Below are 225,900 nucleotides of genomic sequence, written 5' to 3'. Positions count from 1 at the left end.
TTTGAACCTGCTGGAGGGATAAGTAGACCTGCAAAAAAAATCAACGGAAACAGTAATGGATCCGCTTACACATGTGTGATGAGTCCGATGAGGTTTCCAGCTTCAGTGGGCAAATTCTGGTTCCCGCAGCAGGCTTTCTGGAGATCAGATCAACAGCACGACGTGTTGCAAACTTTGTGGTCAAACAGGCTTTCAAGTGGAGGTTGCACCCCTGGAAGATAGAATGAGGATTTTTTTTTTCTCCCCAAGATGGAGTTTCACTCTGTCACCCAGGCTGCAGTGCAGTGGCACGATCTCTGCTCGCTTCAACCTCCGCCTCTCAGGTTCAAGCAATTCTCGTGCTTCAGCCTCCCAAGTAGCTGGGACTACAGGCGCGTGCCACCACACCTGGCTAATTTTCGTATTTTTAGTAGAGATGGGGTTTCACCATGTTGGCCAGGCTGGTGTCGAACTACTGACCTCAAATGATCTGCCTGCCTCGGCCTCCCAAAATGCTGAGATTACAGGTGTGAGTCACCACATCAGTTCCTCAAAATGTGTTTTTTAAAATTATTAATTATTATTATTTTGTGGCCGGGTGCGCTGGCTCACGCCTGTAATCCCAGCACTTTGGGAGGCCGAGGCGGGCGGATCACGAGGTCAGGAGATCGAGACCACCCTGGCTAACACGGTGAAACTCGGTCTCTATTAAAAATACAAAAAAAAATTAGCCAGGCGTGGTGGCGGGCGCCTGTAGTCCCAGCTACTAGGGACGCTGAGGCAGGAGAATGGCGTGAACCCGGGAGGCGGAGCTTGCAGTGAGCCGAGATCGCGCCACGGCACTCCAGCCTGGGCGACAGAGCAAGACTCAGTCTCAAAAAAAAAAAAAAAAAAAAAAAAAAATATTATTATTTTGTAAAGACAAGGGTTTCACTCTGTTGCCCAGGCTGGAGTGCAGTGGCGCGATCTCAGCTCAATTCAACTTCCACCTCCCAGGTTCTCGTGCTTCAGCCTCCTGAGTAGCTGGGACTACAGGCACATGCCACCACACCCGGCTAATTTTTGTATTTTTAGTAGAGACCAGGTTTCACTATGTTGGCCAGGCTGGTCTCAAACTCCGGACCTCAAGTGATACGCCCGCCTTGGCCTCCCAAAGTGCTGATGTCATAGGCATGAGCCACTGCACCTGCCATTTTGTTGTTGTTGTTGTTGTTTTGTTTTTTTGTTTTTTTTTAGAGTTAGGGCCTTGCTCTGTCACCAAGGCTGGAAGGCAAAGTCTCCATCATAGCTCACTGCAGCCTCCAACTCCTGGGCTCCAACAACCCTCTCACCTCAGCCTCCCAAAGTGTTAGGATTACAGGCATGAGCCATTGCGCCTGCCCAACTCTTTTTAACTCTTTGATTTTGAGATCATTTTAGACTTACAGAATAATTGCAAAAAATGGTGGCATTCCCATACATTCTTTCCCAGCTCCCCCTGACATTAACATCCTACATAACCACAGTACAATGACCCAAACTAGAAAACGAACATTGGGCCAGGTGGCTCATGCTTATAATCCCAGCACTTTGGGAGGCCGAGGTGGGAGGATCTCTTGAACCCAGGAGTTCAAGACCAGCCTGGGCAGCATACCAAGAATGTTGTTTCTTTAAAAAAAAAAAAGCCGGGCACGGTAGTTCATGCCTGTAATCCCAGCACTTTGGAAGGCCAAGGCTGGTAGATCACCTGAGGTCAGGACTTCGTGACCAGCCTGGTCAACGTGGTGAAACCCCCGTCTCTACTGAAAATACAAAAATTAGCCAAGCGTGGTAGCGTGTGCCTGTAATCCCAGCTACTTGGGAGACTGAGGCAGGAGAATCGCTTGAACCTGGGAGACGGAGGTTGCAGTGAGCCGAGATCACGTCACTGCACTCCAGCCTAGGCAACAGAGCAAGACTACCTGGGTTTAATGGCATGCACCTGTAGTCCTAATTACTTGGGAAGCTGAGGCAGGAGGATCACTTGAGCCCAGGAGTTTGAGGCTGCAGTGAGCCATGATCACACCACTGCACTCCAGCCTGGACCACAGAGTGAGACTCCAACTCTAAAAATAAAAAAATCAAAATGGGTAAAGGATCCGAATACATCTTGCTCCAAAGAAGATGTACAAACGATCAATAACACATGAAAAGATGCTCAACAACATGAGTCATTAGGGAAATGCAAATCAAAACCACAAAGAGATACCACTTCACACCCACTAGGATGCCTAAAACTTTTTAAAAGACAGTAGAAGTGTTCACAAGGATGTAGAGAAATTTAAACTTTCATATATTGCTGATGGGAATGTAAAATGGGGCAGCTGCTTCTGAAAAGTTTGGCAGTTCTTCAAAATATGTTCTGTTTTGTTTTTTAAGACGGAGTCTCACTCTGTCGCCCAGGCTGGTGTCCAGTGGCGCGATCTTGGCTCACCGCAAACTCTGCCTCCCAGGTTCAAGTGATTCTCCTGTCTCAGCCTCCCAAGTAGTTGGGATCACATGTGTGCGCCACCCACATGTATTTTTGTATTTTTAGTAGAGATGGGGTTTCGCCATGTTGGCCAGGCTGGTCTTGAACTCCTGACCTCAAGTGATCCACCTGCCTTGGCCTCCCAAAGTGCTGGGATTACAGGTGTGAGCCACCGCACCAGTTCCTCAAAGTATGTTTTTTTACCTTTTTTTCTTTAGAGACAGGGGTCTCACTATGTTGCTCCGGCTGGTTGTAAATTCCTAGACTCAAGCAATCCTCCCGCCTCACCCTTCCCACAGGGCTGGGATTACAGGCATGAGTCACCATGCCCGGCCCCAAAATGTTAAACACAGAATTACCATATGACCCAGAAGTTTTACTCCTAACTATGTACCCAAGATAAATTAAAGCATTTCCACAGAAAATCGTATACACACAAGATCATAGCAGCATTATTTGTAATAGCCAAAAAGTGGAAATAAGACAAATGTCCAATCAACAGACAAATGGATAAACCAAATGTGGTCTATCCATATAATGGAACATTATTTGGCCATAAAAAGGAATGAAACGGCCAGGCGTGGTGGCTCACGCCTGTAATCCCAGCACTTTGGGAGGCTGAGGTGGGCAAATCACTTGAGGTCAGGAGTTCGAGACCAGCCTGGCCAACATGGTGAAACCCTGTCTCTACTAAAAGTACAAAACAATTAGCCGGGTGTGGTGGCGTGGGTCTGTAATCCCAGCTGTTCAGGTTGCTGAGGTAGGAGAATCGCTTGAACCCGGGAGGCAGAGGTGACAGGGAGCTGAGATCACACCACTGCACTCCAGCCTGGGCAACAGAGAAAGACTCCATCTCAAAAAAAAAAAAAAAAAAAAATAGAATGGGCCGGGCACGGTGGCTCATGCCTGTAATCCCAGCACTTTGGGAGGCCGAGACGGGCAGATCACAAGGTCAGAAGATCGAGACCATCCTGGTCAACATAATGAAAACTCGTCTCTACTAAAATACAAAAAATTAGCCAGGCGTGGTGGTGCAAGCCTGTAGTCCCAGCTGCTCGGGAGACTGAAGCAGTGGAATCACTCGAACCCAGAAGGCAGAGGTTGCAGTGAGCCGAGATGGTGCCATTGCACTCCAGCCTGGTGACAAAGCAAGATTCTGTCCCCCTCCCCCCAAAAAATAGAATGAAACACTGATACTTGCTACAACATGGATATACCTCCAAAGCATCCTGTTAAGTGAAAGCAGGGAGACACAGTCACGTACTGTATGATTGCACTTATGTGAAATATCCACAAAGATGAATCCATGGACAACAGGCAGATTGCTGATTGCCGGAGGCCAAGGGCTAAGGGAAAAATGGGGAGGAACTGCGTAATGACTACGGGGTGATGGAAATGTTTTGGAATTCACCTGACCAAGAAACAGTTAAAAAAAAAAAAAAGGAAGGAAATGGTAGAGGTAGTAGCTGTATGACATTGTAAATGTACTAGGGCCTCTATGCAATGATTAAGTTAACGTTATGTGCACTTTACCTCACTAAGATACTTTTTGAAAAAGAAGCCGGGTGCGGTGGCTCATGCCTGTAATCCCAGCGCTTTGGGAGGCCCAGGTGGGCGGATCACGAGGTCAAGAGATCAAGACTATCCTGGCCAACATGGTGAAACCCTATCTCTACTAAAAGTACAAAAACTAGCTGGGCGTGGTGGCAGGCGCCTGTAGTCCCAGCTACTAGGGAGGCTGAGGCAGGAGAATCGCTTGAACCCGGGAGGCCGAGGTTGCAGTAAGCCGAGATCGCACCACTGCACTCCACCCTGGTGACAGAATGAGACTCTGTCTCAAAAAAAAAAAAAAAAGAAAGAAAAAGAAAGCTATCCTTGTCTACTAACAAGGAAACTTAAAAAAAGAAGAAAAGGCTGGACACGGTGGCTCATGCCTGTAATGCCAGCACTTTGAGAGGCTGAGGCGGGAGGATTGCTTGAACCCAGCAGTTCAAGACCAGTCTGGGCAACACAGTGAGAGCTCATCTTTACAAAATATTAAAAATTAGCCAAATCAGGCGCCACGGCTCAAGCCTATAATCCCAGCACTTTGGGAGGGCAAGGCAGGCGGATCACTTGAGCTTAGGGGTTTGAGACCAGCCTGGGCAACATGGTGAAACCTCGTCTCTATATAAAAATATTTTTAAAAATTAGCAGGGCATGGAGGCAGGTGCCTGTAATCCCAGGTACTTGGGAGGCTGAGGCACGACAGTCACTTGAACCCAGGAGGCAGAGGTTGCAGTGAGCTGAGATCACACCACTGCACTCAAGCCTGGGTGACACAGCAAGACTCCATCTCAAAAAAAAAAATGAGCCAGGTGTGGTGGCATATGCTTGTATGCCCAGCTACTTTGGAGGCTGAGATGGGAGGATCACCTGAGTGTGGGAGATTGAGGCTGCAGTGAGCCGTGATCATACAACTGCACTCCAGCCTGGGCAACAGAGTGAGACCTTGTCTAAAAGAAAGAGAGAAGGAAAGGAGAGAAAGAAGAGAGAAAGAGAGAAAAGGAAAATGAGGGAGGGAGGAAAGGAAGGACAGAGGGAGGGAGAGAGGGATGGAAGGAGGAAAGGAAAATCTAGCCGGGTATGGTGGCACACATCTGTAATCCCAGCACTTTGGGAGGCCAAAATGAGAGGATAGCTTGAGCCCAGGAGTTAAAGGCTACAGTGAGCCACGATTTCATCACTGCACTCCAGCATGGGCAACAGAGCGAGACCCTGTCTCAAAAAAAAAAAAAAAAAAAAAAAAAAAAAAAAAGCTTACATTATGATAGTTGCCATGGTTTCACATGTGTACCAGTTTGAAAAATTATTATTTGTTAATAATAACACTAAAGGCCGGGCTCAGTGGCTCACGCCTGTAATCCCAGCATTTTGGGAGGCCAAGGTGGGCAGATCACCTGGGGTCAGGAGTTTGAGACCAGCCTGGCCAACATGGTGAAACCCTGTCTCTACTAAAAACACAAAAATTAGCTAGGTGTGGAGGCAGGCACCTGTAATCCCAGCTACTCGGGGGCTGAGGCAGGAGAATTGCTTGAACCTGGGAGGTGGAGGTTGCAGTGAGCTGAGATCATGCCATTGCACTCCAGCCTGGGGGATAAGAGCAAGACTTTGTCTCAAAAAAATAAAAAAATAAAAATAACAATAACACCAAAGTGTATTAGGAATACAGTTTGGAATAGTGATAAATGAATGTTTTTAATGGTTCAAATAATTTCAGGGGAAAAACTCAATCAGTGCAATTTATCATGTTAACAGAATGAAGTAGGAAAAACCTACCAAGAACTGTTTGAGCAACTGGACTAGACTGCAGGCTGTGGGCAGGGGGTGAATGAATCTGTTTGATGTCACTTGATTTAAAAGTTGTACGGGGGCCGGGAGCAGCTCATGCCTGTAATCCCAGCATTTTGGGAGGCTGAGGCCAGGGGTTTGAGACCACCCTGGCCAACATGGCAAAACCCCGTCTCTACTAAAAATACAAAAAAAAATTAGCTGGGCATGGTGGTGGGTACCTGTAATCCCACCTACTCAGGAGGCTGAGGCACGAGAATCACTTGAACCCGGGGGGCGGAGGTTGCATTGAGCCGAGGTCTCGCCACTGCACTCCAGCCTGGGTGACAGAGTGAGGCTCTGTCTCAAAAAAAAAAAAAATAGTGAAACTGTTTTAAAAAAAACAATAATCGGGCCAGGCGTGGTGGCTCACGCCTGTAATCCCAACACTTTGGGAGGCCGAGGCGGGCGGATCACGAGGTCAGGAGATCGAGACCATCCTGGCTAACACGGTGAAACCCCGTCTCTACTAAAAATACAAAAAAATTAGCCAGGCGTCGTGGCGGGCGCCTGTAGTCCCAGCTACTCAGGAGGCTGAGGCAGGAGAATGGCGTGAACCCGGCGGGTGGAGCTTGCAGTGAGCCGAGATCGCGCCACTGCACTCCAACCTGGGCAACAGAGCGAGACTCTGTCTCAAAAAAAAAAAAAAAAAAAGTCGGGGATTGAATGTGGATCTAGGGGACAGGCAACAGCTGGCTGGGTCTGTGGTTCAGGAAGATCAGCCTGGATTGGGGCTCCGATCTGTTCCTGTTTTCTCACCAGCAGTTCCACTGTGCTGTAAGGCGTTAGTAAAGGGATGAGTGAAGGTTGGAGAGTGCTCTCATCTGCTATTACCCCTCGCCTTCACCATGATTCTGACATCTGAGGCTGAAGAAAATGACAAGACTGTCCAGGCGGGGAGGCTTATGTCTGTAAACCCAACACTTTGGGAGGCCGAGGCAGGCGGATCACTTGAGGTCAGGAGTTCGAGACCAGCCTGGCCAACATGGCGAAACCCTGTCTCTACTAATAATACAAAAATTATCTGGGGGTGGTGGTGCGCATCTATAGTCCCAGCTACTCTGGAGGCTGAGGCAGAAGAATTACTTGAACTTGGGAGGTAAGTTTGCAGTGAGCTGAGTTCTTACCACTGCACTCCAGCCTGGGCGACCAAGTGAAACTGTCTCTGCAAAAAAAAAAAAAAAAGAAAGAAAGAAAAAGAAAATGACAAGACGGTCCAGACCCTGCTTGAGGTTCCACAGTGAAAAATATCCAGATAAAGCACCCACTTATGAAATATTCTCCCAGGGGTGGGTGCAGTGGCTCATGCCTGTAATCTCAGTGCTTTGAGAGGACAAGGTGGGAGGATCACTTGAGTCCAGGAGTTTGAGACCAGCCTGTGCAACATGGTGAGACCCCATCTCTACAAAAAATAAAACAATTAGCTGGGATTGGTGGTGTGCACTTGTAGTCCCTGCTACTAGAGAGGCTGAGGCAGGAGGATCACTTGAGCCCAGGAATTGGAGGCTGCAGTGAGTTATGATCGTGTCACTGCACTCCAGCCTTGGTGACAGAACAAGACCTTTTTTTGAAAAAGAAAATATTCTTCCAGGAAAACCTAGAAGACATGACATCTCAGACATTTGAAAATTGTGGCCGGGCGCAGTGGCTCACACTTGCAATCCCAGCACTTTGGGAAGCTGAGATGGGAGGATCACTTGAGCACAGGAGTTATAGACTAGCCTGGGCAACATAGCAAGATCCCATCTCTATAAACAAATGTGTTTTTTTGTTTGTTTGTTTGTTTTTTAATTAGCCAGGCATGGTGGCACATGCCTATAGTCCCAGCTACTCTGGAAGCTGAGGTTGGAGGATCGCTTGAGCCCAGGAATTGGAGGCTGCAGTGAGCTATGATCGTGCCACCTCACTGCAGCCTGGGCAACAGAGTGAAGCCCTGTCTCTAAATAAAAACATTAAAAATAAAAGAATCTAGAACGTAAACCACACGGGGAGCTTACATATTCCAAATGCCTAGACTTGTGCCTGGAATCATGCTCAACAAATATTTGTTGAATAAATAACACACAAAGAAAATAAAAAGTCTTGGCCGGGCGCGGTGGTTCACGCCTGGAATCCCAGCACTTTGGGAGGCCGAGGCGGGTGGATCATGAGGTCAGGAGATCGAGACCATCCTGGCCAACATGGTGAAACCCCGTCTCTACTAAAAAATACAAAAAATTAGCCAGGCGTGGTGGCACGCGCCTGTAGTCCCAGCTACTCAGGAGGCTGAGGCAGGAGAATGGTGTGAACCCAGGAGGCAGAGCTTGCAGTGAGCCAAGATCGCACCACTGCACTCCAGCCTGGGCGACAGAGTGAGACTCCATCTCAAAAAAAGAAAAGAAAAGAAAAGAAAAAGTCTAACATAGGTCTAATCATGTGGCAAAGAAAATAGAATTGAAGAAAAGCATTATTTAAAGAGGAAACAGCTGAGAAACTTCCAGAATTGATGAAAGATGTGAATGCAAAGTACAAAGAAATCCAGGCCAGGCGCAGTGGCTCACGCCTGTAATCCCAGCACTTTGGGAGGCCAAGGCAGGCAGATCACTTGAGCTCAGGAGTTCAAGACCAGCCTGGCCAACATGGTGAAAACCTGTCTCTACTAAAAATACAAAAATTAGCCGGACTTGGTGGTGGGAACCTGTAATCTCAGCAACTCAGGAGGCTGAGGCAGAAGAATCTCTTGAACCGAGGAGGCAGAGGTTGTAGTGAGCTGAGATTGCGCCATTGCACTCCAGCCTGGGTGACAAAGTGAGACTCCATCTCAAAAAAAAAAGAACTCCAAACTTTATAAATAAAAAGAAATCCAGGAGGCCGGGTACAGTGGCTCATGCCTGTAATCCCAGCACTTTGGGAGACCAAGGCAGGCAGATCACCTGAGCTCCAGAGTTCGAGACCAGCCTGGCCAACATGGTGAAACCCCGTCTCTACTAAAAATACAAAAATTAGCTGATGTGGTGGTGCCACCTGTAATCCCATCTACTTGGGAGGCTGAAGCAGGAGAATCGCTTGAACCCGGGAGGTGGAGGTTGCAGTGAGCCGAGACTGCGCCATTGCACTCCAGCCTGGGTGACAGAGAGAGACTCCATCTCAAAAAGAAATAAATAAAAATAAAAGGAAATACACATCTACACACATTATATGAAATATAATTGGCAGAATGCCAAGCAGGATTCACAAGGCATAATCTTAACAGCAACTTTATTTTTCTCTCCCAATTTGTCCTTAAACCTCTCCAAGTAGGGGTTGACCTGCCCGTTACTGAAGAAAAACTTGGACAGGCCCTTCCACTTCATCATGCTCTCAAAAAGTGGGTGAGGCTGGATGCGGTGGCTCATGCCTATAATCCCAGCACTTTGGGAGGCAGAGGTGGAAGGATCGCTTGATCGCTTGAGGTCAGGAGTTCAAGACCAGCCTGGGCAGCGTAGCCAGACCCCAAAACCTAAAAAAAAAAAAAAGCTGGGCATGGTGCTACATGCCTGTGGTCCCAGCTACTAGGGAGGCTGAGGCAGGAGGATCACTTGAGCCCAGGAGTTCAAGGCTGCAGTGAGTTATAACCATGCCGTTGCACTCCAGCCTGGGCAACAGAGCAAGACCCTCTTTCCAAAAAAAAAAAAAGAATCACAAACGTAGCCTCAATTCAGGACCTAAAATCTTAGGCACCCATCCACTGCCAGAGAGGGATAACAAGCTCTCCAAGGAGTCTTCTTACAGCCCACCCCACCTACGAGGCTTCAGCTGGGGGATGGCAACCCCACCCTTGCCTGGAAGGTGGGATTCACCACCCAGCTCTGTCCAAGCCTGTAGTTCTCAACCGGGGATACTTGCCCGCTAGGGGACATTTGGCAATGTCTAGAGACGTTATCGGTGGTCACAACGGGGACATGCTACCGGTGTGTAGGGAACAGAGGACAGGGATGCTGCTAAATACCCTACGATGCATAGGACAGAGCCCCAGAACAAAGAATTATCCCACCTAGAACCTCAGTAGTGTGAGGTTAAGACAGTGCTCTAAAGCAATTCTCCTCGCTCATTTTTTCTCATCACCAACAGCTGGGGCCTCCTTTTATAAATTCTGATGTAGGTGAATTGCCTAGTACTGCCTTATAACTCACAGGACTGTAGATTTGTGATCAAGAGGCAGCATCAGCCAGGTGTGGTGGCTCACACCTGTAATCCCAGCACTTTGGAAGGCCGAGGTGAGAGGATTGCTTGAGGGCAGGAGTTTGATACAATCCTGGACAACATAGTGAGATTCCCATCTCTACCAAAAATATATATATATATATTTATATATTTTTAAATATTTATATATATATATATTTTAATATTTTATATTTTTTATATATTTTAAATATTATATATATATATTTTGTTGCCCAGGCTGCAGTGCAGTGGTGCGTTCTTGGCTCACTGTAACCTCTGCCTCCCGGGTTCAAGCGATTCTCCTGCCCCAGCCTCCTGAGTAGCTAGGATTACAGGTGCCCACCACCACACCCAACTAATTTTTTTGTATTTTTAGTGGGGGGGGGTTCATCATGTTGGCCAGGCTGGTCTCGAACTCCTGACCTCAGGTGATCCACCTGCCTCTGCCTCCCAAAGTGCAAGGATTACAGGCTTGAGCCACCGTGCCCGGCATATATGTATGTGTGTGTGTGTATATATATATATATATATATATATTTTTTTTTTTTTTTTTTTTTTTTAATTGGCCAAGCACAGTGGCACACTCTGTAGTCCCAGCTATTCAGGAGGCTGAGGCAGAAGGATTGCTTGAGCCTGGGAGGTCGAGGCTGCAGTGAGCTATGATTGTGCCACTGCACTCCAGCCTGGGCAACAGAGCAAGACCCTGTCTCCAAAAAAAAAAAAAAAAAAAAAGCAGCACCTTGCAGCAGCTGAGACCCAAGTTCCAACTCTGACTTGGGCAGTAACCAGCTTGTGGCCCTGGGCAAAGCCCTTCCCTCCCCAGCTTCAGTTTTCTCATCTATAAAGTGGGAGCATAAGCCCCAGGCATGGGGGTCACAGCTGAAAATCTTGGGAATCATGGTTTGGGTAGGGGTTGGGGGGACATCCTTCTTTGGGTCACTCCTAGGATGTGGCCCTGGGTCCAGCTTTGGGAAGATTAAATAAAGCTTGGAGCATCAGTGTTTTGGGGGTGAGGATTGAACCAGTATGGTCTGAAGCAGGGGGCGGGGTGTCCTCATGACGCTTCCGCCCCAAGGTTCACAGCACTGGCCTTTGGAAGGCATCTCCATGGCATGGGGTTATGGTGACAACCAGTGCTGCAACCCTCCCCCTCCAATGCTGTGTCTGTCTCATGTTGAAGGAAGCTCAGAAACGGGGACTTCTAGGCCAGGTGCGGTGGCTCACGACTGTAATCCCAGCACTTTGGGAGGCCGAGGCGGGCAGATCACCTGAGGTCAGGAATTTGAGACCAGCCTGGCCAACGTGGTGAAACCCCGTCTCTACTAAACATACAAAAATTATCCAGGCACAGTGGCTCACGCCTGTAATCCCAGCACTTTGGGAGGCCAAGGCAGGCAGATTATTTGAGGTCAGGAGTTCTAGACCAGACTGGCTAACAGGGTGAAAACCCATCTCTACTAAAAATACAAAAATTAGCCGGGTGTGGCGGCAGGTGCCTGTAATCCCAGCTACTCAGGAGGCTGAGGCAGGAGAACTGCTTGGGCCCAGGAGGCGGAGGTTGCAGTGAGCCCCGCTGCACTCCAGCCTGGGTGACAGAGCAAGACCCTGTCTCAAAAAAATAAACTGGGACTTCTCTTGCCCCACTTCTTCTCTTTGCTCTGCCTGTGGGGGAGACATTGATCAAACCCTCCAGGTCCGATGGGGAAACATTTGCCTTCTCCTTTTGTGGGGTCCTGGGGTGAAGAACAGGAGGGGAGGCTGGAGGGTGGGTGACACCACGCACACCTGGGCGGCAAGAGACCCACCAGCCAAGTCTTGCCTGTGATGCCTCCCACTCACCACCAGGTGTCACCCTCGGCCCTCTCACCGCGGCTTGTCCATTCCACCCTCTGGTCTAGGCTGGGCTTTAGGGCTGCAGGGCTGGAGACACAGGCCAGCTTTGCACGTGGGAGCAACAACGGGGACCCAGGTTTCCCGGCTCCTGGTCTCAGAGCTCCCTGTCCCTGTTGCCTCTCAGACTTGGTTCAGGCCTCTCTGTAAGTATTCGTGTGTGTCCACACTTCCATCCCCGGAGAGAGGCCGGCCAGGGCGTGGACATTCATTCCCTCTCTGGGACCGCGCCGGGCCAGGACTGTCCTGGCCTCCCTCCTCCCGCATAACGCTGCCTCCCCTCCCCGCAGGCTGGGCTCCCTCCACAGAGCTGACCCTGGCCTGCCTTCTCGGTCCTCAACCCTCCCATCATGTCCCCCTTGCCAGCCTCAGCTGGGCACTCACCCTGGTCCGGCTCCCACTCCCCAAGAGAGGCTGGGAAGTGTTTTGAGACTGAAGTTGGGGTCCAGTGTAAATTCAGAAGGAACATGGTATAGGACGAATAACCAGGATGCTTATTTCTAGAAGCTTCTCTGGAACCTTGGGTAAGGCTTTGGGCCCTTTCTCTGGAGCTACCAGCAGAGGGAAGGACTTGCTGCCTCCAGCGTGGCTCCAGCGTGGCTCCAGCCCCATCTAGACCCCCTCCCAGCCGCCCTCTCCCGCTGCCACAGGTTCCAGCTGGCCCCACGCACAGCTGTGCCTCGGTTTCCCAGCAGCCCCAAGCCTGGAGTTCACCAGGAGCACCTTCACAGCCCTGCACTGGGTCCGCAGCCTGGGGTCCATCATATTCATCAAACTCTGGGTCCTGTCCCCCACCCCCAGCTCAGGCCTCAGATCCTGCCTCCAACCCCACACCCCTAGGTCTTTCCAAGTGACCCACACACATGCATGCACACACAAACACACAGATACATACACAGAGACACACATACACGTACACATCATATATATACACCTCCACTCAGAGACACATATACACATGCACACACGTACACACATATACACGTACACACGTACACACATGCATATACATACACTACATACACAAACACATACATACACAAACACTACAGACACATGTACACAGACACAAATACATACACATACACACAAACACATACACATAGAAATATACACACAAACACTACAGATACATGTACACAGACACACACAAATACGTACACATACACACAAAGTCATACACATACACAAACACATAGACACATACACATAGACACATACACAAACACTACAGACACATGTACACATGCACAAATACACATACACACAGACACACACAGACACACGTACATGTACACATATACACATGTACACAGGTACACACATACGAACATAAAAACACGTTACACACAAAGATAGACATATACTCACATACACAAACATACACATATATGCACACAATATACACACACATACTTATATACATACAGATACACACATGCATACACACATACACACATATACATGCATATACATCCACACTTGTGCACACATACACACATGCACACACACACTTTTTCTTCACAGCCTGCAGAGACGTGCCCATCGGGGACTTGGTTCACACCTCTCTCCCTAGAGGGGCGTGCACTGTGTGCACGGCAACATATCTCTAACCTCTTTTTTTAATTTGACAAAAATTGTATCTATTTATGGTGTGCAATATGATGTTTTGAAATATGTATAAAGTGTGGACCAGCTACACCAAGCTAATTAGCATATACATTACCTCATTTGTCTTTTTGTGGGGAGTGTGCTGAGAACGCTTAAAATCCACTCTCTTGGTACTTTGCAAGTTTAGAACACATTGTTATCAAGGATAGCCACCATGTTGTACTTGGATCTCTTGAACTTATTCCTCCTAACTGAAATTTTTGTGTGTTTTTTTCCTTGTGTGTGTGTGACAGAGTCTCACTCTGTTGCCCAGGCTGGAGTGCAGTGGTGCAATCAGCTCACTGCAGCCTTCATCTCTGGGCTCAAGCCATCCTCCTGCCTCAGCCTTCTAAGTAGCTGGGACTACAGGTGTGCACCACCATGCCCAGCTAATTGTTTGTATTTTTAGAGAGACGGGGTTTTGCTGTGTTGCCCAGGCTGGTCTCGAACTCTTGGGCTCAAACGATTGGCCTGTCTCAGCCTCCTAGATTGCTGGGATTACAGGCATGAGCCACCACTGCCACCCCCATATCTCTGACTCTTAGCCCAGGGCGTGGCACACAGTAGGTGCCCATGAGTGGCTGTCAGATGGGTTGATCAATTCCACCACTGCACAAACTTCCATCTTCAATCTTGCGCTCCTCCTTAACTGCTCTCCCAGAGCTCCAGACACTGCCAGGTTGCCCCCCGCATCCTGACAAACTGTCCTCTTTCTGTACCCTTTCCAAGTCACCTAATTGTCCTCATTTTTGGTTTTTTTTTGTAATTTGGGTTTATTTGACCATCTTGATCCGAAATGTTCAAGCTTTTGGCTATTGTTTTCTTCATTTATTTATTTAATATTTTTTAGTAACTCTATTAATTAATTGATTTCCTTCCTTCCTTCCTTCCTTCCCTCCCTCCCTCCTTCCCTCCCTCCCTCCTTCTCTTCTTCCTTCCTTCCTCCCTTCCTCCCTGCCTCCTTCCTTTCTGCCCACCCGCTCTTTCTTTCTCTCTTTCATTTTTCTTTCTTTCTTTCTTTCTTTCCTTCCTTCCTTCTTTCTCTTTTTCTTTCTTTCTCTTTCTCTTTCTTTCTTCTTTCTCTCGCTCTCTTTCTTTCTTTCTCTTTCCTCCCTTCCTTTGTCTCTTTTTTTTTTCTTTCTTTTTCCTTCTTTATTTTGAAGTGGAGTCCTGCTCTGTCACCCAGGCTGGAGTGCAGTGGCGCGATCTCTGTTCACTGCAACCTCTGCTTCCCGGGTTCAAGCGATTCTCCTGCCTCAGCCTCCCAAGTAGCTGGGATTACAGGCATGCGCCACCATGCCCAGCTAATTTTGTATTTTTAGTAGAGACAGGGTTTCACCATGTTGGTTAGGCTGGTCTCAACTCCTGACCTCAGGTGATCCACCCAGAATTGTTTTCTTTAAAACAACTTTTCTGTACTGGACATGGTAGCTCACACCTGTAATCCCAGCACTTTGGGAGGTCGAGGCGGGAGGATTGCTTGAGCTCAGGAGTTCGAGACCAGCCTGGGCAACATGGTGAAACCCCAGGCCTGGTGGCACATGTCTGTAATCCCAGCTACTGGGGAGGCTGACGTGGGAGGATCACCTGAGTCCAGGAGGCCGAGGCTGCAGTGAGCCATGATCATGCCACTGCACTCCAGCCTGGATGACAGAGCGTGACCCAGTCTCACATAAATAAATAATAAATAAATAAATAAAACAGTTTTTCTTTCTTTCTTTCTTTTTCTTTCTTTTGTTCTTTCTTTCTTTCCTTCTTTTTTTTTTCAGTCCTCTTTACTTGAAAGTTTATCTCTTGTTCAGAAAATAAATATGGGCCAGGTGTGGTGGCTCATGCCTGTAATCCTAGCACTCTGGGAGGCTGAAGCAGGCGACTCACTTGAGCCCAGGAGTTGATCAGTCTGGGCAATATAGTGAGACACTGTATCTTTTTGGTTTTTTTTTTTGGACGGAGTCTTGCTCTGTCGCCAGGCTGGAGTGCAGCGGCGCGACCTCAGCCCTCGGCTCACTGCAACCTCTGCCTCCTGGGTTCAAGTGATTCTCCTGCCTCAGCCTCCTGAGTAGCTGGGACTACAGGTGCGCGCCACCACACCCAGCTAATTTTTTTTTTTTTTTTTTTAGTAGAGACGGGGTTTCACCATGTTGGCCAAGATGGTCTCAATCTCTTGACCTCGTGATCCGCCTGTCTCGGCCTCCCAAAGTGCTGGGATTACAGGCATGAGGCATCATGCCCTGCCTGACCCCTGGTATCTTCTTAAAGAAAAAAGAAGAAAAGAAAAGATATTCTTTCTCCCTAATGCCGGTTCTTCATCTGCGGTCCCCTTCTCTGCACCATCTCTCCGTCTCCTGGGTGGTCATCTCCATCTTCTCAGACTTACATCTTTAATGTTTGTGTTTTTAATCTTTTAATCCCAGACCTGAGGCATTGATCATCTATCTTCTTAAATCACATTTATTTTGTCACTTTATCATTATTTTAAACCTCTTAACTTTTATCTCTTGTGGAGACCAACTTCATAGCTTTTCATTTTAATTTTGTATTTGCTGATTTTAACTTTGTAATACACATTAGCCCTCTCGTTTATAAAGTGTTCATCTTATTGGTGCTAGACTTTTAATTTATTTCATCTTAACTATTTTTCATGATTAAAAATAAAACTCTTGATTTTAAATCTTTGCTGGCTTTTTTTTTTTTGAGACAGTCTCACTCCATCACCCATGCTGGAGTGCAGTGGAGTGATCTTGGCTCACTGCAACCTCTGCCTCCTGGGTTCAAGCAGTTCTCCTGCCTCAGCCTCCCACGTGGCTGAGAATACAGGCACGCACCACCACGCCCAGCTGATTTTTGTATCGTTAGTAGAGGTGGGGTTTCACCATGTTAGCCAGGCTGGGCTCCAACTCCTGACCTCAAGTGATCCGCCCTCCTCGGCCGTCCAAAGTGCTGGGATTACAGCCGTGAGCCACCGTGCCTGGCCTGGCTCTTTCATTTTCTGAGCCTGAAAGTCCTTATTTTTCTCAGTGATTACTTTTTAACCTTCCAGGCATTCATTCAATCCTCACAAAACTCTATGTGGCCAGCCCTGTTTGTTGTGTTGTTGTTGTTGTTATTTTTTTAGAGACAGGTTCTCACTCTGTCGCCAGGCTTGACTGCCATGGTGTAATCATCACTCTGCAGCCTCGACCTCCCGGGCTTAAGCGATCCTCCTGCCTCAGCCTCTTGAGTAGCTGGGACTACAAGCACGCACCACCACGCACAGCTAATTTTTAAATTTTTTGGCCAGGTGCAGTGGCTCATGCCTGTAATTCCAGTGCTTTGGGAGGCTGAGGTGGGAGGATCGTTTGAGCCCAGGAGTTCAAAGCCAGCCTGGGAGACATAGCAAGACCGTGGTCTCTATGAAAAAAAAAAAATTATATGTATAATTTTTTATTCTGCACTCCAGCTCTGTTGCCAGGCTGGAGTGCAGTGGTGCAATCTTGGCTCACTGCGACCTCCGACTCCCAGGTTCAAGCGATTCTTCTGCCTCAGCCCCCCAAGTAGCTGGGACTACAGGTGCACGCCACCATGCCCAGCTAATTTTTACATTTTTAGTAGAGACAGGGTTTCACCATGTTGGCTAGGACGGTCTTGATCTCTTGACCTCGTGATCCACCCACCTCGGCCTCCCAAAGTGCTGGCATTACAGATGTGAGCCACAGCGCCCGGCCTTATAATTTTTTAACTTCCTGTAGAGATGGGGTCTTGTTCTGTTGTCCAGGCTGGTCTCAAATGCCTGGCCCCAAGCAATCTTCCCACCTCAGCCTCCCGAGTAGCTGGGATTAGAGGCATGAGCCACTGCACCTGGCTAAGGGAGGGCTTTGGAGAAGAAAGGGCAGAGGTAAAGGGAGAGAAGGACTGGGCAGTGTGTTGAGTGGCTCAGAGCAGCCACTCGTCTCCCTCTTCAAGGAGAAGTGTGACATTCCGTGGCAAACTGTGACAAATCCACCTCTCCAAAACCCCATTCAAGTTTGCTGTTCTCAGAGAAATAGGAAATTCTGCCATCTTGGTTTGGATTTCCCAAAAGCAGAGCCAGAGAATTTGGGTGCCATGGTTTGGGAGGTGATCCCAGGACACCTGTGAGGAGTGGGACAGGGAAGAAGCCACTAAAGGGGGCATTTATGACCAAGCACAGTGGCTCACACCTGTAATCCCTGCACTTTGGGAGGCTGAGGCGGAAGAATCGCTTGAGCTCAGGAGTTCAAGACCAGCCTGGGCAACACAGTGAGAACCCATCTCTATTAAAAATTTTTAAAATTACCTGGGTGTGGTGGCTCACACCTGTGGTCCCAGCCACTCAGGAGGCTGAGACAGGAGGATCGCCTGGTCCCAGCCACTCAGGAGGCTGAGACAGGAGGATCGCCTGGTCCCAGCCACTCAGGAGGCTGAGACAGGAGGATCGCCTGAGCCTGGGAGGTTGAGGCTACAGTGAGCTGTGATCACGCCACTGCACTCCAGCCTGGGTGGCAGAGTGAGACCCTGTCTCAAAAAATAGTAATAGTAATAAATAAAATCTAAAAAATAAAAATAAAGGCTGGGCATAGTGGCTCATGCCTATAATCCCAGTACATTGGGAGGCCAAGGTGGGCAGATCGTCTGAGGTCAGGAATTTGAGACCAGCCTGGCCAACATGGTGAAACCCCATCTCTACTAAAAATACAAAAATAGCTGGGCCTAATGGTGCATGCCTGTAATCCCAGCTACTTGGGAGGCTGAGGCAGGAGAATCGCTTGAACCCAGGAGGCAGAGGCTGCTGTGAGCCGAGATCGTGCCAAGCCTGGGCGACAGAGCAAGACTCCATCTCAAAACTAATAATAATAATAATAATAATAATAATAATAATAATAATAAATAAAAATAAAGAGTGCGTTTATGGGCCGGGCATGGTGGCTTGTGCCTGTAATCCCAGCACTTTGGGAGGCCGAGGCAGTTGGATCACCTGAGGTCAGGAGTTTGAGACCAGCCTGGCCAACATGGTGAAATCCCATCTCTACTGAAAATACAAAAATTAGCTGGGTGTGGTGGTGGGTGCCTGTAATCCTAGCTACTCAGGAGGCCGAGGCGGGAGAATTACTTGAATCAGGGAGACGGAGGTTGCAGTGAGCCTGGACTGTGCCACTGCACTCCAGCCTGGCCGACAGAGTGAGACTCTGTCTCAAAAAAAACAAAAACAAACAAACAATCATAAAGAGTGCGTTTATGAGCAGGTGAACTTTGGGGGCAGCTGGGGATGGGTCTTTCTGGGAATCCTCCATGAGGCTGGGGACAGGATGTCTCAGGCTCGTAGCTGGGATGTGTTTGGTTGCCAACTCCACCCCTCAGTGGTTGAGGTTCCCCCGGCATTCAGCCAGACTCCCTCCGAGAGAACAGATCTGTTTCCTCTGTGCCCAGGGTCTGCCACTGTGCCCTGCCCGAAGCAGGTGCTCTATGTGATGCTAGCGGAGACGTGGACCTCAGAAGCAAAGTGACTTCAGATCTCCAAGTGCCTTATGGAGCACCAACAGTCACTTTAGCCTCACACAGGGAACTCCCGGGGAAGGAGCTGTGGGTCACATAGGGAAGACAACACAGTCCCTGCCCTCTGGGAGTGCCCAGCCCTGCTGAGGAAAGGTGACCTGTGTCAGCGCCCACTGGCCAGGCACCATGCCTGTGTCCTGCACACGTGGAGTTATTAAGGTCCTCCTATAACCTGTAATCTCAGCACTTTGGGAGGCTGAGATGGGAGGATTGCTTGAGTTCAGAAGTTTGACACCAGCCTGGGCAACATAGCAAGACCCTGTATCTAAAAAATAATAATAATAATAATTTTTTTAAAGAGGAAATGCAGGTATTCAGGGACTGCCAGTCCTCTTTGCCCAGGTCTGTGCCAGGCCACATATGGGACTAGGAAGCACAGGGGCTGAGAAAGAAAGGGACTTGGCTGGGTGCAATGGCTTAAACCTGTCATCCCAGCATTTTGGGAGGCCAAGGTGAGAGGATCACTTGAGGCCCGGAGTTTGAGACCAGCCTGGGCAACATAGTGAGACCTGTATCTACAAAAAATAAAAAATTAGGCGTGCATGGTGGTGTCCACCACTAGTCCCAGCTACTTGGGAGGCCGAGGTGGGAGGATCACTTGAGCCTAGGAGGTCAAGGCTGCAGTGAGCTGAGATTGCACCACTGCACTACAGACTGGGTGACAGAGCAAAACTTTGTCAAGAAAAAGAGAGAGAGAGAAGAACAAAAGAGGGAGGGAGGGAAAGAGGGAAGGAGGGAGGGAGGGAAGGAAGGAAGGAAGGAAGTCAGTCCATCCTAACTCTTTTTTGTTTTTTTTCTTGAAACGGAGTCTCACTTTGTCGCCCAGGCTGGAGTGCAGTGGCTCGATCTCAGCTCACTGCAACCTCCACCTCTCAAGTTCAAGCAATTCTTGTGCCTCAGCCTCCCGAGTAGCTGAGATTACAGGCATGCATCACCATGCCCAGCTGATTTTTTTTGTAGAGATGGGGTTTCACCATGTTGGCCAGGCTGGTCGCGAACTCCTGACCTCAAGCGATCTACCCGCCTCGGCCTCCCAAAGTGCTGGGATTACAGGAGTGAGCTGCCATCCCCGGCAACTTCTTTTTTTTTTTTTAATTGAGATGGGGGTCTCGCTATGTTGCCCAGGCTGGTCTGGAACTCCTGGGCTCAAGCAATCCTCCCATCTTGGCTTCCCAAAGTGCTGGGATTACAGGCGTGAGCCACTGCTCCCAGTCTCCATCCCAACTCTTGATGAAGCCACGGTCCAGGGAGGGAGGTGGGAGCTTCCTCGGAGAAGGGAACCACCTGAGAGGCTCAGGTCATGTGGTCAATGGAGACAGGAAGGGAGGAAGTAGCTCAGAGAAGCAAGAAATCTAGGAAGACTTCCTGGAGGAGGCAGGTTGAGGCTGAGATCTGGAGAAGAGAATGGAAATGTTTCCTGGTAGCCCCAGCCCTCAGGGACCATGGCCCTGGCTTGCCCCACTTTTCCTCTTCTTGTACTCCCGTGAGGCTCTTCTCTCCCCAAATACTCCAGGAGGTCGTAAAGCCTACATGATCCTGCTGTGTGAGATACAGGGACCAGGTCTAATTCCAGCACTGAAGCCCTGAATGGCCTTAGGCAAATGTCTCCCCTTCTCTGAGTCTCTGTGTCCTCATCTGTTAAGTGTACTCATCATGCACTTTACCCTTACACATTTGTTGTGAGGCTAAGGAGATCATGTGTGGTTTCTGAACCACAGGTGAGCAAAGCATGGTATAGTGATCACACCACCCAGCCCCCTTAATTCACTGATGGGGAAACGGAGGCCCAGAGAGGCAAAGGTCACCGGGACAGCTACATAATTTTTCTTTTCTTTTTTTTTTTTTTTGAGATAGTGTCTCACTCTGTTGCCCTGGCTAGAGTACAGTGGCGCGATCTCGGCTCACTGCAACCTCCGCCTCCCAGGTTAAAGCGATTCTCCTGCCTCAGCCTCCTGAGTAGCTGGAACTACAGGCACGCGCCACTACGCCTGGCTAATTTTTTTTGTATTTATAGTAGAGATGAGGTTTCACCATATTGGCCAGGCTGGTCTCGAACTCCTGACCTCGTGATCCGCCCACCTCAGCCTCCCAAAGTGCTGGGATTACAGGCATGAGCCACCGCACCTGGATTTACATCATCTTTCAAGCCCTGGCTCAAAGGCACTTTCTGGTGCCTCCAGGCCAAGCTGGTTGCTTCTGGCTTTGCTGTTTTTTTTTTTTTTTTCTTTTTTAGACAGAGTCTTGCTCTTTTGCCCAGGCGGGAGTGCAGTGGTGAGATCTCAGCTCACTGCAACCTCCACCTCCCGGGTTCAATCCATTCTCCTGGGCTCAGTCAGGCTCCACAAGCTGTGCCTGCGACTGAGCCTTCGGAACAAAGGGAGTGTGCCCGTCTCCTGAGAAGCTGGGTCCCTCCCAGGGTTGGTGGGGTGGGGGGGGGGTCCCAACCTGGGGAGGTGGGGGTTGCTGTCTTCTCTGGCACCTCAGAAATGTTAATTGAGGGAAATTATGCAAAGGAGCCCAGATTGGAAATGCTCATTTGGACCTCAACAAGGTGACTACATTAAAAATAGCAAGAGGGGCTGGGCACTATGGCTCACGCCTGTAATCCCAGCACTTTGGGAGACCGAGGTGGGTGGATCGCTTAGAACCCAGGAGTTTGAGACCAGCCTGGGCAACAGGGTAAAACCCTGTCCCTCCTAAAAATTAGCTGGGCATGGTGGTGCCTGCCTGTAATCCCAGCTATTCAGGAGGCTACTCAGGAGGCTGAGGCAGGAGAATCACTTGAACCCGGGAGGCAAAGGTTGCGGTGAGCTGAGATTGTGCCACTGCACTCCAGCCTGGGCAACAGAGCGAGACTCTGTCTCAAAAAAAAAAAAAAATGTCTAGAGGAAAGAGTTAAGTTTGGGATTGAAGAGAGGATGCCAGGCCCTTTGTCCTATGAGGTCCAGGCTTCTGGGCCCCTGAAAGGTCATCAGGCCTTGGAGCCTGAGCATGTGAGCATGGACCCTGGCTCTAACAGCCTGTGACCCCCACTGCACTCCTGCCTGCTCTAGTTCCTGCAATACAGCCCTTTCACACTCTGGACACCCAAGCAACAAATCTAACAATCAGATTGGTAGCTGACACCTGTAATCCCAGCACTTTGGGAGGATCGCTTGAGCCCAGGAATTCAAGACCAGCCTGGGCAACAGAGACCCCCTGCCTCTACAAAATAAAATACAACAATTAGCCGGGTGTGGTAGTAAGTACGTGTATTCTCAGCTACTCGGGAGTCTGAGGCCAGAGGATCACTTGAGCCTAGGAGGTGGAGGCTTCAATGAGCTGAGATCACACCACTGCATCCAGCCCGGGTAACAGAGTAAGGCCCTGTCTCATATAACAATATTAAAAAAAATTTTTTAATCAGATATGACCATGTCAATCCTCTGTATATAACCTGCTAAGGCTCCCCATTGCCCTGTGGATAAAGCCAGGCCTCTTAGTCCTGCACTCAAGGCCTGTCCTGCTGGGTCTCTTAGTCTCATCTCCTACCATATCTCACTGCTACCAGGAGCTCCATCTGCTAGCACCTCCCTTCCGATCCCCCAGCCTCACCCTGACTCTGAGCCTTAGCACAGGCCATTCCTGCCACCTGGAACAGCAGCTCCTCTTTGTCACCAGAACGGCTACATCATCTTTCAAGCCCCGGCTCAAAGGCACTTTCTGGTGCCTCCAGGCCAAGCTGGTTGCTTCTGGCTTTGCTTTTTTTTTTTTTTGCTGTTGTTTTTGAGATGGAGTCTCACTCTGTCACCCAGTCTGGAGTGCAGTGGTGCAATCTCGGCTCACTGCAACCTCCACCTCCTGGGTTCAAGCGATTCTCCTGCCTCAGCCTCCCACATAGCTGGGATTACAGGTATGCGCCACCACACCTGGCTAATTTTTATGTATGTATATATGTATGTATGTATGTATGTATGTATTTATTTATTTATTTATTTTTTGAGACAGAGTCTCACTCTGTCACCCAGGCTAGAGTGCAGTGGCGCTATCTCGGCTCACTGCAACTTCTGCCTCCTGGGTTCAAGTGACTTTCCTGCCTCAGCCTCCCGAGTAGCTGGGATCACAGGCATGCACCACCATGCCCAGCTAATTATTTTTTATTTATTTTACATATATATATATACACATACATATATATATATATTTTGTATTTTTAGTAGAGACAGGCTTTCACCATGTTGGCCAAGCTGGTGTCGAACACCCGACCTCAAGTGATTCACCCACCTCAGCCTCCCAAAATGTGGGGATTACAGACGTGAGCCACTGCACCTGGCCTGGGTTTGCTGTTTCTCCAGCACCTTCCAGAGGCTTCTCCTGTAGCACGTGCTCTTGGGATTGAGGTGTCTGTGGGTTTGGATGTCTTAGACTACGTGTTCCCTGAGGTCAGAAGCTGTGTCCAGGACATCACCTGGACCTAGCCCAGCTGAGAACCAGCTCCTCCATCCTGCCCAATGTCTGGGGCATCTGATGGCAAATGACCCCAGGGCTGCCTCCCCGTGCCCTGCCCTGCACCTTCCCTTCAGAGACAGCTGAACCAGGCCCTGGTGACTTGCCCCCCCGCCCCCCGCCTACACCTCATCCTGTCCTCAAGGGCGCTTGGGGGACAGGAGGGACGTGTGGAGGGAGGCTGGTTATTAATTAAAAACCAAGTCATGCACAGATCCTGCTTCATTCCAATAAAAACCATCAAGGGTATTAATTACCAGATCTGGCGATAGACGCGGGTTAGGTTTACTCAGGTCCGGTAAGGATGCTAGCGGCCAGAATATCAATGAACACCCGGGCTCCTCGGCTTGGGGCCCTGGGCTGAGCACGGGCTGGGCAGGTGCGGGGCACCTTGGGGAGGACGAATCATGATGAAAATAACATCGACGCCACTAAATCCTTCTCAACCAGCACTTCCTGAGTTCCAAGCAGGGGGCCACATACCATGGCTACATGCCTGATGTCATCTCACTCCCGAAAGCCTTGTGAAATGGATTCTATTTTTATCCCCATTTTGCAGCTAAGGGCATTAGGGTACAGAGAGGTTTTGTGATTTGATGGGGTCACACAGCTGGCAAGGGGCAGTGCTGGGATACCAGCCTGGGCTCTTTTTATTTTTGTTATATTTATTTATTTATTTTTTAGGACAGGATCTTGCTCTGTCACCCAGGCTGGAGTGCAGTGGCACAATCACAGCTCACTGCAGCCTCGAACTCCTGGGCTCAAGCGATTTTTCTGCCTCCACCTCCCGAGTAGCTGGGACTACAAGGACATGCCATCACGCCCAGCTAATTTTTTTTTTTTTTGAGATGGAGTTTCACTCTTGTTGCCCAGGCTGGAGTGCACTGGTACGATCTTGGCTCACTGCAACCTCCACCTCCTGGGTTCAAGTGATTCTCCTGCCTCAGCCTTCCGAGTAGGTGGGATTACAGGCACCCACCACCGTGCCCTGCTAATTTTTTGTATTTTTAGTGGAGACAGGGTGCCGCCATATTGAGCAGGCTGGTCTCGAACTCCTGACCTCAGGTGATCTGCCCACCTCAGCCTCCCAAATTGCTGGGATTATAGGCATGAGCCACTGTATCCAGCCATGCCCTGCTAATTTCTTAGTAGAGATGGGGTCTCGCTATGTGGTGCAGGGTGGTCTCAAACTCCTGGACTCAAGCAGTCCTCCCGCTTCAGCCTCCCAAAATTCTGGGATTACAGGTGTGAGCCACCATGACTGGCAGCCTGTGCTCTCAAAGTCCCAGAGGAGCTGGGCTGCATCATCAAAGCAACCCTTCCTTGGACAAATGGGGAAACCGAGGCAGGAGAGAGCATCGCTTGCAAAATCACACCCCACATTGGAGGAATGTCGACCATGTCCCCTGAGGCCCAGTGTAGGACTCTCCTCCCACCAGACTAAGTGTGTATGTGTGGGGGTGGGGATCCTTGCCAGAAAGAGAGGGGTGGGGCCGGGCGTGATGGCTCACGCCTGAAATCCCAGCACTTTGGGAAGCCGAGGCGGGTGAATCACCTGAGGTCAGGAGTTTGAGACCAGCCTGGCTGATGTGGTAAAACCTCATCTCTACTAAAAATACAAAAAAAAAAAAAAAAAAAAAAAAATTAGCCAGGCGTAGTGGTGGGCGCTTGTAATCCCAGCTACTCGGGAGGCTGAGGCAGGAGAATCGCGTGGACCCGGGAGGAGGAGGTTGCAGTGAGCCGAGATCGCGCCACTGCGCTCCAGCCTGGGTGACAGACTGAGACTCTGTCTCAAAAAAAAGAAAGAAAGAAAGAAAGAAAATAGAAAGGGAGAGAGTGTAGGGGTCCCAGATAGGCCAGGGCCAGGGTCAAGGCCTTGATTTGGGGGTCAAGGCCACCTGCCACTTCCTGCCTCCCTCCTCACCTGCCTCCCTCCTCCCTTCATCCATCCATCCACTCTAAACCCTCAGCAGCCCAGCACTCCTCTGTGTCAACCCTGGAAGGCGGTCTCAGCCCGGCACAAGTCCCCAGCGGCATTAAAATAGGCCTGACCTAAATACAAGCACAATGCCAGCGCTGAAAACACGGCTGTGTCAGCGGAAACTCCAGCTGGGTAGGAAAAAAAAATACACTTTGGGATTCATGCCATCCCCCCACCCCAGAAAGGGGGCCGGGCTGCCCCAGGGCCAGAGCCAGTGCCACCTACAGGACCCTGAGCACCAATAGTTCCCTAAACGTCCCCACGTGTGGCAAAGTGGCAGACAAGAGAGGACTCTGCTTCTGTGGCCTGACAGACGGCAAGCTCACAAGGGGGTCAGGCAGCCCTCAGCAACCACTGCTGTCACTCTGGGGAAACTGAGGCTCTGAGAGGGGAGGTGGCCACCCAAGGTGGCACAGCTTATAAGTAGCGGGAGTAGGGCAGCTGCTTGATTTCCAGGCAGGAAGAGGAGAGGGACGGCAAACAGGTTCCTAATGCAGAAGCTTGGGCTTGTGACTCAAAACAGGTATTAGGTAAACATGTTCTATCAAGAGGCCATTCATGCCTGTAATCCCAGCACCTCGGGAGGCCAAGGTGGGGGATCACTTGAGGTCAGGAGTTCAAAACCAGCCTGGCCAACATGACGAAACCCCTTCTCTACTAAAAATACAAAAATTAGCCAGGGGTGGTGGTGCGCGCCTATAATCCCAGCTACTTGGGAGCCTGAGGCACGAGAATTGCTTGAATCCAGGAGGTGGAGGTTGCAGTAAGCTGAGATCGTGCCCCTGCACTACAGGGTGAGACTCTGTTTCAGAAAAACAAACCGAGAAAAAAAAGAGGCCATTGACAGCCTTGAAGACCTTACTTTTAATTTTTGTTTATTTATTTATTATTATTATTATTGAGATACGGTCTTGCTCTGTCACCTAGGCTGGAGGGCAGTGGCGTGATCATGGCTCACTGCAGACTTGAACTCCTGGGCTCAAGTGATCCTCGAATCTCAGCCTCCTGAGCAGCTGGTTCTACAGGCACATGCCACCACACCCAGCTAATTTTTTGTGTATTTTGTAGAGACGGGGTCTCTCTATGGTGCCAAGGCTGGTCTCAAACTCCTGGCCTAAAGCGACCCTCCCACCTCAGCCTCTCAAAGTGCTGGGATTACAGGCATGAGCCACCGTGATTGGCCAGAAGGCCCTAACTTTCTATTCAAACCAGAATTTGGCCGGGCGCAGTGTCTCATGCCTGTAGTCCAAGCACTTTGGGAGGCTGAGGCAGATGGATCACCTGAGGTCAGGAGTTCGAGACCAACCTGGCCACCATGGTGAAACCCCGTCTCTACTAAACCTTCCAAAAATTAGTCACGCGTGGTGGCGCACACCTGTAATCCCAGCTACTCCGGAGGCTGAGGCACGAAAATTGCTTGAACCTGGGAGGCAGAGGTTACAGTGAGCCGAGAGTACACCACTGCACTCCAGCCTGGGTGACAAAGTGAGACTCCATCTCTAAAAAAAATAAAAATAAAACCGGGCAGGGCATGGTGGCTCACGCCTGTAATCCCAGCCCTTTGGGAGGCTGAGGCAGGTGGATCACCTGAGGTCAGGAGTTCAAGACGAGACTGGCCAACACGGTGAAACCCCGTCTCTACTAAAAATACAAAAATTAGCTGGGCATGGTGGCACACGCCTGTAGTCCCAGCTACTCAGGAGGCTGAGGCAGAAGAATCGCTTGAACCCTGGAGGCGGAGGGAGGCTGGGCGACAGAGCCAGACTCTGTCTCAAAAAAAAAAAAAGAAAAAAGAAAGAAATACATTATTTGCACACGAGGCACAATATGAATTGTGCAGATTCGGCGATTCTGCTCACAAGTAAAATGTTCTTATAGCTACACTTAAAGCCGGCATTGAATGATATAAAGATAAATGGTAAAGAATGAAATGGTAAAAGACTAATCATTTAGCATTTTAATGTTTCTGTACTAAGAACGACATTAAACAGCAAATAAAAAATTTTTTCAAAATCATGATGTCAAGAGAGAGTCAGCCGAAGGATGAAAGGAAAAAATTGTGTATTTTAGTACATTCGAGGACACATTTTTCCTGCTTTTTGAACAATGTGCCTCACACTTTCCTCTTGCAATGATGTAGCCAGCCCTGGCCCTGGATCTGCACCATTCAGGGTAGAAAAAGAGAAGCATGTCTTCAGTGGTTTTCTTTTTCTTCTTTTTGTTTTTGTTTTTGTTTTGTTTTGTTTTGTTTTTTGAGACAGACTCTTGCTCTGTCACCCAGGCTGGAGTGCAATGGCGCGATCTCGGCTCACTGCAACCTCTGCCTCCTGGATTCAAGCAATTCTCCTGCCTCTGCCTCCTGAGTAGCTGGGATTACAGGGCACCTGCCACCACGCCTGGCTAATTTTTGTATTTTTAGTAGAGACGGGGTTTCGCCATGTTGGCCAGGCTGGTCTCAAACTCCTCTCCTCAAGTGATCCACACGCCTCGACCTCTGCCTCGACCTCCCAACGTGCTGGGACGATAGGCATGAGCCACCACGCCCGGCCGGGTGGTTTTCTTTTTCTTCTTTATTCAGTTATTGGCAAACTAGAATAAGGAGGGGCCTCCTGCCCCCAGACCCACCCTGTCCTGGGGCTCATAGTAAAGAGGTGGCACATTTTCTGCTACTTTTCAGGCAGGCTGGGATCCCGGGCACCAGGGAGCCCAGATGTGTGAGCGGCAGAGCTGAGGTTGGCTGAGGAGGAAGGGCTCTGTCCTGTTTACAGAGGAATCTCGTTCTCCTGGCCTTGTGGATGGCCCACCTGATGCTCCCTAAATAGCACAACCATCCCCATCCTGAGTATAGGAAACGAAGGTTGGAGGACCAGGTGCGGGGCTCACGCCTGTAATCCCAGCACTTTGGGAGGCCATTGCGAGAAGATCGCTTGAGCCCAGAATTTCGAGACCAGCCTGGGCAACCTAGTGACTCTCCATCTCTACAAAAAATAAATAAATAAAATTGGCTGGGCACATGCTTGTAGTCCCAGCCACTCAGGAGGCTGAGGTGGGAGGATCATTTGAGCCTAAGAGGTGGAGGCTACAGTGAGCTATGATCAAGCCACTTTACTCCAGCCTGGGTAACAGAGTAAGACCCTAACTCTAAATAAACAAATGAATAAAGAAACTGAGGTTTGGGCAGAGAAGGTGATAGGCAGAAAATCCCGTGACTGCATCATATATGCAGATGTACACAGGGCAGGTGGGGTCCACAGAAATGGGGCACACACAGGGGTGACTCCATCTAACCCAGCACCTTTCCCAGTGGTGGCCCAGTTAGGGAGCCCAGCCGGGTAACACCAAGCATGTGAGGGCCAGGGCAGCTGGGAACCTGAGCCTGTAGAACCCTGGGGCTTCCAAGAGGCCAGCCCAGGAAGGTGAGAGGGGCTGGTAAGTATTCCCAGGGGTTGAGCCTAATTTTTTGTTGTTGTTTTTGTTTTGAGACAGAGTCTCACTCTTGTCACCCAGGTGGGAGTGCTGTGACTCAATCTCGGCTCACCGCAATCTCCGCCTCCCTAGTTCAAGCGAATCTCCTGCCTCAGCCTCCCAAGTAGCTGGAATTATAAGTGCCCACGACCACGCCCAGCTAATTTTTGGATTTTTAGTAGAGATGGGGTTTCACCATGTTGCCCAGGCTGGTCTCGAACTCCTGACCTCAAGTGATCCCCCTGCCTCGGCCTCCCAAAGTGCTAGGATTACAGGTGTAAGCCACTGTGCGTGGCCTAATTTTTAATTTTTAAATAGAGACGGCGAGAACACCGACTCTTACTAAGGTATTCCAGGGAGGAAGCTGAGCCAGCCGGCAGTGGAGATAGCTCCTGGGCAGCAACCTCTCTCCAGGCCTTCTGGGTTGTTTCTCCTGAGTAGACAGCAGGAGCTGAGAGTCAGAGCCCCGCCCTGGTGTCCCTCCTGAGCCCCCAGCCCCTTTGCCTGCCTCTCACAGCTCCTGCCTTCAGCCACCTGCTCCAGCAAAACCCTGGCAGCCTTAGACTCTGGGTCAGGCCATATGCTGGGTGCAGGGACTCAGAGAGCCCTCAGACAGGGCCCCTGCTGGAGAACCTCATGGTCCAATGGGAAGGCAGATGGTTTCAAAGCACTGTGGGCTTGGGAGCCCCAGGCAGGCACCTGACCAGCCTGAGATCAGGGGCTCCTTCCTGGAGGCAGTGACCTGGGAGCTGAGCCCACAGAGGCGAACAGAGTATTGCCAGGCAGACAAGAAGGCAGGGAGGACACCTACCCAGGTGGCCACTGTCTAAGACCCTCAGGGTTCTCTGAGTGCTGGCTGGTGCTGACATGTGTATCTGCCCAACAGCATCTCCAGGACCGGCCCCCAGTTACTTGTGGAAGATCATGCCTCCCTAATGCTCTGAGTTCAGGCTGTTTGTGCCGCTGTGACAAAATACCTGAGTCTGGGCACAGTGGCTCACACCTGTAATCTCAGCACTTTGGGAGGCCAAGATGGCGGATCCCTTGGACCCGGGAGTTTGAGACCAGCCTGGGCAACATGGCGAAACCCGTCTCCACCAAAATACAAAAATTAGCCCGGCATGGTGGTGCATGCCTGTAGTCCCAGCTACTCGGGAGGCTGAGGTGGGAGGATCCCTTGAACCCGGGAGTGGGAGGTTGCAGTGAGCTGAGATCATGCCACTGCACTCCAGCCTGGGTGACAGAGTGAGACACCCATCTCAAAAAAAAAATTATGTTAAAAAAAAATGAAAATAAAAACACAAAATAAAAAATATTTTAAAAGACAAAATACCTGAAACTGGGGAATTTATAAAGAACAGAAAGTTATTTTCTCATGGTTCTAGAGGCTGGGAAGTCCAAGATCAAGGAGCCAGCAGGTTCGCTGCCTGGGGAGGGCCCTAGTCTCTGCATCCAAGATAGCACCTTTGGGCTGCATCCTGCGTGGGGGATGAACTCTGCTCACACATGGCCGAAGGTGGAAACGCAAAGGGGCCTAAGCTAGTTCCCTCCAGCCCTTTTATAAGGCACTAATCTGTAGGCTCATGCTCTCATGACCTAATTGCTTCCCAAAAAGACCCCACCTCTCAATACTACCACCACAATGAGTAAGTCTCAACATGAATTTTGGAAGAGACATCATCATTGAAATCATAGCATTCTGCTCCTGGGCCCCCAAAACTCATGTCCTTTTCACATTCACATATGGCGTACATTCATTCCAGCTGCGCACAATGGCTCACACCTGTAATCCCAGCACTTTGGGAGGCCAAAGTGGGAGGATCACCTAAGCCCAGGAAGTTGAGGCTGCAGTGAGCCACGATAGCGCCACTGCACTTTAACCTGGGCAACAGAGTAAGACCCTGTCTCAAAACAAAACAAAACAAAACAAACAAACAAACATACTACTCATTTTATCCCAGTAGCCCTGAAAAGTCTTAACTGATTCTAGCATCAACTTTAAAGTCCAAGTCCAAAGTCTCATCTAAATATTATCTACCTCAGATATGGGTAAGACGCTAGGATGTGTTTCATCCTGAGGCAAATTGTTCTGCTAAGTCTATGAAATCAAACAAGTAAAGTGCTTCCAAAAGACAACAGTGGGCCAGGTATAGGACAGATGTTTCCATTTCAAAAGGGGGAAGTAGGAAAGAAGGAAAGGATTGAAAAAAAATATATAGAACAAGGAAAGAAACCCAACAGGACAAACAACATTAAATTTTCCTGCTCTGTCACCTAGGCTGGATTGCAGTGGTGCTATCATAGTTCACTGCAGCCTCAGCCTCCTGGGCTTAAGTAATCTTCCAGCCTCGAGTGGCTGAGACCACAAGAACATGTCACCATGCCCAACTAAATTTTTTTTTTTTTTTTGGTAGAGATGAGGTCACACCACGTTGCCCAAGCTGGTCTCGCAATCTTGGGCTCAAGCAATCCTCCCAGCTCAGCCTCCAGAGCAGCTGGCACTATAGGCATGTGCCATCACACCTGGATAATTTTCTTTTTTTTTTTTAAGACAGAATCTCACTCTGTCACCTAGGCTGGAGTGCAGTGGTGCAATCTCGGCTCACTGCAACCTCCGCCTCCCAGGCTGAAGCAATTCTTGTGCCTCAGCCTCCTGAGTAGCTGGGATTACAGGCATGAGCCACCACATCCTGCTAATTTTTGTATTTTTAGTGGAGATAGAGGTTTGCCATGTTGCCCAGGCTGGTCTCAAACTCCTGGGCTCAAGTGATCCACCCGCCTTGGCCTCCCAAAGTGCTGGGATTACAGGTGTGAGCCACCATGTTTGGCCTCATACTAATCTTCTTATTACCCTCTCTCTCTCTCTCTCTCTCTTTTTTTTTTTTGTCATCCAGGCTGCAGTGCAGTGGCACGATCTCGACTCTCTGCAACTTCCACCTCCTGGGTTCAAGCCATTCTCCTGCCTCGGCCACCTGAGTAGCTGGGATTACAGGCACGCACCATCACATCTGGCTAATTTTTCTATTTTTGGTAGAGACGGGGTTTCACCATGTTGGTCAGGCTGGTCTCAAACTCCTGACCTTGTGATCCACCCGCCTCAGCCTCCCAAAGTGCTGGGATTACAGGCATGAGCCACTGGGTATTTTGTCTTAAACACGCTTTTACAACCTGGCCAGTCTGAGAATTTTTCAAATCTTTATTCTGCCTCCCTTTTTATTATAAATTCTGTCTTTAGTTAATCCCTCTCTTCTTGCATTTTACTACCAGCAGTTAAGAGCAACCATGTAGTACCCTGAATACTTTGCTTGGAGATTTCTTCCAACAAATATATTAGTTCATCACTCTTAAATTCTACTTTCCACAAAGTACTAGGACATGGACAAAATTCAGCCAAGTTCTTTGCCATTTTGTAACAAGGATGACCTTTTCTCTGGTTTCCAATAAAATATTTCTCATTTCTGTTTAAGACCTCATCAGAATTGCCTTTACCATCCACATTTTTACCACCGTTCTGATTATGACCACATAAGTAATATCTAAGAACATTAAGGCTGTCCCTGCAGCTTTCCTTTTCTTCTGAGCCTTCACCAGAATAGCCCTTTACAGACAAGCCTCTACCTATTAGCCAGTTTCAGAGCTGCTTTCACATTTTTAGTTGTTGGTTATACAAACACCCCACTCCTGGTACCAATTCCTGTCTCACTCTGTTTGTGCTGCTATAATAAAATACCTGAGACTGGATAATCTATATAAATAATAGAAATTTATTTCTGATAGTCTGCAAGCTAGGAATGCAAAGATTAAGGCACCAGCAGGTTTAGTGTCTGGGGAGGGCCCCAGTCTTTCCTTCTAAGATGGTGCCTTGAACACCATGTCCTCACATGGCAGAAGAGCTGGATGGGCAATAAAGGGCCTATGCTAGTTCTTTCCAGCCCCTTTGTAAGGCACTAATTCATTCACAAGGGTAGAGCCCTCATGAGTTCACAAGGGTAAAGCTCTCAATCACTTACCCCAAAAGGCCCCACCTCCCAATACCACTACAATGGAGATGTTCAAGATGAATTCTGGAGGGGATACCATCATTCGAATCATAGCAAGGCCATAGATAGGCCCACACAACACCCCTCATTTAATCATTAAAAATCTATTGAACTTGGCCGGGTGTGGTGGTTCACGCTTGTAATCCTACCATTTTGGGAGGCCGAGGCAGGTGGATTCCTTGAGGTTAGGAGTTTGAGACCAGCCTGGCCAACATGGCGAAACTCCGTTTCTACTAAAAATACAAAAATTAGCCAGGCGTGGTGGTGCACACCTGTAATCCCAGCTACTCAGGAGGCTGAGGCAGGAGAATCACGTGAACCCAGGAGGCAGAGGTTGCAGTGAGCCGAGATCATGCCACTGCACTCCACCCTGGGCAACAGAGCAAAGCTGTCTCAAAATCTATTGAAAAATCTATTGAGCTTCTTCAGGCAGTGTTTTAGATGTGGGACATAGATCAGAGAACAAGACAGACCAGAGCTCTGCCCTCATGGGGGCACCCAGCTGGAAGGGTATGAGAAGTTGGAGAGAGATAATTTCAGCCATCAGAGGTGACAGGAATCCCCAGGTCCCACAGGGCTTCAGATGGAGAAGACCTAGACAGACTGTTTCTCAGAGCTGAATGTTGCTTTCAGGGAGCTTGAGCAGGAGACCCAGAGGTCCAAAAGAATTCTGGAGCACTTCTAAGGAGGTCCCAGCAGTCAGGGGACTGGAGATCCAGGGCAAGCTTCTGAACAAATTAGAAAGTGGCCCTGCTTGCCTGGGCCTAGTGGCTCACGCCTATAATCCCAGAACTTTGGAAGGCTATGGCGGGCAGATCACGAGGTCAGGAGTTCAAGACCATCCTAGCCAACATGGTGAAACCAGTTTTTACTAAAAATTCCAAAAAATTAGCTGGTGCAGTGGCACGCACCTGTAGCCCCAGCTACTCGGGAGGCTGAGGCAGGAGAATTGCTTGAACCTGCAAGGTGGAGATTGCAGTGAGCCAAGATTGTGCCATTGCAATTCAGCCTGGTGAAGGAGCGAGACCCTGTCTGGAAAGAAAGAGAGAAAGAGAGAAAAGAAAGGGAGAAAGGAAGAGAGAAAGAGAGAAAGAGAGAAAGGAAGAAAGGAAGAAAGGAAGGAAGGAAGGAAGGAAGAGAGAGAGAGAAAGAAAGAAAGAGAAAGAAAGAAAGAAAGAAAGAAAAAAAAAAAAAAAGACAAGAGGCCCTGCTCTAGGCAGATACCGTAGTGGGGTGCCAAGCCTGATGAGCTGACCAGTGGGGGCAGGTCCGCTCCACTGAGACTTGGTGAGCTGAGTGTATCTGCACTCGAGCTTCCAGTTTGACCCTGGAGCACAGTCTGCCTAACCCCTAAGCACTGGCTCAGCAGGTCCCCAGGCTGAGGTCTAGACATCTGCTATGTCTGTCCTCTCAGGTTCCTGGAATGCTTTCCCCCTGGGCCACTTAAGATACAGGGGTCTGGGGCCGGGGCCAGGTCGTGCTCCTGACCTCAGGTAATCTGCCCCCTTGGCCTCCCAAAGTGCTGGGATTACAGGCATGAGCCACCGTGTCCGGCCTAAATTAACTCTTTCATCTTTGATGCGCCCTCTGGTCCCATGACTGCCTGGGCATTCCCAAGGTCCCTCCCCCAAAAGTTTCCTTTTTCCTTTTCTCAGGACTCCCCTTCTACACTCTAGTTATGTCACTGCAGAGGCCTTCTCTGTCACATGTGCCTCTCAAGGGGCTGGTGGGGAGGGGCAGGCAGCTCAGGGACAGGGGGGCTGTGGGGACAACTTCCAGATCATGGAGACGGAGCACTGTGCCTCTTTAAAAAGGCATGGTGGCTTATGCCCGCAATCCCAGCATTTTGGGAGGCCAAGGCAGGAGGATTGCTTGAGGCCAGGAGTTCAAGACCAGCCTGGGCAACATGGTAAGACTCCATCTCTGCAAAAAATACAAAAAGCTGGTCATGGAGGTGTGCATATGGGCCCAACTGCTCAGGAGATTGGGGTGGGAGGATGGCTTAAGCCTGAGAGGTTGAGGCTGCAGTGAGCTGTGATCGCGCCACTACACTCCACTAGGTACCCAAATTGAGATCCTGTCTCAAAAAAATTTATTTTTTGGATTGGAAGCAGTGGCTCATGCCTGTAATCTCAACACTTCGGGAGGCTAAGACAAGAGGATCACCTGAGGCCAGGACTTCAAGACCAGCCTGGGCAACATAGCCAGACCCTATCCCTAAAAAAATTTTAAAATTAGCCAGGCGTGGGGACGCATGCCTGTAGTACCAGCTACTCAGGAGGCTGAGGCGGGAAGATCACTCGAGCCCAGGAGTTTGAGGCTGCAGTGAGCCATGATTTCACCACTGCATTTCAGCTGGAGTGAGAGAGTGAGATTCTGTCTCTAAAAACCATTTTAAGCCACAAAAGCAGCAGTTAAGTGTCTGTCCACCCCTGCGAGGAGCTGAGGTGTTCCCTGTAGTCCTGACCAGCTTCCTAGTTCCTGGAGGATCCCCAGGTGGGGCTAAGTCCCCAGGGCCAGGGTCACCTGGGAGGGTAGGAGGTAGGCTGTCCCTGGGCTGGGGGCCTCGGCCGAGGGATCAGAAACAGGTCGTCTGCGAGCTTTCCCAGGGCTCTGAGAAGTCACGGCCCCACCGCCGCCATGTGAGCCTGCATTCTCTGCTCATTTATTTATTTTCAGAGCAGGAAAGTGGATTTGAAACGCTCCTTCTGAATGTTTACCCCTGGGGGAATGTCGGGTTTATGAATAATGCAGCACGTCAGGGACTGGGGGCCCCGTCGGGCTCCATCCTGTCCCAGGAAGGCTATGAAGTTGCCACAGACAGGCCCTGGACAGATTCCTGCTTCCCCACCATTTGCTGCTCTGTGAGTCTCAGCGAGTCTCTCTAAGACTCCGTGTCCCCAGCTATAAAACAGGGGCGTAGCCGGGTGCGGTGGCTCACGCCTGTAATCCCAGCACTTTGGGAGGCCGAGGCGGGTGGATCATTTGAGGTCAGGAGTTGGAGACCAGCCTGGCCAATATGGTGAAACCCTGTCTCTACTAAAAATACAAAAATTAGCTGGGCGTGATGGTACATGCCTGTAGTCCCAGCTACTCTGAAGGCTGAGGCAGGAGAATCGCATGAACCCAGGAGGCAAAGGTTGCAGAGAGCCAAGATCACGCCATTGCACTCCAGCATGGGTGACAGAGTGAGACTCTGTCTCAAAAAACAAAACAAAACAAGAGTGTCTGGCTAAGCACGGTTGGCTCATGCCTGTAATCCCAGGACTTTGGGAGGCCAAGGAGGGAGGATCACTTGAGTCTAGGAGGTCAAGACCAGCCTGGGTTGGCCGGGCACTGTGGCTCACGCCTATAATCCCAGCACTCTGGGAGGCCAAGGCAGGAGGATTGCTTGAGGCCAGGAGGTCAAGACCAGCTTGGGCAACATAGCGAGACCCCATCACTACAAAAAATACAAAAATTAGCTGGGCGTGATGGCATGCATGTGGTCTCAGCTGGTCAGGGGACTGGGGTGGGACGATGGCTTTAGCCTAGAAGGTTGAGGCTGCTGTGAGCTGTGATTGTGAGGATTGCTTGAGCCCAAGAGTTTGATACCAGCCCGGGCAATAAAGCAAGACTTCATCTCTGAAAAAAAAAATTCTTTTTTAAATTACTTTATTTTATTTTATTTTATTTTTTGAGATAGTCTCACGCTGTCGCCAGGCTGGTGTGCAGTGGCGCTATCTGGGCTCACTGCAATCTCCACTTCCCGGGTTAAAGTGATTCTCCTGCCTCAGCTTCCCCAGTAGCTGGGACTAGAGGCATGTGCCACCGTGCCTGGCTAATTTTTGTATTTTTTTTTTTTTTTTTAGACAGAGTCTCACTCTGTCATCCAGGCTGGAGTGCAGTAGTGCGATCTGGGCTCACTGCAAGCTCCGCCTCCCGGGTTCTTGCCATTCTCCTGCCTCAGCCTCCCGAGTAGCTGGGACTACAGGCGCCCGCCACCACGCCCGGCTAATTTTTGTATTTTTAGTAGAGACGGGGTTTCACTGTGTTAGTCAGGATGGTCTCGATCTCCTGACCTTGTGATCTGCCTGCCTCGGCCTCCCAAAGTGTGGGATTACAGGTGTGAGCCATTGTGCCTGTCCTAATTTTTGTATTTTTAGTAGAGACCGGGGTTCACCATGTTAGCCAGGCTGGTCTTGAACTCCTGATCTCAGGTGATCTGCCTGCGTCAGGCTCCCAAAGTGCTGGGATTACAGGCATGAGCCACTGCGCCCAGAGGAACAAAAAAGAAAGAAAAAAAGAATCCTTTGGAGCAGGGTGGAGAGTCAGGCTGGGAGCAGCGGAGGAGCCACAGGGCTACAGGACCCCAGGCACACGGCACTCCTGTCTCCACCCCCTCCTCCAAGCTCTGAGAGGCAGTGACCTCACGCTACTTCCTATCACAATATTTACCAACAGCGCTGCAATTGAGCCAGGCAGCTTGGCAATTATAATCATGTTATCATTATTGCTGATAATTCTGATCATAAGCATAAATTATAAACAGGATCAAGGCGCAGCGGGTAGGAGCAGGCGGCGGGGACACCTCTGGGAGGGTGTGGGAGTGAGACTGCCCTCCCTTCCCACTCAGCCCCTCCCGGCCCCTCCTGCTTCTGGCCAAGTATTCCCTCCTGAGGTCCAGCCCAGGGATACTGACCATGACTCCAGGTGGGCCTTTTCCTGCCAGGGTCCCGGGGCTGTCCTGACCACCTCTCACGGAGCCCCGCTATGCCTCACACAAACTATTAAGGTGCAATTATTGCGGAGACGGTCGTTCCAAATTGATCTTTCAGTTACTCCACAGCTGCAACCATGGAGACGGCCCCAGCTCAATTACATGCCTCTCTCTGTTCTTTAAAGATTGCAGCGGAGGAGAATAGGAGAAGAATGAGGCAGTGGTACCGGGCGCAGGGACGCTGAGAGGCAGAGGCGACGGAGCCAGAGACGCGGGATGGGGACAGATAGAAAGCAGGGAATATGGAGACCCCCAGAGATAGAGAGACAGAGACGGCGGAACTAACCGAAATGGAGAGAGAAGCTCAGAGATACCCCAGGAGAGACACAGACCAGAGACAGAGAGAGACAACAGATCTGAGGTAGCTGGGAGAGATATAGGCTCAGAGATGGAGGTCGGGGAATGACAGAGAGCTGATGTAGACAGACAGACAAAGGCAGAGAGATTGGAAGCAAGAGGGCTGGACAGGAAGGATCAGAGGCCAAGGCAGAAACAAGGGCCTAGAAACAGAACCCCCTCTATGTCCCCTACATCTTTTTAAATTTCTTTTCTTTGGAGACAAGGTCCGGATTTATCGTCCAGGCTGGAGTGCCATGTTGTGATCTTAGCTCACTGCAGCCTCCACCTCCCGGGCTCAAGCCATCCTCCCTCAGCCCCTCAAGTAGCTGAGATTACAGGTACATACCACCATGCCCAGCTAATTCTTGTATTTTTAGTAGAGATGGGGTTTCACCATGTTGCCCAGGCTGGTCTCAAACTCCTGGGCTCAAGCGATCCTCCTGCCTCGGCCTCCCAAAGTGCTGGGATTGGAGGCGTGAGCCACTGTACCCGGCCACCCTGCTACATCTTACATCATGAGAGGACTACATAAAAGACAGCAACAAGCAGGTGGAGAGAAACAGAGAAAAACAGACCAACGAGTCACCCGACAGCAGACTGATGAAGACTGTTTTCACTCATTCATTCATGCATTTGTTCATGTAGCAAACGTTTGCAGAGTTTACCGTAGTTGGTGCTGGGCACAGCAGACACCAAGGTGCTCACAGACTCCTCAAATCTGCCCCCACATGGAGCTTAGAGTTTAACAGGTGAGTCAGACAGGGATCAAATAGGCACTCAAGCAACATAAAATTTTCACTGGGGTTGGGCGCGGTGGCTCACACCTGTAATCCCAGCACTTTGGGAGGCCAAGGCAGGAGGATCGCTTGAGGCCAGGAGTTTGAGACCAGCCTGTGCAACAGGGTGAAGCCCCATCTTTACAAAAAATAAAATAATTAGCTGGACGTGGTGGTGTGTACTTGTAGTCCCAGCTATTAGAGAGGCTGAGGCAGTAGGATCGCTTGACCCCAGGAGGTCAAGGCTGCAGTGAGCCATGATCGTGCCACTGCATTCTGGCCTGAGCAATAGAGGAGCTAAGGCTTGGTGGAGCGGCCTGGGGAGGCGGTCAGGAAAGCCAAGGAGGACCTGGGTAGAGGCAGAGTGAACGCAAAAACATCGTGCAAAGGCCACTCTCATTCACTAATGGAAAGCAAAGGTTTGGATCCAAAGTTCTGGGATCACAGGCATAAGCCACCATGCCTGGCCCTTGGAAATAAATGTCCTAGAAGGCCGGGCACAGTGGCTCACATCTGTAATCTCAGCACTTTGCGAGACTGAGGCAGGAGGATCACTTGAAGTCAGAAGTTTGAGACCAGCCTGGCCAACATGGTGAAACCCTGTCTCTACTAAAAATACAAAAATTAGCCGGGCATGGTGGCAGGCACTCATAATCCCAGCTACTCTGGAGGCTGAGGCAGGAGAATCGCTTGAACCAGGGAGGCACAGGTTGCAGCGAGCTGAGATCGTGCCACCGCCCTCCAGCCTGGGCGACAAGAGTGAAACCCTGTCTCAAAAAAAAAAAAGAAATATTCTAGCATGTGCTGAAACTCTTGGCCCAGTGGGTCTCTGATGTGGAGGGGAGGGCAGCATATTGAGTTGGTTCACTATTCCCGTAGGGCTGGAGGGACGTGGCCTCAGCATCCCCCACTCCCTCCCCAAGCTGAATAGGGTGCCCTCTCTGGCCCCCATACCCAGAACCCCTTCATCACTGCACGCAGCCCACCTGCTGACCCAGAGCTCCCAGGGGGCAGGGACTGGGTCTACGTGATGCCCAGCACAGAGAGGGTGCTTTGGTGGAATCATATCTCAGGGCCAGCGTGGCCCAGCCCGATGCCAGTCCTGGCTGCTGGTCTGGGCCTGGGCAGCCGGTGACAGAGGAGCTGGTGCTGGAAGCTTGATGGCTCAGGGGACGTGGCCCCAGTAGACATGACTGTGGGCTGGTGCTCCACAAATGTCAGCGTTTAAATGGCCCTCCAAGAACATGAAGGTCCATGTACCCCAAACTTTAATGTGCATTGGAAAAATCTGGGGACTGTGTTTTGTTTTATTTTATTTATTATTTTATTGAGATAAGGTTTTGCTTTGTTGCTTAGGCTGGAGTGCAGTGGTAGCACACTGCAGCCTGGAACCTCTGGGCTCAAGCAATCCTCCCACCTCAGCCTCCCAAGTGGCTGGGACTACAGGTATGTGTCACCATGACCAGCTAATTTTTTCCTTTTTAAATATTTTGGGGCTGGGCATGGTGGCTCACACCTGTAATCCCAGCAGGAGGATCACTTGAGGTCAGGAGTTTGAGACCAGCCTGGCCAACATGGCGAAACCCCATCTCTGCTAAAAATACAAAAATTAACCAGGCGTGGTGGTGTATGCCTGTAGTCCCAGCTACTTGGGAGGCTGAAGCAGGAGAATCGCATGAACCTGGGAGGTGGAGGTTGCAGTGAGAGCCGAGATCGCACCACAACACTCCAGCTTGGGTGACAGAGCAAAACTCTGTCTCGCGATCTGCCAGCCTCGGGCTCCCAAAGTGCTGGGATTACAGGCATGAGCCACGACGCCCGGCCTCATGTAAAGTTTTTAGCAGCAATAAATTAGAGTCAGCATTCAATAATTGTCAGTTGCTACTTTAGCATTTTCTTGTCTTTTGTTGTCTTTTCTTTTCTTTTTGAGATAGGGTCTTACTCTGTTGCCCAGAGTGGAGTGCAGTGGTGTGATCACAGCTCACTGCAGCCTCAAATCCTGGGCTCAAGCAATCCTCCTGCCTCAGCCTCTCGAGTAGCTGGGACTGCAGGCGTACGCCACTATGCCTAGTGAATTTATTTATTTATTTATTTATTTTTTAGAGATGGGGGTCTCACTATGTTGCCCAGGTTGGTCATGAATTCCTGGCTTCAAGTGATCCTCTCACCTTGGCCTCCCAAAGTGCTGAGCTTACAGGCATGAGCCATCACTCCCAGACTCAAGTCTTATTTTTAAAGAATAAATAGCGGCTGGGCGCGGTGGCTCACGCTTGTAATCCCAGCACTTTGGGAGGCCAAGGCGGGTGGATCACGAGGTCAGGAGATCAAGACCACGGTGAAACCCCGCCTCTACTAAAAATACAAAAAATTAGCCGGGCGTGATGGTGGGTGCTTGTAGTCCCAGCTACTCGGAGAGGCTGAGGCAGGAGAATGGCGTGAACCTGGGAGGCGGAGCTTGCAGTGAGCCGAGATCGCGCCACTGTACTCCAGCCTGGGTGACAGAGCGAGACTCCATCTCAAAAAAAAAAAAAAAAAAGAATAAATAGAAATATATCAGATAAACTTGTCATCCTGAAAAGACAGGGAAAACCAGGCAGACAGGAAAAAGGAATGGCAGGTGTCTGGCCAGGAGTCTTCAGGGCCACATGCTGCCTCCACACACTCCTGGGCTGCTGTGGGTTTGGCCTGCTTTTGCGGTCCTGCAGTTTGCTCCCCTTGGGGGCACTGGATTCACCATCCTCACCTTTGGTCCTTTGTGGTCACATCTGGGGCAGCAAAACCCAGGTTCCCTCTGAAGTTGCCCCCAGGTCCAGAGAACGGTTACCTTGTTGGAGATGACGGGGCAGTCCATCTACCTGCTCCCAGGTCCCCTTGGCATGTTTCCTTCAAGGAACCAAGAGAGAGGAGGGGAGAAGTGGTCCAGGATTGGGGGAAATAAAGTGACACTTACAGTAGGTCAGAGACCCAGCCTGAGCCCGAATGCCAGGGGAGCTGAAGGCTAGGTTCATATGGGCATTGCTTCCTGGTGGCCAGTTCTGCACTGGGCCAGGAGGAAGAGGCCAGCTCGTGCTTTAGGAGTTCCTTAGTGGATAGACAGGATGCCCAGGTACACACTCACTTCTGCAAATCACCTGCATCCTGCATTCCCATCTGTGAAATAGGATAGTCCCGTCCACCAGCCAGAGGGTCCTCAGTAAAGTTCAGTGGACAAGAGTGTGGATGGCAAAAGCTTTACCAGGCCTCAGTTCCTGTGACTGCGAGACAGCAGAGAGGAAGGCGTGAGAGGGGCCTCAGTTTCCATATCTGCCTAGTAGGGGGAACCTGGCCAGGGCCCACAGGAGAAGAGCTGGGGCCTGTGAGGGGCAGAGGTGATTGGAGTCTGGCGATGTGGGGTTCTTTGCGGTCAGGGGGCTTGACAAAAGGAAAAACTTCTATGAATGGGGACAAGCCACTGGCAAGAATTTCTCTTTTTTTTTTTTTTTTTTTTTTTTTGAGACAGTCTTGCTTTGTCACCCAGGCTGGAGCACAGTAGTGCAATCACAGCTCACTGTCACTGCAGCCTTGACTTCCCCAAGCTCAAGCCATCCTGTCACTTCAGCCTCCTAAATAGCTGAGACTACAGGCACGCACTACAACACCTGGCTAATTTCAAAATTTTTTGTAGAGATGAGGACTCGCTATGTTGTCCAGGCTGATGTTAAGTGATTCTTCTGCCTTGGGCTCATAAAGTTTTGGGATTACAGGTGAGAGCCAGTCCAAAACCACCTTAACCTTACCATTCCTTTCCTCTCTTTCTTTCCTTCTTTTCTGTCTCCCCTCCCTCCCTTCCTCCCTCCCTCTCTCCCTCCCTTCCTTCCTTCCTTCATTTCTGTTTTTGACAAGTTCTCACTATGTTGCCTAGGCTGTTTTCAAACTCCTGTGCTCAAATGATGCTCCTGTCTCGGCCTCGTACAGTGCTGGGATTGCAGGTATGAGCCACCGCGTCTGGCTAGACTCTCACCTCTCTTCTCTTCCCTTCTCATCTCTTCTCTTCTCTTTTCTCTTCTTGTCTCTTCACTTCTTTCCCTTCCCTCCCCTCCCCTTCCCTACCCTCTTCTTTCTTTCTTTCTTTCCTTCCTTCCTCCTCTCTCTTTCTTTCTTTCCTTCCTTCCTTTCTTCCTTCCTTCCTTTTTTCCTTCCTTCCTTCCTCCTCTCTCTCTCTTTCTTTCTTCTTTCCTTCCTTCCTTCTTTCTTTTTCTCTCTCTCCTTCCTTCCTTCCTCCCTCCTTCCCTCCCTCCTTCCCTCCCTCCTTCCCTTCCTCTCTTTTTCTTTCTCCCTCCCTTTCTCTCTCTCTCTCTCTCTCTCAGAGACAGAGTGTCACTATGTTGCCTAGGCTGGTCTCAAACTCCTGGGCTCAAGCGATCCTCCCGCCTCAGCCTCCTAAGGTGCTTAAGCCACTGTGCCCGGCAGTGTTTGCTACAGTGGTTTACAGTAACAGAACATTTTTCCACTAAACTCCTCTCTCAATGAAGGAAGCTGTTGTTGTCCTTCTCAGGAGAAGGAACTGAACTCGACAACAATGTGAATGATCTTGACCTTGTCCTTAGGAAGAGCAATTCAAGCTAAAACTCTGAATTGGATTTAGTTACTAGATGAAACCAACCAATAAAACAATCAAGAACTATCCTTGATCACTTACTATGCACCAGACACCACACAAGACATTTTTCCTCCATTGTGTGTCATTTGACCCTCACAGCGATCTTACGAAGCCAGTTCTATCTTTGCTGCATTTTACAGTGGAGGAAGCTGAAGCCCAGAGAGGCTGGTTGACTTGGCCTAGGATGCACGGCACATGTGGAGCCAGATGTCATTCCCAGATGTGGCCGAGCAGGGGCTGGATGTGCCAGTGTTGTACCACACTGCCCCCTGCTCTCTGCCTGGGTGAGGCTGGGGTCATGTTGGCTGTTTGGCTCTCAGGGAGCAGAGAGGTCTCCCAGAGGCTGCAGGGAGCACGCCCCTTGAATCACCCCTGTTCCAGATTCTACCTGCAGAGGGCAGTATTGAGCATACACTGATGCTTCCCTACCAAGCCTCAGTTCCTCCAAGCCCTGGGGTGTAGGACCTGGGGTCAGGGAAACATTTGGCCTTCAAACTAACTGGGCCCACGGAGGGCGTGCCCTAGCCCTGACACCTCACGGGCCGGTGCAGACATCATGGGAGTACCACGAGTCAGTGTGCAGCAGCTCTATCCTTTCGCCCAGACCCAGCAGCTCCACTCATAGGGCCGCATGTTTTTGTTTTTTGTTTTTTGTTTTTTTTGGCAGGGTGGGGAGACAGAGTCTCGCTCTGTCACCCAGACTGGAGTGCAGTGGCACAATCATAGCTCATTGAAGCCTCCAACTCCTGGGCTCGAGCAATCCTCCTGCCTCAGCCTCCTAAGTAGCTGGGACTACAGGTGCACACCACCACGCCCAGCTAATTTTTTTGTATTTTTAGTAGAGACGGGATTTCGCTGTTGGCCAGGCTGGTCTCGAACTCCTGACCTCAGGTGATCCACCCACCTCGGCCTCCCAAAGTGCTGGGATTACAGGCATGAGCCACCGCACCCGGCCAGGGCTGCATGTCTTTAAGTACGTGACTTTACCCCCACTGTAACATGCGGCCAATAGTACCCACCTGGCAGACAGCGCAAGGCTCAGAGAACTTAAATGCAACCAACCCAACACCTAGGAGATGCTTGACAAGCAGGGGCCAATCACCAGTGTTATCTACCATGGGGGCCACACCGTGGTCCAATGAGAAGCTGCAGGGGGAGGGAAGTGGAGACTCACAGAGGAAAACTGACTTGCTCAAGGTCATGCAGGTGATTAGACAAAGAGGCAGGGGCCAGGTGCAGTGGCTCACACCTGTAATCCCAGCACTTTGGGAGGCCAAGGCGGGTGGATCACGAGGTGAGGAGTTTGAGCCCAGCCTGGCCAACATGGTGAAACCCTGTCTATACTAAAGATTAAAAAAAAAATTAGCCCAGCGTGGTGGCGCGCGCCTGTGATCCCAGCTACTCGGCAGGCTGAGGCAGGAGAATCGCTTGAAACTGGGAGGTGGAGGTTGCAGTGAGCCGAGATCATGCCATTGCACTCCATCTTGGGTGACAGGGAGAGGCTCCGTCTCAAAAAAAAAAAAAAGAAAAGAAAAAGAGAGGCAGGGTGGGAGAGGACCTGCGTCTCAGGGGGCCACACAGGAGGGTGCCTTGAGATGTCCCAGGCCTCCTTACCACAGGAGGGTGGCATGGGATGGAGGGAGCATTCGTGACTTCATTCCCAACCCTGACACTGCCCAACAACATCCTCTGTGGGCATGAGGGCCTCTCTGCGCCCTGTCTTGTGCTGGGCACTGCAGATGTGGCCTGCCTGGGAGGAGCTCTCAGTCTGATGGGCTTGTGGGTTTCCTATAGGAGACCTGGTCAGCCAAAGTTAACCCTCACCAAGTTCCTGGTGTGTGTCCAGGAGAGATCCCAGTATAATTGTCTGACGGGTGTTCTTGCCGCTGCACAGGAAGAATTCACTGAGACCATGGTATTGCAGCAGAGAAATACTTTTATGTTTCTTAATTTTTAAAATTTTTTAGACAGTCTTACTCTGTCTCCCAGGCTGGAGTGCAGTGGTGTGATCTTGGCTCACTGCAACCTCCGTCTCCCAGGTTCAAGCGATTCTTATGCCTCAGCCCCCTAAGTAGCTGAGATCACAGGTGCCTGCCACCACGCCCAGCTAATTTTTGTGTTTTTAGTAGAGACGGGGTTTTACCATGTTGGCCGGGCTGATCTTGAATGCCTGACCTCAGGTGATCCACCTGCCTTGGCCTCCCAAACTGTTGGGATTACAGGCGTGAGCCACTGTGCCTGGCCTAATTTTTGAAACAGAGTCTCACTCTGTCACCCAGGCTGGAGTGCAGTGGCTCAATCTTGGCTCACTGCAACCTCCACCTCCTGGGTTCCAGTAATTCTCATGCGTCAGCCTTCTGAGTAGCTGGGATTAAAGGCATGCACCACCACACCCGGCTAATTTTTGTATTTTTAGTGACCGGGTTTCACTGTGTTGGCCATGCTGGTCTTGAACTCTTGACCTCAAGCAATCCGCCCAACTTGGCCTCCCAAAGTGCTGGGATTACAGGCATGAGCCACTGAGCCCAGCCAAAAGCGTCTTATTAATGCAGAGCTAGCCAAGCAGTAGGACTGGAGTTATTACTCAAATAAATCTCCCCAAGAACTCAGAGGCTAGGGTTTTTATGGATAATTTGGTGGGCAAGGGCCCAGGGAATGGGTACTGCTGATTGGTTGGGGATGAAATCACAGGGGTGTGGCAAACGGTCCTTATGCACTGAGTCGGTCTCTGAGTGGGGACCACAGGACGGGCTGAGTCATGAGTCACACAGGTCCAGGTGAGTCAGTCGGTTGCCAGAATGCGAAAGTCTGAAAAACATCTCCAAAGACCAATCTCAGTTTCCACAATAGAGATGCTATCTATAGGAGGAAGTGGGGAACTCACAAATCTTGTGATCTCTGGCCATATGACTCCTGAGCAGTCAGATTATAAAAACGATGCGTAGGTTTTAGCAGCGTCCAGGCCCCTCCCATAATCCTAATCTCACGGCCTTTCGTTAGTTTTACAAAGGTGGTTTTGGTCTCTTGTATAAAAAGCAGGTTAGGTTTAAAGAGTAACTATTATCATCCTTGTTTCAAAGTTGAACTATAAACTAAATTCCTCCTCCGGTTAGCTTGGCCTATTATGCCGCGGAATGAGTGAGGACAGCCAGCGCGTGAGGCTGGAAGCAAGATGGAGTCAGCCACGCTAAACTTCTCTCACTGTCATAATCTTTGCAAAGGCAGTTTGACCAGGAGGCTGTGGGGAGACCTTGTGGGTTTTGCCAGGACCTGGGAGATTCTCGATCTATGTTTGGCTGTCCTTCTAAGCCAGAAGCTCCCTGGGATTGGGGCCTGCCTGGGGTGAGTCCCTCCCTCCCTGCCATGCCCAGTCTAGCCAAGGCCTAGTTCAGGGCTCAGGGCACCACGTGGGGGAAGGACTGTGTTCCTTGTGCTGAATTAGGATTTATGGCTTTGGGGCCGGATGGGAGGCGTGCGCACTGATTCAGTAAGAGCGCTGCTGTGGTGTGTGTGTGGTTGGTGGGAGCGGGGCGGGCGGGGGGCGGGGGGACTGGTTGGGGGGACAGGGGTAAAAGCCTATCAGAGGGAGGTCCCAGCAGACAAGATGGGACCAAGAGTCCAGTTGGCTCTGCGGCGACTTTCGGCATGTCACTGCCTTCCTGCACATCTCAGGGGTGGGAGGGGGACAAAGGCTGTAAGAGGTACCTGGCCCAAGCCTTAGGACTAGAACCCGGGCCAGGCGGGAGTGACCAGCCGCGACACTCAGGGCCTCCGCGCGTTCCAGCTGGGTGACCTTGACCCTCCAACTTCAGCCCCCTGCGCCCGGCTGCTCTCCCAGTGGTGCGGGGGGGCGGTGGGGGTAGACGGGGGCGCGCCCAGGCTTTTCTAATCCGGCGCTGGTCGGGGGGAACCGAGGGCGCCACCGCCCCTCCCCGCAGGTCCGGGGCCGAGGGGTGCAGCGCGCTCTCCCCACCGCGGTGCCCAGGTCTCCGGGACGCAGGGGCGCTGGGTAGCAAGCGGGGGGGCGCAGGGGCGCGGGGCGCGGGGCGGGCTAATCCCGTATGTAAATGGCAGCCAATGGAGGGTGGTGTTGCGCGGGGCTGGGATTAGGGCCGGGGCGAATGGCTGGCAATCTTACTGGGATTACAGAACAAAGAGCCTCCCCGCGCTCCCGCTCTCCGCTCCGCTCCCCGCGCCGCCCCGCCCTCCGCCGCAGCCCGCGCCGGGGGTGGGGGCCGCCGAGCGCCAGCCCCCCGGCCGGCCGATCCCCCCCCGCGCCCCCTCCCCGCGCCTCCCTCCCCGCCCTCGCCGCGCCGCCGTCCTCGCCTCCCTCTGCCTCTCCTTCCCCCATTCTCCCGGATTAATTAAGGAGGCAGCGGCAGGAGGCTGAGTCCTGGCCGCGGGCCGGGGCCGGGGCGCCGCTGGCAGGAGCGCTTGGGGATCCTCCAAGGTAGGAGAAACTTTTGCGGGGGGCGGGCACCGAGGCCCTTCTCCCCTTCTCCCCCACCCCCGCCCCCGATCCCCTCCGCCTCCTACGGGGGGGGGGGGTCCCCGCCCCTCCCCCTCTCAAGGTGTTACAGGAGCTGGGGCCGGCTTTTGGGTGCCCGGGGAGGCACGTGACTGGGATTATAATTCGGGCCCGGGGGAGAGGAGGGACGGCCGCCCCCCACCTGCCCGGGAGGGGCTGGGAGCTGGGAGCTGTCACCCCCTCCCTCCTTGCCACCGGCTCTTCTGGAGGTGGGGGGCGTCCCGGGCCGGCGCCCGCAGGCTGCTGCAGTTGGCGAATGAGGTCAGTCGCGCTGCCCGCGGTGGCGGGCGCCGGGGTGGGAGCAGAGGGGGCTGGGAAGGCCGCGGTCCCCGCCTTTCCCCCCTCCACCTTCTCCCGGTCTGGGCCAGCCCTGGGCCCGCGCCCCCAACTCCCAGGCGGAGTCCAGTCCAGCCAGGATTGCCCCAGCAGGGTGGTTCCTGTTGTGGACGCCCCCCCGCCCCGGGGAGGGGGCTGGCCTGTGTGGTGGTGGCCGCTGAATCCCGGGTGGAGGGGACTCAGAAGGTGGCAGTGGGGGGAGCACAAAGGGTTCAGGGGAGTAAGTTGGGGGTACTCGGTCTGTGGGTGGTCTCTGAGTTCCTGCAGATGGGTGGAGAAGACAGAGGAGGGGCCACAGGGTGCTGAACACCCACCCGCCCCATCCTAAGTACCCTGGGCATGATGGGCTTGACACCTCTCCTGGGTTCCGCACCCCTGGCCAGCAGCCAGGGAGTGAGACCCTGCCCCGCCTGGCGTGGGCCCAGGGAAGGGGGCCGCCGTGCCGCTGAGAGAGAGTTCCACCCTCTTGGCAGTGCTGGAGGGGGCTGGAGCTCTGCGGTGGGAGTCTCCTGTGTCCCCATCCCAGCCGAAGCAAGAGTGCTGGGACATAGGGGTCTCGCTGCAGGGCCCATGGGGGAGCACTGGCTCTTGGATGGAGAATGTGCCAAGGGGTACCCCGGGATGGCCCTGGGCCTGGCGGGTGGGAGTGGAGGGCAGGCCCCCACAGTTTTTGGAGGAGTGGGCATTTGCAGGGGCTTCTCTTAGAAGAGGAGAGGGGTGTCTAGAAGCCACCCTGGCGCGCCGCTGCCATGGTCGGCCTCTGTGTGTCTGGCTGCTCCGTGGCCAGGACTGTTGACTCCTTGGCACTGGCCCGGGGCCTCGGGGCTTGGAAGGTGCCCCAAGCAGCTCATTTATTTCAGCAGTGTCATTCCAGAGGGGAAGGGCACCAGCATCGATTATTTATTCTAAGCAGGAGGAGGTGGCTGGAGGCTGGTGGCTGCTGGCAGGGAGGGGCTAGGTATAAGGTAGGTAGGTGGCCGTCATGAACCACCCTATTTGGGGCCCAGGAGGGTGTGAGATAGACTCTGACCTCTTCTGAGCAGGCACCTGCAGACCAAGGGACAGGCTTGGCCCCAAGGTGACAGGGTATCGGAACCCCCATCCTGCCTCTGGGGTGTGGGAGGCTCAAGTCCACACCTCATTCTTCCACAGCCTGTTCTGAGGGTGACCTAGAAATTGGCAGTTCTAACTCAGAGGGTCCCACAGGACCCCACAGAGGAAACTAGGAAGGAAGGGTTGAAACTCTGCAGCCACTCAGAGCCTGCACTCTTCAAATGTTTGAGAATTTAGGGCCGATGGTTGTAAAACTGGGTCTTGAAGACAGCTTTGTAGGGGGCATGCTAAACCTACTTAAAAGGACTGTTCTCTCGATGCTGGGAGAAGGGTCATTTATTTGCAATATGCTAATCACAAATAATTTTTATCTGTTCGTTGAAGGCAGCCTCCCGGGAGCCCGGCTAGCCTTTTGATGATGTGGTAGTCATCAGCACTTGGTGTTTGGCAATAGTCTGAGTGGCAGCTGTAATCTAGGGTCTTAGAGGTAGCTGTTTCTGCAGCCTGCTTGACTCCAGAGGCCAGGCCATCCACGGTTTGGTGACAGCTTGGTTGTTGGACCTGGGGTCTTGTGGATGGTGGGTGATGGCTTGGGACATTCACGTCCTAACCATGGCCTTGGAACCACAGACTGCAGCTCCCAGATGATTCTCATTCGGGGTCCAGTCTCTGACCACTCACTGCTTCCTCAGCCCACTCATAAATCCTGTAGTCTGGCCGGGCGCAGTGGCTCACGCCTGTAATCCCAGCACTTTGGGAGGCCGAGGTGGGTGGATCACGAGGTCAGGAGTTCGAGACCAGCCTGGCCAACATGGTGAAACCCCATCTCTACTAAAAATACAAAAAATTAGCCGGGCGTGGTGGCAGGCATCTGTAATCCCAGCTGCTTGGGAGGCTGAGGCAGGAGAATCGCTTGAATCCGGGAGGCGTAGGTTGCAGTGAGCCAAGACTGCACCACTGTACTCCAGCCTGGGCAACAGAGCAAGACTCCGTCTAAAAAAAAAAAAAAAAAGAAAGAAAGAAAAAATCCTGTAGTCTTGCTGTTTTCCTGAATGGCCTGGCTTCCTCCCACCCCTGGCCTCTGCACACACACTGTTCCTCTTCTCTCGAAGGTTCTTCTTGCCTTTCCCCTGAGGAGGCTGGGGAGCTTCCTTTATTGGCCCTGCCTGGCTAGGGTAGGGGGTCAGGATTATAGAATTTGCCTCTTTTCCTCTCCTCCTTCAGGACTTGGCTTGGCTGTGGTATCTTTGGGCTGAAGACTTCCTCGTCCTCAGGGCTGGCCATGGTACCACCTTTGTATCCCCATGATGTCCTCTTTTTTTTCTTTTTTTTTTTTTGAGACAGAGTCTTGCTCTGTGCCCAGGCTGGGGTGCAGTAGTGTGATCACAGCTCACTGCAGCCTCGAACTCCTGGACTCAAGCCACCCTCCCACCCCAGTCTCCTAAGTAGCTGGGACCACAGACAGGGGCCACCACACCTGGCTAATTTTTTATTGTTTATAGAGATGGGGTCTTGCTATGTTGCCCAGGCTGGTTTCGAACTCCTGGGTGTGAGAAGTCCTCCCACCTTGGCCTCTCAAAGTGCTGGGATGACAGGAGTGAACCACCGCGCCTAGCCAACATCCTTTCCTTCCTTTGTCCCAACATTGGTCTTACTCAGATGTTTACATCTCTCTCCCCAATTGCACTAGGGACAGGTAGGGATGGAGGCTTTCTCCTCAAATACTTGTTAAATGGCTACATGTTTGAATGAATGAATGAATGAATGAAATCCTGCTCTTGAGCGTTAACCTAAATGGCTAAGCAGACTCTCTCCTATTTTTCTTGAATGCTCATCTCTGGGGCAAGTTCCTCACCCTGGTAGGAGTCCCAGGGTCTCTCCGTGAATTTCCTGGGGCCCCCTCTCTCCCCAGGACCCCAGCCTGTGTCTTCTCCCAACCTTAACCCTGGGGGCTTTGCTCCCCAATGTCATCCTCTCTGTATCTCTCAGTTCTCTGACTCTCGCCGTTTGTAAGTATCTCTGTCTCAGATGCCTGGCAGTCAGGGTCACAGCCAGGTTCTTTGGGACAAGCCAGGGGTGTATGCCCAGCTCCATGGGGCCTGCAGAGGCTTCAGGGGACACCCATGGAACAAGACCTGCAGGGCCAATTTGTAAACAGAGGAGCAGAGCAGGACCCAGGGCTTGGAATCCATGCTGAGTTACTTTTTTTTTTTTTGAGAGGGAGTCTCACTCTGTCGCCCAGGCTGGCATGCAGTGGCGCCATCTCAGCTCACTGCAACCTCTGCCTCCCGGGTTCAAGCGATTCTCCTGCCTCAAGTAGCTGGATTACAGGCATGCTCTACCACGCCCGGCTAATTTTTGTGTTTTTAGTAGAGATGGGGTTTCATCATGTTGGCCAGGCTGATCTCGAACTCCTGACCTCAAGTGATCTGCCCACCTCTGCCTCCCAAAGTGCTGGGATTGCAGGCATGAGCCACCGCGCCCGGTCCTGAGTTCAGTTTTGATTGGGGGGCTTCTGGGATAATATGGGGCTGCTAGGACAGGGACCCTTAGTGTGACTGGAAGGCAATTTCCTGAAGGAATTCATAGCAGAGGTAGAGTGGTGGGAAGGATGGTTTCTGGGGGAGGAGGGGATGCGTGAACCTGGCCAGAAGACAGTGTGTTGTGACAGGTGATTGCTGGTGAGGGGGTAACAGTCTCCAAGATGTAGATGTTGGGGGCTCCAGATATGGCAGGAGGGGCCTGGCCTCTTGGAATCCCCTCAGCCCCGTCTCATAGAAACATGTGCTTTCTACCCAGGCTCCATACTCCGGAAGGGAGGCAGGACCCTGTCACTTTCTTGGCCTACTTTGCAAGTTCTCAGCCAGGTATCTCCAGGTGTGGCAGAGGGGCTTTGGCCTGTAGGGGGTGTGGTGATGTGGGTTTTGGAGGCAGAAAGCTTTTCAGGAAAGCCCCCTGGTCCATCACCCCCCCCCCCTTTTTTTTTTTTTTGAGATGGAGTCTTGCTCTGTTGCCCACACTGGAGTTCAATGACACGATCCCGGCTCACTGCAACTTCCACCTCCTGGGTTCAAGTGATTCTCGTGCCTCAGCCTCCCGAGTAGCTGGGATTACAGATGTGCACCACCACACCCAGCTAATTTTTGTATTTTTAGTAGAGACGGGGTTTCACCATGTTCGCCAGGCTGGTCTTGAACCCCTGACCTCAAGTGATTGGCCCTCCTTGGCCTCCCAAAGTGCTGGGATTACAGGCGGGAGCCCCCAGTCCCGGCCTCATCATCACTTCTTCACCCACCCTATTTTGGTAGCTCTCTCTCCACTCGTCCTGCGGAACTGATCCATTCTCGGTCCCATTCCCTTCTCTCTGGGCCAATCTGCACCTAGGTTTGTGCCTTCATGAGTATGGAGGGCCGTGCAGAAAGGGGCCAGGTCTGTAGGAACCTGGGTTCCTGCCCTGGAAATTTGCCCATTTAAGATAAGTTAGGGCCAGGTGCGGTGGCTCATGAGGTGCGGTGGCTCATGCTTGTAATCCCTAGCACTTTGGGAGACGGAGGCGGGCGGATCACCTGAGGTCAGGAGTTTGACTAGCCTGGCCAACACGCTGAAACCCCATCTCTACTAAAAATACAAAAATTAGCCAGGCGTAGTGGCGGGCGCCTGTAATCCCAACTGCTCGGAAGGCTGAGGCAAGAGAATTGCTTGAACCTAAGAGGTGAAGGTTGCCGTGAGCTGAGATTGTACCATTGCACTCCAGCCTGGGCAACAAGAGTGAAACTCCGTCTTAAAAAAAAAAAAAAAAAAAAAAGATAAGCTAGGTGTCCTGAATAAGATAGGTGAAATGGGTGAGGATGTACTTTATCTTACACGGTCTTAGGGAGTGTCTCAGGCGGTGAACAGAATTCTCTCGCCCCTGAGCTGGGGCCTGGCTGACCCAGAGCTATTTGTGTGCCCACCTGTTGCCCTCCTTCAGGACCACCTGCTTCGGGTTGCCAGATTTAGCAAATAAAAATAAGGATGCCCAGCTAAAATTGGATTTCAGACAAGCAAGGACTAATGCAATATTTGGGATGAACTTCTAGCTAAAAGTTACCTGTTGTTGATCTGTAGTTCAGACTGAACTGGGGGTCTTGCATTTTATCTGCCAACCCTATAACTGCTGCCTCTGGGGCGGTGAGATGGATGGGGTTTGGGTGAGAGGTGTGCGTGGCTGACCCTGGAGTTGGGATCAGGGCTCAGTGGAGGCCCCGGGGATGATCTGGAGCGAGTTTGAATCGAGTGGAGCTGATTCACTGAATCATGGCCTTTTTTTTTTTTTTTTTTTTTTTAATTTGTATTGAAATGAGGTCTCACTCCGTCACCCAGGCTGGAGTGCAGTGGCGCAATCTCGGCTCACTGCAGCTTCTCCCTCCCCGGCTCAAGTGATCCTTCTGGCTCAGTCTCCCAAGTCGGTGGGACCACAGGCACACACCACCATGCCTGGCTAATTTTTTGTATTTTTGGTGGAGATGGGGTTTCGCCATGTTGCCCAGTGCCTGAGTTCAAGTGATCCCAAAGTGCTGGAATTACAGAAGTGAGCCACTGTACCTGGCCAGCAGGGTCCTTTTTCATTTTTATTTTATTCTATTTTTTGAGACAGTGTCTCACTCTGTTTCCAAGGCTGGAGTGCAGTGGCGTGATCCTACCTCACTGCAACCTCCAACTCCTGGGCTCAATGTGATCCTCCCACCTCAGCCTCTGCACTTAGCTCATAAAAAAAAAAATTTTTTTTTTTTTTTAGAGGTGGGGTCTTGCTATGTTGCCCAGGCGGGTCTCAAGCTCCTGGCCTCAAGTGATCCTCCCATCTCAGCTTCCCAAAGTGCTGGGATTACAGGCAGTATCCTTCTAATGTCCTTGGTCAGGCTTCCTCCAGCCTGTGGCTCGAGGGTCTAGATCTCCTACTGGCCTGGGTGGCACGGAGGGTGTAGTCTAGGTGTCCTGAGGGGTGCCCAGGGATCCCCAGTTTGGGAAGTCCTCGTCTTCAGTGATTTCTGGCCAACGTGGTCCATACAGTATATTTAGAGATGCTGGGAGGAGGGGGTGGGAAATTGCTGGAAACACCCTATTGTACACCAAGTAAGGTTTTCATGTAGGATTGGCAAGGCCTGAGCGCTGGAAAAGTGTCTGCAATGCCTACCTTTCAAGGCTGGGAGACCCCCCCCGCGGGGGTGGTTATGGACTTGAGGGGCTGACCCCACAGCACGGAGGCTGCTAGGAATTCCTGCACCTTTGCATGCTGCCGCCTGAGGCAGATTCCCAGCACCTGTGCTGCAGCCTCTGGAGTGGGGCGAATTGTGGGGGAAGTAGGGGGCTGTGGTCATGGGGTCCACGTCCGCCTTCCACCCACCTGGGCAGTTTGCTTGGATGTAAAAGGGAGATGGCTCTCCCCAACCTGCCTGGGTCCCAGGGTGGTGCTGTAGTCCAGGGGACTCAGTGTGGCCCCGTGGGGACACCACAGAGTGGGTGTGTGGGACCCCCGGGGGCAGGTCTGTGGTGGAGACAGGGTGGAAGGGGAGGTCCTGGTTTGAGGGCTTGCGGTCCTGGGCGCCTGAGGATGCAGAAGAGGCTGTGTGGTTGGGGAGGGCGGGTGAGTCGGGGGCAGCTTGGCCCTTTCCCCTTCTGTTCCCCGTGGCAGAGGGGAGACCCTCCAGGTTGCTTGTGTCTTAGATGGTTGGCCGAGGATAGGCCTCTTTGCTGGCTGGGGTCTAGCAGGGTCTCAGGGTGCATTTTCTGGCTACCGGCAGAACCACCATCAAAGCAAGTCCGTATCTTTTCATCCATCCGTCTGTTGTTGCACCAGCCAGTGAGAACCTTGCAGGGGCGTCAGGCCTGAGGGAGTCTCATTAGGTCCTGGTCCCCAGCCCCCGGCTGGCACATGAAGGGCCCACTTTATATTTTATTTTATTTATTTATTTAAGATGGAATCTCACTCTGTCACCCAGGCTGGAGTGCAATGGCACGATCTTGGCTCGTTGCAACCTCTGCCTCCCAGGTTCAAGCAATTCTCTTGCCTCAGCTTCCTGAGTAGCGGGATTATGGGTGCATGCCACCTCGCCCAGCTAATTTTTGTATTTTTAGTAGAGATGGGGTTTTGCCATCTTAGCCAGGCTGGTTTCGAACTCCTGATCTCAAGTGTTCCGTCCACCTTGACCTCCCAGAGTGCTGGGATTACAGGTGTGAGCCACCATGTCCGGCCCTGCTTTATATTTTATTATAAATATCGTTGAGGAGTGAAGGCTATGCTATACCAGGAACTTGCCTGGCTCACACCCTCATGTCGTCCAACCCCCATCAAGACATAGAACAGCGCTTTGGGAGGTTGAGGCGGGAGGATGGCTTGAGGCCAGGAGTTTGAGACTAGCCTAGACAACATAGTGAAACCCTCATCTCTACAAGAAGTACAAAAATTAGCCAGGCGAGGTGGCTCATGCCTGTAGCCCCAGCTACTCAGGAGGCTGAGGCAGGAGGATCGCTTGAGGCCAAGAGTTTGAGACCAGCCTGGGCAACATAGCAAGACCCCATCTCTTAAAAAAAAATTAGCCAGGTGTGGTGATGTGTGCCTGTAGTCCCAGCTACTTGGCAGGCTAAAGCAGGAGGATTGCTTGACTCCAAGAGTTAGAACAATCCTGTAACCCCTAAAAGTTTTTGAAGCCCATTTGTTCATCCTTGTCCTTGTCCTGACCCCAGCAACCACTGATCTGTCTTCTGTATGTGGTTTTCCGTTTGTACAATGTCACATAAATGGAATCCTACGGTCCACAGCCTCTGAATCTGGCTTCACACAGCATAATGCATTTATGCGCATTGCTGGGTACACGGGTAGCTGGTCCCTTCTGGTCCCTGAGTAGTGTTCCATGGTGTGGATATGCCACATACCTCTAGCCACTCTCCTCTCTAGGGAAATCTAGCAAACCGGCTTGGCTGGCCCTGCATCAGCTCGGGACCCCCCAGAAGAAGGTGGTTCCTCTTTCTCATTTTCACAAAGGCACCATCTGGCTGGCAGGGGGCCTGTAGCCTGCACCCCATCACTACCCCCCGCAACATCGAGAGCTGACCCCAAGCCGGGGGAGCCGCTCATCTCCGCCCTCAGAGCTGGAATTTCATCTTCTGTTTCTGGTGACTCATACCGTGAGCCCCGCGATGAAATTACACCTGCCTGCCGCTGCCCTCGGGGCCTCTGGCCCCATGCGATCCTCCCGTCGCCATCCAGGTGGGCTCTGGAGTAATTGAGGCTATGGGGCCAGGACAGCTGGAGGTTGACGGTGGTGCCAGGGAGGGGAGCTGTCTGTGCCCTGGGGTGTCTTGCCCATCATCTTATGTATCCCCACCCTCTGGGAGTCTGGGGGTTCCTGGTGGTGCGTCTCTGGTCTTCACTCCTGCAGCTGTTTTGCTTGGGGTAGAAGTTCCATGTTTGCCTGAAATAAGAGCAGGACTTCTGAGGGTAGGGAAGGAAGGTGGTGAAGCCGCTGTTGCAGGCAGGAGCATGAGTTAGGATCAAATGGAAGAGGGATGGCCGAGTCGTGTCACATCTCTGGGCTTTGGTTTGTTCATCTGTTCTTATTATTATTTTGAGACAGGGTCTCGTTCTGTCACCCAGGCTGGAGTGCAGTGGTACAATCATAGCTTGCTGCAGTCTCGAACTCCTAGGCTCAAGTGATTCTCCCACTTCAGCCTCCTAAGTAGCTGGGCTTGCAGGCATGTGCCACTACACCTAGCTAATTTTTTTGTTTTGTAGAGATGGGGGTCTCGCCACGTCGCCCAGGCTGGTCTCGAACTCCTGTGTTCAAGTGATCCCCCAACCTCAGCTTCCCAAGTGCTGGGATTAGAGGGGTGAGCCACTGCGCCTGGCCTGTTCATCTTTAAATGGGAGAACAGAATACTAGGTTTGCAGGGCTGTGAGACTCAGCTGAGGGTAATGTGAGCGTGTAGATTACCACAGAGCCCTGGAGGGCCCCAGGGGCCACCAAGGAGCGGGAGGTGGGGACATGTGAGGCTCAAGCCTCCTGTGCCCCTTTGGGCCAGAGTAGGACCACTTTTTTTTTTTTTTTTTTTGAGACAGAGTCTCACTCTGTCGCCCAGGCTGGAGTGCAGTGGCGTGATCTCGGCTCACTGCAACCTCCGCCTCCCAGGTTAAGGTGATTCTCTTGCCTCAGCTTCTCGAGTAGCTGAGATCACAGGTGCATGCCACCACACCTGACTAATTTTTGTATTTTTAGTAGAGGTGGAGTTTTACCATGTTGTCCAGGCTGGTTTCGAACTCCTGACCTCAAATGATCCACCCATCTTGGCCTCCCAGAGTGCTGGAATTACAGGTGTGAGCCACCACGCCCTGCCCTAGGACCACTTTTACCAGAGTTACCTGTTAGAGCTCTAAATACAGTTCTGCTTGCTAAATGTTTGGAACCCACTGCTGCCTGAGGTCAGTCCTGTGTGAACAGTGGCCGTTCTGATGAACGTTTGTGTGGCCAGCGCCTAGATTATGGTGGTTCATGGACTCCAGCCTGTCACTTGCCTGAAGCTGAGCCTCAGTTTGACCCTCTAGAAAATGGAACCCCAGCAAGTACCTCCACAGAGTTGCCAGGTGGGCATGAATGAAGCAGGGGACCCCAGCAAGAGTTTGTCAGTTTCCCATTGGCAAATCCATGAGTTTCCCAGGGCTCTCAGCTTCCTGAGGAGACAGAGCTTCCTGGGTGATCACATGTCTTGCGTGGGTGTCTTGAGAGATTTGGGGGGTTTTTACTTTGTTGTTTTTGTTGTTGTTATTTGTTTGTTTTTGAGACAGAGTCTCCCTCTGTCACCCAAGCTGGAGTGCAGTGGTGTGGTCACGGCTCATTGCAGCCCCCCTCCTCCTGGGTTCAGGCAGTTCTCCCACCTCAGCCTCCCGAATAGCTGAGATTACAGGCACCTGCCGCCACGCCCGGCTAATTTTTGTGTTTTTAGTAGAGACAGGGTTTGGCCATGTTGGCCAGGCTGGTCTCGAACCCCTGACCTCGAGTGATCCACCTGCCTCAGCCTCCCAAAGTGCTGGGATTACAGATGTGAGCACGAGCCACCGCGCCCAGCTGGTTTTTACTTTGTTATTTAATTTGTTATTTGTGAAATCGTTGTGGCCCCTCTCTAATGAAGGTTGCCCCAAGCACCTTTCCCCCGTACCCCACCCTTGCCTCCCACCCCTACCGGGTTCCCCAAAGTCCTCAAAGGCTGGACCCTGGGGCCAGCACTCGGTGGGTAGCCTGGAAAGAGGTTAGCCCCTGTGCAGGAAGGAAGGCCCTTGGGTGCTCCTGGGTGGCTCTCTGCAACAGACAAGACCCACCGCCCACCCACCTGGCTCCAGGGTGGTCCTGGCAGCTCCAAGGGGTCTTGTGACTCTCTCAGTCTGATGTCTCTCTCATGTTTATCTGGGAGCTGGTTTTTCAGGCATGGCTGCTTCTTGCAGCGAGGCCAGGTGGAGAGAGGCAGGGCTTTGGGGAAGGAGGTGGTTACCCCTGCTCCCAATACACACCCTGGATCCCAGCTGTGGGTGCAGCCCTCTGGGCAGGTGGGCAAACCACATCCTCCCTCTTTGATCCTGGTCCACCCCACCACCTGCCCCGGGCCACCAGCTCCCTGAGATATTATCTTCTCAGCATATCCAAAGGAGAGATGCTCTTGGTGGCCCTGGGTCAGAGGCCGGGGCTGCCTCACTTCACAGCAGGGTGCAGTGGAACCATCAGGGTCTTTGAAGCCAGACACACCTAGGTTCAAATCCCAGCCTGACTGTTGAGCTGCTGTGTGACCACAGGCAAGTGACTGTACCTCTCTGAGCCTCATCTGAACAAACAAGGATAGTTTTCTTATATAGTATTGCCAGGTTCTTGAAAAAATCAGCATATTCAGTTGCGGGGAGCTAGCTGCCATCTCAGTGAAGAATACTTTTTCAGCTTGTCACGTGATGACCCCAGAAGCTGGCCGTGTGGGAGCCCCACTCCCCCAGACAGTGAACCTTGGACCCCATCATTCCAAGATCTGTTCTTATCTTCTGCCTGTCTGGGACACACCCCCTCTGTCCCTGGGGTGTGGGGTGTGGAGTGTGGCATGCCTCAATTTATTTATTTTTTTTGAAACAGAGTCTTACTCTGTTGCCCAGGCTGGAGTGCAGTGGCAGGATCTCGGCTCACCGCAACCTCCACCTCCTGGGTTCAAGTGAGTCTCCTGCCTCAGCCTCCCGAATAGCTGGGATCACAGGCGCCCGCCACCATGCCTGGCTAATTTTTTGTATTTTTAGTAGAGACAGGGTTTCACCATGTTGCCCAGGCTGGTCTTGAACTCCTGGCCTCAAGTGATCCACCCGCCTTGGCCTCCCAATGTGTTGGGATTATAGGCGTGAGCCACCACGCCAGGCCAGCATGCCTCGGTTTCTGCTTCTGCAAACTGGGAAAACCTCAAAGGTAGAACTGGTTGGTCCCCTTGGCTTGCCGACCCCTTAGCCCCTCAAGGTCACAGTCAGCCATCCCACTTGTCAGAGGCCAGGCCCTGTTCTGGGACGGGGGATACCTGTGGCTGCTTAGGGGACGGGAGACAATGCCACTCCCAGGTGTGTTTGATGGCAGCCTGCAGAAGTGGCTTTCTGCACGGCCCTGGAGGATGGGGATTTGGACAGAAGTGTAGGGCCAGGGACAGGACATGACGGTGGGGCTGCTGCATTGGCTCCAGGTGAAGATCTGTATCTGATGGCCTCACTCCCAGGCAGCTCAGGGGTTCCCGTGGCTCCTGGAAAAGCTGCAGACTAGGCATGACCAGGCCCTGCCTGTGTCTCTCTGTGCCAGCCACGATGAGCTTCATCGTTTCTAAAACGTACTGTGCTCCGTCTCGCTTCCTGGAACGCTGCTGCCTCTCCCCTAAAGCATGCGTAATGCTCCCTGGCTGTGTCCCTGCGCTGATTTCTCGTTGCAGGTCTCAGCTGGGATGTCACTTCTCTCTGCAAAGCTTCCCTGACCTCATCTCCCTCTCCAGGTCACGTTAGGTGCCTCTTGTCCGTGTCTCCAGCCACAGCCCGCATCACAAACAAGATTCTAATTGCCTTTGTGCTTGTCTATCACCTTCACAGACAGAGTGTGACTTCCAGTGGGTCATGGCCCCATCATCATGTTGTCCTCCTCATCCCTGCCCTTCTTAGCACCCTGCCTGGTGCGGAGTGGGCATCCTGTGCAACCTTGTCAAGTGAATTAGAAGCAAGCTCGGGGTAGGGGCCCATGAAGGGTGGGGGCCTCTTCCACCCTTTTTCTTTTTTTTGGAGACAGGGTCTCGCTCCATTGCCCAGGCTGGAGTGCAGTGGCGCGATCTCGGCTCGCTGCAACCTCCGCCTCCTGGGTTAAAGCAATTCTGCCTTAGCCTCCCCAGTAGCTCGGACTACGTGCACCTGCCAACACACCCGGCTAGTTTTTGTATTTTTAGTAGAGATGGGGTTTCATCATGTTGGCCAGGCTGGTCTCCAACTCCTGACCTCAAGTGATCCACCCGTCTCAGCCTCCCAAAGTGCTGGGATTACAGGCATGAGCCCCCGTGCCCGGCCCCCCTCCATCCTTCAATCCCAGCTCTCATTGGCGCTCCTCTACCCACCCCAGGAGCTGCTTCTGCCGGCCTGGCTGTGGTGTTCAGAGGCATCTGGAGGGCAGTGGCGATGGCAGTGGGGGCAGCTCGTCTCTCTCAGCCGGGTACAGCCCAATTTGGGGCGTTTCCCTCCAGGAAAGGCAGCTGATGTGTGCAGACAGCACAAGTGTGGAGTGCCAGAACAGTTAATCCTCTGGGTTATTTATTTATTTATTTATTTTGTTTTGTTGTTGAGACGGAGTCTTGCTCTGTCGCCCAGGCTGGAGTGCAGTGGCATGATCTTGGCTCACTGCAACCTCCGCCTCCCAGGTTCAAGCGATTTGCCTGCCTCAGCTTCCCGAGTAGCTGGGATTACAGGCATGCACTACCACACCTAGCTAATTTTTGTATTTTATTTTGTATTTAATTTTTAATTTTTATTTTTTGAGTCAGAGTCTCGCTCTGTCGCCCAGTCTGGAGTGCAGTGGTTTGATCTCGGCTCACTGCAACCTCTGACTCCTAGTTTCAAGTGATTCTCCTGCCTCAGTCTCCTGAGTAGCTGGGATTACAGGTGCCCGCCACCGCTCCTGGCTAATTTTTGTATTTTTAGTAGAGACGGGGTTTCACCATGTTGGACCAGACTGGTCTTGAACTCCTGGCCTCAGATGATCCGCCTCTGGGCTATTTAGACACACATGCTTGTGTGCATGCATGGGTGTGTATATGCACATGTATGTGACATTCCTGAGGCCACCGGCAGTGACGAGGCCTGATTACTTGACGTTCTGCTGAATCTTGACTGCCAGCCTGGAGCTTTACTCCCCAGTGTACACAGCTCCCCGAGTCCTGGTTAGTGGCAAAGAGGGGACCGTCCCCTGTCATTTAGGGCTGCATTTGGCTACAGGTAATAAAACACCCAACTGTAAATATAGCAAATATCTAAATATTAAGCCGGGTCAGGTGCAGCAGCTCAGGCATGTAATTTTAGCACTTCGGAAGGCCGAGATGGGCAGATTGCTTGAGCTTAGGAGTTTGAGACCGGCCTGGGCAACATAGTGAGACCCTGTCTCTACAAAACATAACAATAAAAAAATAAAAAAAAGAAACAACCCAGCCAGGCCGCAGTGGCTCATGCCTGTAATCCCAGCACTTTGGGAGGCCGAGACACGTGGATCACTAGGTCAGGAGTTCAAGACCAGCCTGGCCAACACGGTGAAACCCCATCTCTACTAAAAATACAAAAAATTAGCCGGGCGTGGTGGCGCGTGCCTGTAATCCCAGCTACTTGGGAGGCTGAGGCAGGAGAATCACTTGAACCTGGGAGGCGGAGGTTGCAATGAGCCGAGACAGTGCTACTGCACTCTAGCCTGGCGACAGAGCAGCGAGACTCCGTCCCCCCACCAAAAAAAGCTATATATATACATATATATATATATGTCCTGGCATACTTTAGATATTAAACCTGACAGTTAAACAAAAAGTAGTTTATTTATTCCTCATAAGAAAATATGGAAGGGCCAGGCGCGGTGGCTCACGCCTGTAATCCCAGCACTTTGGGAGGCCGAGGCAGGCAGATCACGAGGTCAGGAGATCTAGACCATCCTGGCTAACACGGTGAAACCCCGTCTCTACTAAAAATACAAAAAAATTAGCCGGGCGTGATGGCGGGTGCCTGTGGTCCCAGTTACTTGGGAGGCTGAGGCAGGAGAATGGCGTGAACCCGGGAGGTGGAGCTTGCAGTGAGCCGAGATCGCGCCACTGCACTCTAGCCTGGGCGACAGAGCGAGACTCCGTCTCAAAAAAAGAAAAAGAAAATATGGAAGGTATTTGGATGATGGGATGGGTACCTATGAGTAGGTATTTGGAGGCTGGGATGGGTACCTGTTAGTAGGTATTTGGAGGCTGGGGTAGGAGCGTGGGGATGCTTTTTGGGGTTCAGTGATGTCTCCAGGGACTTGATTCTGTTCTTCTCTACCACGTTGGATTTTTTTTGTAAGTTTATTTTAAAACTATTCCTTTAAAGTGTATAATTCAGTGTTTTTTTTAAAATATATTCACAGAGTTGTGCAGTATTCATCACTGTCTAATTTCAGAGCGTTTTTATCATCCTAAGAATCTCCCCCCATTAAGCAGTCAGCCCTCATTCCCTCCTCCCCCATCCCCTGGCAACCACTAATTTACTTTCCATCTCTGTAGATTTGCCTATTCTGGGCGTTTCTTGTAGATGGAATCATGTAATATGTGGTCTTTTGAATCTGGCCTTTTCTCAGTGAGTATAATGTGTTCAAGGTTCATCCACGTTGTAGTGTGAGTCAATGTGCCTTTCTTTTTATGGCCAAATAATATCCCATTTAATGGATATATCATACTTATCTGTTCATCAGTTATGGACATTTAGGGTGTTTCTACTTTTTTTTTTTTTTTTTTTTTGAGACAGGGTCTTTCTCTGTCACCCAGGCTGGAGTGCTTTGGTGGGATCATGGCTCACTGCAGCCTCAAACTCCTGGGTTCAAGGGATCCTCCTGCTTCAGCCTTCCAAGTAGCTGGGACTGCAGGCACCAAGTCACCACACCTGACTAATTTTTAAATATTTTTTTGTTAGAGACAGGGCATATGTATTAGCAAGGCCCTGTCTCTACCAAAAAAATATAAAAATTATCGTATTCTTTATTATGATGTCATTATACCATAAAATTCACCATTTTATTTATTTAGTGTTTTTAGAGACAGGGTCTTGCTCTGTTGGCCAGGCTGGAGTGCAGTGCTGCAGTCGTGGCTCACTGCAACCTCGATTTCCCAGGCTCCAGCTATTCTCCTGCCTCAGCCTCCCAAGTAGCTGGGACTACAGGTGTGTGCCACCATGCCTGGCTAATTTTTGTATCTCTTGTAGCTGTGTTGCCCAGGCTGGTCTTGAACTCCTGGACTCAAGCAATCTACCCAACTCAGCCTCTCAAAGTGCTGAGATATATAAGCATAAGCCACCACACACGGCCAAATTCACCATTTTATAATACGCTATGCAATATTTTTAGTATCTTCATGAAGTTGTGTGACCATTGCCACCATCTAATTCCGATCATTTTCATCACTCTGAAAAGAAGCCTGTTACCTCATTGGCAGTCTCTCCATTCCCCAGCACCCCCCACTCCAGCCCCTGGTAATTGCTAATGGTTGTCTTTCTGGGTTTTTGACAGCTTCTTTATAACATTAAGCCTTCACCTACCATATGACTAGGTATTTACCCATGTGAAATGAAAGCTCAAATTCACATAAAAACCTAAAGAGGAATATGTATAGTGGCTTTATTCATAATTGCCCCAAACTGGAAACAGTTCAGATGTCCAACTGCCCAGTGAATAAACAAACTGGAACATCCATACTGTGGAATATTAGTCGGCAGTGAAAAAGGATGAATGATGGATACCACACCACCATGGGGACACCTCACAAGCATTGTGCTAAGGGAGGGAAGCAGACTGGAAAGGCTGCTTCCAACCTGGTTCTGTTCATATGTGGGTTTTTTGTTTTTTTTTTTTTGAGACGGAGCCTTGCTCTGTTGCCCAGGCTGGAGTGCAATGGCGCGATCTTGGCTCACCACAACCTCCGCCTCCCGGGTTCAAGCAATTCTCCTGCTTCAGCCTCCCAAGTAGCTGGGACAACAGGTGTGCCACCACACCTGGTTAATTTTTTTTTTGTATTTTTAGTAGAGATGGGATTTTGCCACGCTGGCCAGGCTGGTCTTGAACTCCTGACCTCAGGTGATCCACCTGCCTCAGCCTCCCAAAGTGCTGGGATTACAGGCGTGGGCCACCGTGCCCGGCCTCTGGTTCTAGTCATATGATGTTCTGGAAAATGCAGGATTAGGGACAGGGTTTGCCTGGGAGTGGGAGAGTTTTTGGGGAGATGGAACTGAAATGCGTTTTGATTATGGTGGCAGTCACCTGACTGTGTGCATTTGTGAAAACTCATAGAAATATGGCCAGAGGTGGTGGCTCATGCCTGTAATCCCAGCACTTTGGAAGACTGAGGCAGAAGGATTGCTTGAGGTCAGGAATCTGAGACCAGCTTAGACAGCAAAAAAAAAAAAATTAGCCGAGTGTGGTAGCACACAGCTGTAGTTCCAGCTACTCGGGAGGCTGAGCTGGGAGAATTGCTTGAGGCTGGGAGTTCAAGCCTGCGGTGAGCTATAATTGTGCCACTGCACTCTAGCCTGGGTGACAGAGTGAGACCCCATCTCTACAAAAATATTTAAAAATTAGCCAGGCACCGTGGCTTGCACTTGTATTCCCAGCTACTCAGGAGGCTGAGGTGTGAGGGTGGTTTGAGCCCAGAAGTTTGAGACCAAACTATGTTGCCTGGATAACATAGCAAGACCCCTGTCTCTTATCTTTTTGAAATATTAAAAAAAAAAAAAAAAAAAAGGCCGGGTGCGGTGGCTGACGTCTGTAATCCCAACACTTTGGGAGGCCAAGGCGGGCAGATCATGAGGTCAGGAGATTGAGACCATCCTGGACAATGTGGTGAAACCCCGTCTCTACTAAATTTACAAAAATTAGCCAGGCATGGTGGTGGGTGCCTGTAATCCCAGCTGCTCAGGAGGCTGAGGCAGGAGAATTGCTTGAACCTGGGAGGTGGAGTCTGCAGTGAGCCGAGATCGCGCCACTGCACTCCAGCCGGGGCGATAGAGTGAGACTGTCTCAACAACAAACAAACAAAACAGAAAACTCATAGAACTGTATGTCAGAAAGAATGAATTTGTTGCATGTATATTACACTCCAGGTAAAAAGGGGCCTGGACTGGAACTGGCCTTTCCAGAGTAACTCCATTTGGAGTTCACCATCTCATTTGTTCTAGTTGGTGCCACCATCCCTTCTACCGATAGTGAGTTTTGGTCTGTCAAGTTGGCCAACCTGACTTGTGCATAGGGCTGGGGCCAGATGCTGCAGTGGGGCCCCCCTCTTTCCCCTTCCTTGGGCATCCTAACCCCTCTTGGGGTTTCCCAAGCCTCTTGGATGGAGGGAGCCATAGAATGTCAGAACTGGGCCGGGCGCGTTGGCTCACGCCTGTATCCCAGCACTTTGGGAGGCCGAGGCAGGCGGATCATGAGGTCAGGAGATCGAGACCATCCTGGCTAACACGGTGAAACCCCATCTCTACTAAAAATACAAAAAATTAGCTGGGCGTGGTGCCAGGCGCCTGTAGTCCCAGCTACTCGGGACTATGAGGCAGGAGAATGGCGTGAACCCGGGAGGCGGGGCTTGCAGTGAGCAGAGATCGCGCCACTGCACTCCAGCCTGGGCGACAGAGTGAGACTCCGTCTCAAAAAAAAAAAAAAAAAGAATGTTAGAACTGGAGGGAACCTCAGAATATACTGGCCTCTTCTCTTTTTCAGATGGGGAAACTGAGGCCCAGGGCTGGGAAGACACTTGACTAAGGTTCTAGAGTTTTGAGGATCAAGATCTAAAACCACATCTGGCCAGGCGCAGTGGCTCATGCCTGTAATCCGAGCACTTTGGGAGGCTGAGGCAGGAGGATACTTGAGGTCAGGAGTTCGAGAGCAGCCTGGGCAACGTGGTAAAACCCCATCTCTATTAAAAATACAAAAAAAAATTTAGCCAGGCATGGCGGGGGGTGCCTGTAATCCCAGCTACTTGTGCGGCTGAGACATGAGAACTGCTTGAACCTGGGAGGCGGAGATTGCAGTGAGCCGAGATTGTACCACTGCCCTCCAGCCTGGGCAACAAGCGTGAAACTCCGTCTCCAAATAAATAAATAATCAATCAATCAATCAATCAATCCACATCCATGAGTCTTGGTCTGGGCCTCCTTGCCCTCCTGCAGATGCCTCTGGAGCCTCCCTCGTCTCCTGCTCCTGGTTCGGGAGGCTGGAGAGGCCCAAGCTGGCCCCACAGCTGGTGGGAGGCTTTGCTGCAGCATACCCTGGACAGGGCAGAGGTGGGTAGGGAAGGGAGAGTGGTCAGAGCATCTGCAACACCGCAGTGGAGGAGAGGAGAGAGTGCGGTGAAGGCTGGCAAGTGGTTGATGATGGGGAGCTCTGAGAATGGTTGATGGCCCCCCAGGGACAGACAGGAGAACAGAGCACTGGTTTCTGCTCTTTGGAGCTCCTGACATCACCTGGAGTAACCCCCAAGCCTCACGATGTGTTCAGGTAGATCCCAGCAAATGCAGAATTGGGGTCAGCCTGGTTGGGACGACAACCAGAAGAGCTTCCTAAGGGAAGGACCCCAGGAGAACCTGGTGGGAGCAGGGGAGAGATCTTGGCCGGTGTCCCTTCCCAAGGGAGGAACCCAGTCTCAGGGACGTAGTCCCGCCCCCTGGTTTATTCTGGTATTGCTGTGTCCACCAGTCTGGGGCTGCCAAGAGCTCTGGAAACTTCTGTGATGATGGGCATGGAGGTTGCATGGTGGCAGCTCAGGGCCTTTTTTTTTTTTTTTTGAGACAGGGTCTTCCTCTGTCACCCAAGCTGGAGTACAGTGGAACAGTTATAGCTTACTGCAGCCTCAAACTCCTGGCTTCAAGTAATCCTCTCACTTTGGCCTCCCAAAATGTTGGGATTACAGGCGTGAGCCACTGCGCACAGCTTTGGGGATTCTTATTGGCTGTGAACCCCGTGATTCATTGCTCCCGTTTTCTTGGTTTAGTGCCCACTCCTGCAGTTGAGGGGAGGCAGACTGAACCTCCTGGAGTCTGGGGTCTGGATGGTGAGCCTGCCCTCTTCCAGGAACCGTCCATAACCCACCCACCATCCTGGACAGCCCGCGACCTTGGTAGCACAGGACACTTGCCCACTGCCCTATTTTTGGCTCAGAAAATGTTATCTTCAGCTGGGCGCAGTGGCTCACGCCTGTAATCCCAGCACTTTGGGAGGCCGAGCCAGGTGGATCACCTGAGGTCAGGAGTTCAAGACCAGCCTGACCAACTTGATGAAACCCCGTCTCTACTAAAAATACAAAAATTAAGGCCGGGCGCAGTGGCTCACGCCTGTAATCCTAGCACTTTGGGAGGCCGAGCCGGGGGGATCACCTGAGGTCCGGAGTTCGAGACCAAGCTGGCCAACATGGCGAAACCCCGTCTCTACTAAAAATACAAAAAAAAAAAAAAAAAAAGAAAAGAAAAATTAGCTGGGCATGCTGGTGGGCGCCTGTAATCCTAGCTACTTGGGAGGCTGAGGCAGGAGAATTGCTTGAACCCGGGAGGTGAATTCAACCAGTGAGCCGAGGTCATGCCACTGCATTCCAGCCTGGGCAATGAAGTGAGACTCTGTCTCAAAAGAAAACGATATTTTCATACCTATGGGGTCCCCTCTGGTTTTCAGAACTCACAATGCCTGCAGGAAGCCCACCTCAGGTCTCACCGTAGCCCCCCTGGTGAGGAAACCCCTCTGCCTCTAGCAAGGCAGGCAGAAAAGATGTGTTTAGAATAAATAATGAGCCGGTGGGAGAGCCACTCCGCCATGGTGCAAATATTTGTGTGTGAATCACTGATCTGGACAGTGGGACTGGATTGTGGGATTGACAGTGAGCCATGCCTGGGGGTGCTGTGCAGGGGACGTTGTAGGGGCTCAGGGCCATGTTTACTCCAGATCCCAGCAGACTTCACTTTGAAGCTGGCCCCTGACTCTCTGTGCTGTGTGACCTTGGGCGAGTTGCTCAGCCTTTCTGAGCCTCTACGTCCTCATCCGTAAAATGGGGAGAGTACTGTTGTGTTTGTAGGGTTGCTGAGGGGGGTTGCGAGGTGCCCATCAGCAGCACAGCTCCTGCCGCTGATGGCTGCAAGGCAACTGTGGTTTCTCGGAAATGTCATCCCAGGCCCAGCTAGCCCTGAGGCCCAGGTGGGGTTTTGAGGGAAAGGGATCTGGCCGGAAGCAGTGGCTCGGGCCTGTAATCCCAGCACTTTGGGAGGTTGAGGCAGGAATACTGCTTGAGTCCAGGGGTTTGAGACCAGCCTGGGCAACATCGCAAGACTCCATCTCTACAAAAAAATAAAATAAAATAAAATAAGCCAGGTATGGTGGTGTGTGCCTGTAGTCCCAGATACTCAGGAAGGATTTGGGAAGATCACTTGAGGCTAAGAGTTTGAGACCAGCCAGGGCAACATAGCAAGACTCCATCTCTACAAAAAATAAAATAAGTAGCTGGACATGATGGCACACACCTTTAGTCCCAGCTACTTGGGAGTCTGAGGCAGGAGGATCACTTGAACCCAGGAGTTGGAGGCTGCAGTGAGCTATGATCACGCCATTGCGATCATAGGCTGGGTGACAGAGCAAGAGACCCTGTCTCTTAAAAAAAGAAAGAAAGAAAAGAAAAATGATACTCAACCCTTGTCCATTGGGCCTGACTCTCACCTCCCACCTCTACTTTGTGAGGACGGGACAGGGTGTTATTATGTCTTCATTGGAGGGTACTGGGGCCCAGAGAGGGGAAGGAAGTTCTCCAGCATCACACAGCCACTCGAGGCTGAGCCTCCACTAGACCGAGACCTCCTGGGGCCTGGCCCCAGGTGCGTTCCTGAGACTACAGGGTTTTGTTGAGGGGCTGCCCTGCCATCTGTTGCTGTACCCTAGGGAGGGGAGGGTGTGGCCCGGGCTGGACTCCTCCAAGTTGCTCTGTCCCTGGGTTTTGGAAGGGGAGGGGCCGCTTCATGAAATTGCACCACCTGGCCAGATGCTTGGGCAAGCCCAGGTTGGATGAAGGTGGCCAGGCTTTTCTGACAGGTGAGGGCAGAGGTGGAAGTAATGCAGGTGTTCGGAGAAAGGGCCGGATGTGTGTGCATGTGCGCACCCAGCTACAAAACAAGGGGTGCCATTCCTCAGGGACCAGGCCGTTAACGTGAGCCACCCGTCTGATGCGTAGTCACCTGCTGGGGTGACGGGGGACTTCCTGGACTGTGCGGCCCGATCCTGCCTGTCTGGTGACATTCCTGATCTGGAGTACACATTGGTCCTGCAGTGGGTGCTTTGGTGTTTGTGGAATGAATGAATGGGCTGGCGGCGCCCACTGATGAGCATCTGCCGAGATGTCTGCGTGCGTGGAGGTGGCAGGTGTGGTCCAGATACCCGATAACAGATAGACACCTGTACAAAATAGCCTCTTCTCCAATGCCTGGTGGTGGTGAGGGATGGGGGCGTGGCTATGTTGCAGTTGGACGGTGTGGACACTTACAAGTCAACTAATCCCGATGCTCTGGACTCCTGTCTGTAAAATGGGATGGCGTAGGTGTGGGCTGGTGGTGCCTGGTGGGTCCCGCCCAAGCCCCAGAGAAGGGGCTGATGGCAGCTAGTTGTTATTTTTATTACTAAATCATGGCCCGGCCCAGCCTGGCCTGGCAAGCCCAAGTTCCTGGTGGATGTCTGCCTCTTCCACGCCCGCTTGGAAGCCTTCTGAACCTCCCTTTTTTTTTTTTTGAGACGGAGTCTCACTCTGTCGCCCATGCTGGAGTGCAGTGGTGCGGTCTTGGCTCACTGCAACCTCTGCCTCCCGGGTTCAAGCGATTCTCCTGCCTCAGCCTCCTGAGTAGCTGGGATTACAGGTGCATGCCACCAGGCTCGGCTAATTTTTGTATTTTTAGTAGAAACGGGGTTTCACTGTGTTGGCCGGGCTGATCTCAAACTCCTGACCTTAAGTGATGTGCCTGCCTCTGAGCCTCCCAGATTTCATCGGTTCCCCACCGTACTCTCCTGCTTCCAGCCTTTGCCCAAGCTGACCCTGGCCCCAGTCTTCCCCACTGAACAGCCACCCAGCCTTTGGGGCCAGTGCTCCTGGGCTGATGCCAGCCATGCATCCTGGATGTGCCCACGCCTGGTCACTCCCCACATGAGGAGCTGATGATCTTTGGTCACCGTTTATAAACTTCAGCTTCTCTTTCCTCACTCAGGAGCTCCGGGGCAAGGAGTGGGCCTGATTCACCCCCATTCAGGGTCTGGGTCCTAACAGGTGTGGTGAAAATGAGCACTTAGTCAGCGTCCCACAGCATCTAAAAGACGGGAACAAGGGCTGGGGATGTGGGTAGGCCCAAGACTGGAAATAGGGAAGCCTCTGGAATGGGGACTAGAAGATGAAAGGGCTCTGGAAGATGTGGCATCCAAGTGTTTAAAGCAAGAACGGGGCTGGGCGTGGTGGATCGCGCCTGTAATCCCAGCACTTTGGGGGGCTGAGGAGGGAGGATCACTTGAGGCCAGGAGTTTGAGACCAGCTTGGCCAACATGGTGAAACCCCATCTCTATTAAAAATACAAAAATTAGCCAGGCATGCCGGTGCGCACCTGTAATCCCAGCTACTCAAGAGGCTGAGGCAGGAGAATCACTTGAACCTGAGAGACAGAGGTTGCAGTGAGCTAAGATTGCGCCACTGCACTCCAGCCTGGGCGACAGAGTTTTGTTTTTTTTGTCTCCAAAAAAAAAAAAAAAAAAAAAGAGGCACGGGGAGGGCCAGAGGGCATTTGGGGTGGGACGGGGCGGGGCAGGGCTGGGTGACTGGAATGGGGTGACTATAATGAATGCTTTGGAGTAGGTCAGGGCAGGTGGGGAGGCCAGATGCCAGGGGAGGGAGGGGACATGGTGATCCTTCCATCTGGGGCTAAGGATGGCAAGGTCCTTGGACAACTTCTAGCCCAGGTTCTCCATTGACAGATGGAGAAACTGAGGCCCAGGGAGGGGCAGTGCCAGTGCTGAGGTTTTACATAGCAGGTGGGCTGTTCCCCAGCCCACTGCAGGGCATAGCCTGCCCTGGGACACCTGTCCTCGCCCCTGTTGGCTCAGTGGTTGCAGGGGCATGGGTGGGTAGAGGTCGGGGAGTGAGCTGGCCCAGGCGGGCAGGGCTGGGGGCCCCATGAGCCAGTGCCCCAGGATTAGATCACCCACGAGTAATGGGCTTTTTTCCGTCCAGCATTTTCCCGACAAGAAAAGGCCTGATGTTCCTCATCCATGTGGTTCTGAGAAGGCATGTTTATGTCTGGCAAGCGAAGGGTTCTTGGGAGACAGGATCCCAGGGCCCCCCCTGCGCTGCCTGGCCCCAGGGGTTGGCACCGCCCCGGAGCTGGTCTCCTCCCACCGTCTCCTGACACCCAGCCCCCACAGATGCCTGCCTGAGCACAAATAAATACTTCTGCACCATGCACATGAGCTCAGATAAGCGGCCGGGGCTCAGCCAGAACTGGGGGCACCAAATGCCTGGATTCCCTGACCCCTAGCTGGATGCCAAGCCTGCATTTCCCACCAGCACTCCCCAACCGTCCCCATGCGTGGAGGGACAGAGATATACTGTGAGCAACACGGGACCTGATGTCAGGGGTGGACAGCGGCTTGGCGGGTGATGTCAGCGTGAGCAATCATCCCCGTCATCACTGCTGTTAAGTGAGCGGGCACTTGGTGTCCCCAGGCCCAGTGCCAGGCCCTGTTCACGCATTCTCACGTGGGGCTCTCACAGAGCTGACAGCAGTAGAATTACCATCACTCTTTTGCTCAGTGGGGCCAGGAGAGTTTGAGCATTGTGTGTGTGTGTGCGTTTAGAGACAGAGTCTTGCTCTGTCACCCAGGCTGGAGTGCAGTGGTGCGATCATAGCTCACTGTGGCCTAGAACTCTTGGGCTCAAGCGATCCTCCCACCTCATCCTCCTGAGTAGCTGGGATTACAGGCACATGCCACCACACCCAGCTAATTTTTATGTTTTTAGTAGAGATGGGGTTTCGCCATGTTGGCCAGGCTGGTCTCAAACTCCTGGGCTCAAGTGATCCACCCACCTCAGCCTCCCAAAGTGCTGGGATTATAGGCATGAGCCACCAGCCCCACCTTTTTCTTTGAGATAGGGTCTTGCTGTATTGTCCAGGCTGGAGTGCGGTAGTATGATCATGGCTCATTGCAACCTCTGCCTCCTGGGCCCAAACAACCCTCCCACCCCAGCCTCTGGAGTAGCTGGGACTACAGGCACATGCTACCACACTAGGCTAATTAAAAAAAAAAAAAAATTGTAGAGATGGGGTCTCACTATGTTGCCCAGGCTGGTCTCAAACTCCTGGGATCAGAAACCTGGTGGTCATTCCAGGTGCCTCCCTTGGGACCCCCCTTTGCCGGCTCCTGGTCCCAAAGCTCTGCCCTGTCCTCCATCCCCTGCTGCTGTCTGCTTCATGCCTGGGCTCTGGCCTGGGCTGTCGCAGAGACTTGGCAACTCCTGGCTCCCCGGCTCCGAGCATGACCCGTCAGTTCCTCCGCCGTATCTTCCTGGGATCCCCCACACTGCCCGCATCTCACCCCTGCCCCACACCCTGCAGCGAGGCTGACCTTCCGAGGTCCTTGGCCTCACCCCAGTGGCCACGCTGGTCTCTGCCCACCACTTCCTGCCCTGCCCTGCACACTCCAGCCATGCAGAGCTGGATTCGTTCCCCACCCACCCATCCACCCACTCCCACAGCCTCTGGCCCCGCTCAGGACCGACCAGGACACGTGGGCGGCCCAGGCTGGCGGTTGGGTTTCCTGGGCAGCCAGTAATTTGGCACTCCTTCAAACAGGTCTTTATTTATTCAGCATTTATTTCTAGGGGAGGTGGGTGCTGTGGCGGGGCAGGGAAGGCGCCTCCCTTGTAGAAGAGCAGGGCCTGGGCACAGTGCCCGTCTCCCCTTCTCACCTGCAAACGCAACTCCCCTGGGAGGTTCCCGGCAGCTCAGGTGTCACCTCCTCCAGGAAGCCCCACCCTGACTGCCTCACCCGCCGTCCTGGGCTTCTTCCATGCCACTTATTTTTATCTTTCACTGAAGCATAATTTACTTCCAGTAAAGTACATGAGTACATGAATCTTTTTTTTTTTTTTTTTTGGAGACAGAGTCCTGCTCTGTCATCCAGGCTGGAGTGGCGTGATCTTGGCTCACTGCAACGTCCCCATCCTGGGTTCAAACAATTCTCCTGTCTCAGCCTCCTGAGTGGCTTATAGGCGCGTGCCACCACACCCGGCTAATTTTTGTATTTTTAGTAGAGACGGGGTTTTGCCATGTTGGCCAGGCTGGTCTCAAACTCCTGACCTCAAGTGATCTGCCTGCCTCGGCCTCCCAAAGTGCTGGGATTACAGTCGTGAGCCATCGCGCCCGGCCCAAGTACATAAATCTTAAGCATCCCGCGTGATGAATTTTCCCCCCACTTGTATACTCATGTAACCATCACTCAGCTCAAATCCTTGCACTGTGTTTTAATCTTTTTTTTTTTTCCCCAGTAGTCTATTTTTTTGGTCATTTTCCCTGCCAGCCTGGGAATCCTTCAAGGGCAGGAGCACCTGCTGTTGGGCCCTGTGCGGTGTGGGACACAGTGTGAGAGAGTATTAGTGCTTGTGAGCCGGTGGCTGTGTCCCCACCCGTGTGATTGTCCCCACGTGTGTGTGTGACGGAGGCTGTGGCCGTGGGAACATGTGGATCTGTGAGCCTGGCCAGGGGCCCCAGTGCAGGGGTAGGCGCCCCCCTCCTCCACTGGAAGAGAGCCTTGTCCGATCCCCCAGCCAAGGGCCTTTGCAGGGAGCCGTGGCCCTGCTGGAGAGTCCCTGCTGGCTGACAGCTCGGAGATTAGTCTCCAAGGCCACGACGCCAGTTGCCATAGGCACGCAGGCCCGCGTCAGGACTGCGATTTCTCATCCTGGTCACGCAGGCAGGCGGCCGCCCCTGCCCGCCTGCCAGGAACCAGGCCCAGGCTTTAAATAACAAGGGTGGAAACCTGAACCGCGGAGCTGTCTGCCCGGCGGATCCTGGCCTCCCCTCCTGGTAGAGCAGGCATGGGGCGGCCTGGACCCCGCATACTGCCAGCGGCGGGGGAGTCCCTCCATGCCCGCCCCGGGGGACAGGAGAGAAATGGAGAAACCTGAGTTTGGGGGCTCTCTTTGAGTGCTCCTAGTACCTGATGCACAGCCCGAGCTGAGAGGAGACAGCACATTTTCCTAAATCCCGTCCTCCACGTGGAGGAAGGACGCCCTACCTTCCAGAAGCCTAGATGAAGGGCAGATGGGGCTTCACATGGCTGGGCCTCAGATCGGCTTCCCCCAGCCCCTCCAGGGAAGAGGCAGGCAGTTCCCTCACTTCCCCTTGGAAGGCAGCATGAATCCCTGTACTTCCTGGACTGCCCCTTTGCCTGGGCCTGGGGCCGACTTTCCTGTCCTGGGGTGGAGCAGTTGTGTTGGATGGTTGGTTTTGCTTTTTGTTTTGCTTTATTTTTTATCTAAAAGGAAAATTTTTTTAGAAATGAGGTCTTGCTCTATCGCCCAGGCTGGAGTGCAGTGGCGCAATCCCAGCTCGCTGCATTCTTGAACTCCTGGGCTCAAGCCATCCTCCCACCTCAGCCTTCGGAGTAGCTGTGACTACAGGCGCGTGCCACCACACCCGGCTCATATTTTAAATTTTTTGGTAGAGATGGGGTCTTGCGATGTTGCCCAGGCTGGTCTCAAACTCTTGGCCTCAGGCAATCCTCCTGCTTCTCTGGCTCCCAGAGTGTTGGGATTACAGGAGTGAGCCACCACACCCAGCCTGGTTTTGTTTTTAAAGGATGAGGTTTCTGTTGTTTCTTTCCAAATTGTAAAAGCAATACTTACCTTAGGTGACTTAGAAAATACAGAAAAGTGGAGGGAAGCAAAGTCAGGCGTGGATCCCACCCTGAGATACACGGTCTGGAGTTTGCATCCCGGGCTGCACTGTGTATGCCCGAGGTCATCCTGTCCAGTGTTGGAATTAGCCTCTGCTGGGCATCGGGTTGCCTGCACCTTCTCCTTGTTTATATGTGGGTGTGTGTATCCGTGGATGTACCAAGTGAAAGCTTTGGGGAAACATCTTTGCATGTAAATCTTTGCATTTGGGATAATTAACTCAGGATTAATTTATAGAATTATAAGTCCTGGAGCGAAGGGTGGGAACAGAGTTAAAATTGAACTTCCTGAAACACGTCACAGCGTCACCAAATCGCTTCGCTGGGAGGACTGTGTGCACCCAGGGTCCTTCTGTGGGGTGGGCCGGGATTTAGTGTAAAACTCATGGCTGCTGGGCTGCTGGACTGGGAAGAGCTTGACCACAGGTGTGGGGTCTTGTCTCCAGTGACATTCCCGGCTGGCTCTTGCAGCCCCTGCCCTGGTGACAGGATGGGGTGAGGGGCCCGGAGGAGGCTGGAGGTGGAGCCCTGCCTCTAGGCGGAACTGTACCATCTGTACTTGCAGGGCAGGATTAAAAAGGGACAGTTTTGCTGTTTTTTTGTTTTTTTTTTTTAATGTCATCTGACTGGGTGTCCCAATACCTGATGTCTTCTAAAACTTTTTTTTTTTTTTTTTTTTTTGAGACGAGTCTCCTTCTGTATCCCAGGCTGGAGTGCAGTGATGCAATCTCGGCTCACTGCAGCCTCAACCTCCTGGGATCAAGCGATCCTCCTGCCTTAGCCTCCCAAGTAGCTGGGACGACAGGGATGTGCCACCACACATGGCTAAATTTTAAATTTGTTGTAGAGTCAGGGTCTCTCTGTGCTGCCCAGGCTGGTCTCAAACTTCTGGGCTCAAGTGGTCCTCCTGCCTCAGCCTCCCAAAGTGCTGGGATTACGGGTGTGAGCCACTGTTTCTGAGCTTATGCACGCTTTTCATTGAGAACAAAGTTATTTGTTGTAAGGGAACACCTTGATAACTGTTCATACACTAAACTACCCAGGTAACCAGCACCCAGATCAAGAAACAGCATTGACAAGCCCCTCTCACCCCCTTCCAGTTACTACCGCTCTCCCTGACCCACCACGATAACCGCCGTTCCATCTCCTGGCTTCAGAATTTGGCCTCCTTTTGAACCTTACATAAATGGAATTCTACCGTGTGACCTCAGATTCTTTCATCATCCTTGCGAGATTCCGCCGTGGTGTTGCGTGTCTTTGTGGTTTGCTCGTACGTCTGATGCCTTTTCCAATAGACGGGGCACCTGGGAGGAGTCAGTGGATAGACGGAGCACCCAGGAGGAGTCAGTGGAAACACATGTGCCGCGGAAACAGATCATGTCTTGCGCTGAAATTCGGATACCTCTGAATTACTGCCCATCGTCAAAGAAATAAAGTTTATTTCCCTAAAGGATGTTTTGTGGTGAATGGGAAAGAGTTTGCAGTCAACTTAGCTGTTAAGCCCACAGGAGAGCTTGTTGTATTACGTTGTGAGCCTGGGTTGGGTGTGCAGAGATCTGGGGTTCAGTCTGACCCCTCTGGGCCTTGGTTTCCCTAGAGGGATATGCAGGTGGTTAGATGAGGGGCCCATCTAGCTCAGTGCTGTGACGCTAAGCATATACTTCGCAGTGCTAACAGGTTGTTTTCCAAAGTGTTTGAAGTTTGCTCTTAAGATCTTATTTAGGCCGGTCACAGTGGTTCATTCCTGTAATCCCAGTACTTTGGGAGACTGAGGCAGGATTGCTTGAGCCCAAGAATTTGAGCCCAGCCTGGGCAACATAGCAGGGCCCCATCTCTACAAAAAAAATTTTTTTTTTAATTAGCTGGGCATGGTGGCATGTGTCTGCAGTCCCAGCTACTTGCGAGGCTGAGGGAAAGGATCGCTTGAGCCCAGGAATTTGAGGCTGCAATGAGCTATGATTGCACCACTGCACTCCAGGCTGGGTGGCAGAGCAAGACTGTCTCTACAAAAATATTTTAAAAACCAGGCGTGGCAGCACGCACCTGTAGCCCCAGCTACTTGGGAGGCTGAGGCAGGCGAATGGCTGGAGTCCAGGAATTTGAGGCTGCAGTGAGCCGTGGTCACGCCACTGCATTCCAGCCTGGGTGACAGAGCGAGACTCCATCTTTACAAAACATTTTTTAAAAAATTAGCAGGGAGCTACTCGGGAGGCTGAGGCCGGCAGATGGCTTGAGTCCAGGAATTTGAGGGTGCAGTGAGCCATAATCACGCCATTGCATTCCAGCCTAGGTGGCAGAGCAAGACTGTGTCTCTTTAAAAAAAAAAAAAAATTTATTTACCAACTTGGCTCATTTCTAAGTGGAGCAAAAATGCACTGTCTCACTTCTGCTCTGCCTGAATTACCCCCAGGCCAGATTTCTTGGTGGAAGGAAGGAGCCGTGTAGATAGAGCCAGAGTCTCCCAGGTGCAAAGACCCTCTGAGAGGCCTTGATAAGTGGGCAGCTTCCACTGAGCAGCCCCCAGGGATGGAGACTCAGTGCCCACACAGCAGCTTGTTCTTCCATTCTGGGACAGTTCTTCCCATTAGGAATGTTCCCTTGTGTTGGCTGAAAGCCTGTGTCCCTAAATTCTCTGTCAGCGTCATGGCAGTGAACCTGGACTTGGGTCTTCAGGAACCAAAGCCGTGGAGTCAAGAATTTGGAGAGATGGTATATGCATCACCGGGCCTAACATGATGGTCTTTTTTTTATTTTTAAATTGAGACAGGGTCTCACTCTGTCACCCAGGCTGGAGTGCAGTAGTGTGACCTCAGCTCACTGCAACCTCCACCTCCCAGGCTCAAGTGATCCTCCTGCCTCAGCCTCCCAAAGTACTGAGATTACAAGCGTGAGCCACCACACCCGGCCATCCTTCTTTTTTTTTTTTTTTTTTGAGATGGAGTCTCACTCTTTCACCCACCCAGGCTGGAGTGAAGTGGTGCGATCTTGGCTCGCTGCAACCTCTGCCCCCCGGGTTCAAGCGATTCTCCTGCCTCAGTCTCCCGAGTAGCTGTGATTACAGGCACCTGCCACCACACCTGGCTAATTTTTGTATTTTTAGTAGAGACGAGATTTCACCATGTTGGCCAGGCTGGTCTCAAACTCCTGACCTCAGGTGATCCACCCACCTCAGACTCCCAAATGTTAGGATTACAGTCATGAGCCACCGCGCCCAGCCTGTCTTTCCTTTTTAAGGCTCAGTAATATTCCATTGTATGGATAGACTGAGTTTTTTTATCCATTCATCATCGGACGCTGGGACGGTTTCTGCCTTTTGGCTATTGTGAATGCTGATCCTATGGACATGGCTGTACAGATGTGTCTTTGAGACTATTACTGTTTTATTTTAACAACCTTGTGTAATGAGGGATCTCAAATCTGGAGTGGATCTGAGAAATCGCCTCTTTCAACCCCTTATCCAATGCTTGAGTCCATCCTTCCAGAATCCCACTGAGACTTCTTCTGGCCTCAGATGCGTGGGTGGGAGGCATGCCACCTCCCGACACCTCTGACCAAGGGCCCGGAGCTGGGTGGCTTAGGGTGCAGGAAAGAGGCTTGTGAGTGGGATCATGCCAGAGGGATGTGCATCAAGACATCCTCTAGCTACAGATGCCCCAGAGGAGGCAGCAGTGGGGCTGCTGCAGGAGAAACCTGGAATGGATGTTTGGACACACTTTCCTCAATGGCCAGGATTGATGGACAGTGGAATTCATCAGAGGAGTCTTGGAGACTGAGGCCTTTAAAAATAGATGCAGCTGGCGGGGCACGGTGGCTCACGCCTGTAATCCCAGGACTTCGGGAGGCCGAGGCAGGCGGATCATGAGGTCAGGAGATCAAGACCATCCTGGCTAACACGGTGAAACCTTGTCTCTACTAAAAATACAAAAAATTAGCCGGGCGTGGTGGCGGACGCCTGTAGTCCCAGCTACTCGGGAAGCTGAGGCAGGAGAATGGCGTGAACCTGGGAGGCGGAGCTTGCAGTGAGCCGAGATAGTGCCACTGCAGTCCAGCCTGGGCGAAAGAGTGAGACTCCATCTCAAAAAAAAAAAAAAAAATAGATGCAGCTGGGAGCAGTGGCTCACACCTATAATCCCGACACTTTGAGAGGCCAAGGCGGGTGGATCACTTGAGGGCAGGAGTTTGAGACCAGCCTGGGCAACATAGCAAGACTCCGTCTCTACTAAAAATTTTTTTAAAAATTAGCCGGGTGTGGTGGTGCACTCATGTAGTCCCAGCTACTTGTGAGCCTGAGGCAGGAGAATTGCTTGAGTCCAGGAAAGTGGGGCTACGGTGAGCTATGATCGCGCCTGTGCACTCCAGCCCGGGTGAGACCCTGTCTTAAAAAGAAAAAAAAAAAAAGAAAGAAAAGAAAATGCATCCCATGGAATCTGTTTCTTTCTTTTTTTGAGATGGAGTCTTGCCCTGTCACCCAGGCTGGAGTGCAGTGGCATGATCTTGGCTCATTGCAACCTCCGCCTCCCAGGTTCAAGCAGTGCTCCTGCCTCAGCCTCCTGAGTAGCTGGGATTATAGGTGCCCAACACCACACCCAGCTAATTTTTGTATTTTTAGTAGAGATGTGGTTTCACCATGTTGGCCAGGCTGGTCTCAAACTCCTGACCTCAAGTGATCCGCCCGCATCGCTGTGGAGTCTGTTTCTGTTAGGAATGTGTTTGTTGCAAGCAACCTGAGAAACAGAGGCTTAGGAGAGAGGGGTGTCTCGTGTAACAGGAGGCATGGGTGGGTGGTCCAGCCACAGGCAGCTGCTCAGGCACATCAGAGGGGCCTGCGCCGTCTCTCTCTCTCTCCTCTGGCCGAGGGCTTTGGTCATTCTGGCCTAAAGCGGATGTCAGCCACCAGGCAGGGCATAGGGAGTAAGGGATTGAGCCCCTCATTGCCTGCTTCCAGGGAAACTCTGCTCTTTTGTTTGGGAATGCCTCACTGGTTAGACTGTGTCTTGTGGTCATCTCTGGCTGCAAGAGTATAGGAACAGGAGGATTTTGTGTTGTGGCCCCTACAGAAGAGGAAAGCAAGGGAGAAGTTGGTTATATGGGGATTGAGGTACCAGCCACACAGCATCTGTCCGCCTCACAATCCCAGCACGTTCAGCTGGGCATGGTGGCTTATGCCTATAGTCCCAGCTACTCAGGAAGCTAAGGCAGGAGGTTTGCTTGAGCCTAGGAGTTCAGGACCAGCCTGAGCAACATAGCAAGACCACGTCTCTACAAAAAAAATGAAAAAAATTAGCCAAGCGTGGTTGTGTGCACCTGTAGTCCCAGCTACTCAGGAGACTGAGGGTGGTGTGGGGAAGATCCCTTGAGCCCAGGAGTTCGAAACCAGCCTGGACAACATAGCAAGACCCTGTCTCTAAAAACAAAGAAATGAGACGCGTTAGACAAAAGTTATCAAAAGTTGGACTCAGTGATGTAGATGAGAGAATTAAAAGATAACTTTTCCTTTCTTTTTTTCTTTTGAGATGGAGTCTCTGTCACCCAGGAGGGAGTGCAGTGGCGCGATCTTGGCTCACTGCAACCTCCACCTCCCAGGTTCACGTGATTCTCCCTGCCTCAGCCTCCCGAGTAGCTAGAATTACAGGCACCCAACACCATGCAGGGCTAATTTTTATATTTTAGTAGAGATGAGGTTTCGCCATGTTGGCCAGGCTGGTCTTGAACTTCAGACCTCAGGTTATCGACCGCCTCAGCCTCCCAAAGTGCTGGGATTACAGGCGTGAGCCACTGCACCTGGCCAAGATAACTTTTCTCTTTGTCTCTATTCCCTTTCTGAATGTGAAGGCTTTCCAGTTCTACTTGATATTGTAAGAAATACTAAGTCACCCAAAGTTTAACACCTGTTTTTTGCAGTCTCCTATCAAAGAACTAACCAGACCCGACTCTGCTTAGCTTCTGAGATCAGATGAGATCAGGTTCTTTCAGGGTGGTGGGGCCGTAGACTGTTTTTGCAATCTCTAGGAAATTTTTTTTAAAGCCAGAGAAAGATAAATTATCCACATTACTTAAACAATTTTTAAAAATATACAAGAAAGCCTAGCTTATTTAAAGCCCAAAACACTGTAATTCCATTGGTAACAAAGATGTTAAACATTTAAAATGTGATTAAATCTAAAATTGGTGACTTCTGAATAAACTGTAGTTTTGAATTTGATACAGCAGATCTGTGGCAATGTTGAACAAAACAACTTATACATAATGCATTTTTATATTTTAAACTAACAAAGATGCTTCAGAAATATAGAGGACATTTTTAAAAGAATTACTTATATTTTAATCTTTTCAAATTTTCCATTTTGTTTCCATCACTTCCATTTTTTTCAGAATATTGTGCCTCCTCAAACATCACGGTAAAAGGGTGGCGGGACTAGAGATGGAGCCCTCAGCATAAAAAATAAAGTTAGCTGGGTGCAGTGGCTCACACTCATAATCTAGCACTTTGGGAGCCCAAGGTGAGAAGATCGCTTGAGGCCAGGAGTTCAAGATCAGCCTGGGCAACACGGTGAGACCCTATCTCTAAAAACTAAAAATAAACACTTAGCTGGGTGTGGCAACGCACGCGCTGGTCCCAGCTACTCAGGAGGCTGAGGCGGGAGGATCGCTTGATCCCAGGAGTTGGAGGCTGCAGTGAGCTATGATCACACCCACTTCACTCCAGCCTAGAGACAGAGCGAGACCCTGTCTCAAAATAAAGAATTGTAGCACACTCAGAATCTTAGAATCTTGCTCTGGGTATCAAAATCGGATGTAGGCTCTTCAGCTGCAGTTGGAAAGGAATTGTAAAATAGACCTGGAGTCAAAAACAAATGGGTGACTTTACAACTGGTAAAGACTGACTTAAGCAGGATGCTTTTAGCTGCAAATGAAAGAAACCTCTGACTGGGCACGGTGGCCCACGCCTGTAATCCCATCACTTTGGGAGGCCAAGGCAGGAGGATTGCTTGAGACCAGGAGTTCAGAACCAGCCTGGGCAACATAGTGAGACCCTGTCTCTAACAAGATTTTTTAAGTGAGCCAGGTGTGGTGGCAGGTGCCCGTAGTCCCGGCTACTTGGGAGGCTGAGGCTGGAGGATTGCTTGAGTCTAGGAGAGATCAAGATCGAGGCTGCAGTTAGCTATGATTGCATCACTGCACTCCAGCCTGGGTGACAGAAAAAAAAAAGAGAGAGAGAGAGAGAAAAGAAACTGTAGTCCTGGGGGGAAAAAAAGGAAAGAAGAAAAGAAACCTCTACTAAGAGTGCCTTAAGAAATACGGACTTTCGCCTGGGCGCGGTGACTCATTCCTGTAATCCCAGCACTTTGGGAGGCCGAGGTGGCAGATCACCTGAGGTCAGGAGTTCAAGACCAGCCTGGCCAACATAACAAAACCCCGTCTCTACTAAAAATACAAAAATTAGCCAGGTGTGCTGTTGGGTTCCTGTAATCCCAGCTACTCAGGAGGCTGAGGCAGGAGAATCATTTGAACCCAGGAGGCAGAGGTTGCAGTGAGCCAAGATCGTGCCACTGCACTCCAGCCTGGGCAACAGAGCAAGACTCTGTCCACCCCCCCAAAAAAAAAATGGACTTTTACTGTCTCACCCAAAGCTTAGAGATGGCAGATCTGGGGTCATACAGGACCAAGTTCTTCCACGAGTTCACCCTGCCATCCTCAGATACGCTCACCTCCCGGGCTGATTCTTTTCATGTCTCTAGTTGGCTGTCATGGTCGGGGTGTCACATGCAGAAGGAGGACATCCCTGGTTTCAGTCCCTTTTTTTTTTTGAGACGGAGTCTCGCTCTGTCGCCCAGGCTGGAGTACAATGGTGTGATCTCGGCTCACTGCAACCTCCGCCTCCCGGGTTCAAGCGATTCTCCTGCCTCAGCCTCCCAAGTAGCTGGGATTACAGGCGTGTACCACCACACCTGGCTAATTTTTGTATTTTTAGTAGAGACAGGGTTTTGCCATGTTGGCTAGGTTGGTCTCAAACTCCTGACCTCAGGTGATCTGCCCACCTTGGCCTCCCAAACTGCTGGGATTACAGGTGTGAGCCACCGCTCCTGGCCTGGTTTCAGTTCCTTTCTAAGGGCAAGGACAGCTCTCCTAGAAGTCCCTCATGTCTCAGTGGCCAGAATTGGGTTCCGGCCTCTCCTTATACCTGTTCCAGCTAGGGGAAAAGGAGTGCCTTGCTCTGAGCCTTGGAGAATCGTCAGATTTTCTCCAGGGACTGGGAGGGCCCAGCTGCCCCGAGCACTGGTTGTTGGGACAACCCAGCAAAGATTGTCCCATCTTTAGATACCAGGACACAATGGGGGGATTCTGTTAGCAGGGAGTGGGGCAGAGGACTTGGAGGACAGCTTTTGGGGTCAGATCCAGGACTGGAACTCAGATTTTTTTTTTTTTTTTGGCAGGGTCTAGCTCTGTCCCCTAAGTTGGACTGCAGTGCTGCAGTCATAGCTCATTGCAGCCTTGACCTCCCAGGCTCAAGCTATCCTCCTGCCTCAGCATCCCGAGTAGCTGGGACAACAGGCACGCACCACCACACCTGGCTAACTTTTTTGTTTTTTTGTAGAGATGGGGTCTCACTGTGTTGCCCAGGCTGATCTTGAACTCCTGGGCTTGATCCTCCTGCCTTAGCCTCCCAAAGCACTGGGATTACAGGCATGAGCCACTGCGCCCAGTGAGACCCCAGGTGTCTTAACCATGACCCCAGACTGCCTTCTACTGCACTGCGGCTGGGTGTAAGACCCCCTCCCGCTGCCCAGCCCAGAGCCTGGCCTGAGCAGATACGAATGGAAGGCCAGGGCTGTGACTGGCAATGTTCTTCCCAGCTACAGTGACAGTGTTGGGGGGGGAGGGTAGGAATCCAGGACCCCCAGGCCACTCTACCCCCACTGTGGAGCCTCTGGGACTAGAGAGGGAGTATTCAGTGGGAGGCTGAGGCTGCTGGGGAGAAAGGATACCCCCCCGCCTTCCAGAAGGGGAGAAATTTCTTTTTTGTTTGTTCTCTCAAGCTTCTTTTTCAAGAAACAAGCATATGGCAGCGGATGGTGCGGGGGCCGTGTTTGGGTGGGGTGTGTGCTTGCCTTTGCCTTTTACGTGGTTGGGTGTATTTTTTTTTTCTCCATCAGCTCCAACGCCCCAGCTGGTCCATAGGGCAGTGAGACTTGAATCACAGAGACGCTTCCCTGGTGTCCAGAAAAATCCGGCTCTTTCTAGTGGCGCTTCCAACGGGGAAGAGATTGGAGAGCTCTCCAGCAAACCCAGGCCTGAGCTTTGCAGAGGTCTGAGCTGAGGACTGAGCGTCCAAGGCGCTGAGGATGTGGACTGTCTTTGTGAGGTGGGGTACAGCCAGTGAAGGAGCCGGTGTTAATTTCCTGAAGCTGCTGTAACACCGGCCACAGACTTGGTGCCTTAAAACAACAGAAATTTCAGGCCGGGCGCGGTGGCTCATGCCTGTAATCCCAGCACTTTGGAAGGCTAAGGTGGGCAGATCATGAGGTCAGGAGTTCAAGACCATTCTGGCCAACATGGTGAAACCCCATCTCTACTAAAAATACAAAAATTAGATGGGCGTGGTGGCGGGCACCTGTAATCCCAGCTACTCAGGAGGCTGAGGCATGAGAATCGCCTGAACCCTGGAGGCGGAGGTTGCAGTGAGCTGAGATCCCACCACTGCACTCCAGCCTGGGTGACGGAGTGAGGGAGAAAAAAAAAAAATTTTTTTTTTTTTTTTTTTTTTTTACTTTAAGGTTCTTGGGTACAAGTGCAGGTTTGTGACATAGGTAAACTTGTGTCATGGGGGTTTGTTGTACAGATTCTTTTTTCCCCCAGGTATTAAGCCCAGTACCCAATAGTTATTTCTTGTGATATTCTCTCTCCTCCCACCCTCTACCTTCTGAAAGGCCCCAGTGTGTGTTGCCCCGCTCTCTGTGTCCATGTGTTCTCATTGTTCAGCTCCCACTTATAAGTGAGAACATGCAGTATTTGGTTTTCTGTTCTTGTGTTAGTTTGCTAAGGATAATGGCCTCCAGCTCCATCCATGTCCCTGCAAAGAACATGATCTCGTTCTTTTTTGTGGCTGCATAGTATTCCGTGGTGTATATGTACCACATTTTCTTTATCCAGTCTATCATTGATGGGCATTTAGGTTGATTCCATGTTTTTGCTGTTGTGAATAGTGCTGCAGTAAACATACATGTGCCTGTGTCTTTATTATAGAATGATTTCTATTCCTTTGGTATATACCCAGTAAGGGATTGCCGGGTCCAATGGTATTTCTGTCTTTAGGTTTTTGAGGAATCACCACACTGTCTTCCACAATGGCTGAACTAATTTACAACAGTGTATAAGTGTTCCTTTTTCTCCACAACCTCACCAGCATCTGTTATTTTTTTGTTTTGTTTGTTTTTGTTTTTGTTTGGAGACGGAGTCTTACTCTGTCGTCCAGGCTGGAATGCAGTGGTGCAATCTCAGCTCACTGCAACCTCTACTTCCTGGGTTCAAGCACTTCTCCTGCCTCAGCCTCCCGAGTAGCTGGGATTACAGGCATGCACCACCATGCCTGGCTAATTTTTTTTTTTTTTTTTTTTTTTTGAGACAGAGTCTCACTCTGTCGCCTAGGCTGGAGTGCAGTGGCGCGATCTCGGCTCACTGCAAGCTCTACCTCCCGGGTTCACGCCATTCTTCTGCTTCAGCCTCCCGAGTAGCTGGGACTACAGGTACCTGCCATCACGCCTGGCTAATTTTTTGTATTTTTAGTAGAGACTGAGTTTCACCATGTTAGCCAGGATGGTCTTGATCTCCTGACCTCGTGATCCGCCCGCCTTGGCCTCCCAAAGTGCTGGGATTACAGGCATGAGCCACCACGCCTGGCCCAGCATCTGTCATTTTTTGACTTTAATAATAGCCATTCTGACTGGTGTGAGATGTTATCTCATTGTGGTTGTGATTTGCATTTCACTCATGATCAGTGATGTTGAGTCTTTTTTCATAAGATTGTTGGCTGCATGTACATCTTTTGAAAAGTGTCTGTTCATGTCCTTTGCCCATGTTTTTATGAGAACAAGAGAAATTTCTATTCTCACAGTTCTGGAGGCCAAAGGTCCAAAGTCATTACCATTGGGCCAAAATCAAGGTGCCGACAGTGCCATGCTCCCTCCAGAGGCTCTTGGGGGGAATCTGTTCCTGGCCTCTTCTAGCTCCTGGGGGCTGCCAGCACTCCTGGGCTTGTGGCCGCATCACTCCAGTCTTCAAGGCCAGAATCTTCCAATCTCTCTCTACTTCATCTTCACTTGGAATTCTCTTTTATATGGATGTCCAGTCTTCCTCTACCCTATTTTTAAAAAATTTTTGTAGAGCTGGGGTCTTGCTGTGTCGCCCAGGCTAGTCTCAAACTCTTAGCCTCAAGTGATCTTCCTGACTTGAAGTGATCCTCCTGCCTTGGCCTCCCAAAGCACTGGGATTACAGGAATGAGCCACTGTGCCTGGCATGACCTCTTCTTTTTTTTTTTTTGAGATAGGGGTCTCACTCTCTTGCTCAGGCTGGAGGGCAGTGACATGATCCCAGCTCACAGCATCCTTGACCTCCTGGGCTCAGGTGATCCTCCCATCTCAGCCTCCCGAGTAACTGGGACTACAGGCATGCTCCACCACACCCAGCTAATTTTTTTTTTATTTTTTGTAGAGATGGGTTCTCACTATGTTTCCCAGGCTGGTCTCAAACTCCTGGGCTCAAGCAATCCTCCCACCTCGGCCTCTCAAAGTGCTGGGCTTACAGGTATGAGGCACTGCACCCGGCCATGACCTCTTCTTATAAGGATGCATGTGATGGCATTTAGAGCCTACCCGGCTAAGCCAGAATAATCCCCTACCTCAAGATCCTTAATCACATCTGCAAAGTGATTTTGCCATATAAGGTAACACAGGCTCCGGGGATTAGGACGTGGCTGTCTTTTGGGGGTCATTTTTTTGAGCCTATCTCGGGTCTCTAAGGGCAAACTCCAGCAGCCATTCTAGTAGGCAGTTTCTCCTGTGATAGATGCCGGCCAGGTAAAGGAGACAAGTGGAAGATCCCAGCTGACCCACCTTGGCTCTGTCCCCTCTGAGGGGACCTTATTCTCATTTATGTGGACTCCCTAAGCCATATATCTAGGCTGGAGTGCAGTGGTGTGATCTTGGCTCACTGCAGCCTTGACCTCCTGGGCTCAGGGGATCCTCCCATCTCAGCCTCCCGAGCAGCTGGGACTACAGGCATGCGCCACCACACCCAGCTGATTTTTTTAATTTTTCGTTGAGATGGGGTCTTGCCATATTACCCAGGCTGGTCTCGAACTCCTGAGCTCAAGCCGTGTCCACTCTCCCAAACAGCTGCCCCCCCGCTTGGGGGGTACAGCAGCGTCAGCCTGGTGTGCCCTCAGGGTGCATCCGTTATTTATCTTGGACTGCATAAACCAATAGCCCAACATCAGTAGTGTCAAACAATAGTCATTTCTTCTTTTACTCTTGACAGTGTGAGAGTTGTCTGAGCTCAGCCAGATGGGTCTTACTCAATCTCTCCTACAATTGCCGTCAAAAGGTTGCCGGCAGGAGTTGGAGGCTGCAGTGAGCTAGGATCGCACCACGGCACTCCAGCCTGGGCAACAGAGCGAGATCCCGTCTCTAAATAAAAAGTTAGCAGGGCTTGAGGTCATTTTGAAGATGTTTCACTCGCTGGCCCGGGGCCTGAGCCGAGGAACAGCCGGGGCCCCTTGGGCTTCTCTGATGCCCCTTGGCCCCTCCAGCACGGTGGCCTCAGGATAGCCGGGCTTCCCACGTGTCGGCTCAGAGTCCAGGGGCAAGGGTCTGAGAGTGAGTGAGCGGCTGGGGGAAGTCTAGCGCCTTTGGGGACCTGGCTGCAGAGGTCACGTGTTGGCGCTGCCCACACATTCTGTTGGTTCAAAGTGGGTCCTTATTCAAATCACGTTCAAGAGGAGAGAATTAGATGACACCACTTGTTGGGAGAAGTATTAAGAACTTATTTATTTATTTTTTTCACTTTGAGGGGCCGAGGTGGGAAGATCCTTTGAGCCCAGGAGTTCGAGACCAGCCTGGGCAATATAGGGAAACTCCCATTTCTATTTAAAAAAAAAAAACAAAAACAAACTTACTTATTTATTTTTTAGAGACAGGGTCGGTCTGTCCCTCAGGCTGGAGCGCAGTGGTGTGATCACAGCTCACTGTAGCCTCCACTTCCTGGGCTCAAGTGGTCCTCTTGCCTCAGCCTCCCCAGTAGCTTGGACTACAGATATGCACTACCATGCCTAGGTAATTTTAAAAATTTTTTGTAGAGATGGGGGTCTCACTGTGTTACCCAGTCTGGTCTTGAACTCCTGGCCTCAAGCAGTCCTTCTGCCTCAGCCTCTCAAAGTGCTGGATTACAGGCATGAGCCACCACATCTGGCCAAAGAATGTATTGCAGGAGGATGGACCAGAGAAGAGGGCCCTGGGGCCCCAGAATGGGGGTGTATCTGCCAGCTGGATTCCAGAGGTCTGAGTACCCAGGTGTCTGGGGTGGGAGAGTGGGTGCAGGCTCCAGGTGGGCGAGTCCCCTTTGGGAAGGGTGGGACAGGGCCCTCCAGAGCCCAGGCCCAGGCTCTCGGCTGAGGCTAGGACAGTCTCAGAGCATTTCCCGCTGGACAGCCCCAGAATCTGACTGCAGTCTGTGCCAAGAGCACTTTGGCGTTCTGCTCCACTGCCTGCCAGCCCCACCACGGACGCCGCACCCCATCGGGCTCACTCGTGCCTTAGTGCCTTTGCCCGAGCTGTCCCCTCTGTCTGGGCTGCCCCATCCCTCGCCACTCACCTTCTTCATGTCTCGTGATTCTTCCAAACCTGCATCAACGGCCCTTCTCTTCGGAGGCTTTTCCAGGACTTGTTATGTGTAGCAGGCCTGGGCACACAAGGATGAAAGCAATCAGCCCTGTTCTCCAGGAGCCGGTGCATGGGGACTCTGACGCCTCCACATCCTGGAGGAGGAGGGAAGGAGGGGCTGAGGGAGCCCATCCGAGGGGCACAACGGGACGAGCCCACAACAGCTAAGAGGGAGGCAGCAGCGGGGAAGGGCATTAAAAAGAGCACAGCAGGTGCAAAGGCCTGAGCGAGAGTGCAAGGCCCACCCGGGGGCCTGCAGGCTGGTGTGTGGGGCTCTGGAGGGAAGACGGGTTCAGCTCGCTCTGTGGTGTGACTCCTGATGGGACAGTGAGCCTTTCGAGGGTGAGGTCATGCCCTGCGCATCTCTGTGTCCCAGCACGACTGCAGCTGGGGCCAGCCACCTTCTCTGTGAAGGTTTTCACTGCATTCAGACTGTGCTGGGACTGGCCCCAGGAGGACTTGGACTAGTGTGTGTGTGTGAGTGTGCATATGTGCACACGTGTGTGCATATGTGTGTATGCATGTGAGTGCATGTGTGCATATGTGTGTGAGTGCATGTGTGTGAGTGCATTGTGTGCACAAGTATGTGTGCATATGTGTGTATGCATGTGAGTGGCTATGCGTGCGTATGTGTGTGTGGGTGTCTGCATATGTGTGTATGCATGTGAGTGGGTATGCGTGTGTGTACGTGGGTGTGCATGTGGGTATGCATGTATGTGCGTGCGTGTGTGTGGGTGTGCGTGTGTGTATGTGCATGTATGTGGGTATGTGCGTGTGCATATATGTGGGTGGGTGTGCCTGTGGGTGTCAATGTGTGTGCATATGTGTGTATGCATTTGAGTGTGGGTGTGCGTGTGTGTTCATGTGGGTGTGCGTGTGGGTGTGCATGTATGTGGGGGTGTGTGCGTGTGGGGGTGTGTGCACATGTGGGTGTGTGGGTGTGTGTGCACGTGTGGGTGTGCATGCATGTGTGTGCGTGCGTGTGGATGTGCATGTATGTGTGCTTGTGGGTGTGCGTGTGAGTGTGCATGCATGTGTGTGCGTGCGTGTGGATGTGCATGTATGTGTGCTTGTGGGTGTGCGTGTGAGTGTGCATGCATGTGTGTGTTGAGTTGCTAGTGCTCACACTTACCTCTGGGGCAGAGATGTGCTTGTTAGGTGCCCCCTCCCTCTCTCCACTCTATTCCAGCAAAGGTCACTGAGTGTCCTCTCTAGTCGACAGTGGACAATGAGAACAACCAAACACTTCCTCTCTTCCCCCCTCCCCCCATTTTGAAACATTATATTAAGGCCGGGCATGGTGGCTTATGCCTATAATCCCAGCACGTTGGGAGGCTGAGGTGGGAGGATTGTTTGAGGCCAGGCGTTCAAGGCCAGCCTGGGCAACATAGCAAGACCCCATCTCTACAAAAAAATTTAAAATTAGCCAGCCATGGCGGTGCACACCTGTAGTCCCAGCTGTGTGGAAGGCTGAGGTGGGAAGATGGCTTGAACCCAGGAATTTGAGGCTGCAGTGAGCTATGATCACACCACTGCAATCCAGCCTGGGCAACAGAGTGAGACCCTTTCTAAATAAAATAAAATATAAAAACAGAACTACTATACAATTCAACAGTTCCACCTCTGGGTATATACCCCAAATCATTGAAAACAGGTTTGCCAAGTGATTTGCATACTCATGTTAATAGCAGCATTATTTGCAAGAGCGGAAACGTGGAGTGCAGTTGCACAGTCACAGCTCACTGCAGCCCCGACCTCCGCAGGCTCAAGCCATCCTCCCGCCTCAGCTTCCCAAGTAGCTGGGACTACAGGTGTGCACCACCACACCCAGCTAATTTTTGTATTTTCTGTAGAGATGGGATCTTGCCAGGCTGGTCTCAACAAACTCCTGAGCTCAAGCAATCCTCCTGCCTCAGCCTCCCAAAGTGCTGGGATTACGGGCCTGAGCCACTCGACCTGGCTGCTAGTCCTATTTTTAATTTTTTGAGGAACCGCCATGCTGTTTTCCACAGTGCCTGTACCATTTTGCATCCCTACCAGCAGCGCACAGGGTTCCAATTTCCCCACGTTCTCACCAGCTCTTGTTTTTTTCCTGTGTGTGGTTTTGTTTATTTTGTTTGTTTGTTTTTTTGTTTTTGTTTTAGACAGAGTTTCACTCTTGTTGCCCAGCCTGGAGTGCAATGGCATGATCTTAGCTCACTGCATCCTCTGCCTCCTGGGTTCAAGCAATTCTCCTGCCTCAGCCTCCCAAGTAGCTGGGATTACAGGCATGTGCCACCGTGCCCGGCTAATTTTTGTAATTTTAGTAGAGGCGGGGTTTCACCATGTTGGTCAGGCTGGTCTCGAACTCCTGACCTTAGATGATCCACCTGCCTTGGCCTCCCAAAGTGCTGGGATTACAGGCGTGAGCCACCGCGCCCCGCCTTCTTGTGTTTTTTATAGTAGGTATCCTGGTGGGTGTGAGGTGGAGTTTAGATTTGCATTTTGCTAATCTTTAGTGATGTTGGACATCTTTTCATCTGTTTTCTGGCCATTTGTATATCTTCTTAGGGGAAAGGTCTACTCAAGTCATTTGCCTATTTTTTAATTGGATTATTATTATTAATGGAGACGATGTCTCGCTCTGTTGCCCAGGCTGGTCTCGAGCTCCTGGCCTCAAGTGATCCTCTCACCTTGGCCTCCCAAAGTGCTGGGATTACAGGCGTGAACCACTGCGCCCAGTCTTAGCTGTTGAGTTTTAGGAGGTGTCTGCGTATGCCGGATATTAATCCCTTACCGATATACTATTTACAAATATTTTCGCCCATTCTGTGGTTTGCCTTTTTATTCCGTTGATTCTGTCCAAAAGATTCTCTATGATTCTCTTTACTCATAGAGCAAAGGTTGTATATCTCTAAGCCAAGCTTCTTCCCTTTGCTTCTGTCCGTGGATACAACGGTATATTATCCTTCCTCTCCTGTACCCAGAGAACTCCTATTCACTCTTCAAAACCCACCTCAACAGTCATCAACTCAGGGAAGCCTTGTTTGTCAGGCCCCTCCTCCCCCAAAACTAAGTAAATAAAACGTTTAAATAAAACATAGGTAACCCCTTTCCCCAGTGTCAAGCTCTGTGCCTGGGCGAGCTTCTCTGCTTGTCCTTCTTTCATGGTACTGTAATTCCTTTTTTTTTTTTTAAATAAGATGGAATCTCACTCTTTCACCCAGGCTGGAGTGCAGTGGCAAGATCTCAGCTCATTGCAACCTCCAGCTCCCAGGTTCTAGCAATTCTCCTGCCTCAGCCTCCCTAGTAGCTGGGACTAGAGGCGTGTACCACCACCCCCAGCTAATTTTTTGTATTTTTAGTAGAGATGGGGTTTCACCATGTTGGCCAGGCTGGTCTCAAACTCCTGACCTCAAGTGATCCTCCCACCTCTGCCTCCCAAAGTGCTGGGATTACAGGCATGAGCCATCGCACCCAGCCTGGTCCTGTAATTCTCTCTGGACACACTGGCCCTGTGAGCTGGAGGAGGGCAGGCGGAGCCTGGCACAGAGCAGCCTCTTGGTAGGTGTTGAGTGAATGAGTGGGGGTGGTGAGGGGAAGCCAGGGAAGGCACCCAGGCTGTGTTCCTCCCACCCCCAGCCTTGCCACGACCTCCCAGGCCTCCAGCTCCTGCTGAGCTCTTGCAGGGTGGCCCCTCCCCACTTACAGCTGACTGCCTTGGACTAGGTCCCAGCCGATGGCCCGGCGGAGGTGTCCTCACTGTTCTTACCCAGTATGACCTAGGCGGGAGCCAATAAGCAGAGAATGAGTATCGCCCTGAGGGTTCAAAAGTGTGCAAGGAAGGAAGGGAGGAAGGTAAGGAAGGAAGGAAGGAAGGAAGAAGAGAAGGGGTGGGGAGGGAGAGAGAGAAGGAAGGAAGGAAAGAAAGAAGGAAGGGAGCAATGAATGAATGCACACATCAAGGAATGAATGAATGCATATACACAAAGGAATGAATGCAAACACCAAGGAATGAATGAATGAGTGCATACACTAAGGAATAAATGAATGAATGCACACAAAGGAATTAATGAATGTACACAAAGGAATGCATGCACACACCAAGGAATGAATGAATGCACACACCAAGAAATGAATGAATGAATGCATGCACACAAAGGAATTAATGCACACACCAAGGGATGAATGAATGCATACACCAAGGAATGAATGAGAGTGTTCACACCAAGGAATGAGTGAATGAATGAATGCACACAAAAGAATGAATGAATGTACACACCAAGGAATTAGTGAATGAGTGAATGCACACAAAGGAATGAATGAGTGAATCTACACACCAAGGAATTAGTGAATGAATGCACACACAAAGGAATGAGTGAATGAATACACACAAAGGAATGAATATACACACCAAGGAATTAGTGAATGAATGCACACACAGAGGAATGAGTGAATGAATGAACGTGCCACTTGTGGAGAGTGAAAAAAGCCTGAGAGACCCCCAGCTGAGGGAGCCCCCAGGTGTGCCCCTGCTGTTGAGAGGCCTGGACACGCTGGTGCATGGGGGAAGGGCTTGGGCTTGGGCTGAACTGGCTCACAGGCGACCCATCAAGTGTCACAAATGACCTTGAGCAGCACGCTTCCCCTCCCAAGCCTTAGCCTCCCCAGATGTAACATGGATTAGAAGAACCACCTCATGGTGCTTTTCTGAAAATTTGGTAGGCCTAACGTGGTGGCTCACACCTGTAACCCCAGCATTTTGGGAGGCCAAGGTGGGTGGATCGCTTGGGCTCAGGAGTTTGAGACCAGCCTGGGAAACATAGTGAGACCCTATCTGTTTTGTTAAAAAAGAAAAAGAAAATTCGGTGGGGTGATGGGTGTGCCGGTTGGAGAGCTGTGACGTTTGTTTTTTGGTTCAACCCCAAGCCAGTGCAGACAAGTGACCCTCCCCAGCCAGCGGGCCAGGCCTCTCAGTGTCACCCTGGCTGAGGTTGTTCGTGTGTGTGTGTGTGTGTCCCTTTCTTTACTGTCCTCATTCTTTGCATCATGTGTGTGGTCTTTTCTGTCTCATACACACACACCCATCGCATTTGCATGCTCTGACACACAGACACACATTGATGCTTCCTTTTTAAAATTTTTTATTTTTGGAGGCAGGGTCTTGCTCTGTCGCCCAGGCTGGAGTGCAATGGCATGATCACAGTTCTCTGTAGCCTCGAACTCCTGGGCTCAAGTGATCCTCCTGCCTCAGCCTCCTGAGTAGCTGGGACCACAGGTGTGGACAACCGCACCTGGCTAATTTTTTTTATTTTTGTAGAAGTGGGGTCTTGCTATGTTGCCCAGGCTGGTACACTCCTGCTTCTTTATGTATGTATGTATTTAGTCTCTTTTTAGAAAATTATTTCGTTGAATCGTCCTTTAAGCACTGACTTTTCTGAAGCTCTGGGGACACTTGGGGAGAAGAGGAGGGGAGGGTTCTAGATGCCCTGTAGGGCGACATTGGCCCTGGGTGCAGGACAAGCCCAGGCAGGAAAAACGAACCCTGCTGAGGGGTCTCCTCTTTGCCTCTTCCCTGGGTCCCAGCTGGGTGGTCTCCCCTGTTCACTGCCGGGCAGGGTTGGGCAGTGCAGAGCCAAGCCCCTGCTGTGTCATCATTCCAGGGGGGAAGGGGCTTGAAGGCTGCGTCGTGGGGTGATGGGAACCCGGATTTAGTTGGTATGACCTGAGCTCAGGTTTCGGCTTTGCCACATCCTTGTGGTGGGGTCTTCGGGTGGGAATTCCTCCTCCGTAAAATGAGAGCTTGTGAGAATTAAACTGGTCCCAGCATTTAGGAAACAGCCCTGTGACTCCTTCCGTCTGTTCCCTCCAGAGGGGGCGGTCCTTGAGCTCTACTGAGCCCATGCCAGCGAGAGTCATGGCCGAGCCCCTGGGCCAGATGCCAAGTTCCATGCCACCTTGGCACTTACTTTTTTGGCTCTGGGCCTCTTTGGCTGTCCCCTCTGTGAAGGGCATCTAAGGTGGTGGGTGGGGGAGGGGAGTTTGTTTGTTTGTTTGTTTGTTTTGGTTTTTTCTTCTTTTGAAAAGGAATCTCACTCTGTCACCCATGCTGGAGTGCAGTGGCGTGATCTCTGCTCACAGCAACCTCCACCTCCTGGGTTCAAGCAATTCTCCTGTCTCCGCCACCTGAGTAGCTGGGACTACAGGCACCTACCACAGTGCCTGGCTAATTTTTAAATTTTTAGTAGAGGTGGGGTTTCACCATATTAGCCAAGCTGGTCTTGAACTCTTGACCTCAAGTGATCCACCCACCTCAGCCTCCCAAAATGCTGGGATTACAGGTGTGAGCTACCACGCCTGGCCTTTGTTGTTGTTTTGAGACAGGGTCTTGCTCTGTCTCCCAGGCTGCAGTACAGTGGCACAATCATAGCTCACTGCAGCCTCAAACTCCTGGCTCAAGTAATCCTCCCGTCTCAGCCTCCCGAGTAGCTGGCGCCACAGGCATACACCCGGCTAATTTCTGTATTTTTTGTAGAGACAGGATTTTGCCATGTTTCCCAGGCTGGTCTCGAACTTCTGGCCTCAAGCCATCCTCCCCTCTTGGCCTCCCAGAGTGCTGGAATTATAGGCGTGAGCCACCATGCTCGGCCAGGAAGGGAGTTTATTTAAATGGGCCGAGCCAGGAGCTTTGTCTTAGCCTTGTTCTTTTGTCTACATGCCCTTTTCCCACCTCCCACTAGGTTGCACTTCACTGGGGTAAATCGGTCAGAACCAGCCAGTGGGAACAACTTGTAACACCTATTTCCAGACGTCCAGGCTTTGGGCTGCAGAATAGGCTCGCGCCTGTTAGCTCACTCTCTGCTAGCCTCCTAACTGGCCCTGAGCGCCGGGTGCAGGGTGTTTGGGATTGGAAATCACAGCTGGGTTTCTGTTAGTTCACTGTCACCCTGGCCCCAGAGCTAGCTAGAAAGTGGGCTCTCTGGGCCAGACTCCCATGGGAGTCCCCCAGCCTGGAGGCAGCCCTGCCTTGAGTCAGGGCAGCACTGATTCAGACGTGGCCACAAGCGCTTGGCTAATTTTTGGCTCAGGGTCCGGGCAGGCCTCCAGCTCTCGGCGGCCGGCAAATCTGCTGCTGTCTGGGCAAGGAGTCCCTGGCAAGACACAGGGCAGGCGGCAGGCAGGCAGGGAAGCTGAGCTTCTTGGAGTCTGGAATAGGGAACATCCCTGGAGATGACCCATGCCCTGCACCTGGCTGGGTATAAGAGTCCCCTGTGAACTTAAAAATACAGTGTCCAGGGCCAGGCGCGGTGGCTGACGCCTGTAATCCCAGCACTCTGGGAGGCCGAGGCGGGTGGATCACCTGAGGTCAGGCGTTCGAGATCAGCCTGACCAACATGGTGAAACCCTGTCTCTACTAATAATACAAAAATTAGCCGGGTGTGGTGGTGCACGCCTGTAATCCCAGCTACTTGGGAGGCTGAGTCAGGAGAATCGCTTGAACCTGGGAGGTGGAGGTTGCAATGAACTAAGATCATGCCACTACACTCTGGTCTGGGCAATAGAGCGAGACTCCATCTCAAAAAAAAAAAAAAAAAAATACAGTGTCCAGGGCCCCGCTGCCCAGGGAGCAGTCACCTCTGATGAGGTGGGACCCAGAAGCCTGGGCACTGAACAGCAGGTGTTGGCAGCAGCTGAGCTACCAGCCGTCCTTGCTTCACAGGTGGGTGGAGCAAAATCAGGAGCTGGGTGATGGGACAGATGTGACAGCAGCTCTTCCACAATTCTCGGACTGTAACCTGGGATCTTCTCAGCGGACTTCCCTCCACCCATCCCAGCCCTGCGTTTTGGGGATTTCCAGTCTCTCACATTATTATTATTACTTTAATAATTTCAACTTTTAGGCCGGGCTGTAATACCAGCACTTTGGGAGGCCGAGGTGGGTGGATCACTTGAGGTCAGGAGTTCGAGACCAGCCTGGCCAACATGAGGAAACCCCGTCTCTACTAAAAATACAAACATTAGCCGAGCGTGGTGGTGGGCGCCTGTAATCCCAGCTACTCAGGAGGCTGAGGCAGGAGAATCGCTTGGACATGGGAGGCAGAGGCCGCAGTGAGCCGAGATCACACCACGGTACTCCAATCTGGGTGACAGTGAGACTCTGTCTCAAAAATAAGAATAATTTTAACTTTTATTTTAGATTCTGGGGGTACATGTGCAGGTTTGTTACAAAGGTATATTGTATGATGCTGAGATTTGGGATACAAATGATCTCGTCACCCGGGTAGTGAGCATAGCACTCAATAAGTAGTTTTTCAGCCCCTCGTTTTCCCCTCTCTCCCTGCTTTTGGAGGCCTCAGCGTCTGTCATTCGCATCTTTATGTCCATGAGTACCCAACGTTTAGCTCCCCTTATAAGTGAGAACATTCAATATTTGGTTTTCTGTTTCTATGTTAATTTGCATAGGATAATGATGTCCAGCTATTTCCATGTTGCCGCAAAGGACATGATTTTGTTCTTTTTTATGGCTGCATAATATTCCATGGTGTGCATGTACCACATTTTCTTTATCCATTCTACCGCTGATGGACACCTGGGTTGATTCCATGTCTTTGCTATTGTGAATACTGCTGCAGTGAACAGATGCGTCTCTCACCTTATTAAGGGAAGTTGACTTTTTGAACCCAAAGGATGGACATTTGGGACATTTCTCTTCCTTGCGAGTGTCTGCGTTTTGGGCTGCTGAGAGAGGCGTCTGGGCTCCTGTTCCCATTGCTCCCTGCGTTGCAGTGTGACCAACCATCCTAGGTGGCCTGGGACTGAGGGGTTTCCCAGGAGATGGAACTTTCTGTGCTAAACCCAGGAATGTCGAGTTGGGCCCAGTTGGCTGTGTGTCAGCTCTGCGTGTGAGCAGCTGGTCTGTTCCCTGCATCCCTGTGAATGTGAGAAGCGTGGTCTTCCTACCGCATGGTGACAGCAAGGACACCAGCAAGGTTGGAGACAGACAGCCTTCTTCCCCGCTGTGCACTGGCTGAGGCCTGGGGCAAGTGCTTTTCTTGTCTCTGAAATAGAGTGATGCTGGAGGAAGGACAGTAGCTCATGTGGGCCAATGCTGCCATCAGAATTTTTCCTTTTTTTTTTTTTTTAAATGGAGTGTTGCTCTGTTGCCCAGGCTGGAATGCAGTGGCACCATCTCAGCTCACTGCAACCTCTGCCTCCTGGGTTCCAGCGATTCTCCTGCCTCAGACTCCCGAGTAGCTGGGATTACAGGTGCCCGCCACCACGCCAGGCTAATTTTTGTATTTTTAGTAGAGACGGGGTTTCACCATGTTGTCCAGGCCAGTCTCAAACTCCTGACCTCGAGTGATCTGCCTGCTTCACCCTCTCAAAGCACTGAGATTACAGACGTGAGCCACTGCGCCCAGCCCTGCTATCAGAATTTTTATTTTTTATTTAAAAGACAGGGTCTTGCTGTGTCAGCCAGGCTGGAGTGCAGTGTTGCCATCATAGCTCACTACAGCCTCGAGCTCCTTGTCTCAAGCAGTCCTCCCGCCTCCGCCTCCCAAAGTGCCGGGACTATAAGCGTGAACCACCGCACCCGGCCTCTGCCTTCATTTTCTGTTTAGAACCATTCCCACTTTACAAATGAAAAATCTCGGGGTTTCAGGACTCACCTGAGGTGGTCCTAGCAGACGTGGGCCTGGGTCTCATCTTCCCCCGCTTCCCCCACTGCATTCTTGCTCCAGGCACGTGGAACCTGCCTCTCCCTCCATCTGAGGCCCTTTGCAGGGAGTGGCTGTCTCTCTTCGTGCTCCCCAAGTGCGCCCATCTGGGCTGTGGCTCAGGACAGAGGGTCCTACAAGCCCGGATGACTTAGACAAGGAGCTGGGGATGGCCTACAGCCCAGCCCCCTTTCCCTGTCTCTGTCTGTCCCTCCTGGAGTCCCTGGTTCCTTCCTAAATGGATTAGAGCCTTTACCGGAAGGAGCCGGCCGCTGTCTGGGGCAGCTGGGGTCCAGGGCTAGATGGCTGTCTGGTGCCTCCTGCTTTGCCCTGATTCGATTTGGGCCTCAGCAGCTGGGAGGCTGGCAGACCTAAGGCCTTTCTGGGAATGGTTCAAGGGACGGGCTGGCAGGGGGTGGCTGGGGGGAGGGGGACACCTTCCAGCCCCCAGGCAGGCAGACCTCTCAGCTGGATCTTTTATAAAGTCCGGTCACATGCAAGACCCTCCAGTGGGCTTCCTGCCACGGAACATCCCCAGCCGTGGCCACTGGCCACCTCGTGGTTCATCAGCGGGTGTCATCCATGACCTGTGTCCCATCCATGGCCTGTCACCCCCTCCGCATCCCTTAATACAGCAGATTTCAAACTTCTATAAAATTGCAACCCAGAAGAAGAAATGTCTTTTATAAACATTTAGCAGCAAACTCAACATACATTTTGGCCAAACGCCCGCCGGCCAGTTGTTTAAATCAATATTTATCCACAGCCAAAAAGCAGAGGAGAGCCAGAACTGAGGCCAGAGCCGAGCTCTGATGCGTCTCTCGTTCCTTGGGACGTTTCTGTCCCTGAGGTTGGACACCTCTGGCCTTGTGAAGTATGATGCACTCTCACATCTCCTGTTCTGTGTCATTGGCCAGTGATCGTATATCATGACCTGCTGGAAGGCCTGTCTGTGGCTGGGACCACACGCCTTGGGCCTCATGCACACTGGGCACTGATCGGGGTACTGGGGTGCAACAGTGGCAGGCAGACCTGGTTTCTGCCCTCAAAGAGCTTACAGTCGGCAGGGGCCCCCGTGGCGGCAGAAGACACCCCAAGCCTGGTGCCCTTTGTGGCGCCAGCCCCCCAGTCCTCCTGCCTGGGCCTTCCCTACCCCATTGGGTGCAGAAACTCCTTGTCTGCAGGTAGGAGACAGAGGGCAGGTTTTCAGGCTCCCTTGGGACCTGCAGCCCTGCTCTCTGCCGTCAACACCCAGCAGGGGCCACACAGAGAGCACTGGGACTGAGCCCAGAGAGGGGAACCAAGAGGCCCCTGCCTCTGGTCTCTGCCTTCTCTTCTTGGATTGGTGCAGGGACAGCTGTCTTGAGGGCAGGCCCTGGCACTGGGGCAGCCTGTGGGTGCCCCCTGGGTCGAGAAGGAGAGGGGCAGGATAGAACCAGGAGCTGAGGGAGGCTGATCTTTGTATCTCATGGGTGCCCAGCTGGGCACTGTCATACCCAGGAAGCCTGTGCCATGCCATGGGGACCCACAATTGGGGGCCCTGGACTTGAGGGGGAGGATGTAGCTCTGTCCCCCAGGAACCCCATTGCAACAGGACATAGTCCTGCCCTGGGGAGCCCCCGACCTGAGACAAAGCAGCCTCGGCCCTGCTGTATCTTTCTATAACCCCGATGCCAAGTCTTCTGGCTAGGAGGGAAACAGGCTGGAAGGCCTCGGCGGGGGTGGCATTGGCCTCGGGAGCACGTGGCTTGATGCAGAAATGTGACGGCAGAGCTCAGAGGCATGTGGAAGGGAGGGGAGGACATCACCGGCTCCTGACCCAGCTGGGCTTCAGGTTGGGGGTACAGGAGGTGGGCAAGCAGGTTGGACAATTAAAAGCTTCGATGAGGCTGGGTGAGGTGGCTCATGCCTGTACTTCCAACACTTTGGGAGGCTGAGGTGGGCAGATCACCTGAGGCCAGGAGTTCAAGACCAGCCTGGCCAACATGGTGAAACCCCATCTCTACTAAAAATACAAAAATAACCCAGATGTGTGGTGGCACCTGTAATCCCAGCTACCAGGGAGGCTGAGGCAGGAGAATCACTCAAACCCAGGAAGGGGAGGTTACAGTGAGCCAAGATTGTGCCATTGCACTCCAGCCTGGGCAACAGAGCGAGACTCTGTCTCGAAATAAATTTAAAATTAAAAAAAGCTTCAAGGACAACCAGCAGATGACGGCAGGCCCAGGAAGGGTGCTTGAGGCAGGGGGAACTGAACCCACACAGACTAGGGAAGCATGAACATCAGTACATCTGGGAGTGGCACAGCTTAGAGGGCCTGGAGCATGGAGTGTGAGGGGGAACTGGAGTGAAGGACAGAAGACCAGGTAACTAGAATACCAGGCTGAGGAGCTGAGAGCTAATGTGGGCAGTAGGGAGCTATGGAGGGTGTGTGAGCGAGGGAGGGCTGTTGCCAGAACGGCACACGTTGGGAGAGGTGGCATTTGGGGCCTGCCCAACAGACTGGTCCTGGTGCTGGGCTCAGCTTGGGTGTGCAGACTTAGGAGGGTGTGCCACAGGGTGTGAATTATCCTGCCACCTGTGCCCAGGCCTGTCCAGGCTCTAATCCCATCACACATAAAGCCCTTGGGCCCAGGGAAGGTCGGCCCTGGATACAGAGGTGGCCCTGGGAGTCCAGGGGTCAGGTGGATTGGGGTGGGTGGCCACCACATTAGCCAAGCCCCCTGCCTTGTTCCCACCACCACTGCCTCCTCCCTCCCCACAGGCGACCATGGCCTTGCTGGGCAAGCGCTGTGACGTCCCCACCAACGGCTGCGGACCCGACCGCTGGAACTCCGCCTTCACCCGCAAAGACGAGATCATCACCAGCCTCGTGTCTGCCTTAGACTCCATGGTGAGTGTCCCCACCCGCCCAGGAGGAGGGGACAGGGTGAGCGTCCCCACCTGCCTTGTAGCTCAAGTCCTACCTCAGCCACTCGAAGGAGCTTTCACTGACCTGAGCCTCAGTTTATCTGACTGCAGCTAGGGCCACGATGCCTGCGTCAAGGGTGTGAGACTTCCATGAGATCCAGTACATAAAAATCTAGCCCTTGGGCCGGGCGCAGTGGCTCACGCCTGTAATCCTAGCACTTTGGGAGGCTGAGGTGGGCGGATCACGAGGTCAGTGGTTCCAGACCAGCCTGGTCAACATGGTGAAACCCCATCTCTACTAAAGATACAAAAAATTAGCTGGACGTGGTGGCATGCGCCTGTAATCCCAGCTACTTGGGAGGCTGAGGCAGGAGAATTGCTTGAACCTGGGAGGTGGAGGTTGCAGTGAGCCGAGGTCGTGCCATTGCATTCCAGCCTGGGTGACAGGGTAAGACTCTGTCTAAAAAAAAAAAAAAAAAAATCTAGCCCTGGAATAAACACTGGCTCCCGGCCCTCGTCCCCTTGTCCCTTCACCCCTCTTGCCATTCCCACTTTGTCCCTGGGATGAACCACGTGCCTATCTCCTAGCAGGTGACCTGGGGGATAAGGTGTGAGGAGCCATTCACTAGAAAGATGTAATCCCCAACGTTAAAGCAAGAGCTCTAACTGCATCTCGGGCGGGAAGAGAGAAACCAGGCTTTGTATAATACGTCACTCCCCTGGCGCTATTGCCTACATACCTAGACCTATAGCAATTTATCCCAAATGAGGACATCATAATACCATTTTCCTCTAGCCTTTTCCTGGGGGGAGGTTCTGTGATGGAAGTGTTAAAAAAAAAATCTGGCCCAGCACGGTGGCTCACGCCTGTAATCCCAGCACTTTTAGGGGCCGAGGCGGGTGGGTAACTTGGGGTCAGGAGTTTGAGACCAGCCTGGCCAACATGGCAAAATCCCATCTCTACTAAAAATACAAAAATTAGCCGGGCGTGGTGGCACATGCCTGTAATCCCAGCTACTCGGGAGGCTGAGGCAGGAGAATCACTTGAACCCTGGAAGTGGAGTTTGCAGTGAGCAGAGGTAGCACCACTGCACTCCCACCTGGGCAACAGAGGGGGACTCCGTCTCAAAAAATAAAAAATAAAAATAAAAAAATTAGACTGGCATGGTGGCACATTCCTGTAATCGTGCCTACTCAGGAGGGTGAGGCAGGAGAATTGCTTGAACCTGGGAAGCAGAGGTTGCAGCGAGCTGAGATCGCGCCACTGCACTCCAGCCTGGGCAACAGAGCGAGACTCTCTCAATTAAAAAAATTTTTTTAATAAAAATAAAATTAAAAATCTGTCTAACATCAGTTAGCTGCTGTGCCCCTGCATTTTAGGATGATGAAGCACAGAGAGAGTAGTACCTTGCCTGAAGTCACACAGCATGACCAGTTTTTTGTTTGTTTTTTTGAGACAGAGTTTTGCTCTGTCGCCAGGCTGGAGTGCAGTGGCATGATCTTGACTCATTGCAACCTCCGCCTCCCAGGTTCGAGCAATTCTCCTGCCTGGGCCTCCCCAGTAGCGGGGACTACAGGCCCCCACCACCACACGTGGCCATATAATTTTTGTACTTTTAGTAGAGACTGGGTTTCACCATGTTGGCCAGGATGGTCACGATCTCTTGACCTCATATTCCACCCACCTCAGCCTCTCAAAGTGCTGGGATTACAGGCGTGAGCCACTGCGCCTGGCCCAGCAAGACCAGTTTTTAAAGTGAACTTCTGGGTACAAAGTCTCCCCGAAAAATAAAGGACCTCCTTCAAGCTGTTCCTGCTGTAGGTGGCTCAAGGTTTGCTTAAGTGGTGTTTGGGGCAGCGGTGGGAGACACCCCTGGAAAAGGAGCTGGGTGCCACACTCTCCATGACGACCCCTCCCCTATGCAGAGTGACCTTCATGAGGAGGGTCCCCAGGAGCTCAGCCCTGTGTCCCGAAGCACTGTGAGCTTGGCAGTGATGGAGGTGTGGCTGATGTGGGCAGTGATGGGCAATGCCATGGCCACTAGCGACATGTGGCTATTTGCAATTTTTTTTTTTTTTTTTGGAGACAGGGTTTTGCTTTGTCGCCCAGGCTGGAGTGCCATGGTGCGATCTTGGCTCACTGCAACCTCTGCCTCCTGGGCTCAAGTGATTCTCCTGCCTCAGCCTCCCGAGTAGGTGGGATTACAGGCGTGTGCCACCACGCCTGGCTAATTTTTTTTGTATTTTTAGTAGAGACAGGGTTTCACCATGTTGGCCAGGCTGGTCTCAAACTCCTGACCTCAGGTGATCCACTTGCCTCAGCCTCCCAAAGTGCTGGGATTACAGGTGTGAGCCACCGCGCCTGATTCATTTAAATTTGAATTGGTTAAAACGAAATAAACAACTCAGTTGTTGAGTTGCACCAGCCTCATTTTACGTGCTCAGTAGTCAGAAGTGGCTGGTGTCTACGGATTGGACAGTGCAGAGGTACAATGTTTTCATTGTCATAGAAAGTTACACTGGGTTGGCCAGGCGCAATGGCTCACGCATATAATCCCAGCACCCTGAGAGGCTGAGTGGGGCAGATCACTTGAGGCCAGGAGTTTGAGACCAGCCTGGCCAACATGGTAAAACTCCATCTCTACTGAAAATACAAAAATTAGCCAGGCATGGTGATGCACACCTGTGGTCTTAGCTATTCGGGAGGCCGAGGCAGGAGAATCGCCTGAGCCTGGGAGGCGGAGGTTACAGTGAGCCGAGGTCGTGCCACTGCACTCCAGCCTAGGTGACAGAGCAAGACTTTGTCTCAAAAAAAAAAAGTTCTACTAGGTAGCAGTGGTCTAGTGAGTGTTTCAGAGCCTCCTTGGAGGAGCACATGACCCTATAGTTATCCTAGCAGTGTGAACAAGACAGGCTCCCCCGTCCCTGGCCCTTTTAAGGGTTTCTTAAGGGACCCTCATGGGTGACAATGACATTTGCTTAGCAGTGACCTAAGTCCAGCCTCCTCCAAATGCGAGGGTCTTTTGGTGGCCTGTAGGGAGGGTGGGCTGAAGGGATGTGCCTTCGTCACCCGCCCCCAATCTCAGATCCTCTTCCCCACCCGCTCTGGGTGCCTTTAGGTGGGTGAGTTTTCTGCCATGGTCTCGGCGTCTTCAGCTGAACGGTGACTGTGGGATGAAGCAGCTCTTTCAGCTGTGATGGATGAGAAACAGCTGGATTTATTTGTTTTATTTTTTGTTAATAGTCTACAGTGTTCCTGCGCAGAAAGGGAACAGCAAGCTTTTGTTTTCATGTTAGAAGAAAATGAATGCCCTGTGTTTTAATTTTCCAGTAGGGACCCTGGAGGACAGGCCTCCTGGCCCCACGCCGCCCGCACCTTCCTAACCAGAGCGACTCCAGGCTGGGGCTGGCACAATAGGCAAGATTATGGCCCAGAGAGGTTACCTGTCCCAGGCCACACAGCACAGAACTGCAATTGGAAGCCAGACTTTATAGCTGCCAGCACTACCTGACTCAGATGAAAACTAGCATTTATTAGGCACAACTGCAGGCCACAGGCTTCACAGTCAGGGTTTTCCTGGTGGGATAGGTCAGAGACCTGCGATGCTGGTGGTCTTGGTTGCAGGGACACCCCCTACATTAAGGCCTCTGGGCTATGGGGCTGCAGACCTCGACTCTGGGGCCATGAGGATAGCCAGCTGCCTGTATACCCATATAGGGTGTCCCAGTTTAGAGATCTTTTTCCTCCAACCATTGACTCCCATACCCAAGCCCAGCAACACTGTGGAACTGGGCTGCTTGTCCCCAATTCTACAGACGTGGAAAACTGGCCACGCAGAGTGGCTCACGCCTGTAATCCCGGCACTTTGGGAGGCTGAGACGGGCGGATCACCTGAGGTCAGGAGTTTGAGACCAGCCTGGCCAACATGGTGAAACCCCATCTCTACTTATAATACAAAAAGCAAGGCGTGGTGGCGGGCGCCTGTAGTCCCAGCTACCCAGGAGGCTGAGACAGGAGAATCACTTGAACCTGGGAGGCAGAGGTTACAGTGAACCAAGATTGTGCCACTGCACTCCAGCCTGGGCGACAGAGTGAGACTGTGTCTCAAAAAACAAAACAAAACAGATGTGGAAACTGGAGCCCAGAGGAGGGACGTGACTTGCTCAAGTCCCACAGCAGAAGCGGCCGAGGTGGGATTGCAGCCCCAGTCTGTCCAATCCCCGCCTCTCCTGCAGTTCTTCCCACCTCCTCCTCATCCAGGACTTGAGAGGGGCCAAGAAAACCCAGCACGGCATTGTCCCTGGGGCTGGGTCTAAGGTGGGCTTACCCCAAGGAGGAGGACCTTGGAGGGAGGAGCAGAGGACACTTGTCCTCCTCCAGCCCCCCATTGCCAATCCCTGCAGGGCCATTCATTCAGTCCCACTACAGAATCTGAGACCAAGAACAGCAGAGGGGCCGTCTGTCCCTGGAGCTGCTGCTGGGGTCTCAGGCAGCTGGGAGCTCACATCCCACCCCCGAAGTGGGTACTAGAGGTGTTCGGAGTGTGGGGAGCCCTTCCGCTCACACATCCTGCCCTTCCCACAGTGCTCAGCACTGTCCAAACTGAACGCCGAGGTGGCCTGTGTCGCCGTGCACGATGAGAGCGCCTTTGTGGTAGGCACGGAGAAGGGGAGAATGTTCCTGAATGCCCGGAAGGAGCTACAGTCAGACTTCCTCAGGTTCTGCCGTGAGTATCCCAGGGCTCCGGAGGGCCGGGCCCGCCATTTCCGGAGGGCAGGCGCTCCAGCCCATCTCTGGGTCCCCAACCCTGTCTAGCCAGGGTGGTGGTGTGTGGGGGGTGAACCTAACAAGCTAGGTTGTCTGAGATTCCCGATGTGGTGTTATTGAGGCAGCCACGGTTTTTGTTGGAATCATTCAGCAGCCCCTGAGTTGATGGAGACTGGCTGGGTGAACCCCAGGGTAGGCCAGAGCCAGCCGCTTCCATCTGCCTTTTCCAGATGGGGACACCAAGGCCAAGGTTGTTGCTCAGTTCTTCCCCTTAACTACGTATTTCTGAACACAAGGACCAAATGCACTTATTCCAACACAATTTTTTTTTTTTTTTTTTTTTAATGAGACAGAGTCTCGCCCTGTCATCCAGACTGGAGTGTAGTGGCACAATTTTGGCTCACTGCAACCTCCGCCTCCCAGGTTCAAGTGATTCTGCCTCAGCTTCCCGAGTAGCTGGGATTACGGGCACCCACCACCACGCCCGACTAATTTTGTATTTTTAGTAGAGATGGGGTTTCACCATGTTGGCCAGGCTGGTCTCGAACTCCTGACCTCAGGTGACCTGCCCACCTCAGCCTCCCAAAGTGCTGGGATTACAGATGTGAGCCGCCATGCCTGGCCATGTTCCAATAAGATTTATTGAATGCCTGCTGTGCATAGCATCTTTTCTGATGCTAACTCACCTACCCTGACATCAACCTGAGGGGGCAGGCACTGTCATGGCTATAGTCGCGATTAACATCTTAGGCCAGGTGCGGTGGCCCATGTCTGCAGTCCTAGCACTTCGGAAGGCTGAAATGGGAGGATCACTTGAGCTTAGGAGTTGGAGACCAGGCTGGGCAACATAGCAAGGCCCCTGTCTCTACAAAAAATTTAAAAATTAACCAGGCTTGATGGTGCACACCTGTAGTCCCAGCTGCTCGAGAGGCTGAGGTAGGAGGATCACTTGAGCCTGGGAGTTCAAGGCTGCAGTGAGCTACGATGGCACCACTGCACTCCAGCCTGGGTGACAGTGAGTCCCCATCTCAAAAGAACCGTGGTATAGCATGAGGTTAAAAGAACGGGCCGCCTGGGTCCACAACTGCTGTGCCTCAACCCGCTCATCTGTGAAAGGGGAGAACGGGTGGGTCTGAGGGTTAAACAAATTTGTACCTTGCAAGCACTTAGGGCAGTGTCTGGCACTTGGTTCACACTCAATAGACACCAGCTGTTGTTACTATTATTAGTATTCACATCACACCCCTAAGATCAGCTGTTTCAGGGAAGGGCATCCCCCAGCGCTGGGCCTAGCATTATTGGGGTGCAGCCGTATCCCCAGCCAGCCCCCCACCCCACTCAGCCCTCAGAGCCTAGACCTTCTCCAGGGCCAGGATGGGGGACTGGGCCGGGTAGAGTGGACAGCAGCAGGTCGTGTGGCACCCCAGCCGCCCAGAGCCTGAGGCGGTGCACCTGCCTTCTAGAGCCACTCAGAGCTGCTATTTATAGCACCAGGAACTCGGCTGGTTTATTTCAAGCTCCGCAGATCCCAGAGGAGAACAGGCTCCAAGCTGGGAGGGGGCCGCAGGCCCCTCCTCTCATCTCCTTTCCAATGCAGCTTCTAGAACATTCCCCAAGGATCCACCAACACTCTCCAGTCCCCACCCTGGCCCAGCCTGGCATGAACCTGCTGTTTGCAACCCACGGCCTCCTTGGAGCAGGGGTTGGGGGGTGCCTGTTTTCTCTCCCTCCGGCAGAGCAGAAAACAGGGGCATAGATTGGTCGAGAGAGTGTTCGTGTCAGAGCACAGAAAGGCATGGATGGGGCCAGGCACGGTAGCTCACACCTGTAATTCCAGCACTTTCGGGGGCCAAGGCGGGTGGATCACCTGAGGTCAGGAGTTAGAGACCAGCCTGGCCAACATGGGGAGACCCCATCTCTACTAAAAATACAAAAATTAGCTGGGCATGGTGGCAGGCGCTTATAATCCCAGCTACTCGGGAGGCTGAGGCAGGAGAATCACTTGAACCCTGGAGGTGGAGGTTATAGTGAGCCGAGATTATGCCACTATACTCCAGCCTGGGCAACAGAGCAAGACTCTGTCTCAAAAAAAAAAAAAAAAAAAATACACAGATGGAACATTCATCGAACCTCAGTTCTGAGCTGGAATAGCTGGCCTCCCGTGAACACTCACAGACTGAGGCTCAGAGAGAGAAGGGACTTACCCAAGGTCACACAGCAAATTAGAGGTGACCAGAGACGAGGCCCAGCCCTGGGCCAGGCACTGGGAACTCTGAGATGACCAGCCCTGGCCCTCAGTGGGGTGGTTGGGATAGGGCTTGGTCACTCATTAATTCTTCATTCATTCATTCACTTGTGTATCACATTGTATGCCAGTCTCCGCGGCTCAGCACAAGGCAGAGACATCCCAGCTCGAAGGCCGGGTAGTGAGACGCGTGCTCTGTGTCCCACAGGAGGGCCCCCGTGGAAGGATCCAGAGGCAGAGCACCCCAAGAAGGTGCAGCGGGGCGAGGGCGGAGGCCGTAGCCTCCCTCGGTCCTCCCTGGAACATGGCTCAGATGTGTACCTTCTGCGGAAGATGGTAGAGGAGGTGTTTGATGTTCTTTATAGTAAGATCCTTCCTCATTCCATTTGGGGGCCCCAGGGAGGGTGGGAGCCTGGGTCCCCACCCAGCAGAGGGGGCCCCCTCCTGTCCCACTACGGGCCCTGGGCAAAGCCGGACCCCAAGGCATGGGGGTACTGGCTACCCCAGCCCTTCCTCATCTCTGCATTCCCAGACACAGATGTTCTGCTCCAGCTGTTTTCCAAACCTCCGCCCCTCCTGTCCCTGCCCAAACCTCCGCCCCTCCTGTCCCTGCCCAAACCTCCACCCCTCCTGTCCCTGCCCAAACCTCCACCCCTCCTGTCCCTGCCTGGCTCAAGTCACTGCCACCTCTTGCCTAGAAATAGCCCCGGGCTTGCCACGGTCTCCCTGCTTCCAGACCAGCTCCCTACACCTGCCCTGCAACCAAGGGCATCTTCTCAAAGCACAAGTCTGACCATGAATGAAGCTCTTCTCTCCACAGCCTTCGGGGGCTCCCCATCTCCCTGAGCATGGCACAGGGGCCCACACACCCATCCTCATCCCCTCCATACCTTCTTCTACCACTAGGTGACAGGGCCCTACTGACCTCCCTACGGAACCACTTCCTGTTCTCCAGCACTCGCTGGTGCATTTCACATGCCCTGGCCTTTGCGCTGTTGGATCTTTTGAGATTGCCTTTCCCCTCCTCTGTCTGGCGGACACCTGCGTGGCACTGAGGCTCTGCTCCTGGAAGCCCCCTCACAGTGGGTTTAGGCCCCTCTCTTGGCACCCATAGTGCCCTGTCCCCTCACCAGCCCAGGAGCTCTCCAGGGTCAGGGGCTGTATCTGCCCTTTCTAGCTGTCTCCAGCCTACAGTTCAGAGCCCAGCAACAGCAGGTGCTCGGAGAATGTTTGTTGAATGACTAAGTGAAGGCTGATTGCTCAGCCATGTCTTTCCTGCAGGGAGAGGAGACTTGGCCTCCCTGGGAATCGTCAGGTTGCAGAGGGCCTCAGGGCCCCAGTGGTGGTCTTCACACACCCTGGGAAACACTGGGCAGGTCCCTTTGGTGCTCAGGGTCCCACCTCATTCATTTCTGATTTGGTGATTTGGCTTTATCCCTTCTCCTACTGTAGCCTTTGGTTTTATGGAGCAAAGGTCTGCAAGGGAACTTCGGCTGTTCTTATGTCAGAAGGAGGGGTACCCAGAGGCCCTGGGTGGTCACACTGGCCACCCTGGGATGGGGGACTTGCCATGCATGGTTGGCTGTGCCCCTGTTGACACTCTTGCCAGCTGCAGGGCCCATGCACAGAGCCCCCCACGCCCCTGCCCGCCTTGCCCTGGCCCCCCTTGTCCACTTTGGGCAGAATTCAAGGAGGCTATGAAAGGATGGACCTCTTTCCGGCTCAGGGTGGGGGCTGTAGCGTGGAGGTGACAACAGATATCCCAGTGCCCAGTCCTCAGTCCCCAGCCTGCCTCCCTTCCTCTGTGCCCCCGAGCCCCCATCTTTGTTCCTGCGTCTTCTCAGTCTGTCTCTTCCTCCTCTCTCCTGTCTTTTTCTGTTGTTGTTGTTGTTGTTTTGAGATGAAGTTTCGCTCTGTTGCCCGGGCTGGAGTGCAATGGCGCGATCTCGGCTCAGTACAACCTCCGCCTCCTGGGTTCAAGCAATTCTCCTGCCTCAGCCTCCTGAGTAGCTGGGATTGCAGGCACGTGCCACCACACCTGGCTAATTTTTATATTTTTAGTAGAGACGGGGTTTCACCATGTTGGCCAGGCTGGTCTCAAACTCCTGACCTCAAGTGATCCACCCGCCTTGGCCTCCCAAAGTGCTGGGATCACAGGCGTAAGCCACCACACCCAGCCTCTCCCGTCTTTTTCTCAATCCCCTATTTTTGCTCCCTCTCCACTTCCTCTTCTTCTTGCTTTCTCTCCCCACTCTCGGTGTCTCTCCCTTCCTCCCTACACCATTTTTTTTTTTTTTTTTTTTTGAGATGGATTCTCGTTCTGTCACCCAGGCTGGAGTGCAGCGGCTCACTGCAACCCACCTCCTGGGTTCAAGCGATTCTCCTGCCTCAGCCTCCCAAGTAGCTGGGATTACAGGCATATGCACCACCACACCCGGCTAATTTTTGTATTTTTAATAGAGATGGGGTTTCATCATGTTGGCCAGGCTGGTCTCGAACTCCTGGCCTCAAGTGATCCTCCCGCCTCAGCCTCCCAAAATGCTGGGATGACAAGCGTTGAGCCACTATGCCCAGCCCTTACAGCTTTTTCCTTGCAGCCTGGCTCATGCAAGTCCCCACTTCTCTGTCTCTTCTCCCTCTTTTCTCCCACCGGATTGTCTGCCTCTGCTCTGTCCTTTGGGCCCTTGTAGTCCCCGGTTTCCCCTCCAGCCAGGTGCCCAGAGTGGAGAGGGGCTTGGCCGGGGAGGGCAGCAGGGAACCTGCTTGGTGGGGGAGCCCCAGCCCCCCAGATGCAGACAATGGGGCCTTGTCCACAGCACCCACCCCCAGCCTGCAGGCGGTTATTCTGCACAAAGTCTGCAGTTAGGAGGGGTCCATGGGAACCCCGCACCAAGGGGAGCCATTCAACACCGCCCCCACTCTGGGGCACAGCAGCCCCGGCCCCAGCCTAGCTGCCCTCTCATACCAGGCCCCTCTCCTGGACTCTCACCTACAGGCGAGGCCCTGGGAAGGGCCAGTGTGGTGCCACTGCCCTACGAGAGGCTGCTCAGGGAGCCAGGGCTGCTGGCCGTGCAGGGGCTGCCCGAGGGCCTGGCCTTCCGAAGGCCGGCCGAGTACGACCCCAAGGCCCTCATGGCCATCCTGGAACACAGCCACCGCATCCGCTTCAAGCTCAAGAGGTGAGTGAGGCAGCCGGCCCGGGGCTGGGCCAGGGCCGGGGGCTGGAGGCCACTTAGCCGGAGGGGAAGGGACTTGAGATGCCCGTGGGGGACCCTGGTGGTGAAAGCTCCCAGTCTGATGGTGGAGGTGAAGTGAAAGCGAAGGTGAAGTGAACAGGATCTGAGCCAGGTCATTAAGCCTTGAAGTCTTCCCAGGGAAGTTGCATTGCAGAGAGACTTGAAGAGACATGACTTGGGACAAAATAGCACCAAAGTGGTCGGGTACAGTAGCTCATGCCTGTAATCTCAGCACTCTGGGAGGCTGAGGTGGGAGGATCACTTGAGGCCAGGAGTTCGAGACCAGCCTGGGCAACATACCAAGACACTGTCTCTGCCAAAAAATAAAAATAAAAAAAATTACCCAGGTGTGGTGGTGCACACCTGTCATCTCAGCTGTTCAGGAGGCTGAGGCAGGAGGCTTGCTTGAGCCCAGGAGTTTGAGGATGCAGTGAGCTGTGATTGCATCACTGCACTCCAGCATGGGCGACAGAGCAAGACCCTGTCTCTTAAAAAAAAAAAAAAAAAATGGGGCATTTTAGGTGTCAGAAATGGGAGAACCATGTCCTGTGCTTGCTCAGGTTGTAAATCTGGGGTTAATAAGGGACCCAGGGGTGATTAGGTTGTTGAGGCTGGTCTGAGGCAGTAGCAGTTGTCAGGAGAGCCAAGAAGGCAGCCTGAGGGCTTAAGGTTGAACCCATCTCTGCTAAGTGCCCCAGACAATGCAAAGGCAGGAAGGGGAAGGGTGCAGCGGGAGACAGGAGGCAATCAACTGCACCTGGCAGGATCTGATCAGTGGATTAGAGCAGAGGGGCAGGGCCCAGGTCCTCCAGTGGCCTAGCTCTGTGACCCTGGGCACACCATTCCCACCTCTGAGCCTGCATCCCCACTTGTGAAGTGGAAGAGCAGCTCCTGTTCTGCCCTCCTCATGGGGCTGTTATGTTCTGCAGAGGGCAGGGATGTGGGGTTGCGGGGAAAGAGCTGCAACGTGTGAAACAGATGTACAAAGCTGTCCGTGTGTCCTCTCCTTTACTCAGGCCACTTGAGGATGGCGGGCGGGACTCGAAGGCCCTGGTGGAGCTGAATGGTGTCTCCCTGATACCCAAGGGGTCACGGGACTGTGGCCTGCATGGCCAGGCCCCCAAGGTGCCACCCCAGGACCTGCCCCCCACCGCCACCTCCTCCTCCATGGCCAGCTTCCTGTACAGCACGGCGCTCCCGAACCACACCATCCGAGAGCTCAAGCAGGAAGCACCTTCCTGCCCCCTTGCCCCCAGCGACCTGGGCCTGAGCCGGCCCATGCCAGAGCCCAAGGCCACCGGTGCCCAAGACTTCTCCGACTGTTGTGGTAACATTGCTGCTGGGATCTCTAAGTCTAGGGGGTGGGACAGAGGTCACTCATGCAGGGGACATCCTCCCAGGGCAGGTCAGGATGCCTGGGCCCTCTTAGGTTGGAAGGAGCCGTGTCTGGGCATGGGGGTGGGACTGGACAGATGGTGTCCTGGCTGAGACCCCCTTGGACCTTGGGTCTCTGCTCAGCCATCTGTGAATGAAGTCCTTGGCCTTGGACTAAGAGGACGCCTGCGAGGACTCCCTGGCTCCCAGCTACTCGGGAGGCTGAGGCAGGAGGATCGCCTGAGCCCAGGAGTTTGAGGCTGCATTGAACTATGATTGCACACCTCTGCACTCCAGCCTGGGTGACAGCACAGCCCTGTCTCAAAAAAAAAAAAAAAGCACCAGCGATATTTCAGGTGTCAAAAGTGGGAGATCCACATCACGTGCTATAAAGGAAGTAAAGGAAGTAAGCATACTAGTCATCCCCATGCATTCCGTGAGGACCCGCTCCAATTGAATGAGCACCCACTGTATACCCAGCCTGATTAAGGGCACTGGGGGAAGAAGGTCCTGGAAGTAGGTCCTGGGGTGGACAGGACGAAAGGAACAGCTGCAGGTGAGGAGCACCTGGATTCATATCCTGGCTCCTCTACTTAGTGGCTATGCATCCTGGGGCAAATCTCTACTCTCTGAGCCTCAGTTTCTTCCTCTATAAAATGGGGATACTAGCGGTACCTGCTTCCCAGAAGTGTTATCATGATTAGATGACAGATCGGTGGCAGTAGCTTCTCCTGAGAGAGGGTTAGAAATGCATATTCTCAGGCCCCACTGCAGTCTTGCTGAATCTGAAGCTTTGGGGATGGGACCCAGTAGTCTTTTTGGATAACCCTGCCAAGTGGTTCCAATGTGCTCAAGTTTGAGAGTTGCTGTATTAAAGCATTGGGTCTGGCCAGGCGTACCTGTAATTCCAGCTTTTTGGGAGGCTGAGGTAGAAGGATTGCTTGAGCCCAGGAGTTCGAGACCAGCCTGGGTAACATAGCAAGATCCTATCTCTACCAAAAAAAAAGCATTTGGGTCTAATGCTTGGCCTGTAGTAGGTGCTTGTAAGTTATATATACTATTATTATTATTATTATTATTATTATTATTATTATTATAAGGGGGGAAAAAAGCCCAAATATGTGGGCTGACCAGGGCTTCGAGCTTATACACGTAAAACAAGTGTTCTTACCTGGAAAAGGTGACCTCCGACATCCCTTTCTTGTTAACCTGGCTTTTGGCTAGCAGATTCTGGTGCAGAATGTCTTAAGCCTCTGGTCAGGGGCCTTGCATTGAGTTTGTGATCACAGGAATCAGTTATTGGATGTCCCTGGCAAATGAGGCTGTTACCCCAGAGCCAGGGCCTGTGCACTGGGGCCAGATCTGGGGAACCCTCTTGGGTCCCACCTGGAACCTGCTTCCTTCTCTCCCTTGTCCAGGACAGAAGCCCACCGGGCCTGGTGGGCCTCTCATCCAGAACGTCCATGCCTCCAAGCGCATTCTCTTCTCCATCGTCCATGACAAGTCAGGTAGGACAGCACCCACGCAGTACCCCGGTCTGAGTGGGAATCTGAGGTTGGAGGTGGTGCCCATTGAAATGGAAGTGTGTCTCCTGGGTCTTTGTGAGAGAAAGGAGGAACAGCTCTGCTCAAGGGGCTGCAAGTAAACTGGTGTTTAATAATAGTTACTTATTGCTGTGTGATGAACTACCCCAGACTAGGCATGGTGGCTCATGCCTGTAATCCCAGCACTTTGGGAGGCCAAGGCAGGAGGGTTGCTTGAGGCCAGGAGTTTGAGACCAGCCTGGGCAACATAGCGAAATGCTGTCTCTACAAAAAAATAAGAAAAATTAGCTGAATGTGGTGGTGCCTACCCGTAGTCCCAGCTACTTGGGAGGCTGTGGCAGGAGGATCACTTGAGCCCAGGAGTTGGAGGCTGCAGTGAGCTATGATCGCACCATTGCACTCCAGCCTGGGCAACAGTTAGACCCTATCTCTAAAAAAAGTTATAACAAAAAATAAAATAAATAACCCCAAAATGGAGCTTAAAACAAGTGTTTATTACCTCATAGTTTCTGGGGGTTGGGAATTCGGAACTGGCTGAGCTGGGCAGTGCTGGGTCAGGGTCTCTTATGAGGATGCAGTCAAAATGTCAGCTGGGGCTGCTGTCATCCAAGAGCTCAACTGGGGCGGGAGGAGACGCTTCTGAGCCCATTCACATGGCTGTTAGTAGGAGGCCTCAGTTCCCCACCGTGTGGGCCAGCCTTGACAGGGCTGCTTGAGCATCCTCACAACATGGCCGCTGGTTTCCTTCGGATTCTTGATCCAAAAGAGAGGAACGAGGAAGCCACATGGCTTTTATGACCCATCCTCAGAAATTGCTGTCACTTCTGCCATATTCTGTCTGTTAGAAGCCAGAAACATGATCCAGCCTACCCTCTGTGGGAGAGGAATTAAACTCCTAAACTCTACCTTTTAAAGGAAGTGATATATTAAAAAAAAAAAAGGAACAGATTTTTAAAGTATCACACAGAAGGCCTGAGTGTAGGAAAGTTTGGGATTCAGTTATACCAAGAAGGAATGCAGTAGGACTTGCCAGCAGTTTTGCTTTGAGGCCTCAGCCTCACCTCCAGGAAGAGGTTCTATAAGAAAACCCAGTCCTAGGCCAGGTGTGGTGACTCACACCTGTAATCCCAGTGCTTTGGGAGGCTAAGGTGGGAGAATGGCTTGAGGCCAGAAGTTCTAGACCAGCCTGGGCAACTTAGTGAGACCCCATCTCTACAAAATTTTAAGGAAGAAAGAAAACCCAGTCCCCTGGGATCAGAATGGAGGATGCTTCCCCCGCCCCCCCCAACAACCCAACCTGCCACTGCCCCAAACAAGGTCCAGCCCTGGCAGGGAGGGGACATGAATGTCCAGATGGAACAGCATCATGACAGGCCCATGGGCCAGGGGCACAAGCTGGGATAGAATCTCACTGGGTTATCGCAAGCAAGATACTCAGCTTCTTTGAGCCTCAGTTTTCCTATCTGCAAAATGGGAATAATATCTCTGTTTAAAACTTGTCATAAGGAATTAAATAGGATATTATTATATATATAAGGTACTTAGCACAGATAAGCACTTAACAAATTAAAGTTCTTACTTTTACTGATTATAAATGAACCAACGATCACTTGTTATTATTTAATCAAGACAGAGGTTTTGAGAGAGAGACCAGCAGAGCTGAGAGTTTGGGGGAAGCCAACAAGGCCAGTACTGAGTGAGACCTCAGATGTAGGAGGTACAAGGGTTAGATTCTGAAGATCAAGACTCAGCCCAGCTAGACATGGTGGTGGGCACCTGTAGTCGCAGCCACTCAGGAGGCTGAAGTGGGAGGATCGTTTGAGTCCAAGAGTTGGAGGCTGGTGTGAGCTATGATCACACCACTGCACTCCAGCCTGGGCAACAGAGTGAGACCCTGTCTGTAAAAAAGAAAAAAAGAAAAAACACAGCCAGGAGTGTTGGCTCACACCTGTCATCCCAGCTGCTTGGGAGGCCGAGGCAGAGGGATCACGTGAGCCCAGGAGTTCAAGGCTACAGTGAGCTATGATTGCGCCACTGCAGTCCAGCCTGGGCAACAGAGTGAGACCCTGTCTCTATTTTTTTTTTTTTAATTTAAATTAAAAAATAAAATACTCGACCTCAGGCTGGACTTGGTGGCTCACACCTGTAATCCCAGCACTTTGGGAGGCCAAGGCGGGTGGATCACCTGAGGTCAGGAGTTCGACACCAGCCTGGCCAACATGGTGAAACCCCATCTCTACTAAAAATACAAAAATTAGCCAGGTGTGGTGGCAGGTGCCCTGTAATCCCAGCTACTTGGGAGGCTGAGGCAGGAGAATCGCTTGAACCCGGGAGGCAGAGGTTGCAGTGAGCTGAGACCACGCCACTGCACTCCAGCCTGGGTGACAGAGTGAGTCACCATCTAAAGAAAAAAAAAACATAAGACTCGACCTCTTTTTCTGCTGAAGGGACTGCTCTTCCAGCCTCCTGTATGTCTGGGGCAGGATGGGCTCGGGATGGACAGGCTGAGCCTGTTCTGACACCACACCCATGGGAGAGGCCAGAGACAAATGTTAGGGCAGGAACGGGCAGACGGGGGACCATCAGAGCACCCTGAATTCGTGTATGGTCTGAGGTGGGAGAGGGTGGAAGAACTGGGGGCTGGGGCCGGCCTCAGGGGCTCTGGGGGTGAAAGCCCGGTGGTCATGGCCGGTGGAGGGCGTGTGACCGTCCTGTGGGGCCCTGCTCACTTGTGCCTCCTGTGTTTTGATAGAGAAGTGGGACGCCTTCATAAAGGAAACCGAGGACATCAACACGCTCCGGGAGTGTGTGCAGATCCTGTTTAACAGCAGATATGGTGAGTGGGCGGCGCGGCCCGCCGTGTGGCCCCAGCAGCCGTGTTGAGCATCTCATTACGTGGCAATCACTCGTGTTCCCCAACACGGCAGCGGGAGCCATATGCTGGCTCCCGCGCGCCGGCACCGCTAATGTCATCCGTCGCAGGCTCCTCCTGTCTGGGTAGGGGGTGGTTGTGTCAATATTTCCCTTCCAGATTCTTCAGGGGGCGGAACTGATGGCAAAGCCCCAGACCTGGGCTCAGTGGTGGGGAGCGGGGCAGGTTGGGGGCAGAGATTACCCATCTGGGGGACGGGCACGGTGGCTCATGCCTGTCATCCCAGCACTTTGGGAGGCCATGGTGAGAGGATCACCTGAGGCTGGGAGTTCAAGACCAGCCTGACCAACATATTGAGACCTCCCGTCTCTACAAAAACAAATTTTTAAACTAGGCTGGGCGCAGTGGCTCATGCCTGTAATCCCAGCACTTTGGGAGGCAGAGGCAGGCGGATCACCTGAGGTCAGGAGTTCAAGGCCAGCCTGGCCAACATGCCGGAACCCTGTCTGTACTAAAAATACAAAAATTAACTGGGTGTGGTAATACACACCTGTAATCCCAGTTACTCGGATCCTGAGGCAGAGAATCACTGGAACCTGGGAGGCGCAGGTTGCAGTGAGTCGAGATTGTGGCACTGCACTTCAGCCTGCTGACAGAGTGAGACTCTGTCTCAAAAAATATAAATAAATACAAATTAAAAATTAAAAAATTAACCACACACCTGTGGTCTTAGCTACTTGCAGGCTGAGGTGGGAGGATTGCTTGAGTCCAGAAGGTTGAGGCTACCGTGAGCTATGATTGTACCCCCCCACTCCAGCCTGGGCGACAGAACGAGACCCTATCTCTACAAAAAAACAAACAAAACAGATTGCCCATCAGGGGAACTATCCATAAGGCCCAGAAAAATCTCTGTTGGCCTCATGTGCAAGTCCCCCACAGTAACACACCATTTCCTGCCTCCCAGCCTTTACCTGTGCTGTGCCCTCTGCCTGGCACAGTCTTTTCACATTTTAGGGACAAATTCCTAATTGTTCTTTGAGACTCGTCTTGGGAGTCACCTCCTCCAGGAAGCCTTTGGGTCCCCAGCCTGGTCCAGGTAGGCCTGGGTACCCTGATGATTTCCTCTCTGTGACACATTGGGAACTTGATGCCCCCTGCCTGCCGCTGTCTCCCTGAGGGCCAGGACTGCACCCAACCCCTCTCTTTGTCCCTAGCACCCAGGACAGAGTCAGGCTCATAACAAATGTCAGCCCACTGCACTCTGGAAAGAAAACACAAGTGGTAGGCGCTGTGGCTCATGCCTGTCATCCCAGCACTTTGGAAGGCCGAGGCGGGTGAATCACTTGAGCTCAGGAGTTCGAGACCAGCCTGGCCAACATGGTGAAACCCCGTCTCTACAAAAATGCAAAAATTAACTGGGTGTGGCATGGTGGCATGCACCTGTAATCTTAGCTACTTTGGGAGGCTGAGGCAGGAGAATCACTTGAACCCGGGAGGCAGAGGTTGCAGTGAGCTGAGATCACGCCACCGCACTCCAGCCTGGGTGACAGAGTGAGACCTTCTCTCAAAAAAAAAAAAAAAAAAAAAAAAAATCATTAAGAAAAGAAAAAGAAGGGAAGATAATTCCAAGGAAGAAACAGTCTCAGTAGGCTGGGAAGTCAGGGGTGGCTTCGTGGACGAGGTGTCTTGTGACCACGTCTGGGGAAGCCTCTGCGTGTGGGCTGGACCTTCCACATTGACATGGGGCTGAGCAAGACTCTGGAGGCCTTAGTGAGGAGCCTGGGATAGCCGGCTGCCTTTGATGTGGCTACCCTGGCCCAGCCACGCCTCTCACTCCTCAGAGCTGCAAAGGGCTGTCTGCACCTGCCCCTGAGTCTCTCCCCGCCCCAGGCAGGTGTGAGCCAGGCGGAGGTTGGGGGAGGGGAACCAGGGAGGAGCCGGCTCTGCCTGCCTTGGGAGGGTTCTGCCCAGGCCAGTGTTCTGACCTGTCCCACGCTCTGGACTTTTCAAAATGCCAAGCCTTTCCCAAATGTCAGTTCCTGAGTCACATCCAAAGAGTGTTGGGTGTGGAGTGGTCAAGACCTTGTTCCCCATAAAGCCAGAGCTGCCTCTGGGGAGCTTCATGGGGGAGAAGGCAGCTGCCCAGGAGTACTGGGGACCCGCCTGATGGTGGCATCGGGGTTTGGCAGCCCAAGGCATCCCACAGATTGTGGGTGAGCAACCCCTGCTCCCAGCTCTACCAGCCACCAAATCTGGGTGAATTGGGCCAGTGACGGTGTGGGTGGTGCAGAGGAGGAAGAAACAGAAAAATTAGAATTGGGGGAAACATTAGGCTTCAGGAAGTCTTGAGGACATGTCCTCTGGGAAGATGCTGGGACCAGGTGAGGGGCCGAGGAGGGTGCATGGTGGCACTGCATGAAGGCAGCCCCTTCCCAAGGGGCAATAGCAGGGTTAGGGGGTTGGCCCTCTGTCCACTGAATCTCCCCACTGCTGAAAAGACAGGCCCCAATAAACTAGATGAACCGGACGGAGATGAATTCACAGGCACTCAAAGGACCAATCGCTCAAGGGCTGGGGCTGGGGGTGGCTGCTGATGTGGGAGGTTGGGGGGTTGTGGGGAGAGATGCTTTGCCAGCTGTTGAGATTTCGAAGATTTCATCTGACAATGAGCTAAGTGTGACATCTCAGTGGGATCTGGATGCCAAAGCCACCAACGCAGACCTGGGCCACTGCGTCAACAGGAAAACAGTGTCAGAGGCACCCAAGGGAGGGCCCAAGCGGGGCTAGAGGGAGGTCCAGCTCTGGGCTGGCACTTACAGGAACACAGACAAAGCATGGTGTGGCCAGAGAAGCGGGGCTAGGACGGGGAGGGGCCTGAGGAACAGCCAGGAGATATGGGAGCCTGGAGGGAGGACAGTGTGTCGAGGCCCCGTCCATGGTCATACGGGGAGGCAAGAGTGAAGTGGATACTCAGGTCAGGGGAAGGGTGACCCGTGAAAGTACTTGCTTAAGGCCAGGAGCGGTGGCTCATGCCTGTAATCTCAGCACTTTGGGAGGCTGAGGCAGGAGGATCACTTGAGCTCAGGAGTTCAAGATCAGTCTGGGCGACATAGCAAGACCCCATCTCTTCAAAAAATAAAAAAATAAATAGCTGGGCATGGTAACACATGCCTGTAGTCCTAGCTACTCAAAAGGCTGAGGTAGAAGGATGACTTTAGCCAGAAGTTGAGGCTGCAGTGAGCAATGATTATGCCACTGCACTTCAGCCTGGGCTGTTAGCAAGACCCTGTCTCTAAAAAAGAAAGAAAGAAAGTACCAGCTTGTATTAGGAACATAGTAGGTGCTTAAAAAGTATTTGGTGTGGGGCCGGGCACTGTGGTTCACGCCTTTAATCCAAGCACTTTGGGAGGCCAAGGCAGGTGGATCACATGAGGTCAGGAGTTTGAAACCAGCCTGGCCAACACGGTGAAACACTTACTCTACTAAAAATACAAAAATTAGCCGGGCATGGTGGCACACACCTGTAATCCCAGCTACTCGGGAGGCTGAGGCAGGAGAATTGCTCGAACCCAGTCAGGGAGTTTGCAGTGAGCCAAGATTGTGCCACTGCACTCCAGCCTGGGCAACAGAGCAAGACTGTCAGGGAAAAAAAAAAAAAGTATTTGATGAATGAATGAATGAAAACGTGTAGCTAGAGTGGAAGTGAATGACTGAAATGGCACAAGTCTGGGAAAACAGAGCAAGTAGCCTGGGCATCAGCCTGGGTTCTGTCTTCTTGGCTGTTGGCAGAGCCGTCAGCTTCTGGGGTGTGTCTTGTTTATGGCGCTGCTGAATGAAGGGCGTGCCGAGCTCCTCCCTGGAAGAAGGCACACACCTGTGCTCACCTGTGCAACTACTTGCCTGCCAGGAGCCAACCTCAAGCTTGGGCACTTCCTGTAGCCATTTGTATATTCACTATGCAGAAAGCACTTAGTGTGTGCCCAGCCCCATTGAGGTTGCAGTGGCAAGGCAGAACACAAAACCCCTACTCTTTTTCAGACAGTCTCGCTCTGTCACGCAGACTAGAGTGTAGTGGTGCAATCACAGCTCACTGCATCTTCGAACTCCTGGACTCAAGCCTCAGCCTGCCAAGTAGCTGGGAATACAGGCCCACTCCCGGCTAATTTTTTGTATTTTTATAGAGATGGCTTCTTACTGTTGCCCAGGCTGGTCTTGAACTCCTGGGCTCAAGCATTTCCCAACCACTGTAGCCTCCCAAAGTGCTGGGATGACAGGCATGAGCCACTGCACCTGGCCAAAACCCCTGTTCTTATGCAGCTTCATTTCTAGACAGTGAGCACACGTAGAGATGACTGTGGATGTAGTGTCAGATGATGACCAGTGGATGACAGACACAGCAGGGGAGGGAATGAGGGATGGAGGAGGCTGTGTTAGGCTGCCAAGGTGCTATTTGAGCAAACACCTGAAAGGAGGGAGGGAGGGAGGAAGGAAGGAAGGAAGAGAGGGAGGGAGGGAGGGAGAGAGGGAGGGAGGGAAGGAAGGAAAGATGGGTGGATGGATGGATGGATGGATGGATGGATGGATAGACGAATAAAAGGATGGATGGATGGATGGATGGATGGATGGATGGATGGATGGGCAGATGGATGGACAGCCGGGTGGGTGGGTGGGTGGGTGGATGGATGGATGGATGGATGGATGGATGGATGAAAGGATGGATGGATGAATGGGCAGATGGATGGATGGATGGATGGATGGATGGATGGATGGATGGATGGATGGACAACCGGGTGGGTGGATGGATGGATGGGTGGATGAATGAAAGGATGAATGGATGAATGGGCAGATGGATGGATGGATGGATGGATGGATGGATGGATAGACGGACCGATGGATGGATGTTTATGGATTTCTGGGAGAAAGGGATCTGAGCAGACAGAAGAGCAGGTACAAAGGCGTTGAACTGAGTGTATGCTCCTGGCCGGTAGGGGAAGCACCAAGGGGGCGGCAGGGGTAGGGGGAGCACACAGAGGCATGAAGGGGGCAGATGAGGTCAGAGGTGATGAAGTCACATAGGTAGGACTTTGGCTGTCACCAAATGAGATAGGAGCCACTGGACATTTTTATTTTTATTTTTTGAGACAGGGTCTCACTCTGTTGCCCAGGCTGGAGTGCAGTGACATGATCTTGGCTCACTGCAGCTTCGAACTCCTAGGCTTAAGTGATTCTCCCGCCCCAGCCTCCCGAGTAGCTGGGACTACAGACATGCACCACCACACCTAGCTTTTTTATATTTTACTTTCTGCAGAGATGGGGTCTTGCTGTGTTGTCCAGGCTGGTCTTGAACTCCTGAGCTCAAGCCATTTGCCCACCTCAGCCTCCCGGAGTGCTGGAATTACAGGCATGGGGCACCGCACCCAGCCCAGCCAATTTCCTAATAGAAAAGTGACATGATTTTGACATTTCTGCAGGATCCCTCTGGCCGCTACATGGCCAGAGTGGAGTGGGGACAGTGGGAGGTGATGGTGACCACAGTCCCCAGGTCCTGTGCATCCAGCAGCCTGTCTCACACTCAGTCTTGCCATTTGGTTGTCTTTCCAGCGGAAGCCCTGGGCCTGGACCACATGGTCCCTGTGCCCTACCGGAAGATTGCCTGTGACCCGGAGGCTGTGGAGATCGTGGGCATCCCGGACAAGATCCCCTTCAAGCGCCCCTGCACTTACGGAGTCCCCAAGCTGAAGCGGATCCTGGAGGAACGCCATAGCATCCACTTCATCATTAAGAGGTGCGGGTGGGGCTGGGCGCGGTGGCTCATGCCTGTAATCCCAGCACTTTGGGAGGCCAAGGCAGGCGGATCGCTTGAGACCAGGAGTTCGAGACCAGCCTGGTCAACATGGCAAAACCCCGTCTCTATTAACAATACAAAAATTAGCCAGCTGTGGTGGTGGGCGCCTGTAATCCCAGCTACTTGGGATGCTGAGGCAGGAGAATCTGTTGAACCCAGGAGGCAGAGGTTGCAATGAGCCAAGATCATGCCACTGCACTCCAGCCTGGGTGACAAAGTGAGACTCTGTCTCAAAAAAAAGAGGTGCGGGTGGGCATAGGGGTCTGGTCTTCCACTCTGGGCTTGGCTTGGGCTCTGGGTTTTGGGGCATGTGGGCTAAGCAGGGGCCTGGGGAGGCAATGATGGGGCAAGGGCAGAATGAATGGGTTCTCTAACTTAACACAGAGAATCAGACGGGTCTGGGAGAGAATTCTGTTATAGCTCCTTGCGTAGCTGTGTGGCCTATTCCTTCTGGGCCTTTTGAGGATTGAATGGAAAATGCAGGCACGGTGTCTGGCCTAATCAGGCACTTTGTAATTTTTTTTTTTTTTTTTTTTTTTTTTGAGTAGAGATAGGATCTTGCTATATTGCCAAGGCCTGCATAGCCTGAGTGTCAGAGCAAGGCCCTGTTTCTTAAAAAAAAAAAGGGGGGGGGGAAGGGACAATGATGGCCCCCCAACCCAAATTTTCCTAACATAAAATGAAACAGTGGATGAAACACACCTGACATGTAGCAGATGTTTAATAAGCATGAGGTGTTTTTTCATTGACCTTATTTCCCTTGTGAATTAAAATATCATTAAGTGCATCAGTGCACTTGAAGACATCTCCGACCTGGGCGTCCTTGGGCAAGTTACTTAACTACTCTGTGCCTCATTTACATAAACCAGGCCTGATACCAGCCCAGGCAACATGGCGAGACCCCATCTCTGCAAAATATTTAAAAAGTTAGCTAGGCATGGTGGCAGGTGCCTGTAGTCCCAGCTGCTTGGAGGCTGAGATGGGAGGATCACTTGACCACAGGAGTTTGAGGCTGCAGTGAGCTATGATCGTGCCACTGCACTCCAGCCTGGGTGACAGAGTGACACCCCATCTCAAAAAATAAAAAATAGGCCAGGCATGGTGGCCTGGATTACGCCTGTAATCCCAGCACTTTGGGAGGCCGGGATGAGTGGATCACCTGAGGTCAGGAGTTCGAGACCAGCCCGGCCAACATGGTGAAACTCCGTCTCTACTAAAAATACAAAAATTAGCCAGGTGTGGTGGCACGTGCCTGTAGTCCCAGCTACTTGGGAGGCTAAGGCATGAGAATGGCTTGAACTCAGGCAGCAGAGATTGCAATGAGTCAAGATGGCACAACTGCACTCCAGCCTGGGTGACAGCAAGAATCCATCTCTAAATAAATAAATTAAACATAGAAAAACCAGGCCTGATAATTGTCCATACCTCATAGTGTTGATCGGAGACTAAATGACCAGATGTGGATGAAATGCTTAGAACAGTGGCTACAGCTACAGACCCTCCAAGTACATTTTTTTCTATTACACACCCCAGCCTCATCATTTAACCGTCTGAGATCATCCTGGCAAAAGTGAGTCAGGAGAGAAGAGGCCTTAAAAAGGAGCCAGGGGCTGGGCACGGTGGCTCACGGCCTGTAATCCCAGCACTTTAGGAGGCCAAGGTGGGCGGATCACTTGAGCCTAGGAGTTCAAAACCAGCCTGGCCAACATAGCAAGACCCCATCTCCAAAAAAAAAAAAAGTGGGGGGAGCCAGGAGGTAGAGTCTCTGCCCAGGCCCAGGTATCTGCAAGGTATATACCGTCTGGGAGTCAGAAGTGCTTTCTACAAGGCCTGAGGGTCTTGTTATGGGTGGTACAGCTCTCTGCCCCCCACCTCCGCCCCAACCCCAACTCATGCCAAGTTCTGGCCTCCTACTTCTCATGTCTGTATTCCTACTGGGATACAATAGAATCCCCTAGGGCTGTGGGTTCACACCTCAGGGGTAGATATATTGGTTCTAGCTAAGCCAGAACTTAGGAGGAGAAAGTATCTGGAGAAGATTCTAGAACTCAGAACTGTGCTTAGAGGCTGGCCAGCGACCCCTTGGTCAGTGCCTATCATGTGGGCCTTCCAGTCCGGGCAGCCCGTGAGGGCATCTGACCGCTCCCTGACATCTGCCTCCACCCCCAATGCCCCCCCAGGGAATGGTGTAAGTCCCTGATGCTGTCTCGAACCCACCTCTCCCCGACCCTGTTCTCCCTGATAAATAAAACTGTAAATAATAAAACTGCAGGCTGGGCACGGTGGCTTACACTTGTAATCCTAGCACTCGGAAAGGCTGAGACAGGAGGATCGCTTGAGGCCAGGAGTTTGAGACCAACCTGGGCAATAAAGTGAGACCCTATCTCTACAAAAAGTAAAATAAACAGCCAGGCCTGATGGTATGCATCTGTAGTCCTAGCTACTGAGGAGGCTGACGGAGGAGGATCACTTGAGCCCAGGAGTTGGAGGCTGCAGTGAACTATGATCACGCCACTGCACTCCAGCCTGGGTGACAGAGCCAGACCCTATCTCTAAAAACAATAATAAAATGACAACTGATGCTGGCTGTGTCTCCATCACTGGGTGGGGCTGAGGAAGCAGGCCTCAGAAAGGAAGCCAGTTTTCCCCCAAAATTATTCCCTGAGGCTGCCTCTGGGCCTGTGGATCCAGATGTGTGGAGGCCTTCAGGAGTGGCAGGGGAGTGGGGCCTCCAACGTGAAAACAGAAGTCACCGTCAGCCTTGCACCCCTGGCTCTGCCTCCCAGGACTGATGTTTTTGCCTCTGTTTTAATTTCCTGCTTGGTCCTCGCTTGGACATTGTCAGGTATGCAGGCTGGGACATCCCTTTTTTCCTCCTACATTCCCCTAGAGCCCAAGGCTCTGTCCTTGGTCCAGCCACTCCATGGCAGGGAAGCTGTACCTCCATAATCAGCTGCCTGAGAGCCCCTGACCCACCACCAGGCACCACCCTGGTGGGGCTGAGGTTAGAAGGGAAAGAATGCCAGAACGCCAGTCCTGGAGGCAAGAGGGCGTGTGAGCCCAGCCCCACCCTCTCAGACTTTCGGACCTTTATTTCATCCTTGTTTTCCTGGCTAGAGGTTCCGTGCATCTTTTTTTTTTTTTTTTTTTTGAGATGGAGTCTCACTCTATCACCCAGGCTGGAGTGCAGTGGTGCCATGTTAGCTCACTGAAACCTCTGCCTCTCAGGTTCAAATGATTCTCCTGCCTCAGCCTCCCAAGTAGCTGGGATTACAGGCATGCACCACCACACCTGGCTAGTTTTTGTATTTTTAGTAGAGACAGGGTTTCACCATGTTGGCCAGGCTGGTCTCGAACTCCTGACCTCAGGTGATCTACCCGCCTGGGCCTCCCAAAGCGCTGGGATTATAGGCATGAGCTGCCATGCCCGGCTGGTTCCATGCATCTTACCTGGATGACTTGGGTCCCTAAATGGGCCCTTGGGCGCCCAGCCTCCTCCCCTCCAATACATTATCTGATAATCTAACCTTGTCATGACCACTGGGGCACCTGTTGCCCACAGGGTAGAGGCCAGGTGCCTGAGGACAGCACTGAAGGCCATGCACCTCCACCTCCAGCCTCCAGTCTCCTCACCTAGCTCACTGCTCTCTCCCCTGCAAAGTCTCTCCTGCTCCCCTCCCTAAGGGAAGGGCTGGCCGCTCACTGCTTGGGCCCCCTTGATTTGTTTTTTTTGTTTTTTTGATTTTTTTTTTTTTTTTTTGAGACGGAGTCTTGCTATTGCCCAGGCTGGAGTGCAGTGACACGATCTCGGCTCACTGCAGGCTCCGCCCCCTGGGGTCCATGCCATTCTCCTGCCTCAGCCTCCCGAGTAGCTGGGACTACAGGCGCCTGCCACCTCGCCAGGCTAATTTTTTGTATTTTTAGTAGAGACGGGGTTTCACTGTGTTAGCCAGGATGGTCTCGATCTTCTGACCTCGTGATCCACCCGCCTCGGCCTCCCAAAGTGCTGGGATTACAGGCGTGAGCCACCGTGCCTAGCCGGCCCCCTTGATTTCTAAGACACCTGTGAAGGGTCCCACGAGGCCAGGCGCAGTGGCTCATTTCTGTAATCCCAGCGCTCTGGGAGGCTGAGGCAGGAGGATCACTTGAGGTCAGGAGTTCAACCTGGACAACATAGTGAGACCCCGTCTCTACAAAAAAATTTAAAACTTAGCTGGCACTGGTGGCTCATGCCTATAGTCCCAGCTACTTGGGAGGTTGAGGTAGGAGGATTGCTTGAACCCAGGAGTTCTAGTCTGCAGTGAGCTATGATTGCACCACTGCACTCCAGCCTGGGTGATAGAGCAAGACCCCAACTCAAAAAAAAAAGGGGGCCCATGGTTCACCTTGTGTTGCCGCGATTGGTTGGCAGCTCTGCTCTGTGCCGTCCTGTGCCTGTCACTGAGTAAGACACAGGAGAAGTTGGGCAAAAGCCCTCAGGATAAACGAACAAGTCATTCAGAGTAGGTGCTGGTGGGAAACGGGCTTGAGTCACTCACCTGGGGGCCAGAAGAGGCCCCCAGGGAGTTGTGAGCAGATTAGACCCTCCAAGACCGCCCCAGGGGTTGTCCCATGCTTTCCGTAGCTGTGCAAAAATGGTTTGGGATAGGCTGGGTGCCGTGGGTCATGCCTGTAATCCCAGCACTTTGGGAGGCTGAGGCAGGTGGATCACCTGAGGTCAGGAGTTCGAGACCAGCCTGGCCAACATGGTAAAACCCCATCTCTACTAAAAATACAAAAATTAGCGAGGTGTGGTTGCACACGCCTGTAATCCCAGCTACTCAGGAGGCTGAGGGAGGAGAATCCCTTGAACCCGGGAGGTGGAGGTTTGTGGGGAGCCCAGCAGGAAATTAGAACAGAGGCAAAAACACCAGTGATGGGAGGCAGAGCTGGGGAAGCGAGGCTGACGATGACTTCTGTTTTCACTCTGAGAGACCCCACTCCCCTGCTGAGATCACGCCACTGCACTCCAGCCTGGGCGACAGAGCAAGACTCCATCTCAAAGAAAAATTAATTAATTAATTTGATTAAAGTACAACAATTAGCAGGGCATGGTGGTGCACGTCTGTAGTCCCAGCTACTCAGGAGGCTGAGGCAGGAGAATCGCTTGAACCCTGGAGGCGGAGGTTGCCGTGAGCCATGATCGCACCACTGCACTCCAGCCTGGGTGACAAAGTGAGACTCTGTCTCCAAAAATAAAAATAAAAATAAAAATAAATGGTTTGGGATGTTCTGAGGTTCCAGACATGCCCTCTCCTGCCTGCCTGTCTGCTGGGTGCCCAGGCCTGTAGCTGTGCATGTGTCACTCAATGACCATCACCAAAGGGAACTGGAGGCATCTCCCTCAGCCCCGGGAGAGTCCTCCAGCCTGCACCGTTCTCATGCCTGTCTCTCTTCTCTCCCCAGGATGTTTGATGAGCGAATTTTCACAGGTATGTGGGGACCATCTAGTCCATTCTGAAGTTTCCAGATTGGTTCCCCAACAGAACCCGAGCTGCCACCGCCCTGGACTTGGTCCTCCTGAGCACCTCCCCTCAGGCAGGGAGGGAGGCTGAGCTGTGGCTTCTGTGTCCTGGGACAGAAATGGGTCCCAGGCTCCTAGGTGCTGACAGACTGTCAGGACAACCCCTCCCAGCTTCAAATGCCCTGGACAGAGAGTACTAAAGCTGGACGCTAACATGTGCCAGGTTGGTGAACCTGAACCTGTGCCAGGCTCTCTTTGAAGCTGCCAGCATATTTTATTTTAATCTGATTCCAACAGTCCTATCAAGGTGGCCCCACTCCTGTTCTCACGTGCAGACAGAGGAACGGAAGCCCAGCTGGTGAGCACGTGTCCCTGCTGTATGCCCAGCAGTGTGACTCCAGAGCCCACGCAGTGGCCCGTGGGCCAGCACACCTGTCCCGGGAGGAAGATGCGGGCTCTTCCCGGGGCAGCAAAAGCATCACGGTTCTTGGGGTGATCCTGGCACCCCAGTTCCGGTCCCGCCTCCCACCAGCTCTGTGACTTTGGGCAAGGTCTTGTGGGCTTCAGTTTCCACATGTGTGAGATGAAGATGATAAGGGCGCCTTCCTCTGGGCTCCTGGCACAATGAAATGAGAGCCTGGTCCCGTGATGCAGCTGTGGGGAAGCCCCGGCCCTTTTCTGAGGGCTCAGCCCCCATAGTGTTGGAGGGCAGGAGAACCATCTCTGGTTGCTGCCTCCCATTCCTCCTGCCCCTTGCTCTCCCAAATCTCTGGCCACCTCTGGCACTAGGGCTGCCGTTCCTCCTTCTGGCGGCAGAATCTCTCCCCAGGACCCGTTCCTGGCTGTTGGCTGGACGTGGCGCCCACAAGGACGGGTAGAGGCCAGGCCCTATCCCCGGGATTCCCCCAGCTTCACACAGAGACCTTTGCCCAGGGGCCCTGCAGCAAGAGGAGGCCAGAGGGCCTTCACCCTGACCCCCTGACTCTCCCCACAGGGAACAAGTTTACCAAAGACACCACGAAGCTGGAGCCAGCCAGCCCGCCAGAGGACACCTCTGCAGAGGTCTCTAGGGCCACCGTCCTTGACCTTGCTGGGAATGCTCGGTGAGGCCCCATCCCCGGCCCTGGAGGCCCACGGCCAGCCCTGCTCTGGGCTGAGGCAGTGTTACCTTCAAGGGGGGACCCAGGGCAGCTCCCACCACACCACCACCCCTCGAAGGCGCAAAGGGAGGGCAAGGGAAAACTCCACCTACCTCCACCTACCTCCCTCTGCCTAGAGAACTCTCACCTAGAGAGCTTTCCCACCCCCAACATCTGGCCAGATGTCACCTCTCTCAGAAGCCTCTAAATGCCCACACTAGGCCAGGTGCGGTGGCTCACACCTGTAATCCCAGCACTTTGGGAGGCCGAGGTGGGTGGATCTCTTGAGGTCAGGAGTTTGAGACCAGCCTGGGCAACATGGTGAAACCCCATCTCTACTAAAAACACAAAATTAGCTGGCTGTGGTGGTGCGCACCTGTAATCCCAGCTACTCGGGAGGCTGAGGCAAGAGAATGGCTTGAACCTGGGAGGGAGAGGTTGCAGTGAGCTGAGATTGCACTACTGTACTCCAGTCTGGGTGACAGAGCGAGACTCTATCTCAAAATAAATACATGCCCACGCCAGGCTGGACTTGGTGGCTCACTCCTGTAATCCCAGCACTTTGGGAGGCTGAGGTGGGTGGGTGGATCTCTTGATCCCAGGAGTTTGAGACCAGCCTGGGCAACACAGTGAGAGCCTTGTCTCTACAAAAAATAAAAAGTTAGCTGGGCATGGTGGCTGGTACCTGTGGTCCCAGCTACTTGGGAGGCTGAGGTGGGAGGATTGCTTGAGCCTGGGAGGTCAAGGCTGCAGTGAATTATGATCGCACCACTGCACTCCAGCCTGGGCAACAGAGTAAAGACCTTGTTTCAAAAATACAAATATGCAGCTGGGCGTGATGGCTCATGCTTGTAATCCCAGCACTTTGGGAGGCTGAGCCAGGCAGATCACCTGAGGTCAGGAGTTCGAAACCAGCCTGGCCAACAGGGCAAAACCCCGCCTCTACTAAAAATACAAAAAAAATTAGCCGGGCATGGTGGCACATGCCTGTAGTCCCAGCCACTCGGGAGGTTGAGGCAGGAGAATCGCTTGAACCCTGGAAGCAGAGGTTGCAGTGAGCCGAGATTGTGCCACTGCACTCCAGCCTGGGCAACAGAAAAAGACTCCGTCTCAAAAAAAAAAAAAAAAAAACATGGATGCATGTATACATACACATACACACCTACATGGATACATATATACCAACACCGGGTCTGATGCCTGTCCTGAGTGCCCACCAGACCCTGCCCCCAGCACTCAGCTTGGCTACCATCCACCAACACCCCCCAAGCACATTCTGACCTCTTAGGGGCAGGGGTGGGCCATTTATCCCAGAATCCCCACATCATATCAGGCCTCTCCCTGCAGTTCCCTGGGAGGGAGGGAATTAACCAAATCATCTGTCCCAGGGTCCCTGCCACCTTCATTCCCCAGCCCCCTCCCCAGATTCTTAACCCTTTCCAGGCCCTGCAGGTCTCAGTCCCCCACAAGCAGTGATCAAACCCCCAGTGTGCCAAGCCCAGGAGCCCCAGAGCTCCCAGATGGTGAGAAGGGGGATCCCCAGATGGTTCACCCAGGAGAGTGAGCAGGTGCCTGGCTCGGCCACCCCTGGAGATTGTGGTCCCTGGAGACAGGGCACGGGGAATCTCTCTCCCTGGTGGAGGTGGGGAGCGCCATCCTGGAGGGCCAGGGGGTGATGGGGGCAGGGATGCCTTCTGCAGTGGCGATCGTGGTGGGCCCCGACCGCCTGGAGGGGCAAGGATGGGGCAGGGTGGCCCTGGACTTGGCTGACAGGTGTCATTTCCTGCTTCCCTTCACAGGTCAGACAAGGGCAGCATGTCTGAAGACTGCGGGCCAGGTGAGAAGGAACAGGGCCCGCTGTGTGTGTGGTGGGCTGGGAGGGCAACCACCAGCCCTACCCAGCAGCCTTGGGGAGGAGCTCAACTCAGCCCATGAGCCTGGAGTGCTAACGAGCCTCCTCCGCCCACCTGTCTCCCCTAGGCCTTGCAGCGCCGAGGTGCAAGGCATGCTGGGAGCTTACTGGGGTCGGGGACATGGAGAGCTGGGTGCTGGCATCACCACTGCCTCCTGTCGATGCCCAGACCCAGGCTCCAGGTTCTTGGACCAGCAGCCTCCCCTCTGGGGGGCCTCAGTCACCGGGTCTGTAAATTGGAGCCCCTAAGCCTGGCCTGAGGGCTCCCCTGACCTCCAGTTCCAGTTTGGGCAGGAGCCAGGGGACTGACATGACTTGTCCTAGGTAGGGCCTCAATAACAAGTTACAGACACCAAAATGTACTGGAAAGACTCACTCTGCCCAGTCAGGCTCGTGCCAGACTTGACTGGATCTTTCCATTCCTCCTTGCAGGAACCTCCGGGGAGCTGGGCGGGCTGAGGCCGATCAAAATTGAGCCAGAGGATCTGGACATCATTCAGGTCACCATCCCAGGTAAGGGACAGGCATCTGACCACCCCTTGCAGAAATCAGGGCCGTACCGTTAGCCTCCCGAGGGTCTGCCTGGTGAAGAAGAGGCCTCCAGGCCACTGTTTCTCTCCGTGGATTCTGAGAAACATCAGGGTATTGTGAATGCTTTTTCTGGCCACATCTGCCCCCTGCGTTGCGAATCAGTGTTCTCAGCTCTGACCTTCCAGAAGGTCCCCTCAGAACTTCACCTCCCTGGCTTGGCTTCCCTGGGATTTGTGAGGCTGGAGAGAAGAAAAAGGCATGGGCGTGAGAGGCTCTGAGTTGGACCCTTCCCCCTGCCAAGCTTCATTTTCCACATCTTCAGAGGAGAGGGTAGATTTGGGCGCTGGAGCCTCAGTACGGTGTGACTGTTAGAAGCCAAGAGGGTGCTGGTTGCAGTGGCTCATGCTTGTAATCCTGGCATTTTGGGTGGCTGACACAGGAGGATGGCTTGAGGCCAGGAGTTCAAGACCAGCCTGAGCAGCATGGCAACACCCACATCTCTACGAAAAATACAAAACATTAGCCAGATGTGGTGGTGTGTGCCTGTCGGTGTAGCTTCTCAGGAGGCTGAGGCAGGAGGATCACTTGAGCCCAAGAGTTGGAGATTGCAGTGAGCAGTGATCCCACCACTGCACTCCAGCCTGGGCAACAGAGCGATACCGTATCTCAAAAAAAAGAAATGGCCAGGCACGGTGGCTTACGCCTATAATCCCAGCACTTTGGGAGGCCAAGGCGGGCACATCACCTGAGGTCAGGAGTTAGAGACCAGCCTGGCCAACATGGTGAAACCCCATCTCTACTAAAAATACAAAAATAAGCCAGGCGTGGTGGCTCACGCCTGTAGTCCCAGCTACTCGGGAGGCTGAGGCAGGAGGATCGCTTGAACCTGGGAGGCGGACGTTACAGTGAGCCAAGATGGCACCACTGCACTCCAGCCTGGATGACAGAGTGAGACTCCATCTCAAACAAAAAAAAGAGAGAGAGAAAGAAAAGGACCCTTGTCTGTGGCTGGACTGGAGACTGGGCTGGGTGGTCCCTGAGGGACTGTGAGAGGAGTATGGCAGGCAGAAGACACCCGTGTCATTTGGCGTTTTGTCTTCAGACCCCTCGCCAACCTCTGAGGAAATGACAGACTCGATGCCTGGGCACCTGCCATCAGAGGATTCTGGTTATGGAATGGAGATGCTGACAGGTAAGAAATGGACCTGGGCTGGTGGTGCTTGGGACTTAGCTCTCCAGGGAGCAAAGGGAAGGGGGTGGGCCAGCAGTCCCCAGGCTTTTCTTGGTGTTGACCGCCTCTAGTAGAGGAAAACCAGTATATGCCTGACCCTAATCCAAGCCTGGGTTCCTTTTGGAAACCTCAAGTAGGCTCTATTTATTTATTAATTTATTTAGAGATGGAGTTTCACTCTCGTTGCCCAGGCTGGAGTGCAGTGGCACGATCTTGGCTCACCGCAACCTCTGCCTCCCGGGTTCAAGTGATTCTCCTGCCTCAGCCTCCTGAGTAGCTGGCATTACAGGCACCCGCTACCACGCCTGGCTGATTTTGTATTTTTTAGTAGAGGCAGGCTTTTGCCGTGTTGGTCAGGCTGGTCTTGAACTCCTGACCTCAGGTGATCCACCTGCCTCGGCCTCCCAAAGTGCTGGGATTACAGGCGTGAGCCACCGTGCCCGGGCATAGGCTCCATTTATAACAAGGCCCAGCGTCCTTCCCAGGAGCCACCTGTTGGGATTAATTTGTCCGTTTATCCAACAACTATTTATTGAGCATCTGTTGTGTACCACGTCCTGTGTAAGGGGCTGGAGACAAAGGAGTGAACCAAGCTGAAGTCCCCACCTCCTGGGGTGCACATCCTCCTGTGAAGAGATAGATGGATAGTAAGCAAATAAGTAAAATAGGCAGGGTAAGGTGGCTCGTGCCTGTAATCCCAGCACTTTGGGAAGCCAAGGCGAGGGGATTACTTGAGGCCGGGAGTTCAAGATCAGCCTGGGCAACATAGAGAGACCCATCTCTTAAATTTTTTGAGATGGAGCCTCACTCTGTCACCCAGACTGGAGTGCAGTGGCGTGATCTCAGCTCACTGCAACCTCCACCTCCCGGCTTCAAGCAGTTCTCCCGAGTAGCTGGGATTACAGGTGCCCGCCACCACGCCTGGCTAATTTTTTTGTATTTTTAGTACAGACGGGGTTTCACCATGATGGTCAGGCAGGTCTCGAACTCCTGACCTCAAATGATCCTCCTGCCTCGGCCTCCCAAAGTGCTGGGATTACAGGCGTGAGCCACCACGCCTTGCCTCAACAAATATTTATTGAGCACCTGCTGTGTACTAGGTCCTGCATAAGGGGCTGGGGAAAAAGCAGTGGACCAAACAGGTGTCCCCACCTGCTGGGGTACACATCCTCTTGCGGAGAGATAAACAGTAAGCAAATAAGTAAAATAGGCAGGGTGAGGTGGCTCATGCCTGTAATTCCAGCACTTTGGGAGGCCAAGGCAAGGGGACTGCTTGAGGCCAGGAGTTCGAGACCAGCCTGGGCAACATAGCAAGACTCCATCTTTACAAGATTTTTTTTTTAATTGACTGACACAGTGTCTCACACCTATAATCTCAACACTTTGGGAGGCCAAGGCAGGAGGATTGCCTCAGCCCAGGAGCTTGAGACCAGCCTGGGCAACATGGTGAAACCCTATCTCTACAAAAAATACAAAAATTAGTTGGGCCTGGTGGTGCGTGCCTGTAGTCCCAGCTACTTGGGAGGCTGAGGTGGGAGGACTGATTGAGCCCAGGAGGTTGAGGCTGTGGTGAGCCGTGATGGTGCCACTAAGACCCTATCTTAAAATAAATAAATAGGTCAGGTGCATTGGCTCACAACTGTAATTCACCATTTTGGGAGGCTGAGGCGGGCAGATCACTTGAGGTCAGGAGTTCAAAACCAGCCTGGCCAGCATGATGAAACCCCTTCTCTACTAAAAATACAAAAATTATCTGGGCATGGTGGTGCATGCCTGTAGTCCCAGCTACTCAGGAGGCTAAAGCAGGAGAATCACTTGAACCCAGAAGGCAGAGGTTTCAGTGAGCCAAGATTTTGCCATTGCACTCCAGCCTGGATGACAGAGCGAAACTCTGCCTCAAAATAACTAAATAGATAGATAGATAGATAGATAGATAGATAGATAGATAGAAATTAGACAGGCACGGTAGGACCTATGTGTAGTCCCATCTACTCAGGAGGCTGAGGCAGGAGGATCCATTGAGCCCAGGAGTTGGAGCCTGCAGTGGGCTATGATGGTGCCACTGCACTCCAGTCTGGGTGCCACAGCAAGACACCATCTCAAAAAAAAACAAAAATAGGCCAGGCATGAAGACTGCGTAATCCCAGCACTTTGGGAGGCCAAGGCAGGCAGATCACCTGAGGCCAGGAGTTCAAGATCAGCCTGGCCAACCTAGTGAAACCCCATCTCTACTAAAAAGACCAAAAAAAAATTAGCTGGGCATGGTGGCAGGCACCTGCAGTCCCAGCTACTTGGGACACTGAGGCAGGAAAACCTCTTGAACCTTGGGAGGTGGAGTTTGCAGCTGAGATCACGCCACTGCTCTCCAGCCTGGGCAACAGAGTGAAATTCTATCTCAAAAACAAACAAACAAACAAAAATAGGCAACAAGACAGGATGCTTAGGATGTAACACTAAGCAAAAGAGGAAAAATTGATTGTGCTTTGCTTACAACTGTGTTGCAAATGTAATCACAGGGGAAAAACAAGGGTAGAGCAAAACAGTAGCAGTGTTAGGCAAAATGATTCACGTTTTTTATTTTCTGAATCAGTTATGATGCACTTCTAATACTTTGGTAATGAAGAAAAAAATATGATTTGTCCAGCACAAACTGGCCATGACCAGACTTGACAGCAACCTGTGGTGTAGCTATCCAGAGAGTTTGGTTGACGCCAAGCTCAGGCTGAGATGACAGCATGGCGTGGCGGCTAAGGAATTGGCACGGTGCCCAGCTGGGTTTGCAGTGGCCTTAGAAAACACCATAGAAGCCTCCATGCAGCACTCACAGCCAGAGGCTGGGTGGCACTACAGGGGCTGGGGGCCTTGAATGAGCACAGCATCATTGCTGTTTGTTTCACAGAGCAGAACATAGGCTCAGCAAGGCTCATCCACCTCCCCAAGGTCACACAGCCTTGGGCTGGAAAACATGTTTCTCATGCAGGGCTCCTTCCCAGGCACCCCAGTCAAACCTGATGAATTAAGAAAATTCTGGCTGGGCGTGGTGGCTCACGCTTATAATCCCAGCACTTTGGGAGGCCAAGGCAGGTGGATCACCTGAAATCAGGAGTTCGAGACAAGCCTGGCCAACATGGCGAAACTCCATCTCCACTAAAAATACAAATTAGCTGGGCATGGTGGTGTGCACCTGTTATCCCAGCTATTTGGGAGGCTGAGGCAGGAGAATCACTTGAACCCAGGAGGCAGAGGTTGCAGTGAGCCAAGATCACACCATTGCACTCCAGCCTGGGTGACAAGAGCAAAACTCTGTCTAGAAAAGGAAAAAAAAAAGAAAAAGAAAATAATTCTGATGGTAGTGCACACCTGTAATCCCAGCTACTCGGGAGGCTGAGGAGGGAGAATCGCTTGAACCCGGGAGGTGGAGGTTGCAGTGAGCTGAGACTGCACCACTGCACTCCAGCCTGGGTGACAGAGCAAGACTCTGTCTCAAAAAGTACAAAACAACAACAAAAAAAGAAAATTCTGAGATGTCCAGGACCACCATGGATTAGAGGATTTTGCATGTTGTGCTTTTTGTGTTTACACATGTATGATATGAAACAGTTAAATGATAGAGAACTGTGTAACACATGGAGCAGGTGCAGTGGCTCATGTCTGTAATCCTAGCACTTTGGGAGGCCAAGGTGGGAGGATCGCTTGAGCCCAGGAGTTCGAGACCAGCTTGGGCAATATGGCGAAACCCTGTCTCTACAAAAAATTTTAAAAAGTAGCTAGCCGTGGTGGTGCATGCCTCTAGTTCCAGCTACTGAGGAGACTGAGGCTGGTGGATCGTGTGATCCCAGGAGTTTACAACAAGCCTGGGCAGCATAGCAAGACCCCATCTCTACAAAAAAATAAAACAATTAGCTGGATGTGGTGGTACCTACCTGTAGTCCCAGCTATTCAGGTGGCTGAGGAGGGGGGATAGCTTGAGCCCAAGAGGTTGAGGCTGTAGTGAGCTGTGATTGCTCCACTGCACTCCATCCTGGGCAACAGAGCAAGACCCTGTCTCTTAAAACAAAAAACTACGTAACACATGAAGGAAAAAGCTCCAGTCACATCCTCCTCAGGCAACCACTAGTATTCCTAGCATCTATCCTTTGTATGTTTTTATCTATGTGCTAACTCATGTGATGACTATTTTAAACAAATTGTCCCTTGTATTCTCACCTGGAGGTTTTTTTGTTTGTTTGTAGTTTGTTTTTGAGACGGAGTCTCACTCTGTTGCCCAGGCTGGAGTGCAGTAGCATGAACTCGCTGCAACCTCCGCCTCCTAGGTTCAGGCGATTCTCCTGCCTCAGCCTCCCGAGTAGCTGGGATTACAGGCATGCACCACCATGCCCAGCCAATTTTTGTATTTTTAGTACATTTAGTACATTTAATACATTTCCCCATGTTGGCCAAGCTGGTCTCAAACTCCTGTCCTCAAGTAATCCACCCACCTCGGCCTCCCAAAGTGCTGGGATTACAGGCGTGAGCCACCGTGCCCAGCTGAGGACTTTGTCTTGTTCCCACGTGTCCTCGGTGTCTAGAACAGACTAGCTTGGGAGGTGCATGCAAAATGATCTCAGCCTGCTTTTGCATGAATGCCAGGGTAGGGCACCTGTATGGAATCGGGGTCCCTGATCCATTGGAGTGGGTGCCATGCTTCAGAGTTGGGGCCCCCTGGCCTGCCATTCCCCAGCTATCTGGCCTGATGTTGGCAGTGCATGGCTTAGGAGATGATGAATGTGGCTTCCCGGCATCCTCTGTTCTCTTTTAGACAAAGGCCTGAGTGAGGACCCGCGGCCCGAGGAGAGGCCCATGGAGGGTGAGGCCCTGTCTACCCCTGACATTTTACGCCCACCCCCACCCCATCTGTCCTCCTCTGCCGTCCACCTCACCTTGGCCTCTGGGTCTCTTCCTTCTCTCCATCCCACCTCTCTCCAGCACCCTGGTTTGGGGGTGGGAATCCTGTGGGCTGCCTGATATGGGAGGAAATTTAAGGATTTGTCTTCTAGAACCAGGAGGTTCCTGGTCAAAGGTGAGAGCAGTTCCCACTGCTAAGGAAAATTGCAAGCCTTTGTTTTTATTACACACCCTGCTGCTTTCCACAAAGGTTTTAAGACTGGGAACTGAGCCTCCTGTATCTGAACAAGTAGATTAGAGGCCTGAAAGCACAAAATTGGCTTTGTGTCCAGCAGACACGCCCATTCTCAGGAACGTGAGAATTCCCTCCCTGCTGAGAATGGAAGTAGGACAGAGAGAGAGGGAGGCCAGCGTGAGGGTGGGTCTGTTTCACCTCTGGAGTATCCTGGAATGGAATGAGTGAGTGTCAGAGGAGAGAACTGTCACTTCCCCAAACCCAGCCTGGCAGAAGGAACCATGAAGTCTTAACACAGTTCCGCTGCCACCTGGTGGTGGCGTGCTCAATTTGCAGGCTTAGTGTGTACCCACTAGTTCTGCCACATACTATACTCAGTCACGTACTCAGTCACATACCTAGAAAGACCCATGGTCACTCCTAGTCCACAGAACCTTCCAAATCTTCATTCAGGCTGGCGGTGCCCTAGATTTGATTTCACAAACAAGAATGTGAGCCCAGGAATTGTGGACCTGTCTGCATATGCCATTTCTGAGGAAATAAGTTACCCACCGCCACTGCCCCAGCCCCAGCCCCAGCCTTCCCCCATTCCAAGATCCCACCACAGGACCAATCTTGGTACCAGCAGAGCAGGAGCATCAGCCGAGAAGCTGCCACCAACGAGCCTCAACAGACTGTCTTTTGCCTTCCAGACAGCCACGGTGACGTGATCCGGCCCCTGCGGAAGCAGGTGGAGCTGCTCTTCAACACACGATACGGTGAGCAAGAGGTGGGATGGGGTCTGGGGGCATCCCGGCGCCCTCCAGCTGCCCTGTTTGCAGAAGGGCTTTGGACGCATCCCCTTGCCTGTTCCCATCCCAGCTGCTCTCTGAGCAGGGACAAGGGACAAAGGGAAGGGAGGAGCTGGGACCCATCATGAGGATGGGGACACTAGAGAGGCTGCCACTCAGGCTCCCTGGCTCACTCACTCACACTCTGCCTCAGCCGCAGGTTGGAGAGGCCACTCCCTCCCCTGTAATATTGCCAGCCCTCAGCCCTCCGCCCTCACCCTCACCCTCACCCAGGGTCCTCAAGAAGACTCATAATAAGAATAAGATAAGATAACCTCAGTGGTGTGCCGGGCATGAGGCTAGGTGCTTCCCCATGTTCTTCTTTTGTTTTTTTTTCTCCTTTTTTGTTTTTTTGAGGTGGAGTCTCATTCTGTCGCCGAGGCTAGAGTGCGGTGGTGCAATATCAGCTCACTGCAACCTGCACCTCCCGGGTTCAAGCAATTATCCGGCCTCACCCTCCCGAGTAGCTGGGATTACAGCTGCCCACCACCACGCCCAGCTAATTTTTTTTTTTTTTTTTTTTTTTGAGATGGAGTCTCGCTCTTTCACCCAGGCGAGTGCAGTGGCGCGATCTCGGCTCACTGCAAGCTCCACCTCCCGGGTTCACGCCATTCTCCTGCCTCAGCCTCCCAAGTAGCTGGGACTACAGGCGCCCGCCACCGCGCCCGGCTAATTTTTTGTATTTTTAGTAGAGACGGGGTTTCAGCATGTTAACCAGGATGGTCTCAATCTCCTGACCTCGTGATCCGCCCGCCTCGGCCTCCCAAAGTGCTGGGATTACAGGTGTGAGCCACCGCACCCGGCCTGTATTTTTAATAGAGACAGGGCTTCACCATTTTGGCCAGGCTGGTCTTGAACTCCGGACCTCAAGCGATCCACCCACCTTGGCCTCCCAAAGTGCAGGGATTACAGGCGTGAGCCACTGCACCCAGCCTCTCATGTTCTTGTATCCATCTCACAAAATCCCTATGTCCTAAGACCCACTTTACAGATGAGGAGAACTGAGGCCTAGTAAAGGGGTATGACTCGTCCAAGGCCCCACACTACTCAATGGCAGAGATCGGGCTTGTTCCAAGGCGTGGTGTTGGGCGGCATGTGGGGTTGCTTATGGTGGCAGGAGGGACACTCAGGGGGCCTTACTGGAAGGGTGAGGCCCAATGGACTTAGAGGGAAGCAAGGCCGAATCTTGGCAGCCATTAGTGGTGGCTTCTGTGCTGCCTGGGCATGAGGGCATGGACCCAGCCTGGGCCTTGGGGTAACCGTGAGTTGAGTTCTTGTCCCCTGGCTCTGCTGTTCAGTGGCTCTGTGACCTCAGACAAGTCACGTCCCCTCTGAACTCCAGGTTCCTTTCCTGCAGGCTGGGGGGCCACTCTTTCCACCTCCCAGGAAAGCTGGCAGGCCCTCAAAAGGGCTCTGGCAGCTTTGCCCCCGACACAGGCATGGGACACAGGGGTTGAGGCTCCTGGCCCCGTGGCACCGGGTGGCCCTACAGCAGCCATGTCTCTGCAGCCAAGGCCATTGGCATCTCGGAGCCCGTCAAGGTGCCGTACTCCAAGTTTCTGATGCACCCGGAGGAGCTGTTTGTGGTGGGGCTGCCTGAAGGCATCTCCCTCCGCAGGCCCAACTGCTTCGGGATCGCCAAGCTCCGGAAGATTCTGGAGGCCAGCAACAGCATCCAGTTTGTCATCAAGAGGTAAGGCCCGACCAGGTCCACGGGAGATAGCACCAGGCCTGTGCAGCACCCAGGGGCAGGAGCAGCATCAAACTGCCATCAAGCGATTCTTGTGCCTCAGCCACCCGAATAGCTGGGACCACAGGTGTGTGCCACCATGCCCAGCTTTTTTTTTTTTTGAGACAGAGTCTTGCTGTCTCCCAGGCTGGAGTACAGTGGTACAAACTTGGCTCACTGCAATCTCCGCTCTGGCTTCAAGCGATTCTCCTGCCTCAGCCCCTTGAGTAGCTGAGACTACAGGTGTGCGTGACCATGCCCGGCTAATTTTTGTATTTTTAGTGGAGACAGGGTATCACCATGTTGGCCAGGCTGGTCTTGAACTACTGACCTCAAGTGATCCGGCCACCTCAGTCTCCCAAAGTGCTGGGATTACAGGCATGAGCCACCCCACCAGGCCTCCTTTCTTTTCTCTTTTTTTTTCTTTGACAGCAAGGTGTTAGATGGGGTTTGGCTGCAGTTGGCAGACATGAGGCTCCCCGGGCCTGCCAGACCCAAAGCCACCAAGCTGACCCCTCTCGCAGTCTCAGGAGAGCAGTGTTCAGTTTGCCCAGATGCAGAATGGGAACGTCCCATCAGCTCACGGGTTCTCCAGGCTGGCGTGTTGGTGTCCTGGGCCAGGGGCTGGGGGCAATGCCCCATCGTCCCAGGATGGGAAAGTCCGGCAGCGGCCTCTCCAGGCTCTTTCTGTTTCTTTGAGCATGTTGTGGTTTTGCCAGCAAGGGCCCGGGGCAGCACCCGTGGATACACCCTGTGTGCCCAGCTAGGATAAAAAGTCCCTTTGGAGAAGGTGGTGGCAGTTATTGAGTAAAAATGTGGTTGGGGATTTCAGGAACAGTGGCTCATGCCTATAATCCCAGCACTTTGGGAAGCTGAGGTGGGAGGATTGCTTGAGCCCAGGAGTTCAAGATCAGCCTGGGCAACATAGCAAGACTCTGTCACTACAAAAAAAATTTTTTTAACTCTGGTGTGGCAGCACATGCCTGTAGTCTCAGGTACTCAGGAGGCTAAAGCAGAAGGATCACTTGAGGCCAGGAGTTCAAGACTAGCACGGGCAACATAACGAGACCCCATCTCTACATAAAAAATTTAAATTAGCTGGGCATGGTGGTGCACACCTGTAATCTCAGCTACTTAGGAGGCTGAGGTGAGAGGATCACTTAAGCCCAGGAGGGGTTTGGAGGCTCCAGTGAGCTATGATTGCACCACTGCACTCCAGCCTGGGTAACAGAGCAAGACTCTTCCTCAAAAAAAAAAAAAAAAAAAAAAAAAAACAGAGAATGGGAGGATCATATTTCCATTTTGTGTTTGTTACTTCTGTGTTACTGTAATAGCATACATTTAGGCTTGGTTTACTGCTGGGCACGATGGCTCACACCTGTAATCCCAGCACTTTGGGAGGCCAAGGCAGGCAGATCACTTGAGGTCACGAGTTCGCGACCAGCCTGGCCAACATAGCAAGATCCCATCTCTACTAAAAATACACAGATTAGCCAGGCGTGGTGACTCATGCCTGTAATCCCAGCTGTAATCTCCCTGTCATCAGGAGACTGAGGTACGAGAATCACTTGAACCCTGGAGGCGGAGGTTGCACTGAGCTAAGATCGCACCGCTACACTCCAGCCTGAGTGACAGAGCGAGACTCTGTCTCAAAAAAAAAAAAAAAAAAAAAAAAATTTGGCTTGGTTTGGTTGAAAGCGGTAGGAAAGAAGAAACTCTTAAGGGTTTGTTCCTCCAGGGGAATAGATGGTTCTCAAACTGGGAGACTCACAGCGTCATTTTTCATACAGTGGCGAGGAGATCCTCTGGGACAGGGAGCTCTACTGCAGGGCCTGCTCTGTGCCAGGAGGGAGGCTGCTGCTCCACAACACACAGAGAGCAGATAGCAAAAAGCTACGCAACAGGGCTGGAGAGCAAGAGTCGTGACTCGTGCAGTAGAATCAAGGCTTCAGCAGGCCAGGATGAAATGCAGTCACATGCCCGGTGTGTCTGGGCATATTAAAAGGAAGATTGAGCCGGCATGGTGGCTCATGCCTGTAATCCCAGCACTTTGGGAGGCTGAGGTGGGCAGATCACTTGAGATCAGGACTACTGAAAATACAAAAATTAAGACCGGGCGCGGTGGCTCACGCCTGTAATCCCAGCACTTTGAAAGGCCGAGGTGGGCAGATCACCTCAGGTCGGGAGTTTGAGACCAGCCTGACCACTATGGAGAAACCCTGTCTCTACTAAAAAATACAAAATTAGCTGGGCGTGGTGGTGGGTGCCTGTAATCCCAGCTACTCGGGAGGCTGAGGCAGGAGAATTGGCTTGAACCCAGGAGGCAGAAGTTGCAGTGAGCCGAGATCACGCCATTGCACTCCAGCCTGGGCAACAAGAGCAAAACTCCATCTCAAAAAAAAAAAATGAGCCAGGCATGGTGGCATGCACCTGTAATCCCAGCTACTCGAGAGGCAAAGACAGGAGAATCGCTTGAACCCGAGAGGCGGAGGTTGCAGTGAGCCGAGATCGCACCCCTGCATTTCAGCCTGGGGGACAGAGTAACATTCTTGTCTCAAAAAAATAAAAAGGGAAGATTGCATTTCAGGTGGTTTAAGGATAAACTCGTGATAGACATATAGCCCATCAGATGTGTGAAAACAGGGAAATAAAGATTCACAAGAGAATATGTGTAATTATAGTACAGTAATTGGCTCTACTATATACATGTATAGTACTGTACTGGTTGAAGGAGGGCTTCCTTCAACAAATTCCCAGCCTGAGCAACGTGGTGAAACCCCATCTCTAGGGGAAGAAAAACCGAAAACGTTAGCCAGGCTTGGTGGTGTGCACCTTTAGTCCCAGCTACTTGGGAGGCTGAGGTGGGAGGATCGTTTGAGCCAGGAGGTCGAGGCTGCAGTGAGCCATGATCGTACCACTGCTCTCCAGCCTGGGTGACAGAGTAAGACCCTGTCTCGAAAAGAATTTTTTTTTAATTTTTTAAAAAATACATTGTGTCCAGGCGTGACGGCTTACGCCTGTAATCCCAACACCTTGGGAAGCCCAGATAGGAGGATCGCTTGAGTCCAGGAATTTGAGAGCAGCCTGGGCAATGTATCAAGACCACATCTCTACAAAAAATTTTAAAAATTCTCACACCTATAATCCCAGCACTTTGAGAGGACAAAATAGGAAGGTCGCTTGAGGCCAGGAGTTTGAGACCAGTCTGGTCAACATAGCGACACCATCTCTATTTTATTTTTAAAATTAAAAAATTAGCCAGGTGCAGTGGTATGTGCCTGTAGTCCCAGATACTTGGGAGGCTGAGGCGGAAGGCAGAAGAATCGCTTAAGCACAGAAGGTCCAGGCTGCAGTGAGCTATGATGGCATCACTGCACTCCAGTCTGGGTGACAGAGCAAGACCTCGTCCCTTTAAAAATACAGCCGGGCATAGTGGCTCACACCTGTAATCCCAGCACTTTGAGAGGCTGAGGCAGATGGATCACTTGAGGTCCAGAGTTTGAAACCAGCCTGGCCAACATGGTGAAACACCATCTCTACTAAAAGTACCAAAAATTAGCTGGGGGTGGTGGTGCGCACCTGTAGTCCCAGCTCCTTAGGAGACTGAGGCTCAAGAATCACCTGAACCTGGGAGGTAGAGGTTGCAGTGAGCTGAGATTGCATCACTGCACTCCAGCCTGGGTGACAGAGCGAGACTCCTTCTCAAAATAAATAAATAAATAAATAAATAAATATATATATATATATATATATATATATATATATATATATATATAACACAAAGAGACAAACTAAAAAACCATCCTGGGCACCTGCCAGGTCCTGGGCTTGCCGCCCAGTAGTAAATGCCACCAAGTCCTGCCCTGGAGCTGCCGATGTCACCCAGACAAAATCAAACTATCATGTCAGGTAGAGATAACTGCTGTGACAGGATATAACGCAGAGTGAGGGGGAGAGAGGGACAGGAGGAACCTGGATAAGGAGGTGACATTGAAGCAGCGACCCAATGAAGGGAGAGGGCCAGCCAGGTGCATAAAGAGTGTGGGAGCAGGCCAGGCGCGGTGGCTCACGCCTGTAATCCCAGCACTTTGGGAGGCCGAGGCAGGCAGATCACGAGGTCAGGGGTTTGACACCAGCCTGACCAACATAGTGAAACCCCGTCTCTACTAAAAATACAAAAATTAGCCGGGCGTGGTGGCACATGCCTATAATCCCAGCTACTCAGGAGGCTGAGGCAGGAGAATTGCTTGAACCTGGGAGGTGGAGGTTGCAGTGAGCCGAGATTGCGCCATTGCACTCCAGCCTGGGTGACAGAGAGAGACTGTGTCTCAAAAAAAAAAAAAAAAAAAAAAGAAAGAAAGAAAAGACTGTTGGGACAGAGAAAAAGTCATGCAAAGTCCCTGAGGCAACAACATGCTTGGGTGTTTGAAGGCTCACAAGGTGCCCTTGTAGCTGGTACAGGGTGAGTGAGGGAAGGATGGTGAGGTTGAGGCCCAAGAGGTAGTAGGGGACCAGGTGACCCACGCCTGTAATCCCAGCACTTTGGGAGGCTGAGGTGGGAGTATAGCTTGAGTTCAGGAGTTTGAGACCAGCCTAGGCAACATAGTGAGACCCTATCTCTATAAAAAAGAAAAATAGGCCAGGAGCGGTGGCTCATGCCTGTAATCCCAGCACTTTATGGGGTCAAGGAGGGTGGATCACCTGAGGTCAGAAGTTCGAGACCAGCCTGCCCAACATGGTGAAACCCTGTCTCTAAGAATTCAAAAATTAGCCAGGCGTGGTGAGGGGGGCCTGTAATTCCAGCTACTCGGGAGACTGAGACAGGAGAATTGCTTGAACGCAGGAGACAGAGGTTGCAGTGAGCTGAGATCACGCCCCTGCACTCCAGCCTAGGCAACAAGAGCAAAACTCTGTCTCAAAATAAATAAATAAATGAAAAGGTAGCAGGGGCCAGATCACATGGATTTTGGGCCAGCTTAAAGAGTTTGAATTTTATTTTATTTTTTAAAAATTCTTAAGAGACAGGGTTCTCATTCTGGTTTGTTTTTATTTTTGTTTTTGCCTTCTATGCCCATTCCCTCAAACCATAAACCAGGGGCACCCAGGCAGCTTGAGGTTAGGTGCCAATTCAACAGCAAGTCCTCATGAATGACATTTTTTATGGTTTTGTGCAGAGACACCTTGTGCTCATGAGCATTGTTTTTTTTGTTTTTTGTGGGTTGGTTTTTGTTTGTTTGTTTGTTTTCCATTTTTTGAGACAGAGTCTCACTCACTCTGCTGCCCAGGCTGGAGTACATTGGCGCGATCTCAGTTCACTGCAACCTCCGCCTCCCAGGTTCCAGCGATTCCCCTGCCTCAGCCTCCTGAGTAGCTGGGATAACAGGCGCATGTCACTACGCCTGCCTAAATTTTGTATTTTTAGTAGAGACGGGGTTTCACCATGTTGGTCAGGCTGGTCTCGAACTCCTGACCTCAAGTGATCCGTCCACCTTGGCCTCCCAAAGTGCTGGGATTAGAGGCGTGAGCCACCATGCCTGGCCTTTTGTGGGTTTTTTTGAGACAGAGTCTTGCTCTGTCACCCAGGCTGGAGTACAGTGGTGCTGTCTTGGCTCACTGTAGCCTCCACCTTCCAGGTTCAAGCGATTCTCCTGCCTCAGCCTCCCGAGTAACTGGGATTACAGGCGTGAGCCACCAGGCCTGGCCGTGAGCATTTAAGAGACAAGTCTTTCTGTAGCCCAGGCTGGAGTGTAGTGGCACAATCACAACTCACTGCAGCCTTAAACTCCTGGACTCAAGCAATCCTACCTCAGCCTCCTGAGTAGCTGGGACTGCAGGGCCACGCCACCACACCTGGCTAATTTTTAGATTTTTTGTAGAGAAGGGGTCTCGCTATGTTGCCCAAGCTGGTCTTGAACTCCTGGGCTCAAAGCGATCCCCCTGCTTCAGCCTCCCAAAGTGCTGTGATTACAGGTTGAGCCACTGCGCCCAGCCTTGAGCATTTTTTAAAGTCACGATAGCTTTCTCCACCTGTCATTTGGAAAGGGAGGCAGGTTAGCGCAGTGGCCAACGGGAGAGGCCGTCTGGCGGGCTTGAGGCCAGCTCCTCCTGTTACTCCCTGTGGCCTTGGCAGCCGGCTGTACTATTTAAGGGGAAGCACTATCGCTACTCTGGCCTGGGATTCAGGGGCTCTGCCCAGCTTCTGCCTCTCTAAGGTTACTGCTGGGAAGTCACTTCCCCTTTCAGAACCTGAGTTCTCCCATAAAGAGGAGGGGCCTAAATGCAGTCCGAAGCCTTTTCTAGCTCCTGAGACTGTGGTTCAAGGCAGGGCTATGCTTCCCCTCCCAGCCCTGGCCCTGTGACCCCAGCTCTGTGCCTGGCACTGTACAGAAGCCTAAGAGATGCCCACCGCCAGAGCGGGCACCAAATCTTCATCTGCTGGGGACCCCAGGGGTGCCCTCCCTGAGAGTCTGGCCTTTGGGCTCACTCCCAGGTAGAGACTCCTTGGAGTTGCTGCTTAATTACCCCTGTGACAGAGAGCTCATTACCTCTCCAGGCCCATTACCTCTCCAGAGAGCTCATTACCTCTCTGCTCCATGGCCCACCCTGCCATCCCCTAACAGCCCCCGTCTGGCCAGCATGATTTTCCCAGTGTCCTCTACCCACCACAAACCCCAGCCCCCCAACAGGCTTGCTCTAACAGGACAAGTTGTGCTGAAGATGGGGCCTTTAGAAGCAGTGCTGTATAATAAAGAAGGTTGACTCATGTCTGAGCAGGGCTTTCTGGAGTCTGTGGAGCTAAAGACAGTATAATACAAAGCTGGGCTTGGTCACTGGTGCTTCCGACTGCAGTGACACAGCAGCTCTCAGACGTGAGCGGTAGATCTCAGACCTTTCCAGAAGCTCGGAGTTCTTGCTACGTAGTGGGTCCCGACTGTTTCTACTCTTTTCTTTTCTTTCATTTTGAGATGGAATCTTAACTCTGTCACCCAAGCTGGAGTGCAGTGGTGCTATCTCAGCTCACTGCAACCTCCGCCTCCTGGGTTCAAGTGATTTGCCTCTCTCAGCCTCCCAAGTAGCTGGGATTATAGGCACCTGCCACCACGCCCAGCTAATTTTTGTATTTTTAGTAGAGACGGGTTTCACCATGTTGGCCAGGCTGGTCTCAGACTCCTGAGCTCAAGTGATCCGCCCTCCTTGGCCTCCCAAAGTGCTGGGATTACAGGCATGAGCTACTGCACCTGACCTTGTTTCTACACTTTAAACCAGCTCTACAGGAGGCCCCCTGAGGCCACCTGCTCCAATCCCAGGCAGTGACAATCGTGCAATGTCACTGGAGCAGAAGTGAGATATCAGATGGACCTGTTCAGGACTCGGCGGGTCTCACTCCCAGCTGGATCCTTCAAGCCCAGCGCAGCCCCCAAGATTCCACATGTGGGGCGGCAGGGACTCCAGGCCTAACTGTGTGGAGCCAGGAGGGTCCATTGTAGGGATGTGCAGACCGAGGCCCAGAGGGGAGGGCTGGGCAGTCCCAGAGATGCTTGGAGGGACCTCTGTGATAGCCCCGCTTGTGTTTTCCAGGCCCGAGCTGCTCACTGAGGGAGTCAAAGAGCCCATCGTGGATAGTCAAGGTACCCAGCGCGGGGTCATGGGCCATGGTGCGGGCGGGCAAGGGAGGGCCCCAGGCCTCTGCCACCAGCCCCTCCTCCTGCTGCCTCTGTCCTGCTCCCATCCTGGCCCTGGCATTCTCCCCACACCCCCACATTGGGTTTCCCCTAACGATGCCATCTTGGGTCCCAGGGACTGCCTCCTCACTTGGCTTCTCTCCCCCTGCCCTGCCCCCAGAGAGGGATTCCGGGGACCCTCTGGTGGACGAGAGCCTGAAGAGACAGGGCTTTCAAGGTAAGGTTGTGTTGAGGGGGAGGTCTGTTGTCCCAGCACCAGGACCTTGACCTGGTTTGGGTCTGGAGGGCCAGGCTGGAAGTGGGGAGGAGCTGGCCCCCAACTTCAGGGCCTAAGGGACCAGGCAAGCCAGGTTGGCAGCCCAGGCCCGGCTGTATCCTGCCAGCTCTGTGTTAGAGACTCCAGGGGAGAGGGGGTGCCTACAGGTGGACGGTGGGGGGAGCCCAGGAGCCTGCCTGCCCCCTCCCTGCCCCACCCCCAGAGGTAGCTGACACGCCCATTCCTTTTTCAGCAATCAGCTGTGGTCTTAGTGCTTTGAAATCAGAATAGGAGCCAGACGCGGCACCTCACGCCTATAATCTCAGCACTCGGGAAGGTCAAGGCGGGAGGATCGCTTGAGGCTGGGAGCTCGAGACAAGCCTGCACAACATAGAACCCGTCTCTATGTCTGTTTTTAAGAAAAGAAATCAGAGGCCCAGTGCAGTGGCTCATGCCTGTAATCCCAGCACTTTGGGCGGCCAAGGCAGGTGGATCACTTGAGGCCAGGAGTTCAAGACCAGCCTGGCCAACGTGGTGAAACCCCGTGTCTACCAAAAAAATACAAGAATTAGTTGGGCAAGGTGGCGTGCACCTGTGATCCCAGCTACTAGGGAGGCTAAGGCGGGAGAATCGCTTGAACCTGGGAGGCGGAGATTGCAATGAGCTGAGATCGTGCCACTGCACTCCAGCCTGGGTGACAGAGCAAGACCCTGTCTCAAAAAAAGAGAAAGAGAGAGAGAGAGATGGTGGTCTGGGATCCCTCCAGCACATGCTGGCACTTGTCTTTGTTTGTTTGTTTGGATGGAGTTTTACTCTTGTTGCCCAGGCTGGAGTGCAATGGCGCGATCTCAGCCCACTGCAACCTCCGCTTCCTGGGTTCAAGCAATTCTCCTGCCTCAGGCTCCCAAGTAGCTGGGATTACAGGCACACGCCACCACACCTGGCTAATTTTTGTATTTTTTTTAGTAGAGATGGGGTTTCACCATGTTGGACAGGCTGGTCTCGAACTCCTGACCTCAGATGATCCGCCCACCTCAGCCTCCCAAAATGTTGGGATTACAGGCGTGAGCCACTGCACCCAGCTTTTTTTTTTTTTTTTTTTTTTTTTTTTTTTTTTTTTTGAGACAGAGTCTTGCTCTGTCACCCAGGCTGGAGTGCAGTGGTGTGATCTTGGCTCACTACAACTTCTGCCTCCCAGGTTCAAGGGATTCTCTTGCCTCAGCCTCCCGAGTAGCTGGGATTACAGGTACGCACCACCATGCCTGGCTAATTTTTGTATTTTTAGTACAGATGGGATTTCACCATGTTGGCCAGGCTGGTTTCCAACTCCTGCCCTCAGGTGATCTCCCGCCTCGGCCTCCCAAAGTGCTGGGGTTACAGGCGTGAGCCGCCGCGCCTGGCCACACTTGGGGGTTTTTAATGAACACTTTCTGGGTGAGGGTGTCTCGGTGGCTCATGTCTGTAATCCCAGCACTTTTAGAGGCTGAGGCAGGCAGATCACGTGAGCTCAGGGGTTCAAGGCCAGCCTGGGCAACATGGCAAAACCCCATCTCTACCAAAAAAGAAATTAGCCAGGTGCAGTGGCGCACGCCTGTGGTCCCAGCTACTCAGGAGGCTGAGGCAGGAGAATCGCTTGAGCCTGGGAGGTGGAGGTTGCATTGGGAGCTGCCAGGCCCGTCCCCTGTGTCTGTGGGGACTGCCCGTCCTCCACCATCTGCTGGATCAGCTGGGCTTCCATTCCCTCCCTTGTCTCCAGCCCCCCAGTGACTTCATGAAGCCCCCGCCCCCTGCCTGCTAGCCCAGGGCACAGGACTCCACGCTCTATGATGTCCCTCCCCTCCGGGGCTTATTTATTGGTTTGGTGGTTTTCAAATGTCATCAATTAACTTAATTTCCAACTCATCACTGTTGTGGCAACAGTGCATGTCCTTCTGAAAAAAACACAACTCCATCAAGACGTCGGTGCTGAAGGACCTGAGGGGCCCACTCCAAAGATCCTTTAATTGCCGGAGAAGGAGTTCCCCATAATTAGAAAATCATTTTCCTTAAAAGTCGCCAAGTGCCTTTTCACTGAACAGCCCAAACCCATAATCGTTTTGCGCTTTGCAGAAAATTATGACGCGAGGCTCTCACGGATCGACATCGCCAACACACTAAGGGAGCAGGTCCAGGACCTTTTCAATAAGAAATACGGTAAGCAGCGCAGAACCCCCGGGGAGGGACACGCAGCCGCTATGCACAGGGAAGTGGGAGGCTTCCCAGTTCCAGCCAAGGGCATTTCTGGGGAAACAATTCATCCCTTTACGTGTATTTCTTGAGCATTTACTACGTGCCAGGCACTGTCTCAGGCACTGGGGATATTGCTGTGAATAAAACAGACACAGTCCCTGTACTCATGAGCCTTGCAGACCAATGAGGTGAGACACACTTTCAACAACTACACACAGAATTTAATAGACAAGGGCCCGGCGCGGTGGCTCATGCCTGTAATCCCAGCACTTTTGGAGGCTGAGGCAGGTGGATCACTTGAGCTCAGGAGTTCGAGGCCAGCCTGGACAACATGGCAAAACCCCATCTCTACCAAAAACACAAAAAAGAAATTAGCCAGGTGCAGTGGTGCACACCTGTGGTCCCAGCTGCTCAGGAAGCTGAAGCAGGAGAATCGCTTGAGCCTGGGAGGCGGAGGTTGCAGTGAGCTGAGATCGCACCATTGCATTCCAGCCTAGGCAACAAAAGTGAAACTCTGTCTCAAAAAAAAAAAAAAAAAAAAAAAAGGAGTGTACAACATGGGAGCATTGGGAGCATATTGGTGTGGCTTTTTCTTTTTTTTTTTTTTTTTTTTTTTTTCTTTTTTTTGAGACAGGGTCTCACTCTGTCCCCCATGCTGGAGTACTCCTGGCCTCAAGCAATCCTCCTGCCTCAGCCTCCCAAGTGGCTGGAACTAAAGGCATGCACTACCATGCCCAACAAGTTTTTAGAAATTTTTAGTAAAGGCAGGGTCTTGCTGTGTTGCCCAGGCTGATCTCGAACTCTTCGACTTAAGAGATCCTCCTGCCTTGGCCCCCCAAAATGCTGAGATTACGGGCATAAGCCACCATGCTGGCCTTTTTTTATGTTCTGATCAAATAGCTCAGATTGTAATGCCTATACCTTTCCACAGTGCTATATAAGTACTTTCTCATACCATTCACTCTCCTGCACGCATGTCTTTCCATCACACCCCCGCAATCCCACATACACACACCCCACGCTGCCTCTCACTCCTGACAGGCAGGACCCTGCCTCTCGCCCACAGGGGAAGCCTTGGGCATCAAGTACCCGGTCCAGGTCCCCTACAAGCGGATCAAGAGTAACCCCGGCTCCGTGATCATCGAGGGGCTGCCCCCAGGAATCCCGTTCCGAAAGCCCTGCACCTTCGGCTCCCAGAACCTGGAGAGGATTCTTGCTGTGGCCGACAAGATCAAGTTCACAGTCACCAGGTACTCAGCGGGAAGGGTGAGGGTGAAGAGGCAGGACTAACTCAGATGGGGGCTTGCACCTGCGAATCCTTAGCCTTTCCCTAGGTCCTGCCCTCCCCCCTGGACAAGGTGGCTCTCCTGGCACCATCCTGGTCCTGGGGGTGGCCGGAAAGGGACTGCAGGCCAGCCTGAGTGCAGGGAGCCCTTCAGAAGTGGGACTGGTCACCCCCCATGGCAAGGGCAGCCTTCGAGGGCATCTTCACCCTCTTCAGCAACACTTGCTCACTGCACCCCCAGCCCCCTGGAAAGGCATTCAGCCCTCATCAGAGGGATTTGCCCAAGGTCCCGGGGCCAGCCAGGGCAAAGCCTGCACAAGGCCCAGGTCTGCGTCCTGCAGAGTGACACTGCCAATGCCAGCGCCCTGCCACATCGTCTCACTGTCCCGTGCACACAGAGCCCCAGGGAAGCTTGCTAAAATGCAGATTCTGCTGCTGTAGGTCTAGGGTGCTCCCAGGGGAGACTGAGGCCACTGAATCTGAGGGGTGTCTTCCTCATCACCCAGGCCCTCCCCATGACACCCCTGCCTCTGTTTCTCTTCTAGGCCTTTCCAAGGACTCATCCCAAAGCCTGGTAAGAGGCACTGGCTGTGGAGGGGGCACTGGGAATAGGGCACGGTCATGGTGCTGGGGGCTGGAGCTAAGCCTGCTGTGGGGCACAGGTTCTGGGGTCTGGGAACAGAAGCCAGGCGCCTGCCTTTCTTTTTTTTTTTTTTTTCTGCGGCAGAGTCCTTCTCTGTCACCCAGGCTGGAGTGCAGTGGCACGATCTCGGCTCACTGCAACCTCCACCTCCTGGGTTCAAGCCATTCTCCTGCCTCAGCCTCCTGAGTAGCTGGGATTACAGGCAATTGTCACCACGCCTGGCTATTTTTTGTATTTTTGGTAGAGACAGGGTTTTACCATGTTGGCCAGGCTGGTCTCAAACTCCTGACCTCAAGTGATCCGCCCACCTTGGCCTCCCAAAGCGTTGGGATTACAGGCGTGAGCCACTGCACCCGGCCTAGGCCTCTGCCCTTCTGTTTAGCCACCTTACCTGGGCGCCTGCCCCAGGTAGGTGGAGGAAGGCTAAGCTTGAATGTGGCCCCAGATCCTGGGGCAGAGAAAGGGGTGGTGGCGCCAGTGACTTCTAAGTTTTACCCAGTCTGGGTTCAGGAGGGAGGGGCCAGGCCAGGTCAGTGCAACTGCTCCTCCTGATAAAGGGAGTCTGGTTGACCTCAGTGAATAGATGAGGTTGGAGGCGAGTGGGTTCCTAACCACAGAAGGAGGGGTGTCTGCATGGGGACCACAAGCATGTTGGTAAGATGTGGGGGGTGCCTACCCTGCCTTAAACAGAGCAGTGCCTCTCCTGACCCTTTTTAAAAAAATATTTTTATATATATAATAAAAAATATCATATAGAGAGAGAAAGAGACAGAGACAGACCAAGTCTCACTTTGTTGCCCAGGCTGGAATGCAATGGCACTATCTCTGCTCACTCTAAACTCCCAGGTTCAAGCTATTCTGCCTCAGCCTACCAAGTAGCTGGGATTATAGGTGGGCACCACCACGCCCGGCTAATTTTTGTATTTTTAGTAGAGCTGGGTTTCAACATATTGGCTAGGCTGGTCTCAATCTCCTGGCCTCAAGTGATCCTCCTGCCTCAGCCTCCCAAAGTGCTGGGATTACAGGCATGAGCCACCACACCCCACCTCCTGACCCTTTTTAAGGCACCCATCCACTTCTGTGTCCGCCATGGGCTGTGTCCTGGCCTCCCAAACCCAGATTTGCAGGGGCTGTCCCTGCGGGGCAACATGCCACTTGGTGAGCACTAAGGGCTGGCCAGAGCCTCCAGGGCGGGCCGGGCACGGTGGCTCACACCTGTAATCCCAGCACTTTGGGAAGCCAAGGCAGGAGGATCACTTGAGGTCAGGAGTTTGAGATCAGCCTGATCAACATGGTGAAACCCCATGTCTATTTAAAATCCCAAAATTAGCCAGGTATGGTGGCGCACATCTGTAATCCCAGCTACTTGGGAGTCTGAGGCAGGAGAATCACTTGAACCCGGGAGGCAGAGGTTGCAGTGAGCCGAGATCACGCCACTGCACTCCAGCTTGGGCAACAGGACGAGACTCTGTCTCAAAAAAAAAAAAAAAAAAAAGAACTTAGGGTACAGTGATGTGGCGGCTGCCAACAGGCCACGGGAACCCCCAGAAGGGGGATCAGGAGGGTGAGGGGTAGTTGGAGAGGGTTTCCTGGAGTAAGGAAGGCCCTGCTTGGGCCTTAGGGGAAGACGGGATTTTGAGAGGCAGAGAGGAGGGTGGGTTGTGTTTGGTGGGGTGAATGGCAGGGGTTGGGGGGTCACTGGATGCCAGAAGTGTGTTTCCGGAGCTCTCGGAGGGGCAGAGTGGTCAGATGATGTTGGAAAGGTGGAGAGAGTGGAAGCTGCAGCAGCACGGTGCGGTGAGTGTGGCTCCGGTGGACACCCGGCTGAGAGGTCACTGGGTTTCTGGCCCTGCACTGGTGCTTTATGCGGGTGCCTTTCACATGTATTTCGGGAGTCCTGCTGGGGCAAGGCGGTGTTCTAGGAACTAGGGTTACAGCAGAGTGCAGACAGAGGAGGCATCTCATTTAGTCTTCATATCTAGGAGGCTGACGCTAGAGCCCACCTTACAGAGGGGAAAACTGAGGCTCAGTGTGAGTGATGTATTAATACCCTGTGTCCCAGGGCTAGCAGGTGGCCGTGGCCTCAGCCCTCAGGGATGGACCTGCCAGCCCCTTTCCAGGCATTGGCACCCAAGCCAGGTATCCGCCTGGAGAACCAGCTCCACACTTACTCATGCCACTAGTCATGCTGGGCTGGGAACATGTCCAGGCTCCTGGGAGTCTCCGAGGGTTCACCAGAGGTCGCTGAGTGCTACTCCTGCACCAGAATGGGCTTTTCTCAAACTCTCCCTCACACAGTTCCCAAAGCCAGGCCTGGGCCAGCACCGGCAGTTCCAAGGTGAATCGGAGTGGAAGCTGGGGTCTGCTGGGGGAGGCAGAGGAAATAGCAGGCCCCTTCATCTGGAGGCAGTTGTTCCAGGGCAGGTGGGGGGTGGCAGATAGTTGCAGAGAGGCAGGTGGCTGGGGACAGTGCCCAGGAGTCAGCCTTCAGGGTCCCAGGCAGTATGTGGGCCACGGGAAACTGCCATCTTGTTCAAGTCCCTGTACCCGCCTGACTAGCCGTGGGAATCTGAGCCTTCACTTCCTTACCGCTAAGATGGATAAGCACACCTGCCTCGCCATGTGATCTGAATATGGAAAAAGATGGGCAGTGCTAGGTGAGCTGGAAGGACTGTTTTCCCCCAATTGCCTTTTTTCTTTTTTTTTTTAAGTTGAAGTTTAGCTCTTATTGTCCAGGCTAGAGTGCAATGGCGTGATCTCGGCTCACTGCAACCTCCGCCTCCCAGGTTCAAATGATTCTCCTGCCTCAGCCTCCTGAGTAGCTGGGATTATAGGCATGTGCCACAGCATCCGGCTAATTTTTGTATTTTTAGGCACCCTAACATGGTGAAAGGCCAGGCTGGTTGGCCAGGCTGGTCTCGAACTCCTGGCCAGCCTCGAGTGATCCGCCCATCTTGACCTCCCAAAGTGCTGGGATTACAGGCGTGAGCCACCGTGCCTAGCTGCCTTTCTTTTTGTCCTCGTTTGCAAATACAGAATGGACCTTAGTCTGCAAACTCAGAAGTGCGAGACATGTATTTTTATTTTTCTAAAATTGAACTGGACTCCTACCAAAAGCCCCCAATGCAGAGTGGCAGAAACTTTATCTGAGTCCATTTTGGATCATCGTTTCCCTTGGGCTTGCACCAGGGCCTGGAACCTTCTGTGAGACCCACCCAGTAGACACTTCCACACCACAGAGAGACTGAGCATGAGAAGGTCCGTGCTTGAAAAAGGCCTAACAGTGGGATCTCGGTGCAAGGATGGGAGAGTGGAAACCAAGTGGTAAAGAGATGACTATGGCACGCAGCAGAGAATTCCCCGGAGGGTGAGGCTTCGGGAACTTTCCAGGGGGACAAACCCTGTTAAGAATGGCTCTAGGGCCTGGTGCTGTGGCTCACGCCTGTAATTCCAGCACTTTGGGAGGCCGAAGTGGGCAGATCACGAGGTCAGGAGTTCGAGACCAGCCTGGCCAACATGGTGAAACCCTGTCTCTACTAAAAATACAAAATTAGCTGGGCATGGTGGCGGATGCCTGTAATCCCAGCTACTCAGGAGGCTGAGGCAGGAGAATCGCTTGAAACTGGAAGGCAGAGGTTGCAGTGAGCCAAGATCACGCCATTGCACTCCAGCCTGGGCAACAAGAGTGAAACTCCGTCTCAAAAAAAAAAAAAGAATGGCTCTAAACCAGGAACAGTGGTTCACCCCTGTAATCCCAGCACTTCGGGAGGCCAAGGTAGGAGGATCGCTTGAGGCCAAGAGTTTGAGGCCAGCCTGGGCAACATAACAAGACCCTGTCTCTACAAAAAATTTAAAAATTAGCCAGGCATGGTGGCACGCACCTGTAGTCTCAGCTACTCAGGAGGCCAAAGTGGGAGGATGGCTTGAGCCCGGGAGGTGGAGGTTGCAGTGAGCTGAGATTGTGCAACTGCACTCCAGCCTGGGTGACAGAGCATGACGCCGTCTGGAAAAAATAAAAATAAAAAGAATGGCTTTGAGATTTTTTTAGGTCACTTATTGAAGGTTCCCATGGAAGCCTTTCCTAACAGAACCACCCCGAGAAGGTAAAAATTCTGAAAGAGATTATGCTTTTTTGTTTTTGTTTTGTTTTTTTTTTTGTTTTAAGATGGAGTTTCTCTTCTTGTTGCCCAGGCTGGAGTGCAATGGCACAGTCTCGGCTCACTGCCACCTCCACCTCCCGAGTTCAAGCGATTCGCCTGCCTCAGCCTCCCGAGTAGCTGGAATTACAGGTGTGCACCAGGACACCCGGCTAATTGTTGTATTTTTAGTAGAGACGGGGTTTCACCATGTTGGCCAGGCTGATCTCAAACTTCTGACCGCAGGTGATCAGCCCGCCTCAGCCTCCCAGAGTGTTGGGATTACAGGTGTGAGCCACCACACCTGGCTGAGATTGTGCTTTTTTGAAGATGAATCAGTCATTAAATTGCAAGAGCCCCACTGCTCCCTGGAGCTGTGGGCCTCCCCAGTGTAGGGTGAGAGTACAGCCACTCCTGGACTGGTTTTGTTCTGGGTCAAAAGAGATGACTCAAGCCAGACGTGGTGGCTTGTACCTATAATCCCAGCATTTTGGGAGGCCGAGATGGGAGAATCACTTGAGCCCAGGAGTTTGAGACCTGCCTGGGCAACATAGCAAGATCCCATCCTGCAAAGACATTTTTTAAAATTAGCCAGACATGGTGGGGACGAATGGCTGTATTCCCAGCTACTTGGGAGGCTGAGGCGGGAGGATCCCTCAAGCCTAGGAGTTGGAGGCTGCAGAGAGCTGTGATTCCAGTGTGTGCAACAGAGTGAGGTCTTGTCTCTAAAAAAGAGAGAGAGAGATAAGCCCAGAATGTCTTTAATGTTTTCCCAGCTGGGGACATCACATTTGCCTTCAGTGCCTCAGTTTCCCCACTAAAATCTAGAGGCCCTGCCTGCTGTGACATGCTGAGTGGCGGGCAGGTGTCTGGCTGGAGAGGAAGGCATACTTGGACTTGGACCAAGCCTCAGAGGGCGAATTTCAGTGGGTGAATTTCAGGCCTCAGGTCAAGGGAGCTGTGGGCCAGGGGTTTCTGGGGGCCAGGGGTACTGGAAGTCACCAGCCTGAACTGGAGGGGACCTGGTGGGGGGCCTCGGGTTGCAGAGGGATGGGGGGAGTGGGTCCCGCAACTCATACCAGAAGGAACTCCAGCCCTGCCTGCAAGGGGCTGAGACAACCCACGCTCGACCCTGGGGGCTGAACACCATTGGTAGCTGGTAGCTCTATACTGCCCAGCCAGGCCACACCCCACCTGCCTGCAGTGGCACTGAATTAAATTAGGGAGACTCTGCCAGGCACGGTGGCTCATGCCTGTAATCCCAGCACTTTGGGAGGCCAAGGTGGGTGGATCGCGTAAGGTCAGGAGTTCAAGACCAGCCTGGGCAACATGGTGAAACCCCGACTCTACTAAAAATACAAAAATTAGCCAGGCATGGTGGTGTATGCCTGTAATCCCAGCTACTTGGGAGGCTAAGGCAGGAGAATCACTTGAACCTGGGAGGCGGAGGTTGCAGTGAGCTGAGATCGTGCCACTGCACTCCAGCTTGGGCAACAGAGCACAACCCGGTTGCAAAAAAAGAAAGAAAAAAGAAAACCCAGGACAGCTAACAGGGGCTGTTCAGGATATGCTGGGAAGAAGTGGTGGTGACTAAGGCGTGAGAAACCCTCTACCCAGGTAGCTGCTGTAATATTCCATCCGAAGAACATTCTAGTAGGTCATAAAAACCTAAAGGGGGCCGGGCATGGTGGCTCACGCCTATAATCCCAGCACTTTGGGAGGCCAATGCAGGAGGATTGCTTGAAGCCAGGAGTTGGAGATCAGCCTGGGCAGCATAGTGAAAACCCATCTCTACAAATTTTTAATTAGCTGGGCATGGTGGTGGGTGGTGGTGTGTGCCTGTAGTCCCAGCTACCTGGGAGGCTGAGGCAGGAGGGTCACTTGAGCCCAGGAGTTTGAGGCTGCAGCGAGCTATGATCACAAAGCTCATATCACCTCACTTCAACCTGAGTGACAGAGTAAGACCCTCTCTCTAAAACACACACAAACACACACACACACACACACACACCCTAAAGAGAAATGCAAATATATGCCCATGGTAGAAATTTGGAAAATACAGAAATCTAACAACCCAGATGGCTGTTCATTTTTATGATGATACATTTCTTCCAGATTTCCCCCCAAGCTTATTAATTTTACATCTCACTGTTCTTCTTTCTATAAATTTACACATTTAACCTTAAAACATAAACATGTTCCCATGTCTTTAAAAAGCTCTGTTCCCTCTTCAGGCTGTATCATGGTTATGTAACTACCCTGTCCCCCAATGATGGACATTTGAGCAGCCCCTCACACCACAGACACCTAACACTCACATCACACTTTTTTTCTGAGATGGAGTCTCGCTCTGTCCCCCAGGCTGGACTGCAGTAGCGTGATCTCAACTCACCGTAACCTCCGCCTCCCAAGTTCAAGCAATTCTCCTGCCTCAGCCTCCCAAGTAGCTGGGATTACAGGTGCCCGCCACCATGCCAGGCTAATTTTCCTATTTTAGTAGAGATGGGGTTTTGCCATGTTGGCCAGGCTGGTCTCAAACTCCTGACCTCAGGCGATCCACCCACCTCGGCCTCCCAAAGTGCTGGGATTACAGGTGTGAGCCTGACCATGTCACACTTACGATTTGCTGGTTACAAAGCCCACTCACATTACCACGTCATCTCCCCAAGTAGCCGGCCTTATTGGAGGGGACTGAGGCTCAGAGAGATTAAGCAGCTTTCTCAAGGTCACACAGCATAGTGTGGCAGAGATTTGAACCTAAGTCTTTACCATTTGATTATACTTCGGAACCCAGGGCAGGCTCTACCACCAGCCTAGGGCTTGTTGTGTGTCCCTGAAGTGGGTTGCAGCCACGCCCTCTTTCCCCACCACCCCTCTGGTCTCATCCACACTGGGTGGCTCTTTGCTGTCCCCTCCTGGCTACCAGCAGCTATTACACTGGTCCTGCCTGTGTAAACCTTTAGGCTTGTAGTTAATCCTTTGGGTTCATTTATTTGTACAACAAAAACCTATGGAGGGCCAGGCGCAGTGGCTCACGCCTGTAATCCCAGCACTTTGGGAGGCCGAGGCGGGCGGATCACAAGGTGAGGAGATCAAGACCATCCTGGCGAACATGGTGAAACCCCATCTCTACTAAAAATACAAAAATTTGCCGGGCATGGTGGCACATGCCTGTAATCCCAGCTACTTGGGAGCCTGAGGCAGGAGAATCGCTTGAACCCAGGAGGCAGAGGTTGCAGTGAACTGAGATTGCACCACAGCACTCCAACCTGGCGACAGAGCGAGACCCTGTCTCAAAAAAAAAAAGGAGAGAGAGGTGGAAAGCCTGCAGGTGAAGCCCAGGGAGAAACTTACTAAAGGGGGTGATTGGGTGCACCAGCCTCTGCTGGGAGGTCAGTCCTAATGCCTGAGAGTAGACGGAGGGGCTAAGCAACAGGTTGCAGTGGGATGGTTCAGAACAATTTTGGGGGAAGTGGTGGGGACCAGAGTGGAATAGTGGGCTCAGGAGAGAATGAGAAAGGCAAGTGATTGAATCTGCCAAGGACCAAGCACCAAAGTGCCAGCTCACTGCCACCCTCAGTAAAGACTAACTTGCCCTTTCCCCCAACTCCCCTCCCAGAAGTAGCTTGCTCTCCTCTGCCTGCCACACATCGGGGGGTCAGGTCTAAAAGGATCACCTTTTAGAGGGCAGGAGAGAACAAGAGTTGAGAGTGGAATGGCTGCAGAGAGGGCTTTATTTTTTTGGTGGAGGGAGGGGACAGAGTCTCGCTCTATTGCCCAGGCTGGAGTGCAGTGGTGTGATCTCGGCTCACTGCAACCTCCGCCTCCCGGGTTCAAGTGATTCTCCTGCCTCAGCCTCCAGAGTAGCTGGGATTACAGGCACGTGCTATCACGCCCGAGTATTTTTTGTATTTTTTAGTAGAGATGGGGTTTCACCATGTTGGCCAAGCCGGTGTCAAACTCCTGACCTCAAATGATCCACCCGCCTCAGCCTCCCAAAGTGCTGGGATTACATGTATGGCCCACCACACCCAGCCAAGAGAGGGTTTTAGAGGCAGGAACAGCAGCTGCATGATCTTCAGCAGATTCAGTAGAGAGGGAGGTGAGTGGTGGGAGAGGAAGGAGGATGGGGGGAATGGCAAGAAAAGGAGCACCCTGCTTAGAAAGGGAATGGAGCCGGGTGTGGTGGCTCACGCCTGTAATCCAGCACTTTGGGAGGCCGAGGCAGGAGGATCACTTGAGCCCAGGAGTTTGAGACCAGCCACATAGCAAGACCCCATCTCTATTTAAAAAAAAAAAAGAAGAAGAAAGGGCCGGGTGTGGTGGCTCACGCCTATAATCCCAGCACTTTGGGAAGCCGAGGTGGGTAGATCACGAGGTCAGGAGATCGAGACCGTCCTGGCTAACACAGTGAAACCCTGTCTTTACTAAAAATACAAAAAATCAGCTGGGCATGGTGGCGGGCACCTGTAGTCCCAGCTACTCGGGAGGCTGAGTCAGGAGAATGGCGTGAACCCGGGAGGTGGAGCTTGCAGTGAGCCGAGATTGTGCCACTGCACTCCAGCCTGGGCGACAGAGTGAGACTCTGTCTCAGAAAAAAAAAAAAAGAAGAAGAAGAAAGAAACAGCAGGATGGGTGGAAGAGGGTTGCTGAAGGCTCATGCAAGCTCCTCTCTGCCTGCTCCTTCTCTCAGGGAGGGACAGAGGAGGGTGATGAGTCAGTGGACTAAATGTCCCCATGGGGATGAAGGACGGTTCGGGTCAGGGTCCTAGAGGGAGGGCTGGAAGGAGGGAAGGAGACAGCCAGAGAAGGATGTAGGACAAAGAGGTGCCGCCATGGATCACCAAGAGGTTCAGGACTGGCCAGAGGGAGGATAAGAGGTCAAGGTACGTGTGGGGCACTTGGATGACGCATCTGTGCCTGCACACAGCTGAAATCCCCAAGAAATAACACGGGAGCAGGGTGGGTTTCTGCAGCCGAGGTGAGACCAAAGTGCCAGCTCACTGCCACCCTCAGTAAAGACTAACTTGCCCTTTCCCGCAACTCCCCTCCCAGAAGTAACTCGCTCTCCTCTGCCTGCCACACATCGGGGGGTCAGGGAAAGCTCCCCTTCCCTGGGGAGCTGGTGTTCCCTAGGCCAGGAGCCAGTCCCTGCAGAGATGAGGAGCTGGGAAATCCCCTCCTCCCATCCCACACATCCACGCGTGCCAGACCCTGTGCTGTGGGCTTTTCACACACAGCCTCTTAGACGCTTAGCCTGTGAGGCGGGTGCTGTTGTCCTTCCCATTTTGCAACTGAGCAAACAGCCTGAAAGAGACAAAAACCAGGTAGTTAGCATGAGGCCAAAGCCACTCCCTGGTCTGTGCTGTTCTGCAGCCTGAGCCTGGGGTGGCCAGGCGGGGTTGTGCAGTGGGGGGGAAGGAGAATAGCCCCCAAAAATGCTGCCGGAATGGTAAAGGGCCTAGACTGCAAAGCTAGTGACTTGAGCTTTATTTTGTGGCACTGGCAGTTTTTCCAGTCATTGTAATGATACGATCAGATTTGCGTTGTCTTCAGGTTACCATGGTAACCATATTTCCCCCCCACCAAGGGTAGATTAGAGAAGGCAAAACTAGGGCAGAGAAGCCAGGGAGTGTTGAGAAGGTCTGAACCCAGGCAGAGGGCAGCTGGGCCCCACGATGGATGGGGTTAGGATCCAGAGGCAGCAGCAGGGTGTGAAGAGGGCGGAAGGTTCTGGAAGGGTGATGGTGGTGCTCGTCTCCAAGGCTGGGTCTGTGGGCTTGTGAGACACATCCAGGGGCCCATAGTGAAACCTGAGTGGTATTTAGTGCAGGCAGGCTGGGGGCCTCTCAGAAGCGTGGAGCTGGCAGAGAGAGACCTGCCCAGGGCGTCGGAGGAAAGGGCAACTGTGCAGGAACAGAGTAGACGAGGTGGGGGAACCTTCGGGTAAGAAGAGCTGAGTCAGGAGCATTGAGGCAGCAGTTTTCAAACCTCAGAAGCACAGCAGGGCCGGGTGCGGTGGCTCAGCCTGTAATCCCAGGACTTTGGGAGGTTGAGGCGGGTAGATCACCTGAGGTCGGGAGTTCGAAACCAGCCTGGCCAACATGGTGAGACCCTGTCTCCACCAAAAAATACAAAAATTAGCCAGGCATGGTGGCAGACGCCTGTAATCCCAGCTACTCGGGAGCTTGAGGCAGGAGAATCGCTTGAACCTGAGACGCAGAAGTTGCAATGAGCTGATCACACCACTGCACTCCAGCCTGGGTGACAGAGCAAGACTCTGTCTCAAAAAAAAAAAAAAAAAGGCCAGACGCAGTGGCTCACGCCTGTAATCCCAGCACTTTGGGAAGCCAAGGCAGGAGGATTGCTTGAAGCCAGGACACCAGCCTGGGCAACATAGTGAGACCCTGTCTCTACAAAAAATGAAAACATTGAGCCAGTGCGGTGGTGCACATCTGTAGTCTCAGGTACTCGGGAGGCTGAGGAGGGAGGATCGCTTGAGCCCAGGAAGTCAAAGCTGCAGTGAGCTGTGATCACACCACTGCACTCTAGCCTGCCAGACAGAATGAGACCTTGTCTTTCAAAAAAAAAAATTCTAGAATTGTTCTTGAATAGCAGTGGTTAACATTTTTTAAAAGCTTTGGAAGGTAGTGAACTCCCTGTCACTGGAGGCATTTAAGCAGAGGTTGAGCTGCCACTCACCAGAGAAGCCACTTCCTATATGGCTTGCTGCAGTACAGGAGAAAGGGACAGGAGAGCCCTGCCGGTTTTGGAGGGGCTGTGGGGAGGACTAAAACCAAGGAGGGGCCCCTCTACCCACCAAATCCACTTGTCTTTGCTGCCCCGCCACCAGCTCCCCACAGCTCCTCCCTGCGTATGGGCCCAGCCACCCCTCTCCAGTTCCCTTTTGGGCAAACACAAGGGCTCTCCCCGGACCCAGGCCAGCTTCCACTCCTTTTAGTTCTCCTCTGACCCTGGGGGTTCAGCCGTCCCTGCCAGCTTGAGGGGACTGTGGGAAGGCAGCGCCCCACCTCTCCTTCCCCAGAGCAGGGGCTCCAGACCCCAGGGATGCGGCAGAGCTGCCAACTTCCTGTGTGACTCCAGCAAGTCAGGCTTGCCTACCTGGGCCTCAGTTTCCCTACTTGTAAAATGGGAAGAATTGCCAACACCACGTCTGCCTCCCCTGGGGCCACCCTGGAGTGCATGACCAGGTGAGGAGGGAAGGGCTGTCATGAGGGGGAGGTGGTGAGGCAGAGAGACTGGCCAGGGTGGAGCGTGGATGGCCTGCGAGGCCTGGCTTTGCAGCATGGACTGGGCCCTTCAGGCCTGGCCCTGGTAAGCTCTTCTGCTGATGTCCCCATAGCGGAGGAACCCGTACAGCCCCAGTGGTCGGGGCCAAGCTCTTGGCAGGCTCCAGTTTTATCTAGGACATCCCCACATCGTTTCCTCTGTAAACGTTCCACTTTCATCTCAATTTAAGGAACTATGTCAAATTACATGCTGCTAGCTGGATGCAGTGGCTCACGCCTATAATCCCAGCACGTTGGGAGGCCAAGGCAGGAGGGTCGCTTGTATCCAGGAGTTCGAAACCAGCCTGGGAAACATAATAAGATCCTGTCTCGACAAAAAATTAAAAATTAGCCGGGCATGGTGGCGTGTACCTATAGTCCCAGCTACTCAGGAGGCTGAGGTGGGAGGATCGCTTGACCCTGGGAGTTGGAGGCTGTAGTGGGCTATGATTTTGCCACTGTACTCCAGCCTGGGCAACAGAGTGAGACCTTGTCTCAAAAAAAAAAAATTACATGCCACCAAGGAAGATCATTCCACTTACATTCACCTCTCACGCACACCAGAATTGTTTGAGGCCCATTTTGAGAAGCTCAGCTGTGGGTGAAATGCCTGCCAGGCAGAGGGCTGTGATCCCTTGTCAGGGGGTACAGGTGGAGAAAGGCCAGAAGCCTCAAATACAATAGCACCACTTGTCATTGTCCTCTTTGATCTCCTGCTAAGCCTCTCTCTTCTGTGGGGTCTCCTGTCACCCAGTGGGTGCTGTGGTGGGATGGGCTTCCTGGAGAGGATGACCTGAGCCAGGCCTGGATGCTAGTGTAGGATTGACCTCTGCAGAGGGTACTGGAGTGGACACGGGGAGGGACTGAACAGCGGCAGGCACAGGAACAGGTCCCTTTTTGCCTTCTCAGGAAGAAGTACCATCACTTCTGAGCTGTGTGATCTTGGATAAGTTAACCTACTATCTCTGATCTTGGATAAGTTAACTTAGTATCTCTGATCTTCCATAAGTTAACTTGCTACCTGTGATCTTGGATAAGTTAACTTACCATCTCTGATCTAGATAAGTCAACTTACTACCTCTGATCTTGGATAAGTTAACTTGCTTGTCTCTGATTTTAGATAAGTTAACTTACTGTCTTTGATCTTGGATGAGTTAACTGTCTCTGGGCCTCCATTTCTTTGAAGTGATACAGAACAAGGACATCCTCCGTGATCCTCCCTTCTGCTGCCCAAGACCTGACAGTCATTTCCTTGTCCCCAGTCACACACAGGCACACACCCTCTGGCCCCTGCCTCCCTCTCTCAGCCTTCCCCACCCCCTCTCCACCCTTCCAACTCTGTCTTGAGCTCTTGAGAGCTCTTTTGCTCTTGAAAGCTCAAAATAAAGCCGCCCTTTCTCAAGTTTCTAAAGATATCACAATTCCAGCGCCAGCCACATGTTTCTCCACTGAATTATCTCTGCTTGTCTTTGTTAATTAGGGTTCAGTAATGATCTCCCTTCTGCCTTCCCAGGGAGAGCTGGCATCTGCGGGGCGGGGCTTGGAGGCCTTTGTGGGCAGACGAGACGCCCTACTGCCAGGCCCAGAGTTGGCCTGACGCCTCCTTTCTTCTGAAGTGGCAGAGTGGACCATGAAATGATGGCATTTTGGGGAGACCCTGCCCTTTTCTGGCTGGTGGGGACTTAGCTGGGGTCATTGCAACACCATCCTGCCCCCCCCCAACCTTCCACACGTCGGGGAAGGGAACCCCAAGGTTTTTAGCCTTTATTAGACGGGCTTCCAGGCTGCGCATGGTTGCTTACACTTGTCATCCCAGCACTGTGGGAAGTTGAGGCAGGCGGATTGCTTGAGCAATCCTGGAGTTCGAGACCGGCCAGGGCAACATGGCAAAATCCCATCTTGACAAAAAATGAGCCAGGCATGAGGGCACATGCCTGTAGTCCCAGCTACTCAGGAGGCTAAGTCAAGAGGCTCACTTGAGCCCAGGAGGTTGAGGCTGTGGTGAGCCGTGATCGTGCCACTGCCCACCAGCCTGGGCAACAGAGCAAGACCTCCTCTCAGAAAAAAAAACCAATTAAAAATAGACAGGGGCTTTCTGGCCCCAAAAGGGAGCAGGGTTGGGGGTGCCTTTAGAGTCTCTTGCAACATCCCAGAAAGCCTCCCAGAAACCCTTTCCCCAGTGGAGACCACCCAAGCTGACAAGAGCAACCAGCACCTTTATTTGGGCTGGAATGAGATCAGCACCGAGGGGTCGCCAGGCACCTTGTGCGGAACAGAAGCTGATGCATGTGTCTGAGCTACAGAAGTAGAGCAGGGGCAGGGCGGTAACCATGGCTCACCACATGTGGTTTACTGGGTGTACCGGATCCTTCCGGCCTTGTGGGAAGGGGTGTGGTGACAAAAGAGGAGGGAGGTGGAGGTGGGGGGCCATGCAGGCCTAGCCCCTCTAAGAACCTTCCTGTCATGGAGAGGGCTTAGCACCACCCACAGAGGACTTCGTGTGGCCCCAACAGAGGCCTTGGGGGCGCAGGTGCAGTCACTCATTTGTGCACGGGCACAGGTGTCTCACTGGGGCCAGCACTGTGCCAGATACTGGTCTTTTATTATTTCATTATTCTTTTTGTTTGTTTTTGTTTTGTTTTGTTTTTGAGACAGAGTTGCGCTCTTATTGCCCAGGCTGGAGTGCAGCAGCGCAATCTCAGCTCACTGCAACCTCCGCCTCCTGGGTTCAAGCGATTCTCCTGCCTCAGCCTCCTGAGCAGCTGGGATTACAGGCGTGCACCACCACACTCAGCTAATTTTTTTTTTTTTTTTTTTTTTTTTTTTTTTTGTATTTTTAGTAGAGATGGGGTTTCACCATGTTGGCCAGGCTGGTCTCGAACTCCTGACCTCAGGTGATCCACCCACCTCGACCTCCCAAAGTGCTGGGATTACAGGTGTGAGCCACTGAGCCCGGCCTCATTATTCTTATTTAATATTTTTGTAGGACAGCATCTTGCTTTATTGCCCAGGCTCGTCTAGAACTCCTGGCTTCAAGGGATCTCACCGCCTTGGTGTCCCAAAGTGCTGGGATTACAGGCGTGAGCCACTACACCCGGCCTAGATACTGGACTTTTTTTTTTTTTTTTTTTTTTTTTTTTTAAGGCAGGGTCTCTTTCTGTCACTCAGGCTGGAGCGCAGTAGCACGATCATGGCTCACTGCATCCTTGACCTCCCTAAGCTCAAGCAATCCTCCTGCCTCAGCCTCCCAAGTAGCTGAGACTGGAGGCGTGCACCACCGTGCCAGGCTAATTTTTGTATTTTTTTGTAGAGACGGGGTTTTGCCATGTTTCCCAGGCTGGTCTGGAACTCCTGGGCTCAAGTAATCCACACACCTCTAACTTCCAAAGTACTGGGATTACAGATGTGAGCCACTGTGCCTGGGCTATGCTGGACTTTTAGTCAACACTGATTTAAAAAAAACAAAACCTGGCTGAGTGCGGTGGTTCACGCCTGTAATCCCAGCACTTTGGGAGGCTGAGGAGGGCGGATCAACTAAGGTCAGGAGTTCGAGACCAGCCTGGCTAACATGGTGAAACCCCGTTTCTACTAAAAATACAAAAAATTAGCCCGGCATCATGACACACATCTATAATCCCAGCTACTTGGGAGGCTGAGGCAGGAGAATCTCCTGAACCTGGGAGGCGGAAGTTGCAGTGAGCCAAGATTGCGCCATTGCACTCCAGCTTGGGCAACAAGAGCAAAACTCCGTCTCAAAATACAAAAAACAAAAAAACCCAGCCTCACAGAGCTTACATGGTGGGGCAGGGGGATAAACAGAAAATCTGCAAAGCATAAACCATGGGAGCAATTGTATTTATTTTTAGGAGATTGCAACATTATTTAGGTGATGACCAGAAGGAGGCCTTAGAGTAAAGGCCTGAAGGGGCAGCAGGGAACAGCATTGCAGGCAGAGAGAACAGCAGCTGCAAAGCCCCTGAGGTCACCTGCCAGGGTATTGGAGGAAGGTCCGGAGAGGTGAGAGATGAGATGGAGATGGACAGGGAAGATGGTACGTGGCCAGATAAGGATTTTGACTTTTTCTCAGAGTGAACTTAGAGTCAGTGCAGTTCTGAGCAGAGGGTAACAGGATCCAGCTTGTTTTAACAGGATCCCTCTGGTTGCTGGCTTGAGGACAGACAAGGGTGGAGAGACATAAGGAGGTTGTAATAATCCAGGCGACGCCTGTGGCGGCAGTGGGGTGGTGAGTCACCGACTCTTAGGTGAGTTGGCTGAAGCCAACAGAATGTGCTGATGTAAGCTGTGAGAAAATGAGGAGCTGATTTTGACTTCAGAGGTTCGGGCTGAACTTGGGGAAGGACGGAGGTGCCGTGGGTGGAGACAGGGAAGACGCAGGAGAAGCTGATGGGGCAGGAGGTGGCGGATCAGGTATGTTCAATCTGGGATCTCATCCAGTCAAAGTTGGAAGCAAGTTGGGGCTCAGGGGAGCAGTCCAGGCTTGAGATATGATTTGGGGAATCATGAATTTATAACTGGTATTTCAAGCCTTAAAACAGGCCGGGTCCAGTGGCTCACGCCTGTAATTCCAGCACTCTGGAAGGCTGAGACAGAAGGGTCACTTGAGCCCAGGAGTTCGAGACAAGCCTGGGCAACATAGCAAGACCCCATCTCTAAAAAAAAAAAAAAAATAGCTGCACGTAGTGCACACCTGTGGTCCCAGCTACGAGGGAGGCTGAGGTGGGAGGATGACTTGAGCTCAGGAGGTCAGGCTGCAGTGAGCCATGATTGTGCCACTGAACTCCAGCGTGGGCAACAGAGTGAGACCCTGTCTCAAAAAAATAAATTACCTAAATGTAGTGGCTTAAAACAACACAAATTTATTGCCTTACAGTTTTGGAGGTCAGAAGTCTGAAATGAGTCTTCCAAGGCTAATGTCAAGGTGTCAGGGGCCAGGTGCGGTGGCTCACGACTGTAATCCTAGCACTTCAGGAGGCTGAGGCGGGCGAATCACTTGAGATCAGGAGTTCGAGACCAGCCTGGCCAACTTGGTAAAACCCTGTCTCTACTAAAAATACAAAAATTAGCCAGGTGTGGTGGTGCACACTTGTAATCCCAGCTACTTGGGAGGCTGAGGCAAGAGAATCCCTTGAACCCAGGAGGCGGAGGTTGCAGTGAGCCGAGATCGTGCCATTGCACTCCAGCCTGGGCTACAAGAGCGAGACTCCATCTCAAAAAAAAAAAAAAAAAGGTGTCGGCAGGGCTGATCCTTCTGGAGGCTCTAGGGGAAAATCCATTTCCTTGTCTTTTTTTTTTTTTTTTTTTTTTTTGAGACAGAGTCTTGCTCTGTCCTTCAGGCTGGAGTGCAGTGGCGCAATCTCAGCTCACTGCAACCTCTACCTCCCAGGTTCAAGCAATTCACCTGCCTCAGCTTCCTGAGTAGCTGGGATTACAGGCACATGCCAACATGCCCGGCTAATTTTTGTATTTGTAGTAGAGACGGGGTTTCACCATGTTGCCCAGGCTGGTCTCGAACTCCTGACCTCAAGTGATCTGCTCACTCTGGCCTTCCAGAGTGCTGGGATTACAGGCGTGAGCCACTGAGCACGGCCCCCTGTTTTAAGGATTAAATGAATGAATCCATGCAAAGATCAAAGAGCAATGCCTGGCACGGAAGAGCTCAGATTCTCTGAGTTACGAAGTGCCCATGATGGGTCGGGTATTTTGTTTATTTGTTTTGAGATGGAATCTCGCTCTGTTGCCCAGGCTGGAGTGCAGCGGTGCAATCTCGGCTCACTGCAAGCTCCGCCTCCTGAGTTCAAGCAATTCTCCTGCCTCAGCCTCCTGAGTAGCTGTGACTACAAGCGCACACCACCTCGCCCAGCTAATTTTTTGTATTTTTAGTAGAGATGGGGTTTCGCCATGTTGGCCAGGCTGGTCTTGAACTCCTGGCCTCAAGCGATCCACCCGCCTCGCCCTCCCAAAGTGCTGGGATTACAGGCTTGAGCCACCGCGCCCAGCTGGGTTCAGTAATTCTTAGCATATTGCCAATTTTCCCTGCTTTCTCTCTTTCTCTTTCTCTCACACACACACACACACACACACATAATTTCTTTCTTTTTCTCCATTTGAAGTAAGGTGCAAACATCTTGACTCTTCATGCCTAAATATTTCAATGCACATCTCCTAAGAAAACACTGTTATCTTACATACTCACAAGAGTATCATCGCACTTATACAACTTAATAATTCCCTGTCATCTAATATATGGTCTTTATTCAAATTTCCAAAAATGTCTTCTATGCCTGTTCTCCTCCGTGATATAATCATTTTTCACCGGTTGATTTCTTTTTTAATTTTTTTTTTTTTTTTTTAAGACAGTCTCCCTCTTACCCAGGCAGGAGTGCAGTGGCACAGTCATAGCTTACTGCAGCCTGGACCTTCTAGTCTCAAGCCGTCCTACCACCTCAGCCCCTCGAGTGGCTAGGACTACAAGCACACATGCTACCATGTCCAGCTCATATTTTATTTTTTATTTTTGTAGAGATAGGCTGGAGTGCAGTGACACTATCATAGCTCACTGTAGCCTCCAACTCCTGGGCTCAAACAATCCTCCCGCATCAGCCTCCCGAGTAGCTGGGACTACAGCCGGGTGCCACTGCACCAGCTACTTTTAAATTTTTTGTAGACAGAGTGTCTCTGTGTTCCCCAAGGCTGGTCTCCAACTCCTGCCCTCAAGTGATCCTCCTGCCTCAGCCTCCCAAAGTGCTGAGATTACAGGTGTGAGACCACCACGCCGGGCTCACGGGTTAATTTTTTTTAAATTATTTTATTGCGTGTAATGTTTGCCTAAACAAAAATTATTTCATTTTGCTTATAATTTTACTTTCTTTTTTTTTGAGACGGAGTCTCGCTCTGTCACTCAGGCTGGAGTGAAGTGGTGTGATCTTGGCTCACTGCAACCTCCACCTCCTGGGTTCAAGTGATTCTCCTGCCTCAGCCTCCCAAGTAGCTGAGACTACAGGCGCCTGCCACCACGCCCAGCTAATTTTTTGTATTTTTAGTAGAGATGGGGTTTCACTGTGTTAGCCAGGATGGTCTCCAACTCCTGACCTCATGATCCGCCCGCCTCGGCCTCCCAAAATGCTGGGATTACAGGCGTGAGCCACCACGCCCAGCCTATAATTTTACTTTTATGACAAAGGCGTGTTATTGAATAGAGTCTGGGACTTGCTGTTTTCCGCTTAGCTTTGGTTGACATAATGCTGAAGTGTGTAGCTGTAGCCTCTTAGTTCTCATGGCTGTATAATCTTCCATTGAGTGCAATTTTACCATGATGCAATTCCTCTCTCTCCTCTCCTTGGGGATTGGGCTGCTTCCATTGTTTTGCTGTTGCTAAGAATGCAATTAACACTTAATAGCCGGGTGCGATGGCTCATGCCTGTAAACCCAGCACTGTGGCAGGCCGCGACAGGAGGATCCCTTGAGCTCAGGCGTTTGAGACCAGCCTGGGCAACATGGCAAGACCCCATCTCTACTAAAAGTACAAAAAAATTAGCCAGGCATGGTGGCACGCTTGCTACTCAAGAGGCTGAGGTGGGAGGATTGCTTCAGCCCAGGAGGCAGAGGTTGCCGTGAGCTGAGATCACACCACTGCACTCCAGCCTGGGCAACAGAGCGAGATCCTGTCTCAAAAAAAAAAAAAAAAAAAAAAAAAAAAAGCAGAGGAAGAGAAACATAGATCCGTTAAAAAGTTAAAGGCCCAGCCTGGTGGCTCACCCCTATAATCCCTTTGGGAGGCTGAGGCGAAGGATTCCTTGAGGCCAGGAGTTTGAGATCAACCTGGGCAATGTAGCAAGATCCTGTCCCTACAAAAATTTTAAAATTAGCCAGACATGGTGGTGTGCACCTGTAGGCCCATGTACTCAGGAGACTGTGGCAGGAGGATGAGGTCAAGGCTGCAGTGAGCTAGGATCGCACCACTGCATGGGTGACAAAATGAGACTACATCTCTAAAAAAAATTTTTTTTTGAAAAGCAAGAGGAAGAAGGCCGGGTGCAGTGGCTCATGCCTGTAATCCCAACACTTTGGGAGGCCGAGGTGGGTGGATCGCTTGAACCCAGGAGTTCAAGACCAGCCTGGCCAACATGGTGAAACCCCATCTCTACTAAAAATACAAAAATTAGCCAGGCGTGGTGGTGCATGCCTGTGATCCCAGCTACTCGGGAGGCTGAGGCAGGAGAATCTCTTGAACCCAGGAGGCGGAGGTTGCAGTGAACTGAGACTGCGCCACCACACTCCAGCCTGGGTGACAGAGCGAGACTCCATCTGAAAAAATAAAAATAAAAAGCAGAGGAAAAGAAGTGGAGATTCCCCCATTCCAACAGCCTTCTTCCCACCCCCACTGGAGTTTTGGATTTGGAGGTTTGGTGGCTCTGACATGTCTAGGCCCTTAGAGGGGTTCAGAAAGAGGGGTTTTGGGGACCCAGAGAGTACTTCAACAACTCAATCCCACTTTAAGATAGCTCCCTTTGGGCCACCAGCACAGTGGCTCATGCCTGTAATCCTAGCACTTTGGGAGGCCGAGGCGGGCGGATCACCTGAGGTCAGGAGTTCAAGACCAGCCTGACCAACATGATGAAACCCCGTCTCTACTAAAAATACAAAAATTAGCCGAGCGTGGTGGCTCGTGCCTGTAGTCTCAGCTACTTGGGAGGCTAACGCAGGAGAATTGCTGAAACCTGGGAGGCGGAGTTTGTAGCGAGCCCAGATCACGCCACTGCACTCCACCCTGAGCGACAGAGTGAGACTCTATCTTAAGGAAAAACAAAAAACTACAGTTCCCTTTGAAAATGGATTTTTGGTAGAGACAGGGTCTTGCTGTCATTCAGGCTGGAGTACAGTAGCTGGGACTACAGGTGTGGGCCACCATGCCCAGCTAATTTTTCCATTTTTGTAGAGATGGGATCTTGCTATGTTGCCCAGGCTACATTTTTTTTTAAATCATGAATTTTTGAAGTAAATGGGATAGGGCAGGCTCTGGTAGGGGATGGATTGGACGAGCCCCTGCTTGAATGCCTGCATACAGTGGGGAAAAGGGGGATCAAAATGAGTGAAGCCTTAAGGGCCCCTCCTGCACGCAGTGTCCAGGCGCAGGTCTGGGATGGCAGAAGAACCACAGGCTCATGAGCACTGGCCTGGGCACGGGTCCACAGGTCTCTGCCCCGCTGCAGCTTGGCCCTCCTCTCTCCAGGCCTCAGTTATCTCATCCATGAAATGGAGCTGATGGAATTCCTGCTAAACCTGTGCACAGGCCCTACAAGGGGTTAAAAACTGAACCTGAATGTACCTTTTTTATTTTTTCGAGACTGGGTCTCGCTCTGTCACCCAGGCTGGAATGCAGTGGTGCAATCGCTGCAGCCGTGAACTCTGCCCGGGCCTGGCAGGGAGTTGGGGCTCTGTGAAGCGGTTCAGGAGGGGAGAGAAGGACCATTATCCCACGCTTCTGCTACAGATCGCAGTCTCTCCCCTCTAAGCCGCCCTTGCCCTTCACTGGCTGCGTCTCCCTGCTGTGAATGGTCGTAATTACCAACGTGAGATCGTCAGTCTGAGCTGAAGACCTCTAACTAGGCGGGGAGAGTCAGGGCTGGCCAGGGCTCTTGCACTTTGCCCCGGGAGAGAGCCGTGGAGCCAGCCCAGGCATCACCCGAGCCAGTTGGTTTAAAATTGTGTACATAGCTGGCTGTGATTCAGTGAGCCTGGTTGTCTTTTTTTTTTCCCCCTTGGCAAAATTCAGTTACTCCTTGGGCTAACAGACAGCAGACTGGAAAAGATACGCTGAGAGTTGCCCAGGCAGCGTTAGAGAGAAAGGAGACCGAAGAACAGCATGAGCAGGAGGCGGCAGGAAAAATGTCAAGGGAAGGCCTGTCCACCAAAGGCGTCACTGTCCAGGGGCGGTGGGCAGGAGGTCGCTGCTGCGGGGATGGGTTCTTTCAGCAGGACTTTCTGCACAGCACTGGGGGCAGAAACATGAAGGTGAAACCCCGCACACACTGAGTCCTAACTATGACATTTCCAAACAGAGAACACTCTGAAATGTTTGCAACTGTGGGTGTCATTTACAGCCAGCCTGGGTTCAGGGAAGCTGAGGCAGGTCCTCCCAAGAATAGGTTTGCTGACTTGGTGTTCCAGACAGTAAACTAAACCCCCTTTTTTGGTGGGGGTTGGGAGGAGACAAAGTTTTGCTCTTGTTGCCCAGGCTGGAGTGCAGTGGTGCCATCTCGGCTCACTGCAACCTCCGCCTCCCAGGTTCAAGTGATTCTCTTGCCTCAGCCTTCCAAGTAGCTGGGATTACAGGCACCCGCCACCACGCCCGGCTAATTTTTTTTTATTAGTAGTAGAGATGAGGTTTCACCATGTTGGCCAGGCTGGTCTTGAACTCCTGACCTCAGGCGATTCACCCACCTCGGCCTCTCAAAGTGCTGGGATAAAAGGCATGAGCCACCGCATGCGCGGCCCATTGCTGCTTTACAGATGAGGACATCGAGTGGTTCAGGGACTTGCCCAGGGTCGAGAGCTGATAGCAGAGCTGGGATTTGAACCCAGGCAATCAGTCTTGGGTAGACCACTGGGCTTGTGGCCCTGGCCTTGCAGGGCCCGGTTATTGCACCTGCCCCCGCAGTGTCCTCAGCAGCTCTCTGAGGCGGTTCTCTGATCCGTGTTTTTCCTGTGAGCAGATTAGACTCAGAGGTGACCGGACGTGCTGGAGCTGCCCTGCCCCACCCGAGGCCGAGGCCACGGCCACCACTGCCCACAGCAGTCCTTGAGGAACTCCTTGGTGGCGACCGGGTGGTGGTGGCAGGAGCCTGGCTCTGTCGGGAAAGGGGACTCATGACCCCACCTGCAGCTCTCCAAGATGCTCAGCTGGTCTGGGCACGGTGGTTCACGCCTGTATCTCAGCACTTTGGGAGTCCAAGGTGGGTGGATTGCTTGAGCTTAGGAGTTGAAGACCAGCCTGGGCAACATAGCGAGACCTTGTCTCTGCAAATAACACAAAAATTAGACAGGCATAGTGGCACACACGTTAGTACCAGCTACTTGGGAGGCTGAGGACGGAGGATGGCTTCAGCCCAGGAGGCGGAGGTTACAGTGAGCTGAGATTGCTCCACTCCAGCCTGGGCAACAGAGCCAGACCATCTCAACTCAAAAAAAAAAAAAAAAAAAAACCGCTTAGCTGGGCCATCTGGGTTAGCAAGGATCTTAGCATTCGCCCTCAGGGCTAACCAGGGTGCGTAGGCGAGCTGTCTCGGTTGCAGCGGGGGCCACGGTTCCTGTCGGGCGAGACTGGTGCCAGCCTGCACACCTCAGAGCCCAACAGGAATATCTGTTCAGATCAAGACGTTGCCCTTTCCCCTGCAGGGCACGGCTAGAGCACAGATATAAACCCAGTGTCAGGTCCCCAGACACGGCAGGGGACAGGGGAGTCGGTCTTCACCTGTGGTTCAGGTTCCCTCCCAGATAGTGAGTCACTTATTTGCCCAAGGAGCTGCCTCTGGTGCACTCACAGTTCCCAGAAGAGCTGGGATGGGACTACAGGTGTGCACCACCATGCCCAGCATTTTTTTTTTTTTTTTTTTTTTTTTGGTAGAAACAGGGTTTCCCTATGTTGCCCAGGCTGGTCTTGAACTCCTGACCTCAAGCAATCCTCCCACTTCAGCCTTCCAAAGTGCTGGGATGACAGGCATGAGCCACTGTGCCCAGCCTGTAGTGCTTTTTGATATGTGAGATTAGATCCAGCAGGCCCAGAGTCCCAGTTGAGGAATGTGGAAACAGGCTCAGAGAGCTTGAGTGACTTTCCATACACCACACAGCATTAGGGATTAGAATCAAGATTGCCTTCCAGTCTGATGAGCCAGGGACTTTCCCCATCCCTGGCCCTGGGGATCCCCCTTTTCCCCACTGTATGCAGGCATTCAAGCAGGGGCTTGTCCAATCCAGCTCCCACCAGAGCCTGCCCTACTCCATTTCCTTCAAAAACTCACGATTTAAAAAAAAAATGTAGCCTGGGCAACATAGCAAGATCCCATCTCTACAAAAGATGGAAAAATTAGCTGGGTGTGGTGGCCCACACCTGTAGTCCCAGCTACTGTACTCCAGCCTGAATGACAGCAAGACCCTGTCTCTACCAAAAAAAAAAAAACACGTAATTCTCTTTACTCTAAATTAAATACAAAGAAAGAGATAGGAAAATGCAAGAGCAACTACAGAGAAAAATCAGTGTTCTTCCTGAGCTTGATGTTGACTGAGCTAGAGAATCCCACAGACAAGGTATATTGTGGGCCTTGCAGTGTCTGCACGTAGTATGTGCCAAGCTTGTTTTTTATTTTTTAATTTTTGTTTGGTTGTTTGTTTGAGACAGGGTCTAGCTCAGTTGCCCAGGCTGGAGTGCAGTGGTGCAATCATGGCTCATTGCAACATTGACCTTCCAGGCTCAAGCGATCCTCCCACCTCAGCCTCCCAAGTAGGTGGGATTACAGGCACACACCACCATGCCCAGCTAATTTTTCTTTGTTTGTTTGTTTGTTTTGTTTTTTTGTAGAGACAGGGTCTTGCCATGTTGCCCAGGCTGGTTTCAAACTCCTGGCCTCAGTCTCCCAAAGTGCTGGGATTACAGACGTGAGCCACTACATCCGGCCAGTTCTCGGTGTTATTGACAAAGGCATTTAGCCCCACTCTACCCCTCCCACACTCCGGAGGTGGTCAGGACGCCTCCCCAAACCGCCAGCCCCTCAGCCAGCCCGGCCCCACCTTCGTGACATGCACACTCCCACCACTTCTGGTCCACCGCCTGGGACCTGTGCCCCATATAGAACTGCTATAGTGTCCTATCGACTGCCCCGTAGTGTCACTCCTGCTTAGCCACAGCCTGGTTTAGGGTTGCACTTCTCCCCAGACCAGGCAAGACTTGGAAGGAAGAGGGGAAGTTTCCTGATTGGCTAACGCATGTTGAGCACCTGAAATCACAGGATACTACAAGTTTCCTTGTGTCTTACTTGCCGCTCACAACTGCCTTGGAGGTCCGTGTGATGAGCCCCAGCGTGCAGATGAGGCCACATCCTTGGCGCTTTGAGCCCCGTGTGGTGGTCACCTCCTCTGGGAAGTCCTCCCTGACTCCCAGCTGGGTCAGGATCCCTGCTATAGACTCCCGTGGGCCATGTAAACCAAAAAGTGCCTGAAACAGGTCTCAATCGATTTAGAGGTTTATCTTGCCATGGTGGAGGACACAGCCAGGAAAAAGAGACTCAAGCTGCAATAGGGTCTGTGGCCTGTGCTTTTTTCCAGAGAGTTTTGAGGACTTTGGTATTTAAAGGGGAAAGAGGTGCTGGGTACGGTGGCTCACACTTGTAATCCCAGTACTTTGGGAGGCCAAGCCAGGTGGATCACCTGAGGTCAGGAGTTCGAGACCGGCCTGGGCAGCATAACAAAACCCCATCTCTACTAAAAATACAAAAAACTAGCCAGGCGTGGTGGCGGGTACCTGTAATCCCAGCTACTCTGGAGGCTGAGGCACGAGAATCACTCGAACCCGGTAGGCGGAGGTTGCAGTGAGCCGAAATCATGCCACTGCACTCCAGCCTGGAAAACAGGGAGACTCTGTCTCAAAAAATAAAAAAATAAAGGGTGAAGAGGAACAGTTATGATATATTCATCCTGTGCTCAGTCAATCTGCCTTTTACATAAGATAAACAGAATAGAGGAAGTCAAATAGGCATTTGTCTTGGGTAGACAGAGCAGTGATTTCTATTCTTGTCTTTGTCTCCTGCCTGTGAAGATAAGCTGTGAATTTACATGGCTAGGGTGAGGGAGGCCACCAGGGGAGCTAGGTGACCTTCTGTCTTACAGCCATCTGCTTAGGAACAAAAGGCTATTGCGTGACTCAGTTCCCAAGCTTAACATTTCCCTTTGGCATAGTGAGTTTGGGGTCCCATGTTTTTTGTTTGTTTGGGTTTTTTGTGTGTTGTTGTTGTTTTGAGACGAAGTCTCGCTCTTGTCCCCCAGGCTGGAGTACGATGGCACAATCTCGGCTCTCTGCAACCTCCGCCTCCCAGGTTCAAGCGATTCTCCTGCCTCAGCCCCCGGAGTAGCTGGGATTACAGGCGCCTGCCACCACGCCTGGCTAATTTTTGTATTTTTAGTTGAGATGGGGTTTCACCACATTGGACAGGCTGGTCTCGAACTTCTGAGCTCAGGTGATCCACCCCCCTCGGCCTCCCAAAGTGCTGGGATTACAGATGTGAGCCACCGCACCCAGCCTGTTTTTTTTTTTTTTTTTTTTTTTTTTTGAGACGGAATCTTGCTCTGTCGCCTAGGCTGGAGTGCAGTGGCGCGATCTCAGCTCACTACAACCTCCACCTCCCAGTTCAAGGGATTCTCCTGCCTCAGCCTCCTGAGTAACTGGGATTACAGGCACGCACAACCATGCCCAGCTAATTTTTTGTATTTTTAGTAGAGACGGGTTTTCACCATGTTGGCCAGGCTGGTCTGGAACTCCTGACCTCAAGTGATCCACCCGCCTCGGCCTCTGAAAGTGCTGGGATTATAGGCTTGAGTCACCGTGCCCGGCCTGGGCCTCGTCTTTGAGGGGCCTGCTAAGCTTCTTTGTATCCTGTAGGCTTCGTAGAGCTCTGACTTTGAATCTCGCTCTGTCCCGGCACAGGAGAAGACAGAGGCGTGGCATTGTGGGCTGAGAGCAACAGATTAGAGGATACTATCTTAAAGATTAAGCCTTCTTTCTACAGCTACTGTAGGGGAGGCTCGGCATGGTGGTTCGGGTCTGTAATCCCAGCACTTTGGGAGGCCGAGGTGGGCAAATCCCCTGAGGCCAGGAGTTGGAGACCAGCCTGAGTAACATGGTGAAACCCCATCTCTACTAAAAATACAGAAATCAGCCAGGTGTGATGGTGGGTGCCTGTAATCCCAGATACTTGGGAGGCTGAGGCAGGAGAATCACTTGAACCCAGCAGGCAGAGGTTGCAGTGAGCCAAGATCGCACCACTGCACTCCAGCCTGGGTGACAGAGCAAGACTCTTCAAAAAAAAAAAAGAAAAAAGAAAGAAACTAGAGGAATCTGAGACCTCAGGAAACCCAGGGCTCATGGTAGAGTGGAAAGACCAGGGCTTTGGGGTTGACACAGAGTACTCCTGGTGCTTAGTGGCTGTGTGACCTTGGGCAAGTTTCTTTACCTCTCTGAGCCTCTGTGTCCTTGGCTGCAGTGTCTAGGAAAGCATCTGCACACAGTGATGTGTGTGATCCAGGCCATCCTTTCCCTGTTCTGTGCATGCACGGCCGTGCCTGCTGAGGATCCTGCCACCAAAGATTCCTCAGTGGCATGGGGACAGATGGAACGTGCTGTTGCTTCCCTGAAGGCTCTAGGAGCTGGTGCTTGGGCCCAGGACTCCATGACTGTTGTCTGCACGGGATTTGGACAAGGGTGGCCTTGATTCTTCCCACATCCTAGTCCTGAAAGGAAGGCCTGTGTTGGGCCACAGGAGAAGACGAGGGTTCTAGGGAATGTGGAGCGTGGGGTCTTGGTGTGGCTGAATTAGAGGCATTACTCCACGAGATAGGGACACGGGAGGAGGACATTGTCTGGAATGGCTGATGTTTGCGGTGTCTCTGGGCACCCGGGGGGCTGGTGGGCCATGCCTGAAGACAGATCAGCAACTCAGAGATGTGCAGAGATTCCTGACTGTGGGTGTGGACGGACCAGGCCAAGGACCTGCAGGGTTTGGGAGGACCTGAGGTGGTGGGTGTTGGAGCCCTGGGAAAAGGAGGAACCAGGCCAGGCAGGTGCCCAGCCTCTGTCCTGTGGGAAGCTCCCTGCTCTTTGAGGCAACCCCCACATGGGGAACAGGGCCTCCATTCTGGCAGCTTGTGCACGGGAGGCCAAGCCACCCAGATGGGGTCAACAGACTCCAAGCAGCACAGAGCACCAGCCCAGGAGATGCAGTTCCCAAGGCAGCCTCCTAAACAGAAATGAGCTCTTCCCAGAGTTTTCAAGATTGAAAGAGCCAGGCAAAGTGGCTCACAACTATAATCCCAGCACTTTCGGAGGCTGCGGGCAGGAGGATCGCTTGAGCTTAGGAGTTCGAGAACAGCCTGTGCAACAGAGAGAGACTCTACAAAAAATTTTTTAAAAACTTAGTCTGGCACGGTGATTCATGCCTGGAGCCCCAGCTACTCGAGAGGCTGAGCAGGGAAGATTGCTTGAGCCAAAGAGTTCAAGGCTGCAGTAAGTCATGATGGCACCACTATACTCCAACCTGGGAAACAGGGTGAGACCCTGTCTCAAAAAACAGGAGTCAGGCCGGGCACAGTGGCTCACGCCTGTAATACCAGCATTTTGGGAGACCGAGGCAGGCAGATCACCTGAGCTCAGGAGTTCGAGACCACCCTGGCCAACATGGCAAAACCCCATCTCTACTAAAAATACAAAAATTAACCAGACGTGGTGGCAGGCGCCTGTAGTCCCAGCTCTCAGGAGGCTGACGCACGAGAATGGCTTGAACCTGGGAGGCAGAGGTTGCAGCGAACCGAGACCGTGCCACTGCACTCCAGCCTGGGCAACAGAGTGAGACTCTGTCTTGGAAAAACAAAAAGAAAAAAAAACAGGAGTCATTTTGCTCCCTGCTCTGCCCTGAATCATCCGGCCCTGGGTCCCTGCCTGCTTCTAGCTCCACCCCCCCAACATCTCACCCTTACCCAACCCGCCTGCCCCAGAGGCCCAGCCCATGTGACCCCACGCTTCTCAGAGAGGAGATTTCCTGTTGGACATGCAAACCACCCTTCCTGCAATCCCAGCCCCGTCCTCAACCCTGGCACAAGCCCACAGGCTGCTGCAGAGCTCTGCCCCAGACCCCATCTCCAGCCCAACCCCGCCTCAGCCTTACAGCCCAGCTCAGGCCCCATCTCCAGGGCTAACTGACCCCAGCAGCTCCTCTAGGCTACAGGGAGGGGAGAGCGGAGCACGCCAGGGCTCAAGCAGCAGATAGGCCGTGACGGTTACCTGGGCAGTGAGCAGGGAGAATGCACAGCCCCCACACTCCCAGACACGGTCTGTTTCTCATTCACAGACCTTGGTCAGCGAGCAGTCAGGGGATTTCCAACAACCCAGCACAGTCACACCGGCCCCTGTGCACGGACCCCACTAGGCCCATCAGTCATCTCCCCTGTACCACCCCAAAGTTCAGCCACTTCCAGGACACGGGATCTTTCTCTTTTTTTTTTTTTTCTTTTCTTTTTTTTTTTTTTGAGACAGAGTTTCGCTCTTGTTGCCCAGGCTGGAGTGCAGTGGCATGATCTCAGCTCACTACAACCTCCGCCTCCTGGGTTCAAGCAGTTCTTCTCAACCTCTTGAGTAGTTGGGATTACAGGTGCCCGCCACCACACTCGGCTAATTTTTTTATTTTTAGTAGAGACGGGGTTTCGCTGTGTTGGCCAGGGTGGTCTCGAACTCCTGACCTCTGGTGATCTGCCCATTTCAGCCTCCCGCAGTGCTGGGGTTACAGGCGTGAGCCACCGCACCCGGCCAACACGAGATCTTTCATGCTTCAGTGCCTATGCATGGCTGGTTCTTCTGCCCCGGTGTCTTCCCACTGCCACTCCATCCTTCACAAACTCCTACCTGCCTTTTTGGAGCCCGGTTTTTTTGTTTGTTTTCATTTTTGTTTGAGACAGATCTCTGTCTCCCAGGCTGGACTGCAGTGATGTGATCTCTGCTTACTGCAACCTCCACCTCCCAGGCTCAAGCGATTCTCCTACCTCACCCTCCTGAATAGCTGGGACTACAGGTGTCCGCCACCACACCCAGCTAATCTTTTTGTATTTTTCGTACAGACAGGGTTTCACCATGTTGGCCAGAATGGTCTCAAACTCCTGGCCTCCAGTGATCTGTCTGCCTCTGCCTCCCAAAGTGCTGGGATTATAGGCATGAGCCACCATGTCAGGCCTTGAGAGCCCATTCAAGCAACCTTCTCTCCTGGGGGAGGTCTCCCCAGACTTGCCCAGACAGGGTGGGCACCCTGATTCATGCCCCTTGTCTCCTAAGTGTGTCCTGTTGTACTTTGGTGACCAGATGACACCCCCTCTGGCTGGGAGCCAGCCCCTCAGGGAAGCAGCCCTGCCTCTTCCTTTTAGGTTGCTTTGTGCCCAACACAGGGCCTGTGCTGGGGACACTGATAAAAAAAATGTGGGATGGGCTGGCCACCGTGGCTCACATCTGTAATTCCTGAACTTTGGGAGGGCAAAGCAAGAGGATCACTTCAGCCTGGGCAACATAACGAGACTCCATCTGTACAAAAACTTTAAAAAATTAGGCATGGTGGCACACATCTGTATTCCCAGCTACTCAGGAGGCTAAGGCAGGAGGATCACTTGAGCCTGAGAGTTGGAGGCTGCCGTGAGCTATCTATGATCCACTGCTGCCTTCCAGCCTGGGTGACAGAGCAAGACCGAGTCTCAAAAAAAGAAAAATGGATGGATGGACAGACCAACAACTGAGGCTAGAAACCAGCTGCAGCCGGTCACAGTGGCTCACGCCTATAATCCCAGCACTTTGGGAGGCTGAGGCGGGTGGATCACCTGAGCCCAGGAGTTTGAGACCAGCCTGGGCAACATGGTGAAACCCCATCTCTACTAAAAATACAAAAATTAGCTGGGCATGGTGGCACGTGCCTGTGATCCCAGCTACTTGGGATGGTGAGGCAGGAGAATTCGCTTGAACCCAGAAGGCAGAGGTTGCAGTGAGCTGAGATCACACCACTGCACTCCAGCCTGGGCAACAGAGCGAGACTCTGTCTCAAAAGAAAAAAAAAAAAAACAGCTACATAGGAGTGGGTTGGCCCTGCAGAAAATGTAATGTTTTGGCAGGTCAGGGACACCTGGTGGGAGAAGCAGCAGGTCCAGTGGCCAAGCCGGTGCCAACTCTTATGCCCCCTTGTCTTCCTCTTGTAGATGAAGATGACGCCAACAGACTCGGGGAGAAGGTGATCCTGCGGGAGCAGGTGAAGGAACTCTTCAACGAGAAATACGGTTAGTGCCTGTGGTCAGGATCAGCACACCAAGCCCTCCTCCCGGGGGTGGTGGGGGGCCTCCCTCTGCAGCCAGCCTCGCTTTCAGGAGCCCCCAGCTGGCTGCCTGCTCCTCTGCCCGTGACCCACATTTTGTGTATGTTGATTTTTTTTTTAAAACAGGGTCTCACTCTGTTGCCCAAGCTGGAGTACAGTGGTGTATCTCCGCTCACTGCAGCCTCCACCTCCTGGGCCTAGGTGATCCTCCTGCCTCAGCCTCCCAAGTAGCTGGGACTACAAGCGTGCACCAACAGTCCTGGCTAATTTTTCTATTTTTAGTAGAGACAAGGTTTCACTATGTTGCCCAGACTGGTCTTGATCTTCTGAGTTCAAGCGATCCTCCTGCCTTGGCCTCCCAAAGTGCCAGGATTACAGGTGTGAGCCACCATGCCCAGCCTGTAGGTCTTGAATTTTTTTTTTTTTTTTTTTTTTGGAGACAGAGTCTCGCTCTGTTGCCCAGGCTGGAGTGCAGTGACGGGATCTCCACTCACTGCAAGCTCCACCTCCTGGGTTCACGTCATTCTCCTGCCTCAGCCTCACGAGTAGCTGGGACTACAGGCGCCCACCACCACGCCCGGCTAATTTATTTTTATTTTTTTAGTAGAGACGAGGTTTTACCATGTTAGCCAGGATGGTCTCGATCTCTGACCTCATGATCCTCCTGCCTCAGCCTCCCGAAGTGCTGGGATTACAGGCGTGAGCCACTGCGCCTGGCCAGGATCTTGATTTTTAAACTCTCTGGGTGTGATGGCTGCTGGGCTAGGGCGGACCAGACTCCAGCCCTTTCCCTAGAGGGCTTTGCCATTGGCAGGAGACATCTTTCCTCACTGTGACTTCCCGTGCCCTCTAGGTGAGGCCCTGGGCCTGAACCGGCCGGTGCTGGTCCCTTATAAACTAATCCGGGATAGCCCAGACGCCGTGGAGGTCACGGGTCTGCCTGATGACATCCCCTTCCGGAACCCCAACACATACGACATCCACCGGCTGGAGAAGATCCTGAAGGCCCGAGAGCATGTCCGCATGGTCATCATTAACCAGCTCCAGTGAGTGCCCGGCCTCTGGAACAGGGAACACAGATGGCGCGGCCATGGGGAGGGTAAAAGTCAAGGTCACGGTGGGTCAGCTGGGATCCAGACCCAGGTGTACTGTAATAGTTGCTGCCTCTTTCTCCTGAAACATACAACTTCAATACTCAAGGACATTTACTTATTTTTAAAGATTTTTTTTAGATATTACATTTGTTCGTTGGGGAAAAAACAAAAATGAAACATGTTTTAATTAAATTTGACTTTTTCTGACTATACAATTCTGATTTTTAACATATTTATATTTAAATATGTTTATATTTAAATATGAATATTTATTATATTTTTTAGAATAATTATAATTCCATGGTCTCAGTGATTCTCTTTTTTTTTTTTTTGAGACAGAGTCTTGCTCTGTCGCCCAGGCTGGAGTGCAGTGGCATGATCTCAGCTCACTGCAAGCTTCACCTCCTGAGTTCAACCGATTCTCGTGCCTCAGCCTCCCAAGTAGCTGGGATTACAGGTGTGCACCACCACACCGGCTAATTTTTGTATTTTTTGGTAGAGATGGAGTTTCACCCTGTTGGCCAGGTTAGTCTCGAACTCCTGACCTGAAGTGATCTGCCCGCCTCAGCCTCCCAAAGTGCTGGGATTACAGGCATGAGTCACTGCACCCAGCCTCCGTTATTACTATTATACCATATATCCTTACAATCTTTTGGGTTTTGGTTTTTGTTTTGAGACAGGGTCTCACTCTGTTGCCCAGGCAGGAGTACAGAGGTATGATCATGGCCCAGTGCAGCCTCAACAGGGTCTCACTGTATTGCCCAGGCTGGTCTTGAACTCCTAAGCTCAAGTGATCCTCCCACCTCGGCCTCCCAAAGTGCTGGGGTTACAGGCGTGAGCCACTGCACCCAAACTGTGCAGCCCAGTCTTTTTTTTAATACAATAGATTATTTGATTATTTTCAGAATAATACACAAAGCAACCTGGAAAATACAAAAAGATAGAACAAAAGAAGATAGCTGTAACTCTCCTACTGAAAGTCAACACTGATGCATTTCTTTATATTTTTAAATTATTATTTTATTAATATATTATTACTTTCTTTTTGAGATGGACTCTCGTTCTGTTGCACTGGCTGGAGTGCAGTGGCGTGATCTCAGCTCACTGCAACCTCCACCTCCCAGGTTCAAGCAATTCTCCTTTCTCAGACTCCCAAGTAGCTGGCACTACAGGCACACACCACTACACCTGGCTAATTTTTTTTTTTTGTATTTTTAGTAAAGACGGGGTTTCACCATATTGGTCGGGCTGGTCTCAAACTCCTGACCTCAGGTGATCCACCCGCCTCAGCCTCCCAAAGTGCTGTGATTACAGGCATGAGTCACCACGCCCAGCCCCGCCCCCGCCTTTTTTTTTTTTTCTTTTTTTTTGTATTGCACAGGCTAGTCTCGAACTTCTGGGCTCAAGCCATCCTCCCACATCGGCCTTTCAAAGTGCTGGGATTATGGGGGTCAGCCACCACACCTGGCCTGTGGTGTATTTCTTTCTTTTTTTTTTAAGATGGAGTTTTGCTCTTGTTACTCAGGCTAGAGTGCGATGGCGCGATCTCAGCTCACTGCAACCTCCACCTCCCAGATTCAAGCAATTCTCCTGCCTCAGCCTCCCGAGTAGCTGGGATTACAGGCATGCACCACCACCCCAGCTAATTTTGTATTTTTAATAGAGACAGGGTTTCTCTATGTTGGTCAGGCTGGTCTCAAACTCCCTACCTCAAGTGATCTGCCCACCTCGGCCTCCTAAAGTGCTGGGATTACAAGCTTGAGCCACCATGCCCGGCCCGCCTTCAATGTTATATTATGTGTTTTGTTTCTTCGTTTTTTTGAGATGAGGTCTTGCTCTATCGCCCAGGCTGGAGTGCAGTGGCGCCATCTTGGCTCACTGTAACCTCTGCCTCCCGGATTCAAGCAATTCTCATGCCTCAGCCTCCCAAATAGCTGGGATCACAGGCGCCCGCCACTACACCTGGCTAATTTTTGTATTTTTATAGAGACAGGGTTTCACCATGTTGGCCAGGCTGGTCTGGAACTCCTGACCTTAAGTGATCCGCCTGTCTTGGCCTCCCAAAGTGCTGGGATTACAAACATGAGCCACTGTGCCTGGCCTACATGTTTTTTACAATTAAGATAATATTTGCATGTGTCAAAAAAAAACAAATTGTTCAAAATCAAAAAGTGGAGGTTTTCTTTCTCCCACAGACAGTTCACCCCCTGAAGTAACAACTAGAAAATGCAGGAAAACGGCCAGGTGTGGTAGCTCACACCTGTACTCCCAGCACTTTGGGAGGCCAAGGTGGGTGGATCACCTGAGGTCAGGAGTTCGAGACCAGCCTGACCAATATGGTGAAACCTCATCTCTACTAAAAAAAAAAAAAATACAAAAATTGGGCCAGGCACAGTGGCTCATGCCTGTAATCCCAGCACTTCGGGAGGCTGAGGCTGGCGGATCACAAGCTCAAGAGATCGAGACCATCCTGGCTAACATGGTGAAACCCCGTCTCCACTAAAAATACAAAAAGTTAGCCGGGCATGGTGGAGGGAACCTGTAGTTCCAGCTACTCAGGAGGCTGAGGCAAGAGAATGGCGTGAACCTGGGAGGCGGAGCTTGCAGTGAGCCAAGATAGTCTCACTGCACTCCAGCCTGGATGACAGTGCGAGATTCCATCTCAAAAAAGAAAAAAAAAAAAAAATTAGCCAAGTGTGGTGGCATGCACCTGTAGTCCCAGCTACTCAGGAGACTAAGACAGGAGAATTGCTTGAACCTGGGAGGCAGAGGTTGCAGTGAGCCAAGACCGCACCACTGCACTCCAGCCTGGGCGACAGAGTAAGATTCTGTCTCAAAAAATAAAAATAGGCTGGGCGTGGTGGCTTGTGCCTGTAATCCCAGCACTTTGGGAGGCCAAGGTGGGCAGTTCACGAGGTCAGGATTTCGAGACCAGCCTGGCCAACATAGTGAAATCCCATCTCTACTAAAAATACAAAAAATTAGCCGGGCATGGTGGTACACGCCTGTAATCTCAGCTACTGGGGAGGCTGAGGCAGGACAATCGCTTGAACCCGGGAGGTGGAGGTTGCAGTGAGCTGAGACCACACCACAGCACACCAGTCTGGACAACAAAGCAAGACTCCATCTCAAAAAAAAAATTAATTAATAAAAATAAAAATTAGCCGGGCATGGTGGTGTGCATCTGCATTCCTAGCTACTGGGAGGCTGAGGCAGGAGGATCGACTGAGCCCAGGAGTTCGAGGCTGCAGTGAGCTAGGATGGCAGCACTGAACTCCAGCCTGGGCAAAAGAGTGAGACTCTGTCTCAAAAATAATAATTGATAATAATGCTGGGATGAATATCCACTTGCATAAATCTGGGCACACATTTCTGATCACTTGGTCAGACAACATCCTCGCTTTATAGATGAGGACAGCAGACCCAGAGGAAAGATTTGCCAGCACAGGCCCATCATCCAGGGCCTACATGGGGGATGCTCTGTTGGGACGGTGTGCCCCCCATTTTTATTTCGGTCTTACCGGGCTCCCCCAGCAGCAGCAGCAGCACATCTCAGGGAGCAGGTGAGAAGGAGGGGAAAACGCCAGACGCAATGGCTCATGCCTGTAATCCCAGCACTTTGGGAGGCAGAGGCAGGCAGATCACCTGAGGTCAGGAGTTCAAGACCAACCTGGCCAACATGGTGAAACCCCATCTCTACTAAAAATATAAAACTTAGCCAGGCATGGTGGCGGACGCCTGTAGTCCCAGCTACTCGGGAGGCTGAGACAGGAGAACGGCGTGAACCCAGGAGGTGGAGGCTGCAGTGAGCCGAAATTGCGCCACTACACTTCAGCCTGGGCGACCGAGTGAGACTCCATCTCAAAAAAAAAAAAGGAGGGGAAAACCTCATTTTCTAACTGCCACCTCATTTCTTTCTTTTTCAGACCCTTTGCAGAAATCTGCAATGATGCCAAGGTGCCAGGTGAGTCGGAGGTGAAGAAGCCACCCTTCTGCCCGGTGGGGACTAGAGACTGTTCCTTTTGAAAAAAGGTAGAGCCGGGCGCAGTGGCGCATGCCTGTAATCCCAGCACTTTGGGAGGCCGAGGCAGGCAGATCACTTGAGGTCAGGAGTTCAAGACCAGCCTGAGCAACATGGTGAAACCCCGTCTTTACTAAAAATACAACAATTAGCGGGGCGTGGTGGTGAGCACCTGTAATCCCAGCTACTCAGGGGACTGAGGCAGGAGAATTGCGTGAACCCGGGAGGCAGAGGTTGCAGTGAACTGAGATCGCACCACTGCACTCCAGCCTGGGTGACAGAGCAAGACTCCATCTCAAAAAAAAAAAAAAAAAAAGAAAGAAAAGAAAAGAAAGAAAAAGGCAGAGATACCAGGAGTTGGAGGCTGCAATGAGTTATGAGTATAGCACTGCACTCCAGCCTGAGCAACAGAGCGAGACCCTGTCTCTAAAAAAAAAAAATTTTAATAAAAAAATTTTTTAAAGGCAGAGATAGATGTGGTCCAGGTGGGTATGCAATAGATGGCTGACCACCTTGAGAAAAACATAGCCCCTCTCCACTCTGGGGCCTCCCCAGGGAGCCTGAGGTCTTTATGAACAGAGCCAGGTATCCCCAAGAGGCCCCCGGAAATCTGCAGGTGCCTGCAGAGAGGAGGCCCTGCCATAGCACCAATGAGTGTATGAGGTCAGCTAGAAGGACAAGACGCAGGCTGGGCCTCAGGGAGGATCATGGAGGCCTCCTGGGTAGCAGAGGGGTAGCACGTGACCAACAGGGGTGAGGCAGGCAGGCACTGCCCGAGACTGGCCGGACCCCCTCCGTTCTGCTGGCATCTGCGGGTTATACAGAACCTTTCACTAGGCACCTGGGGGCCACCTGGCATGATGGTTCTGATTAAGGTGTATGATGGGACTTGGGAGAAAGTACTCCCTAGTGACTATGATGTGCACCCGATTAAGAAACACTGACTGGGCCAGGCGCGGAGGCTCACACCTGTAATCCCAGCACTTTGGGAGGCCGAGGCAGGCATATCACTTGAGATCAGGAGTTCGAGTCCAGACTAGCCAACATGATGAAACCCAATTTCAACTGAAAATAGAAAAATTAGGGCTGGGCGTGGTGGCTCACGCGTGTAATCACAGCACTTTGGGAGGCCAAGGTGGGTGGATCACCTGAGGTCAAGAGTTCGAGACCAGCCTGTTCAACATGCTAAACAATGTCTCTACTAAAAATACAAAAATTAGCCAGGCATGGTGGCGCGTGCCTGTAATCCCAACTACTGGGGTGCTGAGGTAGGAGGATCGCTTGAACCTAGGAGACAGAGGTTGCAGTGAGCCAAAATTATGCCACTGCACTCCAGCCTGAGCAACAGAGCAAGACTCTGTCTCAAAAAAAAAAAAGAAAAAGAAAAAGAAAAAGAAAAAAATATTAGCCTAGCATGGTGGTGCACGCCTATAGTCCCAGCTCTTGGGAGTCTGAGGTGGGAAAATCACTTTAGCCCAGGAGGCAGAGGTTGCAGTGAGTCGAGATCACACCACTGCCCTCCAGGCTGGGTGACAGAGCAAGACTCTGTCTCAAAAAGAAAAAGAAAAAGAAACATTGATTGGCCAGGTGTGGTGGCTCACGCCTCTAATCCCAGCAGTTTGGGAGGCCTAAGTGGGAGGATTGCTTGAGTCCAGGAGTTTGAGACCAACCTGGGCAACATAGTGAGACCTTGTCTCTACAAAAAGTGTCTTCTCCCATCCAAGTACTAACCAGGCCCGACCCTGCTTCGCTCCTGAGATCAGGCAAGATCGGGCACGTTCAGGGTGGTATGGCCGTAGACCAAAAAGTTTTTTCTAAAAATTAGCCGGGCATAGTAGTAGGCACTTGTAGTCCCAGCTACACAGGAGGCTGAGGCCGGAGGATCACTTGAGCCCAAGAGTTTAAGGCTGCAGTGAGCTATGATTATGCCGTCCTGCCTGGATGACAGAATGAGACCCCATCTCTCTCTTTTTTTTTTTTCCCCCTGAGACAGCGTCTCGCTCTGTCGCCCAGGCTGGAGTGCAGTGGCACGATCTCAGCTCACTGCAACCTCCGCCTCCCGGGTTCAAGCGATTCTCCTGCCTCAGCTTCCCAAGTAGCTGGGATTACAGGCGCCTGCCACCACACCCAGCTATTTTTTTGTATTTTTAGTAGAGACAGGGTTTCACCGTGTTGGCCAGGCTGCTCTCGAACTCATGACCTCATGATCTGCCCACCTCGGCCCCCCCAAAGTGCTGGGATTACAGGCGTGAGCCACTGCTCCCGGCCTTTTTTTTTTTTTTTTTCTCTTTTTCTTTTCAAGACAGAGTCTCGCTCTGTCGCTGAGCCTGGAGTCAATCTTGCAGTCTTGGCTCACTGCAACCTCTGCCTCCTGAGTTCAAGCAATTCTCATGCCTTAGCCTCCCAAGTAGCTGGGACTTCAGGCATGCACCACCACACCCAGCTCATTTTTTGTATTTTTAGTAGAGGCGAGGTTTCACCATGTTGGCCAGGCTGGTCTCAAACACCTGACCTCAAGTGATCCTCCCACCCCAGCATCCCAAAGTGCTGGGATTACAGGCGCAAGCCACTGTGCCTGGCCGAGACCCCATCTCCTAAGAAATAAAAAAAGAAGAAAAAAAATACTGATCTAATCTTACCCCACCTCATTGTACAGCTGGGAAGCTGAGGCACAGAGATGCCCAGGGACTTGCCCAGGCCACATAGTCAGACACTGTGTAGACCCTGCTCTCAGGACCACCCATCTGAACAATAGACCACCGTGGGCCACACGGCCCAGTATGGTTGCTCAGCGGGGACAGTGATAGGATTCAGCAAGTCCACGCCACAACCTGACCTGAGACCCAAGGCCCTGATTCCTGTCAGGACCAGGTTCACCTGGAACTCCACAGCCTGGGGTGGCACAGCCCAGCTAGAAGCCACCTCCTTCCATCAAGAGCTGGTCAAAGCCTGGACCATAAAGTGAGACCCCCCCGTCTCTGCAAAAAAAATTAAAAATTAGCCAGGCATGGTGGCACGTACCTGTTGTCCCAGCAACTCAAGAGGATGAGGCAGGAGGAGTGCTTGAGGCCGGAAGGTGGAGGCTGCAGTGAGCTATGATTGTGCCACTGCGCTCCAGCCTGGGCGACAGAGTGAGACCCTGTTTCCAGAAAAAAAAAGCCAGTTACAAGGGTCAGGCCTGGCACTGAACACACGGATCTGGAGGCGATTTGGTTTACTCTCAGGTCAAAGGCAGAGACGAGGCTGGGCGCAGTGGCTCACGCCTGTAATCCCAACACTTTTGGGAGGCTGAGGCAGGGAGGCAGGTGGATCACTTGAGGTCAGGAGTTCAAGACCAGCCTGGCCAACATGACGAAACCCTGTCTCTACTAAAATCCAAAAAAAAATTAGCCGGGGGTGGTGGTGGGCGCCTGTAATCCAAGTCACTCAGGAGACTGAGGCAGGAGAATCATTTGAACCCAGGAAGCAACAGTTGCAGTGAGCCGAGATCGCACTACTGTACTCCAGCCTGGGGAACACAGCCAGGCTCTGTCTCAAAAAAAAAACCAAAAAAAAAAACATGGCAGAGACACAGAAGGCCACATGAAAGCCTCAGGAGGATTTGGGACAGATGCCCAGAGGGTGGATACTGTCACCCACATCCACCACTCCCTCCAGTGTGGCCATCCCTCATGGTGACTCAAGGATGGCCACAGCCCATGGACCAGTCTGAGGCAGAGGGTGGGGCAGCCTCTGACTTCTTTTTCATGTGGAATCTCCCACAAAAATCCCTCTGACTCATAGCCTGGGCTCCTTCTGCCTCCAGGGTCTTCTCTTTCCCAGGGTCTCTATGCCTCATCACAGACCCCCAGTTTCTGACTTTTCTCCACCAGTTGAAGAGACATTTACCCCATGGACCCAGCCTGCCCTTACTCTGTGTCATTAAGACCCTTCCGGTGGGCTGAGTGCAGTGGCTCAACTCTGTAATCCCAGCACTTTGGGAGGCTGAAGCAGGAGAATTCTTTGAGCCCAGGAGTTCAAGACCAGACTGGGCAACATACAGAGACCCCATCTCTACAAAAAATTAGCCAGGCAGGGTGGTGTGCACCTGTAGGGAGGCTGAGGCAGGAGGATCGCTTGAGCTTGGGAGGTGGAGGTTGCAGTGAGCCAAGACCACACCACTGCACTCCAGCATGGGTGACAGAGTGAGACCTTGTCTCAAAAAGACAAAAAAAAAGTCCTTCTTTATTGGGCTGGGCGAGGTTTCTATGCAGTAACCCATCCAATCAGGACGTGCTTACATCTTCACCTCAAGTTAATCCAGCAACCGCAAAAACACCTGCCAACCCCTGCTCCGTGCTGAACTAGGTGCTGGGTTTTTTTATGCATGCGGTGTTTTTTGAGTCTCACAGTGATGTGAGACTCAGAGAGGTTCATCAGTTTTCCCAGATTCACACAGTGATAATAGTAAGCGGCCACAGTGAAATCTGAACTTAGGACTTCTGATTCTAAACCAGAGTTTCTTTCACTGGGGCACTGCCTGTCTACTTGCACCTGTGAACTCTCCACTCAGGACCACCATACATTAGTGATAACCATAGCAATACAATTTTTTTGTATTTTAGTAGAGACAGGGTTTCACCTTCACCATGTTGGCCAGGCTGGTCTCGAACTCCTGACCTCAGTCAATCCACCCACCTTGGTCTCCCAAAGTGCTGGGATTACCAGTGTGAGCCACTGCGCCCGGCCCCAGGTCCTCTTTATGCCCTCCCTGGACCACCTAGCCTGCAGTCCCAGCCTCCCCAGAACTTCCAGAGCCTCTCCTGGGGCCCCACATCCCCTCGCAGCCTTAAAGAGCCCAGGAAAGAATGTGGCCTCTGGAGCCACGCAGACTTGGCCTTGGAGAAAGTCCTTTAACAGCCCTGCCCCTTCGGGTGCTCATGAGTGAAATGTGAATAGGATCTTGGAGGGTTGCTGGGAGGATCCCAGGAGACAATGTGCAAAGCATTTAGCACAGTGCCCAGCACCCAGAAAATACTCAGAAACTGAGAATGCGATTAATATTGTTGCCATGAGCCAGGCACGGTGGCTCATGCCTGTAATCTCAGCATTTGGGGAGGCTGAGGCAGGAGGATTGCTTGAGGTTGGGAATTTGAGACCAGCCTGGGCAACATAATGATGCAAAAATACAAAAAGTTAGCCAGGCATGAGGATGTGCACCTATAGTCCCAGCTACTTGGGAACCTGAGGTGGAAGGGTTGCTTGAGCCCAGGATTTGGAGGCTGCAGTGAGCTACGATTGCACCACTGCACTGCAGCCTGGGCAACAGAGTGAGACCCTAAAAAACAATATAGGCCAGGTTCGATGGCTCATGCCTATAATCCCAGCACTTTGGGAGGCCACGGTGGATGGATCACTTGAGGTCAGGAGTTCAAGAGCTGCCTGCCCAACGTGGTGAAACCCCATCTCTACTAAAAATACAAAAAAATTAGCTGGGCGTGATGGCAGATGACTATAATCCCAGCTACTTGGGAGGCTCGGGCACTAGAATCTCTTGAACCCAGGAGGTGGAGGTTGCAGTGAGCCGAGATCGCGCCACTGCACTCAAGGCTGGGTGACAGAGTGAGACTCCGTCTCAAAAAAAACAGTAAGAGAGAGGACGTGGGGCCTGAGGGGTGAGCTTGCTGGGGAGGAGGAGGGACACATGGGGATGAGGATACGGTTGTTAGCAAAGGCAGGCAGGCCACGAAGAGCAGGAGGCTGGGGAGAGTGGGCCCTCGGGCTTGCTTTGGGAAGGAGGCTGGACATGTGGGCTCTGGACAGGTAGGCTCTGACCCCCAGGGGACCAGGAGCCTGAAATCCTGAAAGGGGGACTCAAAATCTTAAGACAGAACACTTTTCCAGGGAGCTCAGGAGGCTGAGACAGAAAAGCCTCAGCTTCCAGTGTCAACAGCCTTTTCCCCTCCTTCCAGCCAAAGACAGCAGCATTCCCAAGCGCAAGAGAAAGCGGGTCTCAGAAGGAAATTCCGTGTCCTCTTCCTCCTCGTCTTCCTCTTCCTCGTCCTCTAACCCGGATTCAGTGGCATCGGCCAACCAGATCTCGCTCGTGGTAAAGTTGCACAGATTTGGACTCCAGCACTCGTCTCTGTGGCCCTCACCCCTCCATCGGGCAGGGCCGTCTACTCTGGGATGTGGGCCCAGGGGATGGGGAGGCACTGGGCTTTGAAGGGGGACCTTCCAGCCTCAGGAGTTATAGATGCATCCACCTGTCTCACCCAAGAGGTAGCCCATCCTTCTCATGGGGTACTCACTCCCTCTCAAAAAAGAAAAAAAAAAAAGAAATGTCACTGGCCAGGCACGGTGGCTCACACCTGTAATCCCAGCACTTTGGGAGGCTAACATGGGTGGATTACCTGAGGTCAGGAGTTCGAGACCAGCCTGGCCAACATGGTGAAACCCCGTCTCTACTAAAAATACAAAAATTAGCCGGGCGTGGTGGTGCATGCCTGTAGTCCCAGCTACTAGGGAGGCTGAGGCAGGAGAATCACTTGAACCTGGGAGGTGGAGGTTGCAGTGAGCCGAGATCGTGCCATTGCACTCCAGCCTGGGCAACAAGAGCGAAACTCCATCTCAAAATAAATAAATAAATAAATAAATAAAATGTTTTTAAAAAGGAAAGAAAAAAGGCCGGGCACAGTGGCTCACATCTCTAATCCCAGCACTTTGAGAGACCAAGGTGGGCAGATCACCTGAGGTCAGGAGTTTGAGACCAGCCTGACCAACACGGAGAAACCCCTTCTCTACTAAAAATACAAAATTAGCCGGGCATAGTGGCACATGCCTGTAATCCCAGCTACTCGGGAGGCTGAGGTAGGAGAATCGCTTGAACCTGGGAGGCGGAGGTTGCAATGAGCTGAGGTCACGCCATTGCACTGCAGCCTGGGCGACAAGAGTGAAACTCTGTCTCAGAAAAAAAAAAAAATAATAATAATAATAATAATTAGCCAGGCATGGTGGCACTTGCCTGTGGTCGCAGCTACTTGGGAGGCTGGGGCAGGAGGATCATTTGAGCCCGAGGGGATTGAGGCTGCAGTGAGCCAAGATCATGCCATTGCACTCCAGCCTGGGCAAGAGAATGAGACTCCATCTCAAAAATAAATAAATAGGCTGGGTGTGGTGGCTCACGCCTGTAATCCTAGCACTTTGGGAGGCCGAGGCAGGCGGATCACTTGAGGTTCAGGAGTTCAAGACCAGCCTGGCCAACATGGCAAAACCCCGTCTCTACTAAAAATAGAAAAATTAGCCGGGCATGGTTGCGGGCGCCTATAATCCCAGCTACTCAGGAGGCTGAGGCAGGAGACTCGCTTGAACCCGGGGGGCCAAGGTTGCAGTGAGCCGAGATTGTGTCACTGCACTCCAGCCTGGGCAGAAGAGTGAGACTCCATCTCAAAAAAATAAAAAATATAAGTAAATAGCCTCTGAGAAAGCCTTCCAAAAGCAGAACTAAGCATTTTGGGTTTGTTCCGCATCACCTGGAGTCCTAACCCAGTCCCTTTGTCCCTCTCTCTAGCAATGGCCAATGTACATGGTGGACTATGCCGGCCTGAACGTGCAGCTCCCGGGACCTCTTAATTACTAGACCTCAGTACTGAATCAGGACCTCACTCAGAAAGACTAAAGGAAATGTAATTTATGTACAAAATGTATATTCGGATATGTATCGATGCCTTTTAGTTTTTCCAATGATTTTTACACTATATTCCTGCCACCAAGGCCTTTTTAAATAAGTAAAAAAAGAAAAAAAAAAAGAGTGTTGCCTTTACTTTTACGGTCACTGTTTCATGTTCTCATTTGGATTGTGGCCGCAGCTGTCACTGGGGACAGGGTCAGGAAATGCAGCTCAGGTGGCCTGCCAAGGCCCTCCTTCCTCATCACAGCAGAGGTAGTGTCCAGGAAGACCTCAGAGCTCTCTGTGCTCCTGGGAGCATGTGACCTCAAGAAGAAAAGCCACGGAAGAAAAGCCACGGGGCTGGGCGTGGTGGCTCACGCCTGGAATCCCAGCACTTTGGGAGGTCGAGGTGGGTGGATTGCTTGAGGCCAGGAGATTGAGACCAACTAGGCAACATAGTGGAACCCTTTCTCTAGAAAATGTTAAATGTGGCTCACACCTGTAATCCCAGCACTCTGGGAGGCTGAGGCAGGTGAATCACCTGAGGTCAGGAGTCTGAGACTAGCCTGGGCAACATAGGGAGACCCTGTCTGTATGAAAATACAAAAATGAGGCCGGGCATGATGGCTCACGCCTGTAATCCCAGCACTTTGGGAGGCCGAGGCGGGTGGATCACCTGAGGTCAGGAGTTCGAGACCAGCCTTGCCAACATGGTGAAACCCCGTCTCTACTAAAAATGCAAAAATTAGCCAGGTGTGGTGGCAGGTGCCTGTAATCCCAGCTACTCAGGAGGCTGAGGCAGGAGAATCACTTGAACCTGGGAGGCAGAGGTTGCAGTGAGCTGAGACCATACCATTGCACTGCAGCTGGGGCAACAAGAACAAAACTCCGTCTCAAAAAAAAAAAAAAAAAAACCACAAAAATTAGCCAGGCGTGGTGGTGCACACACCTGGAGTCCAGCTACCCAGGAGGCTGAGGCAGGAGAAGGATTGCTTGAGTAAAGATGGTTGAGGTTGTAGTGAGTCGTGATTACACCACTGCACTCCAGCCTGGGCGACAAAGCAAGAACCTGTCTCAAAAAAAAAAAAAAAGTGTTAAATATGGTAAATGTCAGAGAGGGAGGGGCCCATCCCGGTGAAGCACTGTGGCTGGATGGGAGGCACCTTCAAAAAGGGGTTTGTAGACCGGGTGCGGTGGCTCACGCCTGTAATCCCAGCATACTGGGAGGCCAAGGTGTGCGGATCGCCTGAGGTCAGGAGTTCGAGACCAGCCCAGCCAACGTGATGAAACCCCATCTCTACTAAAAATACAAAAAAATTAGCCAGGCGTGGTGGCGCGCGACTGTAATTCCAGCTACTTGGAAGGCAGAGGCAGGAAAATTGCTTGGACCCAGGAGGCAGAGGTTGCAGTGAGCCGAGACTGCACCATTGCACTCCAGCCTGGGCAACAAGAATGAAACTCCATCTCAAAAAAAAGGGGGGGGGGGCAGTGGGGGCAGGACAAGTTTTCTTTTTTCAGAGGCAAGTTCTTTCTGTGTCCCCAGGCTGGAATGCAGTGGCACAATCATATCTTCCTTCCTGCAGCCTCAAACTCCTGGGCTCAAGCAATCCTCCTGCCTCAGCCTCCCGAGTAGCTGGGGCTACAGGTATGAGCCACCACACCCAGCTAATTTTTTTATTTTTTTGTAGAGATGGGGTCTTGGGCTGTGTTGCCCAGGCTGGCTTCAAATTCCTGGGCTCAAGCCATCCTCCTGCCCCAGCCTCCCAGAGTGCTGGGATTAGAGGCGTGAGCCACCATGCCCAGCCTGGGATGATTTTGGATAGAGCTCTGGATACTCGACAAGCAGAGTGATGGGGTCCCAGCTGTGTCTCAGAAAGACCACTTTAGGGGGAGGTGGGAAGTTGAAGGAAGGGACAAGACTAAAGGCAGAAAGACAAGTCACAAGAGCATGGCAGGCGTCCAAGGCCTGGCACCCAGTCCCTGCTTATTGGATGACACATATTTACTGAGCCCTGCCCTTCTGGCTGGGAGGCCAAGCAGCTGAGTGTCCTGACTGGGAAGCGGCTGCCAGGGAGTACAAAACAGAGTAAGGCTGGTGCATTGGCTCTGGCCTGTAATCCCAGTGCTTTGGGAGGCCAAGGTGGGAGGATCGCTTGAGACCAGGAGTTCGAGACCAGCCTAGACAACATAGTGGAACTCTTTCTCTAAAAAATGTTAATTAGCTGGGTATAGTGGTGTGTGCCTGTGTTCCCAGCTACTCTGGAGGCTGAGGCAGGAGGATTGTTTGAGACCAAGAGTTTGACACTGCAGTGAGCCGTGACTGCACCACTGCTCTTGAGCATGGGCAACAGAGCAAGACCCTGCCTCTAAAAAAACAAAGCAAGGGGACCTCACCTAGTGCAGCAAGTAGGAAGAGTCCTTGAAGCTGAGGCTCGAAGAGCAAGTGAGGCTTTGGGCGGACAAAGAGAGGAGGGCTGAGGTAGGTGGGTGTTTAAGAGGAGAGCTATGTGGGCAAAAACGGAGCTGGATAGGGACTGGGTGCATTCCAGGAATAAGAAGGTGTTGCCAGAGCAGACGCAGGGTGGCTGGAGGTGACATGTCAGGGCAGGTGTGGACTTGGTCAGGGTTCCCGAGGACGCTCAGCAGGTGTCTCCTACACATGGTGCCAGGCTGAAGTGGTGGACAGAGGCGGACATCCAGCCTGGGTTACATCTGCCCAGCCACGCGCTCTGGGACAGAGCTGCGTACTTTTTCTCACCGACCCACGTGGAAGGCCTCATAAGCCGGGCCAAGGCAATTTCCAGAAGGCAAATGAGAACCACAACAGGAAGTACCTGGGGGAGAGCCAGGCCTGGGTCTGCATTTTGGAAAGGTGCCCCTGCCTGCTGAGAGACGTCGAAGGAAGGGAGGAATAAATCGGAAGACCACCTGGGAGGCTCCAACAGAAGATAGCAGTGGAGGCCAGGCGCAGTGGCTCATGCCTGTAATCCCAGCACTTTGGGAGGCTGAGGTGGGTGGATCACCCTGAGGCCAGGAGTTCGAGACCAGCCTGGCCAACATGGTGAAACCTGGTCTCTACTAAAAATATAAAAATTAGCCAGGCATGGTGGTGGACACCTGTAATCCCAACTACTCTGGAGGCTGAGGCAGGAGAATCTCTTGAACCCAAGAGACAGAGGTTGGCAGTGAGCTGAGATCGCACCACTGCACTCCAGCCTGGGCGACAGAGCGAGACTCCGTCTCAAAAAAGAGAGAGAGAGAGAGAGAGAGATGGCAGTGGTTTGGGCCAGGTGGAGAAAATAACTAGAGGGTCAGCCAATCGGGTGGACGAGGGGTTCTGGAGAGTCAGGGGTCAGGGTGGCCCCAGGATCTGGCTCTAACCGTCCACCCAGGGCCCAGAATGAGGCCTGTGGCTTGGAGGGACTGAGTTCTGAATCAGCTGAGGAAATGGTCAAAACTTTAGTCCAGGGCTTCTGCCAGCCCTTGGGGTCAGTCCCATCCATGCCCAGAGCTGGGAGGAAGGCCCCATCCCAGCCTTCCTGACCAGGCTTCCTCCTGGAAAGACGCTAGAAACCACGTGCCTGGCACAGCCACCCCCTCTCCGCTGGTGCAAACCCCCCACCCAGTCAGCTGCCAGCCTCACCCTCCTCCTATCTCCCAGTGGTTCCCAGTGCCACCAGGCGCCTCCACTCCACCCTCAGCCTCTGCCCTGGGCCAGGCCCACTTTTTCCACTCCAGGATGGGGGCAGGGGTGACCTCCTCAACTGGCCACCACCTCCAAGCAGAAACTGCCTATGAAGTCAAGATGATCTGAAGAGTCCTTGCAGCTGTCACCTTGCCTTCAACCCTCACGTCCTGTAACCCATCCCCCACCCGCGATCCTGTGACTACGGATTTAAAATCTGTTTTGCTTTCCTTGCACCAAGTGCAAGCATCTAGGTGCGGCGTTCCAGGCGCCTCGCAGGGTGTCGGGGTCCCCAGCCTTCTGTCCCACCGTTCCTTCCCCCGGGCCCGGCCCACCTGGCGCCCCCTCCCTCCCGCCACCGCCCGCTGGCGCCTCTCGGTCGTCTAGACCCGCCGCCCCCGCTCCACCTCTCAGATCCGCGGCCAGAGCCGGAAATGGCTCTTGCCCGGGCCGGGAGCGGCGGGGCTGAGACTGTGTCCGCGGGCACTGCCATCCCGTGCATGGAGAGGGCGCAGAGCCCGGGGGTAGGGCGGGCCCGGGGAACCCGATCCTCCTTCATCCGCGCAGAGGCCCGCGAAGCTCCCCATCTGTTCTCTTTCAGGCTCACTGTGCAGATGGCGTGCAATTAAGTGGGTCGGTGCAGCAAACCCTCGTGTCCTCCTGCTTCCCTAAAAGCAGAGGATTGAGCCACTGCACTCCAGCCTGGGCAACACAGCGAGACTCTATGTCTTAAAGAAAGGGCAGAAGTGGGGACCCCTCTCCCACCCCCTTCCCCTGATCCAAGCCAAAGACTTTGAAGCAAGAGGTTGCCTCCTGTGAGTTTCCCCCAGTCCCTGGAGGCCTGGGCTTTGGGAGGTGTGTCCAGGCAGAGGACAGAGGTCTCCTACAAAGGGCCGCTCTTCCCTTCGCCCACCCTGCGCCCGCCCAGCCCCTTATCTGATGGGAAAGTCTTACTGACTCTTTTCCTCGCAGAAGCGCCCAGATGCTGTTTATGCAACCTCTCCAGAATCTCAGTGTACTGTACTTTTTAAAAAGTGATTTGATTCAAAGCACTCATTCTTTAATTAAACTTCATTTAGCTGCCATCTGTCTCGGTTCGAAATGGCTTCGTGTTTTGCAACTCTAAATGAGAATTGTTATTGGATTTGTAAACACATCCCCAAAAAAATCACAAAACACTTTCAAAAGTAATAAATGAAGGACGGTTAGGAGCTGCATCTTAAACGTTCTAATTGCCGGGGAATGTATTCTGGTGGGTACACAGTCATTTTATATACAAATCTTTGTACAAAAATCTGGTATCAATGAAAAGATCAAGATTATAGAAAATGCTGGAATTATATCTGACTGAAAACAGTAATAAAGCAATAATTGGCGCAGGGACGGGCCACAAAACGAGACGGGGCACCTGCTCTCCTCGGGCCACCCTCCCGCACCGCCCAGGTGCCTGGCTTGGTACACTCAGGGGAGGGTTGGTCCTGAGGTCTCCTGGCTGGTGCTTCCAACAGCCCTGCGAGTTACCTCTTTTTAAGAAGCCAAAGCATTATTTATCTTCATTATTAATTATTACTTTTTTTTTTTTTTTTTTGTAAGAGACAGGGTCTTGGCCGCTCGAGGTGGCTCACACCTGTAATCCCAGCACTTTGGAAGGCTGAGGTGGGCGGATCACGAGGTCAGGAGTTCAAGACCAGCCTGGCCAACATGGTGAAACCCCGTCTCTACTAAAAATACAAAAATTAGCAGGGCGTGGTGACCGATGCCTGTAATCCCAGATACTCGGGAGGCTGAGGCAGGAGAATCGCTTGAAACCAGAAGGTGGAGGTTGCAGTAAGTGGAGATCCCACCACTGCACTCCAGCCCGGGCAAGGGAGCGAAACTCCATCTCAAAAAAAAAAAAAAAAAAAAAAAAGTCCAGGTGCAGTGGCTCACACCTGTAATCCCAGCACTTTGGAAGGCCGAGGTAGGCGGATCACGAGGTCAGGAGATCCAAAAAAAAATACAAAAAATTAGCCGGGCATGGTGGAGGGCGCCTGTAGTCCTAGCTACTCGGGAGGCTGAGGCAGGAGAATGGCATGAACCCAGGAGGCGGAGCTTGCAATGGGCCGAGATCGCGCCACTGCGCTCCAGCCTAGGCGAGAGAGCAATACTCCATCTCAAAAAAAAAAAAAAAAAAAAAAAAAGAGACAGGGTCTCTGTGTGGCCCAGGCTGGAATGCAGTGGCTCGATCATAGCTCACTGCACCCTGGAACTCCTGGGCTCAAGTGATCCCCCCACCTCAGCCTCCCAACTGGCTGGGACTACAGGCACATGCCACCATGCCCAGCTAATTTTTCTTATTTATTGTAAAGACAGAAGTTCACTATGTTGCCCAGGCTGGTCTTAAACTCCTGGCCTCAAGGGATCCTCTCACTTGGGACTCCCAAAATGCTGGGATTACAGGTGTGAGCCATTGCACTTGGCCACTGCCCTGTAATTTTTAAATTTCATCGTCTTCCTAAAACTCATGGCTGGGCATGATGGTGAACACCTGTAGTCGCAGATACTAAGGAGGCCAAGATGGGAGGCTCACCTGAGCCCAGGGATTCAAGGCTGCAGTGAGCTATAATTGTGCCACTGTACTCCAGCCTGGGCGACAGAGCAAGACCCTATCTCAAGTAAATAAATATCATTTTATTAGTATCAAGTATTATTCGTTCTTTTCTTTTCTTTTTTTTGAGGTGGAGTCTATTCTGTCACTCAGGCTGGAGTGCAGTATCGGGATCTTGGCTCACTGCAACCTCCGCCTCTCAGGGTCAAGTGATTCTCCTGCCTCAGCCCCCTAAGCAGCTGGGATAACAGGCTTGCGCCACCACACCCGGCTAATTTTTGTATTTTTAGTAGAGACAGTGTTTCACCATGTTGGCCAGGCTGGTCTTGAACTCCTGACCTCAAGTGATCCGCCCGTCTCAGCCATCCAAAGTGCTGGGATTACAGGCGTGAGCCACTGCACCCAGCCTATAATAACTTATTTTCTGTGTCATTATTTTCTGCTTCTCTGCCTGCTTTATGCTTTACGATGTCAAGGACTGTGTCCATTTTATCCACCGTTCTATCCTAGCGCCTATGTACAGGACATACAAGGTACTCACTAAATGTGAGCGAGTTGGATGAAAGAATACAAACTACACCGGTCTCCTGGAAAATAAGAGAGCCCTTAAATCTTTTTTTTTTTTTTTTTTTTTTTTGAGACAGGGTCTCACTATGTCACCCAGCTGGAGTGCAGTGGTGCGCTCCTAGCTCATTGCAACCTCCAACTCCCAGACTCAAGTGATCCTCCTTCCTCAGCCTCCCAAAGCACTAGAATCACAGGTACATGACACTGCACCCAGCTGCTTTAACTCTTTTTTTGTTTGTTTGTTTGTTTGTTTGAGACGGAGTTTCACTCTAGTTGCCCAGGCTGGAGTGCAATGGTGCAATCCTGGCTCACAGTAACCTCCACCTCCCGGGTTCAAGTGATCCTCCTGCCTCAGCCTCCCGAGTAACTGGGATTACAGGTATGTGCCACCACGCCCGGCTAATTTTGTATTTTTTAGTAGAGATGGGGTTTCTCCATGTTGGTCAGGCTAGTCTCGAACTCCTGACCTCAGGTGATCTGCCCACCTCAGCCTCCCAAAGTGCTGTGATTACGGGCAAGAGCCACCATGCCCGGCCTGCCTTAACTCTTTAAATCCTTCTGCTCCAGTGATTCCAGTAACCTCCTTCCCCTAACCTCACCCCCAGAATCCATCTGTAGGGGAACCATGACTGGTGCCTCCACCAATAGAATTTGCTTTCTCTATTTCCGGTCATAAATTGGGACTCCATAGAAGTCCTATATTTCTTTCTTTTTTTTTTTTTTTTTTTTTTTTGAGACGATGTCTTGCTCTGTCACCCAGGCTGGAGTACAGTGGCACAGTCTCGGCTCACTGCAACCTCCACCTCCCGGGTTCAAGCAATTCTCCTGCCTCAGCCTCCCGAGTAGCTGGGATTACAGGCACCCGCCACCACGCCCGGCTAATTTTTGTATTTTTAGTAGAGACGGGGTTTCACCATATTGGGCAGGCTGATCTCAAACTCCTGACCTCAAGGGATCCGCCCACCTCAGCCTCCCAAAGTGCTGGGATTGCAGGCATGAGCCACCACGCCCGGCCCATTACACAGGAACTTTTGTGTGCTCTGTTAATCCTCACAGCCCTGCAAAGTAAATATTATTTCTTCATTTCACAAATGAAGAATCTGAGGTTCAGGATGATGAAGGGCTGAGTCCAGGGTTACACAACTAGAAAAGATGAAGCACCAAGCTTGGCTTCAGAGGAGACCGCCAGACTGACTCAGGCCGCTGAGCACTGCCCCAGGCGAACCCCGCAACTTGGGGCTGGGCAGAGCTTCTCTTCCGGTTTCCCTAATGTGTTTGAAAGAGAGTAACAGAGGTACATTTAAAAAGAAAAACAGAGGGCCGGGCGCGGTGGCTCACGCCTGTAATCCCAGCACTTTGGGAGGCCGAGGAGGGCGGATCACGAGGTCTGGAGATTGAGACCATCCTGGCTAACACGGTAAAACCCTGTCTCTACCAAAAATACAAAAAATTAGCCGGGCGTGGTGGCGGGCACCTGTAGTCCCAGCTACTCGGGAGGCTGAGGCAGGAGAATGGCGTGAACCCGGGAGGCAGAACTTGCAGTGAGCGGAGATCGCGCCACTGCACTCCAGCCTGGGCGACAGAGCAAGATTCCGTCTCAAAAAAAGAAAAGAAAAACAGAAATGTGTCCCAACGAGTCAGGTTTGCTCAGACCAGACGTCTCCTGCACAGGAAAGGGACATCAAGAAAGATCCCAGCTGGAAAGACCAGAGAAATACGCGCGCGCACGCACACTCACACACACACATTGTGCACACACACATACGCACAGGCACACACACTTTTTAATTTTTTTTTTTTTTAGTAGAGACGGGGTCTCACTATGTTGCAGGCTGGTCTCAAACTCCTTGACTCAAGTGATCCTCCCGCCTCGGCCTCCCAAAATGTTGGGATTACAGGCATGAACCTCTGTGCTCAGCGTGCTTTTAAAAAACAAAACAGGCCGGGCGCGTTGGATCACGCCTGTAATCCCAGCACTTCGGGAGACTGAGGCGGGGGGACCACGAGGTCAGGAGATCGAGACCATCCTGGCTAACACGGTGAAACCCCCGTCTCTACTAAAAATACAAAAAATAAGCCGGGCGTAGTGGTGGGCACCTGTAGTCCCAGTTACTCAGGAGGCTGAGGCAGGAGAATGGCGTGAACCTGGGAGGCAGAGCTTGCAGTGAGCCGAGATCACGCCACTGCACTCCAGCCTGGGTGACAGAGCGAGACTCCATCTCAAAAAAATAAAATAAAAATAAATAAATAAATAAATAACAAAACTGTTTTTGTGGGGATTTGTTTGTTCGTTTGTTTGTTGTTTTGAGACAGAGATCTCACCTTGTTTCCTAGGCTGGAGTGCAGTGGTACAATCTCCACTCACTGCAACCTCTGCCTCCTAGGTTCAAGCGATTCGCCTGTCTCAGCCTCCCGAGTAGCTGAAACTACAGGCACCCGCCACCCCACTTGGCTAGTTTTTCTATTTTTAGTAGAGAGTGCTTTTCATTATGTTAGCCAGGCTGGTCTCGAACTCCTGACCTCAAGTGATCTGCCTGCCTCGGCCTCCCAAAGTGTTGGGATTGCAGGCGGGAACCACTACACCTGGCAAAAGAGAACTGTTAATTAGGGCCGGGTGCCGTGGCTCACATCTGCAATCCCAGCACTTCAGGAGCCCAAGTTGGGAAGGAGGATTCCTTGAGGCCAGCAGTTCAAGAGCAGCCTGGGCAATGTAGCCAAATCCCATCTCTACAAAAAATAAATGAGCCAGGCGTGGTGGTGTGTGCCTGTAATCCCAGCTACTCGGGAGGCTGAAGCAGGAGGATCACTTGAGCCTTGGAGGTCGAGGCTGCAGTAAGCCATGATCGCATCATTGCATTCCAGTCTGGATGACAGAGCGAGATTTTGTCTCAAAAACACATACCAAAAAAAAAAAAAACCTGTCAATTAGAGGTGTTGCCACAATCCCAATAAATAGCACAGTGCTTGACTCACAGATATTAAGAAGTTGGCACTTGAAAAATAAAACGAAGCAGTAAGAAGACATTCTCCTCCCCAGCTCTGACCTGCCCGTTCCTGCTTAAGCACAGCCATTCAAGCCTCCACTGCCTCCAGGAGGAAACCCACAGGCGTGAGTCTGGCATCAGAGACCGGGCCCCAATAGCTCACTTCTTCCCTGTCCCCCAGGGAGCCTTGGGTTCCAGCCAAACCAGACCACCTCCCCCACTCACCAGTCTCAGATCATTCTAGAGCCTCTCACACCTCCGGGCCTTTTGCCTGGCTGGTTCTTGCCTTTCCTTTGCCTGGCCACGATCCAGCTGAAATGTCTCATGTCCCTTGCAGCCTCCCCCAGCGGCCCAGGCCCAGCAGGCGCTCTCAGAGCATGTCACACAATGTGTCATTGTCCCTGCAGAAATGGTTTACTGAATACACAGCTTGAAACACAAGCTCATGATACCGTCTAAATACCTCCCGAGCAAAAAGAATGTTCTTTTCTTTTTTTATTCTTCCTTTTTGTGTGTGTGTGTGTGACAGGGTCTCACTCAGTTGCCCAGGCTGGAGTGCAGTGGGGCCATCATAGCTCATTGCAGCCTCAACCTCCTGGGCTCAAGCCATCCTCCCACCTCAGCCTTCCCAGTAGCTGGGACTACAGACACACACCACTGTGCCCAGATAATTTTTTTTTAATGGAGTTTCACTCTTGTTGTCCAGGCTGGAGTGCAACGGCACGATCTCAGCTCACTGCAACCTCCGCCTCCCAGGTTCAAGTGATTCTCCTGCCTCAGCCTCCCGAGTAGCTGGGATTACGGGCATGCGCCACCACAGCCAGCTAATTTTTTGTATTTTTAGTAGAGACGGGGTTCTCCATGTTGGTCAGGCTGGTCTTGAACTCCTGACCTCAGGTGATCCTCCCGCCTCAGCCTCCCAAAGTGCTGGGATTACAGGCGAGAGCCACCGCGCCCAGCCTTTTTTTTTTTTTGAGACAGAATCTCACTCTCTGTCACCCAGGCTGGAGTGCAGTGGCATAATCTCGGCTTACTGTCACCTCCACCTCCCAGGTTCAAGCGATTCTCCTGCCTCAGCCTCTCAAGTAGCTGGGATTACAGGCGCCTATCACCACACCCACCTAATTCTTGCATTTTTAGTAGAGACAGGATTTCACCATGTTGGCCAGGCTGGTCTCAAACTCCTGACCTCAAGTAATCTGCCTGCCTCAGCCTCCCAAAGTGCTGGAATTACAGGCATGAGCCACCACGCGTGGCCACAGCTAATTTTTTTTAATGTTTTGTAGAGACAGGAGTCTCACTATGTTGCCCAGTCTGGTCTCTAACTCCTGGCCTCAAGGGATCCTCCTGCCTTGGCCTCCCAAAGTGCTAGGATTCCAGGTGTGAGCCACCACTCCTGGCCCAGAATGCTCTTTTCTACTTCATAGCCTTCAGGCTTCATGCTCAGAACAGAGTATCACTCTGTCACCCAGGCTGGAGTGCAGTGGTGCGATCTTGGCACCCGCCTCCTGGGTTCAAGCAATTCTCCTGCCTTAGCCTCCCAAGTAGCTGGAGCTACAGGCATGCACCACCATGCCTGGCTAATTTTTGTATTTTTATTTTATTTTATTTTATTTATTTATTTTTGGATATGGAGTCTTGCTCTGTCACCCAGGCTAGAGGACAGTGGCGCCATCTCAGCTCACTGCTACATCCCCCTCCTGGGTTCAAGCGATTCTCCTGCCTCAGCCTCCCGAGTAGCTGGGATTACAAGTGCCTGCCACCTCGCCTGGCTAATTTTTGTGTTTTTAGTAGAGATGGGGTTTCACCATGTTGGCCAGGCTAGTCTCAAACTTCTGACCTCATGATCCACCTGCCTCAGCCTCCCAAAGTGCTGGGATTGCAGGCATGAGGCACCTCATTCGGCCGACCCCATCTCTAACATAAAATTTTTTTTAAACTGGTGGGGCCTTTGGGAGGAGATAAGGTCATGAGGGTGGAGCCTTCATGAATGGGATTAGTGCCCTTATAAAAGGGACCTGTTTAAGCTTGTTTGCCCGTTCCGCCATATGAGGACATGTGAGAAGGGACCATCTATGAGAAACGGTTCCCTTACCAGACACCAAATCTGATAGCACTTTGACTTTGGACTTCCCAGCTTCCAGAACTGTCAGAAACCGGCCAGGCGTGGTGGCTCATGTCTGTAATCCCGGCACTTAGGGAGGCCAAGGCAGGCAGATCACTTGAGGTCAGGAGTTCGAGACCAGCCTGGCCAACAGGGTGAAACCCTGTCTCTACTGGGTGTGGTGGCACACACCTGTAGTGCCAGCTACTCGGGAGGCTGAGGCAGGAGAATCGCTTGCACCTGGGAGGCAGAGGTTGCAGTGAGCCGAGACTGAGCCACTGAACTCTAGCCTGGGCGACAAGGCAAGACTCTGTCTCAAAAAAAAAAAGAACTATAAGAAGAAAATGCTTGTTGTTTATAAGCCACCCCCCAGTGTATGGTATTTTTGTTGTAACAACCCATATGGATTAAGATACTTGGGTTGGCTGTCAGGTCCCGGAGGTAAAAGTGACCACATTGTCTTCCCAAGAGGCCATAAGCCCATTGCTAAGGGAAATAAACCATAAAGAACAATTCAATGGCCGGGCGCGGTGGCTCACGCCTGTAATCCCAACACTTTGGGAGGCCAAGGTGGGTGGATCACCTGAGGTCAGGAGTTCGAGACCAGCCTGGCCAACACAGTGAAATACCATCTCTACTAAAAATACAAAAAAATTAGCCAGGCATGGTGGCAGGCAACTGTAATCCCAGCTACTTGGGAAGGTGAGGCAGGAAAATCACTTGAACCCGGGAGGCAGAGGTTGCAGTGAGCCAAGATCATGCCACTGCACTCCAGCCTGGGCGACAAGAGTAAAACTCTGTCTTAAAAAAAAAGGAACAATTGTATAATCCCACTTATGTGATATATCTAGAAAAGGTAAATTCACACAGACGGAAAATAGAATAAAGGCTACTAGGGATCAGGAGAAGGGGATATGGAGAGTTAGCGTCTAATGGGTAAAGAGTTTCTGTTTGGGGCCGGGCACGGTGGTTTACATCTATAATCCCAACATTTTGGGAGGCTGAGGCAGGTGGATCACTTTAGGCCAGAAGTTCAAAACCAGCCTGGCCAACATGGCGAAACCCTGTCTCTACAAAAAAAAAAAAAAAAAAGCAAAAATTTGAGACTCTGTCTCAAAAAATAAATAATTAATTAATTTTTAAAAAATACAAAAATTAGCCAGGCCTGGTGGCACATGCCTGTAATCCCAGCTATTGGAGAGGTTGAGGCATGAGAATTGCTTGATCCTGGGAGGTAGAGGTTACAGTGAGCTGAGATTGAGCCATTGTACTCCAGCCTGGGCGAGAGAGCAAGACTTCATCTCAAAAAAAAAAAGCAAGCATAGAAGAAAGAGTGGAAGGGAGTGTAGAAATATAAGTAGTAATTATCTTTCAGTGGTGGGGTTATAAGTGTCTTTATTTTTTCCTCCTGCTTTTCTCTTTGTAGACTTTTCTTTTTTCTTTTTCTTTTCTTTTCTTTTTTTTACATTTTTCTAAAATTAGCACATATTACACTTCTAATCAGGCAAAAAATCAATGAGCGTTTTTTGGTTTGTTTGTTTTTAGACAAGGTCTCATTCTGTCACTCAGGCTGGAGTTTGGTGTCATGATCATAGCTCACTGCAGGCTTGAACTCCTGACCTCAAGCAATCCTCCTGCCTTAGCCTCCCAAAGCACTGGGATTACAGGCGTGAGCCACCATGCCTGGCCAACTATTGTTTTCCCATAGCACATATTGTGTTTTGAATCAGAGTTGGCTGATACATGTGTCTTTCCCTTTGTCTTCTCTCGCCTGACCATGGACTCAGCGCCTAGAAGGCAGAAGCCATCTATGACCGTGGGGACCAAAGTGACACTCTGGAAATAGGGCGCATAAGGAGAGAGAGTGTGTGTTTCAGCAGCTGCTGCAGCCTGCACCATCTAACCCTGAGCTACTGTCACCCAAGAAAAGTGAAACTCATTTCTTATTTAAGCCACGGTTTGCAGGAGCTGAATGCAATCCTGACTGATCACCATATGCTCCATTTTCATTAAGCTGGAAAATTAGCCAGCCATGGTGGTGCATGCCTGTGGTCCCAGCTACTCCGGAGGTTGAGGCTGGAGGATCGCTTGAGCACAGCGGGTAGAGGGTGCCATGAGCTATGATCGTGCCACTGTACTCCAGCCTGAACCACAGAGCAAGACTCTGTTTCATAAAAATAAATAAAGGAGAAAAGGTAGAAAAATTACGTGTGTATGTGTGATCACTTACATGAGCATAAAGATGCTGAAGGATACATATCTTGCCATTAACATTGATAGTCAATATCAAGGGATAAGATTAGAGACAATGGAGAGATTATGAGGTTTCTATTTTTTAATTAATTAATTAATTTTTTTGAGGTAGAATCTCGCTCTGTCACCCAGGCTGGAGTGCAGTGGTGTGATCTCCGCTCACTGCAACCTTTGCCTCCCAAGTTCAAGCGATTCTCCTGCCTGAGCCTCCCAATGGCGGAAGTCCGTCTCTACTAAAAATACAAAATTAGCCAGGCATGGTGGCAGAGTGTGGTAGGTGCAGGTCTAGGGAGACTGAGGACATGGAAGGTTCGGTGGAGTTTTCCAGTTTGAGCCCAAGCCACCAGATTCAGAGCTGCTCCAAATTCCTTGGTGCAAAGGGTCAGGCCCCAGTTCCATTAGCCTAATGCAGCAGGCATCCAGGAGATCAGTAGGGCCCTGCCTGGGGACATGAGACCCAGAGGGGCAAGTGCAGCCTGGCAGAGGAGCAGAGTGACAGCTGTGGCATGTGGTGCTGGCCCCAGGCTCCCCAGAGGTGTGCCCTGGCTCTCATGAGCAGACCCAGTTACCCGCCCTGCTCTGGGCCTCTGAGATGGTGGCTGGATCCCACCTTACATGCAGCTGAGCTGGGCTGGGGCACACAGGAGCCAGGCGTGTGCCCTATAACAAACAAAACCATGTGGCCAAACTTGCACGTGATCCATGTCTTCTTGGTCAGCAGCTCTTTGCTGCTCAGAGCCTTCATGGCACCTGCCCTGTGAAGCCACGTGGTGAGGACCCGGGTCGGGATCACAGTGCTGCTGGCCCAAACCCCCTCCCATACCCCTGCCTCCCGGCTCCTATTTCCTCTCTCGAGGCAGCCAAGGGTTTCCTGTCTTTCTGGCTGTCTGAGCAGCTTCCTCATTTATCTCTCAACATCTTGCAGCAGGTGCCATCATTGCTTCTGTTCTTGGAAACTCAGACAGGCTGGGACCAAGCAGAGATCCGTGGGGATTGTTCAAAGGAGAGATGGCAGAGGGAAATGGCAGTGGGGTTAGTTTTGCAGGACCCAGCTAGGTTCTGGGGGAGCCAGCAGAGAGAAGGGTTTCTTTCTTCTTTCTCTCTGCTTTTTTTTTTTTTTTTCTTTCTGTTTTTAGAGACAGGGTCTCACTCTATCACCCAGGTGGAGGCGCAGTGGTGTAATCACAGCTCACTGCAGCCTCAACCTCCCAGGCTCAAGTGATCCATGATTCTCCTGCCTCAGCCTCCCGAGTAGCTGGGACCACAGGCACACACTACCATGCCCGGCTAATTTTTATTTTTGTAGAAATGGGGTCTCACTATGCTTCCCAGGCTGGTTTCAAACTCCTGTCCTCAAGAGGTTCTCCTGCCTTTTGGGGCCAAATTCCTGAAACCTGGACTGACTCCCTCCTCCTTTCTGACCCAGTAAAAGTCTTCTCTTTGCAGCTTCTGCACAGGGAGCAAGTGAAATTGCTAACATAGGCCGGGCGCAGTGGCTCACACCTGTAATCCCAGTACTTTGGGAGGTTGAGGCGGGTGGCAGATCATTTGAGGTCAGGAGTTTGAGACCAGCCTGTCCAACATGGTGAAATCTCACCTCAAAATACAAAAATTAGCTGGGTGTGGTGGCTCACACTTGTGGTCCCAACTACTTGGGAGGCTGAGGCGGGAAAATAACTTGAACCTGGGAGGCAGAGGTTGCAGTGAGCCAAGATCATGCCACTGCACTCCAGCCTGGGCGACAGAGTGAGACTCCATCTCCGAAAAAGAAAAAAGCAATTGTTAACAGAATCATGGCTCCGAAAGTAGGGTTGCCAAATAAAATACAAGAAGCCTAGTCAAATGTGAATTTCAGATGAACAACAAATAATTGTTTTAGTGTAAGTTATGTCCATATATTGCACGGAACATGATTGCACTCAAGAATTATTTGTTGTTTATCTGAAATTCAAATTCAACACAGCATCCCCTATTTTTATTTGCTAAATGTGGCAACCTGATCCTAAAACGGCTCAGCTTTCAAAGTTCTAATCAGATTTCTCAGAAAGGAAAGAGAGGGAGGAGGAGAGGGAACAAAAGAACAAATCACCCCCTGAAGAAAGAAATCACTCCAATGTGCCTGAGCAATTGAGGGGCCTCCTCCCGCAGGCCCAGACATAGATGCCCCAGGAGAGAGGGCCAGGCTGTGTGGGGCACTTAGGTGCTAATACTGGTTCAGCCACCAACTCCCCACCTCCCTGTAGGTCATCCCCGGGCAGGGGTTGGGATTCCCTGGGCTCCCGGGCACCTCCTCACTGAAGATCCACAGGCCCTGGTGTCCCGGGTGCCGTCCGTTCATCACACTAGTTCCCAGCACCCCCTCTGTCTGCAAAGGCCAGGCTCTGGGAGAGAAGTGAGACTCCTGGGCCCCTGAGCAGCTGGCAAGCAGGCAGATACAGACCCATAAACAGATCTCCAAGATCCAAGGGAGCAGAATTTCTGCCTTCTCCTTTAGACAGAGAGTTACTCCCTGCTGAGCCCCGCACCTGTTCTCTCCCCTGTGCCAGCGGCCACTCAGGGATCTGCAGGGGCTGCCTACAGGTGATACTGGCTGCAGTGGCCCTAACATCATCAACAAAAAAAAGCTCTCCCTGGAGGCTGGGCGCGGAGGCTTACAACTATAATCACAGCACTTTGGGAGGTTGAGGTGGACGGATCACCTGAGGTCAGGAGTTTGAGACCAGCCTGGCCAACATGGGCAAACCCCGTCGCTACTAAAAATATAAAAATTAGCCAGGCAGCCGGGCGAGGTGGCTCATGCATGTAATCCAGCACTTTGGGAGGCCGAGGTAGGTAGATCACCTGAAGTCAGGAGTTTGAGACCAGCCTGGTCGACATGGTAAAACCCTGTCTCTACCAAAAAAAAAAAAAAAAAATTAGCCAGGCGTGATGGTGGGCGCCTATAATCCCAGCTACTTGGAAGGCTGAGGCTGGAGAGTCGCTTGAACCCGGGAGCCAGAGGTTGCAGTGAGCCGAGATCATGCCATTGCACTCCAGCCTGGGCGATAAGAGCGAAACTCCATCCCCCCAAAAAAATTAGCCAGGCATGGGCCGGGCGCAGCGGCTCATGCCTGTAATCCCAGCACTTTGGCAGGCCAAGGCCGGCGGATCACCTGAGGTCAGGAGTTCGAGGCTAGCCTGGCCAACATGGTAAAACCCCATCTCTACTAAAAATACAAAAATTAGCCGGACATGGTGGAGGGCGCCTGTAATCCCAGCTACTCGGGAGGCTGAGGTATGAGAATTGCTTGAACCCAGGAGGCAAGGTCGCACTACTGCACCATAGCCTGGGCAACAGAGCAAGACACAGTCTCAAAATAAAAAAAATAAAAAAAATTAGCCACGCATGGTGACAGCTGCCTGTAGTCCCAGCTGCTTGGTAGGCTGAGGCACAAGAATCATTTGAACCTGGGAGGCAGAGGTTGCAGTGAGCCAAGACTGTGCCACTGCATTCCAGCCCAGCCTGGGCAACAGAGAGTGACTCCGTCTCAAAAAAAAAAAAACAAAAACTTCTCCATGCAGTCCCCTCATTCTTCTCATTCTTTCTTCTTCTTTTTTTTTCTTTTAGCATTAGGATCCTTTTCTGTCCCTCTCGAGTAGCTGGATTACAGGCTCCTGCCACCGCGCCTGGCTAATTTTTGTATTTTTAGTAGAGACGGGGTTTCACCATGTTGGTCAGGCTAGTCTCAAACTCCTGACCTCGTGATCTGTGTGCCTCAGCCTCCCAAAGTGCTGGGATGGTAGGCATGAGCCACTGCGCCCGGCAATCCTTGTCTTTTTATTATTGAGTTATAGTTCTTTACATATTCTAGATAAAGTCCTGGATTAGATATATGATTTGTAAAAATGGTTCCCTGTTCTGAGATTTTCTTCTCACTTTCTTGATGGTGTCTTTTAAAGCATAATTTCTTTTTTTTTTTTTTTGAGCCAAAGTATCGCTCTTGTTGCCCAGGCTGGAGTGTGCAATGGTGCAATCTCAGCTCACCACAACCTCTGCCTCCCGGGTTCAAGCGATTCTCCTGCCTCAGCCTCCCGAGTAGCTGGGATTACAGGCATGTGCCACCAAGCCTGGCTAATTTTGTATTTTTAGTAGAGGTGGGATTTCTCCATGTTGGTCAGGCTGGTCTTGAACTCTCAACCTCAGGTGATCCACCCACCTCGGCCTCCCAAAGTGCTGGGATTACAGGCGTGAGCCACCGCACCCAGCGTTTTTTGTTTTTTTAAATAGAGCCTTGCTCTGTTGCCCAGGCTGGAGCACAGTGGTACAATTTCAGCTCACTGCAACCTCCATCTCCCAGGTTCAAGTGATTCTCCTGCCTCAGCCTCCCAAGTAGCTGGGATTATGGGCATGCACCACTACGCCTGACTAATTTTTGTATTTTTAGTAGAAATGCGGTTTTGCCATGTTGACCAGCCTGGTCTGGAACTCGTGACCTCAGGTGATCCACCTGCCTGGGCCTCCCAAAGTGCTGGGATTACAGGTGTGAGCCACCGTGCTCGGCCCCCTGTTTGGTTTTAAAAGGACACTTTGATCAGCACAGATGTTCATCACTGGGCTATTTATAATAATCAAATAGAGGGAATATCTAAATGTTCCACAGTAGGAGATGGTTAAGTGGATGTTGATGATAATGATGATGATGACAACGAATATTCCTCATGGCTTATTCTGGGCCAAACACTGTGCAAATGACCTTATATGAAAATTATCAGCCAGGCACGTTGGCTCACACTTGTAACCCCAGCACTTTGGGAAGCCGAGGCAGGCGGATCACCCAAGTTCAGGAATTTCGAGACCAGCCTGGGCAACATGGTGAAACCCTATCTCTACAAAAAATACAAAAATTAAAAAAAAAAAAAAAAAGAAAAGAAAGAAATACAAAAATTAGCCGGGCGTGGTGGCACGTGCCTCTAGTCCCAGCTATTCAGAGACTGAGGCAGGAGAATCTCTTCAGCCTGGGAGGTGGAGGTTGCAGTGAGCCAAGATCACACCATACTGCACTCCAGCCTGGGCGACAGAGCAAGACCTTGTCTCAAAAAAAGAAAAAAGAAAAAGGAAGTGGGGGCGGAGGGGAGGGGAGGGGAGGGGAGGAAAGGAGAGGGAAGGAGAGAAGAGGAGAGGAGAAAAATTACTATTAAGTGTAAGTTATCATTTTCCAACCTGATAAAGGGCATCTACAGGCTAGGCACAGTGGCTCACACCTGTGATCCCAGCACTTTAGGAGGCTGAGGGAGGAGGGCTGTTTGAGGCCAGGAGTTCAAGTCTAGCCTGGGCAACACAGCAAGACTCCATCTCTACAAAAAAAAAAAAATTTTTTTTTAATTATCCAGCCGCAGTGGCACATCCCTGTGGTTCCACCTACTCAGGAGGCTGAGACAGGAGGATCTCTTGAGCCCACAAGTTGGAGGCTGAAGTGAGCTATGATCACGCCACTGCACTCCAGCCTGGGCAACAGAGCAAGATCCTCTCTCAGAAAGAAAACAAAACAGGAGAAAATTTGGACACAGAGGCAAAAGGAAAACTAGGTGGGGAGACTCAGCAAGAACACCATGTGAAGGTGCATGTTTGGAGCAATGCATCTACCAGCTGACAAATGCCAAAGGTTGCCAGGAAACCACCAGACCCTAGGACAGAGGCATGGGACAGATTCTCACCTTGTCATCCTTGTCATCATCACCCACTTAACACAGCCTGCACAGGGAATCAACCCTGCTGACATGTTCACTTTTGGGCTCTGGCCTCCAGACCTGCAAGACAATAAACTTCTTTTTTTGTGTGTTCAGACAAGGTCTCACTCTGTTGCCCAGGCTAGAGCACAGTGGCGCAATCTCAGCTCACTGCAACGTCAGCTTCCCTGGTTCAAGCGATTCTCGTGCTTCAGGCTCCCGGGTAGCTGGGATTTTAGGCGCGCACCACCACGCCTGGCTAATAGTAAACTTCTTTAAAAAGGATGGCCAGGCGTGGTGGTGCATGCCTGTAATTCCAGCTACTCGGGAGGCTGAAGTCAGAGGATCACTTGAACCTGGGAGGCAGAGGTTGCAGTGAACTGAGGTTGTGCCACTGTGCTCTAGCCTGAGCGACAGAGTGAGACTCTGTCTCAAAATAACAATAATAATAATAAAACACACACACACAATTATTACCAAAAAACTGATACGGTGCTACATCAGTAACTACGGTAATAATAAATACGACCCTAGCGGCGGCACTAAATCCTGCAGAAACAAAGAGAAGAACACAGCCCACCCTGCCAGGATGAGTTGAAGGACATTTCCAAGGAAGAGCCTATCCTTAGCTGAGCCTTGAAAAAAAGAATTCTCCACCGGGCGCAGTGGTTCATGCCTGTAATCCCAGGACTTTGGGAGGCCAAGGCAGGTGGATCACCTGAGGTCAGGAGTTCGAAACCAACCAGCGCAATATGACGAGCCCTCATCTCCACTAAAAAAAACACAAAAATGAGCCGGGCGTGGTGGTGGGTGCCTGTAGTCCCAGCTACTCAGGAGGCTGAGGCAGGAGAATTGCTTGAACCCAGGAGGCAGAGGTTGCAGTGAGCCAAGATCATGACACTGTCCTCCAGCCTGGGTGACAGAGAGACTGTTTTTATCTGTCTCCAAAAAAAAAAAAACAACAACAACAAAAAAAAAACATGAAACAAGAATTATCTGGAATTTAGCCGTAGGAAGGTTTTTTCAGGTGTGCGTGAAAGGACACAGGCATGAAATAGCCTGTCTGGTATGTGGCAGTATGTTTGTTACTGAAATGTTCTTAAAATAACAGAGATGAGCCAGGCGTAGTGGCTCACGCCTGTAATCCCAACACTTTGGGAGGCTGAGGCAGGCGGATCACTAGAGGTCAGGAGTTTGAGACCAGCCTGGCCAACATGGTGAAATCCCATCTCTACTAAAAATACCAAAAAAAAAAAAAAAAAAATTAGCTGGGTGGGTGTGGTGGTGGGTGCCTGTAATCTCAGCTACTAGGAAGGCTGATGCAGGAGGATTGCTTGAACCCGGGAGGCAGAGGTTTCAGTGAGCCGAAATCGCGCCACTGCACTCCAGCTTGGGAGACAGAGTGAGACTCCGTCTCAAAAAATAAAATAAAATAAATAACAGAGATGAAGTTCTGTAAAGAACAATTTTCGTAATCCTTAGCTCCTCTTTGCTAATTTGAATTACAACAGAAATACTATTTCTTTTTTTTATTAATCCCAGCACTTCGGGCGACCAATGCTGGAGGAGTGCTTGAGCCCAGGAATTCGAGATTAGCCTAGGCAACATAGGGAGACCTTGCCTCTACAAAAAATTTAGAAATTATCCAGGTGAAGTGGCACATGCCTGAAGTCCCAGCTACTCTGGAGGCTGAGGTGGGAGGATCACTTGAGCCCAGGAGGTTGAGGCTGCAATAAACTATGATGGCCCCACTGCACTCCAGCCTGGGCAACAGAGTGAGACCCTGTCTCAAAAAAAAAAAAAATTAATTAAATTAAAAGAAAAAGAAAAAAGGGCTAAGTGTGGTGGGAAAATCAAGTGGGAAGATCACTTGAGGCCAAGAGTTCAAGACCAGCCTAGGCAACATAGTGAGACCCTGGTCTCTATACTTAAAAAATAAAATAAAAGGAAATCTTGGGCTGGGTGCAGTGGCTCATGCATGTAATCCCACCACTTTGGGAGGCCAAGGCAAGTGGATCATCTGAGGTCAGGAGTTCGAGACCAGCCTGGCCAACATGGTGAAACCCCATCTCTACTAAAAATACAAAACTTAACCATGCGCAGTGGCAGGAGCCTGTAATCCCAGCTACTCAGGAAGCTGAGGCAAGAGAATCACTTGAACCCAGGAGACAGAGTTTGCAGTGAGCCAAGACCGTGCCACTGCACTCTAGACTGGGCAACAGAGCAAGACTCTGTTTTCAAAAAAAAAAAAATTAAGTGGGCATGGTGGTGCACACCTGTAATCCTAGATACTTGGGAGGCTGAGGCACAAGAATCAGTTGAATCCAGGAGGCAGAGATTGCAATGAGCCAAGATCTCACCACGGCACTCCAGCCTGGGTGACAGAGCAAGACTCCATCTCAATTTAAAAAAAAAAGAAAGAATTTTTTTTTTTATTTCTAAGCACATTGTCAGAACATTCTAACCACTTTCAAAGTGACCCACAATGATAAAACTGCAGTTTCAGGCCAATGATTCCTAGGGGAAATAAGGGAACTTTACACAATGGTGTTGACTAGAGGAACACTCTGGAAGACAGTGAACGTGGATTCTTGCCTAAACTGGAAGTTTATAAAAATTTTCCATGAGGTGGCAGCAGTTCTTCAAGTAGTTGTGAAAAATGATTTGTTTGAAATTTATATTTTCTTTTTTTTTTGAGACAAGTTCTCGCTGTGTCACCCAGGCTGGAGTGTAGTCCTGCGATCATAGCTCACTGCAACCTTGACCTCCTGTGCTCTGGCAATCCTCCTGCCTCAGTCCCCCAAGTAGCTGGGATTACACATGCAAGCCATCATGTCCAGCTAATTTTCTTTTTATTTTTTTGTAAAGATGGAGTCTTGCTCTGTTGCCCAGGCTGGTCTCAAACTCTTGGCCTCAAGAGATCCTCCCAGTTTGGCCTCTCAATTAGATTTTCTTTCTTTCCTTTCTTTTTTCCCTCCTTCCCTCCCTCCCTTCCTTCCTTCCTCCTTTCTCTTCTTTCTTTTTTTTTCCTTTTTTTTTTGAGACAGAGTCTCGCTCTTGTTGCCCAGGCTGGAGTGCAATGGCACAATCTCAGCTCACTGCAACCTCTGCCTCCTGGGTTCAAGCAATTCTCCTGCCTTAGCCTCCTAAGTAGCTGGGATTACAGGCGCCCGCCACCACACCCGGCTAATTTTTGTATTTTTAGCAGAGACGGGGTTTCACTATGTTGGCCAGATTGGTCTCAAACTCCTGAGCTCAGGTGATCCACCCACTCCCTCCCTCCCTCCCTCTCTTCCTTCCTTCCTTCTTTCCTTCCTTTCTTCTTTCCTCCCTCCCTCCCTTCCTTCTTTTTCTCTCTTTCTTCTTTCTTTCTCTTTATTTGCTTTGCTTTGCTTTCTTTTTATTTCTCCACCACGGAGGTCTCTGTCATACACTTGGATTTGTCTGTTTAAATAAAACCTATGATTTAAAAAATATATATAAAGGCCAAGCACAATGGCTCATGCCTGTAATCCCAGCACTTTGGGAGGTCGAGGCAGGTGAATCCCTTGAGGTTAGGAGTTCAAGACCAGCCTGGCCAACATGATGAAACTCCGTCTCTACTAAAAATGCAAAAATTGGCCAGGTGTGGTGGCACACTCCTGTAATCCCAGCTACTCAGGAGGCTGAGGCAGGAGAATCACTGCACCTCAGAGGAGGAAGTTGCAGTGGGCCGAGATTGCACCACTGCACTCCAGCCTGGGCCACAGAGCAAGACTCCATCTCAAAAATACATACATATACATATTTTTTTTTGTTTTTTTTTTAGACAGTTTTTTTTTTTTTTTTTTTTGAGACAGAGTCTTGCTCTGTCACCCAGGGTGGAGTGCAGTGGGTCAATTTCAACTCAGTGCAACCTCCGCCTCTGGGGCTCCGCCATCCTCCCCCCTCAGCCTCCCAAGTAGCTGGAACTACAGCTGCACACCACCATAACTGGCTAATTTTTGTATTTTTTGTGTGTGGAGATGGGAGATTTCGCCGTATTTCCCAGGCTGATCTCAAATTCCTGACCTTAAGATCCGCCTGCCTCGGCCTCCCAAAGTGCTGGGATTACAAGCATGAGCCACCTCGGCCGGACCAATTTAAAAATGTTTAAAGTCTTTTTAAGTGTCACTCTTAACAGTATTTTCTACCAATTAATGCCAACTGAGATTCTTCTATCTTTCAAGTCCATTTCCAAACAGTCTAAGGAAAGATGCAGAATTCAATTTCCACTCCAGCTACTGGAAAGCAGTATTTAATTTTAGTCCTGCCAAACAAAATGAAGGAAGTGGTAAGTGATTGTGGCACATGGAAGTGTTTCATGCCTCAGACCAATTGAGTTTGTTGTCCTTTACTTTCCACTCTGAGGCTGGCTGCCTTGTTAATTTCCATTTTCTCAGGGATTACACTGATCTCAATTTACACTGTAATAATAATAAGAAGAAAAGAATCAAGCTAAGTAAATTACAGCAGAGAGCAAAACATGGAATGGATGGACCCTTACAGAAGAGACTTGTTTTCAGGCTGAGAACAAAGGAGTGTGGATGGATTAGGACAGCCTGAGTCCAGCCTCAGCCTCTTACCAGCTGGGCTCCTCACCTGATCTCTGTAAGCCGGTTTTTTCAAGCACAAACATAATGACAACAATACCTACTTAGAGGATTTGGGAATGCAAAGAGGAGAAAAAATATCCATGAAAATACTTGAAAAAATTTTCCGTGCCGCCCACGTCGGCTGCAGTTAGATCAGATATTTATCAAGTCACCTAAATATTTTTACCCACCAGCTTTCTCTCCTCCTACTTTTTGCCTGTCTCCCATACCAGAGAGACAAAGGAAGTAAAAACCAAAGTCCTCATCCTCTTCTCAATCAATTCATTGGCTGGTTCTCATCCCTGGCTGCAGATCAGAGACCCCAGGGAGCCTTCGCCCCACCCCAGGGCCATTGCAACAATCCCTCCGGGGTGGGGCATGGGCTTGAAGCCACCACTTCATAAACCCTCTCTCTGAACGTCCTTGAAAGGACTCTGCCATACCCTGGGAGGTCACGTGGTTTTCTTGCTAAGGCTACTGCCAGCCAAGAAACCAAAGCTTTTGCTGAAATGAATCTGTTAAACAGCTGCTTCAAATTCAACTTAACAGATCTCTGGGGTATGAAACTGTCTGCCCTCATGGAGTTAAATGGGCATACTTTCATTCTGGTATGATTGCAGCATTTTAACTAGCAACATTATGGAGTTTTTCAACATTCAAAGTGGTTATCTGTGACCCATAATTTGCGAGATCTTTAATTTAATATAATTAGAGGGACACTCCTGAAACAACTGTCCAAATAACCAAAGGTATTAGATGACTACTCAAATACATTACTTCAGCACCTTTCTCCTTTCCCTTTCCTCTTCCGTGTCTCTTCCCAAAAATGATGCTTAAATTCAGAGGTTTGGATTTTTGGGGAATTTTTTTTTTTTTTTTTTTTTTTTACTAATTAAGCAATTTATCAGTTGCAACTAAGCTTATTAAACTTCTGTAATGAAAATATTACTTGTTTTTGGCCGGGCATGGTGGCTCAAGCCTGTAATCCCAGCACTTTGGGAGGCCAAGGCGGGTGGATCACCTGAGGTCAGGAGTTTGAGACCAGCCTGACCAACATGGAGAAATCCGGTCTCTGCTTAAAATACAACATTAGTCGGGCATGGTGGTGCATGCCTGTAATCCCAGCTACTCAGGAGGCTGAGGCAGGAGAATGGTGTGAACCCGGGAGGCAGAGCTTGCAGTGAGCCAAGATCACGCCACTTCACTCTAGCCTGGGCGACAGAGCAAGACTCCATCTCAAAAAAAAAAAAAAAAAAAAAAAAAAAAGAAGAAAAAAAAGAAAATATTACTGGTTTTTGGTTAGTTTTAAGTCAGAGGTATTCATTAATAAGGAATCTTCAAATGTGAATGTTCCAGAAATGTTCTCCATGCCATCTGAATTATCAAGAATAATTTTCTCTAGCCAGGCGCAGTGGGCTCACGCCTGTAATCCCAACACTTTGGGAGGCTGAGGGCAGGGGTGGATCACTTAAGGCCAGGAGTTCGAGACCAGCCTGGTCAACATAGTAAAACCCCCTTTCTACTAAAAACACAAAAATTAGTCGGATGTGGTGGTGGGCGCCTGCAATCCCAGCTACTTGAGAGGCTGAGGCAGGAGAATCGCTTGAACCCAGGCAGCGGAGGTTGCAGTGAGCCAAGATCGTGCCACTGCACTCCAGCCTGGGTGACAGAGCGAGACTCTGTCTCCAAAAAAAAAAAAAAAAAGAGTAAATAATAATTTTCTCTAAGCCGGACACCAGGTGCAGTGGCTCATGCCTGTAATCCCAGCACTTTGGGAGGCCAAGGTGGGTGGATTGCTTGAGGCCAAGCATTTGAGACCAGCAGGATTGCAACATGGTAAAAACCCACTCTACAAAAAGTATGAAAAATTAGCCAGGTGTGGAGGCAGGCACTTGTAGCTAGTCAGAACACGAAGGTGGGAGGGTCGCTTGAGCCCAGGAAATCGAGGCTTCAGTGAGCCATGACTGTACCATTGCCCTGCAGCCTGAGCAACAGAACAAGACCCTGTCTCAAACAAACAAAAACATCTCTAACATTACCTTTTTCTGTGAAATATCTGTGTACATTTGAACTGAACTCAGAATTTTTCAAAATAAGCCTTAAATTAAAACAAACTATTCTCGCCGGGCGTGGTGGCTCACGCCTGTAATCCCAGCATTTTAGGAGGTTGAGGCAGGCGGATCAAGAGGTCAGGAGATCGAGACCATCCTGGCTAACACGGTGAAACCCCGTCTCTACTAAAAAAAATTACAAAAAATTAGCCAGGCGTGGTGGCAGGCACCTGTAGTCCCAGCTACTCAGGAGGCTGAGGCAGGAGAATGGGGTGAACCCAGGAGGTGGAGCTTGCAGTGAGCCGAGATCGTGCCACAACACTCCAGTATGGGCGACAGAGCAAGACTCCATCTTAAAAAAACAAAAAACAAAAAAACTGTTCTCATCACTTCTCGGCCTTTTTGCTAAATTCAAATGTAAAACAAACTATTCTGTAGATCGGGCACAGTGGCCTGTAATCCCAACACTTTGGGAGGCTAAGGAGGGAGGATCTCTTGAGCTCAGGAGTTCGAGAGCAGCCTGGGCAACATAGCAAAATCTTATCTTCACAAGAAATTCAAAAATTAGCCAGGTGTAGTGGCTCGTGCCTGTGGTCCCAGCTGCTTGGGAGGCTAAGGTGAGAGGATTGCTTGAGTCCGGGAGGCAAAGGTTGCAGTGAGCCGAGATCAAGCCACTGTACTCCAGCCTAGGTAATAGAGTGAGACTCTGTCTCAAAAAATAAATAAATAAATAAAGCAAACGTACACTGAACTTCACCCCAAAAACAGGAGCCCTCTGTTGTGCTGCCTTGGAAACCAAGGGGAAGTCACTGGTAGCAAAACTCAGGCTGCTATGGGCCAGGTATTTCCTTATTAGGGATCACATGTCCACTAGTTCCAAGGCCACACTGTGTATCTGTAGCACCATTATTATATCATCATAACCACATCTATGACCATCCTAACTTATAATTCATATTCTGTGCCTGCAAAGTCCTTGTGTTTGACCACTATCCCTACTTACAAAGCCATTCACCATTGGCCGGGTGCTGTGGCTCACTCTTGTAATCCCAGCACTTTGGGAATCTGAAGCAGGCGGATCACTTGGTAGGTCAGGAGTTCCAGGCCAGCCTGGCCAACATGGTAAAATCCCAGCTACTCAAGAGGCTGAGGCAGGAGAGTCGCTTAAACCCAGGCAGTGGAGGTTGCAGTGAGCTGAGATCGTGCCACTGCACTCCAGCCTGGGTGACAGAGCGAGACTCTACTAAAAATATAAAAATTAGCTGGGCGTGGTGGCGCATGCCTGTAATCCCAGCTATTGAGGAGGCTGAGGCAGGAGAATCACTTGAACCCGGGAGACGGAGGTTGCAGTGAGCCGAGATTATGCCACTGCACTCCAGCCTGGGCAACAGAGCCAGACTCTATCTTAAAAAAAAAAAAGCCATCCACTATCCACTATTAATTAGGTCTTACAAAGCCACAAAAGAATCATACGCTCTTCTATACCACACAATTTTTAAAATTTTTTTTATTATAGTAAAGTACATGTAAAATTAATCGTCTTAATTGTTTCTTTTTTTGAGATGGAGTCTTGCTCTGTCGCCCAGGCTGGAGTGCAGTGGCACAATCTCGGCTCACTGCAATCTCTGCCTCCCAGGTTCAAGCAATTCTCCTGCCTCAACCTCCTGAATAGCTGGGACTACAGGTGCATGCCACCACACCTGGCTAATTTTTTGTATTTTTAGTAGAGATGGGGTTTTACCGTGTTAGCCAGGATGGTTATCTTCTGACCTCGTCATCCAC

At 51.8% G+C, this 225,900-nt stretch overlaps 1 protein-coding gene across 13 annotated transcripts; it reads left to right on the top strand.

The window, feature by feature from the left end:
• Positions 1-46,961: 46,961 nt before the first annotated feature.
• Positions 46,962-197,720, top strand: GTF2IRD1 (GTF2I repeat domain containing 1). Of its 13 annotated transcripts, none has more exons than XM_054496629.2 (27): positions 46,962-47,079; positions 102,141-102,269; positions 106,872-107,013; positions 109,508-109,663; positions 112,295-112,478; positions 113,552-113,862; positions 115,328-115,417; positions 118,206-118,289; positions 123,927-124,110; positions 129,616-129,641; positions 130,668-130,776; positions 132,612-132,649; positions 133,157-133,237; positions 134,358-134,447; positions 139,285-139,332; positions 140,298-140,363; positions 141,945-142,128; positions 149,743-149,792; positions 150,007-150,063; positions 152,212-152,295; positions 153,398-153,581; positions 154,162-154,190; positions 184,693-184,770; positions 185,659-185,851; positions 189,826-189,863; positions 195,872-196,008; positions 197,470-197,707. In XM_054496629.2, exons 1-27 carry the CDS (start codon positions 47,056-47,058, stop codon positions 197,536-197,538), a joined length of 2,865 nt encoding a protein of 954 aa, XP_054352604.1. In that variant the 5' UTR covers positions 46,962-47,055; the 3' UTR covers positions 197,539-197,707. The 13 variants fall into 13 exon arrangements, with proteins under 13 accessions (XP_054352604.1, XP_054352602.1, XP_054352601.1 ...); XM_054496627.2 differs by having other exon boundaries at positions 149,962-150,063; XM_054496628.2 differs by lacking the exon at positions 46,962-47,079 and adding an exon at positions 47,760-48,042 and having other exon boundaries at positions 149,962-150,063.
• The last annotated feature ends 28,180 nt before the right edge of the window (positions 197,721-225,900 follow it).

Source organism: Pongo pygmaeus, chromosome 6 (genome assembly GCF_028885625.2).
Source record: "Pongo pygmaeus isolate AG05252 chromosome 6, NHGRI_mPonPyg2-v2.0_pri, whole genome shotgun sequence".
NCBI lineage: Eukaryota > Metazoa > Chordata > Mammalia > Primates > Hominidae > Pongo > Pongo pygmaeus.
Note: the sequence above shows the minus strand (reverse complement) of the source record. Positions and strands in the feature narration are given on the sequence as shown.

What these genes read in the sequence shown, in the direction of transcription:
- GTF2IRD1 (XM_063668261.1), top strand. Translation starts at nt 87,469, where the DNA reads ATGTTTCCCAGGCTGGTCTCAAACTCCTGGGCTCAAGCAATCCTCCCA. An exon ending in AGACTTCTCCGACTGTTGTG is followed by an intron (nt 113,863 to 115,327) that starts GTAACATTGCTG and finishes TCCCTTGTCCAG; the next exon opens with GACAGAAGCCCACCGGGCCT. An exon ending in CAATGATGCCAAGGTGCCAG is followed by an intron (nt 189,864 to 195,871) that starts GTGAGTCGGAGG and finishes CCCTCCTTCCAG; the next exon opens with CCAAAGACAGCAGCATTCCC.